General features: G+C 36.5%; 4 protein-coding genes across 9 annotated transcripts; 1 reads left to right on the top strand and 3 right to left on the bottom strand.

Annotated features, from left to right (window-relative positions):
* Positions 1–2,749: 2,749 nt before the first annotated feature.
* On the top strand, positions 2,750–125,088 carry LOC136362673 (formin-like). Its single transcript, XM_066321423.1, has 17 exons — positions 2,750–4,389; positions 6,453–6,570; positions 24,005–24,066; positions 40,754–41,523; positions 45,078–45,228; positions 54,888–54,975; positions 63,700–63,761; positions 65,381–65,469; positions 70,143–70,272; positions 71,582–71,728; positions 75,017–75,076; positions 76,969–77,089; positions 89,202–89,294; positions 110,130–110,181; positions 113,315–113,464; positions 121,780–121,864; positions 122,924–125,088. Exons 1-17 carry the CDS (start codon positions 2,998–3,000, stop codon positions 122,966–122,968), a joined length of 3,615 nt encoding a protein of 1,204 aa, XP_066177520.1. The 5' UTR covers positions 2,750–2,997; the 3' UTR covers positions 122,969–125,088.
* Positions 125,089–146,315: 21,227 nt separating this feature from the next.
* Positions 146,316–154,298, bottom strand: GREM1 (gremlin 1, DAN family BMP antagonist). Of its 3 annotated transcripts, none has more exons than XM_066321426.1 (2): positions 153,624–154,298; positions 146,316–147,133 (listed from the first exon to the last, which is right to left on the bottom strand). In XM_066321426.1, exon 2 carries the CDS (start codon positions 147,130–147,132, stop codon positions 146,578–146,580), a length of 555 nt encoding a protein of 184 aa, XP_066177523.1. In that variant the 5' UTR covers position 147,133; positions 153,624–154,298; the 3' UTR covers positions 146,316–146,577. The 3 variants fall into 3 exon arrangements, 1 of the variants encoding a protein (XP_066177523.1); XR_010743833.1 differs by lacking the exon at positions 146,316–147,133 and adding an exon at positions 151,278–151,814; XR_010743834.1 differs by lacking the exon at positions 146,316–147,133 and adding an exon at positions 153,056–153,282.
* A 15,518-nt stretch (positions 154,299–169,816) lies between these two features.
* Positions 169,817–197,566, bottom strand: SCG5 (secretogranin V). 3 transcript variants are annotated; one of them, XM_066321429.1, is made up of 6 exons: positions 197,522–197,566; positions 196,129–196,361; positions 181,856–182,005; positions 178,884–178,996; positions 174,098–174,151; positions 169,817–170,510 (listed from the first exon to the last, which is right to left on the bottom strand). In XM_066321429.1, exons 2-6 carry the CDS (start codon positions 196,358–196,360, stop codon positions 170,415–170,417), a joined length of 645 nt encoding a protein of 214 aa, XP_066177526.1. In that variant the 5' UTR covers position 196,361; positions 197,522–197,566; the 3' UTR covers positions 169,817–170,414. The 3 variants fall into 3 exon arrangements, with proteins under 3 accessions (XP_066177526.1, XP_066177528.1, XP_066177529.1); XM_066321431.1 differs by lacking the exon at positions 197,522–197,566 and adding an exon at positions 197,167–197,298; XM_066321432.1 differs by lacking the exons at positions 174,098–174,151; positions 197,522–197,566 and adding an exon at positions 197,167–197,298.
* A 1,681-nt stretch (positions 197,567–199,247) lies between these two features.
* Positions 199,248–211,660, bottom strand: ARHGAP11A (Rho GTPase activating protein 11A). 2 transcript variants are annotated; one of them, XM_066321427.1, is made up of 12 exons: positions 211,494–211,660; positions 209,457–209,527; positions 209,051–209,147; positions 208,297–208,547; positions 207,695–207,855; positions 206,862–207,008; positions 205,759–205,833; positions 204,967–205,134; positions 203,627–203,762; positions 203,219–203,327; positions 202,296–202,443; positions 199,248–201,902 (listed from the first exon to the last, which is right to left on the bottom strand). In XM_066321427.1, the coding sequence occupies exons 1-12, from the start codon at positions 211,623–211,625 to the stop codon at positions 200,323–200,325; spliced, it is 3,075 nt and encodes a 1,024-aa protein (XP_066177524.1). In that variant the 5' UTR covers positions 211,626–211,660; the 3' UTR covers positions 199,248–200,322. The 2 variants fall into 2 exon arrangements, with proteins under 2 accessions (XP_066177524.1, XP_066177525.1); XM_066321428.1 differs by lacking the exon at positions 205,759–205,833.
* Between the last annotated feature and the right edge of the window lie 27,164 nt (positions 211,661–238,824).

The raw sequence follows: 238,824 nt of genomic DNA on the forward strand, positions 1-238,824 counted from the left end.
ACTGGGCTGATCATCAGAATGTGGGGAGCAGGTCTCTACAAAAGCCATATTTTAGGTAGGGAGTTTATGGACTGTGTGGTGAATTTCAGAGACCAGCAGACTCATTCATGACAATGGCTTTCAGTTTTTGATCATTTCTGCAGGCATATATATGTAGAGGTAAATTTCCTTGTTCATCCTAAAGCTCAAAAAGCTTGAAAATTTCTCCACACTTTCTAGAATTTACTACAAAAAAGGTACATATAAAGCAGTATTTTCTTCAGGGTTGTGAGATTACCTCTGATTTTATAGGGTATATTTCTCCTTCTGGAGTTTTAATTATCCACTGTTCAACTCTGGAATTTCTAGCACCTCAATATACTGTATAACTTAAGCTTTACACTAAAGCACCATCCTTTTCACTTCCAATTTGATTCTGGTCTCCTAAATTTTGTCGGGATGTTGTTTAGACATAAAGTATGAGATTCCTGTTTTAAGTCCACTTTTAAACTACACTTTTCATAAGTCCATTAAAATCTTAAATAGTTAAATAGTGGCTGTAATCACTAACCTTCTGTTCATAGGATTGTTACAGCTTGGTGATTCTTTTTTATTACAGAGAAGTTTTATTCTAAGTGTGGGTTATTGTTAATATAAACAGATGAACTAATATTTTGGCAAAATCTGAATCAGTACGTTTAGTTTAAAAGGTATCACGAAGTTATTCATAGAGTTATATTTTTGTTAGTGACTAACAAAACTATTCTTGAAAATATGATTAATGTTTATCCTTCCTAAGTTAATTAAACCCCAAATAAATAGGCACATAAATAAATAAGCAAGACATAACCATACAATTCATCGGAACAATGAACAATTAATCATATAATTGAACATAAAAACAGATGTGCATTTAAATGTAGAAAACTTTAGTTCAGTATTGTCACTTTGTCCCATTTATTTTGCCATAAAATGGAATTTAGAGTTGCTTTAGATTTGCCTTCAAGAAAGTTTGTCTTGGGGGAAGCACCAGTGCTGTGGTAGCTTCCTTCCACCTGTTTTATAAATCCTGGTATTTTAAGAATAGGTTGGCATAGGGAATGATAAGGACTCTGTGTCTTTTTCTTTATGTAGAGCTTCCTTTTGTGGTATTAATCTATATTAATCCTAGAAACCTCTATATTAATCCTAGAAACCAGGGGAGCCATGACCTGTCAGTTGTTTCTGACCTTGGCACCTGGTGATTAAGCATAGCGGAGAAGCAAGTCCAGAGCTTGCTAAGGAAATGCCAGGCAGCAGGGCAGAAGACGTTGCTCCATGTTAAATCACAGATAAAGATGAGAATTACTCCAATGCCCTTTGTCTATAGGTATGCACATAACCCTGTAATTGAAAAAGTGTCTGTAAGCTTCATCTAAGCCCTTAGAATAACAATCTGATTTTCAGGAAACTTTGTTCCTGCAGGAGATACCAATGGCTTTTGCTTTTGCTGTTGACACACGAATGGTTTTTGTACACTCTACATTTTTAAACATTAAACCAAAAGTGAAACGTGTTGGGATACTTTTTTGTTGCTTGTTGGCTGTAACACTCAGCTTTTTAGTAAATGTTTTCTGGTAATCACATACCGCAGTGTGATCTGCAGTTGATTTCCCTGTGAAGGACAGCTTTCGCCATGCTGGTTGCTTAAGGTGACTCATCACAGCTAAATGACTAACTGTAGAATGACCCTTTAACTTGGGTAAAAATTTTTAAAAAAGTAGCAGATCTTTTTGTGATAGAAACCTGCCCCAAATATTACTGACTTTCTGAATATCAGTAGTGTTTGGGAGTATTTGGTACTTTCTCCATCTGTATTGATAAAAATATACATAGTATCTCTAGTAGTTTCTGTTTATGTTGAGTTAGACAGTTTTGTAGATTTCAAGTGTTCTTGTTCGTTTCAACGAAACAAATCTCACACATAGAGCAGTACAGTCTGTAAGAAGCATCACAGAATGTGTCAGCAGAGATGGTTTTGGTTCGGAACCATCCAAGGCTGGTGCCGTGCAGATGGACAAGGCTGTCCGATTTCTAAACAGTTAATTTGTCCCTCCTGGGCGCTGGCCGCTCTCCCGCCGCCCAGCGCTCCCGGTCCCTGGGCGCGGCCGCAGTCTCTGATAATACCTGTGTGCACCTCTCAGCAGGAGCTGTGCAGGGCAAGGACGGTGGTAATATGAAACCAGTCTCGTTGGTTTTTGTTCATGGCCCTGGAGGCTGAAATCTGCATTCCAGATGAAACCGCCAGCAAATCGGAAGAGAGTCTCTTTTTTTTCCTACTTTCCTCTGCTTCAAGGGCGCTCACCCGAGTTGGCTCTGCCCGGCCGGGCACTGGGGGCTCTGCAAGAGCTTCAGGAGGGGACACAGGAAGCTTCAGCATCGTTAGCTCGGGTTTCCATTTGAATTTTTTTGGTGATTATGGATTTACAAAAGAAGTTCTTTATCCTAGTGGAAAGACTATGCAAAGGAATCCGTCAGGAATTTGCTGCTGAGAACGGCCCAGCGCTGGCGCACCGGGACAAGGAAGTAGGGAGCAGCCGCGGCGCTGCGGGCTCGGCGGGGCGGCTGCTGTAGCTGCCGGGCGCTGCGGGCTCGGCGCGCCGGGAGCCGGGGGCGCGCCGCCCGTCGGGGTGCGGAGCCCCGGGGGGGGACCAGTGGCCGAGGCTTCAGCCGAGGTTAGTGCTGTGACAAACCCCTCTTGTGCGAGGGAACAAGTTCCAGACGCTGCCGAGAACTTTTTTTACGGTGCGTGTTTCTGCCGCTCCCTCGGCGGAGCGCGGAGCCCCGACGGCCGGGGCGGAAGGGGCGGCCCGGCCGGGAGCGCGGGCGGCCGGCGGCCTGCTCCCTGCTCGGGCCGGGCCGGGCCGCCTGTTGCGGCGCCGGCAGCAGCCCCGGCCGCAGCCTGAATGCGCGCTGGAAGAGTTTGCTCTGCAGTCAGCAGCACTGCTGGAAGCCAACCTGCTCCCTACTTCACGCAACATGGAAGAGCATAATGGGATGCCTGACTGTGGTGAGGTTTTAGACCTGAAGAACACAGCAGAAAGCGACCCTGACCCACTCACTACATTTTCTGTGAAAACACTGTTTGGATTTACAACTAAGTTTGAATCTACAGCTCCCGAAGAAGAAACAGTGCTTAAAGCATTTCAACCTTTGCACGGCAATATAAATACTCACGCCAACACCTGGCATGAGAGGAATGATAATGGATGTAATGAGGAGTCAGAAAATCAGCACAGAGTGGAGAGGACCAGTGGCCAAGCTGACCCGATGTCTGGCAGGCAAGCAGGCCTGGAGCTGGAGTTAGCTGACCAAAATGAATTACTTCTTCAGCATCTGAGGTTTGTTCAGACTTCTTTGTCTGAAGCGGACAATGAGGACAAGGATGCTATTATTGTGCAAGGTACTTTGGTTCATACAACAAGTGACACAGAATCGGACACGGAGAATAAGGACCTAGACACCGATGAGAACACTGCAAGCAAATATGGGCTAAAAAATGCTGCTTTGTCTGCTGAAGCCTTGGACAATAGCAATCAAAATAAGGAAGAATCAGAATCAGAAGGTCACAGCAACAATGATGACACTGTGGATACAGATGACATTGAGTTACACCCACCATTCTCTCGGCAGCTCCCAAAAGAGCTGGACGGTATTCTACGGTATGACTCCAATGGAAAAGACAAAATGTTAATGGATGAGCAATTCACTCATTTGCTTGCTACAGGGGAATGCCCTCAAGAACTTTCAGGTGAAGAACACAGACCTTCCGTTGATAATATGTCACTCCAAAAAACAGCACTGGCTGAAAAGACTTTCCAGCTGCCTGCTTTCTTTAGTGGACTACGTGTGAGGAAAAAGGGACTGACCACAGAAGATGGGGAAACTGTTACAGAAATTAAACCAAGGGAGAATGATTTAGCTCTGCTTAAATTACGACAGCCTGTTAAGAAATCCAGTATTGCAACAGGTTTGACCATTAAAAAAAAATCATCTGAACCTAAAGCAAATCCCACTTTCCTAGAACAACTCTCGCACTTGTTAAACATAGACGTCTCCAAGAATGAAGATAGAGCTGAGGACTCTGGTGAGGGATCTGGGGAGACCGAGGACAGTGATGAAGCTCAAGAGAACAAAGCCTCCAGCAAGAGAGAACCACGATTTCCCTCTGAGGAGATAAAATCAAGCCCTGCTGAATCTGCACTGGATGCCTTTAAAGCCTTATTCACGCGACCTCCCAAGAAAGAAACAACTGCAGATACATCGGAGCTGGAAGCCCTAAAACGCAAAATGAGAAATGAAAAAGAGTCCTTGAAAGCTGTATTTGAAAGATCAAAATCAAAACCTGTGGACGGACCATCAGACAAATCTGTAGGTTGAATTACTTTTTCTTCCTAAGATCTGGAAGTAGAATGATTAAAAAATAATTTCTTGTTTAAGTATTATTGGTGGATACTTAAGAGCAAAGTGTCAGAATTGCTCTTCTTTTGGCAATCTCAAATTCTGGATTCCCAGCTGAGGAAGTCTTGAGGCAAATCTGTCAGAATTTTTGATCATCTGCAGTTGAAGCAGTATTTGGCCACACGTGATGGTGGCAGTAAAAACCTTTCAATTAGAAGTGAGAACGTAAAAATCAGTTTCTGATTTTAAAAGATCTCTACATAACAGTTCTCCATATGTTAATTATGGCTTTAAATCAGTTTGATGCTACAGATATTTCCTGTAGTATTATTTAACTGTTGATTATTTATCTGGTTTCTTTAATTGAGTATTTTATTTTTAAAACTAATATTTCTTTTTACCTGTAGAAATAATTTTATCATAAAAGTTGATACAAGAAGTTGTGGGTGATTTTCAGCTCAGTTTTTTCAAGACATAGAACAGGAAGTTTTTTGGGGTTTTTTTCTTGTTTACATGCATATATCTGGCTTTTCAAATATTGATAAGCATTTAACCTTATCCAGGTGTAACTTAGTGATTTCAATTAGACAGCTCAAGTTTTTGATTAATGTAAGTGTTTGCAAGATTGATGCTGTTAGGCAAATGGAGATGTAGTTAGATATTTTTAAAAAATCAATGCCGAGTTTTCATACAATCATAAATTACTTTGAATGTGATTTGAACTCTTTAATTAAATGAGTAACCTTTGGGTTGGCATTCTCCCAACCCCAAATTCTTACAAACATATCTTGCCAGATGTAATGAGCCTTCAGTTGTTGGCTGAAGGGAATTACCTGAAGGATTCAATTTTCAGAACTGAACCTTAAACGTGAAGCGACTTAACTTAATTTTGTGTTGGTTATACTCTTTTTAAAAATTTTATTCTTACATAATATTAAAAAAGCATGTAAAAAAATCCTGGCCAACACTTGGGTAGACTGATAATACCAGTTTGTAGTAAATTACCTGTGGGGAGGAGAAAACAGGTATTCATTGGCTGTGGAATGTACAGCAAGTGCAGTCTGTGTGTGCCCGTCCCATTCCTGGCTTGCTCCTTCCTGCTTACACCAGTCGCTGTGCTGGCGTCAGCGTTCGTGTGCTTCACAGCAAACCTATTTGGGAAGCTGTCATCACACACAATGAGGGAGGAGGCACAAGGAGTCAGCAGGAGTGGCTTTTGTAAATGTCTGCTTAATGTCTGGGCTAGTGCAAATCTGTATTTTCTCAGGGCAAAGCCTGAGTCCAAGGGTCTAGCCTTTACTTCCACTTGCTCCTGTGGGCCATTTGTAAGGCCATTTTCATACAAGGCTTCACTGTTGTTGCAGTTGTGTCTATGCAATTACTTGTAGTAACGTGTTGTAAATCAGATTACAGAAATACTGGAGATATAAAAAAACACTTAAAAAATCCCTCTGAAAGAATGTCTGTTTAGTGGGCCATTCCCCCTCCACTCCTTCCCCATTTAAAGAGGCATTTTAGCGTTCCACTTGACAATGCAGTCCCATTTACAGTTGCAGCATTACTTTGATGTGACAGTATTACCTGGTATGTGGACTGAGCAATCTGGGGGTGGGGCAGGAATTTCACAAACTAGCTCTGTTTCCAGAAAATTATATTGTCAAATGATGTCTTAGGTGATTTGCTCTAATGTTTACTTGTAAGAGGAGCACACTCTGGAATATTTCACTCTGGAAGAAAGATACAGGAAAAAACCCTAGCATTTGTTCCTCTGTGGTTCACCAAAGGATACACAGCTCTCCACAGTGATGTGAATGGTTTCAACAAATAACTGCATGCCACATGCATTATGCTACTTTCCTCCTCAGAAATATTTTTCTACACTGATTTGTGTCCCTTCCAATCAACTGAGCACATTCAATCAGTAGAACAAGACAATCTTTCTGGAGCACATGTGTAGAGCTGAGCATGGCAGTTGCTGTTTGGAATCAATTGATACTGCAGACTTTAATTTTTTTCTTGCGTAATTTTAACAGCCTGACCTGAGTCCCTCAGAGCAAGATGACAAGACTCCAGGGAGACTCCAGACTGTCTGGCCACCACCAAAAGCAAATCATGAAGAAGTAAAAGTAGGATTGAAGTACACAGAAGCAGGTAAAACAAAGAGGTGAAGCATTTGCAGAAATTAGTTTTGGACATTTTTAATCTTGTTTAATACAGAGATGGTGATAAGTCGCAGTATTTTCTTATCTGGAAAAACATACCTTATGTTTTGTATGTGTGGTTTACTGCTACTTGTTAATTCTGCATCTGATTTTTATATGTAAATGGCTAAGTATATGTTGAAATCTACAAACTTGCGTGTATAAATTCATGAGGAAAGAGGTGGGTGTTTTTGATAAATTAGGTTATCCATTCCCAGTGGGATTTTGTTCAAATTAGTGACAGATTGGTGAATGTGTGACTGCCTTTTCTGATGCCTTGGTGCAGGGGGCAGCTCCCTGCTGAATTCTGGTCTGGCTGCAGGTTTTCTTCAGATACTGTCCATTACGAAAACATCACCATTATTGCAACATGTGTATGAACAGAGGAATGCTCATATCCAGTCAGGCTACTTCTATAGCTAGCCACATATATTGTCCTATGCAAGTGTATGAAAGGGTATGTCCAAAGTGCAATGCTAATTATCAGATAAGCTTTCCACAGAAAAATATTTCTTGGGGCTTTTTGTTGTTTAGATATTTACATAACATACTTAGAAGGGAGAAAGTGATTATTTTAGCCACCACATCTCTGGTTCACATTTATAGTCTTGAATGTAAAGCAGGAAATCCTTGATATTCAGATATTAGCCATAAACTGAGGAATAGTCTGAAATATTGAAGTGAAAGACAATAGGCCATCTCTTCTTCAGATACCAGGAGATTTTAAAAATACCACCTAGAAAGTATTAAGTGGAATTAAATAAAGGCTTTTATACTACTTTGCTGAGAGAAATTGTTCAGGGTAATGCTGTGTGGTTCTTTCTAATTCCAGGGGATATGTATCTAACCTTGCATTTTAGAAACAGTACTCTTATTTTTTCTGTCTATTGCTTTTTATTGTTTAGTTTTTCTCCCCCTTTTTTCAGTTTACTCTGCTTTAAAAATGTTTCTCTTTTTGAAAAGTGGGAATAATACTGAAGTGTGAAAGTTGTTGGAAGATTAAGAAAACTAGGTTTTGACAGAAACAACATGATTCTAATATACAGAATTGAATTTAATATATAGAATTTAATTTATAGTGCATCTGGTTGGTCTGAATTTGGCAGTCTATCACTTAGATGACCAGGACACGTTTTCAGCTGATGGCAAGTTGATCATACTCTTAGATTTCTATTATAGGCTATATGCTTGCTATATTTAGTTTTACCCAAACAAATATTTTTCCTTCTAATGACTGTAATAATCTGTGGCAAAACATATGCTTAAGTAAAGAAAGAAAACTGAATTAACAGAAGCTCCAGATTCTACTACTTGTAGAGAAATTAGGTCATGCTTTCTTGAAATTTGAATAGGAAAGACAGACTGGCTTAGAGCCTGTGTAAATTGTTGCTCTTGTTGCTGTGATATTTTGGGTGGCAGTGTCATCAACATGTTGATGGTTTGTTTGCTAAGTCAATTTTTTATAGACCAGATTCTGCAGCTCATTAGTTGCTCCAGCGTCTGGCAGAGGGATTTGAATGAAAACAAACCGCTGGTGATTCAGCTGGGATGAGATGTAAGCAGTGCTTTTAAAGGAAATAGACAAAGACTATGTTTGCAACATATGTTAAGACTGCCCTAAAGTTATAGGAGTGCCTCAGAGATTGGCAGGTTTGTTTCTTTCAGCTGTTCTTTCAGCCGTTCTTACACTGGCTGTTCTGAGGACTTGTGTGACTGTTTTAAAGCATTGTGCACAGGAGTGAATTTACAGAGTCTCCTACAAGTAAAGCAAGGTACTGTTCATGAGTTGTGATGATACAGTTATAATAGGGTTTGTATTCAATGTTGGTTTTATTGCTGGAGTTTGTGGGGGGTTTTATGAATACAAATGTGGCAATGCACCAGAACTTCTAAATTCACAATCCTGACAGTAGTAGGTACCTTCAAAGTGCATGTGGGTACCACCATTTCTCCTCGTGCCCCTTCGCATCCAAAACTCCCTTCCAGCCACCAATACTTTAGAAGCTTCTTGACCCCTTTTAAGAAGTGGGATTCTTAAAAATAAGCTATAATGCAGGTGAATCATTTGCATTATTTAAATTGACTGGTCTAAACCAAAAACTCTGTTCTGCTAAGACATCCTCAGTGTCTTGTCTTGACTACTAAGATCAAATGGAAAATTCTTGATCTCAGAATAGAGTTCAAAAATTGTGTGGCAGGGATGTTTGTGATTCCAGTCTTCTTTCACTGATGTTCCTGAATAGAGGAATATCTATATCATAAAAAATGCTGAAGTGGTGAGTTTTATTAACTTTCAGTCAATAATTTATGCTAGTCTTTTAATTTCTTGATTAAGGGTTTCATCTACCAAAACAGTAGGAATTTATATAAGGACGATAATTAAGAAGATGAATTATTAGGTAAGTATTCATTCAGCACAGATTTATTTTATGCTTAGATTAAATATATGTTCACATCCAAGGATAAATTTATCAACATTCATCTTTGCACTTCCGAAAGTATACGAATATGTATATATTCTATGAGCTGGCATGGTTTGTTTTTTTCATTTGTCATCATAAAATAGGATTTAAGTAAGACTGAAAACTTGAAAGTTGGAATATACTAATCTTTTTTTGCAGTTCTCCAGTGCATCTTTGATTTTCTTTCTTCATCACCATGCACTACGACAACTATGACAGGAAGACAGGGAGAGTATTCCTGTTCTTTTGATCTTTTCTCACCTCCTTGTCATGTTTTTCCTCATTGTTCTTGTTGCCTAGTGGAAGCAAGAAATTCAGGCTTAATTTGGCCTACGCAGCAGACATCACAATGACTCACAGCAGCTTGGAGGAGTAGCTAACTCCCTCCTGAGGCTCATAGTCTGGCTTGGTGTGTGGGAAACCAACTGAAAAGCAAATGGACATAACAAGGAACACGTGTGTGAGGCTGCCTAGGCCTGTTAGATATATTACAAGTGAAAGAAGGTAGGGATACAACTGAGCCCCAGGTTTTTTTCATGCATTTGATAACTGCTTGTGCAGTCATGATATTGTCTCCTGCAGTATCCAAATCTTGAGTTGGTAATGTTGAATTGAATGGATGATGTTGCAATATTTTGGTTTAACTTATGTTTTCTTAATTCTTTAGTGCATGTGTTTCGATAGAACAGGTGACTGTGTTGTCAACTGGCTCTCTGTAATTAGCACGAGCTTCTTGCATCATTCTCTAGAGAAACTGGAACTTCTTTGAAGTTTGTCTAAAATAGCTGAAGTCCAGAAGGTCTATAGTGCATTTATGTCCTGGAAGACTAGAAAAAGGGTACTTTAATTTAATAGTTATTCCATGGAAATAATTTCATATTTTTGGTCCTAAATTTCTGTTCCTCTGCTTTCATATTAAGTTTGTTTTCTTTTTATTTTTCTCCATAATTGTTGGAGAGACTTCTCCCATTTTTAAGCATTGACTCTGGCAGAAGGGTAGAAATGTCAGCCATTACTTGTGAAAATATCTAGCCAGATAGAGGAGACAAATTCATGGCTATACTGAGGAAATTAATCTGTGATACCACATCACATTGAATCTACATATAATGGATGTCCCAACTACTGTGTGTGACTAGGTCAGCACCTGCAGACACATGTCTCAGAAAAGGAGTTAGGCATGGGTTCGGCAACTCATAAAACTATGTTTGAAGAACAGTCTCCACGTTAAGGTGGTATAGATGGACAGATTCTGTTATTCCTACTAACATTACCATTTTAGCCTTCAGGATTAAACTAGTTCTCTTATATACAACAGAGAGAGTTTAGTCTTCTGCTTAGCAAAACAGGTATAATAATGAGAGAGAGAAGTATTTGTCATTCCTGTGGGAGAAAACCTTAAAAAAGCCACTTACAAAATTAATACATTCAGTGAGGTTTTTTTCATTTTTTCATTCAGTGTTTTCTTTTTAATTCAAATATCTGTATTTAACATTTAAAAACCTCATTTTCTCACAGTCTTTCTGTTTATCATTTTTAAGTCTGCAGTGAGGTAATGCTGTCTCTATAGTGCCACAATTTCTATAACAGTCTGTGATGGTGTAAGCACAGTTTTCAGGGTAAATAAGAAAATCAGGAGGTGTCTGATAAAGGTCTTATTAGACAAAAAATGTCTGGGTAAATGTTGAATGAAATACAAAATAGTGGCAGAGGTTTATTGCTAAGTCTCAAATATATCAAGTCCTTGATCCCTTATACTCTTAGTTCCCAGCAAGAAAATCACTTTATGGCCATGATGTAAATGCAGAGAATAACCAGCTTATGTGAGAGAGAGGCATAATGGTTGGAACAAAAGGATGAGAGATAAGAGCATGGTTTCTTATCTTTCTTTAACATAAGCTTCCTTTGTGGCCTTGAACAGTATGTGTTTGTCTTTAAAATAAAGACAGTGCTTGATGTTAAGTGTCCTGAAGAAAGTTGTTTGAACAGTGGCTACCAACAGTTGGCTTCACCCAAATAAAAAAAAAGAATAAAAAAAAAGAAAATTAGTAATTTAGGTTTATTTTATTTCAGTGTGATGTTGAGTTTAGTTCTGGGATTCTATTATACATTTTACTGCAGTGAATTAGATCAAGCAGCAGTATAGCAAACAAGATATTTTGCATTGCTTCAAGGTAGTGCTTTTGTGATTGATTCACTGATCAATTTGATGTGAACTCAGAGTGCATAAAGTTTTTGTAAATTATTTTACGACGCTTTAGTACATTTATTGTATAGCATGAGAGGTGCATATAATTCAGTGTTTCATAATCAGATTCACTAGTATGTTTTTGAAAGCTGAGGGTTTTATTACAAGCCAGATTTTGGTAGCCATACTAGAGTAACAATGTCATTTTTCCCCCTTACTTATGATAGTTAAAGCTATGATTTTACGGATTGAAAAGGTGTTGGGTATAGTGCTGCTCAGAAATCTCTGCCACCACAGAGAGGTTGTATATGTGCTGATCACTAGAGCAGTCACTTTTTCAGATATCTTGCAACACTATGTGCTAAGATTTACTTTGAAAATAATAAAATATGCTCAAAAACAATCAAGCAACAAAAATACTGTTTGTGTTTCCCTTCCCACCTCAGCTGACACTCATTCAGACTGTGCCTCTTGAGACAGGAACAAAAAGATAGACACCTGTGGATAATTAGTATTTGTTGTTAAGATGTTTGTGTTCCATTTTCAGTCCTTTTGCTACTTTCGGGAATGGCTTCAGGGAAGGTTTGGGAAACTTACCAAGTTTCAATTTATCCATCCGTAAAATTAGGATAAGAATTCTGACCTATTTTTCAAGTCAAATTAAATTCCATTTCTGTTTACAGGCTCATAGCATTAGATAGAGACAGAGAATAGGAAAGGATACTGACTTTTTAGACTTTAATCTTAAAAAACAAAACCCAGACCAACTCCACAGTTACAGAATGGTATCTGTACCTAAGGCCATGGGATAAAATGTTCATGCCTTCCCATACACTGAAGATTTATTTTTTGCAAGGTGAGAGGGAAGAAGTGTTATGCTCCAGGTTTTCAATAAAAATGGTGGCTTTATTTTTGTTATCCATACTCTCTGTAGAAATGTAGTAATTTTAGGAGACCTATTGTTTTTGAGTCTGGATACATGTTTTGCAGCATGTCCTGACAAGCACAGGTTTTACAGGATCAAAAGCCGTGTCTGGATACACATGTGTGGCCATGGATACCAGCATGCTTAAGATTAACATACAGAGCAGTTTTAGTCCAAACTAGAAAGCTGATTTGTAAATTTAATATTTTCAGGTTATTAATGAGAAGATTAATCTGTTGCCTGAATATAATGAGGGCAAATTGTGTGAATTATTTCTTTTACTGTGGTTTTGATTTTGAAATATAGAATACTGCATTATGGACCTGAGTATCCAATTTTGCAAAGACCCAAAACAGTCACAGGGTTTTATGACATGATTCTTGTTATGTAATTGAAACACAGTGAAAGAGCAATTGTGTACACAAGAAGAATGACTTTATATTCTATTTTCTATGGTTCTATTTCAAAATATATGAAGCCCTAACAGAAATGCCTCTGAGTTTTACTGAATTTCCTTTCTTGTTCTGCAGCCTCACTGTTCACTTATTATGCTGCTTTCTGAAAATTTGCACCTCCATTTAGAACTGCTTTTTGGATTTCTTTTTAGGTGAATTCAATATCAGCCCTGTCAAGTTTGCTCCCTATGCTGTGGCACAGACATGTACTCTGTAATAAATCTGTTCCTCGTGTTTGCTGTTAAAGAGTTACGTGTTTACCATATTGCAATGGTGAACGTGATCCTGTAGTAGATTGGTTTTGTAAATACGAAGTAGGACATTTCTTGAGAAAGAATTAGTGTTGAATGTCCACAGCAGCAGTACCTCTAGTGTTGCCTTTGTGGGAGGGTGAAATGACAAGTGAAACTATTCATTTCTGCTATCAGGTAAATGAACTGTAACTGTAACCCCTCACAGCTGAGGAATGGTCAGGCAGATAAGTTACTCAGGTTACTGCTATTGAATAGTGCTTTATACTGCTTTGCAATCAGAAAGAGGAGTAACTATTTTCCTCATTTCCATAACAGACTGTCAAGGGGAGGTGCTGTTTTTTCCATAGGAAGCTGTTTTTTTGTGGATACGGTTCTATTATTCTTGGGTAATTCAGTGGCTATTGTGAAGATACTTCATGTCCTTTAGTAGGTTTACTCTGGTGTCCTCTATATTATTTAAATATCTGGACAGTGTTTGAATACTAGACTGTTGGTTTGTATGGGGCTGTTTGTTTTCCACAAGTCCCTCTTCATTTGTCTCCTTTTCTCATGCCTTCCATATTTTCACCATACTGGAATCTTTACGGAATGTTTGAAATGTTAGATTTGGAGGGTTCTTCCTTGTCTTAAAAACGAAAAAAAACCCAGCCAACCAACCAACCAAAAAACCCAAAATAAAACAAAAATCCAGCTGAAGTGAAGGATATCTGCTCATTTCCCAGTCTGTGGATTTGGCATTACATGTAATGAATTACGGGTCTGTAAAAGAGTTCAGGTTCAGTGGAAAGTAAAGAAGAGAGGACAGATAGGAGTAGATGGAATAGGGTTGAAGGAAAGAAGATTAGAATCATGTTTTAAAACAACATGTAATATTGTTTTAGCCAATCCATCCCTAAAAATATGTAATTTTGTGAATTTCTTCGAGCATAAATACATTTCAGTTTCCTAGTTATAGAAGGATGCTTAAATGCAGTTATGCTTAATAAAAAGCAATTCAAAACTGAACAAATTAGATTTTGAAAGTTGCTCGTGTGTATTTTTGTTGAAAGAAAAGCCTGAAAATTTGCTGCTGGTTTATGACTGTAGCCTGAAAAGGCCTGGAAGGTCACATCAATACATCTGTAAAAATAAATTAAAAGTCATTATAAAGGTGTAGCTGTGGTAAGTAGGTTCCCTTCTGACACCCGGTGGTTAAAGATGAGAACTACATAGGGAAATAGAGGAGGAAAATGCTGTAGTGAAGGAGAATATTTGAAAATGGGACCAAGGGTCACCACTGAGGGAGAAAACATTAAGAAACCCTCACTATTCTGAAATTTAATGAACCAGTGCAATTATAAGTGAATGATTTTCTTTATACTACAGGGTGTGGTGCATCTCAAGAAAGGTAGATTGTACTCAAGTTTTCCAGCTTTTGTTCTCTAATTACTTTTAAATTGTGTTAACATTATTTTGCATGTTTCCACACACTGAGCTTAATATGTATGGCTTTTTACAAAAATGAGTGTACTGGCCAGAAGTGGCTATATAGGTCATTTAACTTCAAAGCTTCTGCTTTCTACATGAAGCTTTGAGATTATGGCAGAGAAGTTTCCTCAGTTGCTGTGTAAAGTTTGAGGAGTAACCTGTCTACTTGAAATGTGAGTTATGGAGATTTCTGTGGGAAAGGTTTTCATGTAAGATTATATTTAAAATTATTTAAGTAGGTGAGTTGCTTTATTGCCAAAGAAGAAAAGGTAGTTCTTGCTTAGCACAGCTGTGAACACAATAGAATGATGCTGAATAATATTTGAATGTGTATACTTAGTTTTTGCAACAGTTTTGAAGAATGAAAATCTCCCTTTGAAGCATTGTGACCCACCTATCCCGTATTTCTGGGGTTGTAGGTTGAGTTTTCAGGTCACCAGATTGACAAGTGAATGTTTGTATCTTTTCTTTTAGAAAGGTGCAGTATGCTTAGTATTATAAGATTTTCATGAGCGTGTATTGAGTATATTTGTAAACATTCTTGCTGTTTTGTGTTCAGACAAGCTCTGTGTGATGATAGAACCGAACATACATTAGGCCTTTTGATTATGTATGTTGTCCAAAACATCCAAATTTTATTTCACGTTCAGTTTTCTGTGCATTAGGACAAGCATGCACACTTTAGTCTGTATTTTCTTTGCAAAACAGTGAAGTGTGCCTCATACTTTACTAATCGTCAGCAGTATTTTTTGTTTTTATGTTTTATTTCTGCCACCTGGTGGCATATTCTGTATGTCACATATGTCAACAGTATCAGTCACTGCTATTGCACAGTCCAAAACTTTCTTTTTTTTAATTCTTGTTTTGGAAATGAAAAGCAAAATGAGGAATTCTTGAATGTGTTCCCACCCCAAACTTCTGTCTTCTATTCAGATTGTATGGAATTAATCTCTCGGAAAAGTTTAATCTTTCTAATCTGCTTTGGTCTCTTTCCCTTACCACAGCACATGAAAATACAATAATGAGTGAGAATGATTGTTATTTCCAATTGTAAGTCTTGAGGAATGAATAAAAACAGCATATGATATTCTGTGTATATATCAAAGCTGAGAACTTTATAGACATATTACAAGTGTATTTAGTTGTCATGTCTTGATTTTGGTAATGAGGGCACTACAGAGGTGGCTTTGTTTTCATAGTGTTACTGCCTGTGGCCCATGGGTAACCAAGGGACATCCATGGGATATTTTTATGTGGTAGAAACTTATTTAAGTATTTGCTATTTGGTTTGATTTGATAGGCTGTGCTAGTGTTTAGGAACACTTCAGAAATGAGGCAGTTCACAAGCAACTGATAATTTTTTGCAAGACAAAATAGTAAAAGGGGGAGCTGAAAATACCGACTGAGTTATACAATTTTAGTAATGAATGAAAAGCAGGGGGTGTGCAAGACTGCCTGCTGGAATATGTAGCTAATGAGTGTAAAATACAAATTCCCTGAGTGAAGCTTAAATACAATCTCACTTATGCTTTTGTCTCTAGCTCACCTAAAGCTTTACAAGGAGGGACCACCAGGTGGGTGGAACAGTGTAATGTTGTCTGTCTGTGTCTAGTCTTTGGTCTCTTTTGTTACCATAAAGGTAGTGTTTATCTTTCCTTGATGGAATAGAGGTGGTAAAGGCTGAGTCTGCTATATCTACCACTGTTTAGAAGTAAAAATTTGGTAAGAATACAGAAGTTCTATAATAGATCAGGAACTGTTTTCAGAATTCTAGCTTACGGTACTTCAGTTTCAATGGCTGCCATTCCACTAAAGTGAGTGGAATTTAGGTTACTTTCTTCTTAATCTCACATTAGACATGTTATAAGCTGGCAGTGGTTTTTTTTCTAAAGTCTTTGGAGCAAAGACAATAGTGAAAATTAAAGTGATGATAGATCTTAACATTAAAGTTATGGAAAACTATTTGGACATACACTAATCCTTATTCAAAACAAGACCACATGTAAGGGTGACAAAGAAATACAGTAAAATCCGATTGATGACCATGTGAGGGTTAATTAAATACCAGCTGATAATGTTATTAATAATAATAGAATATTCAGGGATTGGAATTGACCTTAAAGATCACCTAGTACCAACACCTCTGCCATGGGCAGGGCCTCCTCCGTAATGAATCAGTAGGGATGTCTTTTGAAGGAAAAGGAGGTTTAATTGTCCTTTAAGAAAAAGAATTAACTATGTTAACCTGGTTTTTGGAAGTGTATTTCACTTATAGCCCCTGCTGTGTCTTTGTTTTCTCGCTCGATTTTGTATCCACCAAGAGCAGGACATGCAGATCATTGGCTGTTTTTGAATTTTAAGTGAAGCTTAAGAAAGACATTTTGAGCAAATGCTTATGACTCAGAAGCTCCTTTTAAGCAGCTCTTCTGAATTATCGAATTATAGAGTCATAGAATAGTTTGGGATGGAAGGGACCTTAAGGTTCATCTAGTCCCAGCTCCACTGTCAGGATGAGAGACACTTCCCACAAGACAAGGTAGCTCAATGTCTCATTCAACCTGGCCTTGAATGCTGCCAGGAATGGGCAGTCATTGTCAGAACATGAAAAAACTAAATGAAGCTGAATTTGAACTCATTTTAAAAGAGGAGTTTCTGGTAGTATTTCTCTTTTTTTTCTGCAGTAGCTTACCACTTCTGCAATTGTTTGCTGAAGTAACTGACAGTACTGAACAATGTTTCAAAGGATTTTTATTTTTCTGTGTATGTTTATTCATTAGGTAATTTCCTGTTGTCATGCTTTTCATAGAATTACAGAATAGCAATCTGTTGCCTTAAACTTCATAAGGATTAAGGCTTGTTGGGGTTTTTTTCTTGATCCTTTTTTGTAATTGAGTTAGAATACTAGATGTTGGTGAGGATTCAGTGTGATTATCTTATAAGATTTAAAAACAAACCTTATGACCAGAATAAACTCTTCTTACATTATGTCACTGAAGAACTACTGCTTAATTCTACCACAAAACACCATTTAGATGATGATGTGAGTAGACATCATATTAGAAGAAATAAATCCAAAGTACTTTGAAGCCCTCCTCTTCCCTTTGAAGTTTTATAATGACAATCCAGTCATGTTTGTCACAGCTGCATGGATACTTCTTAGGAAATAAGATGATGTTAAGACAATTTTGCATTAATCAAAGCAGCTTATATTGGAACTTGTTAGAATTTCCCTGCACATGCTATTAGTGATCTCAGTTTAGGAAAGTTATATTGTCTGTGTAGACTGCCATTAAGTGGATTTCTGGGCAGTCTGGCCTGAAACACCTTTCTCCCTCACCATTCATTTCCAAGCATTTGCTATTTCCCTCATGTCCTAGTTTCATCCAGGACCCTAATGTAATTTAATACTGCCTTACATCTTTGTTAGGGGTGGGGAGAAAGGGATTCTGGCTTCCAGTCAAAAAAACATGGCAGGAGGGGGGAAGCCACGCTCCATTGTCTCATTGTCTCAGGGTCTAGGTTGAGAACATTTTTGCATGTGAATCACCCTCTCTCGTATACTTTTGTTATTAATATTGTTGACATTGCTGTTCATTTTCTTGTCTCATTGCTGTTTCCAGTAAACTGTTCACATCTCTACGTGTGATTTTCATTTTTGACATCTCCAATTCTCAAGTCCATCCTGCTTCAGTGGGAAGTGAGAGGGAAAGGAGGAGCGAGAGAGCAGTGTGTCATTTGGGAGAGTCTTAGTGGGGGGTCACTGAACTGGGGAGTACCATTCCTAAATCTCACTCAAAGTGGGCTCTTCCTCAAAGGATTCTGGTGGTAGTGCAGAATTTTGCAGAAACGTTTAGGTGCTTACAGTTAGAGGCCACTAGTGTTATTTCCTGCTTGCTGGGAAACCAGGCAAGTGGACAAATGTGCCTGTCCCATAAAAATCTCATTTTTTCCCTTCATCCTAATGAAACAAATAAGTAAACAACATCTGAGACATGTTCGTGGAACAGAAAAAGAAAACCCTACTACTCACCTCTTCCTATGCAACTTCTTGAGCAGTTAACAATACTGATCATAGAGATACATGGTTCAGATTTTGAAGGTCATCTGAATATGTAACTAGAAGGATTAGAGGTGTACTTATTTGGGAATTCAGAGTATTTTAAAGTCAGCTGAAACTAAACCATCCATTCAATATCCTTAGCACTTCAATATTTTAACTCAGCTTTCTCTGTAGAAACCTTAGTCCCAAATGGGCTCACAGAAATTATGGGTTTGTTGCCTGGAGACCATGTTTATCCTAAAAGGTCAGGAAAAATAATAAAGCTGAGCAGTTGGGGCAGTAAATATTGATGGACTTGTTCATATTCAGATACCAAAAGTCTATGGATACTAGAATATTCTGCTGTTTTAGATACTTGTTTTTATGATTATTAAGGGTATATTCAAGCAATCCTGTATTATACATTTTATTTGCAAGATTAGCTTTCAGGACCAAAACTTTAGAAAATGCACTGCTTTAAAAATTAGCCCAGTATATTGAGCCAGATTAGCCCAGTATATCTTCCTTTGTTTCAAGTTATTTTGTGTTTAAATTTAAAACTCATTAAGTACAATAACTATTAAAAGGGTTGTACTTTTTGGATAACTTGACCAAGATAAGCAGCTTTTCTGTATTGCATTATTTTTTTTCCCCATATGTAAGTTTTGGTATCTCTCTACTTTCTGGGTTCCAGGTACTTTTTATTTTAAAAATTGTTAATCAAGAGAACATGAATAAAACTTTCTGGTGTCATACATATATACGCCTAATGTTCTCTGTGTATTTGTACAGTTTTCGCTCTAGCAGATGTTGCTATCTAAAGGGTAAAAGGCATTCGTCCACTGCTTCACAATGCGTGATAGATACTCTGTTGTTTCACACAGTAGATTTTTGTGATTCTATAAAAAATTCTATGTCTGATGCTGTACAGCATTTTGAGCTCTTTGTTCATGTCGTGTCCATCTTCCTTATTCACCCATTTTTAATTGTTTGGGGTTGCTGCTTCAGCTTTTCCATTGTGCTTCAACAACAATTCTTTTATCTGTTTGCATTCTGTGTTTGATGAAATTACAGGACACAGAGTTACTTCCTCCTTGTCCTTAGTAGTTAGTTAAAGCACAATTTTATTTCCTTCTTGCAGCCCATTATTTGGGTAGATGTTAATTCCAGGCTTTAATTGGAGTATTTCAAATGTTGTAGTATGTACCTAGTGATAAGGAAAATCATATGGATAAAATCCTGATGGTATTGTTTTAGTCAATGTTATTTTTATATGAGCCATATTGACAACATACTTTAAAATCATGAAGCAGGCTGATAACCAGACATGACAGTTAGGGAAGGAAGGTTATCCTGTTTGCACTGGTTCTGTGTTTGCAATGTTCAGTGCTAAAGTAATTATTTTAAAATCAGATAAAATACTAATTAGAATTACTTTTTCCTGCATTTGCATGTAGGCAGAACCAAATATAGCATGACTGGAAGTTACAATACTTTCTAATATTGACTGTATCAGTGGGTAACAGAACAGGATAATGACAATTATGTATTAAAGTAAAAATCTATACTAAAAACTGAGGTAACAAGTTCATACCTAGAATAAAATAATAGTATTCATTCAACTGGAAAAGTAAGACTTGAGAATTTGCAGGTGATACAAAGTTGGTATAAATAGGAAAGACCTGAATGCAAATTTAGCATTCTCTCATCAGAATGTTATCTGTTGGCTATGGCAAAACATGAGAGTAAAAGGAAATTTAAGTTTCATGATAAGTAGATTTTTTTTGCAATGAATAATTGATTGATTTTTGCAACAAGAACATAGAAAAAGGAAATTTTGCATTGTCATGTCACTGTATATGTTTAGAAGGTCTCTATATAGTTTCCTGTGTACTTTGCCAACTTTCAGATTACTTTCAAGAAATGTTTTAGTGAAACATTTTACAATGACATGTTTATGAAAATGCAACCCCCCTGACAAAGTAGATAAAGAGTCATCTTGTGGCACAAGGATAAGCTTGGACCTATAAAATATAGAGTGTAAAAATGAGAGAGCCAGGTGGTGCATGGTATCAGGGTCAGTGTGAGCATACACTTAAACACAGAAAGGTCTGGCTAAACATCAGTAAACAATTTCTCACTGTGAAGGTGACTGAGAAACTAGCACAGGCTGCCCAGAAGATGAGGAGGATGGAGATTCCTGGAAGAATTTGAAAGCGTTTTGGACACAGTCCTGGGCAACCAGCTCTGGGAGAGATGAGAGTGTGGACTAGATGGCCTCCAGAGGTCCCTTCCAGCCTCAGCCGTTCTGTGGTTTGTGATTAGAAGCTTTTTTGTGTGTCAGTCTGGAAAGTCCTTAAGGTACGGCAGTGCCAGGAAGTGAGGGTCCTGCAGTTGATCTGCAACCTTGTGTCTGGGCTGGCTCTGAGAGCTGCCCTCAGGCGTTCGTGGGTCCTGACTAAGGAGGCTGAATGAGTTACACTGATTATGTGAGAATCAGGCTGGCTACACAGAGCCACATCAGATTTCTTAAACTCTGACGTTGTTAATTTTTAACCTAGAAAAATCACTCAGTGATGCATTGGTATTTCTGTATTTTTTTGTGTAGTCTATGTGAATTTTTTTTTTTAGTTAAATAAAATTTAAGAATTCAGTAGTTTCAGAATAAAGTTTGACTTATAGTTTGTTCCCCGTGTAGTTCCTTCTGTTAACATGTCATTGTTTTTTACTTGGCTGTTTTGATTCTTATCAAGCAGCATCCCAACACTCTTCATAATTAAACTTTATTATTCTGTTGCCAGTATGTTAAGGAACTGATTTTTTTTACATGAATGCAATTATTTTTTCTAGTCAAATTCTTCAGCATTTTAATGATTCTGATCACCATCTCTGTATAGAGGTTATTTGCTTAAAATGTTAACCAATCTTTATACAATTACAGTAAATTAAGGTGACCTCACATAACAGAAATGGAATGGACATGAGTTACTTTATATTATGCAAGACAATATAATTGTGATGTGATTTTCATACTAATATCTTGTACAGAAAAAGAAACATTTGCCTTAATTAAAGCAAATGAATTAAAGTACTTTGCTGAGTGTCAGCTTCTATCGAATGGATAGTTTCTTCTAGTTAAAAATAATATAATGGTAGAAAGAACCAAAATAAGCTTATGCTGTTGAATGTCAGTTTATATAATAGTCAGTATATATCATATTAAATCTGTTACATTATATCAGTTTATGGTGGACTTTTGTGCAGTAGCAGTGTTTTAAGAAATTAGTTTTGATTATTACTTCTTATAACTTAGTACTTTCTAAGCATATTTTTAAGGAATAAGTAAATAGTAGAAGAATTGCTACACTCTGTCTTATTCTGCTTCAGAACAAAGCTTAAACAAAACAATCTCTAGAACTTGCTTCAGAGCTTTCAGCTAGAAGCAATGAGAAACATGTGCCAACAATGACATATGCTTAATTGCTAAAATAATTTATAATTCTTACACTGTGTTAGATTTCCTTCATGGGGGTTCTTCTGTCATTCTCTAATTGCATAAACATTTGTGACAATATAAAAAAAAATAAGCAACAGAGGCTTGGGAATGGGTAGACATGGTAAAAAATCTGCTTCTGGTGCTGCTGGTACAGGTCCATGTCAGCATAGGTGAATTATGACTCTCTTACCCAAATCTCAAAGAATTTTAATCATTGGACAATCCCACATAGAAAGTAGATCTTTTGTTAAGATAGATCTGTATCCTTCTGTTAGCCAAACTAAGAACTGATTGTTAGGAGCATTTTCAAAGCCTGTTATTTGCTTCAGTTATCATGTGACCTTAAAGAGCTAAACTTCAAGTCAGGACGTTCGTAAGGTTCATGCCCTGCAAACTGAGTGCTTAAGGGCCTGCAGTGTGAGAAGGGTCACAACTTTTTCTGGGGACAACAGTTTTAAGTCCTGTTTAGGTGAATGGATATGCAGAGCCTGTATCCAGAGGGAATATCGACCAGGCAAAGGAATTAACAGCAGAAAATCTGGAAGCTTGTAGACGTAACCTGTTGTGATTCCAGCAGAGCAGTCAGGCAGTTTTCCCATGCTGGAAAGCTCTAAGTAGAGACCTGTTAGAGGGCAAGGAGAAGTTTAGGTAGATACTGGCTGGAATCACCAAAGTTTGTATTTTATGCTTTGTAAAATATTGATCTCTTTTCATTTTATGTATCAACTCAGCTGCTTGAATATAACTTCACCTGTGTTTGGAAAAAATAGCTTTACATGAAAATACCTTACATTAAAAGCTTCCATGTCATGCAGATTTCAGGTAATGATCAAGTTACCTTTTATTTCCTCTTTTCTTCATGTGCTCTGAAGAGAGAAAGGAAAAAAAAATGAAAAGAGCGGCTAAGCACTGGATTATTTTTCTGATCTGGTACTTTGGTCCATACTTTGATACTTTAATGCTATTTTGTTAGTTCTGGTCAATGCATCATACAAGTTCCTTAGTCTTAGAGACCATTGACAGTAAAATTTAAATTCGTCAAGCTATTTTCAAACCTTGTTTAAATTAGGATTTAGTTGAGAAGGCAGAAGCCAAGCCAGGAAACTGTAAACACAGTTTTGAATGAGTTTTGGTTTGAAAACAGATAGAAGTGGGACTTTGATCATGTAAGAACAAACTCTAGTGGCTTGTTTAGGAGGGCTGTAGCTTCTGGGCCAGCATCTTACAAAAGACTCTCTTAAAGTTTCTTAAAGCCTTACACCAGTGTTTTGAAGGGGGTTCTTTTTCTTCATCTGGCCAAGTGCAGTCATGGTAAAGGTTGAGGGGAGCCATAGTATTAGTGGTACTAGTTTTTGGTAAATCTATGCCATCACTAAACCTGTATGATCAATGCCCGGCCTCCTCGTTTTTTCGCTGCTGATTTATATTTCTCTGGCTTTCAGTTTCATGTTTTCAGCCTTTGGATTTTGTTATATTCTTGCTAAATGACAGAGCTATCCTGTATCTCATGCATGGTGCTCTGTACTTAAACTCTGTAACTAATTTTTCTATGATATTTTTAAGAGAAAGAATTCTTTGTATCTCACTGTTTGGTACTTTTTGATGTCTTCATTTGTATTTGTGATTGCTATTTTATCTAATTTGACTGCGTATAGTGACTGCGTGTTTGAAGTTCCATTTAAATCACTGTATTTGTTGAATGCTTTAGAATTCAGGTGAGGGGGGTTGTGTGCATGCATGTCCATGTCATGATATCCTATCAGTTCTGCATTTATTTGCAAAATTAAGCAAAACTAAATTTTCTGTTGTTATTTCAGTATGTCATATCTTTCCCCCATTTTTCCCTTCTCAGCATGGAAGACTTCTGATTTATCCTCTTCCCTCAGAAATACCATGGAAAATCTGGTCATGTGGTCTTGGAAAAAAAATGCTAATTCATGTGTTCAGATTTTCTTTTCCATCACCCCTGTAAAAGGTCATTTATTTGGGAGCCCGTACCAGCATTCTGGACCTAGTGGTGTAGTATTAAATATTCTGTGCCAAAGATGGCACATTGTTTTCTGACTCTAAGGGAATGTACTTTTTTTTATTTCTGCAGAGTACCAAGCTGCCATTCTGCATTTAAAGAGGGAACATAAAGAAGAAATTGAAACATTAAAGGTATACTTTTGTAATTATTTACTTTCTTTCCCTGTGTAGTGGATTTTACAGATTTAAATGGTGCAAACATACACTTTCTTATCAAATGTTAAGAATTTAATTCCTTCTTTCTAGAAGTCATTTTCAGGAGACTGCCAGCTCAGCTAAAATTAATTTGTTAAAAATCTATACCTGCATTCAAAAATGATGTCCAAAAGCAGTTTATTTCCTCTCTGTAGTTCTCCTTATTGTTGCTCTATTAAATTCTTCCTGCTAACAGAGCAGTGCAGTATTTTCACATTGGTACTGGTGTTTAACTACTTACTCTATCTCAGTTAAACATGCTACTGTAGAAGCAGTTTTCTGTAATTTTAACAGGAAAATAAGCATGTGTAAGACTTTCTGAAGTATAGTGTTGAACAGTCTGTATTGATGTCTCCTCTTTTAAAGTGTAAATTTGACCAACTAGTTATCAAAATCAAATAACAGTTTAGTATTTGAACTCACTTCCCCTTGGCTGTGGTAAGTAAAATGAAATATTACAAGAAAGTGTTTTATCATAAGAACAGGAACTTAAATGGCAGTATAACTGAATTTGGTGATCACTCCTAGTTTAAAGGAACAGCATCTTCCTTTTGTCACCGGTTATGATATATTCTTAAGTATAGCTGCACTGTGTTCTAATACATGTTCATATGCTGAATTGTTAGTATACAGGTCATCAGTTGCAAAACATTCAGTATTTCGTTTGTCGTCATTAAGGCAAATAGAATGGAAAATAAACAGATCTACTAACACAGAAATTCTGATAATCCAGTACATTGGTACAATGACTGTGTCATTAGACATATCAGATTGTATAATGCAAAGTATGGAAATCGACATTATAAAATTTCAATGGGAACATATAATGGGGGAGTGAAATTGTTTAATAGTTTAATGCAATCATTTGTTGGATTTTATTCTAAAGGGTATAACAGAAAAATATGATGGTAGGTATCCCAACTATTCTTGGGTTAAATCTGATTTTGTGCTATGCACTGAAGGAGCCTACAGACAGGAATTTCTCCTAACCAGCTCTTTGCAAACTGATCCAAATTCTCTATCTGGTGTTTATGAAGAAGATTTGATTTTCATACTTTCTCTGCAAAAGGGTAGGAATGAGACTCTTAGTCTTTGTTATTCCTAAAAGGCCTAGAAAAATGTTAAGAAATTCTGGAAGGTATATGTATGGGAGAGTTCTCAGAATATTATTAGAGTGTCATCTGAAGGTGAAAGTAAGCAACATTATCTAGATCCTGTCCCTTGATACCCGTGTATAGTGGCCTATAAATGAGTGGTATGTTTATTCTTTAGCATTAGAAAGTGCCCTATACTTTTGTACTGTTTGTTTTATAGGGTTTTTTCCTTGGTTATGTGAACAGGAATTCCAGATTGTTTTTAATTCTTCAATATTTGTTATCGCTGTGTTAATTTCCTGTAAACTTCATGCAGAACACCCAGAGTGCAGCCAGGGCTTTACCCATACCACTAGTTTGTAGGGATTGGTGATGAATCTGTGAGACTGAAGTTACAGTGAGTGTAGCAGTCTTGAAAAATGCACAACAATCACTGGGTAAGGAGGGCGAATGGCTGTGCTGTATTTTATGTTGCCATCTTAATGTTATCACAAAAACTAGAAGCTTTGTTCCATTTTTGATGTCACTTGAGATCGACTTTTATGTGTATACTTATTAAGATTACAGCATGTATTACACCAATTCAATTACTGATAAATCTGTACCATCTCTTATTGCATAACAACCTACATAACACATAACTCTTGAAAGGTTAATTAGTGTGTATAATTCAACTGAATCATCCATGTGAAAGTAATTTCTAAGAAGGGTAATGCTGTTGCTGCATTCAAAGGATTTCTTGATTTTTTCACTTAATATTTACAAAATACTGATTAATATATTTTAAAGATATGGAACAATTTCTGTTCTGTACTGTTAAAAGTGTTTTGCTTTCCCTGCTCTTGCCACTAGATGTCAGCTGAGCCCTTCAGAAAAAGTTCCCAAATGTGTGTGCTCATTTCATACTTGCTTCTAAACTGAGTGTGGTGACATCCTGCCCACTGTCTTCTGTGTATCTGCTTTAGTGTCAGGTCAGAAATTATCTTGCACATTATGAAACTAGAATTGAAGTTGCTCAGTCAAAAAGTTGTAGCTATCAACACCTTAATAGTGTTTGTGCAGCAGAACCAAATCTTCAGTAGCTAATAACCAACTAAGTAGATGACAACAACATAAATCAAAATAATGTAAATGGACTACTGTCTTCTGAAAGAAAGGAATTTATTTAAAGGCAATAGTCTTTCTGCAGTGCTTAATATTTAACCCAATGCATAGTGGCACAAGGGTGCGCCCTATTTTTTTCCCATAAGTTAAATTGGTAAAATGAGTAAAAAATTAAGTTTTTCCCTAATGTCTCCTTGTTCCCTTTAGAACAAAGGTACTAAATATCCCTTCATCTTTAGTTACGTGGGAGTTTCATGCTGCTTTTTGAACATACAAGGAAAGTCCTTAGCTGTCCTATGACCCTGTACCCTGTGCATGGGTGTCTTTCTCTGGTACAGGTTGTTAGGCTTCCACCAGCTCACAAGATCTTTTATATATTTCCAAACTGAGAATATTAGCATTTCCAGGTTTTTATATTACATAATAGGATCACATAATGCATGTAATATAATATAGTGCAAGAAAGGTTAATAGGTATTTGATAAAAAATTAACTATAGCTAGCTTATAAATTATTCAATAAATATTATACAATAAAATCCTATTTTTACATCTCTTAAAATATCTCATGGCAAATTTTAGAAAGAAATACCTGTATAGTGGCATCTATCACACTTTTAAACATATTATTGAAACTTAAAAAATAGTGTCTGGTAATGCAGTTGGTATAATGCTGCCTAATGTGTGGTTGCTGCCCCTGACATTAAGAAAGAACAAGCTGGCCTCATTTAGGGAAGAATGTATCATGAGGTGTTCATAGTGACCTTTGTGGCCTCTTTGGTAATGTTTGCATTTTTGTTTTTCTGTGAAGGTTCTAAGAGCTGAAATGTAGAAGTAGGTAGAAAGTAATTTCCTTTTCACAGAAGAACTTCCTTAACTTTGAAAACTATTTCATATCATAAATTGAGATTAAAGACCAGTGCCTCAAAGTGCCCCAGAAAACATTGAAAAATGTGGAAGAAAAAGGAATGTGAAAGGAAAAGTCATAGCACCAGTCAAAATTATCTTATAATTTAAAGATAATTTCTTTTTATTTTGTACTGAGACCTCAAAGGCATAAAAACATTTAAGGTTTTATTAAGTAATAAAGCTCTAGCTCTATGATGACCATTTCATTCTTTTACAAATCTATTTTTTCATGTCTCATACTTATTAAGTCCTTCCTTGTCTCTTTGTCTTTTCCCCTTCCCATTTGTTTTCCCTCATGGTCAGTATGCTTCCATTTGTGATTGCTTCCATTGCTCTTTAATTATAACATGAGTATAACAAAGATGCTGCTTCTCTCTGCAACATTTTGGAAGTTTTAATTCAACTGTGGGAGACAATGATAAATAGTATTGAAAGCTCTTGTATGTCAGAATGCTTATCAAAATACCTCTTTATAGAAGTGGGTGATTTCAGTTTTATTTTGACAATTTCTTTTGCTTAGATGTAAAAAAACTTCATTTCAGCTTCAGAGCGTACATCACAAATTGGATGTTTTAACACCAAATCAAAACATTTTACAGTATTTTGATTTGCCTAAATCTTCTTTTTTTATAGGTAGACTATTACAACAAATTGGAATACTTTTAAGCAGATTAAATTCAAAGCAATCTGACCTGGATGCTCTTAAGGATTTTTATGATGCCTTTCTGGAGAAAAAGATTTTTTTTCCCCTCAATTTTGTGTGTGCATGTGTAAATTCTTGCATGGGACAGGGATATCATGATTTGTCAGAAGTCACTATTAAGATATGAGATCCAGTGATGAATAGTGTTGAAAGCTTTGATATGGCACACAACTTATAAAACCCAAAGCTTTTGAATATATACTTTTGGTAATAAGATTTTGCTTCAGGATGCTGAGATTGCTGTTTTAACTTTTATAAGATAAAATGTGTCCATAAGGTCCCTGGCTGCTATGAGTGTTCTCTGTTGTATTTTCATATTCCGGCATGCATATAGAAGAAAATCTGTATCGTATATGTTTCTCTCTCTGGTGGAGTTGCAGCTCAAAGGAGCAGCCAAGGTCAGCAAAGGTTTATTAGTCAGTCTTTCCTAATGAGCTGTTCAGGCTTTTCAGCATTTCCATGTGGTGAACTGATGAAGGTTTCCCAGCTTGCGGTTAATTATTGATACTAATCTTGCCTAACTTGAAATGCTTCAGTCTTTCAGCTGCTAAATGTATGGTTACACCACCGTGTGTGTACTGAGTGCCTTTATGAATCTGCTTGGCTACTTTGTCCTCTTGAAGGAATTCTCCCTGTTCACTGCAGAGCCTCTGTGATGCAAGAGAGAAAAAAACATAGAGACTTGAAAAAAGCATTAAAGTCATGAGAAAAAAGATACTGAACTCCTATGAAATTGTATTTAAATACTGATTTCAGAGCTCCTAAGGCTCCCAGACAATGGCAGCAACATTATCTTTAAAGTTTGCATTTCCTAAAATAGTAAAATCCCAGCAGGAAAAAAATCTTCCTGTACTGAAAAATTTGCATAGCCAGTGCTAGAGAAGGTAAAGTAGACTAGGGAACAAAGGACAGGAGCAATAAAACAGTAACTTTCTACAGCAAAGCAGCATTAATCTCTTTGGAACCACTTGACAATTTCATCTTCATCGAGAAAGGAAGCTTGGAATGATTCTTCGTGTTGTATGAAGATATTCCCCAATTCAGTGCTTAGCTAGTGTTTTAAAAAATTGCACATTACATTTTCTATATTCAAATATATTCTATATTCAATGTCTATATTCAAATTGTACTCTACAATCAATTTCTTAATGACAATCATCCTTACTGTGCTCTGATACTTACAATAAGGAAATACCCTTCTTCTCTTCCTTTGACTTCCTATATGTCATATTTTTGATGCAATGTATGCTTTTCATCCTTATTTTCCTTTAACAATATGTTTACATTGTTATTAATTTCTTATAAGATAGCTTGAATATCCCAGAAGATTGTTCCTTCATTATGTTGTGGGTATTTTTCCAATATGGCCACTTGCCATATTGCCATTCTGCTGTTTTCAATGCAGTTTCTCTGTGAGACTTGGATTGTTTAAACTTCATGTCAGCTGCAGAATGCTGTTAATTCCACATGTTGATCCAAGGATTCTCCTGTTTATTTAAGAAGATACCACAGACAATATTCCCTGTATTGAAAACAGTGAAAATATCTTCATTTCAGCACATGGACATGGTAGTACATAGTTAAAATGTCCACAGAGCAGGACAATTTATAGCATCAAAACTTCAGCAAGACTGAGTTCCTGCTCAAATTTAGACACATTAGAAAGCATTTGGCTTAAGTAGGGCTAAAACAAAACTCTTAAAATTCATTATAACCTGCTGCATTTTTCATAGTTTATGGAAATTTATCCCATTACCTTGCCTCAAGTAGATATGTTATGCAGTCAGGACAATGAAGTAGAGCACACACTTTAAAGAAGATGACATTTTATTTTCACAGATACTGAAGACCTCTCTAACACAGGAAACAATTGTATACAAGAGAAATTAATTGAAGTGTCATCATTGAATTAGAAAAGCCGTTAAAAAATAAGTAGTATCAAAGTTACCATTTTGGTTTTAAAAATATGTACCCCCTGCTTTCCTGCCAAAATTATCTGCACTTTGAAATTTACTACGCCAGATATTTGTTCAAATCTAGTCGCTGTTAGACATTTTTTCTGAATTAAATACATAATATTCTGTTGTTTAAAAATTATAGTTCTAATATTCCTGATTTTAGAACAGGGACAAGTTTGTCAAGGATGAACATTTTGTTGATAAAGGGAAATCATGTCTGAAATTGGGAGTTAAATTTTTTTAAATACAGCTGTTTTTTCTCATGTTCAATAAAAATCAGATTTTAGCCCCTTTTGCCTTTGCATATCTAGTGATTATTGATTACATCTTGTGGTGTTGAACAGACTTTCAATTGCTGTTTCCCCAAAGCCACCAAAGTTGTTATAAAATAACACTGGGTCAAAACTAAGTTCTTCTGATTAATGGTTTCCACAAGTTACTTCTTATTAGGTGGGGATAACCCTTCAGAGGATGCTTTCAAAATGAACATTTGTCTCCTGATCCCCTTGTTGATGGTTAGGCAATGTAAAAGAAAACCCACTGCAAAGCAAAGCAGACATCAAGAACTGGACATATGTATGGAGATATGAAAGGTACAATTTCACATAAAAAATAGTGAGTAGAGATACTAGGACTGGCAGTTCTTGTGGCATACAGTCTTGAGAAACTACACTGGCAAGATGAAGGGTAAAAGAGGCAACCTGGAAATTAGGACAGAAAACAGTAGGAGATAGATTGCAAAGACTTTGGTCTGGGGTGACAGTAGAAGTTTTACTTAGATGTGGGCAATTTTGTCTAGAATATGTATCCTGTAATGAATACAGTCTATTCAGTACTTGATTTTATTTTGGTTGGTCAGTGGGCGATACCGTCCCTTGCTTTATTAGTCAAGATTTGATCTGAATATAGGTAGTTTCATTACATTTTTTTCTACTGTTGTAAGTTTTAATTTGTCAGGATGTTTTAAGTATAAACTGGACTTTACAATATGTGTTAGGGTAGGCATGTAATCTTATTATTCACAGACCTGAGATATAACAGATTTATTGGGATGCTTACATTTGCATATATGTTCAGTCACAGTTCATATTTAAATCACTTTGCAACTATACATTGGATCCCAGAATCTCAAGATAGTTTTTTGTAAAAGAAGAAGTATCATTGGTGACTACTTGAGGGAAACGGACTAAAATGACTTGTGACTCATCTTGCAGGAATTTTGCAGTCTGAGCAAATGTAGAATCTGTTTTTCCAAGTCAATATCATCATGCCTTTACTATACTGATGTTGTGTCTCTTTCTGACGGTCCACATTTGTTCTTACATAACTTTCAACTTCAGCACACATAATGCAGAAGTCTTAAAATCTTGCTGCATTCTCATTATTCAGTTTTTAACTTTGATCAGGAATATCTCCCATCATGCTCACTGGATGAGTTCTATAGAAAAGTTTCTGCATAGCTGCACTACACGGAAGCATTGATGGAAAGAGATAAAATTATGATTGTTCTGATTGCTCCCTTTTGAGTAGTTGATCAAATATGTTTTTTCTAAGATATTTTCATGTACAATATTTTTTTTTTAATTCTGTAATGGGAGTGTCTAGAGTAGTGTGGTGATGCATAATTAGCGTGTAGTGTATGTCAGCTTAAAGTAGGTGTGTCGTTTACACAGAGTCATTTCCATAATTGATGTTATTATACTTCTGTTTATCTGTGTAGAATCGCTTTTTGCACATGAGAACACTATTTGGGTGGAGAGGGTAATTGTCTCTAAAAATTCTTAGAACTTTTAGACAAAAATTATGTTCATTATGGAGAATGTAAATTTTCAGTTTCTAGAAGTGTAGAGTTACTTTTATTTAATTCTCATGGCTCTATTTGGCTGAATAATTCCTGTTGAGAAGCATTCATTGCTGTTCGTATCCTTCTATAGGTATGTAACTTTATCTTTGGTTACTGTTTTCCATGTGCTTTGCTAATAATGCTTTTTGCTTCAGCTTTTGCTTAATCCAAATAATTGGTAATTGGTTATATAAGTTGCAACTTGGCAACAGATATCATTGCTTTCCTATATAGTTACAAAGCTTTGTTATAGTGCCTGATCTTGTAGCCTGGTTGCCAAAGAAATTAGTTCTTTATATGGTGAAGCAATGTTGACAGTAAACTCTCCATCTCCTCCCCGAAAGAAAAGGAAGAAAAGAGAACAAAAACAAGGTTGCATTACAATTCTGGCAACATCAGCCACACTAATAAAATCAGATTCAATGTTGGTTTACGACTTTGAATTTATGTGACTGCACAGGATCAAAGGATTTGTATCCCACTGGACTGCAAGGTCTATAGTTCATGGCAAAAAACCTCATCAAAAAGAACATTTTAGTAGTAGGGCTTTTCATTTTAATCAGCCAGAGTAATAAAAAAGCTGTTAGGTGTCCAAAAACATTCTCCCAAGATCACAGACAACTTGCTCTCTACTACAATCAGTTTTCTTATTGGATCCATACTGCCTCTGTAGTTTTTTGTCACTGAAACTTCATCTTCATCTTGTTTTCAGCCATTCTTTTGCATTGTTTTCACATTTTATGTGCCACATGTAAAATGTGCCACATAATGATTCATGTAATTTCCCTGGCGGTTGAGAAATACTGCAACTTATCTCAAGTATATCATCTAAATGAATTATTCTTATAGATTTTTAATTATCATTCTATATTTCTACATATTGTATTTTAAAGTATTTTAGTAACATTATTCAGGGATTTTTTTTCCTCCTTGCATATGATCTTCTGAACATTGCAGAGAATAGGTATTAGTATTTTTGTGTCTGTACACACATAATAACTGAGGTTGTCCTAAGACTAAGGTAGCAGCTGCAAGTGAGAAGCAGAGTACAATAGTGACTACAAAGTTTGTGATAGGAGAGAAATGTTTGTATTTTGCATGTTAACTGTTCGTGGTCCTAGTTCGACAAAAGTTTGAAATTAATTCTTATCTTATGGTGTGGTTTCATTCTTTCATTAGCTTAGCCTCAGAGAAATTGCACGCAGTATATCATTTACATTTATTGGTGTGTTGCATGCTGAGTCATCTCATTCTGTTCTGCAGAATTTAAGTGTTTAACAGAGTTTAACAATATTTAGAGATTTTGCCAATTAAATTGTCCACAAAATTACATTTTCCTAGAAATTTAGGTTGGACTCAATTTAGCTGGATACCCATGTTCTACACATTATGTAGGATTTCTTTTTCCTAGCAAAAGCTAGCTTACATTTAGGAAAAATCAACACATAGAAGAATCAGCTTGTCTTTCCACAAGGATTGTTCTCTTTTGCATGGCATGACAGGTAGCTATTGTACATTGCTTTTTGGCAAATTCCAGTGTGTGTAGTATTCCATTTTCTGGGAATTCACTGCTTCCTGAGATACATGCAGGCTTAAACTGGTTTTTGTCTGTTGAATATTTTCATGGGTTTATTATTTTTAAAAACATGAGAAACTTTCTCAAATGAGAAACTTTTGTATTATTGGGAAATTTTTAAATTATGTACTAAATATTTAAAATCTGCATAAAATGTTTAATTATCTGTTGTTAATGTTTATTAATAACCTGAAATTTACCCTTTTAAGCACATATTGTTAACAGTTTGCTTTAATAAGTGGTATTTAGTCTAGCTTTTCAGAGTTTTTTTTATCATTTGTCCCAAGGAATGACATTTTTTGGCAAACGTGCCTATGTTAAGAAGTGAGTCCAAGGCATTAATAATTTTCTTTTTGATATAAATCTGATACAAGAAGAATGTAGATTCCAGTGAGATTTCTCTGTTGGCACAGAGATTCCACAGTAGAGTACCTCACTTACCGGGTGAAGTGGACATAATAGGATCCATAAACGTGGAGTGTGCTGTGGAGTAAAATGGCCATCATTAGGGATATTTTTCCATATATAATTATGGATTCATAATACTTCCAGGATCTTGAAAGATTGCCAAGAAATTTTAAGGGCACATCAAGAGCTCTATCTGATTATTTCATTAGAAGTTATAGAGAAGTTATTTACCCTTTTTATATAGGGTAACTTTATATAACTTTTGATCTGAGTAAAGTGACATGTATGTAGCACAGCTGTAGAAAAAGAACTAGAGATGAGCTGTTGTGAGCTATGTATTGTATAGCAAAAGTTCTCCAAGTGAGTTGATTTGTGTATTCTAAATTGGTTGTATGGTAGGTCTTAACCATGAACGGACTGAAGGAAGGATGTGTCTATCTGCCTGAAACAATACATAGATTAATGTTACTTGACAGAAACATTTACAGAGCAGACACAAGGCAATCAGGATGAGGAAAGCAAACTTTAAAGCAGCTTTGAGATCACTCTGTTAAGAGCATAGAAAAGAGCACAAAATATTAAGAGATAATGGAAGGTCCACAAGGAGCAGCAAGAGAAGATGCTGGAGCTTAAAAAAATATAGGACTATGTGCAGCCCATAATGCAAGGGGCAGTTTGTATCTTGTACAAAATAATCTCTTAAAATACATGGTCCTGGTCAGAAAACATCTACAGTGTCCTTGTCTCATAGATCTGTTCTGCATGGCTGTTCATACTCTTCTGATAGTGATAAAAATGAAACTGTGTTTGTTACCTTATACATTGGAGGTCATTGGAAGCTTATCACTAGTGCAAAAGAACCAGAATTCCAGAGTGATAGAATATGCTGAATTGTAGGGACCCGTGAGGATCACCAAGTCCAGCTCTTGGCCCTGCCTAGGACACCCAAGGATAACTTCATGTGCCTGATCAAATTCCTGTTACCACTGTATTCTACTGTCAGCCTTTGGCCAGTTATTTGTACATATTGAGTCTAGTGGATCTGTAAGGACAATGAGTAGGAAATAGCTGGGGGGTTTGTTTGTCTTTTGTCCCAACTACTTTTGCTACATTTCCTCTATAAAGCTATGTATTTATTATTTTTAAATTGGAAAGAGAATTGGGCTCTGTATGCATTACCTACACAAATATTTAGAGATCTGGGAATGTTTGAGAATGGTCAGTCATTACTTTTTAACTGTGAGGTGTAGGAACAATCCTTGCTATGCACCATTGACGATGATATACCATATGTAATTGTTCTGTTTGTTGAGGTATTTGTTAGAGAGGAATTTTTATTTTATGTAAACTGGCATGGGCTCAACTTTTTTTTCCCTGTGGAGAAATCCTTTGCTAAATCTCTGATTGTTGTTAAAATTAAAAACAAATGTATGTTTTTTCAAGCACAGAGATTCAACAAAAAAGCGCTTCTTTTCTTTTGTCAACACAATAGAAGAATAAAAAAAGTGTGAACTTTTCCAAAAACTGAAGATTAAATTACTTAGAATGAACAAAACCAAGTTAGAGGCTCTCTCTGAAAAGTTTATTTTTCCTCTCTTGTCTGTGCACACTACTTTGATGGCTAAAATAATATTCAGGAAAAAAAGCTGTAAAGTATATTTAATAGAGCTTTTCATTGGCAACTCAGTAATTCTTCTTTTTTTTTTTTTTTCTTTTTTTTTTCTTTTTTTTTGTGCTTTTTGCTTTATTAATATCCTCCTCACTGGAACATAGCCACATCTACTAACTATATCCCTGGATACTTTGTGTCTTCTTTGTTCCCACTTTTTATTATTTTAATGTCTTGGCATAAGTAACTAATTAGACGTAACAATCACTGTATAAAAGTCAGAGAAGGGAATAAAATTGAGCTCACTTTCTCCCTAATATGTTATTTTTCCACTCTAATTAGAGTAAAAACTTGTAAAAGTGTGTGTTTCTCAGTTAAAGAAGGGGTCTGTCTCTGATATACCTAGAGCAGCTTTGTTCATTTAATATGTGTCATTTTTACACAGTCACTTTTCAGAGTAGAATTACACTGTAAACACTAGTGAAAAAGTATTAGGCATTGACAGTGGAGCATGAATTTGGTAGTTTCAAAGCAAAAGTTCTGCATATTGCTTGCTCTGAGCAGTGTTTTAGAGAACTTTTTTTTATGTTTTACTGTTAAAATTCTTGAGATTTTTAAACATTTATGGTGCAAATGAATCTTGACTAATAAGTTAGCAACTGTTTTTTGAATGTAGATTGCTGTAGAAATTTGTGTTTTCCCTGTGTCGTTACATACAAATTGTTCTACAGCTTTTCATATTAAAACAGTTCTGTGTCATGGTTAAAAAGTTTTTGTTCACATAAAATCACGTCATATCAAAAAGTGAAACAACAAATATACTTCAGTTGATTGCATTTAATTGATTTGAATTGACTATACTGACTGTATTAGATGAGACTAATGTTTCTCTCACATATCAGAGCAGAGAGAAAAGCTGTCACATTGATGTTGAGATTTGTCCGTGTCAATCCACGTTATCATTTCAAAGACATTTAAAAAACCTGTTGGTTACATGAATGAGAGGGTTTACTCTTTTGTGATTAATTTATGATTTATCATCTCATACTTTATTGGTTAATGGCATTTTGAATCAATGTACCATTGATTCAAAATTTGGAATTTTTCTTCCTTGAGCATAGGCTTCATCATTTTCACAGTCTCATGGGACCAAGGCTGAGTTGCTGGCATTGTCAGAAAATATATTTTGCCTTTTTTCTCTGTGTTGTGTCAAGTCACTTAGCAGGTGCCAAAAGGACGTCACTGGAAACACACACCAGAGGGATGGGTGTAAAGGGAGAGAACAAGAAGACACTGGAAAGCCAATCCAAACATTTCTGTTGTTTTCCAGGTTATAATGTATTAGTATTTCTGGATATTTGCATAATCTTCTGATATCATGTACTTTAGTAAAGAGGGGTACATTTTTTTCTTTTAGTGGTGGCTTTTATTTTACCCTTTAACAGAAATAATTTTTTAGGAAGAGGGTAACATAGGCCTTGTAAGTTTAAATATAAATGTCTGTGTTCAAGGGGTCTGAGAGTCAGCTGGGTCACTTGCTTGGTGAATTGATTTTACCCAAGGAAAATGGATCACGTCCATTTCAATGGCAGATACCAGACAAATCTCAACAAATTAAAGAAACTAATTTGTAAGCCAGGAAGGCTAGTTTTAGAATTCAGAAAATAGAAAAGGGCATTTCAGAACACTCAAGCTGAATCACGTCTTGCAAAGGAAATTTAAGGGTTCACTGAAAGTATTTTTCAGCAATGGAAACAGAAAGAAACCAAGGAAACAAGGGGACCATTATCCAATAAGGGTGAGGTGGAGACAAAAGGCATTGTTGATTGAACCTAGAAAATTAAGACCAAATGAGCTGCTCCAAATTTCAATAGCAGTGGTCATGAACACAGAGACAGAATTTCTCTTAAACTGAAAAAACACACAGCTTTTAGTACTGAATAAAGCACAAAGATTACTTTCTTGCATATGATAATTCTTTTTTATCCCAATACAGGGTTGACTCAGTCTGTGATGTGCTGTCCTTTGCAGATCCTATTCCTGTAGAATTGCCATACCACCGATCCATCCCTTCTGTGGCTCTGTACACTGTAGCGCCCTTTATTGAATTGTAGAATATATTTTCAGACTGTTCCCTTTTCTGATAAAATTCTTGTGAATTCTGAATATTAACAGTGTATTTCAGCATAGTGTTGTTTGCCTATTTAATATTGACAATTAATACAAGAAAGATTGTACCAAAGTAAGGCAACTTTTTCAATAGCACATTGCTGTATGGATTAGGCTTAAGATACTCGGCAGGTACTTTCAAATTGTTGATTGAAATCTGATTTCAGTACATTAGGGCTTTTTATTTTAAGCTAGCAGTATGAAGAGAAAATAGTAATAAGGCTTTATTGAAATATCCATGCCTCAAACATGGTATTTGTAGCAGTAACCTGGAAAAAATATATCTCTACTGTCATGGAGGTTTAGGCAGCTGTCTCAATTTTGTGCATGTGTCTGTACAGGAGAGGAGTAATATTGCGGACTGGCAAGAATCACTGATGCAGTGGGAAGCCAGAGAACCTCAACAGACCAAGGCTTGAGGGCTTAATTTGATACTCTCTGAAAAAGCAAATTATTGCTGCAAGAAAATAAAATGGTCAGGGGAATAGAAATATGTTCCTTGCAATAGTTAATTTGGTATTGAATGTAACTATACAATCCAGATTTCTTAAATGAATGGTGCTGGGAAGCAAGCAAGCAGTCTTCTCTACCAGTCATCAAAGTGGCAAGTGCCGTTTTCAAATGACAAAAACTGGTATCCTTTATATCTAAAGCTTTCTGATGAACATCTCCCATGTTGTTCTTTGTAGTGTGTTGCTTTCATTTTTACAGCGATTTTTTCAGAAATTTTCTTTGATAGATTTCAAAATCCTATACCCTTCTTCAGAAATAAACCATGTTCATTCATGCATAGGATAGCTTTCTAAGCTTTAGTTTCAGCTGCCTTCTAATATCTTCTCCTCCTCCAGCCTTCTTCCCATATCTTCCCTCCATCAAATATCTAATTTCCTGCTGAAATAATTTTCCTTTTCATCTTGCCTAAAATAGTTGTGACTGTTACATTCTGATGATATTTGCTCTCCCTTTGATTCATCATATGACTTTAGGGCATTTAATCTCATTTTAAGAAATATTTCCAGGAAGTAGACCTTTATTAAGATTATGTATGTATTATTTATGCAAATATATAAAAATAGTACATATTAATATTTATGTTTTTGACACTTTTGTTGAAAGTATTATCATAGGTATATAAGATAATCTTACTTTGCTGGATAAGACTTACTTTGAGATAAAAAGTAACAAAAAGAAAAGATTTGTTTAATTACTTGTTATTAAATAGAGGTATTATTTATTTTTTATAATTACTAATGCTTAGTAATTTTAGCTTTAATTCTTGTTTATGGGTGTTTTTTCACGTTACAAAAAATTATTCTGAAAATGTTGAAGTTTTATGTTTTTTCTTGCTTTTCATTCTTTCATCTCAAGTATAATTTTTACTTTACACTACCAATTTTACCATAAATTAAAACTGGAGATCTGTATTTGGAAACGCTTATAATACTAACACAGTTGCTTTTGTGCCCATTTAAATGTAATGAATAGTTTTGTTAGATACTGTGCTTGTTTTACAGTGTGTTTTTAAGGTGGCTTCAGATTTACTGCTGGGAAAATATTTAACGTTCAAAGTAAATTGTTCTGTGAGGGAGTTTTGATGTCCAGTAGGAGCAAAGTACTATGATAAAAAAACCAGCAACAGTTAAATTTCTGAAGGCAAACATGCTTCATTACCTCATTTATGGATCAGTAAGACAAGTTTAAAAAGAAAGGCAAGTTCTTTGGAGCAATTCAAATAGCAGAAAATCTTGTGATAGTTGAATTGAACTAATAATAAAGATGAGTGCCAATAGAATAATAGTAGGAAAAGGAAAAAAGCTAAATAAATGTCTGTTCTGAGTAGTTTATAAAACTAATAGAAATTGGATTGTTTCCAATTCAAATCTGTTTGATTCTCTCTCTAAGACTTTAAACTTGATTTCCCACCTTTATAGTTGCTGATGTAAAAGAACGTTTTGTACCTAGTGTTTTCAGATTGCTTACTTTTATCTCACAAAATTGGTTAGAATTCAAGCTGATCGTACGCATGTAAGTATGAGTGTCTTGTTTGTATCTAATCAAGCTTCCTTTTCCAATCTAAAATCACAACTATTACATTGTATTTGCCATGCTGAGTTACACATGTATGACTTGGATGCATATTAATTAATGCTGTAAATTAGTAGCTCTAATACTCAAGTTGGAATGGTATGTAGGGAGAGCTATGTTGCCACTTGTGACAAGCACTGCATAGGAATTTTAAGCATAAATTCCTATGCCTGTAGGAATTTGGGGAAATCACAGCTCATTAGCTGTTTCTGTTAAAAGATTGGTTTCCCTTTTGTAGTGGGATCCTGAAAGAACCATGAAAAATTCTCTTTGAGGAGTCAATGTCTTGAAAAGAATCATGGTAATATCAGCCAGCTGCCAGATAGTATCATGGCATAACAGAAAATAACTTTTAGGGACCTAATAACCTGGAATAGCAGTATTGGATTGTATTGGATTTTTTAAAGGATTTATTTCTGTGCCAAATGTTTTGTATCTTTCTGACATATGGTGAGAAAAGCAGGGTTTTATTCCTTCCTTCCTTATCCAGTGAAATCCTCTTGATTCTCTTGGTTCTAATGTTTATTTTCCTGAATTGTAGATTAAAATATATCTGGAAGAAATGAAATTTTAATCTAATGGTAGAGATAAACTTGAAGAATTTATGTGTACCTCTGTGAATTTTATTGATGATAACACTTAACAGATTGAGATATTACTTTATTTAATGTTTTATCTGGAATTAATTTCAACCTCTGTTGTGTTTAATCTATTTTTTACTTCCTAACATGTTATCTCTCTATATATATGTATATGTGACATATTTATGAAATGAAATAAGAATGAACTCATGACATTAAATAGAATAACATTTGAAAAAGTTACCTTTTCTCCATTCTATACCATTAATTATTGCATTCAATTGAAAACCCATAAGTATGCTTAAAGATAATGTACATCATAGATTTTGCCCAAATTGATGTTCTTGATTTTTACTTACAAATATCTTCGGTTGAAACTCACCCTGCTTACATTTCTTTAAAGATTAGTAATTGTCCAATTATGTAATAGCTTGCAATAAAACAATTTAGAACTGGTAAAGGGAAGTGTTTCCCACTTCGCTCAATTTAAGAACATTGTTTAAATGTGAAGATTTTTAATAGACTACAAAATAAACACTTCAGGAACATATTTGCACTAACAGGTTTTTTTCCTGTTGCTCTGCAGTCTCAGTTTGAACTCAGGGTATTCCATATTCGTGGAGAACATGCTGTCTCAACTGCTCAGCTTGAGGAAACCATTGCACATTTGAAGAATGAACTTGATAATAAATTAAACAGAAGAAATGAAAAAGCAAAGGATATTGGTGTTTCTACTGAAGATGATAACCCGCCAAAGGCATATCGAAATGTATGTATACAGACTGACAGAGAAACTTTCATAAAGCCCAGTGAAGAAGAAAACAGAGCTGTGAAAAATAACCAAATAGTACCCAAAAAGCTTAATATTTCTTCTTTGACACATAGTATATCTGCCCAAAGTGAAAATAAGGACAATTACAATGTACAGTCATCAGAAAATGTCTTGTCTTGTCAACCAAAACAAATGCTGCCTCCTCCACCACCACCTCCACCACCGCCACCTCCTCCCCTTCCTGATTCTTCACTGTCCTCTGTAGTTCCTCCACCACCACCTTTGCCAATGGGTCCGACTTCACTGCCATCTCAGTTTGCATCTGGTCCACCACTGCCACCTCCACTTTCTGAAGGCTGTAGGAATTTTCAACCACCGCCACCACCTCCGCTACCAGGGCTGGGACCTCCTGTTCCTCCTCCACTGCCTGGATCTGGGTTACCTCCACCCCCTCCACCTCCTGGGCCTGGTTTCTTTTTTAATAGCACTTTATCTTCAAACCAAGGTCCTCGAAAGCCTGCCATTGAACCTGGCCGTCCCATGAAGCCTTTGTACTGGACACGAATACAATTGCAAGATAACAGGTAAAATACATTTACTTGGACTTAGAGTTGCTACTTACAGGTCAATGTAGAGACATGGAATTTACATAATTCTAGAAAAAGAACCTGAATCAGTTCTAGAAGTCTGAAAAAATCAGTTGTTTTAAAATATATTTAAATTTAAAATATCTATATTATAAATGAGAACTTTTTGCATCATAGCAAAAAGATGTTTTGTTTGGGCTTTTTTTCCCAATAATTCATTGCATGGATAACTATAGTGACAGGGTGTGTTCCAGATTTAGCACTAAAAGGTAAAAAGATAGCCAAGAGATTAGAAAGATTTTTTTTTTTTTAATTAAGTCTTTTTAGAATTAGAATTGAAATGTTAAAGTTTGGTCAGGGGAGAATTTAGTTGCATTTCTGCTTTCCAGTCATTTCATGTGATCTTATCTCCAGGGAACTATGTTGTGTCATCCTCTCTGATTCCAGTTCTAGAAACTCGGAACAGTTAAACTGGAACCTAATCTCTCTGTATAATTCTGTCAGAGCAGGAATAGTAAAGCATATGTATAAACATAAGCAGCTCAGCAACTGGTAGCATGAACTGTCCATTATGGACAAGTCTCAGTACTGATGGAGACCTCTTACAGCTTAAAAAAAAAGATATAAAATTTTAAAAATTACCCACCTTTCTATGATTTAGTGTAGGGATAGAATCCCAGATGTGCTTGAGGGAGGGGTGCCATCCAGAGGGATGTTGATATGCTTGAGTAGTGGGACTGCAAACAGGGCCAAGTGCAAGGTCCTGAAGCTGAGTTGGAGTAACTCCCAATATCAGTAGGATCTGTGCAATGGAGGAGGTAGATTTAGATGGAATGTAAGGAACAAATGCTTTACAGTGATAGTGACCTCTTTCCTGAAAGTGTTCAAGGCCAGACTGGATGGGGCACTGTACAGCCTCGTCTAGTGGAGGCTGACCCTAGTCTCTGCAAGGGGTTGGAATGAGATGGTCTTCAAGGTTCTTTCAACCCAGGTCATTCTATGGTTCTATCACAGTTTTCTAGTAGTGTATTCTGTTGTACCAAATCCAAAGTAACTACGCAATATACTGTTTTATAGATTAGTTTGTAAGTGGTAATTTGGTGAACAGGCATAAATAAACAATTTTTGGTCAAGTTTTTTGAAGCGATCCTACAATCTTTGTTTATGCTACCTGTTTATTTAGCTGACAGGAGAAAAGCAGTTCTCCCAGTTACTTTCTGAACCAACATTAGTGCCTTATTGCCACAGCTACTCAGCTGCTGTTTTGGATTTGACTGATGCTAACTTTCTTTCTCTTGTTTATTATTGTAATATAGAGCTCATTAGGAAGGATGGATCAGAAAGGATTTTTGGGGGATGCTTAAGTGACACAGACTACTTTATTTTAAGGAAGAGTTGTTCATTAATTCAGGTTAATTAATGCAAATAATGTGTGTTAATGCAAATAATGAAATTACATTATTATTTAGATCTCGAAATCTGAATGTGTTCAAAATTCCATTACCCAAGTAGCACTTACCAAGAAGATAAATTTAAACATTTTAATAAGTTAAATTATGTTAGTATATACGGCCTACAGTCATAACACGTAGTAATATCATATTGCTATACAATATATACATGCAGTGTATTACATACAGCATTATATAGTGTGATTATATTATATATTGTAATACACTCATTTTTTATAAATTATTTATTATAGTTTATTTATTCTGTAATTATATTTTATAAATTGTGTATTTAAATTATTTAATATTATAATATTTTATTTTCAGGTTTTTTACTGTATTTAACACTTTCGAAGTAAATATCTACAGTTAAGTGGATTTAAATGAGTATTATTTTACTTTACAGCTGCTCTGAATTTATTTTGATGAGAAAGTACCATTATTCTGGTGTAATGAAACATTGTAAGGTCTTAATATTTTATGTAAAATATTTGACAGGAACAAAGAAATTAGAGAAATGTCAGTTGTATATTCTTAGTTTTTCAGAATTAAAAAGAATTAAAATTTTCTGAAACTCAAAATTTTTCAGAATTGAAATATTTTGGAGCAGGAGGCTTGATCATTTTGGTTTTGCTTTCCCAGTGTTTCTTCAGTGTAATTGTTTCATAGTGAATAAATAGTTGGTCCATGAATAGACTTTATTGTAATTCTTCTCATTGAATCAATGAAATAAAAAGTTTTCTTTCTGAAACAGTGCTGGTTCACCAAGCTTTTGCAAGGTAAGGTATAATTCATAGCATTCTGATAGACTACTGATCACCAGATGTAATGGTCCAGTTTTTCATGGTCTGTATTAGAACTGGGAATTTCTTCAAGGGTTTGATACTCAGATCAGAGGTTTTCCAGGACTTCTTGTTGCAGAGCCAGAAAGTGTCCTTTATTTTTTCAGTATTGCCAGCATGATAACGAATATCAGGAAGAGCAAAGCTGTGGAGCTCTAAGCATGTCCTGTGACATGGAATATGCTGCATCAGCAGATGCTAATAGAAAAAAATGCAAAGTTTCTTAAACATTTCTGATAATAGTTAAATATTAAGTAGAAAAAAATTCCTAAATTTGAAAAAAATAAAAACTGATTCCTTTGGAATTGGTAGATATTCCATTTTGTTGCGCATTTCATCTCTGTTTAGTGACATCAGCCATTTGTATTTTAGAGTGGTTTTCATCACTTTTTAAAAATTGCGAATAATTTCACTGCCTTTTAGTGACATCTGCTGGAAGAAGTGGTCTCACCTTCTACTGATAAACAAACAAGAATACTCAGAAGTTTTGTCCCACATATTTTCCTGAAACATGGAAAGTTTGAAGCAAAGCCCTTTCAAAATTGATGTACAATGTTTGTAGCACTACATATTATTTTCGCCTAATCCACATAAAACTAGAGGATTGTGTAAACAGGCTCCCAACTTGATCCAAAACTAAATCTGGTCTTGGAAGGGAAAAAAAGAAGGAAAGAAAATCCACATTAAAAATTTGCAGTTGTTTGAATGGAGAAGAATACTGGCTAGTCTCCCAAAATATAAGCCACATAATTACTCCAGTTTCTGAGAACTGCAACGAGGATAAATATGAGCGTACAACATCTGTGGATAACATTAAGTAAATCAAGTCCTATTCAAATTGCCCCAAATGCTCTTAAAATATTCTTGAATAAAGTTTGTTCACTATTTCTTGATATTGTTTATTTTTATAGGTCTAAATAGATTACTGGGAATTTCTCAAAAAAGCTGACATTTGAGTACTTCTAATCCTAGTTGAAGTGGTAGAAATCTCTTGACATGTATTTGCACAAGCTGCTGTTGTTGCACAGAGTGTGGTACAATACGAATCATACGTTTCAATAGCCTAGCAGGCATGGACTAAATAGCTGAAATTAATAACTAAAGCTAATAGAAAAACTTTCTGACGCCTTACAAGAGCAAGGTATAGGAAAGGAATGCTCTTCGTGTTGCTTTGAGTTTAAATCTATCATGGATTTTAATCTATTATGGTTAGAAGTCATAATGTTTAGAAATTTTATTAATACCTTTCCTGTTATAGGAAAACTGCTATGCCAACATTATGGGAATCACTGGAAGAACCTGATATACTTGACACTACTGAGTTTGAATATTTATTTTCCAAAGACACCACTCAGGAAAAAAGAAAACCGTTATCAGAGACTTACGAAAAGAAAACCAAGGCCAAAAAGGTATTTATTGTTTCTTTCTTTGTCTCTGTTTGTTTGTTTGTTTGTTACTATTTAGTCTTTCATTTTGAGAAAACTCCCTTTTAATTTCTGGATTTTTTGTGAATGAGCAGGAAAGAAAACTATGGATTGCTAATTCTATCTCAATTCTCTTGCTTGGGAAGGCAGGGCTGTTACGTACTTTGGCAGATATTTTGCCTTTGATAATGAAAGTTCCACATCCCAGTGAGACAGAAGAAATACTGTATAGGAGAATAGAATTAAAATTCTAGTTCATATCTGAAAGTGGATATCTGGTATTTCAGCCCTTGAGCTGATTTATTATAATTGCCTGTCATTAGTTACTCCAGCAAATCTTTCTTCCACTAAGATTAATTTTACTGGAAAAATAACATTTTTAGCAACATTTTGAATAAGGAATGCAAATTTTTTTCCCAGTGTAGCTAAGGTGGTGTGTCAGGAAGGGGCAGGACAATCCTGTCTTTAATGACCAAACCTACTTGCAGTAGCTGCATCATTGCCGTAGTGCAGATATTGTCTGCCTCAGACATGATCCATTACAGAGACAGCTGGCATTTACTAATTGGGATGTAGAGATAGGAAAAAGAAATGCCATTAGTATTACTTGCTGCCAGAAAAAATTCTAAACTGAATAATAATCAATACTGTTTTCCTAAAACAGTGTGATTACACATCAGAAAGCACTGAACATTCATTCTATTTTAAATCTCTTTGAGTTTACCTGCTTGGAACCACAAGAGGGCACTTGGCATGTGAGCTGTGCTTGCTACTTTCAATTTTATAATAAATAGAATGTGAAACATGTTGGTGCTTTCAGATCTTTCAGAACATCTTTGACCATAAATTCCGTGTATTGTGTCTTAATGCAACAGATAATGAGAAGTATCAGTAAGGCTGTAGAATTTATAGAAGTCAAATTCATGCAAAAAGTAAATAATTTAAAATGGGGCCTGGATGGGAACATGCTGACATTTGCAAATACACACCAAAGAAATAATTGTTACAAGTCCTTCAGATATTAGACTGAAGTTGGGTGGGCATGAACATCTCTATGAAAAATTGAATTGGATAATACTCACAGAACATATTGGTATAATAATATGCATTATTTCTTGAGAACAATCAATGTATTTTTATACAAAGACATCTTCTTTATTTCTATCAGCATTTTAATTATTCTGCTTTATTAAATGTATAGGTACTATTTCAAGACAATGGATATTTTACTGAAATTAGTGAAATGAAAAAAATTCCTTTAAAATACTGTGACAAAATACAAAAATAAATTCCCCAAGAAATAAATTCAGAATTATATGTATTGCCATGTCTTTAGTTTGGAAAACTGATGGGATTTGGATGATGGCGTTACAAACCATGGGAACTGTAGGTTTTTCCATGAGAATTTACAAAACTTGTGTTCAGTGGTGTGAAACATTCCATCATTTGGTCAATTTAAAAATAAAAAAGAAATCCACTTTTAGAATTCAAAGAAAAATTTAATTGAGTACAGAAGCATTTTCTTTTAGTATAGCCTGTTTTTTCACCTTTCTCAGTTAAATGGCTCACAGTAGCAGCTGAATGGTTTTACAGACACTTGGCCCTCTTAGATGGTCCTGTGTTTTTCTTTGTCTCTCTGAAAGCTCAGATATCTGCTGGCTGGCTCCGGTGGATCAGTCTTGGTGGGCTGCAAATGATAAACTAGTAGAACGGCATTTTATTAACTTACAGGAGGGTTTATTAGTAGATCATAACAGAGAGCTCCTGTAGATCAATAGAAAGCTGTCCATTTGGCTGGTTTAATTTTCTGATTTCTCATGCTTTTTTTTGGGTCTCAAAGTTTCTTGCCTTTTTCCTAACGATTATATCTGCTAGGGTTTTAGCAAGTATCTTTTTCTTTGCTTCAGTACATAAATTTCTGCTTGTCTGGTCTTAAAAATGGTACCCGTGTCACATTATAGGGGATTGTACAGTCTGGTTAAAGATGCTTTCTGTAAACATTAAGAAACACAAATCTCATGAGACTCATAATATATTACAGATTCAGCTGATGCTGTGCCATTTTGTACTTATTTATAAATTCCTTTTTTGTGCTCTCTAAAAAAACTTCCAGAGCAAGATACAGATACAGTGATGAAGTTGTAGTTGTGTTTGAAATAGTTAAGCTTTTAAAATTAATGATACCTATTAAGACTGACCTACTCACTGCACTAGACCTCTTCTCTGCACAAACTATGCCCTATTTCATAGCATCTTATACAAACTAAGTTCCACCTCTTTGGTATTTAGGGAAATGACAGACCAATAGGTGGTGCAGGTCTGCTTATTAAAACATGATTATTCAGTACTTTGCTCCTTGAATGAGACTTATATCAGTGCCTCACAGTCAAGTTCCTTTTTCAGTTGGAAGTAAAATTTTATCTTTAGAATTAGTGGATAATTGTTTCTTATTTAGCTCTTTTGCAGTTCCAAATAAAACAATATTATTCAGTTTATTCTCAGAATTATTAGTTTTGTGAAACAAGTTGGAGTAATCAGTATGTTTAGGCTGTGAAATGGATGCTTCTGTGGAAAGCCTATAGAAATGTCAATTTGTTCTGTTCTTACCCATTTTTCGAGGTAGTAGACACTGTATGGCAACACAGATTAAAAAATTCACCATATGCTGTGCTTGTTTTTTTACTTACAGCTGATAGACACCTGCCATTTTCAGCAAGAAATATCCAAATATCCTATGTAAGCTGCACCAGGGGAGGTTTAGGTTGGACATTAGGAAGAACTTCTACACAGAAAGGGTGATTAGCCATTGAAATGGACTATCCAGGGAGGTGGCAGAGTCACTGTCCCTGGAGGTGTTTAAGGGAAGATTGGCTGTGGTGCTCAGTGCCGTGGTCTGGTTGACATGGTGGTGTTCAGTCACAGGTTGGACTTGATGTCAGAAATCTTTTTCAACCTGATTGATTCTGTGATTAAGATAAATAGAATGGCTGGTCTATTTTCCATTACCATTTTCTTGGCAAGTTATGCTCAGAAATTAAACTTCTGAGTTTATACTCATTTTATATATATATATATATAAGTATTTATAATCGTATTTAATATAATTACAATACAATATGTATTTTGTAAAACGAATACTTGTATCAATAATTTTCTAATATATCATCAATATACTTCTATTCATACAGATATATACTCATTGTCAAAATAGGAGAATACACAGAGGACTCTGTGGACTCCTCTGCTGGTTGTAGTTACCTTGGTATTTTCACTTATTTCTTGGATAGCAGAATACTAACTCTGCAGCTGCCACCTATTTACAAGAGATTTCAAATGTACTGAAGTAGATCCTTCAGAAGGCTTTCATGTGTCTGAGATCTGGTCTGATAGACAAAGATAAGCACAAAACTAATGCAAGGTTAATAAAATTAAGAATATTCAACTGCCTTAAAAATAAGATGGCACAGCTGGCTGGCTGACTGGTAATAGTTCAGCAGAAAGAATCTTGGCATTATAGTGGCTCACAGGAGGAACAAATCATAGTACTACTAAAAATGAAAAGCAGAACTCTGATCAAGAAGTATTGCTTGCAAGACAGACTACTCAGCCATGTCTCAGTTAAGAACTGCATCTAGATTTAGGCACTACAACCCTTCATTAAAAATTTGTTAACTGTAAAGAGTCAAGAAGAGGGTGAATGATGAAAAGTGAAGTAGTCTCTAAGGAAAGAATCAAATTGTTATGATTGTTTAGTCTAGAAAGGAGAAGGTTGATTGGGACACACAGTATAAGAGTAATCAAGTGCATGCAGCTGCTGCTAAGAAAAATTATGGAAAGCTTTCTAAGAGCAAGAATACCAAAGGAATGCAGAAAAATTTTGGCTAGGGAAATTGTGTTTCTGTATTTGGAGATCTTTAGGAAAGTTTGTTTAAAATGGTACACGTATAATTGATAACTGTCTTGAAGTGCAGAAATGCTGTGAATGACATTTTGAGTGTCTTTTCAACATCTTGACACTGTTAAGCAGAGGACATAAAATCCATTTTCTGTCCATTGTCCTATGGATTGAAACAGTTGGCTATACTTTTTTCAAGAACGGAAACACTTTCATGATTCCCAAATTTGTTGCATTCGTGCCAGACAGAAATTGCTTATTAGGTTACACTGATTTCTAGAGGCTTTTGACAAGTATGTGGGGAAAGAAAGGAAGGGAAATTAAGAATTTAAGCAGCAGCAGTAAAACAACTTAAAGGACTGCTTAGAAGGTGATTTTACTTACTTTTAGAAATATAATAACTTATTTTGGAAAAGTATGGTACATTCACTTGATAGTGAAAAAATAGTAAAGGTTAAGTGAAAGTCAGGTGTACCTTCTAGGTGTACACAGATGTATACTTGAAGACTTTAAGTTTCTTTTGGTAATGCTTATCTGGGTTTAGAAGCTCTGCAAACTGTGTGGATGCTCATGCTTCTTTGATCATGCAGCCTTTTGGAAAGTGTAGCACCTTTGGAAGAACTTTAATTTTTTTTTCCAACTGTACACCCTCTGAAATAATTCAGGAAACTCTTGTTCTTGTGCATTTATCTTCTCTGCATGTATGCAATCTTTTATTTAATGTTCTACTGTATTATGTAGATAATGATAAAAAAATAGTATTCTAAGGTTTTGATATTATGTCTTGGGAACAGAATTTGGTTTTTTCTGGTTGGGAGAATTTACTGGCTAGATGAATATATTAGTTATGTCCCAATAGCAGAGCAAAATGCTATGCAATATAGTTAAATATTTAAACTATAATTCTCCTCTCATGAAAATGTTTTTAAGTTAAGACTAGATGCATTATAATCTAACATAGGGTAATGTAATGCAGCAAAGATTTGGAGTCCATGAAATGGATAAGAGATGATTCCTGACTTTTCCCAGAGACTCTAGGTGGATAAACAATGTATAGATGGAGTGGGATTTATTTCATAGTTATTTTATAATTCTGAAGTGGTTGAATCTGCAGCAGGAAAAGTTCAAATTACTGGAAGAAAACAAGAGCCCCTTAGCACCTGAATATGAATCAAATAAAAGAATTATTCATTATTTATTAAACTATGATGCTCTGTAATCTTGAAAAAGAGATATTTTAAAAAAGATTTCTTTGCTGCAATTTTTCCACATGCATTTTGTTGCTCCATTGCTGGATTTAACACATAGATTGAAGTTCTATTTGTTTTTCCAATATATTTGAGCACTTGTTAGTAATTTATACTCAAAAACTCAAGTATTTTCTATGCTTTTTTCAAGAAACAGGATAGTTGGATATTTGTGATGCCACTCTGTCTTCATCTTACCAAAAAAAATGAGTAAATGTCAAGTAATGTGTGTCAGGTGTATGCTCCAAATGAAAGTCCATCAATCATTTTTGGCCCTTTAGTGCAATGATTATAATTTCAAAGACACAGGAGGACATTAAAGATAATGGCTTTTCTGTTGTCTATTATCTCTAAAAGACTTCACATAATTATTAACATGTGTTCTCATTTACGAAGAGTGTCAATATTTTGAGTGAATTGCATTTTTTTAGCTGAAAGGGATATGCCTGTCAGCAAGTTTTTTGTCCATCCAACTAAACGAGGAATTACAATTAATAAATTTTGTGTTTCCGCAAGAAGGGCAGATATTGCAGAAAGTGTTGGAAGCTTTGCAGGGTTGAAACACAATGACTGTCTTCAGCTGTCTGCATAAGATAATAAACAATGTTCAAACTTAAGCAGAAGTAGTAAAATGCTAGTGCATGCTCTTCTGAGGCACTCTCACTTTCTTTTTATATTTTATTCTGTGCTGAGAAACATAACTGACATTCCTTGTTAATCACAAAGCCCTGAAGTCATAGAGAATATAGAAATTATCCAAATTATTTTGTGGCTTCTCTTATTTTTGCAGTTCTGATATGAGTAAAGATACTGAAATAAGTTTCTTACTAGCCCATTTCATACCTTCTATTTGAATCTAATAAATTACCATTTGTATATACTTTAGAAAAAGGCTAAAAGTCATGGTGTTTTCAAGCTAACAAAATTGTAAATAGACTTCAAAAAATATAAAGCTATGGTTCATCCATGTGAAGGAAGACATAGTGAAATTTGGCTCTCCCTTGAGCAGGAATATGAGAGATAATGCCCAGTCTTAAGCTTCTGAAATTTCATTGGTAGCTCTTGGAGTCTTTATGCAGAATGACTTGAGGGGAGCATGGTTTGACTTCTTGGGCAGGATAGTCTTCCTGTGTTTGGACAGGGTTTCAGCAATCTACCCATGAGTCCCGACTGTTGATTTGCTGTAAAAGGTAGTGAGTGGGAATGGAGGGAAATTCTTTAATATGCAGGAGAGCTTTTTAGTTTATGGCTTTTCTCAATACATTTCAATATTATGGAAGAAATCCATGTATCACTAAGGATGGAGGATTTAGCTTTTAATCACTAAAGTAAACTGAATCTCTTTAGATTTCAGCACTAGTAAGTGTTCTGGACAGAATTTAGACATTGCAGTTAGACAAAACAGTGAAGTCTGTTGTATAGTATTTAATGAAATACATTTCTGGCTACATTAGAGAAACACCTTCTAATGGGAATGACAGAATAATCTATTAGTGTATTCAAGCTTTGGTATATCTTCACTTTTAAATTAGATTATAAGGATTTGAAAGATGTAGATGAGACCACTTGTGTACAGGAAATCAGCCAGCTTAATAACATTAAAAAATGGGGGGAAAAACACAAAAAGCAAATAATGGTGTGGATCAGTGAAGTAAATTAATTATCACCAGCAGTCACAATTTTGTCACTAAACCAGAAGATGCTGCATCCATCACAACAATACATTCATAGTATGGAGAAGCAACAGGCAGCTGGCAAACCCCACCACTAGCATAGCAGCATCAGCTGGTGTCAGCTGGGTTGTAGCTGCTTACCTGTCACTGCCAGCTACAAGCAAGTCCCAACATGCTGGGAGGTGGTCTAAAAGCACAGACTAAATAGTTCAGCACAGTCTTTACAAACTTTCCTTTATTTGCCTTATGTTATTACTGAACTTAAAAAGTGCAGATTTTTTTTGTGTGTGTGTGTCTTCTTTCTATTTGGAACTCACACACATATGTAATTCCTCCTTAGTTACTTTGCCAGAATAACAATCATTTGGGACAAAATTAGTGTCTTCGAAAATGAATTCTCTGTTTTACTACTGATTATAAATTTTAACTGCAAAATGTTTCAAGTTCCACATTGATTCTAAAAATCTATGACAAAATTCCAGTATAACAATTAGCATTATAACTACGGGTTTGAAGTAGTTTTATGCTCAATTTAAGCTATTCTGTTGTCATGGCCCTATATTTTTGCTCCCTAATGAATAAAGTATTAGCCTTCAGTTACTTGGTTGAAGCTATTTCAGGTAGTCTGCATCTAGTTTGATGCCTGGTAATTGTGACCATGTGTACATTTGTCTAAAATGCATGTGAAATACAGTTAGTTGCCATTTTAAACCATTAATCTCTGGTTAAACTTTTAAAATTATATAGGGCTGTCTTTAAGGGTTTTTTCACAAGTCATTGTAGGGCGAGGTCTTTCTAGCCTGCGAGCTGGTTTGATCGTATCTGGAGAATATATTAGCTTACAAGTACTTTAGTGGAATGATTTCAAATGTCATATTGTCTACAACAGCCATAATCTGGAAAGGTTTTGCCTCAAACTAGGCGTGTCTAATGGGGTTTATGACAACCTCTGAATTTGCCCTGAACAAGGTCAGCTTGGAGGTCAGTGAATGCTGTACAAATTGCGTTCTGCTCAAACCTGTAATTATCCCTGTAAGAACTTAATGTGCTGCGGAATTCAGCAAATTCATGTAAAGCTTCAGAAATTACCATGATAAAGCAAGCAGTTACTTACTTTTGCTCAGAAGAATCAGTCAACAGGATTTGATGCTTCCACAGCATTTGTTTAAGGTAAATTGGAGGAAAATCATCTTGTCTGCTTGTGTACTGAGGAGATAAAGAGCCTGAATTCTTTGTCATTTGAACAAAACACTTTCCATAGTAATAATTTTGTAATATCCATCATTATGCAGTACATAGAGGCAGAAAAAACTCTCAGGATAGGTTTTTTCAATTTTTGACAGAAAATACGCACTATCTACTTTAACAAAAGTTTACTATTGAGTACCTACAGAAATATCTGTCAGGTATTTGTTGAAGACCACATGTATTGTGCACGTATTTTCCAATTTCAGTACTCTAAATAAGAACTAACTTTGCATTTTCATGTGAAAATGTCAGTATTATTTCTCTTTATCCTCTATTTGTCAAATAATTTAGTTATGTATAGATGAGTGACTAGGTATTTTCATAGTTAAATATTTGTAAATCACATGAAACACAGGTAGGAAACATTTTTATGAGTTAGTATAAATTTTGTCAGTTAGCGGTCTCTAATGTGAGCATCAATAAAAGTATTTCAGGAATACTTTTATTAATTAATTTTAATTAATGATTAATTGCTTTAAGTTTTTGCAATTATTAAATATCCAAATATAAGTGCCACCTTTAATTTAAATATTAAAATTAAAATTGGAGAAATATATATTTAATAGTGTTCAAATACTAAGAATATAAATTTAGAGAAAACATAGCTATTAGTTTTTATTTTGTGTAGGAGTTAGTTTTTTTAATAATTTTTGTACATCAACACTATGAAGTAACCCACTTTCTTGGATGTGAACATTTTATATTTTTGAAGAACTTGTATCTGTATTGCATTTTGTGCTCCTGTCATATCTCCCTTATGAAATAAATCAAAATCACAAATATCAATAGCCCAGACATTGTGGGAAATTTTTTCTCCACATTTCTAACACCTGAACTACACTGAGCCCCTTCTTTATAACTATTTTCAACCCAGTCAAAATAAAAATAGGGTTTTCCTTCTTCCTCTTTCTTCTTCTTCCCTAAACTGACATAATAAAATATTATTGTCTGAATATCAGTATATTACACTATCAAATATCTGTACCCAAATGTGAAAAAAATCCTGAAATCCAAGTGGAATGTCAACAGTGTGGAATAAGCACATTCAGACATGGGCAAAAGAAATACTTTGAGTAGTGCTGTTCCAGAAGTAGTGTTGATGAGGCATAAAAAGAAAATTCTAACTGAAGAAGAATTCCTTCTTGGAATAGATTCTTTGCTGAAAAAATACTCATAAGCCTGTTCACACTGAAATGTAAACTACCAGATAAACTTAGGACTTTGTGATGTGCTCAGTGTCTTCAATAGTTCTTAAATATCATTTAAAGAAAAAGGGGAGAAAAACCATATTCCAGAATAAATATTTGATGTGCCTTTTTCTTTTCCTGCATAATAGCATCCTACAAGTAAGAGGTGATGTTCTTTATAAGACTTGGTGAGAATTCAGTCTTATAATTCATTTGTTAAGGTGCATAGCACAAAGATGAGGTGAAGGTCTTACTAGTCACATTTAGTTAATAGAAGGGTTTGATGTTAGGAGAAATATTTAATTCAATTCACAAATTAACTTCTGTTATAAAGGTGACTGAATCCTTTGTAGAGTGTTCCCTTGATTCAAATCATTTTGCATCATCTTTCTAGATTATCAAATTGCTGGATGGAAAACGGTCTCAAACTGTAGGAATTTTAATATCAAGTTTGCACTTGGAGATGAAGGATATTCAACAAGGTAAGTGTTTCTTACACTTAATGTGTATTGTACTTGCATAGATATTTATCATAGCCCTGAGATAATTTCTGACAGTGCAGAATGTGTTTTGAATATAGTCTAAACTACCAGAAGAATCATTCTTCCAATATATTCCAGTATATGTAAAAGTTTGACCTACAAACTAGAATTGAATTTAGATACAACTCCTTCTGTACCTTTATAGTTAGCATAACACTTTCAGTACAGTATTCTCATGTTCCTTGCCTACAGTTCCTTGCTTTTTCTAAAGTAAGTTGTCCACCAACAGAAATTAAATATTACACATAAATCTTTTGGGCTTTTACATGAATCTTTTGGGCTTCAAACATGCAGTCACAATTTTTTAATATTTACATTTTGCTTCATTAACAGTATAAGAAGTAAATCCCAAACTGATGCTGCCATGTAAGAATCAGCAAGAGAATTACTGGATGGCATTTTACAAAGTGTGGGGTTAGTCAGTTGTAAATTCCATTACTGGTAGAAATTATTTGAGTTTGCCAATACAGCTGTAGAGAAATAGAGATTTTTCAGAACACTAGGGTAATTGAGAGTCTGCTTATGTTCTGGATTTAAAAAGATATTGTTTAAGGATATTGTTTATTTCTTTTTCACATTAAGAAAAGGAAAATATTCACCATTTAAAACAACTGCTGGAACAACTCAAGTTGATGTCTCCTTTTTTGCTATTGTTTTCCCTCCATCACATGCAAATACTGGGTAGGGTGTTGAGATGCTGCTGGCATTGATTATTATTAATTTCAAAAGAGCCTTTGAGCATCTAGCACTTTAAAAGCACAAGGGCTTACAGATGTCTCTTGGGATGCAGAGGAATAAGGAAAAGAAGGAATAACTTTGTGCCTGCCAGTATTGTGTGAAAGGTATCAGAATGAGATGGAAAAAAACTGCTATTACTAAAGGTCTGAATAATTTGCTGGCAGAAATGTCAGCAGCATAGGGACAGGATAGAAGCTTTATTACAAAAACCGGGTAATATTCTTCAGGATCTTCAGAGATGGGTGTTATTTTCCATGCCATGATGTTCTACTAAAATAGAGCATCTCTGTTTCTCTCAGTTGTTCACTGTACTTGTGTAGCTTTTGAAATCTTCTGGCAAATTTATATCAAATCTTAAGAGAATATAATGACCCAAATATTTGGATATATATGCAGCAGCATTTTTAGCTTGAGTCAGCAGTGAACTTAGAATCACATGTCCAGTTATCCTGTTTGCTGTATCCTGTTTGTGTTGCAGAGCAATGCAGAGCAGTCTCAGAGTGCACAAACATTCTTCAGAATCAAATTAAATGAGAAGATATTCTTTAGGGGCATGCCATCCGTCTCTGTGTATAGCAGGCTCTAAATTCCCCAGGATCAGATCAGAGATAGTTAAAACTCCTTGAAACATGTCTAGTATGAACTGTTGCTGTCTACAAATCCATTTCTAAAGACTATGCTATTTGCAGTTGTAGACATAGCTGATGTAGTCCTACAAGTTTAATGAAAATTAGTGTTGGTTGAAAAGACACCAAACCAAGTGCTGTCACTGAAGAGAAGTTAAGAACTCATCGCCCTTTCTTGTCTGAGGTAGCAAATGACTGGCCTGTCACCACGTGTGTTGCTCAAGGCAGCAATAGGATATGCTGCCTCTTGCATATGGAAACAGCTAGGAGTTACCATCAGGATTTGGGAATACCATTAGTGGAACTTTTTAAAAAACATACTAACAAAGCAGTCTGACTGATTCGAATAAAAATCTGTGTTCAGAGACTATCAAGGGTGAAAAACCAGTTCACAAAACTCAGGGAAAGCATTGTTCTGTAGAGAGGACCTTTAGAAATGTAAATTACTCTGAGGACAATAGTGGAATTATGCTTGTTTCTCTTTTAATGTCTGTTTATTCCATAGTATTTTGTGAATTTTAAATCTGTGGGCAGTCCTGCTTGTTAGGAGACAAATTATTTGAAGACTGCTGTAATCAATGCACTGGATGAAAAAAATTCCTAGTAGGCTTAATGGCGCATAGCAACACCTAACCAGAAAAAGCATGTAATCATTGGGTCATGAGTGCCAGCTTGTTGGGGTTTTTTTTGTCTTTTTTGAAGTGAAGTTGCAAAGAGCTCCCTCTAAGAACATACAAATTAAGCACTCATCTCTTTTTTCATGCCAATTTCCATGGCATAATTCAGTACATGAAAAACAGGGAAAAGTTAATAGCCTTTGACCACTTAGAACAGAGAATGTAGAAACCTGAAGCAAAAGAAAGTCAAAAGTGAAAAAAAAAATCTAATTTTTATTTCAAGCTTTTATGGCCATGTTTGTTGTAAAGTCATATACAAATGAATGTACTATCTATGTATGATGTACTTATTGGTCTACCTGAGGTAGCAGTTACAGAATACAGATAGAGAAATTCTCATATGAGCTGCTCTGTGCATACAGATGTATGCAAAATTATAGAAAAGACAAAACAAGAGTAACCGCAAGAAAAATTGCATCTTCCTTTAAAATAGTGTGAGATTTCTGCATCATGAGGATTATCCTCTCAAATCAAAGTACATAGCTTCACAGCATATTCTGTAGATAACTCAGCAGTGCAAAACAAGCAAGTGACCATATCTGGCATCCAGATGTTTGAGTTTGCATTTGATAATGTGCCAGTCACCACACTTCAGGAGGGGGATCTTGCACACATGTTCATTTAAGCAAATGAAGTTCATCCTTTGCAGATAAGTTTATATCCATACTGCTTCTGAGCAGAGTCTACAGAGAAGACAGTGTAAAACGAAATAATTATTTTGGGTAGTGTTGATGTTATATTATGCACAGGGAAAGTTCACATTGTCATGCTGCACCTGTCCTAATGCTCAGCTTTTTGTTTGGTGGGAGAGAACAAATCCTAGGTACTTCTGTGTTCTGAGAACACTGGTGAATCTGGTACTGGTGAGGGCAATAAAGTTTTTTTGTTAGACCGCTATTAATATTACTCATTTCCTGAGCAAAAGAAGCAGGCAGAAAATCTGTCTGACTCAGTATGCTATATAGAATCTGTATATTGAAAAGAAAAGTTTGAGATTATTTCTAATGCTGCTTCTCTGCATTTTAAAAAACCTTTATAAAAAGAAGTGAGGATTGCTTGTTAGGTAAGCTTTAAGTATCCACACTTAGAGATGTAATCTCCTTATCAGTCCATTTCTGTCTTTTCCTATCATTGCTCAGCTGAAATACTACAACTTGAGAGACAAACTTGTGGATCAACACTATTTGTGTGGCTTTGCTGTTAAAATACTACAACTCACTCCACAGTGAGGTGTTTCAGTTTTGTTTGTAATGGGAATTGCTGATTACAGCTGTATGTGAAAACACTGTGTGGGTCCTTGTCCCAACTTTTTACAGGGCAACATTCCACTCACTGAGACAGTTCCAAAATAGTAGCTGGCAACAGCAGTGCACTGGAAAACACATAATAATACCCCTTTCTGCAGTGTATGTCATCTGTGCTAGCTTTCGATGAGCTACTGAGATCCTTGTTGAAGAGTTAACTGGCACAATTGTGGGGCAGTCAAGGTGAAAAACTCTTAGTTACAGAAAATGGGATGCTCATAAAATGTAGATGTCTATGTTCAAAAGAGTGATTCTCCCAAATCCCTCCCTGCCTTCATAGTACCTGAATTTTGCCACTAAAGTTGTAGGGCACCAGAAGTTCTGCTTCTGTACACTGAGGAAATATATCACTGTCAAATATCCCTGATTGCAGTCAGAGCACATTAATTAGATGGTCTGCTGGTATGCATGCTGGTATGTTTTCCATGGGACCAAATCTTCGAGATATGGTAGAAGACATCAGATGCACAGTTAATAGCTTATTGTACTCTATGTGGTAATAAAGTGCAGTGACTCCCCGCAGAACCACTGCAGACTTTGCTGCTACATTTACCAAAACCCTAGTGGCTGTGCTGTAGCACTACAATGCTGACAGTATATACCCAGTATGAAAAAGGGGAGAACTTAACATTTATCCTTAGCATAGAGTTTATTTCTAATGCTAAAAGCGAAGGGTCTGACTGGTTTCTTTCAACTTCATGATTTCCCTTCATTGTCAGCATATGGGAGTAAAAAATTGGAGGAATGTGAACTGTAGATTAACCCAGCCAGACTGATGATCAATCTAATAACCATTCTGATTCAGTATTATATTTCTAATCATCCTGGGATGTATATAAAGAAGGTATATAAATAGGTTTGCATTGTCTTAGTGCAAGTCATGCCTTACAGCACATCTAAACTATTGTTCCAAAGTTGTGTAACTATCCCACCTACCCAAAATATTACACGTATGTAATGTGCATATTCTGTATACTATGCATGAAGTATAAAGATAGCTGCATGCCCATCTCAGAAGTTGGGAAATAATTTTATTTTAAATTAAAAGTTTTTCTCTTTTTTTGAGAGAATTCACAATGTACATTTTTATGAATCTGTTTTGGACATCCATTGTGTGTGGGTAGGTTACCATTAGTGCCAGAATCTTTCATTCATGACTTCTTGTTGGATTCAAGCTTTCTTAGTCTTCTAAACCTCCATTGTGCCCATGGTGCTTCTTCATTATGCATAGTTTTTTTGTGTTGCATGGCAGTTGATACTGGAGAAAATCTTTAAATAAGTTGATAACATGTCAATTTGTCAGAAGTTAACCACAAGGATTTGGATATTACAGGCAGTTTTGCCAAGTATTTAACAGTCATTGTCTAGTTGACTAGGTCAGTCACAATTTCATTTAAATTGCCCAGTGATGGACTGCATGTTCCCATGAAATCAAGCCTTACTCAACAGAATGCAGTACATAAAACAACTAAGTACATCCAGGTCAAATAAATGTACTTTGGAAAACTCCTTTTATTTAAATAATGTACTTTTGTTTTATCATTAGGGAGCAGCTATGGTGATTTCCTCATATCTCATAGTCTAATTGTCACATTAAATGGTTTGATACTGGTGAGTATATGTAAGCTCTGTCAGCAGGACTTAAACCCTGATTTAACCAAAATGTTTTTAGTAGGAGTGAGGCTGTATATCAGATTCAGCCTTAAGACTGTTGGTATTTAGGCTGATTTAGAGGAGCTAAATATGTTTTTCATATTTAAGCTCTAAGTTTTAAAGTTGTATGTAGACTACACACAGTATGCTTTAAATTCTCAGCTTTTTTTTTTTTTTTTTTTTGCATTACATTTTTAATTGATCATAATATGTGAAAAATCTGTGCAGCAGGGAATCTGTTAGATACTTTTTTTTTTAAGTTAGTATGTTAAAAACCTTTGGTATAAGTTTATATTCGAAGTGCTCTTAGTATGTGAAATGTAGCTGGCAAGTATTTTTATGTGTGCCTATTAGTTTGAATGCATGATGCTGATCTGTTTTTTGTCCTAGCTGACGGTTATTATATCCTAATGGGTGCAACCCTGCACTAATGATCCTTGTGTATATAAATTCTTCTTCTTGTGAGCAGACACCATAGGCAACATAAAAATGTTTGCCTCAATTTCCCTGCAAAAAAGGATCTCAGAAACCAGACTTGGCCAAGTAACAGATTTTTTAAAGGTAGAGGAACCCAATAAAATTACCAGCTTTTCACAGCATGACTCTACTTCCTTTTGACATATTGTGAGGTGTAGGTGAAATATTCTAACTGAACTGACAGTGTAAGGAAGACAGCTAACTAGAAAGCAAGATGAAAGTAAAAACCACCGATGATGATTGATATTGTAATAGCTATTAATTGTTTTGGAGCCTCTTTTGTAGATTTATGATACTTCACCTATATTACTTACATAAGCCGGGTATAATGAGATTTAGAGCAGTAAAGTATCATGGTTAAATTCACTGTATAAGGAAGAGCATTTTGAAAAACATACCAAGATTAGTATTAATTTTTATAAAGTTAATATACATAGGCTTAAAAGTTGGTTTTGTTTTTCATATAAAAATTAAAAAGCTTTTGTAACAAAGTGAAAATCAAAATAATTACTTTCTTTGATCTAGTGCAATGGGATTTTTAAGCTGCCCCAATTCAAGCCTAATTTACACAAAATACTGTGAATGTATTGCACATGCCGTATTTTAAGAGTAAGCAGAATATAAGACACCTGTGAATTTGGGGATTTCTTCCAGCTTTTCAAAATCAGTGTTTTGTTGGGGTTTTTTTTAATGGACTGATCTTCATAAATTTGCATGTATTCATTTTTATCTTCTGCTCCAAATGTGCACGACATTCAGTTCAATCAGTTTGAATGAAAAAAAAGTGGGCTAAGACATTAAAATGTATAATGATGAAATAAAGGAGATTATGTGAATTTTGGCAGTACTTCTGAATTACAGGGAATGTGTCTCCACATACATTGACATCCATACAGCTGTATGGCTTGATTTTTAACTGCAGTTGTCTATCTATGCATTGCCAATAATAGCAGTACAGGTTTTGCAGCAAGTAAATCAGAAAGTATTTTCTGAGTACTTTTATACAATCACATGCTCTCTCCAAGAGAGAAAGTAACTCATGTCAATATCTCTTAAAGTTATTTGTAATTCTATTTAAAATGTGGTTTAGCAGATTGTATTTCATTAGTTTTATCACAAACACTTTTTGTCTTATTCTGTCACTTCAATGCTGATTTGTTAGATCTGATGTTGAGTACAGAAATGTGGATGACGGAGCACTAAAAACCACTTTGTGATTCTGGGGACATTTTGGTGACAAATATCTGGCTAAAATATTCAGCTAGGTTTGTAACTCTTGATATTCTTATTAAAGTGAGTTTTATCCAACTACTTCCTGTCATCATAATAGATCTGTACATAAAAATTTGATTATCAGTTACGTGCTTTGCATTCCTAGTATAAGTTTACATTGCCTCCAATAAGTTGTGTTTTCTAGATAGCTCTGGACAAGTAAATTTTTACTTGTAAGCAGATATCAGAATATGCTAAAATAGGATGAAAGTTAAACACAAGGGGAAGTTTCCAAACTCAGTGTGCATATTGTTAATCTTAAAAGTTAAATGTATTGGACTATGAGACTAATTTTCCAAGAGACTTCCCATCTCTTAGATGCTTTTGAAATTTTATTGGATGACACGGAAGATAATGCAACTCTGGGAACTGTCTTGCAGGACATAGGAGATAATCTAATAAATTCAAACCCTAAGGATTTTTCTTTAAACGAAGATTTTTGTCAATCTTTACATTTGGTTACAGTCTTGAGGGTTTTGAATCTTTCCAAAAGACAAAAATGGTTGGAAATACTGCTTTTTTCATTGGTACTGTCTTCTGTGTCATTCTTTACTTCTAACCTAGGTGTAATGTCAACAGATGGGATCATAATTGACAGGCAGAATTTTAAAGCATTCTAAATGTCACTGGACCTTTTAATAAAATTAATTAGCCTGCCACAGAGAAAATTTACTAGCCTGCTGGTTAATTTCACAATGTAAAATCATGGGGTAGGTGGTAGAGCAGGCGAAACCTTATTGCATTTAAATAATTATTTAAAGATGTGTGTCTTGCCCCTTTCAAACATGGACTGCAATGCAGCAAGAGCTTTTAAAATCCTCTAAATTCATAGGCAGTCAAGGATCATTTGAGGAAATATAATACAGTGGAATTAAAAGTTATCAGATAGTAGCTAATGACATCTCACTGGTTATGTGGTTGGTTCTTTTGGGAATAATATTCTTAGTAATACATAAGCATAAGTCATGAGTTCAAAAATTGTGCCTAGTCCTCTTATGAATCTTGAGGAAAAGCTGGTTTCAGAAAATTTAAATATTCCATTCCATTGTATATCTCTCAGCTCACTAGAATTTAACATTTGAGTGTTAGAAAGCACCATGAAGCAATCCCATTTAGTTTTCAGGAGAGTTCCAGTTCATTGCCTAAATTGTAACAGGATTTGCAAATGTTGGAAGCACCTGTGTCGTATATTCCAAACATGGTAATATTTTGAACTAAGATAGGAAACATTTTGAGACATCTCATTTTTAGCAATGAGGCATAATTAATCACTGAAGAGTATACTTCATGTGTGTCTGTCTGGTATTGAGAAATATTTTTCTGTAAATTGTCATGTGGTTAGTTTTCTATTAAGTAAAGCTAACTTAAATGTGAACTTGCTGGAGATAACTTAAAAACTGTAGCACAATCTTTTTGTGCTTGCAAATTTATAACTTGAAAACTAAAAGTTTGTCTACTTACCAGGATTGCTAGCTCCTAGACAAGCATATCTTGCTGATTTCCTGTGTACACAGGGAGACTTAAATACCCTCACTCTCAATTCCTTCTTATCCAGCCTTCTAAGCTAACATGAAATCTGTGCTGTTCATTGTCTGGTACCAGTTGTTCTCGTGTTCTCCTGCCTGGCCAGCTAGACAATCAACTGGCTACTTGACTGGTCACATCTTTGACTGCTGTTTATATTGGAGAGAAAAAGTAGAGCTCTATTTTACTGAGACAGAGTTTATAGAATATTCTTGCAGGACTGTGTGATTTGACATCAGAACGAAAATAAAATAATAAACATAAAAAAATGTTTACTGGGTACATGTATGTTCTGTATCGAGGTTGGAACCCTTTGGTACATTTCACAGGAAAAAGAATTGAAGTTTTAATTTATGTTTTCCAGTGTCTAATGCGTGTTTGTATTCTATACAGCTATATTGTGTGTTGATGACTCCGTCGTGGATCTGGAGACACTGGAAGCCCTATATGAAAATGTAAGTAAAGGTGGGGTAAAAATGTGGCTAATCACCAAAGTATTTTGGACACAGACTTTAGGCTGCTCAGGGAACTAGTGAGTAAGGTCCCCTGAGAAAATGCTTATGAAAGTTCTGGGGTCCATCAGTGCCAATTATTTTTCAAACACCACTTCGTGAGGGGCACAGGAGCAGGCAATTCTTAAATGTAAGAATTCAAGCAGACGAAGCAGAAGGTTGGTTTGGCTGAGCTGGGATCTTCTTTTGGACCCAAGGCAAGAAAAGAAAGTGTATACCCAGTAGAAGCAAGGTCAGCTGATGTGGGTGGAATACAGAGGTGCTGCTTGCCACTCTAGAGAGAAAATTTGTGCAGCCAAAGCTCAGTTGGAGTTGAAGCTGATCAGAACCGTGGGGGACAATAAAAAGATGTTTATTAAAATATAGTAATGGCAAAAGGCAGTATAAAAATAACATCTTGTTACAGGATGAGGATGGCCTCATCACAAACAGGGACGTAGACAAACATAGACAGAGATGTCTAATGCTTTCTTTGCCTGTGTCATCAATACTGATGGCCTGAAGGGCTCCCAGTGCCCTGAGCTGGATGACCATGACTGTGAGATTGGTCAACTCCCAGTCAACTCTGAACTTGTGAGGGATATGCTGCTCCAGCTGGATCTCTATATGTCTGTGGGGCCTGATGGAATTCATCCAAGAATATTCAAAGAGCTAGGTGATGTCATTATGAGGCCTTTCCTTGATGATTTTGGAATGCACTTGAGAATCTAGAGAGGTCCCACTCAAGTGGAAGTGTTTGGACAATGCTCTCAGGCCCATGGTGTCATTCTTGGAGTGTCCTGTGCAGGACCAGGAGTTGTACTCAATGATCCTGATGGGTCCCTTTCAAATCAACGTATTTGGTGATTCTATGACCAGAGGAAGCCAGCTGATGTAACTCTTTTTGGATTTCAGTAAAGATGTTGATGCTGTCTCTCACAGCTGGCCAGCTGGGCAAGGGAGGGGATTGTCCCCTCTGCTCTGCACTGGAGCAGCTTCACTTCGAGTGCTGGGGGCAGTTCTCAGAGCCACAGTATAACAAAGATATGAAGTGTTAGAGAGCATCCAAAGGAGGGCTATAAAGATGGTGAAAGACCATGAGGGGAAGACATACAAGGAGTGGCTGAGGTCACTTGGGCTGTCAACCTGGAGGCGACTGAGCGAAGACCTCATAGCTGCCTGCAGCTTCTTCACAAGGGGAAGAGGGGAAGATCTTTTCCTTGTGGTGACAGTGATAGGACCTGAGGGAATGGCGTGAAGTCATGTTAGGTGACATTTAGGTTAAGTATTAGGGAAAGGTCCTTCACCCAGAGGGTATTTGGGCACTGGAACAGGCTCCCTGGAGAAGTGGTCACAGAGTCAACCGGAATCAACCAGAGTTGAAGAAGTATATCTTGGGGATAGTCCTGTGTAGTAAATGGCATGTAAGGCACTGATAGAATTTATCATAAATCTTTAAGCATTGCTCTTTTGCATAGTCCAGATATTTCTCAGTGAAAAAAGCATAATTGCTGCTTGCAGGCAAACAGGTAAAGTAGTAATTTATTAATTAGCAACTAATTAGTTTGTATCAATTCACTCAGAGAGCACAAAAGGATGAACTGGAGAAAATCAAGCAATATTATCAGACTTCAAAAGAGGAGGAACTGAAGCTTCTGGATAAACCAGAACAGTAAGATGATTTTTTAAATAGTTTGTCATTATATAATGTAGTCTTTTGATTTTATGTTGAAAGCAGTTTTGATACATAATTCTTGGTAATTTTGAGCTTTTCTAAAATTATAAACTTCGTGTATTTCAAAGCATGATGAAAAATTTGCCCTTATCACAAAACTTTTTTCAGACATGACAGAGTTTACTACATCAACTTTGACCCCTAGAACTGATAAAATATATAGCCTTGAATCAATAAGAATTTTTCTTCCTATTCTCAAATTTGTAAAAGACTTATGATTCCCTTAGAGCATTTATGGCTAAATTAATATTACATAGATCAGGGCCAGACTGATTTTGGTTATTTGAAAGAGCTACATGAACAGAGGATATGAGTTGATCCTGTGGCTGAAGACACGTACACTCTGGTCAAGTTCCCTGAAGACCTAAAAGACTGATGTCACAGTTCCTCTCATGCAACTTGTGGCCAGTGACAACTGTTAGGACAAAAAAACTTAAATGTTGCTCCTTCTGTGGTAACACACCTTAGACCAATGTGAAAGAATCCTCAAGAATTTATGAACAGAATGGTAATCCTGAATTTTATTTTTGTGTATTCATTTGATTTCAGGTGTTGGCCAACCAGTGTTTTTTGTCTTCTGCTACTTCACTGCTTTTTTCTTTTGTACTCTAATCTTCTTCAGTTCTTCCTTCCCAGAGGCCTCTCTGTCATATTTTTTCCATTTTCATCTTGTTTGGTCTTGTCTTTTCTGCTGTCTCTCGTGTTAAGAAAGGGTAGAGGGAGGAAGAACTGAAATATAGATAGTATATGATTGGTTAGTCAGAATTACTGTATTTTTGTACCTTTTTTTCCCATTAAAATGTTAGTGCTGAAGAACAGATTATTTTTTCTTTTTATCCTTACATGAGGCAGCTAAATACTGATTTGTAATTGCACACTAAGGAATAGGTTAATATTAGGAGATAAGGCCATTAACTTGCTCTTGATGAAGAGGGCCTATTGTTCTTTAGTAAGTCTTAAGAAGACAAATATCTGTAAAGTTTATATACTAGCTTACTTTTGCATCCCATATCTGTGGCTTTCATTGCCTTGGCTTGGGGCATAAGGATACATTGTGTGGCTAGCTGATGTTTTCCAGAGCTTGAATCTTTAGCAGTCTGTTTGCTGTATGTCCAAGTCAAATAAATGTGACTGCATTTTGTCTTCTGGAGAATACGAATCTTGTAGAGCTCTAGGGTTACAGGAGGTTGTATTTTTTGTAACTTACAGTGGAGAGAGGTTAATCTTAATTAAACACAAAGTTGGATTTATACTATCATTGTTCCATAATTAAAAACTGTAAACAAAGCAGTTATGCCTGGTGGTTCAGAGTGAAATAGTAGTATCAAAGAAAAAAGCTATTTTTAAATCAGTTATTACTCAGAGCTTTTTCTGCTAGTCTTAGTGTATCCCATTTTTACCCTATAATTAAATTACATAGGTTAAGAAAACTAGCTTTTTAAAAGGTAGCTTAAGGGGAAAACAATTTGCTTTATGCACTTCTGTGAATTTTGTTGGGCCTTCACAATAATGTGCTTTCTGAAAACTCAGTAGATCATGTGCCCCTGGCTTTGTTGTCTCAGTCAACCTCTAAGTCAACCTAATTGCAGTACTGGAGATTTGTTGGGGCTGTGCTTTACTTATTAGCTCCATAAAAGGTTAAAGAAAGAAAAGTGCTAAATTTGTATGTGTGATTAAAAATATTCACTATGGGGCATAAGCCTCATATATTGTCTTTAATGAGGATCAGAACAGAAGTGTAAATGAAATAATTTATCAAATGGCTGCACATACTAACAGTAGTCATTCATGTAGGGAAACCTTAGATTTGAGTTCACTGAAGTCTAAAGGAGACCCTTATGTACTTGGATTACCAGACAAATAAAAAGTTTTAGTGGTATCACTGATGTTCTTCTGCACACATGGTTTTTATTTGTCTTGCTTGTATGTTAAATTTGGCACAAACTCTAAGTATGACAGCAACTTAACAATACCCCGCTAAATTGCGTTTCATGTTATTAGCTGTTAAAATGCTAATATTAATTGCCAAATTAAAGATTTATATGCGAAATTTGCCATAGTTTGGGGCTTTGCTAGCAGGATGCAGGTGCTATAGCTAGTTTCCAAGAGACTCCATTTAGTTGTAGTGTATTTTCTGTATAGGCTTCTCCACTGAGAAATAAGTACTAATAAAGAAAATAGTAACAAAATATGGTACTGGTTGGAATGTAGTTTGATTCAGGAAATAGGGAGCAATTTATAATCGGTGTCCCAGTAATGCCACTTGCTTCTCTTTGAAGACAACTCTGGTTGGACTTCAGTTTGAATTCTGCTGTCATACTTAGAAGCTTGCAGGATAAGATACACCTTTTTCCCAAAAAATTGTGTCTAAATTTTATATTCTTCAAATGCAGATGAATGTGATCTGAAAATTAGTTTTCCTCCTTATAATCAGCCTTCCTTGTCCATCTTCTGCAAGAATGCTCTCTTACACTAACACCATAACAATATGCCTGGCTTTAAAGTTCTCTCAAGTCCTTAACTACAAGATTCTGGTAGGCTAAAGGAGTTTGCAAGGAAATGCATTTTTTATTTACAGTTTCTGAAAGAGGGGAGTACCATGTACCTCATGGAGACGAACAGCATATTTTCTACGTTTATTTTAGGTCACCAGAGTTGTAGTTATGAGAAACCCATCCAAAAGCTGTGGCACAGCCACCTCATCATTGTTTTACGTCAAACTCATGCTTTTCTCAGAGTAAAATTGAAATAAGAATGCTTCTTTTTCTTCTTAAGTCTTATCCATCTGAACTGGTAGTTTATCTGTGACGGCCATAGTTTCATGCTGTGACTTTTTGTTTAGTAGCTACATTTCTAGTCACTAAGATTCTTTTTTGTGACAGATTTCAGTTATATGTGTTCTCTCTGGATATTTACTTTGGATACTCTGGAATTCTGAATTCCAGAATCTGGAGAAATCTTTGTTTTACGCTGATGGCCTTTTAACTCTCGGCACAATGACATTGTATTTGATAGTCAGCCATGTGGGAAATAGTTCTCTTTCCACGGGAAGGCAAGAATATGTGTCATTTGACTTTTTAAATTTGAGCTTTTTAATTGTATGTATGTTAGAACTTTAATGAAGCAGTTTGTTTTTTCTTTCCTTTGTTTCTCTCACACAAAGTGCAAAATACCCTCTTTTTTTTTTTTTTTCCTGGCAATACCATTCATTCCCAATAGGAAGCATTTTTATTAATACCAGCTTGGCATTTCTTTTTTCCCACTTCTTAAGTCTAAGAGCCAAGCTGGGCCTCCCTGATCCTTCTCTCACAATAGGTTTTTTCATCAGGCAAGAAAGAAAAAGAAACAAAAAAATGGGTACTCCAATTAAAACGTAATATTTCATGCCAGCCACAGGTGAATTCTACTTATTTTTTAAACAGTCACTATGTACCCAGCAAAGCCCAGCATGCATGAGAAATGTATAAAGCAGAATTAAACATACTGATATTATTTATTGTAAAAAAGAAATAATTTGGAAAAATTTGGTATGTTGGTTTAAATAATTAAAATAAAGTTAAGAAGAATTCAAGCTAATAAATTGAATACTGAATTTCCCAAAATTCAGTATGGTAGAAAAAAATCTCTATGGCATTGCATTAAGGGGAGTCCAATGATATCTGTAGACAGGAGATTAGAAGAATGATGATAAAGCAATGTCGGAACAAAAGACAAGTTTGCTTCTGGATTTCAAGAAAGCTTGTATATCTGAAATCTTGAATTTAAAACCCAAGAGCAAATTATTGTTACTATATATTGTTATTGTAAGAAATGCTAAAGCATCTTGTATTGTTAGCCAAGCTCTTATAAATTGATGAAGAAGGGGAATTACTCATGCCTTTGGGATGCTTTCGTTTTGTGAGGTCTGAATTACAGTTGTTGAATGTGCTTCTATTTATTTTTATTTACCAAAGAGTTAAAAGACAAAAAGCTACAATAGAATCATGAGGAGTATGTACCAATGAGGACAGATATAGAGCAGATAAAGACTTAGTTACTTTGCTGAACAGTGACTGAAGGCAGATACGCTCTGCAAGTATTTTAGAGCTAAATACACAGCTAGGTGTATTCCCATAAAACATGCTGCTAAATGATTGGAAGTGTGATGCAAATTAGAAAAATAAAATTGATACTGAGAATCAGAAGAAAACTGTCAGCAGACATTTTATATTATGAAATAAATTTGTGGGAATATATTGAGTTCTGTATTTCTGAGCACATTTTTAAGGGAAACAAAACTGCATAAGTTAGTATGTAGGTAGTGTTATGTTGATTTTCCTTTTTATTTTTCAGTGAATGATTTTGGTTTGAGATTCTTCTGTTTATTACTGTGCAGCTATGATACTTAATGGACTGATATGATAATGATTAATGTCTTTCCTTTTCCTTAACATTAATAGGATTTTTAATGCATTCATAGCATAAAGAATATAACAATTATAAATTCTGTCAGATTTGATTCAAATAGGGACAAGTGCATGTATATTTCATGACACTGCAGGCTTTGATCCATTAAGTACCCCACCAGGAAGGATTATAAAGATTCATTAATAGTCCTTTTTTCCCCACAGATTTCTCTATGAGTTGTCTCAAATCCCCAACTTTGCAGAACGAGCTCAGTGTATTATCTTCCAGTCGGTTTTCTCTGAGGGGATAACATCAGTGCACCGGAAAGTAGATATCGTGACTCGTGTTTCCAAGGCAAGTCATAATGAAAGCTAAATTAAAACTTAAATATATTTTAGAGTATTTATGCTTCTTTTTATCATAAGTGAGGAACCTTAGTCCTGCTTACTGGATTTTTAGGAAATAAAGCTGTAGTAAATTTTTAGCTGCTAAAAAGAACAAAAGGAAGAGAGAAGCAGGAAAGTGAATTGAGTGTGATGCCCCATGGAGTGCATAGAAATTTATTTGTATTAAAATGTTAGATTTTTATTACTTTGCCTGTTAAGTAGTGTAATAAATAATCTTCATAAATTAAAAATTAAATGTAAGACAAGCTAAGTACAGGGCCTTGCAAACTGCCTTTATTTGCATATCACTGTTGATGCCAACAGATGTTTGTCATGTCCATTAGCTTATTATTTTCCCATGGCACCTATTAATTTCTGTAGCCCTGATACAGCAGAATTTTTAGTAGGAGACAAAGCTCTACCTAGTATTTCCATACTATGAAAGACTAAGGACAAGATTTTTAAATTATAACAAATAAATTATGAAATTATTAGCTTTCCTTTCACAGAGTACCCATGCCCTTTGGATTTCTTTGCAGTAGAAATAGTTGCTTGTTTTTTCCTTTCCAAAGGAGGCGTAAATAAAGAATCGGTGTTGCATGAGATAGGGAAAGCCATATTGCCTTCAGTTCACTTATGAGGAGTTCACATTGAAACTGCTTTATCCAGTGTATAAGGCTACATCGTTAAAAATTGTGCCTGTGGCTTCTGATTGTCAACTGACAGATGTCTTTTTGTGTAACTGAAAGTAATTTACTAGTTCTACTCTATATTTCTAGAACTGTTTTCTCTTCTGAGGCATGTAATTAGTTAGTCCTTGGTCCTCATATCTGGATTAAGTATGGATTCAGGAATGTGAGTTTTCAGACCCATGAGAAACAGACTGAGTCTAACCTGGTGGAAGCAAAAATAGCACATCTCCATTTGACTGTGTATTGTGCAAACTCCTGATAAACCACCTCCATGTCTGTAAGACTCTTGAAGTCTTCTGAGAATGTTTAGAAATCTTCCATTAATCTTTTTGTTACTGGCATAGTATTTGATGCCATGTAATTTGCTTTGTATGGATTACATTAAACATAGAATCTTAGGGAGATACAGTCTAAAAAAAGTTTCCCTTGAAGTTTTGATTATTGTACCAACTTCAGCTTTCCTTACCTACCAAGGTAAAACCAGTCAAGAAAAAACTTTAGTAAAATAAAATGAATAAAACATTCTGTATTAGCAATTAGAATTTTTGTGTCAACTGAATTTACAGACCAGTATCCATTTTCCAGGCTTTGCTGAGCATGAAAAGTGTAAAGGAAATTTTGGGTTTGATTCTGGCTTTTGGAAATTATATGAACGGAGGGAATAGGACCCGAGGTCAAGCTGATGGGTTTGGTTTGGAAATACTCCCCAAACTAAAGGATGTCAAAAGCAGAGTAAGTACTATTGTTTGGTTAAAGATAATTTTTCTGAAGGGATTTTTTTAATTTTTCCTTCATCTGTCAGAAGTTAATCTTTTACTTCTTACTTGAAAAAGCAAGGTGCTTTGTGCAGTTTTCATTCTTTTTTCTCCTAGCTTTTCACCTCCTTCTCCTGCACGTGTATGTTTCCTTAATATCTAATTTCTCCCGTTAAGTACTACTAGGATAATTACCTTATGTGAGAACTTCTGTATGTCTCTTTTTTTAGCAGGGACTTAATAACAATAAGGTAGAGAGAAGTGAGATAGCACAGACTGCTCAAGTCTTCTCCAGTAAATGTCCCCATTCTTTTTTCATCCTCTTATATGAAGGTGTCTCTGTGTGAATAAAAACTCTTTAAAAAGCAGGTTTAAAAACAAAATAACAGTTGTTCATTGTAGTATATACACTAACAAATTATGTATAAGAGATCAAAGAGATGTCACACCCAGCAAGATACTTTCAATTTTTTTTTTTTAATTGTCAGTTAAATGGATGTAGGACATGAAGTTTGAATGCATGCATGAGAAAATGCTCATAGATGGCAGTAAATTATTTTGTCAAAAATTGAGAAGGATTAGCTGGTTTTTGATTAGTCATGCTAGGATCAAAGTCAGACTCTAAGACTAGACACCTTCTGAGATGAGTTTACTTTGTTTCTTATTTCAGTAGGGCAGATGAGGAGGTGTTAGGTAATGGAGGCAATGGAAACACTTCTCAAAGTCATTCTTTGCCAAAACATAGACACCAGTGGATCTAGGAAGCAGCAAAGAATAGGAGATAATTTTCTGCTGATGTTGGAATGGACTTGGAGCGTGAAGAAAAAAAATCTTTCATGTTCTTCTTTTCTTATGTGAAGTGATTTCTTAACCACAAGAGATGTAGATTTTAAGTTTTTGTTCCCCATTATGTTTCATATACACAGGAATGCATTTGTGAGACAGGCACTGTCAGCAAAACAGTATATGTATGGAGCATTTTGTTTTACTTGTGTATATCATCATTAATAAAGTGTAGAAACACATTTAATGACTTGTTCAGAGAGCAGCAGTTTTAATGAAAGGTTTTCCCAAAAGGATTTGTGTCCTTTGTCTCCTAAAGACATCAAGGTGCTGGAGCATGTCCAAAGATCAATAGAACTGATAAAGAGTCTAGAGCACAAGTGTTAAATGGAGCAGTTGAGAAATCTGGGGTAGTTTAGCACCGAGAAAAGAGAAAAGGATGCTCAGATGATACCTTATAACTCTCTACAACTCCCTGAAAGGAGGCTGTAGCCAGGTGGGGGCTGGTGTCTTCTCCCAGGTAACAAACAATAGGATGAGAGGAAGCAGTCTCAAGTTCTTTCAAGGGAAGTTTATCTTGGGTATTAGGAAAAATTTCTTCATTGAAAGGGTTGTAAGGCATTGGAACAGGCTGTCCAGAGAGGTGGTGGAATCAACGACCCTGGAGGTGGCACTTTGGAATATAGTTTAGTGATGGACTTGGCAGTGCTGGATTTTCAGTTGGACTCAGTGATCTTAAAAGTATTTTCCAACCGAAATGACTCTGTGATTCTAATTCTTACTTCCATCTTCACTGTGATGGTTCAGCTGTTCCATATAACCACTTTTTTCTCAGTCTTACTGCATGGACAAGACACAGTACAAACAGCAGCTTAACTAGAACCAGGCCAAGTTTCACATTACTCAGGCATTTGTTGGCTGGCTAGCTGTCCTGAAGGAAAATGTAAAACTCAGCTTTGCCTGACTTTTCTCAGTAGAACTACTAGGTTTTGTGTCACTCTTTTATCTATCTATAAACTTCATAGAATATAATAATCACTGGGACTTTCCAAAGTGGCTGAATTTAATGCATGTTCCAAAATTATGCATTATGAAAAGGAGTAATTGATATAAAATATAACTGTGTAAGACTTGTTCCTTAGCGAGACAAGCTAAAAAATAACATTATTTACAGTTTCCTGGTAGCCAGAATAAATATGTTATTAGTTTAGATTAGTCTTCAAAATGCATAAAACCTCAAAGAGTCCAGTTGGTACAGGCAGACCCTAAACCTCGGAGATGATTGATGGTCTGTAATTGCAAAGGAGAAGAATGTAGGGTCTTGTACATTTGAACATTAAGGTATTCTTCCTTTGTCCCATTACTGCCTTCTCATGAATTGCCAGCAGATACATCTTAACTGAGCTGCATTCCATGAGCTAAGGTAAAAAGCCAATGCTAAATACCTCTTATTTCACATAAAAATCATTTAATGTCGTATGAGCTTAGAAAGTTACTTTTTATAGAGATTTTGTGACCCTCCAGTAATGACTTCTAAAACTCTTAAACAGGCAGGGTGGCTTTTTCTGCATGACAGCAGTGACTTACTTAGTTAAGAATTTTGCTGGTGTATGATACTAATAAAATATAATGCGCTGCAGACTCTCATATAGCGCTGTACAGGAAGTCAGACATCGTTCACATACAAATGTTTGTTCTGATACCTGTCAATATAAAATATGAAAACACATCCAAAAAACTTCAAAGGCATTCCAGATATAATTCCCTATATCATGGTTCTTTTATATTGCTGAATGTAATGTATAACTTTTCCTTAGTTCATGTGGCCCATGCTGACCCAATGGTATGTAAGAAAATAAAATACTGTTTACAGTTGTGTGCAGGAACATGGAAATGGTGATTCCATAAAGGGAGAATTAAAATTCATATTTATATAGTAACAGGGCATGAAATATACCTCTTAGTTGAATGCCATCTGATTTCATGTTTAGAATAAAATATGTTAAGTATCTATGCCTTTTTTGGATCTTCCTTATAGATCATTGAGACTATAGGAATCAAGAAATTCTGTTCACATCAATGTATCTGAGGTGACTGTAATATTTAGTTGATATCATGCTTTAAAAGTAATATTATTCAATAGTATTATTATTTGAGTTAATACTATTATTCTTTAATGCCTTCTATTATTGCATAAAATGTGGGGACAGCTTCTCCCATGTATTCTTCTCTGCATGTATTTTTTCCTGATATTTAAAACCAAAATAAACTCTTGATCTAGTAGTTGTACAATGAAGTCAATGTTGTAAAAGATCAATTTTTTTGGTCAGTAATGCTAAGGCTAAAAATATAGCTAAAATAAGGCTAAAAATATTGTGAATCCTATTTTTCACAGCAATATAAGATAATTCATTTAATTTTAAAGAGAGCACATTTTAACGCACTGAATCAGTATTAATCACACATCTTTAATTTCTCCTAGGACAATGGTATTAATCTTGTGGATTATGTCGTCATGTATTACCTACGCCATTGTGATAAGGTAAAGGATTTGCTCTATCACTCTCTCCAATGCTAGATTTCTTTAAGAGATGGTAAAAGGGTTTGTAACAGCTTTATAGAAATCTGAACATAGTACCTCTGATGGGAAAATAAAATTAATTTCTTTTGCTTTCTTATAATAGTTGTGTACTTCAATACATGCGAAATTTGCTATAAATTTCAAGATAAGAATTCGGAAAATTTTACATTAGTTGTTGAGAGAACCACAGGCAATTAGCTGTGACTGTTGCAGACTGGACAGGTGGTCACTCCACCCCAGCTTTATTATATTTGGGTGACTGTAACATTGTAAAATTTCTTTTGATGTCATGATACTGGAAGGCAGAAGCATGATTTCTCTCTTAGGAGAAAAATTTGAGGACAGGTTGGTATTTTAAGATTGGTGAGTCAGCTGATGTGAGTGAAGTTAAGTGTTGAAATGCTGCTGACTTACATTCTGTTGTATGTGATACTCCTCTGTATATACATTTTTATACATTATATACATTCATATAATAAATATATTTATATTTGGTATTGGAAATAGCCAAACTTATTGAGTGGAAAATTTTAACTATTGTATTTTAAAATAAAATATTGCTATTAATTGATTTTAACAATGATTTTCAACAATTTTAATTTCTTTTCTTTTTTTCCTTCTTCTTCTTTTTTAATTCTTACATAAGATTGTTGAATTGATGGGTTAGTAGTCCTGAGATACGTAGATCTTTAAGGTTTTTGGGTTTGTTTGTTTCTCTTTCTTGTGTTTTCTGTTGTTGGTGGTTTTGTTGGTTTGGGGTTTTTGGGGGGAGATTGGGATTTTTTATTCTTTCTAATTAATTAATTAAAATATTTAATTATTTATTTAAATATTTCTGCAAACTTCTTACTATACTGTAATTTTAAATCAAGGAATTTTGTGAAACAAAACAGTGTATCTTCCTTGGGAGGAAATAAACACAGTGTAATTATCATCCATTGCACTTTCTCCACCAAAATGTTCATATCTTTATAATAACAAAATTATTCTTTCCCCATTCACAAAACAATTAGTTCTCCAACCTATGAGTAATCCGATATTACAGACTGAAATCTATACAGGTATATGCATATTTCAAACTCAGTAATATATGTTATACACAGCAATGTCATATTAATACCATTTATTCATACTTTACTTCTTAAAATTCCACTGGAGATCCTGCATTGAACCTTGTAAAAGTTTTTTGTTGGTTGGTTGCTGGGTTTTTTTGTTCTGTTTCATTTCATTTGTGGGGAGTTTCTGCTGGGTTTGCTTGTTTATTTGTTTTATTTCCGATTCTTTTTTGTTACTGTGCTAAAATTAGGTATATACTTAGGGGTTCCATACAGACTTTAACCCCTGTTATTTATTTAGCCACATAAGCATTCACTGTGTATTTTTATCTGTGTAAACTGCTTCGAGAAGTATATGAATAGGGTTTTCAATTTATGCTTATAAAGTGTGTGTGTTTTTAATGAATTGTGAGAGAGTGAAACCACAAACTTTTGGCATAAGATCCCTTCTTGCATTAAAATGGGCATTCTTGTTATCTTTTTTTAAGAAATTTCTAATCCCTTATCTAAACCTTTATTGACATAAAATTAACTGAAATATTGTGTGTTTAATGTTGTTTCAAAGTTTAAATTGAGCACAGTTTGCTTTACTAAACATCTAAAAGGAAGTTTCAGTACTCAGAATGTTCAGTATTTAATCTTGAATGAGATGTTATTTTAGCAAGAATGATTTAAAATATGTTATTTTTGTAATTTTAAAACTGTTTCATAGATGAGAATTTTTTTCAAAAAGCTATTTATTTCACTGGAAATGCATTCAATTTTCATAATGGCCTATTTATTTGTTTGTTTGTTTAGGAAGCAGGAACAGACAAGAGTATTTTTCCTTTACCAGAACCACAGGATTTTTTCCAGGCCTCCCAAGTTAAATTTGAAGACCTAATAAAAGACTTAAGGAAACTGAAGAGAGATCTAGAAGGTAACTGGGAACTTTCACATTTTTTCTGCTAACAACAAAGTGCCATTTAAAATGTGATCTTTATGAGGTTTTCTTATTGCTAATTAGGTTTATAGTGTTGATTCATTTAGAGTTTTTACACTGTAGCACAAATTACTCACATAAATTAGAAAGAAAAAAAAGTAGCTCATGACTTAATAAAAATGAAAGTAGAGATCCTGAAAAGTAATTTTCCCTTTTACAATCGAAAGGCCCCTAACGAAATCTTTCTGAATATTTCTTTAGTTATGTGTGAATTTTTCTCTGGCTTCTCCAGAACTATGTGTTTAGCTGTAGATATCTGTTAGCTCCATAACATAAATAGTTTCTTTAGTACTTGTATAACAACAATTTAAAAGCTGCAAGAAAGAGTTGGATGCTATTAATGTAGAAATAAAATACAGCTTGCCAAGGCAGAGCAAAGGGAAATTGAAAGCTCCAGTTCAAAATATTTTCACCCTGGGACATAAAATAAACATTTAAAAATGTTTATTATAAAGAGGGGCTCAGAAACCCAACTCATCTATCAATCAAGGTACTGAGTGGAAATAAAGTAGGAAGGGTTGTTCTCCTAAGTATTCCAAGCAGTTTCTTTTGTGCTGCATGCAATTTTCTAAAATAAATTCAGCAAATGGGTATTTTTAGCCTTTTTTTTGTTACAGAAAAGTTTGTACTTTACTAAGGGAGTTCTGTGTGGAAGATGGGGTTTAGGATGAGAATCTGCATAAAAACATGTAAAAACTTTTGCATTTAGATTTACATGTTTGCACCAGAATGGAAGAGTCCTTTTATAATAAGAGTTGAAAAAGATAATTGTTTTCAATTTTTTTCAATGTAAGGTGCTGAAAACCGTTACAAAATAGTTTATCCTTACAGCAAGGAATTACTGGATTAGGTCATTGCCATCCTTAGGATAATTTCAAAGGTTAATAGTGGTAGGAAAGTATCAGTTGTTGTTTGTTCGACCCGGGCATAAGTGAGTGCTCTATCTCCTCTCATCGCTTGGCCCTGTAAGCCCCTTGGCCTGCCCTCTTTTGGGCTAGTTTTTGCAGAAACATGATCTGTGTTTGATCTTGTACTTTTTCAGCATGTAGTCCTGCTGTCATACATCTTAGTCGTGCAGGATCTGCATTGAGGCTGGAACATTCACATCGTATTTGTTCGACATTGCAAAGGCACAAACAGCAAGTAGGGAAAGCTAAACTCTTATAAAAACTTCAGCTTTCTTATAATCACTGATTACTGTTTTGTAAATCAAATTTTTGTAGGTATTTATAGCAAATCTAGAAAAATTGCTATCTTGAGGTTGTTTTCATAATTCTTTGTAAAGGTGTATGTTAAAGCCAGCCAAAGCAATTAACATACAAAGTTAATGACAGCAAAGATGCGAAATGAAAAAGGTTGTAGAAATGTTTTCAGATGTTAGTATTTTATCACTTAGAAATATGCAACAGATTCTAACAAGCATTCCTGTGATTATTTCTCTTACATTTAAAAAAAGAAACAATTGCTTATATAAGAAATTACATTTTTTCAAAGATTCCCTTCTTAAATTTTTTTCTTCAGTTAATGTTCTAGTTAATTTTTAAATCAGAATTCTAATTGAAGAGGTTATAATTTTAACACGTACAACAAAGATTTGATGAGTCTCTGTAGTTTATTGTAGCCATTAAAAAGTTGTGGCTGCTGGCAGAATACCAGTGAAAGTCTAAAGCTGAAACAGATGTGAGTAGCAGAAACCAAGTCCAGAGAAGCGTCGGGCCCAGCTATCCAGACAGGCGCGGCCCTTCAGATGTAAATAATTTGAACAATATTAACTGGGGCTGCCTGTGTTATAGGGTACATTGGATTTGTTTCACAGTTTGTTGGCTAAGGTAGTCTCAAGCAGATTACCTTGGAAGTGGGATGAGACAAAGATAATAAATGGAAGAGAGGTTTTCATTGTGTCATTAGGGTATGAACTAATGTTCCCGCTAGTGACTTCCCTTTTTTCTAAGATTTTTAAAGAATGATTAAAAAAATAAAAAAAATATCACTTCTAGCAACTGAAATGGCAATTTTTGATAGTTGCTTTTCACATGAGTTGTCATTTAGTATTTAAAAATATATTTGACTAGTTTATCAAGGCATTCATTTGTGTTTCTAACTTGGATATTAACATAGGAAAGATGGAATTATCATGAGTGTTGTGTCTTATAAACCTCATGGTATAAACTTTTTGTCTGTAATACCTAGACACTGTGGAACCAAAAGTTCAAATCTAGATGGAGTACAAACCCTTTCATCCTTTTCAGATAAACAGACTGAGTTCCATACAATTTGCTATTTTTAAGTCTTTCAGATTAGACTTTAAAGGCTAACTTTACTCTGAAGGGATTAGACTGAAGTTAGACTCAAGAATTGAAAAGGTTTTTGGACAACCTTAATCCAACAGGTTTTTAAAACATATCCCGTAACAAACTTTTAATCATTAGTGTTTTAGGTTCAAAAGAATAAGAAACAAAAATATGCATTTAATATAGGCTTTTAAGGGGAAAAAGTGAATATTAGATGGTAAGATGAAAATTTTGGGGTGAAATCTGGTCCCATTCTGATGTCCAACTAGAAAGAAGTTTCTGTAAACTCAGGTTTTCACTCCACGTCTGTTGGCGTATTTCCAAGTTTTTTCAAATATTGCACAGTATCATAAGCAGGTACATTTATTCATTTAACATATGCTGGTTAATCTGTGAAGTTATGGAAAGAAAAGGTTTTGCTTTGATTAAGATTGTAAGACATCTTATTCCTTGTCTAGGGCAGTGAATGATTCCCACATTTTTCTTTCCCTGTAACCTAACATAATTTACCTTCTAATTTGGAAAATACCACTTGGTATTCTTGAAATTGGTATTCTTCTGGAATAACCACAGAAAGTTTTAAATGTGTAATCATAAAAAGATTTTCAGAAAGAAAGCCACTTTACCGAAGTTTGATAGACTAGTATAAGTTTTACCATGAATCCTTTTATTAATCTATGTCCAAAGTTGAACAATTTTAAATAAATTAGTTGCCCTGTAGATTGTTTCCATCTGTCATAGTCATTCCTCTTCTTTGCATAGTACATAAAATTTTAGAATTCTGTGCTGCTCTGTTCCTCAAAGGAAAGCAACATTAGATGCTTCATGTGATATAATGTGATATTCATTATAACTTTTCTGTATTTTTGACCTTAACCAATAAAAGAGCAAATACATTTATTGAATTGTTAAAAATGGAAACCAAGGCAGGTTGCACCTACACTGCCCTCATTCAGGGCTTCTTCAGGTAGCTATGTATCACATTCTACTGCAAAGCAGGGAAGAGAATTTAGAAATAAGAAATGGATGAACATTGGAAGGGGTCACTCATTCTTGATGCTTTCAGCAACTGTTACTTTAAATAGAGTCAAGGAGGAAACTGTAAAAAGAAAAAAAATAATGAGTTCATGCAGACTAAAACTCTGATTTTCCAAATTTAAAGTACTGAAAAACATCTGAATTTATCAAGGATTAGAAGGGAATATATATATAAATAGGAAAACATACAAAGGCAGAAAAGTTTAATTGGTACTATTCCAAAAAGTTAATTTAAAATTCCTAAATGTCTTTTCCCATCAGAGTCCTCAAACTGAGTGAAAGAGTTTTGCCACAAAATGTCCCCTAATTAAATAGAGCTTGGTTTTGCTCTAGAGATTATTTGATGACTTCAATTAATAGATGGAGGCGATTTCTGGTTTTGCTGGCCTTCTATGTATACATAGATTGAGAACTTAATTTGATGGGTTATCATTTATTCAGGTGGAATTATGTATTTAGTTCATACATAATACAGCCGTTGGTAAAATCTGTTCCCTGGATTAGAGCTTTTGTATAGTCATGATACAGTAATAATCAATAGTGCAGTGATTACAATGTTCAGGGGTTTTGTCTGTTGTTTGATTTGCTTGATAGACAGTAAGTTTACTGGATCACATCAAGAAAATCGTAAGTATTATATCAATTTTGAGTATTAACTCTAAATTATTTGTAGGATCAATAGCTATGTCTTGATAAAAGATTGTTGCTTATTCATTACAGGAGGATAGTATTCTGAAAACTATCAAATACACTCTTCTAAAATATTTTCCACCAATTGATGCCTTAGTTCTAATTTAAATTAAATGTTTTAAGTCTGTTTAAAAGAGGGGCTTAAATGTCTGAGTAACATACATGTCAAAAATCTTCCCAGAAAGAGCAAAGAAGTTGTATGATAATTTACAGGACATACTTATTTTAATTTTCTTTATGTTAGTTATATGTTCTTTGAAATTTTGGAAGTGCAAGCAAGTAGAAATTTGAATTGGGTGGTGGAACATGAGGAGCCAAATAGGTACATATGTAACAGCATAAAAGAGGCATGTTGTTTTGTATATGGTTTCACTGTTTTTCCACACTCCAGTATTTACATTGTCTATTTTGAGACAATGCAAAATGATGAAAGGAAATGAGCAAAGGATGGCTTTGTACAGGAAAAGGGGTTTTTGCAAGAGTTGGCACTTTTCATTCTCAGAGTTTTCTGACCACTTTTTGAATAGTCTCTTGCCTCAGCAGGATGAGATGTATTTCAGTTTGTTTTGATTTAGAAAGATCCAACACAAGCATTTAAAATGCATTTTCTATATGTGCATTGGATTTTATTTTACAATAAAGCTAACCTTTTTCCAGTGTTACACTGGTAAAGTTCATATGTGAATATATTTAGCATAAATTTTTCTAAGTGGATCATTTCTTAAAATTTCATTGATTTTTTTAGATTTTGATAAAAAAGGATAGTATGGAATGTTTTAAATGGTTTAAACATTCAGATGTATAATAGAGGAGAAGAGCAATTATATTTTTGAAGAGTTTACTTCCTGAAAGCAGTTGTCTGCATGTGTGCATAAAGGCACAGGGAGAAAGCTTTCAGTTGGTTAAACAATGGCATGCTGTTATTTTTTTATGCATTTTTTTGTCCTTTGGCTAAAGAATTCTTGGAAATTTATTGTTAAAAATCATTCTGCAAATGTTAAGATTCTAAAATGAATCTGGGAAATACCACATTTATGATTTTCTGTGCACTTTTTTTGTGTGCCCTTTTAAATAAAAAAATACACGTGTGTATGTTAAGCATTAGTTACATAACTGTGAAGAATACATCTGGGAGCAGGTAGTGTACATCTGGGAGCAGGAGGAATACTGTCCCTATCAATGTGTATGATGGATAATGAATTATGTAGTTTGGAGAGTGTTAAATAGCAGTGCTGTTGGGAACCATGACTTCATATTTATGGACCTCATCAGCTTTTTCTCTTTGTGGAAGTAGGCAGTAAAAGACAGGACAGATTTCTGATAGAATTGGGACAGTCACGTATCAAAGATTGAAAGTACGTTAGTTCAGACCGTGGGGTATCAATTAGTAATAGTGGGGCTAATTAGCATTTTGAGATGTGTTCCTGCTAATATTGCAGGTAGTTTATGAATTCCCATGATTTTAAATCCAAGCTGAATGCTTCTTCCAACTTGGTAGAAGAATTCATTAGGTCCAACTTTATGATCTGTCTTGCACATAAAATCAGAGATCCAGCAATAGAGAGGAAAATAGCAGATCACTTCTCTGGCTTCTACCGTTTCAGCTCATAAACTGTTTCAGCCATTGACCAATTCTCTTATATCTGATCCTTCATTCAGTACAATAAGTGATAAAAAGTTTGAGTGTTTAAAATATTTGAGTATATTTGAGTATCCTTTTTTTTCTTAGCACAGTAAAAATCTTAGTTCATCTGATGAAAATGTAATTCTTGCTTCTTAAAAATGTTGTCTCCCTCTCAATTACCCAGACAAGACTCTTCAGTTTCAAAATACTCTTTTCTTTTCTACTGATCAGAGCGGAGGGAAATGTTCCAGTTTCTCAGCAGATTCTGCTAGCGCAGAATAGTTCTACACTCTTGACAGATCTAATTGATGTGTGGAGTTCTGTATGTTTGGATCTTGACACTTAACAAAAATTTTCTACTAATCATGTGTGCTGGAATCACTTAAAGGAATCTTTCAAAGACTCAACTGGAAAATTATGAGGCTTTAGTCATTATAATCATTTATATGTACTGTTCAGTCCCTTGCAGTGTGCTTCTGTGCTGAAGGGTGCCCTGAATGTAAACTACCATTTCAGAAAGAGTACATTAAGCAGAGGCTCAGATATGTTGCTATGGTGTGAAAAATATTTAGTTTTTCTAACAGTCTTTCTTCATTTTGCTAAATGTATTCTTGAGAAACAATTTTAACAGAAAGGTTTTTAAATGATTTGTATAAAATGTTGATGCACTTTTACCAAACAAGGAGCTAAAAAAGTTTGATTTAGGCTAGTTGAAACTAATATAGGCCTGAAAGTTCCTCTGTATGCCATCACAAACTCTAAAAGTTTAAAAATATTGTTGAACGTATAATAAGCAAACAAAGCCCCCTCAAAAGACAAAGGTGGAATATCTGATCCAACTTGTGAGAATTGTCAAGATGTCTGACTCCTTCAGAAAAAGTGAACTTTACAGAGTGTTTGTATGCCACTAATTAAATTATTTCACTTCCCACATCTTAGGACATATCACTGAAATTTTTTTTCTGTCTTATTTATACATGACAGCAAGAGCACCTAAACAGTTACTTGTTTGTGTGTGTCATTAGGAAATGTGTTTCAGATGAAGACTGGACTTTCTGCTTACTGTCTTCTATCCTCTGAAATTATTTTTTTTAAGAAAAAGGAATTATTAATGTGTGAAGAAAATAACTGTATATAGAAGCACATTTCTTCTTTTAAATTAGCTGAAAATACCTTCACAGAACCGTAGCTATACAAGCAAGTATTAGGTTAGAACGTGTATTTAGTTTTATGTGTGCTAACACTTTTTGCATTAAATTTTTGACCTTTATTTAAGGCAATAAAAACTAAACTTGAGAACAGAGTGTTACCACAGTCTGATGCCCTTTTACGTTTTTCTGAGATAGTTTTGTCTAGAAAACTTCCCACCCCACCTTTAGAGATCATGGAAGCATTTCCATCTCTGCTTTCTTCAAAGGCTTCTGTATCAGTCAGCTCCACTCTGGCTTTGGTGGCAGTGCTTGAGCATTTGTGCCTTCTGTTATTGACATGTACTGATTATCAATATATGTCTAAAAGGGCAAATAAAATACTGTCTCTGAAACTTTTCTGAGCCAATAGCAGCATAGCCTCTTGCAGTTGGAAGTTGTTAAAATTTTTACCATGCTCCCACGGAATCAAGGTGAATCTCTTCCCTTCTGTACAGTATTTAAAATTCTATTTGAAAAGAAAATTTATGTGCAAGTTTATACATAAGTGCAAAAGCTGTACATAGTGCAAAATACATTCATTTAATATCATGTGAACAGCTCCAGTAAGTAGGTACCTAAATGCATGTTATAACAGGAGACTAAGCAGATCCTGCAGCAGTGTCCAATGGGTAAGCATGCACTTCCACCAGTAACTGTAAGTTTAGCTTGCAAAATTGTTTCCAAGCAAGAAAATTAATATAGCAAAAACCAAAGGAACTAGGTTATGAGAAAATTTTATAGCACTTGCTGAATAATACAAAGTTAGGCATTTCACTGGATGTTTATTAGTTTTTTATTTGGGCGTATAGATTTAAGTAGCATAACAGGTTTCTGCTCTGTGAAAGATCATGGATTCTCTCATACAGAAATTTGGGGTTATTTGGCACTACACTGAATTCATTTGCAGTATAATTTGAAGTGCTCTTCAAAACAGAAAAGGTAAGAGTTCTAAAAAAGAATTATCATCAAATAGTAATCCTTCTGTCAAAGATATGCTTGCATTATAACAAAAGAGCAAGCCTGGCAGTATAACCTGCCATACTCTGCAGACAGGAGTGGGGGAGTTTTAGCAGCTTTCACAGAGGCATAACTCATAAGGCATAGTGTCAGTGACAGGTTTATAGGAATTCATGGTGTTGATACTTGGTTTTGCTGTCAGGCTGATTCCTGTAAATGCTACTGGTGGGTACTGGTGAGTAAATAGTTAGTAATTTACTGTTATCAACTTTAAGCTAATTCTGGTTTTGCATTTACTTTAAAAATGGTGCTTAAAAAATTCCAAATCGTGTCTGATTGACACAGAAATGCTCTTTACGTGAAAGTTTGTTTATGGGCCATGATTCTTTTGACAGATTTACAAGTGTCTGTGGAGTTTTAAGATTATTGCCCAATAGGCATTAAGTGAGAGACATTCTATTTTGTAAATATTTTCACTTATATTGGGGATTTTTGAAGAAGTTTTTGAGCCAAGTACTGCATTAAATCTGTAGACAGTGGCAAACCAATAATCAGCAGTTTCCAGCTTTGTTTTAATGTTTTGCTAATGCTTTCCATTTCTGTGGCCAAGATTTGTAGTGGGTGAAGAATGATGTACATCCAACAATTTGTAAGGGCTTTCAAATACTTTTGCACACTTGTATTTTCCTTTTTTTTTTTTTTTTTGGTTGCAATAGGTCATTTAGAAATAAACAATTTTCAAAATAGCATATTACATTCAATTTCACTAACGTACAACTCATACCAAGGAAAAGAACCAAAAGTTTATTACATTAGTGGAGGATTAGCATCTGTTTGAAATCAGTAGTGCTGAAACAGGTTTTTTATTTACCCAAATGGTAAATAAAAATTATCATTTTGGAATGAGATGGTGAGAGGTGAAGTGTATGTGTGGTGTGATAGCTGTCAGCTTCCTCAGAATTCTCTTGGATTGCTCAGAATTTCAGAAATATATTTTTCCAGAAAGCAGCTTTTCAGTATGTATTTAAAAGAAGGAATGCATAATAGGATCCTTTACCTACAGATCATTCTAATAAAAACTTTGCTGAAGTAATTTTCTTTCGAAGAGGAAAAGTTTTGTACTGTAGTGCATATGGGAATGAAGTATAAAGAATAGATGTAAGATTCCCTCCTGTTATAGCATTTTGAGCAAGGAAAATCAAAGCAATTTATGGAACTAGACTTTCCAGTTTTAGAGGTTCTTTTATATAATGTTTAGCATTGCAATTTAACATTAAGTTTCAAGTAAATAAAAAACCAACTCAACAAAAACCCTTGTATAACTGGAAGTTTACTGAATGCTAGTTACCAGAAACTTTTTTATTAAGTTGTGTAGAACTGAGGTAGGTCATACAGTTGTATGGTAAACTTCCACCATTACAAAAGCAGCTTGACAAAGACCATCTGACTTTATTATGTATCATTACAACTGCCATTTTAATCAAAAACTTCACATTAATTGTGTCATTAAATGCTTTTTCCTCTTCAAAATATGTCTTTACGTGTATCTGATTTGTGATTTCTTTGTACACACTTCCATCATTCCTTGCCGTATCTATCTACAAGCAAATTTGGTCATGGTTCTATGGTTCTTCAGCCTAAAATATCTCTTTTTCAGACTCTACAATAGTGAATTTGCCAGCACTTACTTGGCTTCCTCTGTCTCTTTCAATTCCATTGTTTCAAGATCACTTTAAACATTTGAAACTGGTATCCTATCGCATTTCCCTTCATCTCAGACTTTTAGAGTTTTAATCAGCATCTGATTAATTTATTATATGTCATCTGTCCCATTTTTCTTCATTTCTATGCCTTTCTCCTTACTGTTCCTCTCTCCTCATTCCAAATATTGATCTCTTTGTTAGGCATGTTGGGATTCTTCTTAAGAATTCAGTATCCAAAACCATTTCTTTTCTATGTGCTCTATGTGTTAGTACTTCTTATCCAGATTTTCCTGTAGTTTTTGTCATTTGATTAATATTAGTAATCTCAATATTTTTAAAAAATAACTTAAGGTGGTTTATATGTTCTTTCTTTTTACTTTAGAAACAGTTCATCCTAGGTCTTGGTCACTTATATACATGGGACCTATCTGAGTAACCTTTTTAAATCTTGTGTTATTAGAGCTTGTAGGAAGCATCCAGGAAGTTTTCAATGCTTCAGATGATGCATTAGCAACACCATATGTTGGGGAAAATAGAGTATATTTCTAGAGTATATTAGAGTGTATTTAGATACTACTGTACCTCTGAGTCTGTTAGTCTAATACATATTCATAGAAATTTAATTCTGGATAGATTTATATACATTTCTGTGAGAGTATTATAAAATAAATACTAGTTTGCAATTGTTGCAACCTTACATGACTATAGGAACCATTGGCATTTGCTGTGTTTCAAATGTGAACATATTGTATATACTATATTACTTCTACAGTTTGATCATTTTCTATTTATCCAAAATAATTTCTAAATATTCCCTAATGATTTTCTGTTGATTTGTTTAAATGAAAAAAATAAAACCAACCTGTGTGTTAACTCTGTTCAAACTTACTGCAGGAAACTTACAATACTGTTATTTTGTTAGATTTTTTCCACCTATAAAATTCTAATGTCTGTTGTCTTCCATAATGTTACAGTTTGCTTGACTGCAATCTCTTCCTAATTCTGCAAACATAAATACACACATTTAAATCAAAGTATTGTGACAGTCACAGAAAGTTCAAATTCTTAATGGCAAGCAGCATGTATTGTAAGAAAATAATCTTAAGATGTCATATAAACTTCCCTGATGTGGGATTTTTCTTTTTTGCTTAATTTAAATTATTAAAGACACATAACTGAGCAGCTAATAAAATATTTTATTTCCCAATCTAGTGTGTTTAGATCACCACTCCATTTTGCCCACTATCTGGCATACAAACAAATTACCCATTAACTTTACTCTGAATCATTTGAAAGGTTTGTCATATGCTGGCAGTTACAAGACTATAGATTAAAGATACACTTAGACTGCAGCCCAGGCCATTTTACACAAGCTGCATGAGTCATGGAGGGTTGCTAAATTAAAATATACTCTTAGGTGGGAATGGGTATTTTTCAGTATTTTTCTATAGGAATTGTACAAATGTGTTTCTTGTCTCAACTAATTGAAAAGCTGTGGTTCTTTTCAGTACGTCCTGATGGTCCAAGCGTACTATAAGCACAATATTACTTGCACAGTAAAATGTATGCATCTATTTTCAACCTTCCATTCACTCTTTACGCTACATTGCAAATTTAAATAATGTGGCATTTTAATTACACAGGCTCAACCTCTGATTCCACAGTTTTACATTAATTTTTGTTTACTGGTGGCAGCAATATGGTGTGAATACAGTTCATGCAACCAAACTGTGAGTTTTAGGTTTAACTCCAGAATAAGTTTCCATCTAAATTTAGCTTCTTGGGAATGAAAAGTTGTGGAAGAAAAATCTTGTAGTGGTTCATAAATTCAGATGCTGAATGGAAAGTAATTTCATTTTGATTTCTGCCTCCCATCATCTTTAATGTGGAACACTGGAATGCACCAAGTTTACTAGAAGTTCTAGGCCTGTTAAAATTCATTGGCAAAAAAAAAAAATAAAGATTTTCAGAAATTGGCAGAGTTCTTATAATAGCAGATAGATTAAACAGTAAACACATTGCACTTAAATGTAAGTTAACTTTCTTACATACTTCAACTGTTTCATATCATGGTCTGGAATACTTAAGTAATGCTAAATTTCTGCATCTGTTCCAGGAAAAATGGTTGAGTGTGGGATGCCTGGCACTGATTGATTAAAATCAATCCAGATACGAGGCATTCTCCACTCACCACAGAAACAGACCTTAAAGCTTTAAATGTATCATCTAGAACTAGTGTGTAAGGCAGGCTGTGTTAGCAGCAAGCCCTAGCACACTGCAAGAATTTTAGAACAAATTCCTTACTAAAGACAAATTCTGCTCTTAAAACACATACAGAATTTTTTATTTAATATACTAGTGTATATATATATAGCTAGTAATACCAGCTAGACTAGCACTTGTATTTTTATTTTAATGTAATTGCTGGATTCCTTAGTGCTTATTTATTACCTCTAAAGTAAGTTCAGGTGGCAAATTTAGATGTAGGCTCTTATGGTGCTGAAATCTACTTCTGGTACATTACTTCTGTCATAAATGTGTCTCTTCTTTTTGTAGCCTCTGAAAAGCAGATGAAGTTAGTTTGCCGAGAGTCTTCTGAAGAACATCTTCAGCCGTTCAAGGAGAAATTAGAAGGATTCTTCCAGAAAGGTAACCACATCTGAAAAGAGAGACTTATTGCCAAATAGTGTAGTGGTTTATAAAGTTATTCATAATGTAAGCTGCATTAAGTATCTGTTTCCTCTGAAAATTCCTGTGGATTATGTTCCTAATGGGCCTAATATATGTTCATATATGTCGATAAATGTTATACAGATCTTAGACATCACTTGTCAAAGATAATCACTCCCTTAATCTCACCCATTTCCCATTGGTTATTTTGTGCTTTGTTCTTTATTATTATTTGTAGGCAAAATGAAAAATATATTCATCACAGACCAAATTTATCAGAGGGAATATAAAGCTTCAACGACTTAAAAATGACAAGTGAAAGACACACTTTTAGAGAAGGTCCACATATATACATGTCATCTTTTCTCCCTAGTGTGAGCTTATGAACTGATTTATTCATATTTAAAGATTTTTGTCTTGTGTGAGACAGAAATAAGCATTAGAAAAAGTGATTTACCAGGTTGGAGTCTGGAGACAGTGGGTGAAAACCAAGCTACAATTTGGTCATCAGCTGAAGACAATGTAAATGCAGGTTGCTCTTGAAAACAAGAGTCCTACTCCTTCCTGTTTACCATACTGTGTTCCCCATCACCTCCTTCTGCCAGCACCATTGCTGCTGGAGCTGTGGAAAATATATATAGGAAGAGACAAGAGACTTTCCCACCTCTCTTTGTAGGAGTGCAGTCTTTCTGGGTAAACAAAACAAATTCTGTATTTTTGAGAAAGATACTAGAATTGTTAAGAATTTAATTGTATTTCTCATAGAAATGATGAATGAACAGTTTAACAATTTACTATTTGAGAAGTCAGTTGGACTATCTGAATCTGCTCATCCAGACAGAATATTAGTGATCATTCAGATTATTGGAATAATTTATTAATTAGCCTAATCTTTTTTATGTAGATTGTCCTAATGTCTTTTTAATAACTTTGTTTCATGAGGATGTCTTGTGGAAATACCTTGACAGATGAAAATAGGCTGTTTCAAAAGCAACAGTTAAATTGTACTGGTAAATAAGCTGATATTTTCCTTTAGCCTTCTCTCAGGCCATGGAGTTTAATGGATATACTTATTTAATTTTGGTGGGGTTTTTTGGGCTTTTTTTGTTTGTTTTTGGTTTGGTTTGGTTTGGTTTGGGGTTTTTTGTTGTTGTTTTGTTGTTGTTTTGTTGTTGTTTTGTTTTGTTTCGTTTTTTACATGCAAGTGTATTTGGACAGTATTTAAGCAGCAGATTCCTTGCTACAGAACTTTTAAAACAAAAAAAATGTAATGAAAATCTTGATGTCACTGCAAGACAGTTTCATTGTCTTTCTAATGTTTTTAGTTGGAAATTTTCACTTACTGTTTAACAATAACGTCAAGATTGAATTAGTACTATATATATTTGTATTTCTACAGAACCATTATGATCTCCAGCATGTTTCTTGATTTAGCTTGCTGAAGTATTGTCATAATGCAATTTTGCCCAGGTCTTGCCAGGATCCTAACCAAATGGTGTCTTCCACAATCATATCACAGATTCTTACTACAGTAGTAATTCTTACTACACCCTGGATCTCATGAGGGCTGATGTGGTTCATGCAGTTGACAACTTAGCACCACACAGCTGTTTGCTTGTTGCCCCTTCATGGGGAGGCAAAGAGGGGCTGGAAGGGTGAATGAAAGAAAACTAATGAATTGAAATACAGACAATTTAAACAATTTTAGCAAAGGCTGTGTGAACAAGCAATGCAAAATACAGAATTCAGTCAACTCCTTCCCATCAGTGAGCAGGTGTTCAGCCATTTCTTAGAATCATTAAGGTTGGAAGAGACTTCTCAAAAATTATCAAGTCCAGTCATTAACCTAACATTTCCAGTTCTGGCACTAAACTATGTCCCTAAGTACAACATCTACACTCCTTTTGAACTCTTCCAGGGATGATTATTTTACTGCTCTCCTGGGTTGCTTGTTTCAATACTTGATTACAAATTTTTCCCAACATCTAATCAGAACCTCCCCTGACGCATTTGTCCTATTGCTTTTTACCTGAGAGAAGAGCCTGACCCCAATGTTGCTTTGCTCTCTGGGAGCTGCAGAGACTGATAAGGCCCCTGCTGAGCCTCTCTGTCCCCAGGCTGAACAGCCCCAGCTCCCTCAGCCACTGCTTGTCAGACTTGTGCTCCAGACCCTTCCCAGCTTTGTTGCTCTTCTCTGGACTGGCTCCATCACCTCAGTTGTGTGAGGAGCCTAAAACTGAACACAGGATTCGAGGTGTGGCCTCACCGGTGCCAAATACAGTGGATGTTATCACTTTCCTAGTCCTGTTGTCCGCAGTATTTCTAAGTTCCATTTAGAACTCACATTTCTAAATTTCCCATTCCGAGGAAAGCAGGATTTTGGCACACATAACCACTGCTTGGGAAGACCAGCATCAAAACTCTGAACTTCTCCCCTGCTTCCTAGTTCTTTTCCCAGATTTGTTTGAACATGATGTCATGTGGTATGAGTTACCCCTTTGGTGGATTTGGCTTGGCCCGTCCCAACTTCTTGTTCATCCCCAGCCTACTTTTTGAACATCAGCATTAGAAATAGAGAAGGTCTGAATGCTGTGCAGGACTATTCACAACAGCTAAAACATGGATGTGTTACCAACATTGTTTTGGTCACAAATCTGGTCCAATCTGATGACCATAGGAGTTTCTTAGCACTACAGTTCCACCTGTGAAGAAAGTTAGCTCCACCCCAGCTAAAACCAGCAGAAGGAATCATATCAAAACAATCTTAAAAAATAAAGACAACCTAGTACTGGGTTTCTCCCGCAGTGCTGAGCTACCCTGTTTATTGTACTCCACTTTCTTATGCGTGCAATATTATAAATATACCCAGTTGATCTTGGAAGAAGACTAGTTCTGCTTTAGATAAAATTGCAGTTTAAATTGTGCATTATCATTTCAAATAGAGAAACATATTCTTCCAAATATTTTCCCTCTTTATGCCTATTGATGTGAAAATTGAGATCTATTTATCTTCGTTACTGTGACAGAAAATTTTATCCTTATGTGTGTGAATAATGTATATATTTTTTAAAAAAGAGAGAGGGAGTGAGCATACATTCCTGCATGCTGTTCTGCGACAGTAAGTTCTATATATTGTATTTATTGGACACTTTTTAATGAGTGTTTTGTATACTGGAAAGAACAAAACCACCTGGATTACTCACTTGTCCACTTTTTCTTATGCTCCCTTCTTCTTCTTTTGCTTTATAACGTTATGCTTTATGGTATCTAATCAGACACACCTAATTTTGTATAATTTAACTTCTTATCTTTTGACATCTTATTCTACCTTATTCTGAAATGAGTTTTCAGTAGATTGTCAGATTCTGTAATGATTGACTCTTATTTTTCTGTCAGTCACCTGATTGCTTTGAATCCTTATAATGGTGGATGGTACTTTCTGTGGCATTAGAATGGAAATCCTATAAAATTCCACACTGAAGATAGGAAAAAATAACACAGATACCCATCTTGATTTATGGCACTAGAATAGGCACTGGACAAATGTCAAGGTCAGAGGTGTCTGCAAACTCAGCTGCTTCTCTGAAATTAGTAGTTAACTGATAATATGGAACATCCAATAAGCATCTGGTTTTAGTTTTGTTTGTTTAAAAAAGAGTTCTGACTGGTTTAAGCAAATGTAAGAAAAATTTGTCTGTTATCTTTCTGCCAGCTCACAGCAAGTATCCAAAACTCAGATGCTTTTCTGAAATTTTTGGCTTGTAAATAGGGCTGGAACTCATAGATATTGAGGTTTTTCCCACACGCACAATTCCCATCATTTCTAGTCAATGTGAAGTTGGAAATACTGTAAGGAAAAAAAATCCTGATTTGCTTATACTGAAGTGTTTACATTTCCTAATTATAATTAATACCAATTAAATCTAATACTTGCTGTGTTGTAACAAAAAACACTGAAAGTGTTATGGAGACTGACATTCTAAAATGCTAGAGGGGATAAACTGTACTTCTGCTGATGTCAGTGCTGGTTTGTATAACTGGATGTAATGTAGCCCAGTGCCTTCAGCAGGAATTAGGTGCCAGAAGCTTTGGGTTCTATTCCCAGTTTAGCTACTTTATATGTGATGGTAGCAGTTGGTTAATATCCTTTTCAGAGAGTGTCCCTCTTTTCTGGTACACAGAATGTTAAATAATGATTCTTGCTGGGTTTTGTAGTGAAAGATAATCTTTGTCAAGTACTTTGTGAATCCCACATGAAAGACATCTTGTGTAAACTGTCTTAATGCTTCACTAGTTGTATTTGATAAGCCTATGCTTTTTGGAAAAGGCTTAGATTATTCTCAAAGTTGAAATAATCTTTAGTAAATCTAATTATGTGCACCAAATTATATTATTTTTCCTGTAGTATGGAGACCTACTAATTATTATAAATATGTATTCACTTTCTGTGTTTCCATTGAAATTACTGTATAGAGTGGTTAACAAGATGTTCATAATTATTTTCCATTTAAATTGCCATGATATGCAAGAAGGCCTTTGAAAGTATGAAATAATGTGTGGTCTGGAATGCTCTTTAATTCATTAAATTCTTGCTTAGAATTTTTTAGACGAAAACTCCTCTTTTGATATGAAACTATCAGAATACTTAGATGACTGTGAGAAAGATGCAAAAACTCTGTTTTAAAAAGGAGAAAAAAAGATTTTGGTTACTGCAACTGTACAGCTCACTAGAAGAACCATTAACCACTGTTTTTTTCCATAGTGTTTTTTATTCTCCTTGTGCATTCCTTCAAGAATAATACAAACCAGAAAGCAAATGACATACATGAGTAGGTGACTAATTAAATTTGTTTCTTATTTTGCCACTTGACTATTTCATATTGTTTGTCCACTTTAGTAAATGTAGAAATGAATAGCGCAGATTCATGCAGTATCTTGCAAAATCTGTTTCCAAATGCTTCTTCATTGGATCCAGGTCAGAAAGCATGTAAAAACTTTAATCTGGGCTTGGGTTCCTCCCTCACAAATTGGAATGTGAAAATGAAGAAGTTTTATGCTTCATAGCAGTTAGCATAGGATAAGCATAGCTGCTTCTCTTCATTTCTCTAAGAATAAAGCATCTTGGTGATGGAGACTCTGCTATTACAGGCATTCATTTAATTTAGAACAGAGCCTGGGAAGTGAGTATTCTGATGTCAAGACAGAACAGTTTTTGAAATTCATTAGTAGTGGAAAGCAAAGCTATTTGGGAAAGATGCATGGTGCACTGGAGTGACCAAGGTAACAGTCAAGATGGAGAGGGAGGGATTTGTCAAATAGAGTAATCTATTAGGATTAATCCCAAAGGAAAAGAAATTGTCCTATGTTTAGAACTGTAGCCTAACATTTGGGAGACACTGGTTAGATTAATTGCTTTGCTACAACTGCTGTGTGTTGTATACTTATATAAAAGGTCAACAGTGTGCTATCTATGAGACTATGCAGTAGAAAAACAGAATCATAGACCAAACTAGTCACTGCAGCATTATGTCAGGAGCTAGTGAATTTTTCAGACAAGCTTAGCAACCGTATGGGAACAGTCTGCAAATCCACTTTTAACTGCTGAGTGATTTCTTAATAATTTTAGCCAGGCTGCAGTAGCTATCTGGGCATGCATCCAGTCCAATGCACTTTCAAATGGATTTCTGGTATAGAACAGGAGTTTTGATCCACATTTCATCATCTGCCTGTTGAAGGGCACCACAGAGGATTGTTCAGGTAGTCCATTGGGAAAGAAAATAAGAAATAAATTCTGTTGGGAAGGCCATGAAGGCTGGAGCTGTGAGTTGGAGATGTTCAGCCTGGAGAAGAGAAAGCTCTGGGGAGACCTTACAGCAGCCTTCCAGTATCTAAAGGAGGCTACTAGACCTGGAGAGGGACTTTGCATGAGGATAGGACAAGGCAGAATGGCTTTAAACTGAGAAAGTGTAAATTTAGATTAGATAATAAGCAATTCTTTACAGTAAGGTTGGTAAAGCGCAGGAAGGTTTGCCCAGGGAAACTGAGGTTTGCCCTGTTGCTGAAAGTGTTCAAGGCCAGGTTGGATGGGGCTCTGAACCACTTGGTTTACTTGCTCCAAACAGCCCATGGGAGCAGGGATGGAAGTAGATGATCTTTAGGGTCCCATCCAATCCAAACCGTTCTATGAATCTATGATAAAAGCTAGCAGCTAGCCAACTTTGAATTTCTTGTTCATCATTTCCTGCTTGTTTCTCAGTATGTAAATACTCTCTCCAAGATGTTGTTCTTGTGCTCATACATAGGTGCTCATACATGGTGATTTATGCTTCTCATCTAGTAGCACCTATTGTATTAACCGTGGAAAAGCAACCTATCATTAGTTTATAGCCACACACATATTTTGAGTGTAAGAAGATGATAGCGTATTTTATTATATTACGGAGGAAAAAAATGTTTCCACTTGAAATTGTTGCTTTGTGTCAGAGCCATATATGAAGTATAAAGCAAGATGTTAATGTCATTTAGTAGTAGTGAATCAGAAGTCAAGAACACTCCAAGGCACCATTTTTTCCAAGATATAATAATGCTTTTTCTTTCTCTCTTACTTAAGGTCAATAGGATATACCTTTACACATCTTAATACAGTCAAAGATTAGGAAGAAACTTACATTGACATTTATTTCCTCTCATAGTGTGACAATATAATGTTGTTTATAGGACAGATATAGAGATTATATTTTAAGTTGTTACTTTAAGCAGCTACCTGGTATCACCTGTCTGTAATGACATCCCAAAATATCAGAAACCTCTGGGAGCTATTTAAAATTCTTGCTTCTCTGCAACAAAATTACACCTTTTCTCCCCAAGAAGAACATTAACAGAAGGAGAAATAATCTAAAATTGTATATGAAATTAGGTCACATACTTTTCTTCCCACTTGTATTGTACTCCTCTATTTTAAAATACATATCAGATTATGGTACTTGTGTTGCATTTTATTTTTTAAGCTCTTTAATGTTTTAATGCTGAAAAAGTGAAGTAAGAAAATCAAGAATAATTTTTAAGAACACTGTTAAATTTCAGTAACAACTGTCTGTTAAAATACCATGTGTAAACAACAGCCGAAGAGCAATAGCACTTACAAGGATCTTACAATTGACCAGATTTTTCTTACCTGCAATTGTGATGCTGCTTCTGTCAGCTGAAAAATATATCTCTGAACAGATAACCATTCCTACAAAGCATGAGACCCTTCCAGATTGTGTGACTATCCACTCTGCATATCAAATACTGAATCTTCCTCTTGTGAATAAAATGTACAGATATGAAGACTTTTAACTTCAAAGCTTTATTCCTATTCTACTTATCATAACTTCTTTTTCATTTCATTTGTTTTCACTGAGATGTTTTATTATCTCTGCCACACATATGCAGTTCTCACATTAAACATTGTGGGAGGATATTTATGTGCAGTGTCAAACATGAAAAATATGTCATACTTCCTTGCAGTGATAATGTTTGCTTAAAACTTTGTATGCTTCCCAGCAATGACATTACAGACCAGGCAAAGTTTGTGTTTAGATCTGGAACGCTGTTTTATATGCCAGGAGCAGAATTACTTTAATCTTTCAAACTTTGTGACAGACATAACTGTTTTCATCACTCAAAAGATTGTCGTATTTAAACAGATGAAAGAGTGATTTACATAAATTGGCATGAGTCTGCAAAGCACAGAACCTTATTGCTGTGGAACTCTGAGATTGTGTAGTTAGACAATAGCCTCGGTCCATAAGACACCAAATAAGTTGTCCTGGAATGTGATTGCATCCATATGCCTCCTAAGTAATGCAACATTGACAATGGACTGATTCAAAGAACAAGAATTTGCTCTGAAATGAGTATTTTCTCCCACACTACCAGAAAAATTATCAACATCAAAGTCGTGAAAATTTGTGTTAATTACAGCTATGACATTTCAGGAAACTTTGAATTTATTATCATTAAAACACATATACATCAAATAACTATAACCAGTTTCACTATATCATGACTTCCTATCGAAATTGGAAGGTTACACTCTACTATATTGTGTATTATGAATGTAATTTAGAAGAACTGGTAATTAAAAATGCAATGTCAACTCCTCTTAGAAAACAAGGAGGGAATCTCCTTTAGAAAACAGTTCAGTGTGGTATACTGAGTTACCGTGTCTATTACAAAGTCATTGGCGTGTCATGATAGACAGAGATTTCCTATTAATAGCAGCTAAGTGACATAAGGAATGTTAGTATTAATATCCTTGGGTTAATACAAAATTATTATGTGTATGGTAGTTATAAAATCTGTTCCTAAAATTATTGATGCCTGTACTATAACCACTATCAGCTATCTGGACTTCAACATCCTCTTTAAAGTCTCATCTCTCTGTTTTCTGTTAAATTCCACTGGATTTCTTCTGTTTTCTTTATCATAGACCTACAGGTAAACAGAACTGTAGGTTGCATTTGTTTGGCTTTTTACAGGGATCCTATTAGGCTTTTCTTCTAGTCCAGTTGCATTTTTTTAGCTATACTCTTAGGAATTTTCTGTATGGTCTCCTATTTAACTGATTTTTCTTTTTGTGTCTTCATGTTCTGATATTTAAAGTCAGTAAACTGACTTTAAATTTGACACAATTCAAATTTGTGTCAAAGTTTCGTTGCAGGAAATAAAGATGCTCACTGATTCATTACTTTAGATTATATAACCTGTGAGCGGTTGTTGACATATATGGAAGATACTACTGCAAGGAAAGAGCAAAGTCAAGAATTGGAAAGGATTGGATAGAAGAGATTAATGCATTTAAATAATGAAAGTCCAAACACACTTGGTTGCAAGAGACCCCAGTACCTAATCTCACACTGGCCACTCTCACCTGGTGTTTGTCCCCTGTGCTCTGTAATTTCACACCATTAAGTCTAGAAATACCTTTCAGTGCACCAAATAATACAAACTCATTATGACAATAGTATGCCTAATCTGGTATGCAATTACGTGGAATTTCTCTGTAGACTTCTGTAATTTTAGTATGTTAATACTTTTTCTTTATTAGTTTTTTGGACCTGTGCAAGCATGTGAATATCCTGTTTTAATGTTTTTGAGCATGATTGAAATATGTTCAAAAATACTAGCTGTTGAAAATTTCATCAAGAAATTGAAGCTCTCTGGATTAGATTCTTTTATGGTGTGAACTCTGATTTCCTTTATAAGCAATAAGAACAGGTAAAACCTGCAGTCTTATTGAGCAGGATGGACCATTGTTTTGAGAACAAAATAATAATCACTATGTTCATAGGGCAGTTATCAGAAATTTCAAGCTAGTTAAAGCACAAAGCACCAGGTTGCTACTAAGCTCTCAAAATTGAGGAATGACAGAGTAAAACCATATGGATAATACAGTATTGTGAGATTACAGCTGTGATTAAAGACAGACTTCTCCAAAATGTAAAAAAAGAGTCTGATTTTAGGTCATCATTCAACCTTTCTTGCAACTTCTCTGATTTTTTTTGTGCCTAAATACTTCAGATGCCAGGTCAAGATATTTAAAAATTTACCTTTGTCCTGTGAATCACCTTTACCATGCTTTTGAACACCTTGAGTTACTTGGAGAAATCAGAAGTTTTATTTCTCTTAAGAGATATATGTATGAAATTTATTAGAGCAGTACCTCTTTCATGGCATGTGAATCAAATCAAACTTTTTAGGATCAGAATTTTTCAGCAATCTAAATGTTGTCCCAAGTCAACCATTTTAAAAGTGTCAAAAATATTTTTTAAGGATTTCAGCTTCTGAACTGACATCAAGATATAACTGTTTGTACAAAGCATGTGTATTCTTTCATCTTGGGAAGGTCTTTTGGTCTGAAAGATCCCTCCACAAGTGTTGCCATCTCTGGAACAGAATGTGGTATTACAGAGGTTCCTGATGCCCTAGGAGAGGCAGAGATGCCTGAGTAGACACAACAGGTACCTTCTCTGGGCAATCTTCAAACGTTAGAGTATAATGCTAAAAGAAAAAAAAATGCTCTATTAAATGTATTTGGTTTGATTATCTATGTAGTTATCAATAAAATTTATCAGTAAATGTTTAGAGCGTGTTTCCTTAACTTCAATTTTACACAGATTGAAGTTTGACCACCCAAATTTTACACAAATTGGCTTGACCACCCACCACTGACTTGAAGTGGAATTGGATTGGGCATATGTTAAAGATTATTAAGCTTTACTTATCAGGAATTCTTTCCTTACATGTAATTGGGCAATTCCTAGAACAGAGAATCCCTAGGTTTAATTAGGAGAGCTAATTCTATGATGTCTGTTCGAAATAACAGGTAGGGGAACTTTGACTGTTCTTCCTTTTAAATTCCAGTCATTTTGCTTTATAATGTAATTCGATACTGGTTTGGTAAATTTTCTCAGGATTTAAAATTTCTGTCTAAATTTTTAAAATATTGCCAATAAATTTACTGGCCATATATTTCTGAAATTTTTTAAAGTAAGTTACCCTTTTAAGTATTTGATGTAAAGAATATTCTGTGGTTATAGATGCAGATGAACCAAATTCTAAAGTATGTTATTTCTTTCACCTGCATATGATTTATTCACTTTTTTAAAAAGTTTTTAAAGTTAAGGTTCAAGATATCTCATTCTAATAGAGAAAAAACTAAGAGGAATTAAGCTCATTATGACTGTTTTATTACAGCATAATGAATTTAGAAGCAAATGGTGTTAATTATCTTTCTCAGAAATAGTTTTTATTGGGTTCAATAGACAATATCAAATTAAAAAGATAGTCAAAACTTTAACAGTGACTTCAATTATATTTAACTCTTCTACTAATGGGAAAGGTGGGATTGTCTTTTGCACAGATCTACTGTTACTATTGAGTTAAAGGCATTTCCAAGAGATAGGAGATATCTCATAAACATGAAAGTAATAATAAAGGCCTAGAGATACAGCAAGCAGAAAATCTGCAGTGATGTGCTGAGCTGCACTCACATTCCCTGGTCTTGTTATCTAATACTTATATCCTCTCCTTTCCTTTTATATTAGCATAAACAAAAACATTTAAAAATGTTTCCATATGCTACAGGGAAAATAATTCAGATGTTCTCAGCATAGAGTTCAACAGAAAATAGGCAAGCTCTAAAACCCCAAAATAGTTCAGGTAGATGCAGTAATAACTCTTTTTATTTTCCCAGTCTTAAATTAGGCTAACATGAGAATTTTTTTTTCGTATGCACTCTCATTTTTCTCATTGTGTTTGTGTCTGAGTACTTTCAAGGCATGAATTAAATGACCTGACTAATGTGTCACACATGCTTTACTATTCCCAAGATCTCCTCATAAGTAGAATAGTGGGTTTGCAGGTTTTTATTTAGAAATTTAGAGATCCTATTTTCAAATATATTCTTCTATGTGTTTATCACAAAAACAAGCTCAGAAAAACATCAGTGCATTGTATTTGAATACTGTTTGGTGTTTCTTGTAGAAACATCATTAAAAAGAATTAAAAATCAAAAGAATAAAAAAATATTTAATGTTAATATCCTGTATTTTATTTGTAGTAAGAATGAAAAATACTGCAGGTCCAAGTTTGCCTCTTTTTTACATTTTATTTCAAATGACAGGCTTTTCAAAGTAGTAGCTATATAAATTTTCCTACATAAATAGAATTTCTAGAAAATCTTTGAGTAAAAAACAAGAATTAATGCATTGGAAGTGTGAAATAATTCGACAAATATTTGCTATTTTGTAGAAGGAATTCCAGTATTTTTATTCAAGAAATATTGAGCCTATAAGTATTTTTAACTATTTGTCATACTATTTGTTTAGAATTTATGTAGTTCAACAGAAGGGATTTTTCTATTGTTGTTTTCTTTAACTAGAAGTAATAAGACACCCATGCCTTTTCATAAAAGCATATGTGATTTTTGAGCAATATTTTTTTTGTTATTTAATTCTGCCTATTTAAACTTCATATTTCTCAAGCTGAATCTGAGGGTTTTACACTAAAAATGAATCTTTATAAACAGTACTTCTGTTGATTAAAAATTTAGAATTTTATTGAAAGCTTTTTACTTTCTTGTTTAGTGCATGCATTTTTTTTCTTAAACAAGATCCTGCTAGGTGTTCTTCAAATTCAGTTTTGATTCAGGTGTTAAGAAGACTAAATTGAACTTCAGAGGCCAAACTATATCAGATTTAGTGATATTAATAGATAAATGAGGGGAGGTTTGCTGTATATCTTTGTATAATTGATCTATAGTTCCATAAGATTTTCAGAAAAAAGGGTGTTTATTTGACACATTTCACATCATCAAAATGCGGTTGCATATGTTAAAAAAAATAGGAAAAATCTACCTTAATATTTCACCTTGCTTTTAAATGTGAATGTCCAATATCAATACTTTGATTTGATTTTCATTTTTATTTTATTTACCCCTAACTATGGGTAGCTGTGTATTTGAAAATCTATACTGTCTGTATGGCTGAACAAAAAGGGAAAAGTGATTGTCATACTTCCAAGCAACACATTTTTAGAAGGTCAGAGTGATTAAATTCATTCTCAATAATGTAGTTTTTCTGTTCATGCTTTTTATTGACAGCCTTTGTTTCTTAAAGAAACTTCATTGCTATTTTTCTGTTTAAAGAGAAACATAACAAAGAAACAGATGTGTCCCATATAAAATATGCAATAAATCTTGTCTCACAAATTCTTTGCTCTGAACTTTCTGACAGAAACTGTCAAATATCCACTTTAATTCTAGTATAAAATGTTCACTTTGTGTCATGGCGCCAACCACCATATGCTGGAATAAAGTCAGTAACCAGCAATAAAAAAAGGCAACATACGCACCTTTGAAACAGTACAAGCAATCAGCAGTGAGAAAGGTCTATATAAATCTATGGAGAATTAATCTCAGCTTTGCCACTATCCTGCTGTGCATTTACAATGAGACTTTGCTCCCGACCACCAGAAGTGGCTAACTGTGCAGGAGGAGTGTATCCTAATGAGGGGAAAACAAAGCAGCAGCTTTTAACCCCCCACCCCCAACGTTTGGATCACCTAGAAGAGCATGTCCTAGTGTGTTCAAACGCGTGGGGCCACTGCACATCACGGATTTCTGTACTTTAGCTGATCATGTGAAACCAATCTTGACTGAGCTCAATCAGCAGAAATATATTGAGATTCATAAATCATTGTTATCATTCCGCAGGAGGAGGCATTGCTGTGGATTTGCTCTCCTCAAACTTTTCAGGCCGCAAATTTCACAAAGCTTTTCTGAAATTAGTTTAATTATATTTTTATAATTATTCATTCTTTGCCCAACAGATTAGCAGTTGTTTCACCATCAAATTATTTTTTTGTTCAAATAATACTCTTCTTTTTTTTTTTTTTTTTTTTTTTTTTTTTTTTTTTTTTTTTTTTTTTTTAAGATGACCTGCTTCTTACTGGATTTCAGTAATTATTCAACTATTTAAAAATATTGCCTTTGGTATTTGGTATAGGTCGATCTTCAAAGTTTTTTCTTCTGCTTACAAAAATAGATTGTAGTTACAGATAATCTGGATAGTTAGTTTTCCCAGACACAGAACAGATTGGATTTAACCTTGTTCTGTTTGAAAGGAATTAGAACTAATTTTTCAGTTCCGTAAACTGTTTAGATACATTTAGTCAGAGATTAGTCTTGGAATTAAAACACAACATTATAGGAGTTTATTAGAAAGTAGAATTGGAATATGTATCTCTCTAGTGTTTAAGCACTAAAATGCTTCAAAAAATAGTTATTATCTGGAAAACCAATTGTGGGAGAATGTGGGATTAATGTCTTGGTTACATTTTAACAGAATGGAGTTTCAAATAATTTAATTAAATAAATAAAATTGAAAAATGTAATGCTAACTCTTGTTTTGTAATTAATGCCTACGGGAATATAGGAAAATAAGACTAGTGTTAGTCCTAGCTTTAATGAAAAAAATACTCTTTTGTATGGAAGGTAATTTTATTTTAGTTTAAAAATCTTTCACAAAATACAGTAGAAGCATCATTCTAAGAAACATACCTTTTAAGAAATAGAATAATTTATGAAAATAAATAAAACTTTTTTTTTTCTTCCTGGTTAGTTTTAATGTTCTGGTAAAATGACCTTCAGCACTATGTTCTGGCACATTTATAGACAGCATTATCACTTTCAAAAGAAAACATAATTTCCCAGGTTTTTTATTACCTATGATAATAAACACTTTCTTCAATGTGTTGCTTGAGCATGTTCTGCTGTATTATGTGTGTCTCTCTCTCTGTGTGCAAGTGTCCGTAATTTGTTATGTTTTTGTAACATTAGAAATACTTAATCTAATATTTAATAAATTCTATATGATAAACATTAATTATTTCTTGACCCATACCTAAGATACAGGTTGACAGCTTATATTCCTGATAACTTGTGGGATACTTGTTTGTTACGAAGCTTTCCAAGACTGGACAGAGACTGTGCTGTAGGAACATTTTTACATTCACATCATTGGATGTGGACTTCTTAGTTAAAAAAAACTTTTGTGCCACTGCAGAGGAAAGTAAACTTGTGAGAACTGTTTCAGGAAGGGTGATTAAGACCTCATGGCAGCAAGTGTTCTGAAGATTGTTTTGAAAGGATTTAAGATGTCTATAACAGTGTTTAAACTGTCTAAAAAAAAAAAAAAGGCATAGCCAAATTCCATGTTAAAAATGTGATATATTTTAATTTAAAGAAGAGATAAAAGAAACATGGCTCATATGATCACACTGCTTGTTGATTATTCCCTTGCCACTAATTTTTAATGCTTTGTCCAATTTTGACCAAATGTGACAAGGTTAGAGATCCTGAGATATTAAGCTCTTAAAAATCTCAATAAAAATACGTGTCTAAATAGACAAGAGTGACCCTATTAGCCTTCCAGGGAGAGCAAGGCTGTATCATGAACTCACCCCTTAATTAAACATTAATGAATCCATCTGGGAACTGACTAAAGTACAGACCCACAGTAGACCCAAGTTTCATTGATTCCATTCTCCCAGACCTTCTTGTTTAACTACAGCATAGAAGAAAAATCTCTTCATGGGCATGGGAGTTTTATTTGGGGATTTTTTGCATTGGAATAGAAAACTATAATAGTCATATGATCAAATGTACAGAATTTCCAGGCTGTCTCTTGAATTCCCTGAGTTCATAAAGCCTACCAATTAGAAGTTAGTAACTGGCTAAAGGCAGTTTATCAAGCATTAGAAAATTATTTGCTAGTAGGCTGTGTGTAGAACATAGAAGTTTTTTTCACTATTTCTGAAATTCGACGTTTTTATAAGACAAAAAAGCTCCAGCATGAGAATGGTGAACTGTAACCATGTGAAATAATTTGCACGCATATTCAAATTTGAAATTTAATTTACAATACAACAACAAAGAAAACCCAGAAAATGTTTTACTCTGGATGTATTCTTTCATGTTTGCTATGTTTATATATGAAATCAACTAAGTAATAAGAATTCTTTTCTTTAGAACTAAATCAAAAGTAATAATACTTCTCAAAATACAGGGTTACATTAGAAGTAACTCAGTATAATGATGTAGAAGTAGGAGAAAATTCAGGTTTTATGTACAGCTCTAGACAAACAGATTTTTCCTGAGAATATATCTTTCTAGATCAGGATATACAACTCTAGAATTTTTGAAACATCATAATTTATGAAGAATTTAAGATTATTGGGAAAACTTGCTCAATAATTAGAATTAAAAGTATAAATATCTGAAACTGCAGAATTCATTTTTACTGTGAGTACCTAATTTCTGAGGACTTTTATACCCTCTGCTGCTAAATTCTTTATTATTCAATATGTTTTCAAAAAGTAAAACAATTCTAAAATTAGATTCAGTCCGTATGAAATGAAAAACTTCATCCTAGTAGCATATGACACTAAATTAGAAAATGATTTTCCAGGTCTTTAACAATTCCAAGGCCCCAATTTTCGTACTGAGCTCCAGACTCACTCTTGTTAGTCAAACCATGTTTTTAAAAAACAATATATTCCAGTGTGATAATGAAAAAAAAAAATTTGAAGACTATTCATTTTCTGATTCTGCATTCTTTTGCATTCATATGTGGATTTTTGTTAATACTTGTTTATTTGCACTTGACATTTTTTAATTTGTTTAAAAGATGCTATTAGTTTTATATCCATTTCTTTAAAATTGATGTTTCAAGAAAGCAGATTCTGGCAGTGTCAGGTATTAACATACAATTTCATGTTATATAATAAAAAAATATATATATCTTTTATAATGGCCTTATATATATATTATTCATGGCCTTTTATATAGAGCCCAGTCTTTTTCTAGAAAGTGAGATTACACTAAGAATAAAAAGATTAAATGGGTGTTGGTATTTATGAATATTTCATGCACTGTTAGCTACATGTTCTTGGCTTTGCTATCATCAGCAAAACGAGTAAAGCTTCATACAGATTGTTTAACATGCTGGATCAAGTTGTTGGACACCTTTACTATAATAAAAAAAATAGCTATAGTCTTGATTATTATGTATATAAACAGCCAAATTATCCAATTTGTCTAAATCTTAGGATTTGTCTCTATGGCTGTATGATTACTCTGTATGACTGTGTGCTCTTGTATTGGGTCCAGCTGGGATGGAGTTACTATTCTTCATATCAGCTGGTATGGGATGTGTTTTGGATTTCTGGCTAAAGCAGTGTTGATAGTACAGGAGTGTTTTGGCTGTTGTTGAGCAGCACTTGCACATTGTCAGGGCTTTCTCTTTGTCTCACTCTGTCCCCTCAGTGATAGGCCAGAGTGGGCAAGAATTGGAAGGAGTCACAACCTGGATAGCTGATTCAGCATTCCATGCATGTAATGTCATGGTCAGCAAAGAAAAAGGAGAGGAAAGGATTTTGGGAGAGGTAATATTGCTCTAAAAATGGCTAGGCATCCGTCTGCCCTTGCATCACTTTGGTTTTTCCTTCCTATTCTCTTCATGTACTGAACTGTGTTTCTTTTGACCCTTAAGGGTTTCTCACTTTTGCTCTTCTTATTCTCTCATCTGTTTGACTGAGGGGGTAGGGGGAAAAGTGAGTGAGTGGTTTTGGGGTGCATAGCTACTGGCCACAGTTAACCCATGATGATTCTAAAATAGCAACCCTTGGGAAGGAGTGCTCGTGGTAGTTCTTTGCAGCCCAAAGAAATGCCATGTGCTAGCAAGTGCGTCCCTATGAAAATTTTATTTTCCATGCTGTTACTTGTAGGCCAATATGGCTTGAGTCAAGGATTTCCTAAAAATTAAATCTATTCAAAAATTTTCAGTGTTAACAGATCTCTTGAAATCAAAACCAAAGAAGGCTAATTTCATCCCTGGTTGTTCCTAATCCTGCTGGTTGTTGTACTGCTATAGTGTAGTATGCTAGTAGTTTAAACATGTCAAGAATTTTGTTCAGAAATAGAAAAACTGTATAACTGTAGAGTTTTGATGATCCTCTGTAGTCATTTTGCCCACTTGGGACACCTTTGAGGTTTTTCTTCCACTCTCCAAAGTCCCTAATCAAAAAAGATTATTAAACAATTTCTCTTGCATGGCAATTCTACTTGAGAGTGGAAATAGATCTACTACACTTCTAGCTGGGAGCCTTCTGCATTCAACTTCTGATACCCAAGTATATCAGCAATGGTAATGGGTAAGAGATTTGGACCTCTGTTCTCAAAGGGTGATAATACATTCAAAGCATGGTTCGTGCTTTACAAAGACTGAGAAAATAAGGTCAATTGTTGCTTGTTCTCCTAACTTGATAATGTAATAGAATGTGACTTTCCTCACTTTGGGAAAAGATAAACCCAGCTGGACCTCTCAGGGAGTATACTTTTCTTCCTCAGCCATTAAATCATGGGTTGGTATGTTTCTAGGATGGGGTTCATGTTTGGCTGCATTTCAGCATGCCTACCTATTAATAATTAAATTAATAATAATAATAATAAATATTTATTAATTAAATTAATAATTAATAAAATAATAAATAATAATAAAGCTGATTTAGCTTTGACTAATGAGGAAGGTGGCTTCCTGTGAGACTAGAAATGTCATAATAACCTTATGTGTTTCATATGGCTGGGCTATAGAACACTTGCCACAGCAGATTGTGAAAGTTAAAGAGCTTATAAAAGCTTGAGCAAAGAGTGAGCATGTTCTTGAAGGAGAATCCATTGAGAATTACATTACAATGACATTCAATGCAGGAAACATTTTGTATGAGCTACAGAATCTCAGAGGCAGAGAGTACACTTGGGAGAGAAGTGTGTTTGTTTGTCCTGGTCCATTATTCTAACTGAGTCACTGTTTCAGTGCCTGCCAGGGGCAGGGTATTTGGCTGGAGGAATCCCTGTGCCAGTCTGATATGGCTGTTAATATATTCTTAACTTGATGAAGCTGAATCAGACACGTGGTCTAAGGGTGAAAGGATTACATCATTCCACTTCTGCAAAAAGCAAATCCTGTGTAAGCAAATGTGGTGTTGCTAGAGAAATAAAAATAAGTTCTTTCATTTGTGCAATTCATTTGAATTGCCTTCAGTAACGCCACAGATTAAGACAAAGATTGATATGTTGACTACGGGGCTTTGAAGACTCTGCTGAGGAAAATACATTGTTTCATGGAAACCTGTACTGACAACATTGATTGTGCTAGTCATTGCAGGCTGTGGAGGGGGAGAAAAAAAGTAGGATATTGCAAAATTTTAGTGGAAAATTAGTTAGAAATTTTATGGAAGGTAAGAGAAATGCTCTAGTTTCTTGTCTTACACATTATAGAATTTGTTATATGGAGTTGTTCTTTTATTTTCTTAGCAAGTCTCAACATCTAAATTTCAAATAAATGCTTTTAAACCATTTCTGGGTGGACGTATTTGCAGTTAAAAATACAGAAAATACTGTTTGTCATATAATACAGGCATTTTCTTCCTTCCTGCTTTGCCTTTTGTTGGTACACAAATACAAACACTGATATATTAATGTGAACTGTGTGTGTTTCTTCCTAAAAGTCACATCTTTTTTCTTTATTTGCATAAAAAATTAAAACTTCTTTCCACTATCTTTCCTTATCCTGTTCTTGCAAGATTAAAGACAGTAAATCAGGTCTTGCCACCTAACTATAAATGTATAAACATGTCCTTGTTAGTTACTGTGTTTCATGTGGGGACCTGAAGATATTTTTTCTGTTGTAGCTGGGAATATAGCTATGTTGGGAAATTTGCCTTACTTGATTTTCCATCTCCTTGAAAACCAGAAATAAATTATTAGTGGAATAATGAATTGTACAATTTTATACACAGTTCAGCTTGCTTATGTAGTTAATTTTATATCATTATGAATCATTAGAATTCCAACCTATGTTTTCTACTTGTAATGGTATAAAATGAAAATAATGAATTAAATATACTGTGTTAACTTTAGGCAAATTGTTGGGACCTTGAGATGTATGCAATAAATCAGAGCTGCCCTATATATTTCCCTTGCAGCTGTCTTGCCACTAACATTTGAGGTGAAGAAGCTAGTAGTATAGAATTTAATTGCTTTCCTTGCAAAGGGCACACAGCATTGTTTCTGGCTATAGGCCATATTGAAATAATAGGAATAAGTATCTCCAACACACTTACTCAATGTAGGGAAACATATGAGCTGAAGTTAATTTGTTTTGTTAACAGCAAATGTCCTGAAGCAATCAATTTTTATTTTCATTCTAAACTATCATAGTACAAACCTTTTTGTCAGTAGCCTTGTAATGAAATGGGGTCCTTCAGGACCAGTTTCTCAATGGCCTTTTCTGTGAACTCAGGTTTGTAACTGTATTTCAACCAGGCACTCCTGTAGACTAAGATGCAAAAAGATAAAATTCTTTGTTTTAAAAAAGTATCTGAATTCTGTTTATATTAACATTACCACTTACAGCATTATTTTAATGTGGAGTAGGAATAACTTTTCCATGATAGTATTATTTTATATGTATGATATTCTGCTGGAGGTGAAGCTGCTCCTCTGTTTGAAGAAGACTTGATCAACAAAAACTAGTAGTTTTGCTTTAAGTATCCAGTTCAGGAAACATTTTCAATAGTCAAGAATGCTTGTCCTTTGAAAATCAAATCCTTTTAAGTAGTTCATGTGAGTATTCTGTAATAGAGGGGCTCAGATTCACTAACCATATTTCAAACTCTTGACAGATTTTTTAAAAAAATCATGTATAGGCTGTACATTTAAAACCTACTGCATGTGTTTTCACTTTCCAGTTTCCAGAACAAAATGTGATAGCTCTATGGAACAGTTGGTGTTAACTATGTTTGATACCTGTTCAATTCCAGTTGAACTTCCAATCATTTATGCTGCAGAAACATGTTTAAATTTGTAAATTCTGGCCTGCAACAATAAAGAAACAAACATAAATTATTTTCTTTTTAAAAAATCCGAAAGTGAAGTTTAATTATTTACATTTTATTCAGTTAATGCCTAACACTGTATATTATAATATGGATTTAAAATTATTTTTCAAATCCAATACACTTTATTGGTACAATAGAAACATTCATTGAGTACAAAAAATAAATAAAAATATAAAATTAGCAAGTGTTTATCACTTTTTTATACTTAGTATACAAACTATGCAGTTTTGAAAATATGATATTTAATCTGTGGGATCTCTAAAACAGTAAGACAGTAATTTATACCTTTTAAATGTTTTTCATTGGCAGCTAAAGAAGAACGAAAGAAAGAAGAGAACAGTTTGGAAAATGCTCAGAAATGGTAAGGTTTTTGCTAGTGTTTTTAACAATTTATTTTGATCAAAGATATTACTGAACATAGGAATCACATTAAATAGCAAAAAGGATCTGTATTTCAAAGAAGTAGTATGTTTTCTGAAAAACTCTTATGTAATCTTCTAGAAAAAACTTCATTTGCATTTTTATCCAAACAGTGTACTGTGTTTGAGGTTTCAATTATTATCAGCACTGAACTGTGTGGAGGTTTTACAGAATAAATAAATAACTGATTATTAACTACTTTATGACGTAAAAATGTATTTCGTCATCACTGAACCTTTTCAGCACTTAGTATACAGCACTCAGTTGCCTAAGAAGCCATTGAAATCCCAATATTTTTATTGCGTGAATATTTGTTCCTCACTTAGGCCAAAGGCATCAAAGCATGGGAAAAGTGAGATTAATTGATTTATCGATGGATAATAAAATATTCAGTAAGTTAATGTGACTAATAAATTTTGTTTACCAAATTATAGTTTTGTGAGAATGAAGCATCCATCTTAGCTATGGACTTGCTATAAATAAACTGGGGTAAACTAATTTTAAACTTCCCATCAATATTTTTTCCTCCTGGTCACTGAAGACAGATCTGTGGTAATTTGGATTTTAATTGTACTTTTCTCAGACCATACTCCCTCCACATGAGACACCTCAGTTAGTTTTCCTAGGAAGTCAGGAAGAGGGAGATCAGGGGCACTTCCCAAATATAGTTCAAGTCTTAGGTGAACTGTTCCTATCTGCTTGAAGAAAATGCTTAAATATGGGCTGAACAACTGGCTGATGTCAGCTGGGGCTTTACCTCCTCATTTCAAGTGTCTGACTGGCTCTACTTAGCTACTTCCTTGGCAAAAGGCTTCTTCATATTCTACCTGCTTTGCAGCTTTTCCAGAGTAGAACAGACTCTCCAGGGTATGGAGCTGCACCCAGCTTGCGGTTGACTTAGGGAATTAGTTGTCCAACACACCGTTTGGCTTTTTTAATTGCTAAATATTTAAATACAATAAATGTACTAAAATTCAAATATACTACATATTCAGTATTTTAAATTACTGCTTTTGAAAGGCAGAAAGTAGCTCAGGAAGCCAGATTAAGGTGGGTGAAAGCAAAGGAGTGCTACTGGGGGACAGGCTGATGAAGAAAGGAAGAGAGGATAAGAAGTGTCAGAATGAAGGCAGAGAGAGACTATGCAGGATTTCAGGATCCCACTTCTGTATGCCCCAGCTGGGATGGTGAAGGGTTCTGTTAGGTAGAAGAGTGCACAGTGTTCCTGGGGCTGCTGTTACATGTGGCAAACCTGAGAAGTCTCTGTTCTTGCTGTTCTTGGTTCAGCTATCCCAGTCAAAGTGCTATGAACAGCTGACGATTATTTGGCCCAAGTGAATGAAGTAAATGACATTGCCCAGTAGATATAAATGGCTTTAACCATATAATTATGACTAAGGTATTTTAGTATTTTTAGAGTTTGAAACCCATAATGTTTTACACAGATATTTCGAGCTGTATTACATTTATTTACTTACTTATTTGTTTTTCTCCTCATAGTGTCACTACAAGACCCATTAACTCTGAATGTTATGGCCTTATACACACATATTTCATTCTGATTCTTCAAATATGGAACATCCATTAACTTGAAATTTAACTGTTTCATGCAAAGCCTAGTAAAAATGTAAAAGGTTAAGGTTATCACATATGAGGACTAAAAAACCTTATTATTTTAATAGCTTACCTTGCACAATATGGGCTACTGTACAGCATGGTTTCTATCTTTAAAGTATCAAAAAGAAAATCCCAGATCATATAAGCTCATGTGGCTAAAATCCAAGCTTCTTTGTGAAGCAGATGGAGTGTATATTGCTTTATTTTGGAGGGATAACTTCTGTAGATTTTGATGGATACTTTATATTCTTCAAGCCTAGATAAAGAGCTTTTATTTCAAAATAAGTGAAGAAACCTTGATCCTAACCTTGGTATTTCCATATGAGAATATGGAAATAAGCAGTGTGGACTATGCAAATGCAAATATAAATGAAGAAAGATGCTGAAGCTGCATCCGTGCCTCACGTAACAAGTGTTGAGTGGTTGGGGACTCCTTACAGCTCTTCAAAATTATTTATTTTATTTTCAAGATTTACACCTCCTATGTTTAGATTTAGAACCTATTTGCAGCTCTTAAGAAGAATATAGCTTTCTTCTGATTAATTAAAATTATTATGCAAAAAAATATTACTTCCTTTTAAATATGTTGGTACCTTTGCTTTTAAATTATAGCATTTTTTTAAATAAATATCACCAAATGTTTCAGGATTGTTTTATCTACTTCACAGAGAAAAGTGATTCAACTTTAACAAAGTGAACATACTTCTATTTATATAAGTCCCTAGTCGTATGGATTGTTCCATTTGGTCTATACAAAGCAATCTCATAAAGGTTTAAAATGCACAGTCAGTTAAAATTATCTTGGAAGTGTTCTCTGTAATAATAGAATATTTTGGAAATATCTAGCTGTATAGCAATTCAGTAACAGCCACATTGAAAAATCTTTTTTAAAGCATTAAAATACTGGCAACATATTTTTGTAAAATTAATTGTTTATTGACACAGGTGGAAGGAGATTTTCAGTAAAACTTTTGCAAAATTACTATTGGCACTGTCTGTGGCTTGGTTGTTGCTACTCCCAATTCTCCCTAACTACTAGAAGATTATTTTCAACGAAACCTAGAGATTTTTTCCTGACTTGGTATGTGACTCTTCCATGGCCCTTCAGTAAAGATAAATGGAGAATAAGATCTTCATAGAGTGCAGCTGAATAAAATAATAAAATATATTACATCATTTCTTGTAATGCAAGAAGTTAAGTTTTTCTCTTTATAACTGAATGCCCATGATTTACCAGCATGATGGATCTCTATGGTGGCTCGTGCATCTGTAAGTTACCCTCCTGGAAAAGAGGTGGGTGTTGGAAGGTTAGTTATGCTTAGCATGAATTCCTGCTGTAATTCCAAGGCTAAGGAGAAATTACGGTAATTACCAGCCTTGACTACTGAATCAGAGGAACTGTTTCCCCGGTGGGCTTACATGTTGACTGGTATTTTTTCTTTCCTCCTCCTGTGCAGCTTTGAAGAAACAGTGGGATACTTTGGGATAAAGCCAAAGCCTGGCGAGAAGGAGATCACACCAAACTACGTTTTCACGGTGTGGTACGAATTCTGCAGTGACTTCAAGACCATTTGGAAACGAGAGAGTAAAAGCATTTCCAAGGAACGGTAAGGTTCTAATAAAGTCATTAATACCATTTTAGATGTCTGGGAAACTGCTGCTTCTCAAACCCAACAAATTATACTCCTATATTTCACAGGCGTCATTGTTTTCTTTCAGATCTAATGGACATCAAGGAAAGATTATTCCCTCAGGGTGCGTAGGAAAATTCACCAAAGGCATGCTGTCCCCACAAAAAGATAAACACATATAATCTGATAAATTACACTTTTGTAACCCCTTCCAATTACTAGCTAGTAAAATGAAAGGAGAGCTGTGCTAATTTATAACAGATTGCTTCTCTGTGCATTTTCATGTTGAACTAGGCTAAATGAGGCGATATTGCTGTCGCAGACAGTACAGACAAATAAAAGTGAATGCTTTTCCAGTTAATATACTGCACTTGCATCAAAGGGAAGCCCCAGAGATTCAGGCCACACTTAGCATAGTGTCGAAGCCCCACACTGAATTTACAGCACTACTTCTGACTTTTGGTGTCCTGCTGAGGACATCAAACTACTTGCCGCTAGATCTCACAACAGTCTCCTGATTTTATTAGTTAGAGTAAAAGAACCCAAAAACGTAAAACTTTCAATTATTTTCTTGATTTTCTTAAAGAAACTTAAAATCTTTTAGACTAAAAAAGCAATTCTACTACAAGCTCATCATGCTCAGCATATTACAATTAATTTGAAAAGACCTAGATTAGTAATGTAGTCATTCTTTGGGAAAGGATGGAACAATTACTTTCAGAATGAAATTTAAATCCAGGTGCTTATTCTAAATTGACAGAGAGTTAGATTAAAATGTCTTTAAAAGAACATGCAGAAGTAGTACATTCATTTACACTTATGTTTTCCATTTTGCTTCAAATCAGTGGGGCTTTAAGGTTCATATAAAGTAGATTCTCTGAAGGACTAGTTGTAGAAATTATGAATTCTGAATTATCAACCTTATCAGCATTATTTTATAGTTCTTACGGTTTTAAAATACTTGAAAGTTGTAGCTTTTTGTATAATTTATTGATCAAATTTTGGAAGCTGACAGCTGTGAACTTTTACAAAGAATCTTTTATTTCCTTGTATCTAAATCAATACACAAATTTGATTTTCATGTTAAAAACTGTATAAAAAGTCCTAAGCATGTTGCTATGGTCATGATAGAGATTATCTCAGGAATATATATTTTCTGCTGAATCATGAGTTATTTTTATTCCAAAAGCAGTTAGGAAGAGTGGATGTTAACTGTCCAAGGGAAAAAAAAAATCCAGACCATACATCCTTTCCTTTTTATGTAATTAGCACCTTGCTAATGGTACATGATTCCTTCAAATGAATCAATTCGAAATGCCTTATGTTTTAACAGAACATAGCTTCTTGACTATCTCTTAATACAATAATCAAGAAATCTTTGTAAGTAGACTGCTATATTCTGTGCTTTCATACTCAAGTGAAGTGAGAATTTCTTGTGGTTTAACAGCCATATCAATCAAATCTACAAATAAAAACAAAGAACAAATATATCATCAGTTACTCTGACAGATGCCTTTATTCCTGTTCACTGTGAAAGAATACCAGTAGAATGCAGAGCAGCAATTACTGTTACACTTCTAATTGCTGACACTTTCTGGGTCATATAGACTGTTTTGGGTCATATAGACTGTTTTTCAGAGCTCACTTCAGATTATTTTTACAAAGCTCCCTTAGTCTCAAAAGGACAATTCATTGTCCTTTACATGCAAAATTCGGGTGATTCATCAAGATGATGACCTGTTAAAATGAGGAGCCTTGTATAAATAGTAAATTAGAATGACAGAAGAGCTGTTTTCATCATTCTAAATTGTTTTGTATTGTGCTACTGAAAAGGAGAACATAGTGAAAGCAATAGATTAGAATGGCGGAAAAGGTTTTTTCATCACCTGAAAATGTCTCATAAAGTCTTGATCATTTAAGGGCCCTGTTTAACAAAGTATAAAACTAACAGTTAATGAACTGCTGTCCAAAGATGTTTGAAAGCAAGTGAAGAGTCATTGTGCAGACTGGTAACTAAAAACCTTAGAATGACAGGAATGGACAGCTGTCTTCCTTAACTGGCTAATTAATTGGATGCACCATTTGTTGTGCATTTTTGAAGATTGCAATTTAATTTTTTAAAAAAGGAAGGAGAACTTTTTTACTGTGAACCCTTATTTTGTTTTGAAGGAAGTTTTAAAGAGGAAGAAGCATCAGTATAAATCAGTAATTGAAACTTGGGTTCTGAAACGGAGGCATTGATATCATTATGTGAATATTTCCAGTTGAATTACCTTTCAGATTTCAGGAGCTGAAGAAACCCAATGTAAAATGTGTCGGAATTAGCTAATTATTTACATTTATATAGGAATGTTAATAGTGGATTGTAATTTGTCTCTCAAGAAATACGACACATAAATTAAAAATTTAGTTATAATATACGGAATTATCATTAATCAAATAAATATTTAAAGATGTATTAGGTTAAACTTAATAGTAGTAAAAAGAGGTTAAAAGATCTATGATTCCATAACTAAAATTTTATATCCAAAACTAACTACATTGCATTAACAGACAACTTTAAAATCTCTGAATTTCAGGAAAAAGAGTGCTGTCTTTATCTAAATGACAGTCTCAGCTGCAAAGAGCCTGTTTCATCTAAAGCTACTTGGCTCCCAAATGTAACACAACTGTAGAAGTCCAATGAGATTTCAATGAGACTTTTTCTTAAAGTAAAGGAAACACTTCAACTGAGCTGCCCTGCATTTAACCTAACCATGAAAATAAATTAGCTGCCTGAAAAATATAGTTGAGTCATTGTCTCTTTCCTGGACAAAATTTGCACATTATTTAAGAATACAAGACAGAGTTACAGATAAATAAGGAACTATAATATGATATGGTATGATATGATATGGTATGATGTGATATATGATATAATATGATATATAAATGACTATAGTGATAAAATGAAAACAATTTTCCAAACCATATACCTAATAGGAATATGATGACAGTTTACTTTCCCTTCAGTACCCGAATTTCAGTAGAATGAAATGAAATTTGCTTTGACAATCACGTCATCTGTGACAAACATCTTAATATAAGTGCATCGAGTGTTGGAACTTTTTTTGTGCTGTTTTTTTATCAAAATCCAGTTTTATTGTTGACAGCTTTATAATTTACAATGTGTATGCATTCAGGTACCTCAACTGCTTTTATGCTTTTTTCTGTTTATGAAATTTTGAGATTATAACTGAATTGGAGACAAAAACGTTGGAGTTTTAACAGCAAGGTAGATTGCAAATATTTCCACTGTCACTTCCTTTTCTTAGAGTAGTAATTCTATTTGCATATCTGTGAATTCAGAACCAAAGCAAATATGTATTTATAACTTAATCCATTATACATACGTATATGAATGCCCATCCATGAATCAGTTAAAGCATTCAAGAGGTGTTAAATTGTATTTTAAGAGGATATCCTAGACAAATCTAAAATAAGGAAAAAGTATAAATACAGAAGAAATACTTTGCAGTGAGCTACATCACAAACTGTGATTATGTTTTGCAAATTAAATGTGACAAATATTATAATAGTGTGCTTATGCCTGCTGCCCTTTAAATATGAAATACTTAAAATAGGAAAGAAATTGTTGCTCTTAATTTAACTCACTGCTGACTCTTGCAAAGATAAGATTGCCACAATGGTTACTGTACTGGATGAAGTAATCTCTTTCAGGCTGAATATGCATACAATTAGGTCAGAATTCAGAAACAAAAACAGAACCAAAATTTGTTTCAATAGCTGGATAAGAAATTATCATTATTTAATGAACTGAATTATATATTTCATCCTGAAAACATAAACACTGTGTCAAAAGATATCACAGGTGGCAAAATCTTGCATTGCTTCTAAATTATGACAATACAAAATTATATGAGAAAAATCTATGAAGGACTTACACATGAAGAGAGTTTCCAGCTGCGAAAGCATTCTGGGGATTATCACTGTAGGCTTTGGTTGTCTTTATATACTCCAAAATATCTGCCAGTGGCCATCTCAGATGAACTGAAGTATATTTTTGTTCTGTAGCCCTTGTCTTCCTATTGGTTCTTCTTATGCACCAGCTTTCCTAAAATAAAATAAAATAAAAAAAAAAGTTTTTTTCCTTGTGACTGCAGAGATAAAATATCTCACTTACTTTGTAGATAACTTTATAGATAGACCACTCTCAGTACCTCCAGAAAAAAAAGAAACATACCAAACATACTGGCAATTTTAGGTTTGATGACAAAATCCACTGACAACATACATTTTGCTGTATTTTACTGATTTAGTTAGTGAACATTTATTCTAAATGCAATCTAAAGATTTGATCAGCAATGACCAAGTTCTTTTCAGAAGATGTAGGCCTGAAAGCTTGATAGGCAATTGTATTGTACAACACAGTAATAGAAGTGGCAATGTTCAAACTTCATAGTCTGAAATTTTGAAAGACTAGCCTAATTTTAAATCTAGCCAATTACTCTCTAAAATCATCTGCCAGGCCAGGAAATACAACAACATCTGTCTTCTAAAATTTTGATACTGAAATCTAACGTGGTATTTTTCATGGGCTAAGAGTTTTTGGGAAATGGAGTTGTGACTTGAGATTTAGTTCATGAGCTGCATACAGAAATAGGACTGAGAGTAGAAAGGCATTTAACACATGAAAGGAATTTGAGCTCTGGGAATTTCTCATAATCCTAAGGGAAGTCACTGTTCAGCTGTGTTAAGGATCTGGACTGAGTATGCAGCTTGGCTCTAGATTGAACAGTTGATGTTGACTGTAGCTATCTCCACTTGTTCGTTTCCACCCATATCTGAAATGTTGTTGTTTGCACAACATTTCCTTATGCCAAAACAGTTTTATGGGAGAAGTTTAAAGTTCTAGTCATATGAAGCTCAGGTGGCACAGAATTGTCATTCCAAGCTATTTCCTAATCCACAGCTATCCACATAACCCACCAACTGCATGAAAGGAACTGTAGAAGCAAAAAGAATGGATTTTCCAGATCATTGAGAAGCTGAGCAAGAACCAGATAATTTGGTCTCTGTTGTCACACAATAACAGAGCCAGAACATGAATGAAGAGCAATTGGTTCATTTACAAGGGATTCTGGTTTTCCTAACTGGGGAACTTTAGAGGGTGGAGTGTGCCAGTTCATGCTCCCTTCTGTCTGATTTGAGCAGAAAGCAGAGGTGAAAATGATAATCAGTTTATCTAGTTAGTCCCTGGCTTGGTAATATCTTTTCTTGTAAGGGAAAAATGTATTTTCCTGAGCTTACAAAGGAAACTTCTTTATAATAAACACAGGCTTGTGTTTAGATTAGGTTTCTACATGCCTAGCTACAAAATAATAATTTTTAATGAAAATAATATCTTTATTTTTCACTAATAATTTCTAATTTAAGAGGCTTGGCTTTTATCTAATTTACAGGGGAAGACACCACCTGCCACATAGAGGCAGGAAAAAGCCAATTACATTCCAATTGATTGTAGTAAGGATACATATGCAGTATTGGATCATGGTTCTCATATTTAAAAATATACAGTTTTGTTAATTTAATTTAATATTTTTCATATTGTGTGCTAATGTTGCAGTACTGCTCAGTTTGACACCACATCATCTTTAATCTTTAACGCATATTGACTTATTTTGATCGCAGTTGAAGGAGAATAACTTTTATTTTGAACACATCCATGTGGCAGCTCATCAGATCTGAAGGCTTAAGTGACCTGCATTCCATAATGTTTTGGCCATGTGATTGCTTGCTAAGTTAACCACTGGTGAGGCTGGAAGGGACCACAGTGGCTCACCTTGTCCCACCACCCTGCTCAAGCAGGGTCATCCTGGAGCACATGGCACAGGATTGTGTCCAGGTGCTTCTAGAATACCTCCAGTGAGGGAGACTCCACAGCCTCTCTGGACAACCTGTTCCAGTGTGCAGCCACCCTTGTCTCTTGTGTTGTGGTTCAGCTGCTCTGTCATCTTTTCTGGTCTCTTTGTCCTCTCCAGTGCTCTCTATCCAAAACTGTCCTTGCCACTATGAGCTGTAGATTGTGGCCCTCCATCTCAGGGCTTGATTCTGTTTCAGAACCCTCGTAAAATCCTTCCTCCTTATACCTAATCTAAATTGACCTTTTAATTTAAAAACATAACTCCTTTTCCTTATGGAATAGGCCCTGCTTAAAGTCTGTCCCCATCTTTCATTCTATTTTTAAAACCCCATGTTTCCTACAAGTAATGAAAATACGCCATGAAACACATAGAGCTAGGCCTGTATCAGTGAGAGGCGTGATTTTCATTTTAAGTCTAAAAGTTTGTAATCCCTGTAGTTCTCCCTTTGGATGAAAGTGTGGACTCCAGACATTTAAAAACTATTTGAAAACGCTTCTAGGACCAAAGGGAATGTGATCAAATAGAAAATGTGCTCAAAATATAGAAGAGTTTAGAAGCTGATCACTTGGTGTGATTCTGCTGAGCCTGAAGACTGTCTTGAAATCCATCTCGGCATAAACATTGTGGCTGGGAGAAATAGCATGCTGTCCAGTGGGTGCAGTCATCCAGCATTAAGAAGTAAACTGTGCAGATTAACAAAAATAAAAAAGAAAAAGATCGAATGGTGTGTTGTCACATAGTTGTTTACATGTAGAAACAGTGAATACTAATTAAGTTCTAAAAATAGGCCAGCTGTATTTAAAAAAGGTACAGAGTAATAATTTCATACTGTGTATTTGAGGGTGTAGTTACAGCTTGAATCAATGCTGTAGCTAAACAGTGTTGAAAATAAGTTTAGTTGAAAGCAGTGTAACTGTTTCCTGTTCTTTTTAATCACTGGAAAGTGAGACAATACCAGGAACTATCCAGTAGATGTGTCTAAAATACGTAGAGAAGAAATTTTTTGTTTCCAACACTTAAAACATTTCCAACATTGATAAAGACAGTAATGAACTTATGAATATGTTCTGTATTTTAAGAAGAATCCAGCTTGCTGGTAGTGTTGCAGCAAGGAAGCACACATCAGTAATTGCAGCTATAATCCACTTTCCTTTTTGCTTTTCTTCCAAAATTCCTCAAAAATTGAGTGTGTCAAAAGTGGTTTGAAATGGACATGGAGTTTTAAATACTTCTTGACTGGCCATAGCAATTATTTCTGCCAGTGGAAAAAGTTAAATAGAACTTGAATTTTTCAGTTCAAGTGTGCCAAGAAATGTGTTGCTTCTAGTGACTGTCTTGGTGTACATTACTGAAAATTGATTTGCTGAGTTCTCCTTGCTTCTAAAAATTCACTTCCAACCTCCTTCCTTTTTCATTTTGCATATAGAATGATAGGGTAGCTGTATGTACCGTTAGTATTGTAGAGGCACTTAGCACTGGGCAGATCCTTTGTTAGGAGTGCCAAGAATTTTCTTTCCTTTATATCACTGTTCAGCGCATAATTTCCTATGCGCTTTCCAGTCCATAGAAGGAGAGTCAAGTCCCTTTTTCTTTAATTCTCTGTCTCTCCTTTTCTTCCTGATTAAATTCTTCATTGGGTTCTTGTTAAATGCCCGCAGAAAGAAGGGTTCTGTATGCAAGACCCTGAGAGCAAAAGGCAAGAAGCAGAGGAATCAGATGTGTTCTTCTTCCCCCTTATCTCTACAGTACTTTTGGCAGACTAGTCTGTAGCTGTACACAAGACAGCTTTAACTGCCCTGAAACAAGGACCTCCTGTACCTCCTATTGCCACACCAGTGAGGATGGAGAGTCAATTCCTTTTAAAGCAACACAGAAAACATTAACAGAAAACTGGCAGATGCTTTTATTTCAAGGTTTACAGAGGAAATATAAGGTGTAGCCTGGCAAATGGCCTGCTAAAATAGCATATTCTATGTGCACAACAGATTAAACCAGCTAGCTCTTTTTTTTCAGAGGAGGATCTTTTTTGCCTTGATAGCACAGCTTTTCTGGTGGGAATGATACTCCATAAAATCCAGATCCTGCAAGAAAAGAGAAATCATTTTTCTATTGACATTTTCAGGGAGCAATACAGACAAGCTGCCCTTTTGCTTTTGATTTTTTTCCATTTGAAAATGTACTTTGATCTACTTTTGGTAGTTTGTTAAGTGCCTGTAAATAAAAATAGCAGTCTGTTGGGCTAATGTGCCTAAAAAAAATGTTACTGGTGAGGCTTCTTACAAAGCATATACCAAGCAGAGCCAGAGTACCTTTCATCACCTTTCATTTGATTTCATCACATCTAATGACACCTATTCTGTGTTTCAGAATTAAAGTGGCTCAGCAATCAGTGAGCAAGTTAACTGCAGAGAAGAAAGTTGAAACGAAGAAAATCAATCCTACAGCTAGCCTGGTATGATCTGGTTTTCAGTATGACATTCCAAAGGGGTTTTGTGACGCCATTTGTGCCATTCAGAATGATGGCTGGTTTCTACTGTTGTTGGAGAGTGTAGTATTTTTAGTTTGAATGTAGCAGAGTGATTTACTTCCCAAGGAGAAATGTTAAAGCTCATGTCCTATGGTAGTCAACAGTTGCATTTAACATTTAGGTCAATTGTGCCTAAGCATGGCTCTGCTATTTTAGATAACAAAAGGAGCTACTTTTGTGGTTTCTTCTTCCCTTCCACTCTAGTCTCTTGTATTTTCTTCCATGCTTCAAAGTGCATTGAAGCTCAGTGTATGTATTTTTACAGTGGCTGGAATGTCTGGATTTTTTTCGAAACCTTAAAAATCTTGGTTTCTCTGTGGAAAAGTGGTGGAAGGGATTAAACCCACATTTTATTCCTTGTTGTACACCAGTGGTCTTGATAGAACACAGGTTGTATTGAGATCTAATTATATGCATTGTATATAAATCCTTTTTTTGTCTGTGTGCAAGGCACATAGGTTTGACAAGCATTTCTTAAACTCTAGAAGGCAAGAGACCAAGGGAGGGAAATGTACATGAAGGAATCAGGTATTTCCATTCCCAGCGGAGCCTATCAGTTGCAGATCAGGCAGCAGAGGTATGAACAACTGTACTCACCTGGGAAGAGGTCATTAAGCAAGATCATCTAGCTAATACTAAATTGGAGCCTTTGTGTCAGCAGAGAAGGTATTAGACATGAGAAGGTATTAGAGTCACATGAATTTGAAATGTATCTGGTTTTCTCTAGCTGCACTGGTCTTCACAGATGTGTATCTTCAATGGTACACAGTATTTGACAAGTATATAGTGAAAGCTTTTCCACAGTAAGTAATGTGTTTTAAAGTTTTAAACCTTCTTTTGAGTGCTCCAAACATTTTTTAATCAAAGAAAACTGGAACTGTGACTTATTTCTCAGACTTTTAGACCAAATGCTCATGGGAACTTGAGAGGAGATAGAAAATTATAGGCAAGAATTATAATAAAACTCTTCTTTTTCTTAAACAGAAAGAAAGACTACGTCAGAAGGAAGCCAGTGTGACGGCCAACTGAAAGAAGATGAATGAAAAGGATGGAGTGATTTCATACCTTGCCTGATGCTTTACTACACCAATGGCCCAGGAAGCACCTTATGTTAGATACTGAATTCTGCTTTGCTGATCTGTCCCAAGACAATCCATTAAAGACTTTTGAGTTCCTTCAGAGGGGTTTGTATGTTCAGTGGAGGGAATTCTAAGAAGGTTTTTACGTGGGAAGTCAAATTTTTTTTCTGTAACTCTTCCTTACATTGCTTAAAATGCATCTTGTCCTTAATGGTTAATTAAAATATTCTGTGCATAATGTATTAATATGGAAGAGCTAAAATGAGCATTTTGGATGCTGATTTACGTAGTGACTAACAACCTGTAGGTTATTACAGGGCGTTATGTAGATAAGAGCAAATATGCCATTCAGTTCACAAAGGTCTATGGCATCATAGTTTTTGTTACTTCAGCAGTAACTGAGGTAAAATTGACTGATTCTAAATAATTTTACAGTGTCTAAGTATTGGATGCATCTTTCTAAAACTGATTAAATGTAATTATAGATTCATGCTGTATTTTAGTACAGATATTTTTATAGAAGCTTCAGCTTATGCCATTCATTGAAATGGGAGTGATATTTTGCACATAAAAAGGAATATTAGAATTCTTTAATTTTATGATTGATGGCATAACTGATTTATTATTTTTATTGTTTTAATCTAACATTTCCTAAATTTTGAGCTTCAAAAGAAAAAATGATAAAATTTATATTTTTATTTCAGTATATATTGCAAATACCAATTCCATAAAGTGATGACTTTATAGGTCATTATTCATTAATATACAATAATATCTCTCCATGGAGTTATGCATTTGCCATTAAATATTTGACTTTTAATTCAGTTGAAAGCTCTCTTTTTAACAGCAAATATCTCACTCTAAAATACCTATATTTTATATATATATATATATACACACACATGATATAGTAAGTAAAACTTCAGAAAGAAAAAACAGGATCTTGCTGTCCTCCTGTAACATTATAACCATTGCCATAAAGTGGCAGACCCTGAAAATAATCCTCCTGAATATTCACCATCACTTGAAGATTTTTACTGCGTTTTAAGGATTTGGATTCTTAGGAGGAGAAATCTTGAAGCAGAAATTAATTTAAGGTAAAACAGAAAACTGATTTTGCTTGCTGTCCTCAAGGGAGAAGCTGACTTTATGATAATGGTGTATAAAGTTGTTACAAAGAGAAATTAGGTGAAGCAAAAAGGTGCAAAAATCTAGTAGGGAAAAAGCATTAGTCCTTTGCTTTGAAACTGGAAAGAATATACATGAGACAGACATCAGTTATCATACAGCAAATTTGATAGAGAGATTGAGGTGAAACCTAGGCAAACTCATCCCTAGCAGTGTACATTTATATTAAGGAAAAAAGCAGTTGTGGAAACTCATTCATAAATTAACTTAGCATTTCAGTGCATGTTTCTTAAGTTAGTGTTTCTCTCATTCCTGATAAATAAAACCAAAGGACTCAAGAGTCTCATGTATGTTTGTGAGTTTCTACCTGCTGCAGATATACTCAAGATGTGTAAGCATAATTCTTACGAAAGCAGTCAACAATATGCCAGCAAAAATAATCTGATTTGTAGTTTGACTAGTCCCACTGCAGAGAAGAAAATAATTACAAAGATTTAAGTTTCCTGTCTTCCACTAACTAGGTGAGATTTTTTTCCAATACTATAAGTGAAAAATAAGAGGAGCAATAATGCCTATAAAAGCCAAAGAACAATAGCAAGCAAGGCAATTTTGATGAGTGTTTAAGCAAACAGTGATTGTTTTTATATAGTTTTCTATCTGTCATGAAGACAGTGGAAATTGCCATTTGACCTGATTGAGAGTTTTTCAATGAAATGCATTACTTGAAGTATTGTTGTTCATCAAGAGCAGCACTGTTTGTGAAAATGGATGGTCTTGAAAACTCCCATTAGAAGTATATTGTGGAAAAAAGGTTTTAACTTATTGAAATATCCTGTTTCAAAATTTCTAAATGTGAATTTTCATTTTTCAGTTCAAATTGACTTCATTTTGAAATGTTGAAAAATGTATATAAAAAGGGATTAAAATTATTCATTTAAAAGATTCCTTGATCAGATTTATAATTTTTATCGGTATAGCAATTTGCCAAGGTTTTGAGAATTAAGGCTATTTTTTAGAAGATTCAAAAGCTTACATAGCACAGGGACCTTGTTTCTTCCTAATTTTCAACTGTATTAATTTTCTTCTCAAGTCAGAGTTTCTGATTCCAGCTTCACCCATGACTTAAATCCTCTACTTCTAATTAAACTGTTTTTAAATGAAAAGAAGAATTCACCTAGATTATTTGATTCATTCTCTTAATCAAGACTTTAAGACTCCTGGATGGAATTCATCAGCTAAATATCACACTGCCCTAGTATACCCACAAGTGGCTTCAGATAGTGATTGAAGCCACAATGGAGCACATGCTGACCTTGACTAAAATTGTGTATTGGAGAGGAGATATTTACAGATATGTCTAGATAGGCTCTTTATTTATGAAATATTTAGACACTTCAGGCATAACAAATATGCATCAACCAGCATTCAACTTTGGTGTCACAAACTGTCACCAAACACTTGTTTTAAGCTTTAAGCTTTAGTTTGGTGCCTCACTTTACCTTGAGCTTCCTAGTTTGGGGAGAATAAAAAGACAGAAGGAGAAAAGAAAGAAATTACAAAGATGGAATGGAACCGAAGTCTCCAGTTCATGTCTACATTACTGTCAAGGAAGTAAGAGAGTGGACTCAATTAATTTTGCAATTAATATTGCAAACAGCAATAGCTAGACAGTTAAAATTTTCTGGTCTATTTAACTTAAAATACCTCAACAACACAGAAGTCACTTCCGTGACTGTGAAGTAGATGTGGCTTAAGAGGGGGAGTTTTCTGTTGTGTTCTGTTTTCATTTCTTCTGTTACTGCCATGCTTCTCAAAGACTGTAAAGCAAAGCACTATTAAAACCCATATGTTTCATTAGGTGCTTATTACCCACAATAAAAATACACAGTAGTGATTTATAAATCAAGTTATTAGGATGAATTCAGTGTAGATGAGTAGATAATAATCTGCCAAGTGCTCTTTACATTATTTACAACATTACTGCTTGTTGATTTTAAAATGGAAGAACTTTAGTGTCTGAGGTCTGACAATATGAATTATTTTTTCGTTATGTTTTTACTAAACTATGGAAACTACCCAGGTGTTTTGCCATCACTAACCCATGCAATTGTTTTGCCTTGTGTTTTATCATAGGATGTAAATGTATAGATTGAATATTAGACTTTTATATTTAACTTAGAATTTTTTGCATCAAAGCAGAAGCTATGATCTTCAGTTTCTATATATATATATAAAATTAAAGTACAATGGGTGGAATATTCAGTAAGCAGAGAGAAAAAATAATTGAGCATCTTAAACACTTGTAGGGAGCATACACTTTTTGTGAGATCTCAGCGTTTCTGAATTGCTGAGGATGTCTTCTTCAACCAGATATAAACAGCCAGGGTATCTCTCACCAGTCTATTTTTCCTCTGCATGAAACATGAATAAAATATTTTGTTATCCATGTGGTGTAAAGGGTTCTAATTGCCATTATTTTCCAGGAAATCAATAGCGATTCCTCTCTTAGATCTAAACATCTTTCCCAGCTGAACATGGGGCAGTGGAAAACTTTGTAATACTTATTTATTAATATTATTTCTTCTTTGTTTCAAGTCAGTATCTTAAAAATGGATGCCTTAATATGGATAGTGTTGATATGGAATTTCAGAAACATACAGTTTAGAAATACTAATCTCCTTAATCTGTGTTTAGGCACCCATCTGAGTGTGCAATTTCAGAAAATCATGTTCACGTAGTTTTTGCTCATTCTTGGCCTTGCCTCAGTCTTGTTCAGTATTGCTATGGATCTCGATCTTTTTTTTTTGTGTTCTTTTTTTTTCTTTTAACAATTTTGGAATTTATTAAAGACAGTTAGAGAATTTCAGGATTTCCAGTCTGAAGAGTTCTCTTTGGCATTCTTCATTTGAAGGTAAGCCTATGTATTTGCACAGAAATATAAAGAAAATTTAAAAAGAAAGTTAACTCGATTATAGTCAGTAAGTTGCTTCAAAGAGAGAAAAATACAACAAAACAGAATAAAAATCAGATAAAATTAGCAACAAACTATTAATAATGAGGCCGATAACCACTGGAAGAAGTTAGCAAAGACAGTTGTAGTTTCTCCATTTTCTAATGTTTCCAAATCAGGATGGAATGTTTTTTGGAAAGGTCTGTGCTGTCAAATGCATCTTATTGGACTCAGTTTAAATGGAGCTAACTGGCATCCCCTATCCACTGATTCACCTGTTCCAATAGTTCCTCTAGACAGATAAATATGTAAAAGACTTAATAAAATATTTTTCTTATCAGTAATGAAATATTCTTATCTAAGATGGAAGAGATCTTTGTTTTGATTTTGAAACTGAAATACTGCAAACAGTGTGGTATAGAACAACATAATGCAGGAAACCACTGTCAAATAATAAATGCTTATATTTCAAATTTTTAATAATTAACATTTGTTGGATGCATCCTATGGTATTAAGGTAGCAAATTTATATGCTCTGAAATTCAACACTCTTTTGGAGATTCCCAAGCTAGGTCTGAGAAAACTGGCATTTTGGATTGCACAATGAGAAATCCCAGAATCATAGAAACCCAAGTTCCTTAGTAGTCAAAGGTTTGAGCATATGCAAGAGATTTTACATGGGTACAGTTAGCATGGTGCCAGATTAAAATAACTGTCTCTCCTTTTAGTGAATTATTAGATATGACTTGTTAACATCATGACCAAACATTTCCACTGCTCAATAGGGTTTAATCCATAAGTTTTTATGCAACTATTTTAGAGATCTAAAGTTCAAAAGTTGTACAAGCAAAATTGGTAGAACTCTTTAAAAAATGCTTGGGTTTGCAAGTTTGTTTTTTTCAAAATGCCTGCAAGACCTTTTCTTGTGGGTTTTTTTAAACAATTTTCTCAATTTAAAAATATTCCTAACAACATTGCTGCAATTGATTTTTTTTTCCACCTGTTGAAAATGTGGTAAGCCTAAACAGTACAATCTTAGGAAATTTCGCAAACTTCAACTGGATTTAAATTTTGATTTGATACCTCATAGAATTCAAGCTTTTAAATTAGGACCTGTTAGTAAAATTTAAGCACTGGATATAAGAGAATATATATTCTAAGAAGCAATGAACTAAAAATGCTGGACTGATAAATAGCTTAGAGATAGTGCTTCACCTTCCTGGAAGGACATTATCAAGTGACATAAGCTTTTCCCTAATGTGGAGCAGCATTGCATTTCCTGTGATTTCCTCCTGCCAGGTGTCATCTCAGATTAAACTAAAAGTTGTATTCCTCTGGCCCATATGGTAAAAAATATCCATCGAGAACCCCATAGGGTCATGGGACAGAATAAAATCTTTTAGAATCTTGTTAGGAAAACTGTACGGAATTGTCCCAGTGTGGGACATGATTTCTGTAGTAGGATCTTGCCTGCAAAGTTTTGGAGTCCTGGGAGCTTTGGAGGATGGAGAAAGCTGTTGGCATGGCATCTTTGCTTTAGCCATCAGTTTCTAACAGTAGGTTTCTCAGGAGTTGCACTTCAGAATTCCCTGAGCATAGATTGCCCTGGGGACTCCTGGAAGGAAGAATGGAAAATAATGTCAGTGGATAATTTTCAAAGGGGAAAGAGATCATCCAGATTAAGGTAAAAACTAGAAGACTTCCAAAATAGCAAAGGTTTTGTAGAGTTGTATATATCTGCTCATTAGGTTCTACAGATTTCAGAAATGCTGCATTCATGAACATCATTCTGTGCCTACTTCTGATCAAATGATTATTTGATATGAACAGAATCACTCATATTATCTTACTCCTCTCTTGTGCTCTGACCAGTAGAATATTGACTACAAAAACTGTTGAAAGAGTGATCCATCATCAGAGTCCTGACAGACAGCTGTGTTTCAGGTTTCCCAGTGTTGTCCTGGCAGGAACATTCATATTTTCCTAGAGGTAAGATGAGTTTAGCTGTCATGACATGGGCCTTCTCAGTCTCTCTTAATCATAAACTGATACTTGTATCATAGGGTCAAATTATGGGGCCAAATTCTGCCCTCACTGATAACTATAGTCTTCACTGCAATTACGAGAAAACTGTGGCACAAAATTATACTAAGAATGTTAGGGGGTTTTTGTGATAGACATTGAGCCATAACGCATTTGATAAGCTCAAAGACCTGAAGAGTATTGACAAGCTGAAATTCATGTACTTTATTGCTACTGACAAATGACATCCTTATAGAAAGAGGACCTGTTATATATGTTTACTGGTTGATAATGTTTCTTGAATTTTTTTTTTTAATCTTCCACAAGATGACTTTTCAATCTCTGAACTATGCACTTGAGTACTTTTAATAGTACATTTTCTCTCTGACTTCCCCCAGAGGGGCCAAGCTTGCAGTTCAGTATTCTACTGTCTCATTTGGCATGCTGTAAATACATTCCATTCTCACTGAACATCCTGAGCAACTGTCCACAAACAGGATGTTATAGAAACTGCAGAAACTGGGTAGCAATCTAAGATTATAGCACTATTTCCTACAGCTTGGAGCATCAATAGTCAGCATATTAACATAGATACTGTATAGCACCTGATACTTATTAGCTGTAAAGCAATTTTAGGGATGGATTGCCATTAGCAGCTAATCACTATAAACTGGATAAAAGCCATGTTCTTCTTATAAAGTTTTTTTCTATCTATTAGGACGATTTTTTGTGGTGTGGGTATCTTCTACATTTTACATGGGAAGATACCATTTTGCAATTAATCAAAACGGAACAAGCTCACAGTTCTATTCTAGACTTCTTTCATATCTGGCAGGAAGATGAATAAATAAAACTGATTTTAATCCACAAGAAAATAATACTTTTCCCATTCTATTAATTTTTCTTTATTTTGTTTTACAGTCCAGTGTGTTTTAGGAGGGCTGTAAAGGCTGTAAATGAAAATGTTGCAGTGCCATTGAAACAACAATATAAACCTCACCATATCTTTCTTGTGGATTTTCTTTTGAAGTCAATATTTGGTTGGGTTTGTTTGGGCTTTGTTTAATTAAAAGATTATATTAAAGCAGAAAATGGAGCCAGCTTTTCTTGGACAGGTTTCTAAGGGGACCTGAGTGCTATGGTAGTCAAGTGAAATAATCCGTGTGTATGCTCATCAGGCATGTAGCCTGAACAACACACTTTCATCTCTGTATAGCTGGGAAAAAGGGAGACTTGAGAGGGAAATTTAACAGACTTTTGGGGTCGAGTTCAGAAAAGCTTTGTCAAATCAAATGTGCTTGTCATATTGAATCGAGTTTGAAACCAATGATACCTGTTGAAAAGAAAGACTCATGCTCCATGTCAGATGGCACTGGATAAGGACTTTGCACAGAGTTGATAAAAGCACTGTTTCTTGTAGGTGCTTTCAGCAAAGCTGTGAATGCTCAGATGATGACTTGACTGTATGTTTCCCTGGACTAACAGAACTATATATTTTAAGAAATATTTATGTATAAGGACACTAGTTTCGGTGGGGGGTATATCAGCCTCAAGAACAAAAGCTACTTAGCTATTGCTCTCTGTACTAAAAGCTTTGCCACATTTGGAAGTCCCAGGAAGCAAAACTGGAAAAATAATATTACATGAAAAATCAAGACCTGACCTTCATTTAGCTATTTGGTTTGGTTTTTTTTTTTTTTTTTTTCAATCATTTCGAGTTAAATATTTGCACTGATGAACATTATTATTGTTGGTACACTTCCCTCTCTTCTCTCCATATGATGCAAAATCATCAAAAGAGACTCTTTGGCTCTTAACTTCTCTTTGAAGATGTAGCAAAATGGTAAATTCTCTTGCAATGCTATTAATGTTCTTTGTGTACCTAGCAAGTTCCACAGACATAACAGCATTCAGGTCTCTGATGTCCATATGGGATTTGCTTTAATAAAATCATAGCTTTGCCTGAATGTTTGCAAATGCACTCAGCAATTAGATATTTGCTGTCCTTTGAATTGAAATCAACTTTGCATTTGTCATCCTACAATACGTAAAGCAAAAATAATGAAATACTAATATGGTTTTTTGGTTTTTTTTTAAGAATTAAATTCCTTTGAATAGTTCTTGATTAAATATGTTATAAATGTCTTAAAATAATAAGTTAAATAAATTCAGGTGCTTTTTCTCCCCTCCACGTTGTAATTATGTATGTGTGTGTGTGTGTATGTGTGTGTATTTCTACTGTGTATCTGAAAGTATAATTTTCTCAAAAACCAAGATGTGCTATGATTGACTTTGTAAAAGTTATTGTAGTGGGATGGAGTATTTATTTTTAAACTAAATTCTTAAGGAGACATTAACTATAAATAAAAGAGTTTATTTTCCTCCTCAGTATTTCTGGTATTTTTTCAATTGTCTTTTTCATATGCAAAATGTATTATTGGGATACTGTAGATTTCTCTGTTTGAAAAATTATGTCTAAATAACTTCTTTTATTTACACTGCTTTACTGATAAAGTTAATATCCCAGGTTCAGTGTGCTTGTTAAAAAAGACAGTATTTCTCAGCTCTGCAAGGAATTTGAAGATCTACCTTACTGATACCAATTTCTTGAAGGCATTTTAGGGGGGGGGGGGGGGGGTGTATCTGAAAAAAATTGCACATGTCTGAAGACGTAGATTTCCTTTAGTTCTCATCCCACTTTTCGGCTACTCATCACATTTCCAGAGGCATAATATTGACAAGTTTTTCAGTAACTCAGACCATATTACCCACAAAATCATAATAAAATACTATCTCAGTGGTTTCTATCATCCATGTCTCCAGACATTAATGTTTGTATTCTGTTTTCTAGGGGAAAAAAAAATATGAACTGAATTATAATTTTGTCTACATTTTACTGTTACTTGTATAACTATATTTATAGTGTAGGAAACTTTACTATCATTAGTGTATTTTTTCAGTTTTCCTATAGCCAGATTAGTAAACAGTTACAGTTCCAGTAGAAAATTATGGTGTGATTCATTCAGCAACTGACCATTTTGGGAAGTACAGAAACTGGAAGCATCTTCAGCAGGATGCTCAGCAACTCTTCAAAGAGGGATATATTTTAGGCAGTTTTGAGCAGGATTTTAGCATCACACATCACATAAATTTAAAACTATAAGACTGATTTGGTTTTAGATGTTTCTGAAAACATTCTTAATCTATTTGTTTGAACATTCTTATCCATAGCCAAGCAGAGGTTGGAGTGTTCATGTTAAGAGAGAATAAGAGCAAATATATTTTATGAAGGACCTTGAAAATCGCAACAGGTTAAAAGAGGGAGTGGAGAAACTCAGCAAATCTACAGCAGCATGATCAATGGATTTTGGTTTGAAAAGCTGCATTTCTTATTATGAAAAAGACTGGAGAAGACAAGAATCTAAGCAAGGATTTCAATTACATAGATGAATTGTGGATATATTGCCAAATAAAACCAATCACCAAGATGCAGACGTTAACCAAATACAAAAACCTGTTTACAATCAGTTTTCTGTGGGAGGAACACACAGAAATTGTGACCAACTTGGTCTAGTGCAAGGTGTTCCTGCCCATGGCAGGGGGGCTGGAATGAGATCATCTTTAAGGTCCCTTCCACCCCAGGCCATTCTGTGAGTCCGTGAAGACATACTACATGCCACAATCATGAGCATGTTAGAAATATCGAGATAAGCGATGAACAGTTAAGGAAGTATGTAATTAGTTACATAATCTTGATTAAAAGTAGCTGAGCAAAGCAATCCAGCTTAGAGACAGTTGCCCTCTGTTCCTTCTCAAATTATTTACTGTCTAGTTTCATGATCCTCTAAGACAAAAAAAAAAAAAAAAAAAAAGGTGTGCTGCTGAAAAGATAGACTTCCTAAGCAATTTTGCTTGGAATCCTGATATACCAGGATATCAGATGGCAGATGCTTTATTCATGTTAGCAACTAATGTAGTTCCTTAAGACCCCGAATTTCATCCTTGGGTCCAAAAGTTCTTGAACTTTCTTTATGCTTCTTTGCATGCAGGACATTTTTAGCAACACACAACATCTAGCCAAAGACCAGTATTTGCCATAGGGTTGTGCCTGTGTTATTCTGAGAGAAAAATACCACATGCAGGGAAGAAAATACATCAGATAAAGTATTCTTTTTAAGTATAATAACATACGTATTGAACAGAAGTCCAGATTTTTAAGACCAATGCTGAAGTTCTAAAATAAATGCTATTCTTCTGAACATACAAGGCTCTCATCAGTCATAAATCTCATTTTCTATGATGCAAATTATTTATTATTTCTTAATGTATTTTAGCTCTTTGGCTATTGAAAGTGTTACTTTATAAATACAGAATTAATTTGTGATACACTGATTTAAAATACTATAAAGCAAATTTCTGCCTCTTAAGTAAAAGGCAGATTAGATCTATACAATTTAATAATTTCAGAGATGCGTTGTTTCATGTCTCTAAGTATCACACCCATTTATCCAGAGGTTAAATCTGGAAATAAAAGTAAGCTATTTTAAAATTACTTTATATAAGTATGCAGATACATATGTATCCATATATATTAAAATATGTATACATATATATATCTAGGAGAAGCTATGCTATTGATAAGGCAAAAGAAATTGATCCAGTCATAGATCTAATAGCTGTATTTCAGCCACCTATAATGAAATTTTCAAGCATGCATTGTTCAGGAAAGGACAGCTAGTGCAAAATCAACCCTAAAAGCTGGATAACCAGATGAGCATTTGAGATGTATTGATCAGAAAATTTTAATCAAAGCTGACTGGGGATTTCTATGTGTAACCTCTTTCACAAGACTAATCCTAAGGTCCTTTACAAAATAATGAAATTAGCAATGCAAATATTGATGAATCCAGTAGGTCAAACAAAGCAGTCCTTCCCCTTGAGAGTGCCACTACTGTAAGTTAACAAACCAAGGGATTCCAGGTGCAAAAACAGTGCAAGCCTCAAAGCCAGCCAAATGGGAGACCTGGCTTTAAAAGCATGCTAGATTTTTGGTAAGGATCAAAAAAGTGTTGAAAACAGTTTGCAAGTCTTGGTTTTGTTTTCTATATAATTGTTACATTTCATTGTGTCTATTTGCTCTAGGGCTTTTTGCTTCTTACAGACAGTCTTTGACACATCCATGAATGTGCCAAATCTTTCCTGTAAGCCTGTAGATGAACAGGTGTATGGGCTTCAGAAGTTCCTACGTTGCATATAGGTCATTAACTATACATACTGCTGCTTGAAGAAATGCTGTTCTTGTATAGGCAATTCCCAGACACTTGGGAAAAGTTAGGGGTTTTCAAGTTTGGTCTTAGAGTTCTGTTTAATCTACCCCTGAAAAGAGAAACTAAAGCTCCACAGATCACAGCTGAAGACAGGCTCAAAAGAAATGGGTGGTGATTTAACTTTTACAACTTATTCTTTCTGGGTGAAACTTGTTTAGGCATGCTGGGCCTTCATGAAAACCCTCTGCAGCTTCTTAAAAAGAATGTGAGGAGTGAGTGAGGAATAATATTTTCAGTCACAGTGTGTTATAAGACTTCTAAGACTTCTTTCTTTTTTTTCTCTGTTGCATTGTTTCCTCTTAGTAAATTTTTCTTCCTCTTTCTCTCTCCCTATTTAAGAAACCATTGCTAGATTCATGTGCATTTATCCAGCTCCAGTATTTGTTCGTTACTACTAATAAGATTTATTCAAACTGCAAATTGCAAGACTGAAATGATTAAGCCATTTGAAATTCCATCAATAATTGATCTCTAAATTTCTCAGTCATATTTTTGGTCATACTTACAAGTATTTATGTTAGTACTTACAAGTTTTCATTTTATATTCGATTATGTCATAGAATCAGGCACAAAACTCCACTGTATGATTCATAACTAATCAAGATAGTGTAAATCGACCATGGAGAATTCTAGAAATATGTAAGTAGCTGAGTAATAAAACTTGAAATCAACTTGTTACAAAAAGCTTAACCCAGAAGTGGCCACACACAATTGAGCTCCAAAGGACCGTGCGTGTGAGTTAAGGGAAACGTTTTTAAATTCTGAGGTCAATATTTTTTATCTTTTTCTTCTCTTATACCCCTCAAAAATGGAAACATCATGATGTTTTAAAGTTTTCTTTGCCAGTCTCCCTTGTAACATCTGTAGCAGTGTTTTTGGCTGTTGATTCACTGTGAATCAGACAAGGGTGTTATGCCCCTTTGTTTTTACTTTGAGAATCTTTGATTTCCATTGAGGTGTATATGAAGGCTGACAATGCTCATTGTATATGTGATTCAAAGCAGCCATAGCAATCCTGCCTTTGAGAAATGTGCAAATGATGCAATGCAAGTGTTCTGAAAAGGCTGTGCATTCATGATAGGGTTTTAACTATAGATCACATTGCTACCCTTGGGGTCTGAAGTTCAGTGATACTAAAGATTTGAGAGATTTTTAAATTGCTCAGAATTTTAAAGGAAAGCACAATGTGAGATGTATTCTCTGATTACAAAAATTTATTTCCTTAAGAATGAGTAGGAGACAAGACCAAGGTGAGAATTTTGTCATCTCATCCAGATTGAAAGTCATTATCAGAAACTCTCATATAATGATCTTCCCCACCGCACCCCTTGGATGATACATTCCAACGCTCCAAAGTGGTGATGCAGATCCAAGATGGGTTTCTGAGACTGCTTCATGCATACACTTCTGAAGTTGTCTTTATTGCTTACATACAGTAGTATCTTTTTGGAAGTTTTCACAGTATCACTAGAGTACTTCTTTCTCCTCGTTGCTCTCTGTTTCCTGACACTGCCACAGAAAGCAAAGCTGTGTGGCCATATGCTATGTCCCTGCAACAAAAACACCTTGAGATTTTAAAAAAAGTTTCCCATCTCTTCTGGTCTTAAGTGTCTTCTAAAATATCAAACCAAGTCAACTTGCAAGCCTGTTAAAAGCATAAATAAAAAACATGAAGGGAAAACAGTTTCTGAGTTCACATATTTAAAAAGAGAACAAGTTGCATATGAATCTAAAGATCCTATTCAATATTGGGAAGTTGATTGGGATATTTTCCAAAAGTAAGAATCAGTATAAACTTGTATCACATGGAGATACATCTTCTTTCCTTGAAACAGCATTAAACAGCTGAGAATCAGTCACCTTACTTCAGCAGTGTTTTTGAGAGAATAGGGGTGAAGACAGTATTAATTTTTAAGTAATGTGAGCACAAGAAATCTGATGCCAAGCTGCCCTTTTTGCTCCTGTGATTGTTTGGAGCTAATTCCCAAGGCATCTTTCTGAAAATGTATCCTTTGGACTAAAAAAACAAAAAGGCAAACCCCACTCTCTTGGACCCTACTGTTTTAGTTCCCTGTATGAATCTTCTGGTTTGATTTAGGAATGTGCTGCTTGGTTCCCATGTGCATTGTTGTTGTAGTATTTACTTTGGAAGGAAAAGCGAGTGTACGGTTCACGCCTTAACCTTGTCAAGCTTTCCCTTTACCAACCTGAACTGACACCATACAAATTCTGAAAGGAAAGGCCACAGCCAAAATTAATCATAAACATTAACCATAAAATATTACTCTTGACCCTACCAAGGGGCAGACCTCTAGGAATAACATCCTGCTCCTTAAGAAAATAACATCCCTCTCCAGCCGAGAGGTGCAGACGATCTCGTCTGTGCATGACAGACATGCTGACCTGTGCCTCGGGCTGTAACATCTGATCTCAGCTCACAGGGTAATGTGCACTCCAGGCCTAACCCTATGGAAGTCAAACACAGCCCTACATATAGGCTTTGGCACTTGTGTCCTCTGCATGAAACCCATCTTGTCTTAGCTTGTGCTGTAAGGTTTGGGTTTTGTGCAAAGACAAACAGACTAAGGCTGAAGCTGGAAAATTCAAAGCTGCAACTTCCAGGCTATTGTAACCTGAATGAATACTGTAGGTATACACTTCACATCATTGCACCAACAATGAGCCCCAAGGGAAGGTGACAGTCTGTAGCTACTTTGTAGCATTTCGCTTGAATAAGACCCTATGATAAGTTTATTCCTAGAGGCACAGTCCATAGGTTATTGGAGAACATATTTCTATAGCTATCAGGCAGTATGCTGTTCATCAGCAAATTGAAATATTGAAGCCTCTGAAATCTGAAAACTCTAGAACCAAAACAAACTAGTATTGCCAAATGCTGATTTTATTTGGAAAAGAAAAAAATAAAGAAAAATTTGCTTATTGCAAGTTACTGGAGATGAAATGTAGGTGCCTAAATCAAGCAAGACCTGCAACATTGAATGAAGCATTCCCTAAATATTATAAAAATATCTGGCATGCAATAATAAATCAGGTTACTTCCCTGGAGATGCTGGTTGTACTGACATTGATAGGGAGAGATTTCAGCAGCAAGCTGTTGAACTTGTCAAGGGTGCCCTGCAGACATATTTCTGGTACTGCAGGCCTCCCCTAATCCAACCCCTTGCCAGCAAGAATAAGATGTAAGTACCCTATTTTAAGGGGTTGCCTTTAGCATAAACTCTTCAGTGTCACCTCAACAAGTGATTTTGGTCTTCCTTTACCCAGCATGTCAGCCTCAGATGGAAGTTGAGCTGCTGTTGTGATTGACAGGTTAAATGGGAAGAGAACTAGTGACACAAAATGACACCATCCTAAATTGGTGCACTTACAGTCGTTACAGAAGATTCAAAGAGTTCCCTGGTAACCCTCATTTTTCTCTGTGGGAGAAAGTGGGGTTTGTTTCCTAAATTAGTATTCCTAAATTAGTCAATGATTAGTATTACTCATTGACTAATACTAATCAAAGAACAAATTTCAAGCTTTTGCAATTACATTATTACTTGTAACAACTTTATGAGGTTAAAACTCCTCTGGGATTTTTATGCCACACTGAAGTACAGCTATGAAGTACAGCTATTCACTACAGCTGTGAGTGAATTTCAATAGAGATGGTAGAGATTGTTGCTCTGTTATCTGCTGGATAAATGCCTTGAGGTAAGTGAATATTTTCACAGGAATTAATCTGTGCTTGATTTGTACTTGTGTAGTCTATTTATAGCTAACAAATGTAAACTGTATTCTATGCAGATGGCTCACTTCTGACAATGCAGTACAAACTGAGTACACTCTTCCTTTCACACTAATGCAAATACATCTCTCCTGTTATTAATAAGCTATTTAGACACATTCTGACAGCAGACTAGACCTCATCTTTGAGATCAGTACCTGACGCTCATATTTCTTCGCTCTTGCCCTCTGTTTCTTTTCACCATCCATCACACTGACTCTTACTTCCTATCCTCTCCTGTGAAATAGACACTACCTTCGTTTTTCATCAACAGTAAAACAGATCAAGGTGGTTCCATGTGTTGGTAAAGATAAATGTTGAGGCTAAAATCTTTCCTTGTGTGTCTTCCATTAAATTTCACTATGTAGCATTTATACACTTTTCAGCTATGATGCACAAAAGCCAGTGCTGCAAAAGATTTTCAGAGTGTCATAACATCATGCCTTCATAGAAAACCGTTGTCCTTTTAGGAAATCAGTGCTTCTGCACTGATATTAAATTAAATACCATTAAAACCTCCCTGTGTTTTGTGACTTACTTGTCCAGTCTTCTCAAATGGCCCCTTCTCAAATGGTACAGGTTGTATGTCATGTCAAGGACTGGCAAAATGTGCCTTGCAATTATGCAAACTTAATAGTAATAGTAACATAATAGTGATAAATAAAGATGTTTTTTCCTGTGTAGTTATAGCAATAGTAAGGAGGAAAAGATGTAAAGATGCATTTGAACAATCATTGGAAGAGTCTTTAATTTTATCCACTTTCTCATGAGGTGAGTTAATTGCAAGTCTTCTCACTTATGTGATAGAAAGAGACAAACTTTTTTTTGTGCATCTGTATATAATGTTTTGTCCTTGGTAATGAACCAAAATATTTGGTTCTGAAGGAAGGAATTTTTCTTTTGGCTTTCAAAGGAGTTTGTTGCAAGAGCTAAGCTTAGTGGTACAGGAGTAGGGAGCCTGCTGACTTCTGATAGTCCATCAAGGCTGACAGCTTAAGAAAACCTGCCAGGGTAGCTGTTCTCTCAGTTAGCTGAGCAATGGCATTTTCATCACCAAAGTTCAGAATTTCTTTCAATGAAAAACTGACTGACTTTTTGAACTTTCAGACTACTGAGCTGAGCAGAGCGAAACCAATTGTTGAGACATCATGCATGGATCTAAGGGACAGATGGGTACAAACTATGCCAGAGACTCATGATAAGACATTCAGCTTGCTTTTTTTTTTTTTTTTTTTTCTATTTCCTTTTAACCATTGTTGTTGCTCTGCTGTTTGTTCTGAGTCTTACTGGCTTTTCACCATTTCTCAATAGTAGTGAATATAAAAGATAGCCTGTGAGAATCCTAAGACCACTTAAAAAGCAGCTCTAAGATGAGTTCAACCCACAGTCACAGTGCAATGTTCTCCCTGAAGCTGAAGATCCAGACCAAAGACAAGTTGGTCACCTCTTAGATGTTATGGTTCCTCAGAAGCTTTCACTGGTATTCATTCAGCAGCAGCTCTAAGCATATTCTGTATGAAAAGAAGACTAAAAGCAACTCAATGGTGAAATTAGAGATCTACATAGATTACACTCCCAATGCAAAGGGATGGATTAGCTTAACTTTCAACTCCTGCTGCTTAATGTTGATTTAATATATTGTCTTGATTTTAATAAGGTTATTGAAAGATAAAAGCATATAAGGAGCTGTGCCACAGATGCGACAGTCAGGACTTCATACGCAAAATAAAAGAGACATTATAATAAAATGAAAATTGAATGTTGCTTGTATAAAATCTGGCTTTGTTTTGATGCATAAAAAAGCAAACACTCTTCCATACTGAGGTTTTCAAGAATGTCTTAAGTACACAATGCTTCTGATGCCACCCCAGTTGCCTATATATAGATCTGTCTTGTGTAAAGAATTTAAAAAGCATTAGAATGGAGAAATCAAAGAGACAATAAATTTTAAACCAATCTTATTGTCTGCAGCCTAAAGTGTTATTAAGATCAAAGTGAAGCAAACATCTGGCATTTGCCTTTCTGCAAAAATTAGATCAAATTACCTACCATAGGATTTAGATCCATTCAATAAGCTATTTCCATTGTACACGTAGTTTTCTTTCTCTTTTTTATTTGCTAAATTTAACTTAACACCCAAATCCTAGCTTCTTCATTCATCTGAAGTTGAAACAAATTAACAAGGAAAATGGAAATCGTGTTCCTCATGAACATCTGTTTTCGAAGGAACATTTAAGGTCCTTCAGATCCTAAAGAGAGAAGTTCAGCAAGACTTCATCCATTAAGTGTAATTGTCTAGAAATAAACTTAACTGAATACACACAACTCTGTCCCCATCCTTAAAAACAAATTCTTCATGACTACTCTTGTCACTAGTGTAATTGCTCACTTTATTCCATACTAATCACTTCTAAAGTGTGTTATTAGGAGGCTTGGCACAGTGGCTGATAGTTTTGTGTATAATCTTACCCAATATACATTTTTCAGACTTCTAATGCACACCGTGGCTTTTACATCTTGTTTAGGGAGATAAATACATTCATGTTACATCTATATAGCATGAGTTTTTAATTCTCTGTATAGAACAATGCACTAATATGAAGCTAAGATTGAGAGTATGTCACTTAAATACAGAATGTAACGTGTCCTTACACCTCAAAAACTCAATTGCAAAAGTTGGATTAAAAGAAAAACAATATTTTCTACAAATTCATCATTATATAAATCAAAAATCTCAGCAGTGCTCAGTAGTGATGCCATACAATAAAATAATGTTTAATGAATTTGAATATTCTATCCCATATGAGCTGTAAATTACACATTAATTCTTTCCAATTCCTTTATTGCCAGAAATCTTGTTGATATTACTAGGCAGAAAGGTAAGACATAGCCCTCAAATACTCTGGAGAGAAAGAGAGAGACTTTTTATTTAACCTTTGTTCTTTTTTGGTCTGTAATATGAACTGTAATATTACTTTTTTCTACAAGGCATTCTTTAAAAAAGAAATGCTAATGTAGCAACTTCAAATTTTTTTTGCAGAACTTTTACTGTGAGTCAATGTAATTTTTCCAATTGATCCATCCCCAAGCTATGTGAACTACATCTGCACCACAGCAAGGAGGAGTTACTGCTTATCACAGCCTAGAAGTTTGGGGGATTTTAATACAATTCCAAGTAACCTTTTTTTGTGTCACTATAGACTTTCTCATATCTTGCTCCTTGACTATTCAATAAAAAAGTGGATACCGAATTTTATTTTCAAAACTTAGAAAGTAATAGGAAAAGGAGCAAGTGACAGTTAAAATTTCTGTACTGCTCCACCCAGACCCATGAAAGCTAGAAGAATAATTCAGGCAGCCAGAAGCCACACATTGAGAAAGGGCACCTTAAAGTCATCAGTCCCATTCCCAGGCAGGCAGCGCAGACAGGCTTCAGATGGTTATACGTAGATGCATTACAAGGTAGCATCAAAAATCTGCACTGGGATTCTTTGTGATACATGTGCATTGCTGGGAATTTCTGGTTTCAGTCTCAACTGATTAAAAAAAAAAAAATCTGATGGTTATTAAAAATATGAACCAGTGATAGCTCCATTGTTTTGACTAAATACAAATACATGTTAAATTTTTACTCCCTTTAAATGATACAGCTCTCCCCTTTGGTTAGTGCGTTGCAACCGTCCAGGTAAGCAGGACAACTCAGAAAAAATTGTGAATGTTCTTCTGCCAAAATGTATTGTTGTATTTCAGTAACTAATGAAGTGGTTTCTAAGGCAGGTTTGAGTTATCTGGAGTGAATAAGATCTAAGTTTTTTTCACTTGTTTGTTTGTTTTTCTTCAGGAAAACTATTGGAGCTAAAACCTGTAGGTTTCCATCTACAGTGGAAAAGGAACATCAGCCCCCAGGGTGCAGTTCTAATTCTCCTCTCTGTTTTGTTTGGTTGGTTGGTTGGTTGGGTTGGGCTGGGCTTTTTGGCGGTGGGTTTTTTGTCTGGTTTGGGCCTGGGGGTTTTTGGTTTGGGGGGTTATTTTTTTCACTCATGAAAAGGTAAATTACAAGGTGAAGTTACCACATCATTTTTGCAAAGGCAAGGTCCCTGTTCCCAGCCAGGCACAGCTGGTGACAGGCAGCTGGAGCAGAGCCATGGTGCTGTCTGTCCAGCTGACCCAACTGTACCTACTGTGCACATCTGCTGCTCAGATGGGAGCACAGGCTCAGCAAACCCAACGTGCTCTTGGTGCCTCCGTCCCACAGCGCGGGTGCGAATTAACAGCGCAGCACATGGACAGCAGAGCACACGCAAAACCCCCAACAGAGATCCAGCCTGTCTCGCTGGGGACAGGGAAAAGGATGCTCTCAGTTCTATCTGCATCTCTGGCAGCAGATTAAGGTGTGTGAATTCTCTCTCTTACCTTCTTTTGATCAGCGTGGTGGTGGGTTTTTCCGGCCCTTCAGCAACAGATCAGTGTAACTAACCATAAAGCACATGGGAGGTATCTGCAATTCAAAGCTGGTATGTAGGACAAATATAAATTATAATGAGATTATATGTTACTCTATAAATAGTAAGACCATGGTATCATGGAGCACTAGAAAGCTAAGCCCAGGAGGTTTTTTCTCTGATTTAAATATTCAAATAAAGATACATATGCACAACTTCTCAAAGGAAATTTACTCTGCTCAACTGTGCCCATATCTCAGACCAGAAAAAGTCAATTACTTTCCAAAAATAATGATTCTTAGCTGATTTTATTATCTTTTCAGTAAGTTTTAGAAGTACGACAAAGCTAGACATGAAGGAAGACTAAACCAAAAGGGGTAGAAAGTTTGAAAAAATCTGTTTTGATTGCAGACCTTCCTCAACCCTGGCCTTGCACATGTGCTGCCAGCAGTGACAAATCCTCCTGTTCTTTTTATAGTTGTTTTTCATCTCCTCTGTCCCTATTTTCAGCTTGTAATATGCTGTATTGTAAAGGTGTTCCTTACTTTTTTTTTTTTCTAGAAGTGGGACTAAACTGCCAGCTAGACATTAAACTGAGATAAGGCTTAAGGCAGGCAGGCTACCTCCAAATTTAACTCTACAAAAATTCAAAGTTGATTTATATTTTGAACTGCCACTAACATGGTTTACAAGAGGAAAAGTGTGAGCAAAGATTGAGATTCCCTTCTATAAATTGTGGAAGGGTGAGGGGGAAGTGACAGATCTCATTTAAAAACCTTATTGAAGTAGCTGTGTTGAATGATGGTGCCATTGCTTGTCTATGTCTTATTGTCATAATGTAAAGCCTTTTATAATTAGAAGAAACCACAGAAGTCAGAATAAAGTACAACAGATTCAGAAAGAGCTGGAAACTTAAGGAAGGGGAAAAAAAACCCAAACCAAAAACCCAAAAAGCAAACAACAATAGACACAGGCTGGAGAAGATATTTTATTTATTTGTTACTAGTAGTTAAAATGATGTACAAAATGCTGGGAAGAAAAAACTCCTATTCAGTTACAAAATAATTAAAACTTCATTTTAAACCAAGTTTTGCTTTGTGAGACCGAGCATGAAAATACTGCAGCCTTAGGTTATATAGTCCATTGTTTTTAGAATAAAGCAGACATTTAAATACATATTGTGGTTGATATTAAATATCTCATATAATTGTAAGTTAGCAGAACTTTCTTACTCTCAGGCAATAACTAGCAATTCATAGATGCTCTTTGTATAAAATTTACATGGGTGAGGGGGATCTGCCTCAAGGGGAGTTTCATCATGATCTATGCACAGGCAGTTTTAGAACATAAAGATTTGGAATACTTTTATCAATTTTCCTTGAGAATTCTAGACGAAACTTAAAGGAGTCACTAATGTTTGAAGCTTTGCTTAACAGCTAAGAGGTTAGGGACATAGCAGTCTCTGTCAAAGAAAATGTGAATTTTACTGTCAACTTTACATGAAGAAAAAAACCATTCATAAGGTGTTCCCATTTCTTGAACAGAAACCCAAGCTAGTACAAAATCTCCAGCAATGACTGAGGTTGGCCCTTTCCCCTGGAAAAAACAAAATAAAACAAAAACCAAAAAAAACCCCCACAAAAACAACCACAAAAAAGAAAAGTAATTTAAAGGAAAACATTCCCTGCCTATTTTCAGTGAATTTGAATTAATAATAACATTAAATATCCATATCTTTCTGTTTAATTATTCACATTCCACACAGTGGAAACCTACCTCCTATAATTCCAGATTTTAAAACTGGATTTTAAAATCCATGAAGACGTGTCAAACTGCTGAGTGAGAGTACACCGAATGAAATGCATTTTAATAATTCCAGTAATCGAGTTGTAGTCAGTTAATTTTACAAACACAAACCTCACAGCAGTGGATTTTAGAGCAAAAAATAGATGAGTTGTAGAGATGCAGGATATCACCAATAAATGTGTGACGCATTATATAACAGGTGGGACAACTGATAAAATGAGGCCACATAGGATACATCTGTGACATGCTACTCTTCATGTATCTTTCCCTTTGGGCATGTTACTAACGGCAGAATTGTCTTCCTTAACATTCTATGGCAAGAAATTATGTCAAAATAATCATGTTGTGGCTGAGAGAGGCATCTGGTGTGAGAGAGAACAGTTAGACTGATAGTGGATGCTAGAGAATATTGCTGCTGAGCAGGGAAACTGAGTCCTGGACTCTCAATGTTCATCATAGAGTAAGCGTGGACCATCGAGTGCCCAGGATAGCAAGGGCAACATGCATGGAAGGGCTGCCTCTGGTCCAGTCCCCAGGACACACCTCATTAAACTAACTTTTTTGTAGGACCTTCTGTGCTCTTCCCAAACATTACAGCCCTGATAAATTTCAAACTTCTAAGCCTGAAGGAAAGAAAAGACAAGATAACCTCACAGGTGAAAGTCACTGAGCTGTTAGAAGTAGTGTGTACACTTTTATGTTTTTTCTCCCCAAATGAGAGGGGCAGTCAGCCCTCTTTACTTACTCCAAATCCAGTTTAAATGCAAGTCTGTGGTAAAAGATATAAAAAGAGGATCACTGCTGGCAAAGTTCTGCATCTCTGTTTCAACAAACTGCATGCCTGTGGCAAAGCTAAAATAACAATAACAATGCAATGTTTACTAGTCATGAATGTCATGTCTTTTGTCTCTTGTGTGGTTATTGCATTTGCAGTCACATGATGCTTGTTTTAATTTTTGCTCTGCTCTTTATGTACTAAATTACTGCCATTCTGTACTTGATCTTGGTTAGCAAGATTTTTGTGCTGTGGTTATGTATGTGTGTGAAAAAGAGGAGTTTGGATACACACAATGAAGTAAACACACTCATTGCATGTATCTATAGATACCACTGCCTAAAAGATACTGCATATACATATATGTGTAGATATGAAGAATAAGTGATATCAAAAATACAAGACATCAAATGGACCTAGTGGCATAAGAATGGGTTTTGTTTGGTTTAAAGAACCATCAGAATTCAGAAGTATATTTATAGCCTTGTATATAGTTTCTTTTTAATTTATGTAATCTATGACTAGGTATATAAATTAAAGCAAAACGTAAACAGAAGACAATATCTCTTCCTCTTTGTTTTCCTATTTATGTATCTTTCAATTTTCTACTCCCTTTTGTACTCTCCCTGTCTACTTGCTTTGACCTTTTGCTTTCTAAGTTGCTGTAGATCTGTTTCCCATCCACCTATATTGACTTTTCAGCACTCCCACATCCCCCCATTGTTCTCCAGACATGGCTTTTGGATTACAGCTATTTTTTTGAAGAAGTGTGTTACGAACTCCCAACACAGCTTCTATTTTCAGTGATGGTTGTGCTACACTTTAAATTGCTCTTTGTCTATTTCTTATATAAGAATAGATTCATGCTTTGAAATATATTGTCCTCTCACTTTGATGTTTCACATAATACAGTAAAAGCAAATAGCACAAAGGTGAACATTCGCAAAAGGCACAGCTCCACTTTCCCAGCAAGCAGCAAAAATGTGAATATACACATGAATTAGGAAACCTAGTTCATGACTATGGGTAGTTAAGGTTTTTTTAATGTCTCATACCCCTGTTCCTTTTCTTTTTTTGTGATGAGCATTCATACATTTGCTTGTCCGTATCCATTTTCTCCCTTATGCACACACACATGCATGCCCTTTCCTTACATTAATTTTTTCTTTCTTTTGTCGGGGGGGGGGTTTGCTTGTTTTAGGTAATTCACTAGGTCCCTTTCAGTTTTGCCCAGCCTTGAAGATAGGCTAGTTCATGCCACTCACTCTCATGCTGGCAACGATTGTGTACAGTGAAGAGTGCAATTGCTACTTTTTCTCAGTTTAGTCCAAGTCAATAGATATACACCGGCACTCCTTAACTCGAGTGATTCTTTTCTTCTTCCTTGGGGGCTGAAGCTCAGGGCAATTGAGTGTAACAGTCATGGTGGTGAATTTTTTGGGCTTGCAGAAGGAACAAGACTGGAAGGAGCCTTCTTCTTTACGGACATGCCTGGGGATGTAGAAGGAATTGCACTGGCCATAGCAGAACCTGTTGATAATGGTACGACTGTTGCAGCCCTCTTCATGGATAGTTTGTTTCAGGGGCTGGGTTTTACACCAATCCCGCTTTAGGTACTTGCGCTCAGTGATGTGCAGTGCCTCCTGACTGGACTCCAGCACCTCCTCAGCAGGCATTGAGGTGCCTTTTCCTCGCTCTCGATGCCTGGAGCCTGACTGCTGCTGTGTCTGAATTTGCTCTGAATCATTGGGCTGATCCTTGACAGGAGGAGGGATAGCACCTTGAGATCCACGATTCCTCTTTCTCCCTTCAGCTGCTGGTAGCAGAAATCCCATCAGAAGAAACAAGGCACCGATGGCATACAGTGTGCGGACCATCCTGTATGAAGGAAGTTGAGGAAATAAAACACAGTTGTGGATTTCAGATATCAACAGAAGCCAGGTATGCAGTAAATTTTCAGTTCCATAAAAGAACTGTGAGCACACACACTTATAAAAAATAAGCAGGCAAGCCTGTACCAGCTGGAAAGCTGTTTCCAAATTACCAAGTAATAGAAGCTTTCAAATAGAGTCATTCAAGTAAGCCCAAACAGAATTTCATTTGTGTGTCCTCCATCTTTTTCCAGCTCTTTCTCTATATGCATTACCCTAGTTATCATTCCCTTCTTACAGCTCACTGACATATAGGAAGACTGCTCCTGACTTACAACAGTGAAAGAGCAAATTTTACATTACACAAGGATTTGTTTACATGACACAGCTATCTACAATACCAGAGGGCTAAAATCTTTGTCTCAGCAGCCTAGTCTGGATTTGTGTTCCTTAATCAGACTCTGAAACTTTATACAGCTCCTTGTATAATGTACATCCAGTATATAATGTATATGCTGTATACAGCTGTAGCCTGTTTTACAGCTTCCCAACCTCTGCCAGACTGCACCTCTAAAGGAGTCCAATGTGTGTGAGTGTAATGATACTTAACCTGAGAGATGTGCAACAAGTCAGGCAACAAACATAGAAGAATATTTAAGTATAGGCTAAAAGAGATGCACCTTATAATTTCAAACTATATCTTCTAGCACATTACTCTGAATCCTTGGTAGAAGTAGTATAGATGCAATCACAGTGCTAAGAATTTTTCAGATCCCTAAATTTTATTTATTTTACACAGAAAGATGCTGTCGGAGGACAAAATTTTCTAAATGACATTAAATATCATAGCTCATGTACACAAAAAAGACCACTTCAGGAAATGCAGTTGAGATGATCAGGTCCTTCAAAACTGTATGGCTGCTCCAAACCTAACTATTGCATAGCAACAGCCTTTCTCTCCTCCCTTATTCCACCATTTCTGCTGCTTCCCAAATCTCTGAGTTCTTAAGGCTGTTCAGTCAGCTTAAAACATCAACCAGCACTCAAGAAACTCATCAGTGTCACGCTTTCCCCTTCCAGAAGCACCATGGTCTCCAAGTTTTTCTGAAAGGAGCTATGTGGTACCAAGAGAGATGAAGCAGTCTCTGAGGGACCCTCCCCGTAGAAGAAGGCACCAGAAATAAGCAACTAATTGCAATAAACACTGTAAAACACTAAACTTGTGAAGAGACTAAAAGGCACTAAAAAGGGAAAGGGAAGTAATTGTTTTCTACCTGATTGGAATGCTGCAGTTGTATCCCTTATTTGACTTGCTTTATCAGTATTGGGGAAAAAAGAGTGAATTGAAGAGTCCTGCTTGTGTTACTACTGGAGAAACATGTGAAACCATGGGCACTGTCCTGCACGGCTTCATCCGCTCTGCCTGAGACCACACAACTAGGCAGGAAAGCAGCCAAATGCCAGTGCTGTGAGGGCCACCTAGAGACTCAGCAGAGGCTGTGGGTAAGTACTATTTGCTGTAAAAGATAACTGCTAATTTCTCAGTTATTCAGTTTTTCAGTCACATGGAGGAAATAAATGTTATGCTGTTCAAACAGCCTTTCTCATCAAACGGATTGGGAGAGGAATTCCTGAAGTAAAAAAGTGTCATAGGGGGTTCCACTACATTCAAGAAGTTGCTTGTGGATCTAATATTTTTAGTGTTTGCCAGCAGACTGTTAGAGCACCTAGAATTCCTGATATATCATAGATGTATGCATTCATTTCAGTAATCTATCTACCACCATGCCCTATATTTGGCAGAAGCTTCATGCTTCAAGGAAGGGGTGTAAGAATGACACAACTGCTGACTCCAACCGACTATTTGGAAGGGCTGCTGTTAGTATGTAAATGAAATATGGTATGGAACAAGCAACTTTAATAACCTTAAGGCTTTAACATAGACAGAAAAAGGTTGGAAATTCCAATTAAGGAATAATGCAGCATGATTTCAAGTGTCAGCCTGGCTTTCACATTTGCTGTTTTTCCTCATCTCTATAACAACCTGGATATTATCTAAACATGTTTCATTTTCATTTTACCTTAAAAATAAGTTTTCAAAGAATGATTAGCTATTGCTTATTCCCTCAAGAGATCAGAATGATTTCTTCCAAAACTATTCTTATTTCTCTGGCAACTGTCTAGTCACTAGCATTTAATACACACTTTATTTACTCAACATGGTGCCAGAGTCTTAAAAGGAAAAAAAAAAAAGTGATTGCATGAAGTTGAAAATAAATTGCTAGGTTGTAAGCAGTGCCAGAAAACTTCAGGTGTTTATTTTATTTAGTGCTCCACAACTTGGATGAAGTTCCAGCAACATGCACATTCCTGGGCTACTTTTATTTTTAAAACTGATTACCTCCACATTGTTTTCTTTCTTTTTTTTTTTTTTTTTTTTTTTTTTTTTTTCCCCCAATAGATATGCAGTGGATGACATGGCAAAGTCTAGATCTACAAAAATGAGGTGTACTCTGGGATGGGAATTTGGGGGAAATTTCATAGTAATATATACTATTGTAAGGTCTGTGTCCCAGATTCATGCAACTTTATTAATCACATGCTTATCCCTAAGGAAATGCAAGCATGTGTTACAATGTAATCCTAAACTGGGAGGAAGGTAATTTTTCACCGGTTGGTTTCCAGCCTTGAAGGTGGAAGCTGCATTGAATGCTCATAAAAGAAATTGTCACTTAAATGAAAATTAGCCACTCAGCAGAAACATTTGTTATGGTCACTTCCAAAACACAAATCTAAAAGTAATCCAGTAATTTAGGAAGAAATACAGGTTAAATACAGAAGGGGCTGTGTGAACTTCAAGATCCCCACAGCAGCTAAACAGGATCTTTTTAAAATAACTGATATTAAAATTAAGATTTTAATTTTAAAAATGTAAACTATAAAGGAAAATGAAGTGGCATGCCTTAGGAAGGAAAGCAGCCAAAATGCTTTGGCTGCAGGTATGGGCACCCTGCAGCACTCTGGTCCCAGGGCAATCAATGCTTTTGCTTATGAGAGAAGATGACACCTTTGCTTACATTAGGAATTGAAGTGGTTCATCTGTCTATGAGTTAGCAGTTGTGAATGTTCCCTTAATGGGGTTTTTTATTACTGAGAGAACTAGAACACAGAAGAGGACAGTAGAAGTAACTAAAATCAGTGTTACCACACCCAAAGTTTAACTGAAGAAAAACCTCTCCTGAAGTAAATGCTTTTTCACCCATTACAGTCATAATTCTGCAGAAGTAATAGCTCTGCAGCTGTGAGAATCAGGCTGTAAAAGCTTATATTCCACATTTCTGCAGAACTTTCATTACTTGATACTAACTGGCTGTTACACTGGCCTAACCAGAAATCCTTTTGAGAATTCATTTGAGAATCCTTTGAACAGATGACCATAACGAAAATGATCGATTCCCTCATTTCATTCAGATCCAGAGAGATATGATAAAACTAATATTTATTTTTTAAAAGTAACACAATACTCCAAAACTCTATTCTTTCCATATTTTACTGCTGAGTTCCACTTTTCATCATCTGTAAGCTCTTAGTCCTAAAGCCAAAAGAAGTTTTATTGCTGACTTCAAACAGGAGCAGAATTGGGCCCTAACATTCATATCACTTCATATGTGGTTTATCTAGAGCCTGAGATCTCATCATCTAAAACAGATTAAGAAATGTGTGGATTAATACTAGCAACTATTGAGAGAGAAGTGTAAATGCTTTCAGGTTTACTATTTCATACAATTAAGCTGTAATTTTTCTCATTTATACATTTTCTGCTATGAATTAAGGATCTCCACGTCAGTTCATAGACAGAATTTCCCTATGAGTTCATAAGCGGAGTCAGACGGTTACTACTGACATTTTTAGCACAACGCAACTTATTTAAAATATCTGAATGGAAACCTGGTTGAGATATACAGCAAAACTGTCACAGATCTTAACAGGCCTGTAACTTCATCTGTAAACCCCTTTTACTAAGAAAATATTATGATGAGCCATGGACTCCTGTGCTTCACAGAAAACATGAAAAATAATCTGATGAAGAACTAAAAAAACCCCAAACCCAATTATTTAGTGGACTTCAAGGCAAAGAAAGACACAATCCCTTCGACTACTGCAAAAATAGAAGTGGTTTATGTCCCGAAGGATCAAAATAATTTTATGCCTCACATATTACATCTGAATTACAGAAACGCTCTTATGTAATGTTTTCATAGTTCATAGATCTGTACTTTTAAATATTTTTAAAAAGCATAGTAATGGCAGTTCCCAGAGAACTGTATTTTTTTTCTGAAATCAAGACAGCAAAACTAACATCTGTGTTTCATAGAATTTGGATACATTTACATTTCAGAAATTTTCTTCTTGAGAGTCATAGAGTTGGGGGGTTTTGAGATACATGAGGAGTGTCGGCAGCAAATTTAAAACAAACAAACCAAACAACCCTTGAAACCTTGCGAATTCCCCGTTTAAGAAACTATTTTTCTGCAGGACATCCTATGGGACTCCAGGGAAGCTGAACATCATGGTGGGCATGGCTGGTACCAAACCCGAGTTTGCCTTGCCTGAAGTCGCCCACGCAGCCTGACAGCTCCCAGCTTCTTAGAGCGAAACTCCCTCCAGACGCATTTCCTCATGGAGCCCTAAACCAACCGGAATAGCTTTGCTCCTCTCTCTACACTGCCGTGCGTGCTGAAGTCTTCAGCAGCAGCTACGCATTTCTGGGTAGCATTGCCGAGAGAAAAAAAAATTAAACGCTTTAGCACAGCTTGGCACTGAATGCTAAAGAAGAGCAGAGAGTTACGGTCACCGGTGCCCTTTATCACTTACACACAAGCCCAGCGCACGCTGGCTGGTTATTCCCGGGCTTGCTGGGCTCAGAGGGGAGCGGGGCAGGAGCAAAGAGCTTCTGCAGCTCAGGGGTCGTTGGGCTGGGCTCAGAGAAAGCTGAGCCTCGGGGAGCCACTGGCACTGCACCCAAAAATCGTCGCTCACAAAACGCCTGACTAAACCCGGCGTCCTGTCAGCAGCAGGGAGAGCCAAACGGGCGCTGGTGCCCCAAAGCCCCCATCGACGGAGAGGGGAGTTTCCCCAACGCTGGGTCTCGCTTGCCGTTCTTTCGCCGACCGGAGCCACGAGTGGGACAGCAGGAGCGAGGCCGCAGCTGATGGCCGGGGAGGGACGCTACGGCCCAGCACAGCGGGCACCTTCGCAGCCGCGCCCGGCCCCGGGCAGGAGCGCCCCGCCGCAGCGCCCAAGCCGCCGAGGTAAGACGGGGCTAGCGCCTGGCTGCGCCGCGGGGATTGCAGGCGGCCAGAGAGACCGCAGGCTTGGTTTGGCTTGGCACGGCCGGGAGCGGCTCGGCCCGGCTCCTCGGGGGCGGGGACGCTCCTGGCGGCGGCTGGCGACACCGACCGGCTCTTCCCTTGAGGCACGGCTGCCGTCTAGGTTAACCCAGCGGAGGACGAGCTCACTGAAGGGACTGCCAAGCCCCCGGGGGATCGTATTGAAACGGACGGGGCAAGCAAGCAGGCGTCCTCCAGAAGCGAAAAGCCCTGCGCCAAGCTGCGCCGCTGGCGCCGGGCCGGGAGGAGCGCGGCCGGGCCAGGGACTGTCAGCGCGGGTAAGGGGAGCGGGGGCGCCGGGCGCTCGACAGAACTCCCGCCGCTCCGCGTCAGGTGGGAGGGCTGGGCGGAGAGACGGCGGAGGTCGCCGAGCTCAGCGGTGGAGCTGTGTCCCGTCCCGTCCCGTCCGGTCCCGCCCGAGGCTGAACGGTGAGGGACGCGCCAAGCTGCCCACGGCGCGCTGCCGGTGCGCAGCCTCCGCACCCGACCCCGCTGGCACACACCGAGTCCCCCGGGCGACACGCATCCCGCCCCGGGAGCTCCTGAGTTACCAGGAGCACGCTCCTCCAAGGAGCGGAGCTTTGCAAAGGCGGGCCAGGACAGAGCCGGGGTTGAGCGGCCTCGTACAGGGCACCTCGGCGGGACGGGACGAGATAGGACGAGACTGGCACCTGGAGATCTGCCCCCGCCCCGCTCCGTGCAGAGGCCGGACCGGGATTTTTCCGTGTCTCGGGTGGGCGCCGAATCCAATTTGTCGGGAGTGATGCTGTAGGCGGAGATGAGAGGCAGAGCGAACGGGGCTTTTGCAGCGGCCGTCGTTGTGAGGGAAAAGAGACGTAACGGCGCCCTAATTCCCAGCACCGCGGCGGAAAGGTCAGCGCGCCTCACTCCCGCGAACGGGAGGGACGGGCGTCACGCCCTGCAAAACCGAGACGCCCTGGAGTTTTGCTAGACACCGGTGAACGGCTCCTTCCCTTGCCCCTCTATGAAGGTAGGATAGAGAGCTTAAAATTTCGCCTCCCAACAGAGACTGGCCGAACTCCGCAGCCGCCGGACCCGTTTGCGCCCCCGCTGTAAGTGCGCGCATCCCGGCGCGTCCCCGCTCACCTGCGCGGCGGCGGCTCCTCGGCGGGGCTCGGCTCGGCTCGGCGGCTCCTCGGTGCGGCCTGGGGCTCTGCGGGGCTCTGCCCGGTGGGTCACTCGGTGGAGCGGGTGGCGTGGGAGCCCGAAGCTGCCCGGGAGTCCATAGAGAGAGAGTGTCAGATCCTGCCTACAAATTGCAGCAGCGCCGAGCTGTCTCCCATTTAAATGTCTGCCAGCTGAGAGCTGCTCTCCAAGCCCCTCCAGATCATTGGACAAGCGCCTCCAAAGCCTGTGTTATCCGCCCCTTTTAACACTTCCATAAACTTCCACCAGGGAAAGCTTTCAGTCATCCAGATAAAACACTCGACTACTTTCCTGTCTTCAGAGATTCGGTGCTAAAGGTCACCACCCCAAGGAATTGTTCCTGGAATGCACAGAAAATTCCCATTTTCCATCCCCATTAAAGTATGACAGTTTAGAAGAATTAAATCCTACCCCCCTCCCACCGCCTCCGCCGCCCTTCCGTGCACGCTGGGCGCTTCCCTGCCCGTGAGCCGGCCGGGCGAGCGGGCCCGCTGCGGGGAGCCCCTGACCGGCCCGCCTTGGCCGGGAGGGAGGCAGCCACCTTTGCGGCCCTCCCTCTTACAGATTTCGCTTCCTGAGGTTCTGCAGGATTCCGGGAATTTCGCAGCTTTGCAAAACAAAACCGAAAAAAAAACCCCAAACAACAACAACAACAAAAAACCCACCCCCAAGCAAACAAACAAAAAAGCAAAAACCACATACGCAAAAAAACCAACCAAAACAACTCGGTGGTTATGTGTGTGTGCAGAGGGTTTTAAACCGTGTCTCCCAATTCGCAGCTCCGCGCTCATGGCTCTGTATCACTGTGGGTTTGGGGTTTCTTTTGGGGGGGTGGTCTTTTTCTTTGGCCCGCAAGAGGCGAGACACCTCGGGTGTCCCGTCACTGTCTGTCTCGGGGGCGGAGGGGCAGGGACGGCGAAGCAGCGGCGCGTCCCGCCGGGGCTGAGCGCGGAGCCGGCCGGGGCCGCACGGCCGTCGGGGCAGCCGCGGGGGCACTCAGCGCCGAGCCAGCCCCCGCAGGGGCCCAGGGGCGCTCCAAAGTAGCAGACAGCGGCGGGGGCTGAGCGTTTGGCGGACCCGTCCCGTCCCAGCAGTAGCCGGGAACATCTCTCTGCGCTGCAGCTGCCCGAAGGCGTACCCCGGATCTGCGGACAGCGTCGGGCTGTGGGCATCGAGGGGCAGAGCCCTGGAGGGCGCAGGGACTCCGCAGCGAAGCCTGCGCTCCCTCCAGTGCTCGGCGGCCGCCGCGTCCTCCGAGCGCTCCAGTGCCAGCCCTCGTCTGTGGCGGGGCTACCCACGGTGGGTACGGGCAGGAGCAGCCTCTGAACCACGGGCTGACCTTCGGGCTTGCTAATTAGACGGAGACGTTTGTCAGCTGCCGCTCCCGGCTGCGGGCATCACGCGGCAGAAAGCAGAGCTGAGGAAAGCGCTGCCAGGGACACGAGCGCTGCAGGCGGTGCCGATGGGTCTGTGCTCTCCTTGCTGTTGGGCACAAGTTACTGCCCGTGAATCAAACCAGTCCTCGGTCTCCGGCAGTCAGCGCACACCTTGGGCCTCAGACAGGCCAGGATCTCACCTGACTAAGGTAGTTTTATTTGCAGACGGGGAAGACGAATTATAGTGAAAGGATTTGCTATATCAGGGGTGCGAAAGCTAGGCAAGATGCCAAGTTTCTGGCTTTCACAGTACTTAGCGGTAGCTCGCTCTGCTAAGACCGATGCTTGGCTTCCCTTAGTGCCTGAGGGCTTAGCAAGGTAGTGAATTAGGCCCATTACAATAATTCACACATTTAGCGACAACTTGTTAAAAACCCAATCACTTCAGTCACAGGGCAAGTGCCGTAGTGCAGTGGTAGGTGGCAGCCTGAGAGACAAAATGAGTTGGTGTGCAGGGGCCACTGAAATTCAAAGACAACTAATGGGGGAAGGATTACTGGCAAAGAAATAAGCAAATGACATCTAGATGTGTAGAAGGAGAGCCTAGGGAATTTGTAGGAATTTTTTTTAATTATTATTCATAAAAGTGCTGTTATTTTTATTTTATTTGTTTTTAACTAATTGGTGTCCTTCCTTCGTGATTCCAAAGAAAAGGTCACAATTCCCACCTCTCAGTATGTTGACAGACTTCGTGCTCTTTTCCATTTCCTTCTCTGAAGCAGCGGTATTGAATTGAATGAGTTTATTCACGTCTCTTCTGCGCTCTGTCTCCCATTCTGATCTCCAGCCCCAGAGGGGCTGGGGCGCTGCTCTGCGCTGCCCTTCCCCAGGGGCAGAGCCCAAGCACATGAGCGGTGCTGGAGGAAGTGGCTGATCGGAGCTCCTCTTGGTGCCCACGATGGCTCTGCCACTGCAGGCAGGCTGCCTCTCTGCTGTATTTGTCTGGCATGTCATTTACGTGCCACTCTGGTATTGCCTTTCCTAGGTGCTATTTCTGGACAACAGTTGCAGAGCAGGTATGTCCACTTAATGCCTTACTGCATTCAGGTATCTAGCCTGAGCTGGTGATCTGGAGTACTCACTGACTTACAGCACCCTAGGAAACACTGTAGGAAGCGGCTCCTGGTATAGAAGTTGTGTTACTTCCTCAAGATCTGTCTTCCTTTCCTTGCAGCTGAATATCCTATATCGTGTCTTCTCATCTGGTTTCTTTCTCTTAGCTTAATCACAGTGTTTCAAGTGTGCACTAGCACCTTGGGTCAAGCAAGACAGGTGTTCAGATTTCTGTGACAGTTGGAAAGTAGAATTATTCCTGCAAGTATTTACTTGCTCATTCACAAAGAATACAAAAAATAAATTTGGGTACCAACAAGATAAATAATTGCAGCTGTATCTGGACAGAATGAAGGTAGAATTTTTTTAAAAATATTTTTTAAAGGACATTAAAAAAAAGTTTCATCTCTTTATTTGTTTGAGACTGAGGGAGGCAGGGAGAAAGATGTCTTATCCCCTCATCATTCTTTCAGGTATCCAGAATAATTTCTAGCTTGGAAGATTTCTTTATTTCTGCTGGAATATTTAATAAAACATTCCCTGGGTTTGTTCCAAAGACTCAGCTGTGCTGGTTAGATCCCAACCAAATACTAATTAAAAAAGCACCCAGTGCTGAAAGGGAAATACTTCCTCCTACCATACCCAGACTTGAAATTCTGTTGATTCTCATCAAAGCTTCTAATTGGACCTGTAATACTCACAGGAAAATGTTGCTTAATTATTTAGTATTAAAGAGGCCTATAGAAATTTGCATGTTTTTGTGGTATAGGTATGGGTTTGAGATGAAGACCTTTAATGTCATTGGATGGTAGTGGTGTGTACTGTGAGCCTGACTGATTACAACTACCTGTTTACTACTGGGTTTTTTGGCCTATTTTTAAATTTCCTCTCCCATTTCCCATGGTATTCACTGTGTGAGTTGTTCTTTGTTTTAATTGAACAGTAAGAATTATGTAAGCTTAAAAGAAGTGTTGTACTTAATTCTTGCAGAGAAAAACGTTATTGGGCTGAGCTCCTGTCTGCTGCTGCTAACTTTGAGTGCTACTCTAAGTATCCTCACTGCCAGGGCAGTTGGCACCTTATTAAAAGCCTTTGCAGAGAAGCCAAAACTCACAGGGGCCAGAGCCTCTTCTTGAGTAAATTTGAATAGTTTTTAATGACTCAGGGAGATGTAAATGATCTATGAGAGCTGAGAACCTGGCCCTAATACATCTAGAAAGCCAGTATCTCTCACTCCTAGACATGTTCCTCCAGGTCAGAAGTAAGGCAAGCTGTCCAATAGAGAGACAGCACATGTCTAAACTGCTTTGATTGGTATTCTGAACTCTTCTGGTGAGGAGAGAAAGGAGCTTGGTTTGTCTCACCAACATAGCAGTGGCTTTTCTAGCTGAGCTGTAATGAGTCTAGAACCAACCACTGACTCAACTGTTGCTGAGTTTCTGATGGTGTACACTGGTGTACACCGCTGTCTTCCTGACTTGATGGATAAGATCAGCAGTGTCTCAGAAGTGACTGAAGACCTGGGGCCAAAGCACGATGTTACCTAGTGTGTGTTGTGTGGGCCATGTGTGGAAGTGTCATTGTTACATTCCTGCTGAGGTGTGTGAGCATTTTATGCTGTATGTGGGAAGAACACTCCTTGTTTTGTCATAGAAAAGAACTGATACTCAAAGACTTCAGTTTGCTGTGGATTTTAGGTATATCCAAAAGTGATGGATAAAAACCTTAATCATAAACCAGCAAGGAAAATGGGGGTTTGCCTGCTATTTCAAACCTAAGTAGGCAAACAATAATAGCTGGCATTAGGTGAGGGAAAGAGATGTGCAGGTTGGCTTCAAGATAGTATACTAACATACCAGGCCTGTTATTCCTGTTATTTGTTATTAAACTCTGCTGTTTATTCTATTGCAGATGATTATATGAAAAAACCCCTCTAATTTAAGTAGCATTGGGCTTCGTGTCAAGCCTTATAAAGTACTGCCAGAAAAAGCTGAGGTTATTCTGAATTGAGTTAAATTTCCTGAAAATATACTAGAAAGTCAAGTTTGAGACTGTGCTTCACATTGACGAAGTTCTGTTTAATTAAGAAATTTTAATCTTTCTGTTATTTGAGTTTTAGAGTTAATGTCTACATGATGGAGGTTGGAAAATATTGAAAATATTTATTGAAAAAGCAGTATTTTAGATTTATGTGTAGAGAACATCAACTTTTTAATATATAAATTTCCATCAGCTGAGTGAGAGAAAATTAATTAGGGAAAAGTGCTTATTTGGGGGCCAGGGTTTTTTTGAAAATGAAGTAATTTAAGGGTTTTTTACTTCCAAAATATTACTTGATCTAGGAATAATTTGAAAATCCTCAGAAATAGGACATTAGAAATCAAAAGAATACATGAGTTCAAGAGAAAAGCTTTAAGGATCTAAATAATTTAAAACTCTTGTGTTCTGCTCTGAAAAGTCTGGTGTCCTTGAAAAGCTTTCTCATTCAGCATATACTGCATGTAGAGTCAGGTTGTGGGCTTGTAATGATGTCCACACCTAGGAGCCATGGTCACCCACCAGCATTCCACTCAGCCATGTGCTGCAGACAGAGAACAAAAAATATGTTTTCTGGCCTCAAAACACCTACATACATAATACAGTCCATACGTGACTATTTTTCAAAAGCTATTTAGAAAAGCTTATTTTATTAGGATGAAGTTTGCTGAACAAATATAAACTTTCACGCCAAATGAAGAAATATCATTTGTCAAGCTAAACTTTTAAAACTCTTTTTCACAGTTTTTGGATGCAACTTATGTATTTGACGACTATAAAAGAATTTGCCAAGAAAATGAAAGTCATAAAATGCCTCTGCCCTCATGCATTTGCTTTTCTTTTTCTTTTGTCTTCTGAAGCTGTAGAAGGTGTTTGCTGACATGCTTTGCTTTCAGGGCACTTCTGGAGCAACGTGATACAAGAAGTGACTCAGCTAAGCAAACTGAGTTTGTCTGAACATCAGAAGCCCTTGCAGTATGAAGCTGCAACTGGGAATTATGAAAAGAGGCATCTAAGGAGCCTCTTTTGTGTTATTTACACACCTCTTAATGTGTTATTTACACGCATACTTCACTATATGACAGCTATGAAATATAATTTCCAGTTATGCTGCAAAACTGAAAAACTCCCTTCCCAAACCTTACTGCATCCCATGAACAGGTATCTCATGCACAGTTTTGGCAAAATAGTCCCTTTTACTTTTTTCTTGCTGTCGTGAAAGGCAGCTTGTTGTGCGAGCACCTGTGTTTCAGGGAGTTACCTGTAGGGGATTCTGTGCAAGAGCAGTGGAGCACACAGTGTCAGCCTGGCAGGTAAGGTAGGTACAGGGAAGTCAAGAGATCTATCTAGGCTTTTTTCCTGAATCTGCCACTTACATCCATAGTGAAACAAAAAAAGAGTAAGAGAGGCAGGAAAGATATTTTATTATGTAAGGAGATTTGCAAGGAGTTTATTTTGGTTTGTTTTGTTGTTGGTTGGTTTGGGCTTTTTATTCCGTTGCCCTCCTTTCAAAATTGAAATCTTATCTGTTCTTTTTACTTTTCCTGGCAATAGCCATGTAAAAACAGAATACCAGATTAAAAAAAAAAAAAAATGTAGCTTTGCAGGAATGAGAGAGCTGAAGCTTTTTTTTTTTTTTTTTTTTCTGAGACAACAACTTAGAATTTCTGCATTTTATACTTGAAACCCAGTGTCACAAAAAATAGCTGCTATAGTACAGGAAGGAAAGAACTCTGTTAAACAGTTGTACTTCTGCAGCATCAGTTGCTTCACTTCTTAGAGAGAATACTTATGGAGGTGGGAAGAAACAAAACTTTTCCTCACTGCCATTTTTATTTAGATGGTGTCTCTGTCAAGAAGAAGTATGAGGGACACAAGTTCACACCTTCCCCTCCCCTTTCATCCTTTACTTTGTTTCAATCACACCACTTTTCTCTTGACTCCATTTCCTCACCTATAAAACTGCAGTAGGGAAAGGGTTTTCAAAGGAATAATTTTAGTCAAAATCCTTAAGGCTGATTGGGAACCAAACTTCTTGTGAAAAAAAAAAAAAAACAGTTTATAAGAGGAGTTGACAGTTCAACTTAATCTGGAAAGATAAAACATACCTTTTTTTAACTTCCACATACTTTGTTGTCTGTGTGCTTGAATACATCCATTTTGAGATTTCTAAATGCTTTTAATAGGGAAGAAGGCCTTTTAACTTCTGTAATTCTCCCCAATAAAAAAGCCAAAAAGCATATTTCCAGTGAATAAGCCAAGTTTTCACTGTCACGGACAAAAAAAAAAAAAAAAAAAGCTTAAAGGCAGACAAAGAATTGTTTAACCAATTGTCTTTTCCAGTTGTCTTTTCCTAAAAGAACTGCTGGTTGACTTACATAATATTTTTACTATATACATAAATGCAAACTGATAGTCAAATGCAAACTGATAGTCAAGTGCTTTGGTAGGAAAAGTGGATTTGTGCACATCATTTTTTTGCTGAACTTCAATTCGGACCTGAATCCGGCAGGGGCTTGCCAGATGCTTGACTTTGTTTCCAGTGGAACTATTCAGAGTGTATTATGTGAAGCACACACAACAATCCAAGACGCTTGAGTCAAGTGAGCCTTGCTAAAAGACCCAGAAATAATTTATATATACCTCTTTCCCCTGTTAAAAGACTTTCTAGTTAGTGTCCATATTTAGATGCTAAACTTTATGGACTTCAGAATTAGAAATACAATAATAATAAAATACAAAAATAGTCTATTTCTTTCTTAATATGCATGGTTACCAAAAATTTACTCTTTCAAAAATTGCCAAAAAAAAAAATTTCTGGGAAACTACACATATGAGCCAAGGGCCAAATCTTTTTTCTTGATATTTCTAACAACTGCTCTGTTTTGCTTCTTCTGTTTCCTTGTCAGAAGGATCCTGTTTAGCTTGTTTGGCTAAGGGCGGTTGGGTATTTATTCATTCATCTCTCCTTTCTTGCATTATCTTGAATTCTAATTACAGTTTTTTATTACCTTACTCTCCAAGTATAGCTACCACAGACATCATTCTTCCATTTCTGTAGAGCTGTTGAGAACCATGAAAGAGCTGTCATCTTACATTCTGGGACTAACCACACTGCCCAGCATTTCTCCACTAGCTGCTTTCATTGGCAGTTTGATTGAATGGGTTCCCCCCCCCACACACACACAAATAACATATGATCCAAAGTGCCTGAAAAAGTGTTAAGTCACTTGATGCTACGAGAGATTCTGTAAATAGGATTGGGAGCAGTCCTCTAGGTGTTTGTAATTAATCAGGCTCCAAACACTTGGAGCTTTTGGATGCACTTGTAGAAAGTCTAAAACTGTAAACAGTTTTCTTTCCCCTCCCCAGGAAGTCTTAATGCACTAAAGACGTAAGTGAAGAAGTTAAATTGCCAGTGACCAAATCAATTACACTTCAGATCAGACTGTGGCAGGGTTTTTTGATTCTCAACCAGATGGAACTAGGCTTCTTGTGAAAGAGGTATTATTATTTCTTGTCATGGTTTCAAAATGAACATAGGAATTCATAGTAAATTTTTTTTTTTTTTTAATATACTAGAACACTTAGCAGAAAGACTCCTTGGGAGCTGATGTCACTGAAAGTTATCAGACACACAAAAAATTCATCTTAGCCATTTCTTATTCTTCTGATCTGATGAAAGAGAGAACATAAATGAACAGGATATTCTCCTGAGCTGAAAGGCAAAGTAGAAACCCTCTTTTTTAATATAGTAAATTCTTGGATTCAGAGTTAATGGGTTCTTTTGGCTATGCCTTTCTTATAAGCTGCAGTATTTACATTAAGAAAGCTACGATGTAAAAACATACAAGAGACAAAGTACAGTGTTTTTTATCTCGATGAATTTAGTAATTGAGATAAATCCAGATGAGGGCACAGGCTATCTGGAGGCATAAAGCATTTTTTTTATCCTGTAGACAGCTTCTTTAGAAAGCCTCTGTGCATTAGGAGGGGAGGTGCCTTCTGTAATCAGGTGTAACAAAACCACCTTCCCAGGTGAAAAAAAACCACCAAATGTGATTTGTTTGTTTCTGAATTAGAGGACTAGTTGGTAAAACTAGGTACTTTTATGGTTTAGTCTTTTCAATCAAATTATTTGTTTGATCTGGAGTCCAGACCCCTCTTGCTTTGAGTACACTGCCACCAGCTTATGTAAAACTTTGAAAACTCCTTCAGTACTTGGAGATGCGTTTTTTTATAGGGCAAACTCCACCTGAAACCACCTTGAAGAGAGTTATTCATGCTGGTGTGGATAAAATGATTGTGCCTTAACTTCAGTGCTGAAAATTCCTATAATATGACATGTCTTGCTATGAGGAGATGTCATGTTAGCAACACTAACAGGGTCCTGTAGGCTCACTGGAGCTCTTGGTCAGCAAATCCCATACATTACAATGCTTGCAAGATTAAATTTGTCACTGGAATGCTGGTAGTGAGTAAAGAAGTGGAGTTTTTAAATGCTTCCTTTTCAACAGATGCAAAATGATCCAAAGATATTTTTAAAGTTACTAGAACAAAGAATGCACAGTCCAGCAAATGAACTCTTGCTAGTTTCCAAGTCTTGCTAAATGTAACATTCTTCCAAGAATTTGGTTAGCAGATAAATACATCTAACTTTCCTGAAAAAAAACCCCAAAGCCAATACATAAAAAGTGAGTGCAAGGAGGCTGGTGGTGTTTCAGGAATCAGAAAAGAAAAGGTGATGGTGTCTCTCTGCTCACTGGAGGTGTTCAGACCAGCACCTCCAGAGGTGCAATCGCTTAGCCATGGGGCTGCAGCCTGTTTGTGTGAGACCTGCACCTCCCATGCTGCCCAGCAATTCTGAAAACAATTAAATCAAGACACGGAGCCAAAATTAGCCATCTGCTCAGGACGATGGGGGTGGGAGGTTGGCTTGGTTTTGCCATCTCTCAGACTGCTCTTGTATTTTTATCAGGTGTCTGCTTAGCCACCCAAACACTCCTTGAGGACTAGCTAGAGCCCAGTTAGCCTGTCATATGAACCACTAGGTGACAAATTTGTTTTTATTCTTGGTCGCCTCTCTGGTGTCGTTAGAGCTTTGATTATTCTGCCATAACTCTTATAGACATTTTTTTGTTTTTTTAATTAAACTGTCTGTGTCTGCTGTGGTATTCTGTGCAATGCCTGGTCCTGTAGACATGCGTGAGATGAGCTGTTGCCAGGCTTGCTCCCTCAGGGAATATAGGGGAAGAATTGCCAAGTTTGTGGATTCAGGCTGGATTTAGGACTGAGATAGATGTAGAGCTGTGCAGGTTCACCATGTCTCAAACAGTCCTAGGCATGTGTAGAAGTAGGAGTTCAGGCACCTGAGGTACATGATTTCAGAAAAACAGCTGTGTGTAGCCATTAGCTGCCTGAGCAATCAAGAAAGAGAGGCAAGGTTTGAGGAGCGTGTGCTTGGGCTTTGGTATTTGCACTGGACGCAAGTCCAACTGGGGGTACTTGGGCCTTTACTGGAGCCGGCACTTAACTTCTTTGCAACTGTTCACTCATCTTTTATTTGGAAATTATTCTGTTTTGTAAACCTCCAGATCAAGAACCTCCAGATGCACAACAAAATAGACAGAAAGTGTTTTTTACAAGCAGCTGATATTTTAGGATAGGTTTATGAGGGCCTTATAACTTATCAACTTTGTGGATAGTTCTGTTCTTTTAAAGTTTTATAGGTTGCTGCTGAGAATGTAAAAACACAGCAGAAAATAATCTATGGTTCGAAATTAGGAAATAGCCTCAACTACTAATTGATTTTTTTTGACTGAAAGAAATGTATATCATTGTGGCACATATTGCTTGCCTGCTGGATAACTTCTCACTCAAGAGGGTCCCTGAAAAGAAGTCTTCCAAGGCACCATAACTTCAAAGCAGTAACCACCAGAAAGGCTGCAGCAAAGCTGGAGACACTGTGGGATTAGCAGGATGAAGCTTCTGATGCTACAAAGAATCAGAAACAGGACATGCTTTACTGCTTTTTATACTGTGCACACATAAGTTAAACACACATGCACCGAGTCCTGTGTCAGCTCAGTCGTAGGGTTTGGGAATTCAACCAGTATCCAGGGTCTGTGCATGAACTATGACAGCCATGCATATCTGTTATAATAGTGACTTTTAAAGAATTTACTTAGTTTTTTTTTTGTAATTTGATCAGTGGTTTATGCAGCATTAAAATAGGTTTCTTCAATTGCTGTAACCCAGCTTTCAAGCCCATAAATCTTACAGCCATTGGAATTCCACTTGTTGGAATCAAAGTTTTGCAATTCTCTTAGTCACTGCAGCGTTATTTAGGAAAGGGAAAAAAAAAAAAAACCAGTGGTGAATTATGAGTGCTTCTCTGGACGGCCTAACCTGCTCTTTAATGAGTCTGTTTTGTCCATTTAGAAATATAAAATGTCACAGTGTTTTATATTTCCAGTGTAGAAAGGTGTTCTCTACTGAGTTGAGGAATCAGAACCACATTTCCCCATACAGGCTATCCCAATTGAATTTCAGCCACTTTTAGAGAACTTTAGGGCATTAGAATATAGATATTGCACTGAAAGAACTGGTAGGTTTGTTGGGTTTTTTTGGTGGGTTTTGGGTTTGGTTTTTTTTGTTGTTGTTGTTGTTGGTTTTTGCAGGGGGGGTTTGGTTGTGGGGTTTTTTGGGGGAGGGTCGTATTTTGTTTTGTTTTGGTGTGGGTTTTTTGGTCTTTTGGGGTTTTTTTTTTGGTGTGTGTTTGTTTGTTTGTGTTTGTTTTGTTTTCTTTGGAGTTTTTGTGGGGTTTTTTTGGTGTAATGGAGATCTTTAGTGGTTCCCAGGAAAGTAACATTGTCATATGGTGGTTAGGTTCAGAACACAGATCTGGAGTAAAAGGAGTCAGTGTTTGCACATTTAATGGTCTCTAGCTGAATGACACTGGTTAGGGAAGGAGGGAAAGTTTGAGACTGCTAACGAGTAGCACATTGGGCTTTTTTGTGCTTCCTCCTTTGCCTCACTCAGTTTACCTTAAAATGCAGCCATTGACTCCCACCACTGCTTTTCTTGGAGAACAGAGTAGGATGAAGAAACACAGTGATTAAGTATAAAAGACAACCATGCATTGCATTAGGAGCTGCATTCCGTGTGTTTTGGTAACAGGAACTACAGAAGAAAATTAAAAAGAAGTGGTTCAGGTCTACCTAATCTTGAAAGTCTGAAACCATTCTCAATTCCTACCATCTCTATCTCTGCCCTACATATAAATACAGACCTCATTAATAAAATGGGATTTTTTAAAAGCTCTTTTAGTTCCAGTTGATAATGCCATGACACTCGTATTTAATGTTTGTTATGCTCCCATATGTTGGACACATGGTTAGCAGCTCTCCTAACCATCAGGATTCATGTAATCACAGCAAAGCAGTCATCATAAATAAAGCAAACATGACAACTGAAACTACATTATTTCCTTCTCATGGTAAACTAGGATGATTAACTGGAGCTCAATGCCATTCTTCATCTAGCAGCAAAAGGCTTCAGCATGGTAGACTAGACCGTGAAGGTACCCCGAAAATGGTTCATTTGACCTTTTGATTCTCTTGTATTTGAAAATCTTAGCTTATTCCTAATCCTATGGTAGGCAGCCACATTCATGAGTGATAGGTACCTTCATGATGGCAATTCCACATCCTTTGCTTACAACTGTTTTTAGTTTTTATTTAATTTGCATGTAAGCAGGTCACTGTCAGCCCTTCAAGGGAACTTGTTCTTTGCTCATGGTTGGAACATGCCATTGACCTTAGGCATGACAAACTGGCAGACCTTTTAAGGGACACAGTAACTCTTTATTTAAAAAGTACATTTCTTCTTTGAGATAATTCCTGAATATGATTCTTTTTAAAATAGTATTGAAGGTAATTGCATCAAACAAATCTGAATTTTTAAGTGTATGCGTATGTATCCATGTGGCAGTGGAGTAAGTGTGTTCTGTTGGTTTTTTTTTTTTGTTTCTGTCTTTTCTTTAGTGTATATCACATTGCTATCCTATTTGTATCAAGCACAGCAGAAATATAATTCAATCTAATTGTCAGTTCTATTAGCCTGAAATGTTGGATTCAGGTGTCTCAAAATTGGGAGATAATGTCCTCTCCCTGACAGCCTTGATAGCTTCTGGCTTGGATGGAGAGGTACCTTAAATCCTACAGATAGTGACACTTGGCTAAGAAATTAGTGAACATACTTACCTCCTTTGTGGACCATGCGGAACTGTCCCTTCTGTGGACATCTTAAATTTTCATGGGATTGTGGTAGCATCCTCTGAATCTCCCTTACCTTGCCTTTCTCCTTCCATAAATCTGTGACTTAAAAAAACTGAAAAGTTGCCTTTAATGTCTTTGTCCTACAGATCCAGGCATTGTCTATTTGCATCAAAAAAGAAGTAATTGCATAAAAATTGTATCACATTACAAGTGATAGAGCATTACAGATGAGGTGAGAACTTGGTTTAGTGAGCTTACCAGCAAACAGGCCAGAAGATTCCAAATTTGTTTTGGGTTGATGGTGTTATGGGCTTTTTCCAAAAAATTCAAATGTTAAATTTTTTTTTTTTTTTTCATGCACACCATGAAAATGAAAACAAAGCCTTTTCAACACTTCCTCAGAGCTACTGTTTAGAGGCCTGATTTGAAGGTAAGTCTCCTCTTCATGGAAAAGCTACTTGTCGTCTTTCCCAGCTACTGACATTTGGAAACAAAGGGGCTTGAGTATTACTTTCAAAAACGTAACTGCCTTGGTAGTCATCTTTCTGCCTGTGCCCTTCCTCAGTTTAACAGGTAAGACAGGCTTCATCCCATTTTGATAACATAAACTTCAGGTCAGCGTTACTTGCAATCCTGTAAGTGACTCTCAGGACTCTGACATCAGAGAACTAGTACCCAGCTTCTTTGGACGGCTCTTGAGTTGCTGCATCATGGTTTTATTGTGTTTGGTGAATGCCAATGTGCCAGTAATTAGAAGCATATCACTATTTCCCCTCCTCAGCAATTCACTAAGCATTTTTATATGACTTTCTTCTGTGAGTTAACATCTTTACATTTTTTACTAATGAGTTTATCATCAGACTGTATGTTTTAAAAAGTGTATTTATGTGTGTATGCACATGCACCCCCAGAGTAAGTTTTGTGTCACGAATCAAATACTCTCATCAGTTACACAGTGCTTTTTTTAAACTAGAGTCATAAATATTTCTTTACCAGACAAAACCAATGTTTCAGGGCAACACAGTTTATTTTGTATAGCTTCCTTCAAGCACATTGTGTCTCTAATGCGTTAGAGGTAATTAACACACTTGCAAATTTTAAAATACTCTGAAAGATTTTAATTTGATGAAAATTCTAAACAACAATATCAGTATACATGCTCCTTTATTCACATGCATCATAAAGGTAAAAGGGCAATTACACCTGTGGAGCTATTTACATTCTTGTAAATATTGGTTTGGTGAACTCTGAGTGAGGAGGGATAGTTGGTATCTTTGTTCATTGATTCTGAAAGACCAGCACTGTGATTATTCTGTTTAAAAAACTACATCTACATGTTTGGACTGTTGGAACAGTAGGAGGGACAAGGATTTTTGCTTGTCTTTTTCTCTTTTTTTTTTTTTTTCTTTTTTTTTTAATCAGTATGGAACTAGCCAATCCCAGTACTGAAAGACAGCTCTACCATAAAACTGAAATTAGAATAATTAATCTCATTATCGTGGTGCAATAGCTATATTTTATTAAAATTTCACAACAGTACTGCTGAGTCTTCCTGGTGAAACATTCAAGCTGCCTGATGAACTCAGCAGACAGCTGGTCACTACCACGCACTTGACTTGTTCCAGCAGACAGTTCCTGTAAAGACACATCATTTCGTCCAGTGTAAAGATTTTTTTTTTCTTTGCTTGCATTTAAGGACAAAATCAGGTCTGAATTGTGACATTTTTCCTTTGCGTGCACTGTGCAGATCTGTCAAACACAGGAGGGCAGCTTCTCTGGCCACACGCAGTCCACAGGCAGTCTGCCGGGTATCCCTGTTCCGGCCAGTTTGCAGGGCCAGATTTCACATCCCCACACAGGGTTGGAGTGACCTGGTGTGCTTCACATGTGGGATTACTGATACTGTTAAGCAAGCAATGCTTCTTTGCCCTTCCCTTTTCAAGACCTCTGTTTACTGTACACACCTCCTTTTATTATGCACTTGTCCTTAATAAGAGCTTAAAAAATGAAATAAATTGCCATAATGATTGTTTCATTTTTGTGATTCAGAGTGATTTTACTGGAGTTATAAGGACAAAATTAACTCAGATTACTTTAGAAGTATTGATGGAACAGTCAAGGATCTGAAGAAACACCAATTTCTTAGGAATGGAAGTCTAGCCTCCAACTACCTGGAAGCCTTGTAGCTACACCAGTAGCTGGCAGCAGGGCTGGATGGACACACTCTGGGCCACTGGGCATCAGTAGGTTTTAATGTCAGATTTATATGTATAGACTCTTTGTTAGTTTTGGAGCAATTTGGAGCTGCAATTGCAGCTTTGCAGCTTTCAACACCTGTGTGAAGAATAAGCAGGCGTGCAGATAAAAAGAGTAAGCTTAAGACACAAAGAATGCAAGTTCTGTCACATGGAACAGCTAGATTGTTCCCCCATCCTGTTCCAGCCACTGGAAGCCAAGGAAGCTTTGTGATTCATAGAAATTCCTCATTTTTGTGTCATGTGTGAGTATAATCCCACTTCATGACATATTATTCAGTTTTCAACATTTTTTTAAAAGGAAATATGATGAAGGACATGATAGTCTGTTCCAAAATGTCAGAATGTTGCAATCTACCCATAAATGGCATGAGAGGGCCAATTCTCTACATACAATGTATTACAAATTACTAAGCAGTGGGACAAAAAAGCAAATGTCATTGACAGTCATATTTGTGCCATCCTGTTAACTTTATGTAGCTAGCAACTTAATTTCTTACCTAATTTTTTTTTTCTTTAAGAGGTCATTGTTATTTTACTGCGTCTTTCTATAGGATGGGAAGGGCAGCTACTTTTTTTCCCCACAGTTAATAATATTAGCTGTAAGCTAATGCTGTTTTCCATAATTCCAGCGCTCCATTCACATGGCTTGAAATATTCAGGTGTATTCTCATCTTTCAGAAAGGGAGAACCCTGAAATAGAAAGTTCTTCAATCTCCTAGGGGCAAGAAGACAATTTAAGCTTCCCAGAACAACTTCAAGAGCAATGATAGCTACCAGTGTTTAATTAGAGTAGCGTATTTTTTCAGAAGATCAACTGTAATGACCTTCATATCCCGGATTTATATTCAGAGGTTGTTGACACAACCTTATTAACACAGACAAATGTCTCCATCTTTACTTATAATTTAACAACACTATAATGCACAAATGCTTCAGTTACTAAGACAAAGAACAGCAGGGGAGAGAAATTTTCACATAACAGTTCCACTGATAAGGAAGGAAGATGTTCAAGAGTTCAGGAAAGCTGTGGGCATGGAATGATTAAAACTAACAGAAAAATATTCCAGTGATTATAGTCAAAAAGCAGTTCTTTAATTTTTAAATTTGCACAGCAATAACAGAGATAAACGAGCCTCTGAAATATTTTGGAAAATGTCACTTTGCAAACCTTGTAGATTGCTTAAATGTTTATTAAAATGGACCAAAAGCCAAAATTCTCTGCGTAAAATAAATACTTTGTCTTTGCTAAGTAACAATATTTGTGAACAAAACATAAAACTATAATTTTCATGTGTCAAACATAGTAACATTTAAGATTAAATGTTGGAGTCATACTTGGCTTTTTTTTTTTTCATCTTCCTATTTACAAGCTTCTCATTAGGACCATTTACCTCACATTAGCTATCAAAATGACTAACATTTTTAAAGTTTGCTCCGTGACTAAAATAAAAACAACAGAAATGTCCTTTCACCGTAATTTAACAAAAAGCAGAACCATACTTTTATCATCTAGGAGAACATGCTGTTATAAATACAGCTGGTTTTCATCTACAATTATATAAATAACAAGCATGCTGCCATTCACAAGGATTTTAATAGATGATTATATATAAGCAATATCATGATCTAGAAGATGGCATGAGTTTTTATCTTTCATTTTTATTGCACTTATTTAGGATCTTTGTCTTCATCTGAAAATTGTGGAACAGACTTCTTTGCTACAACATTATCCAGTCGCTGTCCTTGCAGATACGGGTTCACACTCTGAAAAAGTTTGAAATTATTTAAGCTTATTAGAAACAGGGAAACAGATAAAAGGTAGCCAGGGTTGATGAGCATATTTATGTATTTCTTATCTGTCAGATATTTACAGACTTGGAAAGAAATTGCTTCCAGGGATTAAATCTAGAAGTCAATCAGTGTTTTGTTTCTAATTTGTTTTTTTTTGGCACAAGACTTTAATTCAATCCACTGAAAGGAATACAAGTGAAGGAGGACTATCAGGAATACAGAACAATCTGAATAAAACACTACCTTTTTGCTCCACCACTCCTTTCCTCAGCTCAGCAGAGAAGCAGCAGCAATTCTAACTCCCTAATTCTTGAGGCAGGACAGAACTTGTTAGAGAAGTACAGGTAAGTTTCAGCTTAAATCACTGGTCCCTGATGGACACTGTGCTGGGATGTGAATTAGAGACCACAATACCATTTACAAAGCCTCTTGTTCAGCCTGTCTCCTCTCCAGGAAACCCCTCCTTGCTTCCTCTCTTGATGCCGAGATAAAAAACTGCTGGCAAAGGAGCAGAGCCAAACAAGGTTTTGGCATAGAAAATGGCTCTCGTAGCACTGCCAGAAGAAGGGAATGCTGGAAAGAAGATTCCTGGAGAGGGTTTAACTTCACTTTGCACCATGCAAGCAGCACAATGTGAGGCTGAAGATGAACAGATCCAGCTAGTAGATCATAGATGGAGCCTGTGCTTGAATTTTTCTGTACCAATGAAGTAAAATGCATTTACTATATTTACAAGTGGCAAGCAGTTCAGTGGAGCTTCAGTATAAAGTATCATTTACACCTGCTTTCTGGCCTGTTACAGCTCCAGTGTAAGCAAAATTCAAGTTTATGTTGTCTCCTTCACACAGATACAGTCAAAAATTCTAGCATGAAGGTTTTTGATGTCAATAAAAACAACTGTTTGCCTAAGGACAAACTTTGGAGCAATGAGAATTTTCCAGTATCTCTTGTTTCGTCTCAGGCTGACTGTCACAGAAATTACTTTACTTGAGATATTTCTGTGCTTCTTTCATTAAAACTTGAGAATTAAAAAAAAAAAAAAAAAAAAAAAAAAAAAAAAAGGCATTCAGAATGGGCATGAAATATTTATTTTCAGCTATCCCAAGTTTTTGTCAAATCTCTGGAAAACATTTGGGGTTTATCTGTCTTCATGTTTAAGCCCCTAAGTTTCTCCAGAATTGTGGATGCTATCATTAATACTTAGCTATAGCACAGAGCAGCCCTTTTGCTTACTTCTGTTGGGTTTTGGGTGTTTTGCTTGCTGCAAGTGAAAATATAAAAATATTAAGAACAAGAAAGGAATGTGGAAAAATCTTTGAAAAGAAACTAACTCAAATGCTTTAAATTGTTAAAAATAAGATGTATGTAAATTATTTGTTTGTGTTTGTTTAAGGAAGTTCTGTTTAATGTTAATTTAGTGAAATTCAACTGTTGCATAAACTTCTAGGAATTATTTGAAGATTCCTAGGAATAGTAATTGGTCTTTTCTTTGGAATGGTACTTCCTTGCTGCTTTTTGAAATAAAATAGAAGAAAATGAGACTACACAAAATTCTGAATCCATGTTAACCAACAAAAGAAAACACAAAATGTAATGCAAAACACTTTGGCTGATTTGACTGAAATATGTTTAATCCTATGCAGCTGTGCAGAATTCAAAGCAATGCAAGTTCTTGAGCACCTTTGTACACAGCTCTGAGCGCATGGCAACTTAGTGATCACAGAAGTGGTCCTGACACTTCTGGACAGGGCTGTCTGCAAGCACAGAGTTTTGAGAAAGGGAAGACTTGCTAATTAAAATTAGCTGTCATTGTAAAGCTCCTTGTCTCGCCGTGTGAGTGCTGTAGAGAAGCTAACACAGAGCAAACAGTGAACAACATCCCTTTGCTGTACACACTGATGATGTGCATGCATGCGTGCAGGTGTGCATAGAGGTACATCTAAATATAGGAATATACACATAAGCTTCGAGGATGAGGTTTTCTAGACTACAGGAGTGCCTCTGTGACAGTTTCAGAGCCCTGTACAGACACAACAGGGTTACTAGTTACACTGTTACAGAGGACTTGTTTTACCTCACATGTGCACATTCAGATGCAAAAAAATCCATCTGTTGCCAGATCCCAAACCCATGTCTCTGCAGAAAGGAATGGAGGAGTGGCAGGGAGCACAAAAGGCAGGATGGGAATCCAGTGGACTTTTTGATTTCTAGAAAAACACACTGCTGCTGACAGTTCTAGGTTACTCCTCTGCTGATAAAGTGGAAATTCTGAATTGTTCATTAAAGCATTAGTAATCATTACAGTATTACCCTAAAATAATTTTAATTCTAAGGAATTTAGCATTAAGTGACATGTCAGTGCTAGGAAAATAAGTCTACTATAAAGCAATTCACCTTCAAAATTCTGGGCTAGCCCTGGCCACCTAACTGTCAAGTACTTCTTTTGTATCCAATTCTGTCAACCAGCTCACAGAAAGAAAATGTTATTTTTGTCTTTTTTTCCCCTACGTATATGTTGTATGAATTCTACTTTAACATGCTGTTCTAGCTATTAATAAATATTCTGCTGAACTATTTCCAGAGTGAATTCTACTTGCATAAAAACAAAGTCAAGTGCCTACCCTTTTTTACCTTTCAGCTAACAAACTGAAAAATCAAATGTAAGCATGAAGCAGATGCTCAGCTCAGTTCAGATCATTAACTTATGGCTGAAGTGTCAACTGCAAGTGATGTTTGAATCAGGAAGAAATCAACTCATCTTCTCACTTTCTAGCTAAGACCTAAAGTTTGAGAGTTAATAAATAATTTTCGCTTATGCTTGTTATTTTAAATTAAATTTACTTCATTTAAAATATAAAAAGCTACTTTCTGGCAGAGAGCTAGACTTTTCCTTTTTGTAAAAATAATACACCAGCAGCAAAGCTAAAGACTTTGACTCTTCCTGAAAGTTATTTTTTTTTTAATAAAAGAAAGGCTGTTACCAAAAAAGAGAGTAGTGAGGCAGACTGTGCAGAATCTCTTTATGAAGGTTGCCTTCCTTGTTATGGCAGCAGAACAATGAGAACCCTTTCATTTTTGTCTTTCTTTCAAGCAAGTGGGACAAAGAGATAGGAGTTTCATTTGAGGTAGATCAGATAAAGAATCACCTCTAGTGTTATTTACACTCAAAAATGTATTCATACACATAAATAGTGGTAACTAAATTTACTAATATTTTTAGCATGAAATTTCAAATTGTGTTTTAGAGATATTTAAATAATTTTAAATGGCTTTAAGCAAATAGGATCGATTTTAAAAGACAGGTAATATGAAGTTTTATAATGTTCTACACTTAATGTGTATCTTCTGAAAGTAAGAGGCTATTTTGAAAAATAAATCTTGTACCTGGTGTTCAGTCCTGAAGCTGGCAATAGTAGTTTAGCACAGAGAGTCCCTGACTCTACACATAATCTAAAGTATAATATGAATGGATCAGTCTATGTCATCATTTTAACAATATGGCTTTAATTTTTATTAGGTCTCTAGATTATATAGGTTCTATGAAATATACCAATAGTTACCCTCTTTCTTCTTTTTGGACCACCATTGATTTTCTCAAAGAGTAAACTCTTGCTCTGGAAGGGAGGAAAAAAAACAAAACAACACAGCCATCAAATCCATTACACTCTTCTATTAAAATACTACTTCTGCTATTAAATATTATCAAGTCTAGAGGAGTGGGTATTTTTATGGGAGAAATAAACCACAAATAATTATTAGTGTATTCCTATTAGTATTTGCAGTTCTTCAGGAGCAGTCATAGCCTTATCAACAGTTTAAAAGCCTGTAATTTTCCACGATGTTATCCCCCGTGTTAAGGCAATAAGTGCTTCAAGTACGTGCTGTATAGTCTGGATGTTCCCCATCATGTGATGCACGGTATAAATACATAAATACTTTTTCTCTCTCTCTCTCTCTTTTTTTTTTTTTTTTTTTTTTTAAAGGAAAGTCAGAAGGAAAAAGAAAAATAAGAATGGGAGAGAGAGGAAGCAGGAGTCCTGCCTCTGGTGTATCTTTCTATACGTTTGAGGTGACACAAGAAGAGGAGCAAAAATACTTGCTTTACAAGGGATTTTCCAATTCCTTTTAAAAACAGAAATAGGCGTCATTCCTACTGTTTTGTTGTCTTTGCTTATTCCCTTCCAGATATCAACACTTCCCAGTGCAAAGTTCTGCTGAAAGGAGTTCAGCGTGCCAGCTCCTCCTTTGTTTAAGTAGTGCCCTCAATAAAGTTTCTAAAAACCATTTGGTCTATAACATTTTTAATGGCAAACCTTTTAAAAACTGCCAGAAACATCTTGGCAGAAGAGAAAGTTATGATGATGAGAAAAGAAAAAAAAAAACCAACACAAAAAACCCCCTCTGACCATAGTTTACATAAGTGCATCCACATATTGTTGTATTTCTTATAAGTAGTGAATTCTAATAAACTCTGGAATAACACACACATGTTCAACACATTTTGTTTCAATTCTGTGTTATGAAGAAAAACCAAAACCAAACCCTAACCTGAAAATGGAAGGAAAGAAGAATTACATGTATAAAAGAGAAGACTATATAAACAAGGCCATTAATTCTGCTATAAACAACTGACCTAACATTGATTATATAAATAGAAAGTGTAATTCTAGCACGAGACAAATTCACCAAACACTTCCAACTCTCTCTGCAGCCTTGATATGAGAAAAAACAAACATTTTCAAGTGTTACAATGAAATCTGCCAAAATTGTCTGTTTTGTACTTCTTGTGTTCATTAAACCTCAAATTCACAAGGCCTATTGCTTGTCCAACCTCAGTTATTTTGTCTGAGCTGTTCAAAAGGGAACAGAGATGAAGCTGGCCAAGGGGGCCATTCTTGGCTAGTCATTTATGTGAACTCACTTCAGGAAAACTTAAATTTAACATTTTAAAGAAACTCAAGGATGCATGAATTACTCTCCTTAGGAAAGAAAGCACCATCAAAGCTTCTGTTTGTAAAGTATTTGACCTCATATTTTCATGAGTGGAAAAAGGGTGTTTCTGAAATAGAAGGAATTTAATGGACTACTGGAGCTAGCATTTGTGTCATTCTGAAGAATTCCTGACAATTGAACTTTTCCTGCTCAAGGAAACCGTATTTTGTTTAGTCTGAGAATGTTTTAAGACCCTAAGTACTACTGTAGCATTATGTGGAGTACAAAGCAAATATGGTTGTGGAGCATGAGCTAAGAACATATTTGTATGATAATAGCAATGCTGAAAATATGTTCCACTGTGTAATGGCCTGACCTCATCAGCCACTAAAATCTGCCCAGGAAGTGTCCATCCTTCACTGAGAGGTTGTTAACAATGAAGACACAGACTTTTCTTCAGTTAAAGATACACCTCATGTAGAGACATGCTGCATGTGATTTTTTTACTTTTCCCTCACTCCTGGAGCTTCCATTGCATCCTCTTGGTACTTGGATTAAAGTACTACAGGCTGGGATTTGGGTGAAAAAAAATCAGAAGTTAAAATGCTTTCAACCAACAAAATATGTAATAAGTTTTCAGATTTGATTGTAAATAATCTTTGTGCAAGTCTTTTTTCTGGATGCCAACACTTCTTCAAACCATCTGAAGAGCCAATCTGCAACATGCAAGACAGGCACACTCAAAAAGTGTCTGTGTCCTTTAAAGAGAAGTCTGAACTAGGGAAAAAACCCTAAAATCTTAGAAACTACAGTGGTACACAGAAATACAAAACTCCAAAAGTCATTCTTCCTACTATTTCTGCTGTCCCCTCTATGTTTTCCACACATGAGGAGAGGGGAGGAGAGTATAAGCCGTGGATCTCACTGTATAAACAGAGCCTGTTCCAGAGACTTCTCACAGGCCAGCATATTGATATATGGAGTTGTCCCAAAGACAGAAAAAAATCTTCCCCTTTCTTCCCACTCCTAACCCAGTATATATTTATTATGATTTATATATTTGTATCTGGAGATGTATTAGCAGTATTTACACATAATGTTTAGCATCTCCATAACCCTACACTTTCCTGCACAAAGACAGCTTCTAAATTTGCTTGACCTTTATAAAATGTGTCTGTCAGGATACTGCAGAGGTCCCAGAGCTTTGCAACCATGACTGTCTGTCACCAAAACACGCCAACCAACCAATCTGTTTCTGTCCCAGTAGAACAAGTTGGTCCTTTTTTTCTGACCTGCTAATGTAATCTGGGTTTTTCTGTGGTTACACTAAGCATGTTGGCTCCTGGAAAGGACAAGTCACTGGGAGCTGTAACACTTCCTCAACCGCACAGTGATAGGAAAAGGCTGAGGAGAAGCTCCTCCAAGAGCTGAGAGCACATGCCAGCCTCCATGGGTCCAGGAGACATTGGCTGCAAGGGCTGCAGCTGGTCATGACAGCCTGGTGCCCACTCAGCTTGCAAGAGCTGGTGGAAACACAGTCTGTAAGCACAGAGCCATCACAGCCCCTGGGCACGGGGTCCCAGGCTCTTCAACAGGAGAAGCAGGAACAAACTGTGGGCAGGGGGAATTTTAGGTGCTAGGGGCAGCTGGAGGATGGGGATGCACACAGCTACCCACTGGGCAACCCACAGCCAGCTTGTGTTGGTTATTTACAACTTAATGCAGACAACAGTGAGTGCCCTAAGAGATGTGATCTCTTCAGAGAGATGTGATTCAGCTCTGCTTTGTAAGGTCTCGAACAGCTACTTTTCAGAGCACTTACCTGATTTTCCCCAAGAATTAAAAATAACAAACCCAGCCACAAAAAGATACCACTTTATTTATCTTTTTACCATATGCAAGTAGGAGATGATCTGGGCTATTCTCCTGGATGGGGCAGAAGACTTGCTCCTGCACATGACCAGCTGTTTCATCTCTAATTAAAAGGATCTGGAGTTGGCTAAGTTGCTAGATATGATTATTGTTTAGTACCTAAGAGTATTTTAATCCATACATGAGCAGCTTTTTCCCCTGGATTAGTAGTGATGGATGGACATACAAAAAAAGCCCAGGAGTCACTAATGATTTGCTATCATTTATTAAGTATATATGTTGCTGATGACAACACAGTATATGTATTGCTTGATTCTGAAATATGGCTATAGGCCAAAGATTTACAGAAGTGCTTTTGTAGTATTCAAAATGGCATTATGAAAGTGAAGTATTCATGACTAGTAAGAAAACTAACAGCCTTATCTGGCATAAATAAGTTCACCATCTGGTGTTTTTAAATGAAAACCTTTGATGGTAATTACTTAGAATGCAACAAGTTTCCAGAATTTGGATTTTTGGCATGATTCTCTCCAGAAATTTAGCATTCGCATAAGTAATTAAGACTATAAATCTTACACTGGTTTGATTGTGAAGATGAATCATTGTCTCAAAATTACAGCAGCAGAAGAGACTGCCAAACATGTCCATTTATCGATATATGCTTACAGAGCACTGGTTTAGTGCAATCTTAAGTGAAGCATTTTAACAATGTAAAATGAGATTTCATTATTTGCTCTACAAGCATAAATTATGATCATTGTTATTGTTTTCCTGGCGCCTGAAAATGGATTTGGGATTGGACATTTTAACTGATGTAATCCAAGATTAAGTGGCAGAGCTTTCTTTGGAGTCTCTAGCCTGCAGAAATAGTCTAGCTGCTTATTAAAGTCCTTGTATCCTCCGAGCAAGATTTTTGCTCTTAGTATAGCTCACTGTGTTTATTATATGTGATGTGTCAAACAGGTCTTCGACAGAATACAGCTCATAACCTGACTAGAGGAAGAAGCAGCATCAAGTCCTCCAAAATCCTAAAGGTGAGGAGGATTTCTTAATGCAAGTTGTCTGATCCTCAATTCTTTTAAAGTGTTTTAAGCTGCTGAGCTCTGTCTGTCTGTATTTTCTTTCTATTTTTTATGTATGTAGCTGAACAGAGAATAGTCACTGAACCTGAATATTCTTTCAGATGAGTGCCATCTGATATTTTGAAATCTTAAGATCTGCACTAATTTTGGCTACATGTTCACTAACTTTGGCTACATGTAGTTTGAAATGTGGGGATTTTTTTGCATTTATCAAGCTATCATGCTTTGGGACAGGTAATAGAACAAGGATGTCTACTTTCTGTTTTTCTGGGGTGTTTATGAATCACAAGCACTATTTCTATTTTTCAGGGCAAGTTCACCTTTTTTGAGGAGTTTCCCTCAGGGTGATAATTTTTACAGCATTAAGGACAATATTGTCCTCATGATTTCATAGTGTCCCACACAGCAGACAATACCCAGTTTGACATGCAACAAAAATAAGCAAGAAGCATGTACTCACCCACTTGCCCCTGTTGGGATAGTCATGCTCTGGATCAAAAAGGTGTTGGTGCAGTTGATATTCCCTGCTGAACTCTGCTGTGTCTGGGGTGTTTTCTAGACATCCATCATCAACTGCAAAATAAAGCACTGGGTGTTTAGTAGCTTTGAAACACACAGTATGTGCCACATTAGTCAGCAAACTTCTTAAATGCAACCATGCAGTTAAAAAAATCATAAAGAACTGGATGACTAGAAAATACCAGGTTTATTTTTCTTTTGAAACATATTTGTCAGAATATATTTTTAAAAAACCCAAATCCTAACAGCTTAATGAAAATCGAAGGAATTTATTTTCAAAGCTCTTTCCCTCCTTTATGTTTTTCTTTTAATTATTCCATTTGATTTTACCTAGAACTGCATCCTGTTCTGGTTCAAAATGGATATTCTTTTCTTTTTTAAATGTTCACAAGTAGTTTTAGAAATTGGTAAGGCAATACGTTTGAAGATCATGGTGAAACAGTGCTGTGAGAGGGACAGAATTTCTTTCACTGAGTAGCTCTTCCTGGAGCTCCATTTCTGGTTTGCTACTTTGTTCAAACTGGCTGAAAATTATTTCTGCATTGTAAGATCTCATAAAAATGCTATGTAGCAGAAGTTTTATGATGTAGACATTTCTGTAGATTGGTAACTAATCTGATTGGTCCAAAAACCTCCTTTAACCACAATGGATGCTTTTGTAGACAGTGTCACATCGAGATAGTATCCCTTTAAAAATCAACTCCGGTGTTTTACCAAAATGAATCATATTTAGCTTAAACAAAGTTTCAGCAACTTGAGGCCAGAGTAGCTTTTTGAATAGAGTCTGCCCCTGGAGCTCCCAGTGCTTTGCCAGTATGGGGATCTTGCAGTCCAAGTTCCTCTCAGACACACCCAAGGAGATCCTACCAGCCAGGGCATGATGCTGGGCATTCAAACATCTGGCAGAGCACAGGCACTCCAGAGCACACACCTGTGGACTTTCCCTTCTGTCCTTGTGTGTCATCATGTAAAAAGATCTGCAGATGGATCATCTTTTCCCCTCAGATGTGGGAAACAGTGAAGACTTGAGTTAAAACTGAGTTAATTCAATGACCTTGAGGAGGTTATTCTGAGTTCAACAGATCCAGCCTTCTCTTTTCTCACTGGGATTGGGAAAAAATAAAACTGCCAAGAGAAAGCAGGGGAAAACTCTTCATACTGGCTAACTAACTCAGAAACTATTAAAACACTTAGAAATCATTTGTCTCATCAGGGACAAGGTTATATGAAGAGAGAGACAGGTGACAACAGAAGTGTAGTTGACCTCAGAGCATTTGTGTCTTCTGGTAGAAAACACAAAGGGCAGCTGGATACATGGGTGTCCTCTATGACTGCTAATCCAAAAGTCTTCAACTCAAGTGCTCCAGGCTTATGTATTCCTGCTGTGGAATGTGCATATGTAGACAGTGACTGGAAAAATTGTTTTCCATTAAGCAAATCCACAGACCTGATTGAGGAAGGCCTCTGGTAATTTGTATGCATAATGCAGTCACCACTTGAATTTCCATTTAAGGCTCTGAAAAACATTTTACTCTAATCCTAGCAGATACTATCTTCACTCACAGCATACCTATGACAGAGCCATTTATCTGAGCAGGCAGCACTTCCCAGCAAATTCTCCCCGTGTTCAGATCTAGCTGTATTAGCTGAGCTAACAACTTTTATTTCACCTAAGAAAGAAAAATTGAAGGGATTTTTAAAGGCATTTCCCTGAATGCCAGGTTTTAATTTATTTATATAATCATGAACAGAAGTCTAATAGGCAAGCATGGAAGATCGAAAGTCTGTGTGTGTGCTTGTGTGTGAGAGAAAATCTAAACCCATCATTTGCTACTTGTCAGACAACAGCTATAGTGAACAAATTGGAAGATGAGGTATTTTTTTCACAAGAGATGAAGACATAATCACCAAATGGGCTGTAATAGATAACAGGAAGGAAGGACTATTTGAAATTTTGTCAAAATTTTGAATGAAATGCAAAAACACTTCACAAAACTTTTCATAACAAATATTATTTTTTGATGAATTCTAAGCTAGGTAGAATATTTTAAATAAGAATACAGACAACTGTTCCACATTATCCAAATAACATAAAAGAAGACTAAACAGAAAACATTTTGAAAGGATCTCTTAGCTCACAAATAAAAAATGAGAGAAAAATAGAATGCTCATTCCCAGTTCTCAAGGCAGCCAATGGGTGTTTTACTACTGCTTGCAGTACTGGAAGTCATTCCTTGGTTCAAATACCAGGAAAGAGATCCATTCTCCCAGGGTATGTTTGTATCAGGACAGGCAGGGGTCAGTATCTGTGTGGCTGCAGGCTGAGGGACACCCTGAACGTCCTCTGGCTCTCCAAGGCTGTGCTGCCCCTCTGCCAGGGCCAGCCTGCCTGCACTGCCTTGGGGTACAGCCGTGTGCTTCTCCTTTTCTTGGCACAGATGCACCCTCAGTGAGCTATAAAGACACATGGATTGGAGCCAAGGTATCTTAAATATTGACTCATGGTCTGGGTTGGAGATCAGGGCAGACAGTTTCATTCCTCTTGGCACAATGAAAGTCTCTAAAATAAGGGTAAATCTCCTCTGTGCAAAATAACTTTTTTCAGGGGCCATCTTAAAAATGAACTCCCTCAGGAGCATGATGCTCTCATAAATCTAACTATCTTCTACTCTGAGGTCAAGATGATTTCTTCCATGTGACCTTCTCCAGCATCACACAACAATACAGGAGGTGCACACAGTAATAAAATAAAATTAAAAAACACCTCATCTGAAACACTACAACACCCAGTTTCTCAAGAGTTGCTCTCCTGGGGCAGAGAATGAAAAACACCCTAATTTCTGATCACGGGTTGTACAGTGCTGAAAGATATGTAGAGTGTAGACAGAGGTACCAAGGCTACAGCTGAATTACCTGTTTTCCCAATAGGGCAGGGATTTGGAGGGTCAGGATATCCTTGATCTTCGCTGAAGTCCTTTGGTACGTTATCTCCTGTCAGCTCAGCCACGATGTTGGGGATATTGCCATAAGGACCCAAGTGCTGCAGACCCTCATGCGCACCACCTAGCAAAGACAATTTATGCAGTTTTTTTACAAGATTACAAGTGTAAGTACTTTAGCTGGTGCAAGTAATCTGGACTTCAATTTAAAATACAAACTCTATATATCTATAATAGCTTTAGAGACAAATCCAATCAAGCATCTCTTTTAGAAACATGACCATGAGACCTAAATCCAGTAACTTAGATAATTAAAAATGAAACTAGGAAACAAAACTGGCCACACATTATTAGTCTTATGCTTGTTTTTTTCCTAACTATGAAAGTTTTAAGCAAGAAAATGCAAAGAAAAATAAATAATGAAATCTGATACATTTAAAGCTAATCATCTTCAGTCACTGGTACTATTAATGTTCATTATAGCAACAAACAATAGAAGATATGGCAAGACAGCATCGTGGCAGGAAGGCAATGTTAGTGACACTGTAGAAAGAAATACTACCTGCACAGCCTAGAAATACATTAATAGATTAAGTCCCAAGGGGGCTTAAGATATTAAGGTCTCTGGGGACCCAGGGTATTCTAGCAAATTCAGTTTGGAAACACCTAGGAAAATTATTTTTATATTAAACCAATTCTTCATTGTAAATTTGCATTTCCTGTTGCAATGATGGAAAGTGGTGAAGAGCCCCTGCTGTTGATGGGAATTCTTGTTCACATGTACCTCTACAGTAGTCAGCGTGTTACAAAGCATCCCAGTCAGTGACTCCACATCTTTCCATACACTAAAAGGTATTCCCTGTGGGAAAAGAGCACCATCACTGCAGGGTTACAGCAGCAGTGGGCAGCAGATTTTCTGACTCAGGGGACACAACAGTGGGCCTGCTCTGCTTGGGCAACTGCACCCAAAACTGGTGTGCTGTGGCCACCTCCCACACACCTCAGCTGCCTCTGGCAAGTAGGGTCTTCCACTAAAGATTTGGGAACCAACCCCAAGGCCACTCTCTCACTATGCCTCTCTACAAATGATTATCTGTTCCAGACCCTTTCTGCATGCCTTACTGGCCAAATGCATTCACAGGCTAAACCCCAGCTGCTTGTGGAGTTTTTCAAATACTATTGTACACTATTCTTTTGAATTTCAGACAAATAAAAACTTTCAAGCATGTTCTGTTTCCCTGACAAAGACAGTCACCACACACACTGCAGCAATGGAGATGGTTGTGTGACAGCAAAGCAGTATTTTTTTAAAACCCTATATAATGAGGGATAACAACATACAGTCAACATATAAATTCTACTAACAATGACTTGAGAGGAGAAGGAATTTGAACAATTGGAAAATATGAGTTGAAGAGTGAACACAGACACAACTGCTTGGGTAAATAGCAAAATCACCATATTATCACCAAGTAGTCTTACTTTAAATTTATATGTTTTTCATAAATCCAGAAGACCTGAATCAAGCTTCTGAACATGAAAGTTACCCCGAAAGAATCATTCAAGTACTCCTGTCCCAAATTACAAATAAAAATTACTAGCCTAAATCATCTTTTATACAGCCAAACATTGTAAGCTAACATAATCACTTGCAAAAATTGCTAACAGAAGGCACTCAAATACAAAATTCAAATTTTGTATTCATTTCTACATTTAGAAGTGGCAGTTGAGGCAAATTTTGCAAATTAATTTTGCAAATGATCAGTTGGATGTTGGCATTATAGCACCAGAAGCAAGTTAGTCTATAAGCACACATATTTCCATTTTATTTACACAATGGACTAAAATCTAATCAATGTGCTAATTTTCCCCCTCAAGTACAAGTCTCTTATTCTGTAATGCAGTGTTGCAGAAAAGTTTTACAGATACATAACAAACATAAAACTACCCCTGTAAAAAAAATTGCATCTCTGTTATATGGGGGTTTCGCTTGTAGCTGACCATGAGACCTTGTAATAAAACCAGAAGAGCATTATACCCACTCAGAACTTTTATTATACATTTAGTCCATAGTCCACACAAAGATGACACTCGTAACACAATAATGTTATGGTGATGAGGTTAAAAAAAAGTATAACATACATTTAATCTAATGTAATTTAATATAATGTCTAATATATAGCATAAAATACTTCTTTTGTCCTGAGTTCCTTCACATGAAGATTGATTACATATATGTACTTAAAAGCATCAGGTTATGATTCTGCTGTAAACTACGGAACCACATAATCAATACATGTTTGAATATCTTGTATACAATGTGGTTCACTATGGGACAATCCATCAGATAGAAGCCTATCTGTGCTTGCATGTGGTGCAGACCTCTTGGCACCAAAGCTCCATCCATAAAGAAAACAGAGGTACTTAGCAGGCTCCAGTGTGCTATATATACATGTAAGTTTAAACCAACTGCCAAGAATTCCCTTGACTGACTACAAACCAATCTTTTTATATTAATATAAAGGATTGTTTCCTTTAGGTATGAATGTCCAGGATCATTTGAGGGTTTTTTCTTTCTTTCCAAAAGAGCTGCAGACAATAGCACCTGCTCTGGTGCCATCATTTAGCACACTTGAGTGATTTAATAGCATCAGCAAAGCTCATTCCTTATAAACTCTGATAAACAGTGCACTGAACAAAGACTACAATAATAAAAATGAAACACTATGAATATACGAAGTTGGGGTATTATGTATTGTAACTCTCATTAGTTGCATTTGTTTTGGTATTATAACATTGCTGATTTAAAGAAACATATCAGGATTAAATACACTGCAGCTACCAAGTCAAAATATTGGGAGACAAACATACACAGTCAGCTACAAAAATAGCAGAAGATCAGTTTCTTCAACCTTGAGGCAGAGCCTGAAAGAAAAAAACAAGGCAACTAAATACCAAGAAATTTTTCATAATTTCCTATCCAAAGGCATCATGAGAGACATCATTGTTAAATTATTTGAAGCTGGACCATCAAAACTCCGGAGTAGTACAGACAACACCCTTGTACTGAGAGATGAGCCAGATAAACCTATTTTTTTTTCCGTATCTCCTTACTATATGAACAGGCTTTTCTGTGCCACATACTAGCAAAGAAAACACTCCAAAACAATCAGCTTCCTTTCACATGCAGGATTTCTGTAAGCATTTATTATTAGGTATTTCATATTCCTACAGGATAAACTAGAGATTTAGGTCTCTTGGGCTAAGATCTGCACTGTAAGAGCATAAGTAAGCTCTGAGTCTCATTGAAAATATATGCATATTTATAGTAATCTAGCATTAGTCTTGAACCGTTGCAGGGTGGGAAACAAGCAAAGAACAATGCTTCTCGCCATTATTATAATTCCAGAAAAGTATTTTCAGTTAGAGATCCTGAAACTGAAAGCTGATTTCAGTTAGAGATCCTTGGAATTATTAAATTTTAAAGTGCATACATTTCAGCTCTTTTCTCTGCAAGAGCAATACTGTCTGTATGGGTTTCCCACCCATGCAGACAACAAAGCCACTCCATTCTTGGCGGACAAAAAAAAAAAGGAAAAGAAACATAAAGAGCAACTAATTTCTTGTAGGTATTGAATATTTCCCTGATCAAACACATCCAATGGAAATGCTGTTAATCCACTGAAGTTTTAGCGGCTGCTACCCATCTATTGGTAGTGTAAAGCACAGTGGGAACAAATATATACGGAGCAATCCTACATGTCAAATACAAACAGGCCGTGAGTGTGTGCTGTGAGTAAATAAATCCCAAGTTAAAGCCCTCTACTGAGCGAGTCATACTTGGAGTCTCAGAGTGTCCAAGCCCCTCACAGATTCACAGGGGAATCTTCTCCCTGAGCAAAAATCACGTCTCTTATCTTGACCTGTACAAACTTGAAGCAAACATGAGCTGCAAGGGAAGCCTGGTATAGCTTATCCCATTTGCCCAAGGTTTCCAAGGGAGCAAATACATATTAATCAGAGATGTAATACCATACTTCCTACTTTGCAAAATCTTTTGTTAACCTGGACTATTTGTTCTTATCACTGGGAAAAATCTTCAAGATTTTTTACAATGTCTCCTCAACAAATCAGAGATACATCTTTTTCCTTTCAGTGTCAGTTTCCCATACTATCCTGCACTTTCATCCCCAGTCATCTTGTCATATCTACATTTGTTGTGTCATCGTCTCATTTGAAAAGAACATCTCCCCAGTGAAAGGCAGGTTTGACAGAATGCTCCCAGTGCTCTTATATGTTAAACTGGGACACCATCCACTAACTTATTTTTTTCTTTTCTTTATTATTTGCAGGACCACCCATAATGTAAACTCTCAAAAAATCCTGAATGCAGAAAATGCATTTACATTTTCATTACCCTTTCTAACCCTTCTAAAGGCTTTACTGCCCCACTGCTGTAGTTATAATTCTGCTAGCTTCATCCTAGAGAGTCCTATCCTGCTTGCTGAAATTGATTAAGCACAGGAAGTTGTGGGAAATGGATTTGTAGAGAATTCTTGAAGCCTGACAGAAGGCTCACATAGCCTTGTGCATCTGTACGCAAACTTTGAGATAAAGTATGGTGAACTAGAAAGGCCATGGAATAGGACAAACATTTTTTAGAGAGAAATTGAACTAGAAACAAGTTTCAAATTATGACCTTGCAAATTAAGCTAGATATTTTGGAGAAACAGAACTATGAAACATACTGTAGCAAGACCCACGTGGGGTATTTTAACAGATGATAGGCTTAATCATTAGCAGTATTGTGTGGCAAAAGCTGAGAGGCCAAAAACGCTTATAATGTATTGTAATTAAGAAATAGTTTGGCTTCTGATTGTGATGGCATGGTAACATCTGTACCATCTCACCCTTCTCATGAGACTGAAAATGGAGTAAAAATCCTTGAAATGCCTCTCAGGAGCCCTGTCTCTGGGTCAGAAAACGGGTTTTTCTGACAAATTGGTGCCCCGGTGTGTGGCAGGTAACTCAGCTGATTTGTCAACTTGTCAGAATGCCCCCAAGTAATGTTTTTGTGAACTACCACTAAAATGTCAGAAAAACCCTTTTTCTGACAGAAGTGAGAAGAACTGAAAAAAATTATAAATTATCACATTTTGTCTGTTCCACACAAGCTGCTAAATAAGAGAACAGGGAAGGAGAAAGAGCATAGGAGAACAAAGAATGGAAAAATGCAAACCTAGCCAACTTCCTTAACCATTCAAGACCATGCCTCGAGAAACACAAAAACACTACAGCTATACATGCTCAGACATCCCAGATTCCAGAGTCAGCTTGTCTTCTCCTTAATGACACAAAGTTTCTTAAAACCATAAAGACTAATTTTCTATTTCTCTGCAGAGGGACAATTTTTTCTAAAGCTTTTCTAAAGCACACACATCGCACAATTACTGACCTTGCTTTCAGCAAATAATTCAGTTTTATCCAATATTTTAATTACAAACAGTACAAATATTTAAGGTATAAAAGGCTCTTATTGTGAAATGGTTAGGACCAAAGTAATGCCCATGCCTCTCACAATAAATTTATAACAGTAGCTTATATGTCATTATTATTCAAATTGTATACACAATAAAAAAATCCAGCAGCCCACTTGCTGACAAAGCAAAAAAAGCAAACTCTTATGCCTGCCTTGGTTGAACAGTCCTCTAATGGAATATATTAACTTGCCCTTCAGCTGAGCAGTGGCTTTTGCACTTCACCATGTGGATAAGCTGACCCATTTTACACACACAGTGCATTACGCAGCACACAGCCATGGGCCCCTGTGCCATCCTGCCTTGCAGCCACCACACACCAGCAGAATGAAAAAACAGAAACAACAAAGCCACCAAATTGCACCCTCCCGTCACTGCCACAGCACAACCTTGCTACTGACCACACCTGCAGCACGTGGTTCTGGGAAACAGCAGTGTAAGGAAAACAGTGACCTCCTTTATCCTATTAGGGACAGGACATTATTTCAATCCTATAAATGTAAATGTACCAACAGAAGACTGGAACACTTTATTCACTGGCACTTTATTCACTTGACATCAGCTGCATGGGAAGTCCAAATGCTCCATCATGTCAACACATTCAGAAAAAAATACTCCTTTCACTCCACTAATGCGAAGCCTGGATGCACCAGAAACATCCAGAACATCCACGTTTTGTCTCTTTTGCTCCATTGAACGTCAGAAAATTTTCATGTTCATTTCCCTGTTCATACTCATTCAATTCCATCTTCCATGCACACGGCTCATGGAGTCCCAGCTGGTTCTCCAGCAGGTTTAAAATCTTCCCATGCCTGTCTGACAGCTGCTACAAGGCAGATTTCCCAACTGCCCCCAACGACCTCCTTGTGAGCATTCCCAGTGCGGAGCTGGAAGGCTCCAGTCTCTGCCCTGGTGAGCCAGCATTACCTCAGAACTCCAAAAGCAGAGGCTTTGCCATGCAAAACTGCTCCAGTCAAGATGGGGCTTCTTTTGCACTTCGATAAAAGCACTGGCACACAATGAAGATGCAAAAGAGTGGGGAGATGAAGAGCCCTGGTGAGGGCTCAACGCTGCTCTCTGATGCTGCAACCAGCTTCTTCAGCTGACAACATTCTTCATCCATCCCTGCAGCTGAGAGCACTGCTGAGCACATGCACCATGGCAAGCACAGAGAGAAAGGTTCTGGAAACCTTTGGAGAGTGCCAGAGATCCTATCCCTGGCACAACACCAAAATCAAGATGAGTAAGAGTCTCTTCTTTCTCTAGATTTTGAAAGTATCTTTTCATAGAACCAAGTAAACTTAAAAATATTTTCTTACTACAAGTTAATTTAAAATTCAGGTAGGGGCATGGGAAATGCAGCTGATTTTTGAGAACAAATGAAGGTATAAATCCTAGCTCACTCACAGAATCACAGAACATGCTGAGTTGGAAGGGACACGCAGAAATCACTGAGTCTGAGTCCTCCCTCTGCACAGGACACCCCAAGAGTCACACCATGTGCCTGAGGGCATTGTCCAGCAGCTTCTTGATCTCTCTGACCACTGCCCTGGGGAGCCTGTTCCAGTGGCCAACCACCCTCTGGGTGAAGAACCTTTCCCTAATATCCAACCTCTTGACAACCTCAGGCCATTCCCTTAGGCTCTGTCTCTGCTCACCACGGAGGGAAAATCAGTGTCTGCCCCTCCTCTTCGCCTCATGAGGAATTTGTAACTGCAATGAGGTCTCCTCTCACTCTCCTCCTGAGAGACAAGCAGGGAAAAGAAAATCTTTGAAAATAAGAGCTCATTGTAATTTCGCCAATCTTCACTCATAGATTTTTTAGAACACTTTGGGACCATATTCCAGTGGTAGATGGAATTTTACAGATTCATATTAATTTTCTCTATACCTTCTGCCAATATTAGAAAACATAGTTACTATGAATCATCAGACAATACAGAAGCCATCATATTCCCTCACCTCTTCAGGTTTCTTACCTCTCCTACTGGATTTTCCCTTCTAGTACCATGTAAAAAACCCCCAAAACCAAACCAAAACAAACAAACAAAAAACCCCACAAAAAGCAAAACAACAAACAAACAACGTGGGTACAAATTCCATTCTAATTGCTTAATTATCTTTAGGTACCTGACAATCTACTTAATTCAAAATCCCTAAAGACTTGTCATCTTTCTTTCCCAAAAGCTGCTTGAGATGGGACTCTTTCTCCTTTGGTGACATCTTTTAAAGATGACTTTACGAATAGCAGGAGTAGTCTGTATGACAAAACAGTGGTTAGTAGGAGGTTTTATGAGTTGGAAACACTTTATCTTCATCCTTCCTCAGCAGAGGTATGTCATGCCTGCACACTCGCCTGCAATCACAAGAGAAGGATGTTTCAAGAGAAGATTTCAAAGCTTTAAATCTAAATAGGTTCCTCTGTCAGATCCAACTGCAAATAACAGAGATCTAGAGAGAAATGGGGATCAATACTCGTTTCTTCTTGTGTTCTCCACTGACTGACTTCTCTGACAAGCACACTAGATTTCAGAATTTCCCCTGCATATTCCCAGGCACACTGAGAACACAGGAGTAGCACCTGCATCCCTCCTACAGCTCTGGGGCATTAAGGAAGGGCAGTTGCCAAAGTTCATTTGTGGCAGAGCTCATAGTGGTTACACCTACTGCCTTTGCTGGATCCTGCCCTTGCTCCTCAAGAGGGAAAGATGTGAGACACATTGAGGGAACCTGGTGTGACCTCCAGGCAGCAGCACAAACACCAGCTTGGCTTTCTTATTATTCACTGCTGGTCATGGCTTATCAATTCGTACGAAATCAAGGATATTACAGGCCAAATATGACTTAATATAAGTCACACTATCTGGTCATTTTCCTGTTTGTGGAATTAGACGTATAAACATTTTATGTGCAGTTTCTTCACAGACCTGTGCTGTATCACTCAGATAAAGAAAATCCACTGTATGCCACTGCTGTCCTTTGGCACCGTCATTAGCTTTTAAATTCAGAAATTAACATTCTAAGGCACCTCTCTTATGATATGCATCACTGCCTGATACTCAAATTCGGGTTGTACTTAACACTACAATTTCTTGAATAAATTGCAAAGAAAATCGGTATTTTTAGTCAAATCTATAGAAATCTAGACATAATGTTTTAGAAAAAACTGTAGGTTTGCCACTTTCATTTTATCTTAAAAACTTAAGATGACCATATTAAATTTTAAAATCACATTTTCTGGTCTATTAAGATAATTGGAAAAAACAAACAAACAAACAAACAAAAAACCAAATAACAACAAACCCAACCAAAACCCACAACACCAAAGAAATCAGTCTCCCTGGCTGTGTGAGGTCTGCCCTGTGCAGCTGGCCCTGCACTCCAGCACTGCTCCCCGAGGATGCTGGCACAGACTCTGGCACAGAGCACCCAAACTGGAGCAAAGAGGGCGCAGCCATCACACTGCTGTGTTTACTGACCCCCAAACAGCCTACAGTTATTACTTGCAGTCACCCAAGGAAGTCAAATACATTGGGGCACAAGCATAGCACATGTTAGCATGAAAGTGAATGAGTGCAAAGGTCATTTCTGCACTGGTTTCACTGACGGAGTTCATCAGCAAAAATTTTTGCAGCTTTGTGATTTGGAGATTTTACTGTCCTTGTAGGAAACAAGCACCTGTCTTGCAGGTATGATACAGGACAGACAGCAAAGTAATACACTTATTTACTAATAGGAAATCCTTTACTTTTCTTATTAGCAAAATGTAAACAAAATAGACACTATTAACATGCATGAGTAATCTCCATAATTTTATGAACAGTAGGTTTGATGCAGAGTGTTATTTGTACAGACTCCGTGCTGACAAACCATTCATTACCAGTTGCTAGTAGACATATTTGCATAATGTTCCAGACTCTCTTGAATTTTATCATCTCAATCTGACAAACAGTAACTACACTTTTCGAAAACAATAAACGTATTTACTTCCTTTCAAAATAATCAAATAAACCCCAGCCTGTTTCCAGCAGCTATAAGGAGTCTCTGCAGGAGGATCAAAAGCCTCCCTAAGAGGCACTGTATTTTTAAAATTTCCTTATACCTACAAACAATCACAGTTTAAGAGACATCATGTAATGTTGTCACTGAGGTTGACAGCAGGCTCTTCTGCAGGCTGAAGACTTCACTCTGGGCTGTCACGCCAGCACCTTTACCAACAATCATTTCGTTTGAAGTGGTTTTAAGAAATAAAACCAACTAAATCAAACACAAACAAACAAACCACACGAGGCTTTCCGTTGTAATTTATGTGTAAGCAATGTTGTGAATTTATGGCAGGCAATAATATTTGCAAAAGGAAAATGGGACTTCACATTTGCAATTATTAAGCGCTATAAACTGCTAAAGATGAGCTACTGGTGCCCCCGTGTGTTTAAGTGAGATTTTTGCTGTTGTCCTATGCAGGGTATGACAGGCCCGAAATTCACATTATGCACTTATTCCCTTCCACTCCTCAGGAAAAGGAAATAGACTAAAAACCAAACAATAACAAACAAAACCACCCCTCTTAAATACTGGCACAAAATTGTAAACATGAAAGGAAAGAAAAAAAAGTGTGGTCTCCTACTTCACAAATGCCCTGCCAGACAGAAAAATTAACTTCTGTGTTTTTTGAAATGGTGAATGCATTTTATTTTATTCTTTTGTTCTCTTTTAACATAGATGCAGCCCCTTTCTTATCTGTAGAAAGCTTGAATATAGTCCAGTAAGGCTTGCATAGTATTTTAGTGATGAGCTGAACAGCAAGTACAGAAACACAACTACTCATTAAAAACTCTTATTTTGCTTTTCTGTGTTTTCCATCTTTTTATAGATGCTGCTAAGTGACTCCAATATAGCTTTCTGATAAGATGAATTAACAAGGAGAGTGAATATTATTAGAGAAATTAGACTAGCTAATATGGGTTTATCACTTTTTGGAATCAGGGGATGTACAAAAAGACAAATCTATTAAGTGGTCAGCAAAAAACAGCTGCTGCCAAGGCATCCCTTTCAGGTACTAAAAACATTTTCACTTGACCCTCCTCGTGCAGGATCTGTTTGGTTCCTGCCGTGCTGCTGTGCCATGCACCATCTGCTGGCTGCAGTACACAAGCAGAGGGAATCAGCCAGCAAATTCCCATTTCTGGGATGTATTTGTCATATTCTATTTAACCAGCAGTGCCCTAGCAAAGGAAGAGAGCTCACGCTGCATCTGCACCTCCCTGAATTTCACAGTAATTTCCTAGTACATTAAACTTTCTATCAGGCATTTTCTAGATGCTACTCCTATTTTAGCAGCCTGACTTGAAGTAACAGCAAATTGACAAATGCAAAGTTAAGGATTAAAAAAAAAAAAAAAAAAAAAAAAGCATGTTTACAGATTTCAACACAAAACACACACAAAAAAGGCTGAAATTTCTTTCAATTAGCAAGCTGTAATTTTTTTTATACATCAACAAGAAAACTATCTGATCACTTCAAAAAGAGAGCACATGCTACTAAATGTATTTTCTGAAAAATGACTTTTTTTTTTAGTTTTCTTTGGTATAGAACATGTTTGTGACTGAACTTTCTATAGCCAAGTCAGCCCTAAACTTTTTTGGGGAGAGAAGGGAAAAGGTGGGTGTGAAGGTAAGGATGGGAATGATCATGTATAGTTCCTTGCAACACATCCACCCTCTGGTTTTAAGCATTTTAAAGTTAAAATGGAATGATTAACACCAGAAAAAATGTAGAGAGTTGAGATGGAAAATAAGCATAAGGAAATGTGCTTGTGAACTAACAGCAATAGTATTTCTGTTGTGTATTAAATTATTAAGCTCTTATTCATAGAAATAATAGTAACATGGGAAATAAAATAATCACTCAAATTTGCAAACTGATGGGGCTGTTTCGGACAAAAACCTTTTGTAAAGTTAAACAATCTTCTGTAGCAACACACTAAATCTATTAAGGTCTAATTGATAGAGGATTGTTTTTATGCTGAGATGCAGTATCTAGTCAAAATGAGAAACAAACACACTCCAGAGCAGCCAGGGCCTTAATGATGAGAATGCAGGCATGGAATGAACCTCGTTTAAAAATTTTTACATTGGTCACTGAAACCTGCCGTCTGAGAAGTGGTTAGAAGTCTACACATCTGGCAGCTCAGAATTTCTGATAAATAATAAGCATTTCATACCGAATTTTACTGTCCATTACTTTCAGGCAAAAAATCCCAGTGAAGACAGAAGAGTACACCACAAAGAGTGGTCAATTACCACTTTGCCATGATGATATTTATGATGTTTTGCTTTGACACAATCTAATAATTGTAAAACCTCTTTCTTTCCTTCCTCCTTAGTTTTTCTTTCTATTACCATGTAGAATTTTTTAAGCACTTGCACACAGAATTATTAGTCAGTGATAACAGTGTGACTATGTTATGGAAAGTCCATAGGTGAATGCTTCAGAATGTGAAACCTTGAACTGACGTGATGTAAAAATATATGGACTTATTCTTTCAGACTGAAATGCAAGTTTTGATGAATTAGCTATCCTGTAATTCATGGTCTATATTTAGAAATAGACTCAGGGTGAAAATTCAGTGAATTATATGTACTTTTTTAAAAAACCAGTATGAGAAAATATTGTGTTCAATGATGTAAGACCACATTAACCTTGAAACTGCAAACAACACTTTCTTAGACTGAAGTTTCTAATCAGATACTTTTAGACATATCTATCTATACACAGACACACATCACCACAAGAAATCAAAGAAAGAGTGAGTGATTACTATTTGAAAAACTCACCACAGAATGCTCTGTAAAAAGCAATGTTTGATTCAAAGGTCTGTTTTGCTTGCCTATTTCTATACTGACCGACAGCGTTCACCCCACAAGACCATTTTGATTTTGGAGAAATTTCTCAACAGGCTGTTAAATATCCATGGCAGGCTTTGGGGGGAAAGAAAAAGAAAAAGAAAAAGAAAAAGAAAAAGAAAAAGAAAAAGAAAAAGAAAAAGAAAAGAAAAAGAAAAGAAAAAGAAAAAGAAAAAGAAAAGAAAAAGAAAAAGAAAAAGAGAAAAAAGAAAAAGAGAAAAAGAAAAAGAGAAAAAGAAAAAGAGAAAAAGAAAAAGAGAAAAAAAGAGAAAAAGAAAAAGAGAAAGTCCTCATCTGAGCAAGAGGGGAAAGTTAAATATGATAAATCAACTGGATTTATCACCTTTCAGTTTTACTGTGTTACATACACAGATGGATTTTTTTTCTCCAACAAAAAAAGGAGAAACAAAAAAATATTTGTCCAACCTGCTGTTTGTGGAAGACTGTACAGATGACTAGAAAACTAGCATTACTTCAATCTCACAACCACTAGAAAACTTCTGATACTTATACGAAGAGATGCATAGTCTGATTTTGCTACCACTGTAATTAGAAAGTAACATCAAACAGTTGAGATTAAGTATTTTCCGGAGATTCAGGCTTGCTTATATTTTCTAAGGTTTCGCTTTTTAAAAAACATCTAGGGAAAAGAGGAAAATGGAGAGTAAAACTACTCACTTCTACTGTAAGTAGTAGTGAGTTCTACTTACTTCATCTGTCCCAATTTCTCTATGTATGAACATTCATAAAGGAGAAAAGGGTACAGACCAAATAATGCTCTTTTAAACTTAGTCTTTGTTATTTAAATTTGCAGAAGAACATGCGTCCATCAAAGTTTCTTTGGAAAACATATAAACCTAGGTCTGCAGCTATCTGGTCAAAATGCCTATTCAGCTTTAATCCTCTCCTCAGCCTCCATTAAAGCAATTGTATCTGTTTGGCTAGCACAGTCTGTAGATCTGAATAAGGATAAAAGAGAGATCACAGACTTACGAACTGTGGAGTCTTACTGCACTGTGTCAGATTGATTTAATTCTGAGAGGAGGGTTGAGGAGTTCTATCCTGTTTTGATGTTCACACAAAAACAGTAATATTTGGAGTTTCATACCTTCAACCTCTTGCTATCATGCCAAAATATAAGCTGGTTTGTTCAGTTAAAATAGCAATATACTATACAAATGTTATCCCAATATCCTAACATTAGAGACAAACATTTCAAATCATTTACATAACTACAAAAGACTGACTCCAAGGAAAACTTACACTGTGTGAGATCAGAGGTATAGGCCAAAAAAAATGAAGCTGAGCCCAAGAGCATTCAGCCCTGTAACACGGTTTTGAGGACACAGGGAGAGGAGCACTTCTCACGTGGCACCACAAACACTTGATCTCTTCTGGTTTGCAGATGTTTTTAAAAATCCATGGAATTTGGGCTCTATAGGTAATATTTGTTTCATGTGAAACATATATGTAATATATTTATACATAATACTCAGGAATAATTTAGCAAACCCATTGTTTTGAAGCACTAGAGATCAGGCAATGTCAAGACAACGCAACTTTTTCTGCAAAGCACGTACATTTAAACACTCCACTACTCCTGCCAAAAACATTACATTAAGGAAGGTGGAAGATGGATGGTGATTTTAAAACAAAGATGAAGCAACAACATGGTGAAGAAGTCTATGATTCTGATTCACGAGTCTTTAAGCTCGGGATATTCTTTCTGCATCTATAAACAAAACATTAATTACTACCAAAGCACACTAATAAATTAATCATAACTCAAATTAGAAATTAGCTACCTTCAATGCTCTGTGGACCAACAAGATTCATAGCCTGGTGTGCTGGATATTCTACCCGGGGTCTGGCAATGCCCAGCTGCTCCATAACCCCATGGAGGAGCCTCTGAATATCTGCTTCAGTAACCCTGTCGGGTGTCCTAGGGCTGTGGCTAAAAGCTGAAGCCAATCCAAACGCCAGCAGAAATATCATGTTGCAAAGCAAGGTGGTTATCATAGTGGCAGCCACTTTCATCCTGTCAAAAAGAAAGGAGTTTAGTTATAAATCATGGAGGTGGGGGGGGGAAGCCCTATACAGGTTAGAAATAACATCTGATCCTACTGTTGGGCTTTGCAGTTTACTACCACAGGTTCTAGGGGCAGCTGGAAGTCTAGCCAGCTGGAAACCGTGTGGGGGGAGCCAGGGAGGGAATAGGGTGGACATGTTCTTCTCTTTTGAAAGAAATATTGAGCAGCGAACTGCAGAAATCAATTTGCTGATTTGCATTTTCCCTTAACATTAATTAACAGTCACTGTAAACAAAATGAATCCACTTTTTAATTTGAGGAGAACACGTCATCCACCCCTCCATGTTCATTATGCTATTTATAAGGCTCTGGTCTAAAAGCCAAGAACTTTTCATCCACGAACTGTGTTTTCCAGGCTCTACTCTTGCGTTGCCTGAAAAATCAATAAGAGACTGCCGAACAACCTGGATATATTTTGTCTGCACCTTAAGACAAAAGGTTTCCGACTTCAAATGCACCGTCTTTCCCACCTGAAGCAAATAGGTTTCATTTGTTTCCTTGAATCCCTTTCACTAAACGGCTGCACAGTGTAGTTTAATTAGGAAAAAAGCTCCCAAAGCAAACAACAACAACAAAAAAAAACCCAAACACAAGCAGCAAGTATCACTTACTGTCCGCTGACAGGCTGAATTTTAATCAAAATGCTTCTCTTCCTAAAGCTCCTTTCCCCCTCACCCAGAGACTAATTAAAATGCATCACTTCCAGTCCCCCGGATAAACAAAACCTCCTCGAATTCCCCTTAACACACGCACAGCCGCCTGATTTCTTCACGCCAGACGTTTAAAGATGCTCCAATGCTCCAGCCTCCGGCGCAAGGCACCTGGAAACGTCTTTGAGGCAAAAATGGCTGAAAACCCCAGCGCTGGGAATCTTCCCCGCTCCGCCCGTGCCCACCGCACCACGCTCCTCCCGCAGCCCTCCCGCTCCACGGGCCCCCGCAGCCTCCGTTTCGAGGGAAACCATCTGCCTGTCACAGAAGGGCCCCGCTGCCCTCCCCGCCCCGCCGCGCCCCTGGACAGCCGGGCCCCGATCCCTTCCCTTCTCCCGGCGCCCCGGGCAGCTCGGCGGCAGCAGCACGGAGCGGCCCGGCCGCAGCGCCGCGCTCACCTCCGCTCCCGGCGCGGCTCCGCGGGGGCGGCGGCTCCGCGGCCGCGCATCCGCCGTGCGCAGCCACCGCCTCGCCCCGCCACCCCCGCGGGGCTTTGTCCCGCCGAGGCACAAAGCTCGGGGGTGAGAGGGAGATATTAAAAACCTCCCTTTTTAACTTAACAGTCTGAAAATGATACGAACGGTTTTGATGCATTAACGGTGACAGAAATCATATTGCATATTACTGGGACAGTAGCCATCTTCCTGCTGTGATTTCTCTCTCTAGAATAATAGGAACAGGGGTTTATTTACGGGATTGACAGTGTTACCTAACTGCAGCTTTACAGGGTAGCAACACGGCAACCATCTCCAAGGATTTGCAAGTAAAAGGCTACATGCAGATAAGACATCTAGACATCAATCTAGACATCATCCAGAGCGGAGGTTACCAAGAACTTAACTACAAGTGTCTTGATAAATGAAGTCTCTCATCTAACACAGCACTGGGCAAAACGGTAGCTCCTAAAGGTTATTCTATGTATCACACCTTCTCTAGAATGCATAGCATCCCAGTTTAGTATAGCTATCCACAGGAAACTCTCTGTCATTATACGCCGTAAACCACAACAGTTCCATGAACTACACTTGCACATGCAGGTTATTCTCTTTTTGCTGATCCCAGTACATTATGCAAGCTCTAACCTGCAGGATTAAGCAGTACGATCTTCCACTTGGCATCGAGTGTGTCTTTCTGCAAAATATAACTGTATAAAGGGACGTACGTCCAAACTGTTCTCCAAAATCTCTAAAAACAGAACCCAAACTTTTTTTTTCTACTACAGGTTTCTTTGTCAGAGCCCTACCAAATTCCCCCTAAGAATCTAAGCAGGCGTTTCAAGATTAGCTTGCATGGATGATTAAAACTGGCATACTGCTCCACATAGGACACATGGTTAATATGTACCAAATATTTTGAATGCTAATGAAGCTTTGACAATCTTAATCTTCGTCTTCTAAACAAAAAGCAATGTGACATGTCACTGTTACAGGAGTCGGACCTTATTTTCTTCCTGACACTGCCTTTATCTCCTTCTGTCTTATTTCCAGCTCCTACCTCCTTGCCTGAGCCATGACAGCTGGAAGTTGTTTTGCTAATCCTTACTTTTCTCAGTGAGATGATGAGCACCAAAACATGGCACTCTGGTGCCTGCTCAGCCTATTGAGGGACCTGCCAGCACCAGCTAAAGGCAGGAGGTGGGAGCATGCTGCCAAGAGAAGCAGCTTCCGCTTTGAATAGTGGTGAACTGTGATATTCTTTAATTCATGAAACTGAAGCTTGCCACAACACCAAGAAATCTGGTTAAGATCTCTTAATGGCTGGCTCCCTGGTATTAGACTTTACAGTAATGTAGCAAGAAGAGTGAGGTAGGAGGTTCCCACACATCAACCAGTTCAACTTGAAATTTGGTGGATACATGATGATGGAGACAGGGAACAGAAAAGAACTATTCTTTTGATTAACAAACCCTTTTAAGAAATTTAGAAGGCTACAGCTGATAAACTATGCTACTTTGTGCCTTTTGCTAGTTATGAAAATTACCAACACGCAGCTGAGATGAACAAAAAGGACAGCCAGAAGAGATTTACTTCTGGCTTCAGTATTTTCAGATTTACTAATTTTGGTGTTTACAGTCTGCATAAAACAGCATAACCAAACTTTCCAAGTCATTGTAGAAGAGCAAGCTCAAAAAAGGGCAAACACAATGGTTTTATTAAAACCAAAAGTATCCAGTGCTTCAGCTCTAATATTTTGCCAATAAGCAATTCACACATAGAAAAAGCTAATGAACGGTTTCAAGTGTTTACTCTTAAATAACTTTACAACTGATGACAGACAAACAGTTTTCATTCCAAAAGATGTAAACATTTGCTTGTGCAAATCAACCTTTAACACGCTATGGCTTCTTACATTCATCTCTTACAACACTTCCTGCATCTAAACCCAGCTTCTGCACCACTTAGCTAACATAATTCTACAGCTTGAAAAATAAGTTAAAACTCCCCTCTCATATTAAGATAAAACATTACTCATAACTGAAAATACTTGGTACCTACTACACAACACTGGATGAAGTTTTAAGACTTTTCAATTCTTGAATAAACTGCACATTTGTTTTCCATGTGTTCTAATAGTTCTCCAGTGTGTGCACACGTGGATTATATTTTGATATTTACCTACTCAAGTAAAATATGCTCCCAATTTACTCCAACAAAACAAAAAACATTGTCTCGAAATAAGAGCTCATACGAAATCCAACTTAGTAGTACCAAGGGGTGCTACAATACACGTAAAGCTAAAAAGTAAATAAATTTAACTACTGATACTCAGCATTAAAACACTTCCTTTCATAGGTCTGTTAAATTTGTTTTAAATAATTGAGGAATTATTTTTGAACTTGATATTAAATCTAAATACTGCAAGAACAGTTTTGGGAGATGCAGCATGTTTTTAGAAGCTGAGATAATCTAAACGTGAGATCTAACACAAACATTTGTGTTAGATTATTTATAGATTACCAGATTATTTTTGTTTTATAAGTTAAATTCACTTAGTTGAACTGACTAGCATTTGCAGAAGTTTCAGTAAATGAAGAAAACCTCAACATGAAACAAATTGCTATTTGTACATCTTCACAACTCATTCATTTAAAACAAATGAAAAATTAAAAATAGAAAGAGCTAGAAAAAAAAAATACAAATTTAGATTTTCCAAAGGTTAACCAAGTTACAAAGAAGCCATTTAGCCATCACATTTGGTCTTATAAATCTACTGGCTTTGCAGTTGGTAGCAGTTTTACTTCAGATATTGGATTCTTTGGAGAGCCTCTATAACGAACTCTTTCTTTTCCTGAAGCACTTCTTGTGAGCATCGATTTTTCTAGGGCAGCACCTGGAATATTTATATTTGCATTCCCTTTCAAACTGGATTTAACCATTTCATGATTGGTCAGATCTTCCAAAACAGACTTTGATGGATGAACAGTTGCTTTTTGTTCATGGATTCCAGCAATAACATCAGGCTTGTCTGATGGCTTTAATGGTCTGCAACATGATTTGGACGTCAAGTCCAGCTGCTTATGAGCTGCAGAAATTTGGTCACGTGTGCTTTCACTCCTGCGTGGCAAAAGCAAGGAATTCTTTGAGGGTTTTCCTGTGCAGGGGAATAGGGCAGAATCATAGCTCAAAGATTTAACAAGTGGTGAACCAACACCAACTGATTTAACCGTCTGAGAGCTTACAGATTGTCTGCTAGCCTCCAAAAGGGAATTCATTCTTCTTACAGACTGCCTAACCGGAGTACGTTGAAACTTCAGAGGTGGTTTAGTTTTGCTTGCACAATTTGGATCATTTAATGAAAGCTGGTTGAACCACTGTATGTGGTCTGAAACCTTCCCATGGTCAGAAACAGTCGATGTTTTAGTTAAAATTTTATCTGAATTTTCAGCTTTCAAGTACTGGTTGCCCATTTCATTTTGTGATTTAGGCAACTGTGATGTAGGCAGCTGTCCTGCCAAAGAAGGTTTAGCAGTACCCTCTTCCAAATTACAGCACTTCACCATACAGGTTTCAGCTGATTCTGAGTGTATTAATTCCATTTCCTCTTTTCTTCCAGAGAAATCAGATTTGTGCAAGTCATCTTTTGTTGAACTGTTCTCAACAGTAAACTTATCTTCCTTGGATAGTACTTGAGGCATAGAAAGGTCTTTTACTTTCCTTGTAGCTGGTTTTGGGACCTGAAGTTCAATCTCAATAGAAGATTTGAAGTTTCTTTTCTCCAAAATGTCCATTTCCTCTTTTTTTGACTGCTGTTTATCAGCAGCAGAAGATTGATTAAATTGGTGCGACAGCTCTCTGCATTTTACATTTGCTAGATTTTCAGAAACTTCTTCTGCTAACAACTCTTTCACTGAACTGAGCCCTGAGGGACATGGAGTTTCATTTAATGTTTCACTTGCTACAGCTGAGAGGGATGATTTTTTATCACCCATCAAATTGTGAAGAATACTCCCAGAAGCAGAGAAGGCTTGTTTAACTTTCAGTAATGTTTCTGTAGTTGAATTACTTTCATCTTCACAAAACACAAGTTCCAAGTTGTTGTCTTGTTTGCTTACAGTTGCAGATTTGAATTCATCTGGAATAACTGGTGGCTTTCTAAATATCAAAACAGATTCTGAAGAGCTGACTCCCATTTCAGAGCGTCCAGGCAGAATTTGCTCATTCTTGCTGATCACCTGAGAATCCGTAACAGTGGGACTATTCCATGACATTCGGTGAACTACTTTATTGTGACATTTTGGAGTTAGCAAGTTTTCTTCTGACTTGCTTACATTCCTTGAACCTTAAAATAAATACCACAGTGTTTAAGAATATTTTATTGTGATTTTATTGTGACTATAGACAAAATTCTTACTAAAAAATAATTATCAAAGCAGCGCTGAATTTAAAGATGCCATTATGCCCTTAAATTTCAGAAATGTAAAAAAGGTTATAATATTAAGAAAAATTGTGCATCCCCTCTTGTTTAACTAAGAGAGCTACAAAAATAAACTAGAAACACAAGCTTGCTTTAGACCAATTCTTTTTCCCAAAAAGCTATTAACAAACAAGTGATTTGTGACTTAGCTAGAAGCATACTTTTAATCCAGTTGCTTTTATACTTTTATCCATAAAGTCGCTTTTGCAAAGTAAATAAAGAGCGTTCCCCATCTAATATATTTGATTAGGCAAATACCTTTCTTAGGGAATTTTTCATTAACATATGGGCTGAAGAGTACATCTCTTTTTGCACATTCAGTTCTGCTTTCCAAACCTTGCTGACTTGCAAGACGCCTTCCAATATTTTCTGATCTATTGCCAGCTGCACATCCTGATGTGATATTCTTGAACAAACAAAAAACATTAATTGCTTTTATACAAACTTGTCATTTGGAATCTCATTTACAGAGGAAGCTTCAGGAAACCACTACACAAATCAGCCACAGCAGCCTTTTCTTGGCCATACTTCCTCTTGCCTTGATTCTCTGCAGACCTAAGTGGGGAACAGGCTCCCTGCAGTCAGGCACACTTAATCACACTGAACAGAGACTCTGTGCGCAGGCTCTGCCAGTTGGACACTCAGCAACTGTGAGACCCAGTGATCACAAGCCTGGTAGGTTGATCCCACCAAGCAGGGAAGCTCCCACCCAGCCACATGCTGCTTTCCCCATTCCCCAACAGGATGAGGAAGAGAATTGGAAAGATGAAAAGGGACACACACACCCACAGATGAAAAAACCCAAATCCACACATGATGCAAAGGTCATCACTTACAACAATCAGGCCAATTCTCAGCAAACCTCTGAGCAGTGGCTACTTTCCATAAATTATCCCCATCCCAGTTTTACTGGTGAACTTAACATTACATGGCATGGAATTGCTCCTTGGTCAGTTCAGGTCAGCTGCTCCCTCCCTCAGCATCTTGCCCATGCCAACCAAACAGTACAAGCTGATCAGTTACTGCTATGCAAATAAACCTCAAGCTTCTTGTACTTGACAGCAAGCAGGTTCAATTAACACTGGATCCATCCCTCCATTACAAAATACATCCGTCCTGCTCCTGAAAAGCGGTGCCCCAAACTTTGAATTAAAATCTGCAGTCTAATGAGAAGTACTTACCATTTCTCTGTTGCTTTTCCCCAAACCAAATTTCAAGCGTAAAGACCTACGAACCATTTCTTTTCTGCTTATCTTTGGAGAAAAACAACCTGTCTTTCCTGACTCAGCCCTGGAAGGACACAAGGGAAGAAGGGACATAAACTCTTTAGGAGGGCAATGAAAACATCCTGACATTTCTTTAAGTAAAACTGGAGGAAATAACTGTATATTGCTTTCTTGCCCACCTTTCTTTAATAAGCACAGAGAGCTATACCAGATCTTATTTTGTTTTGAGCTCAAATTTTGCAACATCAGGAGATCTGGTGGTTTTAAGATTACTATAAAAAATTACCAAAACGTGTACTTTTGAGACAGTGTGGGATCTAGACACATCTTTCCATCTTATCTTTGGGTTTTGAGAGTTAATACCTGTATAGTTTTTTGCTTGCAAGTCTTTTACTTCTTCTATTCCCAGTACTGGGCACATGATTTTCACCCGTGGTTGAAGGAGATAATGAGCTTTGTGATGACTCAAGACACAGACAAGGACTTGCTTCGAACTGAACTAAAGGGACAAAATGATTTGTATATGAACTTAAAATAGTCACGTTTTTCAGATAAAGATTTATGCGTTAATACAATAAAGAACAGGTTTTTAAACATAAGCACAATTTTTTTGCTTATTTTGTAGAGTGCTGGCTTGAAACTACTTTGACTTCCACTTTAAAATGAAACAAAGCCGTTGCTTGTAGCATCCATAGAAGGGCAGGAATGCAATTAATCACATGCTACAGATATCACTACCTCAAATTAAGTTTCCATGTTTATCATCACATCCGTTTCTCAAATTTAAGAGCTCAATAAGAAAAAATTAAACAGTCTCATTATTATTTGCAGTGTGCTTTTTTTTTTTTACATACCTAGCCAGAACAGCTAAAGCAACAATGAAGAAAAGAGTTGCTTTTTTTACTACCGGATATTTTATGAAACACTTGCATCACTGCTATCCTTATAAAATGTCATTGCTTTGTTTTGCTTTTCCATAAAAACAAGAATTTCATGGAGAACATGAAAATTCTTTAATAACAAAAGCACTGTTTTATAACACTAATTTGAGGGGAAAAAGAAATTCAAGCAAAACAGCCAATCTAGAAATAGCCTTCCACTCAGTTGGCAGCATATTAAAGAACCAAATAAAAATAAAACAGGATTTTCAGAATAGCCTGATGGTTGGAAGCACTCTAGCAGAATAAAGTAGTACTAAAGCATTGTCAAACGAAAGTAAAATTTTCTCTAGAGTTTTGAGATGTAGCATCTAGAGAAAAACACAAGAAGTGACACAAGAAAGAAGCTTTATAAAAGTAACATTTACATTTCACATAGAGCTAAGATTAGCTATTTAAGCATTTAGGAGACAGAAGGCTACAACTTGCAAAAGGTTGGAAGCATAGGCAGCCTCAGGGATTTGTGCACCAAGAAAGAAACAGGAGTATAACCTGATACATAAAAAAAAAAGGTAGGATATCAGGATTGCAAGAAGAGATATTAAGAGAACATTAAAAACAAGAAAGAATTTGGCTTTTACTCAATCTATGTAACATGAGTCACCAATGAACATAAACATATTTTCCAAGATGGGGAAATAGTGCAAGGAACACTTCAGCAGTGAGCATGAGTGACTGTCTAACAAGAACAAACAGCTCCACTCTTAAATTAAAAGCCACCAACAACCACTTCCAAGGAGCAAGGAAAGAGTGATGGCACTGTACCTGATGCTGGTGTTGAGCTGCTGTTAAATATGCTACTTGGTAAAAACTCAAAGGCAAAACTATGCTTGAAAGATCGTCTCTTCTTGCTGGACAGGCCTTGAGAGGAATCAGTTGGAAGCTTCCGCTTGGTACTTGGAGTAAGGACCACTGGAGTCACTGATGAAAGGACTGAAATTAAGAAAATCAAATTTGCAGTAATAGCCTAAAAGCTGGAGAGTTTAGTAAACTAAACAGCTGTTTTGAGGTTTTTTTAACTCTGAAAAAACTTGTTGCGAAAGCTTAGCCAAAGTGCATGCATTTTGAACAGGCAAAGCAATCAGTATAGCTTAGGGTTTGATTTTTTATTTTGTTGCATTTTTTCCAAGTTTAGAGCACCAGAAAGGAAAATCCAAACCCACACATCAATAAAACAATATAGGTATTAGGAGGAAGTAAATGTATAGTCATCTTCTGTAAATTTTAGAGACAGTAAGTGTGAAAGAATTTTAGTCTTCGCAGATTCATTCCAAAGATGATAAAATGCCGCACTACTGCACTGAAGCCTTAGTGGTTCATTAGCTAGAAAGCACAAGTGAGCTAAACCACACAGCTCACTGCTGCAGTGATTGTAGCTGCTCCAAGAATTACAGTAAATGCAGTATCCTCAATAAATATGTATCTATAGTCCATTTTAAACAATTTAAATTTTTATCTAAGTTCTAATTCTTTAGTAAAAAAAACTTATTGAATATAGTTAACAAATCCAGAAGATACTGCACGGGCTTTACCCAGTACAAATACACCAATACCTACCGCTTCTGTCTTGTTGAGGTGTAGTGGAGGGTGTTCTGTTAGATTTAAATTTATTCAATGCTCCACTAACAATATCTGAAATGCAAGACACACCGAGCAATCAACTTTAAATCTGAAGCTTGTCTTGCTCTGTTTTCAACCCAAGTTTAATTTGTTTTTTGGTTTTTGGTTTTTTTTTTTTTTTCAGGGAGGCAGAAACCAAATCGGTTTAAATGGTTGTTTCATGTACAGAATATTATAACCCAAATCTTCCCACGAACAGAGTTTTTATTGCTTTCACAATAGCTGAAAGCCTATTTTCCTTAAAATAAAAATTATTTTAAAAAACCAAACAAAAAAATCCAACAAACAGAGCAGTTCACAGTACAATACACAAAAAACCATGCCATGGGTAAACATACAGTCATACAGCCTTGATTTCAACTACTGTCAGGTTTAATACTCTAGGTACATGAGCTAAATAAATATCTGTGTTTTTATAGTAATATATAAAAGATGCCTTTGCAGTGGATTTGAATGAAGTCAAACATACATGTTCCATAGTATTATCTCTAGGAGTGCAGAACTGAGAATGTACCATTTAATTGCCCATATCTGGCAAAAAAACCCAAACTCAATCCTGTTGAAAACTGAAAAAACCTCATCCAAAATCCAAGATCCATGGTACCAGAACACACAGTATCCAATAATATGCAAGTCAGATTTACACTTCAAAACAAAAATTAGCTACTCTAATTCAAAATACACTTGCCATTTGCATCTCTGCTTTCTCATGACCTGAATTCTCAAAGTATATATTAAAGTACCATTTCAAAAATAGCAACAATAACAAACCCTTTAGCCTTCTGCAACAGGATCTGAAGTTGACTCAACAAAAAGCCAGAGTATTAATTTAGTTACACAAATCCAAAATACCTTATTTAGCAGACTAGAAAACTCAGAGTAAACATATAATAATGTGATTACTGAAGTAATATAGATTTTACAAATCAAATCAAACCAGTTTTGAAGACATCTGTTCTGCTTGTGGAAGAAGCAAGGATCAGACTACCTGAAGTCTCTATTCTGTTTTTAGTTTTGAAAGTTTCACAAGACATACCTACCCCCAACACTTCGGTGCCTTCTCCTCTTACACTCACTGGGAGATTCATTTTCGCTGTCTTCCTGGCCCCACAGTGAGGGAGTAGATTGAAAGACATCAACACCTAACATTGAAGGAATCTTTTCCAAGATGAATTCTGGTACTTGTCCTGGAATAGTTGAAAAGTATTTTTTAAATTATTCTTAAAAGTCGAAAAGAAGAGCTGCACACAGGTTGGTGCCCTGAGACACGTTGACAAGTGTTATAAATGCCTATTATAAAGTTGGCTTTTCGCAAGATGTGTGCTATATGATTAATAACTTTGTGGTATGGATATAAGATTTTATTTCTGCTGTTAGTAAAGAAAATTAGGCATAGTGGTAGTAGTGATATAGTATGCTTAAACTATCTATCTGTTTGGCTAAAATAACATCAAAAAAATCCAATGAACATTTTAAGAAGACTCTGCTATTGATATACCAACTATCAACATCTACCATCTGAAGAAAGCATAGACTAAAGCCCAATCTGGAGGTGATAATGAAGACACAACCGAAAAACACACATGCTCTAAAAAGGCAGACCCAAGGAGGGACCAAGCAAAACAATCCCTAGAATATGGAAACTAGTTTATGGAAAAACATGAATATTCAACAAACTGATACAACAAAAAGGATATTTAAAAGAAAGCCTATGAAATAGCAGTCTGCGGACTTGGCTAAATGCCAAGTCACCCGGCCAGCCGTACTTTGCTTTTTTCTTATCTCCTAATTGTCTTATCTTTTATTAAACCCGTTTCTTAAAATCTACATAAAAAGTGAATCTCATTTTTCACACAAGCATTTATCATCTTACCGATTTCTGCCGCATGGTCAATAAGCGTTTCCACCACAGCAGCTTGCAAGCGAATTTTTTTTTCGGTACTAGAGGACATCTTTTCATTTTCATTTGAGTGCAAGAGGTTGGGAGCAAAAATCACTGCCAGATTACTGCTATCCATTCTGTTTTCATTGGATCTTAACAAGAAAAGGCTTTTTTAACTCAAATTATCAGAATATAAACAGTGGAGAAAGAAAAGACCAAATAAGACACATATAGTTAAAAAAATAAAAATGGACCCATTCACTGGAGTGCTTACATAACAAGATTAATGGATAGATATATCATTCCAGGCCAGATAATTGCACAACTACGTTACTGAAATCAAGAAATTATAGAATCTCCTCAGTCTTAGGGAATGCAAGGTATCAAATTATTAACAAAGCTTGAACAAAGCCAAGTCTCCATTTAATTATGTTTTTATAAAGAAAACCTTGGATTTGTGAAATAAAAGACTATGACTGAATTTAGTGAAAGTTTAAAATGGCAAACTATACACAGAAAATTACAGTACCTGCCTGGACAGAGAAGCGATTAAGGGAATTCAGAGCTGTTTACACCATGCCCTCTACACTGACCTTAAGGACACAGTTCTCAGAAAGTTGAAGAAGTATCTCAAAGCTGCAATTGTTCTGTCAGCCATCAAACAGGAAAGCAACATAGTTGCAGTTTTCTTCTCATTTCCAAGCCCCTGAGCTTTGAACAGGCCCTCCTGCAGGTGAGGTGGAAGGATGGGTTCTGGCAGCTCTCTAAAGAACTGTTTGAGAAGCCCTGCAACATCACATGGCAGTGCAGCTGAGAGGCAGTTTTCACCTTGATCCAGTTTACTCTGAAAATTTTCATAAGAAACACAATTTAAAGTCTTCAACATATTGTCAGATTTCTAAATTCAGACAGTAATGCTCTAGCCCATGTCACAACAGTCATCTCTTCTCCATCATTAGTTTCAGCCTTGTCTTGTTTTACCCAGCTACATTTACAGTGAGACGCAGGCAAGGTTGTTGGACCATGTGTGTTAATTTAGAGGTTTCCCATCTTCCCTCCACCCAGAGAACATTGCTAAACAAATATCCTTTTAGCATCCAGTGTGCACAACTGCTGATGAGTTTGTTCAGTCCCAAACTATTCTCATCACCTGGAAGGCAAAATATTTAAAAGGGAAAAAAAAAGGAGGAAGCCTGTCAGCTTCTGGACTTATCATTAAAGCAGGCAATGTTACCAACTTACTTCAAGTATTAAAACTTGAATATGACTGAAAAGAGACCAAAAATTAAAACAGGCTCAAGTGAAACGCAACTTATTAAGGAAAGAAGGGGCAGCTTTAGAGAATACCTTTAAAGCTTTTAATCGAACAAGAGATCCAGACTTCCTGAAAAGTCCCTCAGTGTGAACATATTCTTCCAAATATTCACATGTATCAACGAGAAAGCTGAGAAAAGAACAGTAACATAGTTCTGATGTTCAGAATAAGGCTTGGGTTTTTTCCCATTAAAACTATTTTGCCATTTTTTGTAAAACTTAATATATAGAAAAATTTCCCCTGTGACAAGAGTATAAAGAAATGCAACTGACTAAGAGGTCTGAATTCCCTGTCTAACTTCTGCATCCCTCCTTTTCCACCTGGAACTATTCTTTTAACCCCCAGGAACAAATAATTGCATTCCTTCTTCTGACAAGGGTTCAACACCATAAGGAGAGCAAAGTAATTACAAAATCCAAAAATACGTTGTTAATTTACCTTGGAATATAACCATATTCTGGCACAAGTGATTGTGGCAATGCATGAAAAGATATTCCAAAGATTTTACCCTGAAACACAAAATTTAAATCATGTCATTTGAAAGCTGATGTAATAATCAACTACATATGACAAAGCAGCACCCATTCCACAAGTCTACATAAGGGTAGTTAAGACAAAAAACAAAGTCTTTCAGATAAGACAGATAAGAGGTATTGTCCAGAAAATCACTGTTGTCTCCAGAGATCTAAAGCAATGCTGATTCTAGTTACAGGTAACATCCTAGATGATTGTGAAAGAGTACTAAGCTTTTCTGCTGTATGTTTCAACTAACTGCTTGTAAAATAAGAAGTGTTTCTTCTAGGACTCATAAATCAGTAAGGATATTAACCAGATTGTTTTGGAATTTCACCTTAATTTTTCAAATTGACTATATCCTATTTTTCTTAGAAGTCAACACAAGACAATTGAAAAAAATTTTTTTTTTAGTAATTTTTTCCTCAAGATTGCTCTTTGAGGAAGGATTAAACTCAACAGAACAAACTAGACAACTGTTCTGAACATCGTAGTCAGCATTTGTTCTTAAAAAACTGATGCCTACTGCCTTATGGCAAGACATTAGAATACGTTACAGATTAGAAAATAAGTAAATCTCATCGGTTATTACTACTGATGTTCACCTATGGCATCAACAAGTTTTACATCCCACAACTTGTACTTCATTTTTTTATATTCATCTTTACATTACATGCAAGCCAGCCCCTCTCCCAGCCAGGACTGGGATCATGCCAGTTTGTTCTTAGAGCTGAATGCGAACTCTTAGTCACTCATAGCTGAAACTCAACATGCTGTCCATGTTAAGAAAACAGTTAATCAGTAACTAACCCATTAGACCAAATCTAATCTGTCCTACAGAAAACAAACATAACAGAGTCAGGAAGGAGAACCAACACATCTGTCATTGTGTTCCAGGTTCCTACTAAAACTACAAAAAGAAAATTAACTCCAAGAGAGAATGTTTTTTCTGTATGCACAAGATTACATACTAGAAAATTCTAGTGGTTTGGAATTCAACATTTAAAACTCCTAACTGATATGCTCACTTCACTAGGTTTTTGTTTGAAGTATCAGAAGCTGTGATTAAATTTCTTGTTAATAAATAATAAAGCTAATAAAATTATGTCTGTTCGCTCATAACAGAAATAAAACATCCCTTGGCAAAACAAATGTTTTTCTATAGCTTTTCCTACCTTGCTCAGTAGTATTTTCTTCCTTGCATACAGTTTAAGCACTACAAACAGCATAAACATCTTTTATCAAGACATACATATACTGTTCACAGTTTTTATTATCTTGCCTTCAAATGGAAAAGGAAAGTCTAGAACCATATTAATAGTTGATATTGACAAGGGGAAGAAAACTAATTCTAACTGTACTCTTGCTTTCTCCCTTTCCAAACAACCCAGCTCAAGCATGTCTTCCCAACTTCTTTAGTTGGCATTGACCAAGGATTACTGGAGCATTGTGTCTGAGATGTCTTCTCAGCCTCGCAGAAAGCTCAGCCTGGGGATATTCAGCTCTGTGCCATACCAGTTACACAGAGATCTTGTGACATCAGTCACGGTGGAGCATAAAAAGGGGCGGGCACGGATCAGAGGCGAGTGTGCGTGTTTGAGCGGCCAGCAAGCCCACGGACAAAAGAGGAACACATCTCCTTCGCCATCTGGCCTGCCCGACAACACGCGAGTCCCGAACTGCCGGGCGGGGGCACCCAGCGCCACGGAGCCATTGCCTTCCTGAATCATAACTCGGCCATACAACGGCCCCTGGAGCATTTGCACGCTGAAGAAAAGGGGGAAAAAGCTCTTTTCTCCATTACAGGAAGCGATGCCCTGTTAGGAGCTGGCAGGAGCCGCTGCCTTGCGGGAGCGGCAGTGCTGCCGGAACCAGCGCTCCCGGCGACAGGACCGGCCTCTGGACCCGTGTGAGCTTTGGCTCCGGGAAGCGGAGCCCTCTGAGCTCCCCCGCCCCGCTCACCTCCGCTGCCGCCGCTGCTCCCGGCGCCTTGGCCGCCACCAGACAGCTCCCGCTCTTCACCTTGATCCCGTACGAAGCCCGGAGCTCCTCCAACACCGCCAGCCGCACCAGCCTCCGCCTCTGCTCTGCCATCCCTGCACCCCCCGCCCTCTCTCCCCCGGCCCGGCCCGGCCCCGCCGCCCCTCAGACCCCTCTGGGCGCCATCGCGGCCCCGCTCACCGCCCGGCTCAAACCCAGCGCGCGGCCCCGCCCGCGCCTCTGATTGGGCCGTTCGCCGTTCGAAATCAGGCCCCGGCCGCCCAACGGCCACTCGGGGCTGCCCCGCCGCGCCTGTCTCCGTGCGCCGCCTCCAAGCCAGCCAAGGCCCCCGCGCGCCGCCGCGGGCGATCGCGCTGGCTGCCTAAGGGCCAGGAGGGGGGCAATGGTGGCAGCGCCCTTACCCCTCGGGCCACACATCTTCATCATCCTTCCGTCCCATATCCTCTCAATTCCTCCATCCCGTGTGCCCTCATCCCCAACGCGTGCCCGCCCCCATAAGTGTCGGCCCAGTGGTGCCGAGAATGGGGATGGTTCAGCTGTTGAGGCTTAAAAGCAAGAGTTTCTTTTTTCCGAGAAGAAGTTTCAAATAAAGACAGCCACCCACCGCAGTTTTGTGGGTAAACTGGGCTCTTCCACCGTTACCTGCTGGCCAGGGAACGTCGCGTATCGGCATAGAATAAATGTTCTTCCTGTGTGCTCCCGTCATTGACGCTGCTCTCCCCTGCATTACCCGGGCTCTGTGCACTCTGCCCGAGTGATCCCTTATCCCGTATTTTCTACTGACAACGCCACACTCCGCACTTTGAGTGGCACTTGAACCATTAGCACCAAGTTTGGCATGCACTTTCTAAATTTGGGTTCCCTTGCCCGTTCTGTACAGTGAGCTCAGACACCTCCTGCAGGCAGGGTCATTTTGGGCTTTGCACTCTGTCGCTATAGGAAGAATTGCTTCCTTTTTTCCTTGGTGTTTTGGTTTTGTTTTGTTGTTGTTGTGTTGGGGTGTTTCTTAGGGATGGGGGTGAGGGGCGGGGGAGGCTGGTTTATTTGGGTTTGGGGTGCTTTTTTTGCTCTTCCGGAGTAACTCTTCAAGTGCCAACAACACTACGTTAACCAAATGCAGTCTTTCTCAGTAGTCAGAAAAAGCACTGTACCAAAAATAAGCTTTCCAGCTTTTCAAGTTTTCTGTTACTAGTTTTAGAGCAAGTCTTACTTCACTGAGAAAAAGACTAGGATTAGCACAAAGCTTAGACACAGGTTGTTACAGTGCTCTGAACACTTAGGGACACAAAAGCTAGAGAATAAAAAGAGAATAGAATTCTTCCAAATGTCAGCCAAATGTAAACGGAAAAGCCCCCTCTAACAAAATACGTAGAAGAAAGACAGAATCAGTAATAAAAAGCAGATTAGATGAAAATTTTCTCAAGTAAACGCCTGTGATTTTAATTATGGATGTCAAAATCATGTAATTGTACAAAAGTAATATTTCTCTGAATGTGGTTATAGTGTAACCTTACTTACTGTAAGTGTTATTATCTGTCCTGACATTGAAATGGCATGAAAATACAAAGTTTCTACCCTAAAATATCACTGAATTTCTCTAAATATGAGAAAAATAGGAGTAAAGGAATCAAGAAAATACTTCCATAAAATTTAATTTAAACAATCTCTATTCCAACTTCGTTTTTTGTAGTAATGATGAATTACACAAGAGGGAGCTGTGACTGGATAAAAATATCTGAATTTTTCATACTGAGTATTTTCTATTCAGTATTCACATAAAAAGAAACATGTTATGATAGTATGCACTGGATTTTTTTTTCATCTAAAAAAAAGTGTGTGTAATTTTTTTTTACCTTTTGCAGGAGACATTTAAAGCAACAGTATTGTCCAAATTTTGTCAACGCAATTTGTCAAATATTTTAATATTCTTTTGGTGAACTATTTTAGCATGTTTCTGTTTTATTTGCAGGTAGAGACTCAAGCAGGAAAAATTACTTTGCAAATAAGAATTACAGTTTTTCAAACAGTTGTAGCATCCCAACTCAAAGCTATTACACCTGTTTGAAATTGAGTTAGGAAAAATAAACAGCTATTTGGCATTTTCCTGGGGTGACTTTATGATGCTTGTATCCCCAATTGTCTGTTATGCTTATGCTGGATATTGAGTTGTGTGCTTTTAAAACTAGATCTGAGAGTGAAGTGGGGGAGAAGGAGAAGCGATGGAATGTCTGAGGTGGCTGTATTCAAAACCATAGAGATAAGAGCTTTTACAAGAAAATTAAGAGAATTTTTACATTCACTAGTGCTATGGTAAAATAAGGTTTTCCAATGAGATTTTGGAACAGCTCTCAAAGTACAGCAGTATACAGCATACCTTTCTTCTCAGGGTATCAAGACCTGCCAGCAAATCTGCTCCAACTTGGGCTTCACCTTCCATGGGGCCACAGATCCTGCCAGGAGCTTGCTGCAGTGTGGACTCCTACCTCCTTCAGCCATCCACCAGCTCTGGCATGGGATCCTTCATCAGCTGGATGTGGGCATCTGTTCCACCATGGACAGCAGCAACAGATGGACAGATTGCCTCACCGTGGTCTTCAAATGGACCACCAGGAGATTTCACAGTGCACCACCTCCCCTGCTTCTTCACTGACCATGGTGTCTGTGGAGCTGTTTCCTTTGCATATTCTCAATCCTGTCTCCAGCTACTGCTCTGCAGCAGTTTTCTCATCCATCTTAAATCCGTTATCCCAGAGGCATTACAGATGTCGCTAATGGGCTCAGCCAGAGGCAGTTCTTTCTTGGAGGTGATTGGCATTGTTTCTGTCAGACATGGGGGAAGTTTCTAGCAGCTCCTCATAGAAACCTTCATTGTAGCCCTCCTGCTGCCATACCCTTGCCATGCAAACCCACTAGAGGTTTCTTCTCTAAAGAGGTATGTTTTTTGATCCATTGGAGCAATCATGCTGAGGATGCATTAATGAGACAGGACATTCATTCTGAAGACCTGTGGTTCTAGAGTATGGTGGTAAATAAAACTCCCCTGGGAGGAAATAAAAGCTTTAGACTGGTATAACTCTGCATGCAGAAAGAAAATTAAAATCATTCTTATATTACTCCACATTTATAGAATACCTGAGATCAGAAGTGTTTCAAAAACTCTGTATAGGGCTCAGCTCATCTGCTGAAATCCTGTCAGTTTCAAGTACAAAGACATTGACTTGGGCAGACCCTGAAGCAAATGTCAGATGAGACACTAAACATGTCTTGTGTCACAAACTTGTCACAAGTTTCCCAGAAAGATTTGATGCCTTATTTATTTACTTATTTATGGCCACATGTAAATTTTCACAGATTTTCATAGAGTTTAAAGAAATTACTTATATTCTCTAGTGTGACCCTGTTGTATATCACAATCCAGCAATTTATGTACTAAGGGTAACAGCTGATTGTTAGACATTTTTTCTAACGGGAGAATTATGTGTGTTTGATTCTTTTTGGCACAACAAAGTGAACATTTCATTCCTTGGAAAAGTCTATAACTGGTATGAAATCATATAAAAGATGAATTTAAACCTCTCCTCCAGCTGATAATAAAGCAAGAATCTGAAACTCCATTCTATAGTCTACCCAGTCCTATAGACTTACTTTGAGGAAACTTGTAAGATCATTACTGGAGCAAGGTTTAGAATAAGGAACTAATTTCTAGTCTATTTTTTTTTTCCAATTTCAGACAACCTTTGATATAAGGTAAAACAGAAAGAAAAAAGCCTCTTCTTCTGGCACATCATTCGGCTAGGTTCATATTTTAGGTGCCTCAAGAGCACAAAAATCAAAAAATGGGAAGTTTAGATATTCTAGTCCTGGGTGGAAGATGAGTGGGGGTTTAAAGTTGCTCTTTTGGACTTGTGTCTGCAGTGGGATCTGAGGTGGAAATGCAGCCACCCAAGTATTCCATGAAGCACCCAACACTTTAGTCAGATATGCCATTGCATGTCTGAAGTGGAAGCTGTGCTGAAGCCTTTAGAAGTTTAACTCCAGGCCCAAACTTGATGTTTTTTATCTTCTGACTTTTGCTCTCTCCCTTTTAATCGATGTGGGAAGGAGAGATGGTAAAGCAAGCAGTGTATGGGAAATTAAAATGAGAACAAAAGTCTGTCCAAATTATGCAACAAGGATCATTATGCTATAAAATTGCTCTTCAAATGTGGCTGTCATTGAGAGGTATTAAGATTTCAACAGTTATTTTCTTGATGAAGACTTAATTTCTTGCATAAAAAGGTTTTTAAGCTTAAAGCAATGCCTACACAATTAATGTCCTTTGGTTTTTTAAATGTTTGAAGGGTGCTAAAGGATTTAAATGTTACAGGAGCATTGTTCATCACTACATATCACTAGTATCAAAGTACTGTCACAATAGCCTTAGAATTCTAACAAATTACAAATGTAATGTATTGCTAGGTAGAATGATCACTAGATCATTCTCCAGTGTGTAGTTTTAGGAACCCATGGCTCTGCAGCCTCCCATGCTGGCACACATGTATGTGGCTTCACTGTGTGAGCCTGCCGGCTTTGGAAACTGCACTTCCCAGCTAAGTGTTGTTCATTAGTTAATCTCTTTTTTCTTACATCTCATCATATATTCTTCTAGCCTTATTACCTAAATATTACATTATGTTTATTTTAACTGTGTTATCTCTCTCTTCAGCTTAGATAAATGATAACCGAATGTTTTAATGTAACATAGCAATCTTCCCCAAATAAACTTGAAATTGCATGTATAAAACTCTTTATTTTAAAATATTAGACTTGTCTGCTTATCTATTACTTTCAATTATATCGGAAAACTGAAAAAGGCTAAGTACATTAAGAATGAGAAGGCAACAACTCAGAAGAAAAAAGAACAGAAAATCTTAACGAGACAGCTGATGAAACATTCAAATGGAACCTACTGCTATATACTTAAATTTCTTCCATTCTTTGTGATCTCTGGAATTGCACTGTTTTTATCATGACATTTCCAAATATTTCAATTTTCAAATTGCCATGCTGGACTTTTTCAACATCTTAACTGTACTAGTAGTAGCAGTTCTAATTTTATATATATATCTATTTTTATATGTGTTATTTAAAAATTTATTTTATTTTTAGCTACTTATTTTCCCTCTAAAAACACACATAAGATCAGCACTCATCTGGGAAATACAGAAACTCATCCTTTTTTTTTTTTTTTTTTTTTGGTCTCATGACAACTGATCAGATCAGTTTAGATTCTTACTGCATTGAAAACAATTACCTCCTTCCACTTGAAGGCATTCATGCTGATGTCAAGATGTGTCATGGTCTTTTGCTGTGCCACCTCCAGTGAAAGGCTGTCAAGGTGAAAACACTATGTGTCATCCTAGCTTCCCACGCTATATCCAATTTTAATTTACCCTTAAGCTGCCACAGTACATTGTGAGTCCTGTATTCTATCAAGTAAATGTTTATAATCCATATTTCCCTCAAAAATAAATAAATAATAAAAAGGACAATAAAATAATGAAATACTGGGGTTTTTTTCAGATTGTAGTTTATCTTTTTAGCAGAAGGAAGTAGAGAAAAGGAGAGTGAGACATTTCCAACAGAAACAGGCTATGAATTGCAAATGTGCTTGGAAGAAATTTTGCCAGGAATGGAAGACTGACATCCACCAGTTCCAGTGTCGCAGCTGTAGGACTGCTGTAGGAACTTTTCTTTTCCCAGTCAGATACTTATTTAAATAATCTCCATTGTGTAATCCTCAAACAAGCAAAACTTCCCCTGTTCATGTTCATGGTTTAGCCCCCGTCCGCAACAAAGTACAACACAGCCACTCGCTCACTTCCCCTTCCCCCCTCTGATGGGATGGGGAGGAGAATCAGGAAAGAGCATAGAACTCATGGGTTGAGATAAGAACAGGGTATTGATTGAAACAAAAGAATAATAATAATAATAGTAATAATAGCAATAGTAGTAGTAGGTAGTAATAGTAACAACAACAACAATAATAATAATAATAGTAAATGAGAGGGAGATAAAACACAGCAAAGACAAATGCTGACAATACAGTCTCTCACCACATGTTGACCAATGCCCAGTCCATTCCTAAACCACAACTGGCCCCATTCCAGGTGACTCCCTCCAGTTCACATATTGGGCATAGATGTTTACATTATGGAATATCTCTTTGGGCAGTTTGGTCAGCTATGCTCCCTCCCAGCTTTTGTGTGCCTCCTCACTGGCAGAGGATGAGACACTGAAAAGCCCAGAATCACAGAATATGCTGAGCTGGATGGGACCTACAAAGAACATCAAGTCCAACTCCTGTTTCCGCACAGCACCATCCCCAAGAGTCACACCATGTGCCTGACATAGTTTCTTGTCTGTCAGGCTCAGAGCTGTGACCACTTCCCTGGGGAGCCTGTTCCAGTGACCAGCCATGCTCTGGGTAGAGAACCTTTCCCTGACACAACCTCAGGCCATTCCCTTGGGTCCTGTCACTGTCACCACAGAGACGAGATCAATTCCTGCCCCTCCTCTTCCTCTCATGAGGAATTTGCAGATTGTGATGAGGTCCCCTCTCAGAGATCCTCTCCAGGCTGAACAAGCCAAGTGACCTGAGCCATATTGCTGTCCCCTCAGGGCCCTGCACATGTTTGTTGACCTCCCTTGGATGCTGTGTGATAACTTAATGTCTTTCTTATTTGGCAGTGACCAAATCTGCAGATAGGACTCAGGATGAGGCTGCACCAGTGCAGAGCAGAGTGGGAAGTCTTTGACTAAGGGTAAGTATGACTTAGCAACAACCAAAATTTCAGATTTTTATTTGCATTATTCTCCTACTGAATCCAAAACACAGCACTGCATCAGCTACTGAGAAGAAAATGAACTCTGCCTCAGGCGAAACCAGGACAAGAGAAAGCAAATATGTTAGCATATTACTGCATAAACATACTATTTCTTCTGTTTGGTTTCAATTATTCATAAACATATTCAAACAAATATTCAAGACAGAATTAAAACATACAGATTGAAAAACCCAGCAATGTTGGATGTGAAGAAATTATCATTAAAAGTTCCTACATTCATTTATTTATAGCTTTATGAGAAATTTTCATGTAGTGTCAGACATACTTAACTCTATCTATCAACTGCACAAAAATATCTGTTAAAAACCTTTCAAAGATCAGACAATTTCTATGTTGATTATCTTAGCTGCAGAAAAACCACCACCCCCGAAGCTGACTTCCTGCTTGAGAAACCATAAACTAATTGCAAAACAAAAGGCACGTTTGGAAAGGTCCTCAACTTTCAGCAGTTAGTGCATTACAGTGTATCTGATGCTGAACAACTTGTGAATATTTAGCATGTTCTTTGTTTGTCTATCAATCAGAAGATAGTCTGATTGATTTATTCTGCTAATACTGCTGGGTGAGATGATAGAACATGAAGGAAAACAAGCTGCATCCTTTACTGTCAAACTGTTCAGTTTCAGCTGCTCCAAAGAGTAGGCATTTTGGTAAAGATTAGGTAGCTGTTTTGTTTTGGTTGTTTTTTTGGGTTTTTTTGGTTTTTTAGTCAGCTGTCATCTTTACCAAGTCACTTTCCACCTGTTGTTTTTTAATTAAATAAAATCCTTCCCACTCTCTTCAAGTCAGTTACTGAGATTCAAAGCCATGATGCCAAGACTAATGTCTGTTACATGACTAACTGGGAAAAGAACATCATGAAGAAAGCAACAGGTAGCTTATGGTCCTTAATGGTTTTGTGTGGTTTGAATTTTTCTTAAACTCAAGGAGATTAATTGATTTTTCTTCATTTTCCATTGATGGTGACTCCTAGTTTTCTACTAGTTTTTCCAAGATATATTTTCAGTGTATTTTATGTCCAGTTTAAACTCAAATTTTCCCATAATTAAAATTAATTAATCAAAATACGTTAGACTTTAAAACCTTAAAAGTACGTGCCCAGAAAACAACTTTGTTGTCTTAGTTTCTAAAAGTATGTAGGCAATACTGTGTTCAGTGTTTCTAGGCCTGTGTGACATATGATAGAATGTTCTTAAACCCAGACCTTCTAACTGTCCACACAAAAGGACTCCAAATCCAATCCCCAGGAATTTTGCAGCATGCCAGGGCCATAAGGCAGTCATGTTGCCAAGTTGTCTCCCTCTCCACTTCACTGTGTGCTTGAAACTTGTCTGTGTGAAGGGTTTCAGCACGGGAAGCCAAGCAGAGTTATCTCCATGGCTTGCTGGTCCTGATTTTCCACCCATGTGCACTTCCAGCACCTCTGAAATACAATCCCACACTGGAGGGACATGGCTTCTGCATGGGACAGGGTAGCTCTGTTGGATTGACATGGCCAGGCCAGGGACAGGGTACAAAGACAAGGTGCACGCAGGAGAGAAGAACAGGAGTTACAGGGCTTCAGGTGCTGGAAATGATCGCACCAGCAGCTGTCACAGAATCATATAACCACAGAATGGTTGAGGCTGGAAGGGACCACTGGAAATCATCTACTCCAACCTCCCTGCACAAGCAGGGTCCCTTAGAGCACATTATTCAGGATTGTATCCAGATATAGGTGTTGAATATCTCTGGTGGGGGAGACCACAATCTCTTGGCAACCTGTTCCAAGTTGCCAAGTTCCAGTGCCTGGTCACCTGCACAGTAAAGAAGTTCTTTCTGATGTTCAGGTGGAACTTTCTGTGCCTCTTGTCCTATTACTTGGCAACATCCAGAAGAGGCTGGCTTTATCCTCTTGTTATTCACCCTTCAGATACTTGTATATATTGATAACATCCCCTCTCAGTCTTCTCCAGGATAAACAGGCCCAGCTTCCTTGGCCTTTCCTCATAAATGAGGATTGGATGTGTTCCAATCCCCTCATCATATCATCGCCATTTTGACTGATAACCTCAAAATATGTGGGACCTGATGCACAGCAATAGTCAGAACCAAGAATAACTGGTGTAGCCACTAATAAGCACCCCAGAGACCTGGATTTTCCAATCAAGTGCAGGCAAAATTGCAATAACTACAGTGACTGCTACTTTTAAAAACAAAGTCCAGCTTTAGATTTAAGGGTTTAAATGCTCTGATTTCACTCATTTAAAGATTTTCAAAACTCCTGTCTGTGGGTATGAAAATGTTTCTCATCCATTATTATCATGACTCTCTTTATTTCCTTATTTTTATTGATTATGAGTCTAATTATTTTGTAAATCATCAGCATTCCCATTAAAATCCTTCTGGCTTTGTAGTGTCTTAAATTGCATCCTATTAAAACCAGCTTGCAACTTGATTAGCTGCTTGTCTCTATTTTTACCTAACTACCACAGAAAATGTAAGATGGAGAAGGTTTTCTTTGTTTTGCTGTGTATTACGTGCTGAAAAATCAGATATATCAAGACTTGTCAGATATGCTTTAGTCAAGTGAGTCCTTCTGATTATGCTGTACTTTACACAACAAGAGGAGAAGCAACCATTAAAATTACATTTCATGTAAAAGCACAGAGGCAACAATAAAAGACAGGGAAGTGAGATATCTGATTTTATTTCTAGCTTGTTTTTCAGATTATCTAGATAATAATTCAATTGATTTCCTTAAAAAAACAATTAATTTCCTAAAAAATAGGTGTTTATAGTGAACTTGACTATGCGCCTGTTCAGCAAACTTTAATGCCAAAGTTTTTGACAGATATTATAAAATATCACATAACTGTCAGGAAAACAAATTTCACTCATCATCAGGAATGTAATTCACATCTCTGTCTAATTGTGTTATTTGATGCACAGGAGGTGTTTTTCTGCATGGAAATTTATTATTCTTTCTTGTTCCCTAATGGAAAATGAGCTCCTCGGCTCAGAGCTTGGAAAGAATGAAATTTCCGCCCAGTGACATTTCTGAAACCACTCTCTGTTGTGACTATCTCCTTCTGTGCTGGAAATGGAATCCCACATGAAGCCACTCTATACTAAAGGTTTTAGTTGCTCCCAGCACTGCTTATGACTAAGTGCAAAATCTTCTCTTCTACCTCACTACCAACCCCATCCCCCCCTGTGAACCACAAGTCTAATAAGAGAACCAAGTCTTTCTCTTCTAAGGTGTTCTTCATAGTGGAGCTAATTATATACAAAGACATAAACACTTCCTTTGAGAGGAAACAAAGTCATCAGGTCTGTCTGCGTGCTCAAAAACTGCTGCACAAGTATGTGTACCTAAGCTTCCTGTGAGTTCCTCACAATATTCCTCACAACCTGAGGGCTGGAAGGGCAGCAGATGATAAAATTGTAAAAAAATCTGTGTACATATTCTACAACTTTATAGTGTCTGACATTGTACAAGGCCACCTGATGTTGTCAAAGTATAAGAGCTCACTCGCAGAAATGTCATCATTTCAGGCAATATCCGAGAAGTTTACAGTGTGAGAGTTCTTGTTCTGCAAACTCTTAACCAAGATGAAAACTTACCTTTTTTTGAGTTGGAAGTGAATCAGGTTGTGTCAACATAGTGCAATCTCTGTTCCAGCCAAGGGATCTTTCTGCTGTGTGTGTTACTCTTGTGCAAGAGCTTGGGAAGTTTTCAATTAGCCAGGTTTTGAAAACATAGCACTCGCATATTGTTCCAAGGAGATGTACCATAAACTTGGCAGAAGACAATATAAACAGAAATTGCTCTTGAAATATAAATGAAAACTTTTCAGAATTCACACAGTTGATTTCCCCACCCCAAAAAACCCAACCCAAATCTGTTTTCAGAGAAAAAAAAAACCACCAACCAACAAAAAGCACCAAGTGTCTCTGAGTCTTGGGTAGAGTCCAACTCTTTCCTAACTGTTAGCCTTCTGATCTTGTGGCCACTGGTACTAATATACCTTTCTCTCTGATTTCTAGTGTTTGCTTCCAAGTCAAACAAAATTTTGCTGGGTTTGCTCAATGTGGCATGGCCAACACAATTGTGGCTTCTGGTTCTTATGTCATTTGTCCAAATTTGTTCCATGCTTTCTCATCAAGGTGAAGATGAGATGAAGACATGGTCTACCAAAAGGATATGCTATCCATTCTGTTCAGTGACTTGGACAAGTCTTGTGAAGAAAAAAGCCGTCTTTCATCTCACCAGTCACATGTCACCTGGACAAAAACATGCAAAATTTTTAAAAACAAATAAGGTTCTTTCCTTAGTGCAGTCCAGGTACTTGTAAAATATCAATTCTAATCAATCCAATGAGGTGCATATGGTCTCCAGTATAACCTGCATTCTAGTTATTTTTGTAAATAACTTGTTTCTTTCAGTAAAATACGAGTTGTTGGTCCCCTGGCAAATATTCTGAGCAGCCTTAAAACAGCAATTAAAAACAAAAATCGAACTGAAAAAAAATAAACTAGGAATTTACTCTTATATTTGTATTTCTGCATGCTTTGGCATATTTTATTAATATTTATTTACAGATTCAAATATTCTCAAATGTTCTTAATGGGGTCATGTCTGGAAATACCTTAAAAAAACTGCCTTAATTTAAAAACATTATTTTTCTGGCACTTAATTGATAATGTATCTATTAAAATTTGAGTTAATAATGTCCAGATTTATAATTATACTAACTCTGTAGTATACACTTCCCAAGTTTAGTATTTTAATTTATTCCCCAATGGTTAAGACAATTAATTATAGCTACATGTTAGCCTACTTGTAACACATCAAGCTGATAGTACAGGAGACTAGGAACTAGACCAAAACCAAACAAACTGGGGTATGCTATAAATAAAGCATTGTATGCCTGATTCGAAATTCCTTGTAACTGAATTTTCCAAAGAGCCTACAGGAAGGAAGAGCCTAAGAGGCCCTTTAATTTTAAATGTGCCTTGCTCTTTGTACTTTGCATCATGCTTACTATACTGCAATGCTGCATGGCTGGATGAAGTTGTGCTCCTGATCGTCTACTAGAGAAGGCATTTCTAAAAGGAAGGATGTGCATCACAAAATGAGTCCAGATTTTGTAACAGTTTGTATTTAGGTTCAGAATAACACTGTGCATTTCAGGCCACTTTCAACTTCCAATACTTAAAAATTTACTAAATGGTATGTTGTCAGGGAACCCGTTTTTAGCATCAAGGAGAAATAGAAGAATATCTATTTAAAGAGTTAACAAGGTTAAATGGAGAAGAACACTGTTTAACAACGACTTTTTTAAAAATAGCCAATCTCAGTGGTAAATGGTCTCAATTATTAAATGTAAAAAATAACTCCTGAAAGAGATGCAACTAAGTGCCATTCTGTAGTGGTTTGAAAGCATTTTTTTTTTGCATACAAAACCTAAGATACATCCTTCTGCTAACCAATGTTTCCATTTAATTTAAATGTTCTCTTATTTTCCTAGCCACACAGTTTCTGGTTTTTTATTAAAATGTATTAAAATGGTTGACCCACTGAACTATTTTTATCTATATATTTTTTTTCAGCCAACAACAACCAAACATTAACTATATGTGCAATATATGAAGAATAAATTTTATTTTCCATTGAAAATAATATTTAGAGAGGCTTTCCTTTGGTAAACCTTTTAAAATAGCTTGTTACTAAGGAGAAGGCACCTCACAGGCAAGTTTTACCCATTTTTGAGTGTTCTATTACTTTCAAAATTATTCTTCTGTATGTAGCATGCCTGATAATTTTCCATATGCTACTGTCTTCTTTTTAAAAGCTCTTTCTCTAATGGCCTTTGATGTATCTTTACAGAACTTCTTGTTCTTTTTCTCTCTTTTGATTTTAGTTCCAACACATACTCAGGCTGTAAAGGGAACATCTATTTAAGATCTCCTCAGAGCCTAAGGATATGTATTTTTCTTTGGGTCAATGGTGAGTGACATAGCTTCTTCTTTAATCAAGAATTACACATCTCAGAAATACTGCTGAAAACATCTGAAACTTTATGTATTATCTATAGCAATCTCTGAAAATTGCTTTCTTCCAAGTATAGTAGAGCTTGTCTCTTGAATATGTAATTAAATATTGGATGCAGAACAACTTAGGCTCTCACTAAAAGGGCTTTCTTTCTGTTCCATCCATACACATTCCATTTTTCTCTTGAAGGTGAAAGTAGATATAAATAGAAGAATATATAATCTAGTCGGTTCTCATCTTAGATTTTGACACCCTGTAGGAAAATAGTATTTAGGCCTGTGCATTATTTCGTGCACTCAGCAAAAGACGTATCTAATTGGTTATGGTCCACAGCCCTGGTCTTTCATCTGAATGCTTGTGTATACAGAGGTGTGGTAATCAGAATGCAGATGATTACTCTAGACAATAGGCTAGAATTTAAGGCTGATTTTTAAACTGAATTTTAGAATTATAAGTGCTACTTGTCTTCTTAGGTGGCTAAGTTTAAAGTGATCAGTGAATCATGGAGATTGCAAGGTAGTAAGTCAAATTCTTAAAAGACAGCAAATAAATTACTACTCTGAGAGCAAGTGGAAGAGAAAGAAGTGAAACCAAAGCAATATTTCTAATAGGATAAATTCTGCATTAGATGAGCAAGCCCTGCTAGCTTTTTCAATAACATGCAGTTTTGTCTTTACACAGAAATTTACTCCTTTCCCTCCCTCAACTAATTTGTTCCATGAGATAAATGTAAGTCTAATTGTAGAATTTATTTTGCAGATATCTAGTCTGATTTGTCAGGTGTTACATACTATATAAACAGAAAGATAGAGTCTATCTATTGAAGAAATGTAAATTTTTACTTGCCCTTCATACCTAAAAGAAGCATGTAAAAAAGAAAGGTATGCTTTTAGTCTAATTAGTTCATGGCCAATTTTTACCTTCTCTTTGAAAGGAATGGTATCAAAAAATGACTCTTTTGGTTAAAGCGTATGGCAGGTGAGTTTGGTGGAGTAATGTAACATGAAGTGTATGAACATTCAAATTCTGGCTCAAATCCAAGACTTCAATGAACATCTGAGAGAAAACTTCGCAAATGCGCCTGTGCAACCTGCAGCACCTTAGTGTGAGAAAAGTTCAGGTTTGACTGCTCAGGAATTAACAGAAACTACTTGCGCATGACTGAGAAAGAAAGTTGAAGAAGAAACTGGTATCTGGTGATGAGGTTTATGCTCTCATTTTGCCAGATTTTACAAAATCACTACCTGTCAGGTACAAAGATTTCTCAGAAGCACATTTTCAAGGCACTTACCGGATCACAGTTTTTAGAAGCACTTATATATGCAGTGTCAAAATCAAAGCAGAGCATGTAAGGGCAGAGTAAAACCACAGCTTAAAAACAATATTCCTGCCTTTTTTTTTTTTTTTTTTTTTTTTTTTTTTAATAGGATGACAAATGCAGTGCCAATAGGGTAAGCACTTTGTAAGTGTTCTAATCCTTATGATTTTCCATAATAAGGAATTATTTTCTTCTTGTTTTTAACTAGCAAGCTGCAAATATTTGGGCTGATATTCTTCATGCTGCTGTCTGCTGCTAGCTGGGTGTTTCTGTAAATTTCAGCTACCAAGACAAAGCCACCTCTAATAGTAAAATTGAGCAAAAATACATTATGTCGTTTACATTTTAGACCTGTGTAGACTGAAAAGATTAAATAATAGGATCAAGCTATAATCAATCTTGTCAGACATTGTTAAATTCTTGAAGGTGATGGTGTGGATTTTCTTGCCCTGATTAAAACTTGTTTCATCTGGTAATTTTGTAATGATTACAGCCACTTTTACCAAACTGCACTTCACAGTTAAACTCTTTTCTCTTCCGAAGCAGTGGTCAGACATCTAGTGTTCAACACAGACATGCTCTGTGAGTCATTGGTCTGAGGAATTATTCAAGTTGATCATTCCTGGACTCATGTGGTGGTGCATGTCCCCCCTTCTAGGTTAAGCCAGCGCATCAGTGTGAGTCATTCTGTGAACTGGAGGGCTTGAATGATTTATGTTAAAAAGAAAGAAAATATGCACGAACAAGGCATATCAGTTGTCTGACGTCTGACAGCACAGTCCCACAGTCAGGTATGAGGCAGGGGAATACAGCACTGGGATGTCCAGGCATGGCAAAGGCAATGGTGCCTTAGACTGGCGTTACCACTGAAGCCCTGTAGTGTGGAAATAGAGCCTGTGGGGGCTTATCCTCTAACCGAGGCTCAGGCACACAATTTCAGTGACTGATCAGAGCAGCAATCAATTTACAGTAATTCCACCTAGTTAAGTTCTTTGCACAACTGGTATCTCAGCATCATTTCAGTTTCAACCCTTTACAGTCACCTTGAGATAAAGCATTGCTTGAAAAAACATCTCAGTTTGATAGGGATAAATTGGGTGAAAAGAAATATGGTCTTTTGTTACAGCTTAAACTAATGTTAAAGAACATAATGGAGGACTTGATATTAAATTGCCTCTTCCATACAGTTCTGCAATCTAAGTATCATTCAAGACACAGAAAAAAATAAGGCACCTATGATCTGACTTGTAGCAGAGCTGAGTTTCTTCAGCAGAAGCTAATGATAAGTATGATTTTAATATAAACTTCTAAATATTTGGAAAATGAGGATATAGATATCTTACATGGGATATGCAACATGATTTGATTTAACTCTTTGCAATTTATTCTTACACTTTGGTTTTCTTTATCACAACACAACCAAGTTTTCATTCAACTTTTACGAAATTTAATTATTAACATCAGAAATTGTAAAAGGGAAGCTAATTTCTGTATTCAGTGCAGACTGCAATAAACTGTAAGTAATTCATGAGGCAGTATACTGCAGAAAATAAAAAACTCCTTGTACGACCATACAACCAGCAGACCTAATTTATGCTGTAGGTTGCCAAACGTAACATTCAGTTGCAGGCTACCACATAACCTAATTATTTTCCTAAATGTTCCAAACTGATCTTAAGGATTACTGAATTGCTTGCTCACACTAGGAAAAGCTATAACCCGTTCATCTCCAGATTTTACTGATCATTTTGCCAGAAACTTCTAACGCTCAATCTGCATCATGGAAAGTTTCTGTTTTCCTGCTAATGCTTTTCTTTTAGAATGAAATGTTATATATTCAACTATATTATGACAGATTGGATTGGAGCAGAGAAATGGCACACGTTTTTCATAACATTTGTTTCACTCTGAAATCATCTTTCTTGAGCTTGGATGCCGTAAGCTATTGCAGATGAGATAGCTCCTGCCCACCAAATAACACAACTGCTTTCCAACACTGCTGTAGCCACTGTCACCTGGTACACTTCTCTCCTACAGCCACATTACACCAGTGACTCATAAATCATTCTGTGAACAACCACTGTGTCCCACCACAGCTGTTTCCAGTCAGTGAGCTCACAAATTAACTCTCAGAAACTCTCAGAATTAGTCCTGAGGAATACTTGTACTCGATATTAATTAAGTTTGTCCCTTGTATATTATTCCAGTTCTTACAGTCATACAGGTCTTCCTGGACATGACAGCTGCCTTCTGTCTTAGTGAGAAACATGTTTTGCTGTCATCAAACTCCATTATCACACTCCTGTATCTCCCAACTAAGCTTTTTAATGAAATGACAAAACAAGTATTGTTTGAAGACTGGGTCTCTAAGAGCTCCAGTAATAACACCACGTAACAACACTTTCCCTTTCAATGCTACTTTCCCCCTTCACAATATTCTCCTCTCAATAATTAGTGAGCACTGATTATCAAGTGCACTGAAGATACAGTCATCAGCCAGGACTCCTGCAGAAATAATATGTTCTTGTTTAGGTACACACTGTCGACTGATGCGTGTTTACCTACAGACCAAAATAAGAATTGATGTAAACCTAGAGTTTTCCTTTTAATTAATAAAAATTATATTTTTCTACTGTACTAACAGTAGTTGAATCTAAAACTGCTAAGAGCCAGAAGAATTAAAATCTCTTTTTTTGCTATTCTTTGGGCAAAATATTTTGTTTCATAAATGGTGAAATATTTTTTGAAGTTTCATTTTGAAAAACCAAACCTGAACAAAATTTAAAAAAAAAACCTGAAAAGAACAAATGTTTCCAATGCTACATGGAATAAATGAATTAAATCACAATGAAGTATTTTTTGTGAATCCATACAAAGAAAAATGTTTGGCTAGAAGAAAAAATGTATTTTAGATTGACATAGAAGGAATGTACTTTCTGATTGTTTTGAATTTGCAACAGAACCGAAAGAAGATAATTCATTTAACCAGCCTCTGGTTTTACAGAGAGCATGAGCTCTGGTGTTCTCATGTGCCAACCCCCTATCTGCAATTTTAGTGTTCTTTTACCACAGGTTTTTCAGGACACAAATTAAAATTAAATAGCAGTGTGGCAGAGATAGCTCTGGTCCCAAAGCTCAGATGTTGTCACAAGAACAAATTCTGGAGAAGGTTGGACTAATGGAGGAGTGGCAGCACCAGGAATGTCCCCAGTCTCTGCCAGGAAGCAGTTAATGCAGGGACAAGCTCAGTGCCATGTGCACAAACAAGCCTATATTTCTATGATGAAGACATAGAAGCATGTATCAAAACCCATATGCATATTTGAGGTGATTTTTTTTTACTGGTCCTCAGAAAAAGTTAGGAGGAGATTGAAGCAAAGATAAAAACCCGATTAGAGACAATTAATAATGTTGACAGACATGGACAGTGGGGGAAAAAACAAGCCAAGGAAAATCACCCAGGAAACTACTCTTTCACAGGCATATGGCAAAAATAAAAAGTGCTTTACAGAAATGGAAAAAAAAAAATCATATGTGTCTGTTAGACATCGTGTGCAATACAACTAAATATTTATTTAAAGGCATAAAATGTCATGCTGTTTTGCATAATTACTGGCAGAAATAATTCCTGAATTAACAAATTCTACAAATTTGATCATTATATACTTAAAAAATCCATTTCTAAGAGCTACTTTATATGTCAGAGTGATCACATGTAGCCTAGCAACCAGGATGTTATTGAAATTCTACATACAAGTGCATGAGTCATTTTTAGATATGAAGTAAGTGTAATGATGAATGTTTAGTAAGTGGCAGAATCAGTAAGATATGAGCTAGATTTTATAAATGTGCAAAGCTTAGTAAATGATATTATTTCTTAAATTTGCTGATAAGAAAGGATAAATATCTGGGGGGGGGGGGGGGGGTGTGTGGTCCATGAAAATGTTAAATAATGTTTTCTGTGTTTTCAGGTTATTTCCCATATTTATCATCTGAAGATTTTTACACATCAAATTTACTTATCTCAGGTGTAAGGATTTGTCCTGAAAACATTCATCATATCTCTCCTATCCTGCCCAAGACATGAAAAAGAGTCTTCTCTGCTTCAAGTACAGAATTGTGGGTACAAAAGTCATGTATCTAACTGACAGAAAACATATGTCTAGGCTATTTTATATGCCTTTCCTGACACCAGTTTCCTGATACTTCAGCTCTTCGGTGAGGCATTATCCATTTTCTAAGGACAGACTCTTCTGTACTTAGTGCACAAAACTTGCACAATATGCTGCTTCAAAGATCACATGACACTTGAAAAGAAAAGAGAAAAAAAAAGTAGAAATAGAATTAATACCCAAAGTGGGGTTTTTTTTCCATTTAGGGGATCTGAAGAAGTCCTCTTTCATGGTAGCAACTTTGCATTCATCACAAGCTTAGACTCCAGCTCCTTGGGATTCTTTCCTAAGCAACAGCCTAAGTACAAAATAGCCTATAATGAAGTCTACAAATGCACATGATAAAAATGCAAGATTCAAGGTTGAAAGAAAAGAGCATTGATGCATTCTAAAATGACAGTCCTCACATTCCTAGCACAGACAACGTATTTGCTTCTCATTATTCCAGGCCTTAATCCTCAATTTAACTGTACTCATTGCTCCTCTGTTCTGTGCTAATTTGCATGCAGCATCAGTTAATGCCAGCTTAGAAGAATTGTTTAGTAATTGGCTGTTAATTGACGTTGTGTATGTGAGTCGTAACTCATTGTCAAAGCTTTTTTTCTTTAATTCTGATTGAGAATCAGGAAATAATTTTGATTAGTTATCAATCAGATAGGAAAAATTATCAGAAGTGTTTGAACATTGGAAGTTCCTAAAAATAGTGCATGAAAGAGAAATAGGCTTTTGCAAACAATGTATGGAAGAAAGAAACCTTAAAGTAATTGGAAGAAGAAGGTGACTCTGTCAATATAAAATTTCTTGCTGGTTTACCATAAACTGAGAATGATGGACATCAAATCCAAACTAAGCTAAAGTTTCACTGAGTGTCCCTCCTAACTTGCACAGGCTTTGTGGGATCACTGCTGTATTAGTCCAAAGCACAGCACACATTTCTCATGCAAAATGAGACTACAACCGTTATGGTGAAACCAAGAACATCTTTTTAACAGTTCAGAACCCTTATTTGTAGATGTTAAACCTAAGGCACAAATCCATAGTTTCAGTCTGTGCTGAAAGAAAAGCAGAGGCAAACAGCATCTCAGAGAAGCAGCATGAATGAAAACCTGTCCCTTTTTCTGATATAACTAGGTGTAGGGTGTGGTGTGCCATTACTGCCTTATCACAGAACCCATCCCTTGATCTGTTTATAGTAAGGTACTGAGTAAGCTAGGCATGAGTAGTTCTTTTGAACTTAAAAAATTTTACTTCAGTTATCAGCACTTGCACCACCAGTAACATCAAAACCAAACAGAATTTCTCAATGTAGTTTTTAATCTCAATTTAGAAAGAAAGAAAAAAAAAAAAAAAAAAAAAAAAAAAAAAAAAAAAAAAAAAAAGGAAAGACAGTAATTCCTAGGATGCTGGCATTTTCTAAATAGTCAAATAAATGATTGCATAAGAAAAGAATCCTTAGGAAGGGTTCTTAAGAGCAGAAGAAACTAGTAATTTAGATTAATTCTTCACAAAGAGAAGCTTATTTGATTTTTATTTTTCTTTTAAATTCTCCAGAAAAAGTTGTACCAGCTTAAATTTGGCCAGTCAAGAAACAAATCTCTAATCTGCAGGAAGATTTTAAAAAGTTAGCTGTGAACAACTCCATTTTTTGGTGACTGAATGTTGTTTCTGTTTTGGTTAATTATACAATAATGAACAAAAGGAATGTTGCTCTATGAATTAATTTTTGGAGTCTTTCATGGGCATCAGCATGTTAAGCACTGTAAAGACATGGACAAAGGGCTTGTTCCTCCTTAACCATACTGTTTCTAAACAGGCAAAAAGGGAAATGAGATGAGGGAGAAGAGAATTTGACCAAAATTACACAACTGACTATTAGCAAACAAAGGATTTCCTGCATTTAAGCTCGATAAGCAGGAAACAAAACTGCTCTTTACACCTATGGCTTACAGGGGAGACTAAATACTCCATTTTTCCATTTGCTAGAATGTGGATTTTATACTAAATTAGGAGAAATAGTTTTGAGTTCTCTGGTTTTGTGTCTTGTTTTCAGTCTTGTTTGCTAAGGAAATGAAACTTGTGCAATCACAGTGGGTGTGTATGGGTGGCTCCACGTGTCCTAGTAGTAACTTTTGAACTTGTTGGCAAGCTATAGCAAATCGGACACAGAATATTGGTCTCACAGAGAAGGTAATTCAAAAGTCTTGGTCTCAAAGGTAATGTTATACAAACATTGTGAAAATAGGGGGACAGTTGTAGGTGCCAGGCTGTAGCCTGATATAATGAAAATTCATGTGACAGAATTCTACTGCTTTAGTTTTGATATTAACAGAATCATGTACTTTCTTCTGTTATGTTTTAGAGTTTTCTTCTGTATTAAAAAATTCATTAATTAAAACCCCAACAACAAAATGAAACCTCATTAAACAATGCAACATTATGAACTGAAACTTAAAGGAAGAAAGCCAAATACAGTATTATTCACAATAAAATAATGAAATAGAATAACTCGTGGATGGATGGTATTAGATGTCCAGATTTTCCTTCAGAGAGTAGAACTGGTGGCAGCAGAAGGCTTCACTGCTGTACTTAAAGAAAGAAAGACAAAACAGACAAAAACAAGGGTGAAACGATGTTCATGATGGAGAATATTTATGTTGGTGATCTCAGATGGAGATGGAGGCAAGATCTAATCAAAAATATCAGCACAGGCAAGGCCTCACTGGGGTTCAGGGAAGGCAATGATTTAAGTTCTAACATTAGAATATTGGGTTTGAGCAAGTGTCTCATGCTGGAACTTGCTTCTTTACAAGTCCTGCTCCCTGTCCTGCTGGCGAGATACCCTGCCAGGGGATGGGATGGAGAGCAGGTACATATGTTTCATTCAAGTATTCCAGAGCAGGTCAGAAATTTTATTTCTCCTTTTAAAACAAGGGTTCTAGTATAATTCAGTTCCCCCCACCTCACTGTGAGCAGCCTTCAACCAAGCCAAAGCACACAATTTCCATTGTGTCATACAGCATAAGAATAAAACATAGTGAGAGACCTTTTTACATGGGATAGGCTAGGGAACGTTTTTATTCTTGTTGTTATAGAAATGAATACAGCTAATTATGCAATCACAGTGATTACACATTTTGAATGGGTGGTACTTTCAAACAGTAGCAATACAACTGCAATGTGAAAAAGTGATGTAATCAAGGAAGGATGGAAGCATTAGTCAACAGAATGCCTAAGACATGTTTATTGGATCATGATGAAATATTTTAAAGAGGAAGTCTACCTTAGTTAAGATACTTGCATCAGCTTCTTACATTAAAATCACAATTTTGCTTTTCCACAGCCTTCTTTTGTGACCTTAGCCACGAAACATGGTTCCATTCCATGGTGCTTATCCATGGAACAGAATCCAGAACCTGAACTTACTCAGATTGACCACACACTGCATTCTGAGCTGGGAGCAAATGAACACAGTTAGTGGTCATTCTTTCTGATAGATTATATCCTAAAACATAATATGAGGTGCAGAAGAAGTCTTTGTTGGAAGGAGGCATTTCCTTTAATTTGAGGTTATGGAATTTGTTCTGAAGACAGATTGCCTTCAAAGGGAAGGGAAGTTAACAGTCTGGTTTTGTAACGTACTTAAATTCAAGGGCTCAGATACTGAGAGCCCTAATAGAGATGCTCTCATTCATTGAGAATGCTCTGACACTCATGATATAATTCCATGAGCCGCCTAAGTTCGATTCCTTCAACTGTTTATAAAAATTCAAATCTTATCTTAATGTCTTAAATTCCAGGGTTTAGGGTAGGATGCTCTCATTCTCCTATTCAATAACTAAAAAACCTTATGTGCACAGGGAATGCACACAACAAACGTGAACACTGCCAACTACCAGAACATTTCCTTGGGAAGGGGAAATTCAAGTAACATATCCAGAGGAACAAATACCCAATGGATTTTGATCATTGGGGGCTTAATAACCTGACCAGAAACAGAGCTTAGGTGCCACCAGAATGAGAAAGCAGCTATGTCAGGATATTAAATATCCAAGAATTTTAACTTGGATGTAAAGATTTTGAAAGACAAAATACTCTATGGAATAAGACATCAATCCTGCTGAACAGTTGTTCATTTTACTAATGATCATGTTGGTAGTTCCTTAATTACCCAAGGTTGTATGTGATTAACTACACTGAAATTTTCAGAATATCAGAATGGATGATAAAATGAAATGGATAAAATGATAAAATGGCCATGGATGATAAACTAAAATGACAAAGATTTAGCAAAGTTAAACAGGTTCAAGTTAGGAGACTCCTTTAAGCAATTTTTCAAGGTATGAAACATATTGAAAGAATTAAGCTTGCAAAAAGCATAGTGTTTGATCACTCAAAAGGTAGGACAAGGACTTTGTATACTGGGAATGTTTTGCTGTTTTTCAAAACGTATTCCATAAACCAATTGTAAAAAGCTTTCAATTATTGCTTTTTAAAATAATTTGTCTTATGAGAGCCAGAGATAGATGAAATACAAAGAAATAAACAAGGAAAAAGTGGTATCTGGACAACAGATAAACAAAATAAAAAAACCAAACAACACGTTCTGAGCTATACATTAATGGCACAAAAATGAGGAAAAAAAAAGGCTCGTGATTGAGATAAGCTTGTTAAACAACTGGAGTGACTTCCTGAATTTCCTCTTATCCCTAATGTCTCCAAAATTACAGAGATTAGAGTTCAAGGAACAGGAAAATAAGGTTAATGGAGAAAGTAGTTGAGGGCTACAAACAATGCCTGGAAAGTAATTCATACTGTACATAAGTAAATACAGGCAATTAAAATAAAACACGAAAATAAAAGAAAAAATCAATTAAATAATTCTTCAGTTCTCTATGGTATACCTAAGCATGTTTTGCAATCTACACAGCTCCAAAGCAATGACTTCCTATGGAAGCATGTCAAATATTAAAATTATGTCTGCTTCTCTGAACATCACCACAATGATTACATCATAATCTTGGAAAAGAATTTCCATGAAAATGAGATGGTCTAGCACATCTGCATAGTTGCCCAGGTTCTAGTGGTGATGAGCAATGTGGTAAACTCAGTATGGCATGTGCATGTTTCCCACTGGGGGGTCAAACTGAATCCTCAGTACCGAGTGCATTTATGCCCTGGGTGCCTGAGAAATCATCAAAGCTAGGTTAAAGAGGTATAAGGTTGTGAAACCCAAACAGCAATTACTCCTACAGTGTGCTACTATCTATTTTTTACCACTTATCCTGCAAAAAAAGCCAAGAGGTCTACAGATCTATACTGTTTAACAGTTTGAACTATTTTTCCACTGTCACAACCACAGACTGAGACAAAAGCACTTAAACAACTTTGCTATCTGAATACAAATACTTTGCACCATTTAAAATAGTAATTTGAATATTGGTAGAATCTGACATGTCCATTTAAGTATGATGACTTTATTGTAATTGTTCTACTAGGGAACTACAAATTAAATTCTTTTTTGTCTACAGCCTTAAATAATATTCTGTAACTGATGCTGAGAATAATGTGTGGCACGCTCTTAAAAGCAACATAAACCACTGTGTATTATGAACACTAGTTGAGTTACTCTGACTTATAAGTCACACAGTTTACTGATAATGTTTTTCCCTGCTCTTCATTTTCTGAACTTTTAAAGATAATAATGAGTTTAAATACAAATTTTAAAATGTGCTTGCATTTGGCAAAGAAATAGCACACCTTTTTAAAACCTGTGAGTCATCCTGAGCAAACATTAACAGATCTTCCTTTCAAAATTCCAAAGAAGAGATAAAATAGGACAGGTAGATAGGTAGAGAGAACACACACAAACAATCACTCTTCAGACAGAAACAGAAACTCTAACTTTCAATAGTGTATTATTTTCATGTTGTCATAATGTTCATGTTCATGTTTATACCACAGGATTTAAGAAGCTCTCAGAAGTGTTTGTCTTGGCTTCAGCTGAGATAGAGAAAGGTACTGTCACCTTTTTCATAGATGATTGAAAAAATAAAAAAAAAGCTGGAAACTAGCAATTTTGAAAGACCTTCTACTCGAGGCTACAAAAAGCTTTGGATGCTTTGCCTAACCCTCTCATAGACTAACAAGCAGAAATACTACCACCAAAGGTTTTGGCATATCTTGACAAATGTGCGTCGTTTTCTAAGTTAGATATTCAGAAACACTCTATTCATTTCACATCTAGCCGTGATGGACCACTAATATCCATTTTCTAAGTTAGATATTCAGAGACACCTATAATTAGAGACTATGTTTCTGAACTTAACTATATTTGGGCTAGGGCTTTACAAGGACCCTTGCCCATAGATGAGCTCTTAATAAATAAGAATGTATTTTAAACAAGTTTAATTTTCAGCATATGAATTTTCAGCTCCCTGTTTGGCATTTTGCACTAAGAGTGCATTAAAATTTGAATACACTGTATTTGCTGAATTGCTGTCTAAATACCTTCAAATTATTCAATTATTTATATGCTACTGAACACTGATAGTGATATATATTCACCATTATGTTTTGTTCAGTACTGCTGCAGCTACTCTCCCTGATTAAAACTGTAGCAAACAATAGACAGGGCTTCCAATCCAGAAAAGTGACAGTAATACTTAACAACATTGCTATTCTGAGCAGTCCTTTAAAACAGGAAACAATACACATTACTTTAAAGTTGAAAAGTTAAGGAGGTATTAAACTGGGAAAAGGAAAGGATCTGAGAAGTTCAGGAAAATTTACATCACTTTAGGTCTAAATAATTGACATTGCCCTCTATTCATTTCACATCTAGCCATGATGGACCACTAATATCCATTTTCTCTCTGCTTACTTAAAAATTTTCTTTATTGCATTAATTTTCCTGATCCTGTTCCCAACAGCATTTATTTCAAAGTGTCTATTAAAGCTAGGAAACTGAGGAGCAGGTTTTACATTCCCTTCCTGTAAGTATAAGTTTGATGGTGTCACCACAAGTGTTAAGTATTTTCCTATAAAGTGTCTGAGTACAGTTTTGCTCCCCTACCTCTTCAAGGTATTTTCACCATAACCATTAAGACCTATAGAGACTGACCAGAGTATTGCCCTACCCTGATGATATTCTTCAAGGACAACACAGAAGTTCAACAAAGTACTATGATGGGTAATGAGTTTTGTAAACAGCTTTGAAAAAAACCCTCAGGATTTTTTTCTAAATAGCTCCAAATATATTCTGAAATATCAGCTCTCCTCAACTTAAAAGGTATCAATAAAATTACTCAGTCTACAACCCTTCCTCCTGGGCAGGTGGAACAAAAGGCCTCCAAGTCTAGCCATAAGTATACAGACTAACTGAGAACAAGAGAACATGAGTGAAACATGGAGTCTTAGAGTGCTTAATCTTTGCCTTCATGCACACACGTGACTGGTAAATTTACCATTTGCAGCCCACACTAAGATTATTTTTTCCTTTCAAAAAACAGTCAACTCACTGTTAGTTCTTGTACCAATAACAGCAGAAGAGAGCCAGCCCTTGGCAGCCACTATTATCTGTAACCACACATTCTCAGCCCTGTTCTGCTTCCTTCTGATCCTCCAGAACCATGGGCAAGATGGATTGCTGGAATAGGTTTGGGGGAAGATGCTCTTCTTTCCCTATTCTCTCCATCCCTTTCTGCCATCCCCTTCCCTATCTTCTTCCTTCCCTTTCTTCTCCATTTGACTCACATAATGAGCATACCAGAGAAACAGAGGGGTGAGCAAAACCTGGTGAGAAGAGCAAAGGTCCTTTGCTTTAAAGTGATGGAACAGGAGAGTCCCTCAGTAGAGAAGAATGGGGCTTGTCTATGTGGCATATCATGTCCACTTACATTTTCAGCATTCAATTCAGTGCTCAGTTCAATTCAGCACAACCTTGCATTTCAAGGTGAACTCCCCTTGGAAAAGGTTCCTGCTCTGCAGATGAAATCAGAAAGGGCAGGGAAACACCACTTACCACACCCACGTCCTCTGAAACCCCTATGACTACTCCTCATTTCTTCTCACCTCACAGTCAGCGGGAGCTGTCACTCCTACCTCTTCACACAATCCCTGCCACTGACTTTGTCACTACAAATAACAAGGGCAAAATTATTATCACTGCCCTTGAACACTGCAGCAGCAAAATTAAATTTTTTCCACTCAGTTTGGAAATTTTGAAGCAGCTCTTCCAGAAACAAAGCATGTGAAAACCATGTCTACATTTCTTTCCAACTTGAAGGGCCAGTGTAATTTTAGAAAAAAATTAAGTAAACATTACATTAAAAAACCAAACCCCAACACTTCTGTAAGCCTGACTTTCATCCTGTTGTACTTTCAAAGGGACTGTTATATCCACAACAATTTAACTGTGAAACCAATTTAAAAATGTTTAAACAATACACTTAGTATATTTCTAGAGAGTGATGTCTGGCCTCTTGCTGCCGACCAAGAGATATCCTGTAAAGGAAGTAGCTAATCACTGTCTCCTTGGAAAATGTTTACAAAGGGAGTTTGGGATGATGTTATCTACATCCTGTTTAAAGAGCTATTTTGTTCCCTTAAATCAGATGGTCAACCAAAATGAAGCATTCTTAGTAGTATTGTTATGCTTTTCCTTTCTGTATTTTGAGTTTCTGGACAGTTATTTCAAGGGTGCCAGCTGTTTTTCACCTATATGTGCTTTAAGAAATTAGGTGTTTTATGCTATTCTTGTCAAAATCAGTAGGTAAACTGTATGTACATCTAAGCACCCAAACCAAAACTGACCAAATATGTTTATTCTGGAAGATCATAAAGGAAAGAAAGCTACTTTGTTATGGACTACTGGAGGGAA

This window comes from Sylvia atricapilla, chromosome 6 (genome assembly GCF_009819655.1).
Source record: "Sylvia atricapilla isolate bSylAtr1 chromosome 6, bSylAtr1.pri, whole genome shotgun sequence".
NCBI classification, from domain to species: domain Eukaryota; kingdom Metazoa; phylum Chordata; class Aves; order Passeriformes; family Sylviidae; genus Sylvia; species Sylvia atricapilla.

Bases quoted from the DNA above. Each gene is read 5' to 3' on its own strand.
- GREM1 (XM_066321426.1), bottom strand. From the start codon at position 147,132: ATGGTCCGCACACTGTATGCCATCGGTGCCTTGTTTCTTCTGATGGGA.
- ARHGAP11A (XM_066321427.1), bottom strand. From the start codon at position 211,625: ATGGCAGAGCAGAGGCGGAGGCTGGTGCGGCTGGCGGTGTTGGAGGAG. The intron at 209,528-211,493 runs GTGAGCGGGGCG...TTTGTGTTTCAG, and splicing joins GAGCAGCGGCGGCAGCGGAG to GGTAAAATCTTTGGAATATC. The intron at 205,135-205,758 runs GTAGGTATTGGT...TCTTAATTTCAG, and splicing joins ACCTCAACAAGACAGAAGCG to TCCTTTCATCAGTGACTCCA.
- SCG5 (XM_066321429.1), bottom strand. From the start codon at position 196,360: ATGAAAGTGGCTGCCACTATGATAACCACCTTGCTTTGCAACATGATA. The intron at 182,006-196,128 runs GTAGCTAATTTC...TGTCTTTGCTAG, and splicing joins TGGTCCACAGAGCATTGAAG to GTGGTGCGCATGAGGGTCTG. The intron at 178,997-181,855 runs GTAATTCAGCTG...TTTATTTTGCAG, and splicing joins CTGCCCTATTGGGAAAACAG to TTGATGATGGATGTCTAGAA.
- LOC136362673 (XM_066321423.1), top strand. From the start codon at position 2,998: ATGGAAGAGCATAATGGGATGCCTGACTGTGGTGAGGTTTTAGACCTG. The intron at 24,067-40,753 runs GTATACTTTTGT...GTTGCTCTGCAG, and splicing joins AAGAAATTGAAACATTAAAG to TCTCAGTTTGAACTCAGGGT. The intron at 70,273-71,581 runs GCAAGTCATAAT...TCCATTTTCCAG, and splicing joins TCGTGACTCGTGTTTCCAAG to GCTTTGCTGAGCATGAAAAG.